The sequence below is a fragment of the Ranitomeya imitator genome, chromosome 1 (assembly GCF_032444005.1).
Source record: "Ranitomeya imitator isolate aRanImi1 chromosome 1, aRanImi1.pri, whole genome shotgun sequence".
Taxonomy (NCBI): Eukaryota; Metazoa; Chordata; class Amphibia; order Anura; family Dendrobatidae; genus Ranitomeya; species Ranitomeya imitator.
In genome coordinates, this window is record NC_091282.1 from 340,667,979 (window position 1) to 340,956,336 (window position 288,358).

General features: G+C 42.6%; 1 protein-coding gene across 1 annotated transcript; it reads right to left on the reverse strand.

Moving 5' to 3' along the window:
* Nucleotides 1-101,386: 101,386 nt before the first annotated feature.
* On the reverse strand, nt 101,387-235,898 carry TBX5 (T-box transcription factor 5). The gene is made up of 7 exons (XM_069759820.1): nt 235,804-235,898; nt 231,035-231,154; nt 214,609-214,756; nt 140,178-140,330; nt 130,502-130,593; nt 108,622-108,851; nt 101,387-104,447 (listed from the first exon to the last, which is right to left on the reverse strand). Exons 1-7 carry the CDS (start codon nt 235,893-235,895, stop codon nt 103,873-103,875), a joined length of 1,410 nt encoding a protein of 469 aa, XP_069615921.1. The 5' UTR covers nt 235,896-235,898; the 3' UTR covers nt 101,387-103,872.
* Between the last annotated feature and the right edge of the window lie 52,460 nt (nt 235,899-288,358).

Below are 288,358 nucleotides of genomic sequence, written 5' to 3' on the forward strand. Positions count from 1 at the left end.
AGCCCACCCCACATGGACGGAATAGTACGTCTAATGGCAGAAAGGGGTTAAAGAATAAAATACAATGAATACTCAGTATTCTCTTATCCCCTTAGTGACCATGCTAATTTTAACCTTAATGACCAAGCCACTTTTTATAATTGTGACTAGGGTTGAGTGACTTTTACTTTTTTAGGGTCGAGTCGGGTTTCGCGAAACCCGACTATCTCTAAAGTCGAGTCGAGTGAAATCGGCCGATTATGGCGAAAAGTCGGGAATCGACCGAAACACGAAACCCAATGCAAAGTCAATGGGAATTTTTTTTTTTTAATTTTTTTTCTCTCTCCCCCCTCCGTCCCTGAACAGAAAAGCTGGTGTTACACTTTGCAAATTGCTACAGCGTACAAGCGACAAGATGATGATAGGCGTCCACGCCCCTAAGACCTATGTCATCACTCTGCCCACGCTCCTTCATTGGCTGAAAAAATGGCGCCAAGCGCGTCATACGAAACGCGATTTTGGCGAGAAAGTCGCGTACCGCATGGCCGACCCCACACAGGGATCGGGTCGGGTTTCATGAAACCCGACTTTGCCAAAAGTCGGCGACTTTTGAAAATGAACAATCCGTTTCGCTCAACCCTAATTCTGACCACTGTCACTCTTTGAGGTTATAGCTCTGTAACGCTTCAACGAATTCCACTGATTCTGAGAATGTTTATTTTATGACATATTGTACTTCATATTAGTGGTAAAATTTCTTTGATATGACTTGTTTTTCTTTATGAAAAAAAAGGAAATTTGGCAACAATTTTGAACAGTTATCAATTTAACTTTTAACCTCTTTACCCCCCAGGGTGGTTTGCACGTTAATGACCGGGCCAATTTTTACAATTCTGACCACTGTCCCTTTATGAGGTTATAACTCTGGAACGCTTCAACGAATCTTGGTGATTCTAACATTGTTTTCTTGTGACATATTGTACTTCATGATAGTCATAAAATTTCTTTGATGTTACCTGCGTTTATTTGTGAAAAAAAAACAGAAATTTGGCAAAAATTTTGAAAATTTTGCAATTTTCCAAATTTGAATTTTTATACAATTAAATCACAGAGATATGTCACAAAAATACTTAATAAGTAACATTTCCCACATGTCTACTTTACATCAGCACAATTTTGGAACCAAAATTTTTTTGGGTTAGGGAGTTATAAGGGTTAAAAGTTGATCAGCAATTTCTCATTTTTACAACACCATTTTTTTAGGGACCACATCTCATTTGAAGTCATTTTGAGGGGTCTATATGATAGAAAATAATCAAGTGTGACACCATTCTAAAAACTGCACCCTTCAAGGTGCTCAACACCACATTCAAGAAGTTTATTAACCCTTCAGGTGTTTCACAGAAATTTTTGGAATGTTTAAATAAAAATGAACATTTAACTTTTTTCCACAAAAAATTTACTTCAGCTCCGATTTGTTTTATTTTACCAAGGGTAAGAGGAGAAAATGGACCCCAAAAGTTGTTGAACAATTTGTCCTGAGTACGCCGATACCCCATATGTGGGGGTAAGCCATTGTTTGGGTGCATGGCAGAGCTTGGAAGCAAAGGAGCGCCATTTGACTTTTCAATGCAAAATTGACTGGAATTGAGATGGGACACCATGTTGCGTTTGGAGAGCCCCTGATGTGTCTAAACAGTAGAAACCCCCCACAAGTGACTCCATTTTGGAAAGTAGACCCCCTAAGGAACTTATCTAGATATGTGGTGAGCACATTGACCCATTTAATGATTCACAGAAGTTTATAATGCAGAGTCTTAAAAATAAAAAAAAAATATTTTTTAACAAAACTTATCTTTTCACCCCCAATTTTTTATTTTCCCATGGGTAAGAGAAGAAATTGGACCCCAAAAGTTGTTGTGAGAGCTTTGAACCCCCAAGTGTTTCACTACAGTTTATAACGCAGAGCCGTGAAAATAAAAATTATTTTTTTTCCAGTTAAAAAATTTTGTATTTTCCCAAGGGTAACAGGAGAAATTGGACCTCAAAAGTTGTTGTCCAATTTGTCCTGAGTTCGCTCATACCCTATATGTGGGGGGAACCACTGTTTGGGCGCATGGGAGAGCTTGGAAGGGAAGGAGCGCCATTTGGAATGCAGACTTAGATGGAATGGTCTGCAGCCGTCACATTGCGTTTGCAGAGCCCCTAATGTACCTAAACAGGAGAAACCCCCCACAAGTGACCCCATATTGGAAACTAGACCCCCCAGTGAACTTATCTAGATGTGTTGTGAGAACTTTGAGAACCCAAGTGTTTCACTACAGTTTATAACGCAGAGCCGTGAAAATAAAAATTCTTTTTTTTTCCACAAAAATTATATTTTAGCCCCCAGTTTTGTATTTTTCCAAGGGTAACAGTTTAAATTGGACACCAAAGGTTGTTTTAAAATAGAAACTCCGGCACACAATAAAAATGCGTATATTTAATTGTTCATCAATTTTATTCCAAAGGAAAAAAGGTTGGTGGGTTCCACATGCAAAAGAAACTTTAAACAGCTTATATGTAGTCTCAACGTTTCGGCATATAATTGTAAAGCCTTTTTCAAGAGATCGCTGTCTGTAACATAGATAAGCAAATATATAGTTGAAACACAACTTGAAATGGCATACCCTTTACACATCCTCGCTCAGGGAAGAGATTTTCAATTAAAGGTCACTTCACATGTAACACTACGTTCGTTGTGTACTTAATTAAATGTCCGTGCGGTCTCGGATATGTTGGTGAAACTACCCAACATATCCGAGACCGCATCTCACAACATAAACCAACTATTAGATGTTGTAAAACTCTACTTCCAGTTCCGGCTCATTTCATACAGAATAACCATACGGTGGCCCAACTGAGATATCAAGTGATAGAACATGTGCCACTAGCCAGAAGAGGGGGAGATAGGATCAAGAAGTTGAAAGAGCGGGAATCCTTTTGGATCCACACGCTCCAAACCCTTACTCCTTTAGGACTTAATAGGGAGTATGAGGTGTCATATTAGGTTTTTCTTTCCCTTATGATGTCTCTTATATAATATCTCAGATATACTATAATATCTCATATATGATATAACCCGTGTATGATATAGGATAAAACTGGTTGTATTGTAATAATAAATGGTTTAATGTTGTAACATAAAAAAATGTAATAATGTTATTATACTGTTACAGTACTTGATCTAGTGGTTCCCTGTTTCTATGTACTCAGGAACCCATCAGTAGTATGGACTAAGGGTTCCTTTTTCAAGCTTTAGCGAATATTTCCAGTCTTTATAGGATTTTTTCCTTAAATATGAGAATTTTTCATATGTCATCATCACCATAACAGTGATAACGATCTATTGTCTTTCCATTTTTTCTTTCTTTGTTTCCCTTTTTTATAGTATTTTTTATAGTATTCTTTCTTTTTCTCTTGGCATATGGTTCGTGTGTTTTCATGTCATGTTGTGTCATTAATCTATGCAGCGAGATTACCTGCATTTCACACATTTTTTTCTTTTTCTTTCAGCACACGGGCGGCAACTAAGATCAGGATGCTATCACACGGCGCATGCGTGATTCTTCGGGCATTCGGCTCCCTTCGGTATCTTTCGGCTCTTTCAGAGCCTCGCCGCACTCAGCGTCATGCATTGAGCTCACACACCTGTTTTAATTTACCGGGTCTATAAAAACCAGCAGTATACCTCACACTCTCACCTCCACATTGAGCGGTCACAGACTCCTCCCGGACCTCCACACCGGACTCATAAGCGGCGTCTTTCTGCTAAGGTAATATCCCTTTACAGGCTCCCCTACTGTCTCAGTGGGAGTTGATGTATCGTGTTACTTTTTCTAAGTTCCCTTTTTTTGTTTTTACAGTGGGAGTTCCACCCTTGCTTTATATACTTATAAGTAAGAACTTTTTTTATTTACCTAAAACACAATAGTGGTGTCCATATAGATTTATTAGGAGGTGCTGGTAATACATATAGTTTCTTTTTACTACCTCCCCTTGAGTATACAGTGGGGCAAAAAAGTATTTAGTCAGTCAGCAATAGTGCAAGTTCCACCACTTAAAAAGATGAGAGGCGTCTGTAATTTACATCATAGGTAGACCTCAACTATGGGAGGCAAACTGAGAAAAAAAAATCCAGAAAATCACATTGTCTGTTTTTTTTATCATTTTTTTTGCATATTATGGTGGAAAATAAGTATTTGGTCAGAAACAAACAATGAAGATTTCTGGCTCTCACAGACCTGTAACTTTTTCTTTAAGAGTCTCCTCTTTCCTCCACTCATTACCTGTGATAATGGCACCTGTTTAAACTTGTTATCAGTATAAAAAGACACCTGTGCACACCCTCAAACAGTCTGACTCCAAACTCCACTATGGTGAAGACCAAAGAGCTGGCAAAGGACACCAGAAACAAAATTGTAGCCCTGCACAAGCTGGGAAGACTGAATCTGCAATAGCCAACCAGCTTGGAGTGAAGAAATCAACAGTGGGAGCAATAATTAGAAAATGGAAGACATACAAGACCACTGATAATCTCCCTCGATCTGGGGCTCCACGCAAAATCCCACTGGATCCCGTGGGGTCAGAATGATCACAAGAACGGTGAGCAAAAATCCCAGAACCACGCGGGGGGACCTAGTGAATGAACTGCAGAGAGCTGGGACCAATGTAACAAGGCCTACCATAAGTAACACACTACACCACCATGGACTCAGATCCTGCAGTGCCAGACGTGTCCCACTGCTTAAGCCAGTACATGTCCGGGCCCATCTGAAGTTTGCTAGAGAGCATTTGGATGATCCAGAGGAGTTTTGGGAGAATGTCCTATGGTCTGATGAAACCAAACTGGAACTGTTTGGTAGAAACACAACTTGTCGTGTTTGGAGGAAAAAGAATACTGAGTTGCATCCATCAAACACCATACCTACTGTAAAGCATGGTGGTGGAAACATCATGCTTTGGGGCTGTTTCTCTGCAAAGGGGCCAGGACGACTGATCCGGGTACATGAAAGAATGAATGGGGCCATGTATCGTGAGATTTTGAGTGCAAACCTCCTTCCATCAGCAAGGGCATTGAAGATGAAACGTGGCTGGGTCTTTCAACATGACAATGATCCAAAGCACACACCGCCAGGGCAATGAAGGAGTGGCTTCGTAAGAAGCATTTCAAGGTCTTGGAGTGGCCTAGCCAGTCTCCAGATCTCGACCCTATAGAAAACCTTTGGAAGGAGTTAAAAGTCCGTGTTGCCAAGCGAAAAGCCAAAAACATCACCGCTCTAGAGGAGATCTGCATGGAGGAATGGGCCAACATACCAACAACAGTGTGTGGCAACCTTGTGAAGACTTACAGAAAACGTTTGACCTCTGTCATTGCCAACAAAGGATATATTACAAAGTATTGAGATGAAATTTTGTTTCTGACCAAATACTTATTTTCCACCATAATATGCAAATAAAATGTTAAAAAAACAGACAATGTGATTTTCTGGATTTTTTTTTCTCAGTTTGTCTCCCATAGTTGAGGTCTACCTATGATGTAAATTACAGACGCCTCTCATCTTTTTAAGTGGTGGAACTTGCACTATTGCTGACTGACTAAAAACTTTTTTGCCCCACTGTATATGTGTCAGTGCATCAGTTTACCATGGGGTGCCGTTGCTCTATATTATTCCACATCATATGACGCTAAATTATTTTTTCCATTTTTTATTTTTTTCACAGAGATAAAGGGATTTTTTCCTTTTATACTGCTCTTTAAAGGCTATTTTCTCTTCAATATTTTCATCAGGTCCAATTTTTTCTTCGCTACTTTTCCTTTGCAATTGTTTCTTTGCAATTTTTTCTTTGAATTATTATTTTTTTTTTTTTTCTCTTTGCAATTTTTGATGTTTTTCACTTGTTTTATGGGAGAAATTCATGCTACCTATTGTTTTTTCATTATTATTATTTTTTCTTTTCCCTTTAGTTTTACCATTTCTAATCTATGTCATAGACAACAATATATTATTTAGTTAAAATGAATTTGTATATGTTGGTGGCTACAGATTGCGCTCATAATTATACGGAGCTATGCATATTTTATGTATAATTCTTTTCATTGTTATGTTGTTGATGTTATGCCATTTCAAGTTGTGTTTCAACTATATATTTGCTTATGTATGTTACAGACAGCGATCTCTTGAAAAAGGCTTTACAATTATATGCCGAAACGTTGAGACTACATATAAGCTGTTTAAAGTTTCTTTTGCATGTGGAACCCACCAACCTTTTTTCCTTTGGAATAAAATTGATGAACAATTAAATATACGCATTTTTATTGTGTGCCGGAGTTTCTATTTTAAGATAATAGTTGATTTTTTTCTCCTGGCACCTCTACAGTACAGTCGAGCACCCTCTTATTCATATATCGTCCAAAGGTTGTTGTCCTATTTGTCCTGAGTACGCTGATACCCAATATGTGAGGGGGAACCACTGTTTGGGCGCATGTCAGAGCTTGGAAGGGAAGGAGCGCCATTTGGAATGCAGACTTAGATGGATTGGTCTGCAGGCGTCACGTTGCATTTGCAGAGCCCCTTATGTAACTAAACAGTAGAAACCCCCCACAAGTGACCCCATATTGGAAACTAGACCTCCCAAGGATCTTATCTAGATGTGTTGTGAGACCTTTGAACCCCCAAGAGTTTCACTACAGTTTATAACGCATAGCCGTGAAAATAAAAAATCTTTTTTTTTCCACAAAAATTATTTTTTAGCCCCAGTTTTGTATTTTCCCATGGGTAACAGGAGAAATTGGACCCCAAAAGTTGTTGTCCAATGTGTCCTGAGTACGCTGATACCCCATATGTTGGGGTAAACCCCTGTTTGGGAAGGAGAGCTGTTTTACTTTTTCAACGCAGAATTGGCTGGAATTGAGATCGGATGTCATGTCGTGTTTGGAAAGCCCCTGATGTGCCTAAACAGTGGAAACCCCCCAATTATAACTGAAACCCTAATCCAAAACACACCCCTAACCCTAATTTCAATGGTAACCCTAACCACAAACCTAACCCTAATCCCAACCCTATTCCAACCGTAAATGTAATCTAAACCCTAACCCTAACTTTAGCCCCAACCCTAACCCTAACTTTAGCCCCAACCCTAACCCTAACTTTAGCCCCAACCCTAACTGTAGCCCTAACCCTAGCCCCAACCCAAGCCCTAGCCCTAACCCTAGCCCTAGCCCTAACCCTAGCCCTAAGCCTAACCCTAGCCCTAACCCTAACCCTAGCCCTAACCCTAATGGGAAAATGGAAATAAATTCATTTTTTAAATTTTTCCCTAACTAAGGGGGTGATGAAGGGGGGTTTGATTTACTATTTATAGCGTGTTTTTTAGCGGATTTTTATAATTGGCAGCCGTCACACACTAAATGACGCTTTTTATTGCAAAAAATATTTTTTGCGTTACCACATTTTGAGAGCTATAATTTTTCCATATTATGGTCCACAGAGTCATGTGAGGTCTTGTTTTTTGCAAGACGAGTTGAGTATGGATGCTCCATACTGTATAATGGCCACACAGTGCTCCATACTGTATAATAGCCCCACATGATGCTCCATACTGTATAATGGTCACACATGATGCTCCATACTGTATAATGGCCACACTCACATGATGCTACATACTGTATAATGGCAACACATGATGGTCCATACTGTATAATGGCCACACATGATGCTGCATACTGTATGTTGGCCCCACATGATACCACATACTGTATAATGGCCACACATGATACTGCGTACAGTATAATGGCCACACATAGTTACTCCTACACACGTGGCTCTGCTTCGTACACCTTGCATACACGGCTCCGCTCCATACACCTCATATACACACAGCTCTGCTCCGTACACCTCATACACACATGGCTCTGCTCCGTACACCTCATACACACACACGGCTCCACTCCGTACACCTCATACACACAGACGGCTCTGCTTCGTACACTTCATACACAAACGGCTCCACTCTGTACACCTCATACACACACGGCTCCACTCTGTACACCTCGTACACACACACACACTTCTCTGCTACATCCACACTGTAAACAACTCCTGACGCCACACATAAGCTTACCGTCTGGCACCATGACAGCACAGCAGAGTCCTGCAATACACAGGGCGGCACGGTGGCGCAGTGGATACCACTGCAGCCTTGCAGCGCTTGAGTCCTGGGTTCAAACCCCACCAAGGACAACATCTGCAAAGAGTTTGTATGCTCTCTCTGTGTTTGCGTGGGTTTCCTCCGGGTTCTCCTGTTTCCTCCCACATTCCAAGGACATACTGATAGGGAATTTAGATTGCGAGACCCAATGGGAACAGCGATGATAAGGTGTGCAAACTGTAAAGCACTGCGGAATATGTTAACGCTATATAAAAATAAAGATTATTTTATTTTATTTGTTTTTATAAACGGAGACCCCCTGATCATGTGACTCCTGACTCCTCCCCTCATGTGACCTCATCACAGGTCCTGAGCAAGCTTCAGTGACTCACTGTGACTGAGAGTCCCTCCCCCTCCCTCCTCTCTTCCTGGTCCAGCGTCTGTTACCCATCACCTCTCCGCAGACCGCAGCAGTGACAACCTGCTGGACAGCAGCATAATATATGCTAGCATGTGATGCTTCACCTGTTAGGGTATGAGTCCATGGGCCGTTTTACATCCGGACTAGCTGCGGAAAGAACGCTGCATGGAGCCGCAGGGTTCAATCTGCAGCGTCCAGATGTTACAGCATAGTGGAGGGGATTTTATGAAATCCCGTCTCCACTATGTGTGGTAACACGCATCCGGCGGCCCTGCGATTCCGGATATATGGCGCTTCTTTTTAGATGCTGAACTGCCGCAAGGTAAATCACAGGGTCCTATGTGTGGGGTGCGATGATTCCGGATGTGTGCAATGAACACCATCTCCAGAAGGGGGCAGGGCTTTGGGCAGAGCGAGTTTTCCGCTCCGTCCAAAGCGCCGGCCATCCTGAAGGTGGACACATACCTTTAGCAGTAATACTACCGCCGGCTGTTATTCACATTCATTGCTTTGTATGCCTGTTGGGGGCCCCCTCCCGCTCTGGGCCCCTGTGCAGTTGCACAAGTTGAACAGGCGGTATGTCCACCAATGATAAGGCAGCCCCCATAGGCAGATCCTGAAGTATAAGGCAGCCCCTCTATAGGCAGATCCTGAAGTATAAGGCAGCCCCCTATAGGTAGATCCTGAAGTATAAGGCAGCCCCTCTATAGTCAGATCCTGTAATATAAGGCAGCCCCCCATAGGCAGATCCTGAAGTATAAGGCAGCCCCCTATAGGCAGATCCTGAAGAATAAGGCAGCCCCCCTAGAGGCAGATCCTGAAGTATAAGGCTGCACCCCTATAGGCAGATCCTGAAGTATAAGCCAGCCCCCCTATAGGCAGATCCTGAAGTATAAGGCAGCACCCTATAGGCAGATCCTGAAGTATAAGGCAGCCCCCCATAGGCAGATCCTGAAGTATAAAGCAGCACCCCTATAGGCAGATCCTAAAGTATAAGGCAGCCCCTCTATAGGCAGATCCTGAAGTATAAGGCAGCCCCCCTATAGGCAGATCCTGAAGTATAAGGCAGCCCCCTATAGGCAGATCCTGAAGTATAAGGCAGCCCCCATAGGCAGATCCTGAAGTATAAGGCAGCCCCCCTATAGGCAGATCCTGAAGTATAAGGCAGCCCCCCTATAGGCAGATCCTGAAGTATAAGGCAGCCCCCATAGGCAGATCCTGAAGTATAAGGCAGCCCCCATAGGCAGATCCTGAAGTATAAGGCAGCCCCCCTATAGGCAGATCCTGAAGTATAAGGCAGCCCCCATAGGCAGATCCTGAAGTATAAGGCAGCCCCCATAGGCAGATCCTGAAGTATAAGGCAGCCCCCATAGGCAGATCCTGAAGTATAAGGCAGCCCCCCTATAGGCAGATCCTGAAGTATAAGGCAGCCCCTCTATAGGTAGATCCTGAAGTATAAGGCAGCACCCCTATAGGCAGATCCTGAAGTATAAGGCAGCCCCCTATAGACAGATCCTGAAATATAAGGCAGCCCCTCTATAGTCAGATCCTGAAGTATAAGCCAGCCCCCTTATAGGCAGATCCTGAAGTATAAGGCAGCACCCTATAGGCAGATCCTGAAGTATAAAGCAACACCCCTATAGGTATATCCTGAAGTATAAGGCAGCACCCTATAGGCAGATCCTGAAGTATAAGGCAGCCCCCTATAGGCAGATCCTGAAGTATAAGGCAGCCCCCTATAGGCAGATCCTGAAGTATAAGGAAGCCCCCCTATAGGCAGATCCTGAAGTATAAGGCAGCTCCCTATAGGCAGATCCTGACGTATAAGGCAGCCCCCCTATAGGCAGATCCTGAAGTATAAGGCAGCCCCCCTATAGGCAGATCCTGAAGTATAAGGTAGCACCCCTATAGGCAGATCCTGAAGTATAACGCAACCCTCTGATAGGCAGATCCTGAAGTATAAGGCAGCCACCCATAGGCAGATCCTGAAGTTTAAGGCAGCCCCCTATTGGCAGATCCTGAAGTATAAGGCAGCCCCTCTATAGGCAGATCCTGAAGTATAAGGCAGCCACCCATAGGCAGATCCTGAAGTTTAAGGCAGCCCCCTATTGGCAGATCCTGAAGAATAAGGCAGCATCCCTATAGGCAGATTCTGAAGTATAAGACAGCCCCCCTATAGGCAGATCCTGAAGTATAAGGCAGCCTCCTATAGGCAGATCCTGAATTATAAGGCAGCCTCCATATAGGCAGATCCTGAAGTATAAGGCAGCCCCCTATAGGCAGATCCTGAAGTATAAGGCAGCACCCCTATAGGTAGATCCTGAAGTATAATTTAGCCCCCTATAGACAGATCCTGAAGTATAAGGCAGCCCCCCTATAGGCAGATCCTGAAGTATAAGGCAGCCCCCCATAGGCATATCCTGAAGTATAAGGCAGCTCCCTATAGGCAGATCCTATCTGCTTATAGGCATATGCTGTGTGCATCAATACAGTTACAGTAGCGTAGCTTCGGGTGGGCCCCCTCTGAGCACCGGGCCTAGGGCGATAGCCCCCTCTGCCACCCCGGTAGCTATGCTACTGCCCTAATCCCAACCTTAACCCTAACCACAACCCTAACCCCAACACCACCCTAATCCCAACACCACAACCGTAACCCCAGCACAACCCTAACCCCACACAACCCTAGCCCCAACACTAACCCTAGCCCAACTTTAACCCTAGCTCTAACCTCAACCCTAATCATAACTCTAACCCCAACCCTAACCCTAGCTCAAACCCCAACCATAACCCTAGCCTCAGCCCTAGCTCTAACCCCAGCCCTAACCCTAGCCCCAACCTTAACCCTGGCTCTAACTCCAACCCTAACCCTAGCCCCAACCCTAACCCTAGCTCTAACTCCCAACCCTAACCCTATTTTATTATTTTCACCTAAGGGGGTGACAAAGGGGGTTTTATTTGCTATTTTTTATTTGGATTACTGTGATAGGGTCTATCACAGTGGTGAAAATGAACTAATAGGAAAAATCTCCTATTGTTGCCGGGTACCGGCCGGCAGATCTCAGCAGGCGCACTGCGCATGCGCCCACCATTTTCTCCCAGGAAGAAGACGCAGAGGGCTGGGGAATGGAGCAGGAGGGTCTGGTGATTTTGGAGGTACTGGGGGGCTCGGGGGACCCCATTTCTCTCTCCTCTGATATGCTAGATCATATCAGAGGAGAGAGATTTTAACCCCTTAACGACAGATGTATTTTTGGCTTTGCATTTTCATTTTTTGCTCCCCTTCTTCCCAGAACCATAACTTTTTTATTCTTTGGTCAAAATGGCCATGCAAGGGCTTGTTTTTTTATGGGATGAGTTGTACTTTTGCACAATACTATCGATTTTATCATGTCATGTACTCAAAAAAGGGAAAAATTTCCAAGTGCGGTGAAATTGCAAAAACGTACAATCCTACAGCTGGTTTTTGTTTTTTTATTTACCATGTTCACTAAATGCTAAAATTGACCTTCAATAATGATTCTCCAGGTCATTATACCAAACATATATAGGTTGTGAAAAAAATGTCAAAGTTTGTTAAAAAACATTGTGCTATTTCCATCACCCGTAACGTCTTCATTTTTCGTGATCTCAGGTTGGGTGAGGGCTTATTTTTTGCATGCTGAGCCGCCATGTTTATTGATACCATTTTGGTGCGGATATGATCTTTTGATCGCCTGTTATTGCATTTTAGTGCAATGTTGTGGCGACCAAAAAAAGTAATTCTGGCGTTTTGTCTTTTTTCTCGTTACGCCGTTTAGCGATTGGTTTAATTCTTTTTTATATTGATACATTGGGCAATTCTGAATGCAACAATACCAAATATGTGTATGTTTGATTTTATTTATTATTGTTTTATTTTGAATCGGGTAAAAGGGGGGTGATTTGAACTTTTATATTTTTTATTTTTTTAATATTTTTTAAAACTTTTTTACTTTAGGCATGCTTCAAGGGACTCTTGTGCAGGCATGTACTACGGAGGACAGAGAATGAACTTCAATCCAATATTGCAGCCAGCATGCAGCCAGCGGGTAAGGAAAGGGTGAATCAAACACCCGAAAACCCCGCCTCTATGGCTGAAAATTGTTCTCTCCAAATTCAGGTGACAGAGTCCCTTTCAATAGTCTCCATGGGAGACTAATCAGATTGGCTCTGCTACATAGAGGCAATGATCAGATGACCTGTATGTAGCAGAATTGCTGACTTGCTATGAGCGCTGACCCACATCAAAGGGAGAGAGTCCGACATCGGCATACTATTGAGCCTGATGATGGAAAGGGGTTAATGGGAAATCAGAGGGTTTTTTTTGTGATCGCCGTTATTCATGTCTGTTGAGTAGGATCTGGAGAAAGTGTAGGAGGACACAGGTAAATTCCACCTGGTGAGAGCATAACAGGATCCAAAATGGAATGAAAGAAACATATTTAAGGAACACTCTCCATACAACAATGATGAACAATAAAGAACCTATGGGAGCATAAATCCCTAATTGATAAGTCAGATGAGCGTATATATTTTAAAAAGCAAAAAATAATAAATAAGATCTCAACCCAGTTCGTACAAAAGTGCAAAAAGAACTTTATTTATCACAAATATTTCAGGGCAAGAAAATCATTTAAAGATTAGTGTACAAATAAATTACATCACACATATAATGAAAATAACACACCGTTTTAAAATCAGAGAATAACGATGCAATGCAACCATGGTGCAACCACACAGGCAAAAAGTAAATAGAGCAGGGATCAATAACATCTGATGACATGACAACAGTACTCAATGCCCTGAACTATAGACATATGGGAGTTAGGAGGAGCCAAGCGGGATATACTAATAAGTGTGAACTGCGATCAATGTAAGATTTCTTTTATAAATATAACATGTGGATCAACCCCAGTACTATGTTTCATCATAAACAGAGACTCATACATCGTATATCCCCAAAAGGCTGCGTGTCAAAAGGTCAGATAAAACTGACATAAATATAAATCAAAAACCTCTTACCCATGTCTCAAGATATGGATGCCTGTGTGTCGCGTCGAGGCCCCGACGCACGTTTCGCTACCGCTTCCTTGGGGGGTGGGGGGGATCTTACATTGATCGCAGTTCACACTTATTAGTATATCCCGCTTGGCTCCTCCTAACTCCCATATGTCTATAGTTCAGGGCATTGAGTACGGTTGTCAGGTCATCAGATGTTATTGATCCCTGTTCTATTTACTTTTTGCCTGTGTGGTCGCACCATGGTTGCATCGTCATTCTCCGGTTTTAAAACGGTGTGTTATTTTCATTATATGTGTAATGTAATTTATTTGTACACTAATCTTTAAATGATTTTCTTGCCCTGATATATTTGTGATAAAGTTCTTTTTGCACTTTTGTACAAACTGGGTTGAGATCTTATTTATTATTTTTTGCTATTTAAAATATATACGCTCATCTGACTTATCAATTAGGGATTTAAGCTCCCATAGGTTCTTTATTGCTCAAAATTCCACCTGGTGGTAGAATATAATGTACACTGACAAGCAAAAGAGTAACAATATTTTGAACTTTTGACTTTCAGCCTCCAAATCTCACCATCTACTACTGCTTCGAACGTGAGACTAGCTACATTTTATAGACAATAATTTTGGCTATCTCATACATGAATTGGACTTGAAACTAATTAGCATATAATTAGTTATGCAGATTCTTGTCATGTTGCTGAATTGTTAATGTTTTACTGCTGGTGGTGTAAAAATCTATTTCTTTGTGTATACTACAAATTGCAACCTGTTCTCATATTCTCTAATAGCTCAGTATATTATTACCGTATTTTTGGACTATAAGACGCACTGGACCATAAGATGCACCTAGGATTTAGAGGAGGAAATTAGGAAAAAAAATTTGAAGCCAAAAAATTTCAATTCTGTACTGTAATATCCTCTATCCTGGTATATATGGTCCCCTCATTCCCATTCTGATACACATGGCCTGTCATCCCTATCCTGGTATGCATGGCCCCCTCATCCCTTGTTAGGACTGGCAGAATGTACCAAATATAACTAAGAGGCGATATAAGATGCGTTCGTAGTCCGGGGTCCACTGTGCAAAGAAGACACCTGCTGCTCGGTAATGGCGGACTATATGGTGGTATTAAGAGAAGACACACACGGGTTAGCTTCATTGGTATGAAGGAAACGAACCCTGTTGCATCACAGGGCCGCGATACCGCACAGAGAGTGCAAGAAAGGAGTCACAGAACTCTGCCCCAAGACTCATTGTCAGAGTTCCTCGAGACCTCTTGCACTCAACACCGCTACAGTGGTGTCAGGAGTAAACTAAACCTAAAATAGATTTAGCGCACTAGGTGCGAGCAGCGCCGCTCTGGCAAACACCACTAACCGCCCTAACTAGGGACAGGTAAGCACACTGGTTGCGCACAGTGCCACACTGGTTAACGCTGCTGTTAGATGCTATAGATTGTGCCTGGTGCTGGATGGCACTAACTGGTGCTAGACAGCTCCAACATTCACGAGCATTCATCAACACTAGGGATGGGAATGATTCAGAGCTTTCACCAAAACAGGCATACATACATCCACACACACACACACAATAACTGATTTATACTAGAGCATGGCCATGTGGTCATGCAAACCTTTTATAGCTGTAGCTCTTCAGGACCTTCCTAGTGATCCAATAGGAGCCGCTACAGAACCTTAGCATGTGACCCCTGACCTCTAATGAGAGGTCGACCCGTGGACATGCTCAGTAGGGGAAAAGCAGGACATAGTCCCTGGAACATCTGCTCGACACTGATCAGTGCTGGCTACAAGGGCTGAGCCTGGAAAGGCAGCAGTAGCCAAGTGCACAGTATCAGCTTGAGCCAGATGCTGGGATCGACGTCTCTGCTGAGCAGGTTCTGCTGCAGCTGGAGAATGGGAGACCGCAGCGGACATGGTTCGAGATTCCCCCTGTGCAATGGTGGGAACTTGACACCTAACATCCCTATCCTGGTGTGCATGGCCACATCCTGTTCCTGGTATGATTGGTCTCATCCTTTTTCTTTTATAATTGGCACCATCCCAGTTCTGGTATGCACAACCCCATCCCAGTCTTGGTATGATTGGCCCCATCATGGTTCTGGTTCGATTGGTCCCATCCTTATTCTGGTAAAATTGTACCAACTCATTACTGGTATGATTGGTCTCATCCTTTTTCTTTTATAATTGGCCCCATCCTGTTCCTGGTATGCATGGCCCTGTGAAGAGCAGAACAAAAATGATTACCTCAATGAACAAAAAAAAAAAAAAAAAAAGAATTTGTGATAAATATAGACCTGTCCATTCAAGGACATTTTAGCTATAGTATGAAATCCTGTTTTTCTTGTCTGTGGAATTGCCTTTGTACTGTTTGTTGTGAAACTGCCGCCCACGAAACTGTTTTCTTTTCTTTTCTTTCTTTCCTGTTTTGTCTCTTTGTTTAAACATGCAAAACTTGTATAACCACTAAACCTACTGAAACAGCTATATAAAGAAGGGATAGCACCATGAAGGCAGGCGTGCTTCAGAGACTTCCCAGTGATACACTATACAAGACGTGTCTTGTGTATTATTTCTGGTGATCCCCCACTTCCAAAGGCTGCTCCGACTGAGTGTGATCCCGACATTTCCTGGCACCTGAACAGGGACCCGAGGTCTGTGTATTCCTTCAAGAACACCGGCAGAATACGAACGAAAAGAGAATCTGGGATAATGGACGGCAGATGAACAAAAACCTGGCCAGGTAAGAGACACTGTTAGATCTCTTATATCTGCCCTGCACTGTCCGTAAGATTTTCTGTGTCCTGTTCTTTAGCGGGTAGTTCTAGTAGAGGAGGATACCTATAGCTCGGGTTCTTGAACTATTTAGGAATTGATCACCTCACGGAGTACGGCATTGAATGAGAGTGAATGTGAATAGAAGGTGTGTGGAAGTTGGGAATAGCCCTATAAGCCGCCCAGGGGGTTGAAACAGAAGAAGTGACTGTCCCACTGGGCAACGTGGTTGCGTCCTTTCGGGGAGACCTCCGCGCCTATGTTCAATCTCTGATCCTGTCTTTGACAAAAACCTGGTGACGGATAAGTGTATGATAGTATGAGCCCAGGACAGATAAATTAGCCTGGGACAAGAATACGTTGTATGTGATAGTATAAGCCCAGGACAGATAAATTAGCCTGGGACAAGATACGTTGTATGTTCTTTTTCTTTTTCTGTCTGGTTGCATTTGTGTTGTTTGCTATAGGTGTAGGAATCAGGATTTTCTTACATCAACACAGTTTAAACATCCTAGCTCCTTAGGAAGAAGGTAACGAGGTATTCTCATACCCAAACGCCACCTAGGGCAAGAAAAAGACATCCTAGCTCCTTAGGAAGAAGGTAATGAGGTATTCTCATACCCAAACGCCACCTAGGGCAAGAAAGCTCAGGATAAGAAAATGGGGAATAAGCAAACAAAGTCGGAACCAGAAGAATTAGATATCTATACTATCATAAAGGAGAGAAGTGGTGAAGATGCCACTAAGGGGCTGAAAAAGATTTTTAGTAAGTTTGGAGTTACTAGGGCAGAAGCTTTTAGTAGAAAACTATGGGAAGGAATTCAGGAAAGGAAAAAAGGCATAATCAGAGACAAGAAATGGATAGATCAGATCCAAGCATTGATTGATGTCTCTAGGGTAGCAGAAAATGAGGGATGGACATATAATCAACAGAGTAAAAAGTGGTGTATTAGACCCACAGGCTGTGGAGAAAAACAAAATGTGGAATCTAAAAATACCCCACCCCCATACCTTAACCCACATGCCCCATCTTTTCTCCAAACACCACCTCAAAGTTTAGCCGGACCAGGAGGATGGGTATGTCCGCACTGTGGACAACAAAATCCAGACTGGAGAAATGATTGCCTAGCCTGTGGTACACCTAGACATGGCGCTGTACTTGCCCCTGTTAGGGTAGTACCAAGACCCTTTAGGGAACCTGGTGCTGACGGAGTAATGGGAACTAGATATCACCAAACTCGACAATATTTCCCTTGGTCCCCCGCTGAAGGCATGTCTCTCTTGCATAACGCACCAGATCCCACCCAGTGTCCAGTTAGATTTGCACAATATATACAGCAAATTATGCAGACTCACGCTGGAGTTTGGGCAGATGGAGAAGAATTATATAGAATGAAAATGACTCCTGGACTCTTCCAGGAGCTATTAGCAAATCTACAGGTACATAGGCCCCAAGCAGGAGATGGTGCCTTACAAACGATAGAATCAGGTACACAATTTGTAGATCACTTAATGGTTTTCATGAGGGAGAGACAGAGGCAGAGAGGAACAACGGGAGTGGTGGCTCAGAAATCTGGACAATCAGTAGACGAATATTATCTAAGTGTAGAAAATAATTTCAGAGATGAAGGCATGGATCTAACCACTCCAGGAATGATGAGGTTAGTTACAAAAACCTTTATAGATGGATTGTCTCCAAAAGTGAAGGAAAAGCTTAAGGCCGCAACCCCTGATTGGAGAACCTTGGAAGACCCACACCTGGCTAGACAGAAAGCTGTAGGGATAGAAATGGACTTAAGAGAAAATTCTAAGCCAGTAAGAATTGCACAGGCTAATACTGGCTCTGCTAATCAAAAGTTTACTTGTCATTACTGTAAGAAGCCAGGACATTTCCAAAGGGAATGTAGGAAGAGAAAAGCAGATATAGATTCAGGAACCTTTGTACCCAAAAATAGGATAAATAACCCAGTGCCTGATCAAACAGACAGCTCAGAATGACTGAAAGTTATGCAGGTCTCTCTTCCTTCTAGAAGACCAATAATACAAGTTGAAGTTGAGGGTAAAAATGTACCTTTTCTGATAGATACGGGAGCAACATCCTCCATTTTAAATCAGGACTTTTTACCATATCCTGACAATATATCCTCAAAGGTTACATATGCAGAAGGGTATGATGGCAAAATTCAGGCGTTGCCCTTTACAAAACCTTTAAATGTGAGCTTTGGCCCTAAAACTTTTGTATCCAAATTTTTATTTGCTAAAGGTGCACCTACCTGCTTGTTGGGTACTGATGTCTTAAGTAAAATGCATGCAAACATCCATTTTAGAGAAGATGGCACAGTTATGCTGACCATCCCTGAAGATGCAGAAACTCTGGAACCATATGTTAGAATACAGGCAATGGAGGATTTTCCCGAAATTTACACTCAACAAGCAAAAATTGACTTGTCTCGGGTTCCTGACAGCCTATGGGCAAAAGGAGACACTGATGTAGGATTTTTATCAGTAGCTCCTATACTGTTAGAAACTGCCCCGGGAACCATATTACCTCAGCTTAGGCAATACCCCATCAGCGCCCAGCAAGAACAGGCGATTTCTCAACAAATTCAGGATTATGTGTTACAAGGTGTTTTGGTAGAAATCAGGTCACCCGCCAATACACCCTTATATCCTGTTAAAAAGAAAGAGTCCTCCAAAGAAACTATGGTGAAATATCGCATGGTGCACGACTTACGGGAAATCAATAAGGTTTTGGCACCGGTCACCCCTGTGGTACCGAATCCTCATACCTTACTGTCTCAAATTCCCAGCACTGCTGCATATTTTACGGTAATTGACTTATCAAACGCATTTTTTTCTGTGCCACTACATAAGAACTGTTGGCATTTGTTTGCCTTTACATTCAAGGGTAAACAATTAGCATGGACAAGATTGCCACAAGGTATGGTACACTCACCAACTTTGTACTCTGAAGCAATGCAGACCGTGCTAAAAAATTTCATCCCAGAACCAGGAGTAGTCATTCTACAGTATGTAGATGACTTACTTATTTGTTGCCCTGATGAGCAGACGGCAGTTACCTCAACTGTTAATTTCTTAATTTTCCTAGCGCAAGAAGGCTGTAAAGTAAATAGACAGAAACTCCAGGCTTGTCAACAAACAGTCGTGTTTTTAGGTCACTGCATATCACAGGGCATCGAACACCTCACACCTCAACGTACGGAAGCCATACGTAACATGCTTGAACCCAGGAATCACAAACAGCTGCGTGCTTTCCTAGGTATTGTTTCACACTGTAGACAGTGGATCATACATGCAAGTCAACTCATGCAGCCTTTATATGACTGTATTGCCAACACACCATATTCACTCAGTGAAGAGGCTAAACAGTCATTTTCCTCTTTGAAAACAGCACTGGTATCAGCTCCGGCTTTGGGACTCCCAGACTACACTAAACCTTTTCAATTGATGGCAGCTGAGATATCCTCACATGCTACAGGGGTGCTCACACAAAAACATGGAAACAAACAGAGACCTGTGGCATACATATCAGCTCATCTGGACCCTGTAGCTAGAGCCGCACCTTCTTGTGTAAGTGTAGTAGCCGCAATTTCACTGTTATTAGATAAAGCTTCTGAGATTGTTCTTGATCACCCACTTCTAGTTCAGACCACTCATGATGTACATGGCATTCTTAACCAGGTCCAACCTAAACATATTTCAATGGCCAGACACCTCCGTCTCCAATGTTCCCTACTACTGCCGCCCAACATTTCCTTTGCCAGGATTCAGACTCTTAATCTCGCGTCTTTGCTCCCTTTAGAGTCTGAGGGGGGTACCATACCTGAGGAAACTGCACTCTCCAACTCCTTTGACCCATCAAAGTCAATGCATGATTGTGTACAATTAATGGAACAAGAGACTCAGGGCTTATGTAATGTACGTGACAAGCCACTCTGTAATGCTACATTTGAACTTTTCATAGATGGCAGTAGATATGCAGATATGAATGGACAATTTCATACAGGTTATGCGGTAGTAACTCAGCATGAAGTGCTGAAAGCAGAACCTCTCCCTGCTAATCAGTCTGCACAAGAAGCAGAACTTACGGCATTAGTTGAAGCTCTAAAAATAGCCAAAGATCAGACAGCAAACATATACACTGATTCTAGATATGCACATGGCATTATTTTCGATTTTGGCGTAATATGGAGAGCCAGAGGTTATATGACTGCTTCAGGCCAACCTGTTAAACATGCCTCCCTCATTAGACAGATTCTGGAGGCAGCACAAGAAACTAAAGAAATAGCGGTGATAAAGGTAGCTGCACATGTGAGACTCGACACCGAGGAAGCCAGGGGTAACGATAAAGCCGATAAGGCAGCAAAACAGGCAGCACGTAAACCCTTACATCATGCCCACACACTAGATAGCTCTGAAGATGATGAGGAAAGATTGAAGGAAGCTCAGAAACAGGTAGACGACGAAGAACGAGGGCAGTGGCAGAAAAAAGGGGCAGAAGATCAGCAAGGATTATGGAAAAAAGGAACTTTGTTGTGTTTACCCAGAGCCTGGTACCCCGCAGTGGCAAGTGACCTCCACCTACCCACGCATGTGTCGGCAAATGGTATGACGCTCAAGGTAAAAGAAAGGTGGTTGGCTCCAGGCTTTGGTAATTTTGCTCGGAACATGTGTGCTGCATGCGCTATATGCCTGGCACACAATCCAGGTCAGGCCATTAAAACCCCAACCAAGCATCATGTAAGACCACTGTATCCCTTTCAAAGACTCCAGATCGACTACATCCAACTTCCTAGGTACAATGGATACGAATATGTGCTTGTGTGTGTGGACATGTTCTCAGGGTGGCCAGAGGCTTATCCAGTTCGTAAAGCCTCAGCAAAAACTACTGCCATTAAAATAGCACATGAACTGATACCCCGTTACGGCATGCCTGAGGTGATCGAGTCAGATAGGGGTACCCATTTTACTGGGGAAATATTCCAGAATGTTATGAAAATGTTGGGAGTAGAAAACCAGTTTCACACTCCATATCATCCACAGAGTTCAGGTAAAGTGGAAAGATTAAATGGGACAATAAAATTAAAAATCCAGAAGGCCATGGCAGAAACAGGAAAGCCTTGGACCGAGTGTCTACCACTTGCCCTGTATTCCATCCGAAACACCCCAAGGGGGAAGGCTAAGCTGTCACCACATGAGATTCTTTTTGGTAGAGCAGCAAATTTGGGTTGTTATTTTCCACAACAACTGATGTTGAATACTGAGACTTTAACTGCTTATGTACAAGAATTACAAAAACGTTTAACTAAAGTGCATTCGCAAGTTTTTGCTTCCCTTCCAGATCCAGAAAATCTCGAAGGAGGCCACAAGTTGGAACCTGGTGATCAAGTCTACGTGAAAAGACACACCAGAAAGACTCTGGAACCGAGATTTGACGGACCTTTCCAAGTCCTGTTAACAACTCCAACAGCAGTCAAGCTTGAAGGAAAGGCATCATGGATACATGCAAGCCATTGCAAAAAAACAGTATAAGACTCATGATATTGATGTTAATAATGTTAACCTCAACGGAGGCATGGGAAAGACTGAATTCTCTAGCCCCTTTGAACAATAGATTCGTACAACATCATAGAAAATTAGTGCATGACTTGTTAAATAATACGCAACCCCTGGCAGATTGTTGGATCTGTACCCATTCACCAGTATCAGCCACAAGTATACCTTTTCTAGCAGTTCCCGTGTCAGCTGAAGAAATATTCGCTTGGCCTAATTGTTCAGACAACCTGGCCAACAACCAACCTGGCAATACTAGACTATGGAATACTACAATCGCCATACCAATTGTGGGATGGGTAGAATTTCCTTGGTGGCAGGGCAATCTTACAGGAAAAATAGACAACGTACAATATTTAGCATTCAAGGGAGGAAAATGGGTACCTAGGAATAAGACTGGATTAACTGATTTAGGACAGGTCCCCACTGAAAATCTACAGCTCAGTTTCAGTACAACCACCCCTTCCTCTGATGCTTTCAAACCTACAGTATTGGAAAGATACATACATAATAGAAAATGGGAACATTCTGAGTTGTTCCCCCAAGGTGATGCAAACAGTTGTACAAGTAAGCCGGGGAACCTGGTTTGTAATGAATCCAATGAGTATGTCAACGGAATGCATGTATGTGGGAATCCCGCAGCCGGGTACCGTAGCCCCTTGGGACAAAAACCCTCTTGGTGTATGCTTCAGAATGTATCTAGTTTTGTGGATTTGGCTCACAGATTGGTATTGCAGCACTCAGCTTTGTGGGATCTGCCTGAGGGTACATTTTGGATATGCGGAGAAGGAGCATATAAATGGCTTCCCGTAGGTATAAAGGGTACTTGTACATTAGGACGCCTAACCCCGGCTACTTTCATAATTTCAAATAAACAAGTGAATATGCAAGCCGTGCCCAAGCACACACTGTATAAAAGAGCTGCAGATAACTCACCACGTCCCTCGGGGAGGCCGCATATAGTACAAATGGGAATTCCCAACAAAATTGCTAGTACCATTTTTATTTATCCTATGTTAACACAGATGTGGGATAAATTAGTTAGAGCCACGGATTATCTAGATGATCAGATTTGGGATATATTGGACATATTAAATACTAGTATAGCTGTACAGAATCAGCTTATAATAGTCACTAACCAACATACCCTGGTATTGGATTACCTAACTGCCTCACAAGGGGGTATGTGTCAAATCATCGGACCCACCTGCTGTCATTATATAGACCCGAATAGTACTATGAGTATGAGATTTAAATTAAAAGACGTACAACGACTCAGGGATCAGTATGACAAAGACAATGACCAAAATAAGGATAGCTGGTGGTCAGATACCTTTTCTTTTCTTAACCCGGCCAATTGGTTCAGAGGGATCGGTGGGTGGGTTACCGGGATTATGCAAAGCCTAATACATACAGTTATGGTTATTGTAATTATATATGTATTATTCAAGGTTGTACTCAAGGGTATCTCGGTATGCACAAATAAATTTTGTGTAATGGATGCGAGAATATAAAGTTTTTTTTTGTAATATCACAAAAAGAATGACTAAAATGATCGACAAGGTTTTGAATGGAATATGTCAAAGGGGGGATTGTGAAGAGCAGAACAAAAATGATTACCTCAATGAACAAAAATAAAAAAAAAAAAGAATTTGTGATAAATATTGACCTGTCCATTCAAGGACATTTTAGCTATAGTATGAAATCCTGTTTTTCTTGTCTGTGGAATTGCCTTTGTACTGTTTGTTGTGAAACTGCCGCCCACGAAACTGTTTTCTTTTCTTTTCTTTCTTTCCTGTTTTGTCTCTTTGTTTAAACATGCAAAACTTGTATAACCACTAAACCTACTGAAACAGCTATATAAAGAAGGGATAGCACCATGAAGGCAGGCGTGCTTCAGAGACTTCCCAGTGATACACTATACAAGACGTGTCTTGTGTATTATTTCTGGTGATCCCCCACTTCCAAAGGCTGCTCCGACTGAGTGTGATCCCGACAGCCCCATCAGGAAAGATTTAAAAAAAAACAAAAACATTACTCTCACCTACACGGCGCTCCCTCGCAGCATCCGGCTCTGGTGTCAGCAGCTGCTTAATGCCTGTAAGCAGCGCATGGCAGGGACGTCATGCGCTGCTAACAAGCAGAGTACAGCTGCCAGAATACTCACCCGGACCGTTCATCGCAGAGAGAGATGAGTATCCATTCCTCTTTAGTAGGGCGCATTGTCAGCTGGAGATTTCCTGCTGCCTCCGGCGGTCACGTGTGCCGATAGTTAAGAGAAATGAATATTCTGAATTTTCATTTCTTTCAAGTATCAGCACACGTGACCACCGGTCGCAGCAGGAAGACGCTGGCTGATACTGTGCACTACAGAAGAGGAATGGATACTCACCGCTCTCTGCGATGAACAGTCCCGGTGAGTATTCTGGCAGCTCTGCTCTGCTTGTGAGCAGCACATGAAGTCCCTGCCATGCGCTGCTTACAAGCATTAAGCAGCTGCTGGCACCGGAGCAGGACGCTGCAAGGGAGCGCCATGTAGGTGCGTGTAATGGTTTTTTTTTTTAATCTTTCCTGATGGGGCCATGTATACCAGGAACGGGATTGGGCTAATTATAAAAGAAAAAGGATGGGACCAATCATACCAGGAACAGCATGGGGCCATTTATACCAAGATGCCAGAAAAGTTAATATGCATTGCCCTCCATGCCCATGGGCGTGGAATGCAGTGCATATTTATTTCTCTTTAGCAGCAGGCATAGGAGTTAGCTGGAGCCGCCGGCTCCAGCATCCTGTGACCCGATGCTCCACCAAAACCGCTCCCCCTCCTCCCCACCACAGCCAGAGCCCATACAGCTGGACAATAAAATGCACCTCCCATTTTCCTTCACATTTTGGGTCTTATAGTCTGAAAAATACAGTAAGTTGATTCCTAAGCAAAAGGTTGCTGGTTCAAATGGAGCAGCCATAAAGAAAATTTCCCAAGAAAAGCAAAACAGCATCATGCAGCTCATCGATAGCCATCTCCCAGTCAAGAAAATAACTGCATCATGAGAGTGAAATGACAGTTGGAATAATATGACATGAAATCTGTCCATCCATTCAAAAGCCAAGAGGTGGATGTCCAGGCAAAATAACGGAGTCAAGAAGTCGGCTCATCAAAAGGTCTATCACTTCTGGCACGACAAACACGGCACTGAAGATGTCTGAGGTGAAGGTCAGAAAAAAGGTGAAGCAGCCTCCACCACAATATCCTCATAAGAAGTCTTGGCTCGAGTTTGCAAAAAAGTACGAAAAGATTAGGCTCTGATGGGTGCATATGAGCCTGGAAGAATCAAGAGAAAAAAAGTCTTCCGGATCAAGAAATTGAAGGAACTATCAAGTTTGGTGGAGGAAGCTTGATGATATGGGGTTGTTTCACATTTAAAGGCATTGGATACTTGACCAGGATCGATGGTGGTCTCAATGCTGAACTTTATGTGAGTATCCTACAAGATGAGTTACTTACCTTTGTTTACTCGAGTACTATGGGTATGAAAAGGACAACATAGTGTATGAACCAAAGCATACATCAAGATTGGTGAAGAAATAGTTCAATGACAATGAAGTAGAAGTACTGGATTGGCCTCCACATTCCTGAAACCTCAACTCAGTCAAACACTTGTGAGTAGAGTTGAAAAAAAAACCTGTATACATATCCAAGTGAGTCGACCAGTATGTGTAAGGCTACGTTCACATTAGCGTCATGCGACGCAGCGTCGTCGACGCACAATGACGCATGCGTCATGCGCCCCTATCTTTATCATTGGGGACGCATGCGTTGCGTTGTCGTGCGTTTTTGTAAAAACGCACGACGCATGCGCCGTTTCACCGCACCTGGGTGGCGTCGGAGACGCTACATGTTGCATTTTTGTAGCGTCTAAAAAACGCATGCGTCGCACTTGCGTCGCTCGTGCGTCGTCATTGCGTTACAATCTCCCATTGAAACCAATTGACAACGCACGAGACGCAAGTGCGTGCGTCGTGCGTGCGTTGTGCGACGCATGCGTCGTTAAATAAAATTAAACAAACAAGTGTCTAGACAGTGTCTAGACAGTGAAGACAGTGATAAAAACATCCCCCATATATAAAGAAAATGTTTGGATTGTTTGTCACTTCTGCTGCAGCATTTATAGGCAACACATCAGACCAGACTTCTTCATCTGCTGTCCAGAGATGTAAGTATAGAATGATTCTGTGCATTTTCTACATGTTTTATTTTTAAATTGTTTTTGCAAGTTGTGTATTATGTTCTGCACTGTGGTTGTTTAAAGATATTGTTGTATTTTTAGTCTGGTTGTGATGTATGGCGTTGTAAAGGATGGCGTTTCATTGTCTCCGGTCTTGATTATTGTTCTTTCCAGGATAGATTTTTCTTTTCCATTTATTGGTTTGGTGGTGTTTTTTGTATTCAGTTGTGATGTTTAATTCTTGCGTTATATGATGGCGTTTAATTGTCTCCGGCCATGTTGGTTTTATTGTAAAGTATGGTAGTATAGAATGATTCTGCGCCCTTTTATTAAATGTAATAATTTATATTGCAAGTTGTGTATTATGTTCTGCACTGTGGTTGTGTAAAGACATTGCTGTATGTTTCTGGTTGTGATGTACAGGTCCTTCTCAAAAAATTAGCATATAGTGTTAAATTTCATTATTTACCATAATGTAATGATTACAATTAAACTTTCATATATTATAGATTCATTATCCACCAACTGAAATTTGTCAGGTCTTTTATTGTTTTAATACTGATGATTTTGGCATACAACTCCTGATAACCCAAAAAACCTGTCTCAATAAATTAGCATATTTCACCCATCCAATCAAATAAAAGTGTTTTTTAATAACAAACAAAAAAACCATCAAATAATAATGTTCAGTTATGCACTCAATACTTGGTCGGGAATCCTTTGGCAGAAATGACTGCTTCAATGCGGCGTGGCATGGAGGCAATCAGCCTGTGACACTGCTGAGATGTTATGGAGGCCCAGGATGCTTCAATAGCGGCCTTAAGCTCATCCAGAGTGTTGGGTCTTGCGTCTCTCAACTTTCTCTTCACAATATCCCACAGATTCTCTATGGGGTTCAGGTCAGGAGAGTTGGCAGGCCAATTGAGCACAGTAATACCATGGTCAGTAAACCATTTACCAGTGGTTTTGGCACTGTGAGCGGGTGCCAGGTCGTGCTGAAAAATGAAATCTTCATCTCCATAAAGCATTTCAGCCGATGGAAGCATGAAGTGCTCCAAAATCTCCTGATAGCTAGCTGCATTGACCCTGCCCTTGATGAAACACAGTGGACCAACACCAGCAGCTGACATGGCACCCCACACCATCACTGACTGTCGGTACTTGACACTGGACTTCAGGCATTTTGGCATTTCCTTCTCCCCAGTCTTCCTCCAGACTCTGGCACCTTGATTTCCGAATGACATGCAAAATTTGCTTTCATCAGAAAAAAGTACTTGGGACCACTTAGCAACAGTCCAGTGCTGCTTCTCTGTAGCTCAAAAGTGGCTTTACCTGGGGAATGCGGCACCTGTAGCCCATTTCCTGCACACGCCTGTGCACGGTGGCTCTGGATGTTTCCACACCAGACTCAGTCCACTGCTTCCTCAGGTTCCCCAAGGTCTGGAATCGGTCCTTCTCCACAATCTTCCTCAGGGTCCGGTCTCCTCTTCTCGTTGTACAGCGTTTTCTGCCACATTGTTTCCTTCCAACAGACTTACCATTGAGGTGCCTTGATACAGCACTCTGGGAACAGCCTATTTGTTGAGAAATTTCTTTCTGGGTCTTACCCTCTTGCTTGAGGGTGTCAATGATGGCCTTCTTGACATCTGTCAGGTCGCTAGTCTTACCCATGATGGGGGTTTTGAGTAATGAACCAGGCAGGGAGTTTATAAAAGCCTCAGGTATCTTTTGCATGTGTTTAGAGTTAATTAGTTGATTCAGAAGATTAGGGTAATAGGTCGTTTAGAGAACCTTTTCTTGATATGCTAATTTATTGAGACAGGTTTTTTGGGTTATCGGGAGTTGTATGCCAAAATCATCAGTATTAAAACAATAAAAGACCTGACAAATTTCAGTTGGTGGATAATGAATCTATAATATATGAAAGTTTAATTGTAATCATTACATTATGGTAAATAATGAAATTTAACACTATATGCTAATTTTTTGAGAAGGACCTGTATGGCGTTGTATGGCCTTTTATTGTCTCCGGCCCTGTCGGTTTTATTGTAAAGTATGGTGGTGTATCCAGGATTGCCGTTTCTGTCCTTAATTTTTGGGGGTTGCTAATTTTTTTCTTTCAAAAATCTATTGTGTTTTTTGGGTTGCTCCGTGCATACTGTTGTTCCAAATTTTTTTTTATTTTTTAAATATAAATGTTTGCTTTTTTAATCAGTTTGGTATTTAAGGTCTTTATATTTTTTTTGTTTTTTAAATTTTTTTTTTAATTGTCACGTATGGCGGTATGGTTTTGCTTTTATTTTGACTTTTTGCAATCAATGTAGTAAACATTTTTTTAAACAAAACTCTCTTTTTGGATTACGACATAGGGTCTGTTGTGTATTTGTTTTGTTATCTTTAGGCTTTTGTTTGCTCTGGCATTGTGTTGTCTCTGCCATTGTTTTTTTTATTCAATGTGGCAGTGTTGTTTGCTCAGCGTTAGTTCAGTTGGCATTAGTGCAATGTTCTTTGTGGTTGAAATGTAAATGTTTTTTTTATTTTTTATATTTTACTATGTTCCGCTGTATTGTGCATAGGATAAATTTTATTTTGTTCTTTATTTCAGAATTGCATTAGTAATGGCCAGCGAGTCAAGCCCCACCCCACCGCTGAGGAGTCCGGTGAGTACATGATCTACTGTTGCTTACTATTCGCTGTCATTTGTAGATGGGTCACTCAACTTTTTTTAAACTATTTTTACAGACTTCTTCAAGTGAGGAGGAGAGCCAGGAGGAACAGAGCCAGCAGGAGCAGAGACCACGGGACCAAGCTGTGGTGGCAGGACGGCGAGTAAGTTTTTATGTCAAACCTATTCCTTTTTTTTCTTTAAATTTTTTGTTTTTGGGGGTATGGGGGGTGGTGGGAGGGGGGGGTGGAGGTGGTAGGTGGTGGTGGAGGAGGTAGGGAGAACAATTTTTATCTTGCAAACATTAATATTTTCCATTTATTCTAGGTTTCACAACGGGCCCATGATGACCCACTGGACGTAGACCTCATGGTGGCATCCATACAGGAACGAGGCCCGTTGTGGGACAGCCGTGACCCCCGGCACGCGGACCAGGGCGTGTTGCGCCGTTTGTGGATTGAGGTGGCAAAATCGCTGTGGGATGGCTTCGACAGCGCTTCCCCCGCGGGCAAAGATAAATTTCGTAAGTATTTCCGAAATGCTGCTCTGACCCATCATGCCAGGATACCCTACCGTCTGTGATGTCTTCTATTGGGATTGAGAAACAAAATTCACCGCACTCTCTATGGATCAAATGCAAAAGGTGCCGAAATTTATTAACATAAACTAGGAGCGTAACAGAATATTGCAGTATATGCGATTAACAACGTTTCGGCTCAACCAGAGCCTTTATCACGTATCGCTTGTTCCAGTAATGGAATAGATTGTAGAGTGGGAAAAAATCCCAGCAATAAAGTATAAGTTCTTAAATAATGAGTACGCCTAGAGTACGTATAAAGAGGCTTCCTACAGGAATTGTGGACCTTGCAGCAATGTTATAGCTACGCTTTTAGCAGCTCAATAATGGATGGTATGGACCTGTGTTAGAGCGGCGCTCCCGCGCTGTGCTCTGGTGCCGCGTGTGCCTGGCACAGGTCCATACCTGGACCGCTCTAACACAGGTCCATACCATCCATTATTGAGCTGCTACAAGCGTAGCTATAACATTGCTGCAAGGTCCACAATTCCTGTAGGAAGCCTCTTTATACGTACTCTAGGCGTACTCATTATTTAAGAACTTATACTTTATTGCTGGGATTTTTTCCCACTCTACACTCTATTCCATTACTGGAACAAGCGATACGTGATAAAGGCTCTGGTTGAGCCGAAACGTTGTTAATCGCATATACTGCAATATTCTGTTACGCTCCTAGTTTATGTTAATAAATTTCGGCACCTTTTGCATTTGATCCATAGAGAGTGTGGTGAATTTTGTTTCTCTATTGTATTCGGGCCTTTGGTCCATTACACCAGCACCTCGCCATATACAGGCTGAATGCACGCCAAATAACCTCTTTATTCTATTGGGATTGCACACGGTTGCCTATCAATTTCAATATTTTCTCTCAAACTAATTTTTTTTTTTAAATTTATACACAGTTAAACAATTGAAGACCAGATGGCGCTCCATGAAGGACCGTTTCAAGAGGGGCCTGAAAAAGGAGGGACAGATCCGTAGTGGTGCTGCAGCTTCAAGGACCTCTATCTACAAATATAATCGTATTTTGCAGTTCCTGCGACCGGTCCTTGAAAGCAGAGAGTAAGTATAGTACCTATGCACACACCTAGTTTTGAAAACATGCATATTCACGTACTATATTCCAGCCACGTAGTTTATTGCCCAGCCATTTATTTTGGCAAGTACGAAGTATAGAAATGAAGAAAAAAATTCAAGCTCACCGAGGCGTGAAAAGTAAAAACTAAATACTTTTATTCACTTCAATCAGAAGCAGAGGATGAAACATCAGCACAATACAATAAAAACACTATCTACGCGTTTCAGGTGACAGGGAACACTTTTAATCAGACATCATGATTAAGGGTGCCCTATCACCTGAAACGCGTAGATAGTGTTTTTATTGTATTGTGCTGATGTTTCATCCTCTGCTTCTGATTGAAGTGAATAAAAGTATTTAGTTTTTACTTTTCACGCCTCGTAGAGCTGGATTTTTTTTTCTTCATTTCTGGTCTTCTCACGCTTGACACAGCGTCTCCGTGCTCCGACCCTTCTGGGATTACTACTATGGTGAGCTGGAATTCCTCTTTTTTTTCTTGAAGTACAAAGTATACAGAACACAGAAAGATAGTAGATTGGCCATGCCCGGGCAATATTTCATAGTGGAGTAGTATATTGCCCATCCAGGTGTATCCCAGATTTTTGTCAAAAAAGGAAAAATATAATAGACACGGCATACCTTCTACTCCAAGGCAGGTTATGTTCCCATGGTTGCTCAGCTCGCAGGACCTGTGATGACGTCTCGGTCACATGACCGTGACGTCATGGCAGTTCCGACGATAAGCGTAATTGTCGGGCGTTACAAACGGCAAACATGGGTGACTATTTTGAAATAAATAAATGTATTCTATTTTTAATATTGATGCGGCTTATGCAGTGTCAATATTAAAAATTGGTTAACATTAACGGCGGCAATGGATACCGCCGGTAAAGTTAATTAATGACAGGGGAGTATGCGGGCGACGGGCCTTCACTGCGGGGAGTAAGGAGCGGGCATTTTAATCAGGCCTGTCACCCGCGCTGATTGGTCGCATCATGGCAGCTGGCCGTTTCAATCAGCAAACCGTTACGACTGACTGAACAAACCCTTAACAGTAATAGTATGTGATGCAATGTTTAGTTTTACACAGGTGGTGACGAATGTGAAATGTTATATAGTGTATAATAATGGTTTCCTTATGTTTTTACAGAACACACAGCAGCACCCGCGAGTCTGTCCGACCCTCTGGAGCGGTCCTTCGTGAATCGCCATCTGAACCGTCGCAGCCATCCCACAGCGAGAGCAGGTCTGCACCACCACCATCTGGCGAACCGGCAGCCGGTCCATCAGATGTTCCCCTGGCCGAGACCTCTGTCGCTCCTTCCTTCGGGTCTTCCCGACAGCGTCAGCGGGCCTCGGACAGGGTGGACCTGCCCGAATTTTTACATTTGAGCACCGTATTCCAGAATTGCTTCAAGTCGCTGGGTGATAGAATGGACACATCTCTGGCCAATATCGACCGGCGTCTTGAATCAATGGAATCGGAGCTCTCGAGGCCGGCCAAACATTTTTTTAGTGCCATTGAGAAGGGCATGGCGGAACATCTTACGCCGGAACTCCAGATTTCGGTGATGCAGGCCTGCAACAACGCATACGTCACTGCTCTGCAGCAGGCTCGGGTCATGCAGTCAGCGACTACAATGCCCGCAGTACCATCGCTGGCTACCATGGCTCCGACTCCTGCTGCAGAGCACCAACACAGAGCTCCGCGTGCCGAGGGCCACCGCCACCGCAGAACAGAGCCCCAAACTTCTGCTCCTGCCAGGCCTTCAAGGGCACACAGACGGGAAGCCGACCCACACCCAGAGGGAGAGAGGAGGAAAAAAAAGAAGACCAGCACTACAACCTCGGCTATGGCTGCTCCCAAAACAAGCACACAAAGTACCCAGCCTGGGTCTACCCGGAGCACACCCAGTACCCAGCCTGGGTCTACACGGAGCACACCCAGTACCCAGCCTGGGTTTACACGGAGCACATCCAGTACTCAGCCTGGGTCTACCCGGAGCAGGAGTAGCCAGCCTAGGACACTGGTCGTCCCTCCTCCTCCCTCACCTCCTGCGTTGGCAGTATCGCCACCTTCTACTGCCTGGATTGATGTCGGCATCCCGTCTAGTGTAATAGAGTATGCTGGTTCCTCCCCCTCGGTCTCCTCAACACACACCCAAAGTGGAGGATATAAATCCCCCTTAATTGCAGACATTGATACCCCATAACATTACCCATTTTTTATTTTTGTGTCCCAAATAAAATTGTTACTTTGTTAAAAAAAATGAGTTTTTCTTTGTCTATAATAAAGTTTGCACCAAATCACACCGTGCGCCGTATAAACAAATCTTGTGTTTGTAACACCTGATGTGCAATGTCTGACACTATTTTATCAATATTTTTTAACATTTTTTTATAGGGCTGTCGCTCATTGTACTATGAGATGTTACAAACACAAAGAGCATTGCTCAATATATCAATTTTAAAAGGTACCATCACACAACGATTTCATTAACGATATAGTTGGTTTTTTGTCAGTTACCAACGTTATCTTTTCTGAAATCGTCCAACGATCAGGCCCCTGCTGGGAGATTGTAGGTCTCAGCGAATGATTAGGAACTTTTTTGGGTAACTGATCACACGCTGTCATTGTTGGATCGGCGTGTTTGACACCGATCCAGCGATGTCTTTGCTGTAAACAAGGGAATATTGGGTTACTAGCGCAGTGTTTTAAACAATCAAAAAAGTGAACAATACACAAAAAAAAAACATTACGGTGTCAACCACGTCCCTCGCCGTCATCTTCCCGCAGTGACTGGCACTGTCATTCCCGGCCGTAAAGCAGAGCACACCGTTGACTTAAACGCTGTGCTGTGCTTTAGGGCTGGCACAGTACGGAAAGCTGACGGCGATGGACGTGTCACACACCGGAATGTAAGGGTATTTTTTTTTTTTTTTTACATTTACAATGGTAAACAGGGAAAACATCGTGAGTGCGGCCATGCGCTTCATAACACAATGTTTACCCAGATTACACGGGGACTTGCTATTTTTTGGTCGCTGGAGAGCTGTCTGTGTGACAGCTCTCCAGCAACCACGCGACGACTAACAACGATCACGGTCCGGTTGTATCACTGGATCATTGGCTAATCGTTTTATTACGGTACCTTAAGAATATTGGTCAGGTGAGGTGGTAGCAATGATCACAGTGTCGCCACTATTTGACTCTGGACGTATTCTAGCATCCTGAGTCCAATAGTGTTAACTCTGTAGAGTTTTGCAAACATGATCGTCTCCCTCCTTGTCAAGCCAGGTTCCATATGCAAATAGTCTGCAAGATTAAAAATGGTTGACAAGGTGGGAGCCGATCATGTTATATCTCAAAACTATGGAACACACGGCTGAAAAATTTTTTTGTTTTGTCACAGTCAATTTGGGTACTGGTGCTCACATAAATTTTGTGGGACACACATTAGTTTCTAGAACATTGGATTTTTTATTTTTTGTTTACTATGGAAAAACATATGGGAGATTTGTTTTGTTAAAACGGAAAGGCACAAGAACTTTATTTCAAAACACAACGCATTAGAAATTCAGGGGACATTAACAACATTTAAATAACATTACATAGGCTGGTAAAATGTCATGGACTCCACAGTGTTTACATGACAGTGTTTTTATTGTATCATAATACCAAGATGAATTAAACCATTTGATCTTGCCATGAAACACGCCCAACATCTGAAACAAAGTATGCAGCAAATCGGTCCCTCATATGAGCAATGTCCACAGTTGTCCGCAGAGGATGATCTTGATAATCAGGCAATGGATTTGGTATGGGTTCATCGAGTTCCACGTTGACTCTCTCTTTATCAATAATATAATTGTGGAGAACCACACAAGCCTTCACCACCTCATCCACTGTCTCAATTTTCAAATTTATAGCGGATCCTAAGATACGCCATTTGGAGACAAGGATGCCAAAGGCGCACTCCACAGTTCTTCTGGCCCTGGACAGTCTATAATTAAAAATACTTTTTGTGCGGTCCAACCCCCGACTGGAGTACGGTTTAAGTAGGTTGCCACTCATTTGAAAAGCCTCATCCCCAACCACAACAAATGGCATGGCCGGGCCTTCGGTGTTGGGAAGAGGTCGTGGCTGGGGGAAATTAAAATTGTTCTCGTATAATCTTCGGCCCATGTCAGACTCCTTAAATGTCCGTGAATCATTTGCACGGCCAAACGCTCCAATGTCCACGGCGAGAAACCTGCAGTCCGCACCTGCAATTGCCATGAGCACGGTGGAAAAGTATTTTCTATAATTAAAAAACAGAGATCCACTTCTTGCAGGCTTTGTAATCCTAATGTGCTTCCCATCCACTGCTCCAATACAGTTAGGGAAAGAACACAGTTGTTCAAATTTTTGGGCGTTGGCCTGCCATATTTCAGTTGTAGGGATGGGTAAAAATTCCTCCCGGAGGTTGTCCCACAATGCGCGGCATGTGTTGGCAATAATACCAGAAAGTGTGGAGACTCCAATCCTAAACTGGAAATGCAGTGATCTCAAGGTCTCTCCGGTAGCCTGGAAACTGACAAGAAGAAAAATAAATAAATTTAATTAATTACATTGTTATGAAATAAATTTTCATTTTTAATTCCAATCCCCCACCCCACAAAATCAAAACACGTTACTTTAAAAAATGGCAAGAACATATAAATCCTTCACATTGCATTACGTACCGTAGAGTCACCAGCAGACGTTCCTCGGGGGAAATTGATTTACGGAGCTGCGTGTCCTGCCTGGAAATGGCTCCTTCCACCAGACGCAGCAGATATCAGAAGCTGTTTTGAGACATCCTGGTGTGCTCAAAGTATTTCTCCTGGTTGTCATTTAACTCGCCAAACAGACAATGGTAGGCTCCACGACTCTCTCGGACTTCCACTATAGGTTGTAGCCAAAAACGCAGATGACTCCTTCTCCATAGTTTTTCTCTTTTCCTATGTTCATGACAGGCAATAGCGTAAGCAATAGCAATGGCAAAATCCAGCTCCATATTGAGGTAGATACTCTCCATGGGACGCTCCATCTTGATGCTGTATGGTTGGAATTTATCTATGCCGGGGTATATATACCACAATTCCATTATACCCACCCTCATCTACCCATTGGTGGCATTATCTAGTGTCTAGACACTAGACCCACCCTCTTCTATTCATTGGTGGTATTATCTAGTGTCTAGACACTAAATAGTGTTGAAAAATGACATCATTGTTTGACAACGCATTCGTTGTAAAACGCTGCGTTTTTTGGAAAAACGCAACAAAAACGCACAAAAAACGCTGCGTTTTACGATGCATCCGTTCAACGCATGCGTCAAAAAAGGTGCGTTTTTGCGTGCGTTTCCGATGCGTCGTGCGTTGCATCGGCGACACTGCGTCACATGACGCTAATGTGAACATAGCCTAAGTGTGTGACAGGGCCTGTCATGTGCCTCTCCCTCTCTAAACAGTGTTTGTACAAAGTGTGTACTGATTTGTGACTGTTATAATATGTGGTGCTGCATAGAATTCTGTGAGCCCTAATATATTGGGTTAATGTGATATGTAGCGCTTAATGTATGTTGTTATTTATGTATGGTGTTTAGGGAAAGTTTAGAGATAAGGATCTGATTGGGTATAGTACAGTGGTGGGTACAATAATTTCAGGATGTGGACAGGTTTAATATAGAAATGGCTAAGCTTATAGAGATTTTTCCAGTTGGGAGGGGTAATAGTAAGTATAATAAGCTACTTCCTGGTTTTGAAAGCCAAAGATGGATTTTAAAAATACTAACAAAATAATGAAAATAACATTTTAGATTTTTATGCGCAAAACAGTAACAATGAAAAAGGATAGAGGTGACCAAGGGCAAATAAATGTAATTCAACATCTGGGAAAATATACATAGATCAAAGCATATAATAGCAATCGTTAATACCCAGAATAGATATATGCCATGGATTCAGAAGCAAGACCGGTTATCAGAAAACATACAAACAAGGAGGAGGAAAAATCCAAATAATAACCTATGGTCTTTGATAAAAATGCTTTATTGTGGAGGCAAGGAAATGACAACAAAGTCATCCAACAAGATATAAAAGGGCACTGAGAACCATACATGCCATACTATATAGTATACATTTTATGCAAATAATGCAAAAAGAAAAGAAAGGGGGCATTAAATGTACCCACAGAGGTACAGGTCCTTCTCAAAAAATTAGCATATAGTGTTAAATTTCATTATTTACCATAATGTAATCATTACAATTAAACTTTCATATATTATAGATTCATTATCCACCAACTGAAATTTGTCAGGTCTTTTATTGTTTTAATACTGATGATTTTGGCATACAACTCCTGATAACCCAAAAAACCTGTCTCAATAAATTAGCATATTTCACCCATCCAATCAAATAAAAGTGTTTTTTAATAACAAACAATAAAACCAACAAATAATAATGTTCAGTTATGCACTCAATACTTGGTCGGGAATCCTTTGGCAGAAATGACTGCTTCAATGCGGCGTGGCATGGAGGCAATCAGCCTGTGACACTGCTGAGATGTTATGGAGGCCCAGGATGCTTCAATAGCGGCCTTAAGCTCATCCAGAGTGTTGGGTCTTGCGTCTCTCAACTTTCTCTTCACAATATCCCACAGATTCTCTATGGGGTTCAGGTCAGGAGAGTTGGCAGGCCAATTGAGCACAGTAATACCATGGTCAGTAAACCATTTACCAGTGGTTTTGGCACTGTGAGCAGGTGCCAGGTCGTGCTTAAAAATGAAATATTCATCTCCATAAAGCATTTCAGCCAATGGAAGCATGAAGTGCTCCAAAATCTCCTGATAGCTAGCTGCATTGACCCTGCCCTTGATGAAACACAGTGGACCAACACCAGCAGCTGACATGGCACCCCACACCATCACTGACTGTGGGTACTTGACACTGGACTTCAGGCATTTTGGCATTTCCTTCTCCCCAGTCTTCCTCCAGACTCTGGCACCTTGATTTCCGAATGACATGCAAAATTTGCTTTCATCAGAAAAAAGTACTTGGGACCACTTAGCAACAGTCCAGTGCTGCTTCTCTGTAGCCCAGGTCAGGCGCCTCTGCCGCTGTTTATGGTTCAAAAGTGGCTTTACCTGGGGAATGCGGCACCTGTAGCCCATTTCCTGCACACGCCTGTGCACGGTGGCTCTGGATGTTTCCACACCAGACTCAGTCCACTGCTTCCTCAGGTTCCCCAAGGTCTGGAATCGGTCCTTCTCCACAATCTTCCTCAGGGTCCGGTCTCCTCTTCTCGTTGTACAGCGTTTTCTGCCACATTGTTTCCTTCCAACAGACTTACCATTGAGGTGCCTTGATACAGCACTCTGGGAACAGCCTATTTGTTGAGAAATTTCTTTCTGGGTCTTACCCTCTTGCTTGAGGGTGTCAATGATGGCCTTCTTGACATCTGTCAGGTCGCTAGTCTTACCCATGATGGGGGTTTTGAGTAATGAACCAGGCAGGGAGTTTATAAAAGCCTCAGGTATCTTTTGCATGTGTTTAGAGTTAATTAGTTGATTCAGAAGATTAGGGTAATAGGTCGTTTAGAGAACCTTTTCTTGATATGCTAATTTATTGAGACAGGTTTTTTGGGTTATCAGGAGTTGTATGCCAAAATCATCAGTATTAAAACAATAAAAGACCTGACAAATTTCAGTTGGTGGATAATGAATCTATAATATATGAAAGTTTAATTGTAATCATTACATTATGGTAAATAATGAAATTTAACACTATATGCTAATTTTTTGAGAAGGACCTGTATGTGTAAATACATCATCTAGATTATATCTCATACAGGACAGTGCCAGACCGGCTTCTAATAGAGCCTGAGATCGTGTCAGATGTAAACGACAGGAATCAATATATATCTCAAGAATACATCACCCCAAAATGCAGGCAAGTGCTGGCAGGTAAACGGTCCCAGTGCCCACCCCAACGCGCGTTTTGGAACACCTTCGTCAGGGGGAGCAAAACAGTAACAATGCAGTGACATAAAAAAGAATCAGCATAACTAAGCACATGCTAAATAGTTGCAAGTCAAATTTGTATATGTTGCATAGTTTGGTTGCAGAAGAAACTTGTGAGAGTAGATTATATGGGGTAATACAACTTTTATCTTCACAGAACATGAGGTACATGCAACAGCTTCCTAATACAGAATAACAGGAACATTCTGAAGGACCTTTTACCAGAGAGAAAATAAAAACCAAAGTACAACAGTGTCTTCTGTTAATCTCCATTCAGAAATGCTGCCTTTACATCCAGATATTTCAACTGCATTTTTGTTGTTGCTGCAACTGCAAACAAAGTTCTGATTGTGGTGTGTTTGACAAGTGGAGCAAATGTCTCATCATAGTCTTCTCCATATTTCTTAAAATAGCCTTTAGCTATGAGTCTTGCTCGGTATCGATAAGCTGTGCTGTCTGCTTAGTATTTTACTTTAAAAACCCATTTACATCCTATAGCCTTTTTTCTTTTGGTAGTTCTGTCAGTGTCCATATCTGGGTCATTTTTAAGGAAGCTCTTCACTACCAAAGTTAGCACATACTCCAAGCAAGGGATGTGCGTCACACTGGCTAGGTTTAGAGCTGCTAGGAGGTTTCACCCATTATTACACACCACCAGGCTGGGCTTCAGGTTTGTCAGCACCAAGCACACATCTCTCTGTTTTTTGGTCCTCATTCACAGCTCCTGTGCAGTGTCTGATATTTCACACAAACATATCATTTTAACCCCTTCCCGACCCATGACGCCACGTAGGCGTCATGAAAGTAGGTGCCAATCCGACCCATGACGCCTATGTGGCGTCATGGAAAGATCACGTCCCTGCAGATCGGGTGAAAGGGTTAACTCCAATTTCACCCGATCTGCAGGAACAGGGGGAGTGGTAGTTTACCCCCCCCATGGCTCCGATTGCTCTGATTGGCTGTTGAAAGTGAAACTGCCAATCAGAGCGATTTGTAATATTTCACCTATTAAAACTGGTGAAATATTACAATCCAGCCATGGCTGATGCTGCAATATCATCGGCCATGGCTGGAAACACTAATGTGACCCCACCCCACCGATCGCCCCCCAGCCCTCCGATCTGTCCGGTACACTGCTCCGGCTCCCCTCCGTCCTGTGCTCTGCTCCCCCCGTGCTCTTGTCCGCTCCCCCTGTGCTCCAATCACCCCCCCCTGTGCTCCAATCACCCCCCCTGCACTCCGATCCACCCCCGTGCTCCGTTCCACCCCCCGTGCTCCGTTCAACCCCCCCATGCTCCGTTCCACCCCCCGCGCTCCGATCCACCCCCCCATGCTCCTATAACCCCCCCGTGCTCCCCCACCACCCCATCATACTTACCGATCCTGCCGGGGTTCGTCCGTCTTCTCCCTGGGCGCCGCCATCTTCCAAAATGGCGGGCGCATGCGCAGTGCGCCCGCCGAATCTGCCGGCGGGCAGATTCGTTCCAAAGTGCATTTTGATCACTGAGATATAATCTATCACAGTGATCAAAATAAAAAAAATAATAAATGACCCCCCCTTCCCTTGTCACCCCCATAGGTAGGGACAATAAAAAAATAAAGAATTTTTTTTTCCACTAATGTTAGAATAGGGTTAGGGGTAGGGTTAGGGTTAGGGGTAGGGCTAGGGTTAGGGGTAGGGTAGGGTTAGGGGTAGGGTTAGGGGTAGGGTTAGGGCTAGGGTTAGGGTTTCGGTATGTGCACTCGTATTCTGGTCCTCTGCGGATTTTTCCGCTGCGGATTTGATAAATCCGCAGTGCTAAACCGCTGCGGATTTATGGCGGATTTACCGCGTTTTTTCTGCGCATTTCACTGCGGTTTTACAACTGCGATTTTCTATTGGAGCAGTTGTAAAACCGCTGCGGAATCCGCAGAAAGAAGTGACATGCTGCGGAATGTAAACCGCTGCGTTTCCGTGCAGTTTTTCTGCAGCATGTGTACAGCGATTTTTGTTTCCCATAGGTTTACATTGAACTATAAACTCATGGGAAACTGCTGCGGATCCGCAGCGTTTTCCGCAGCATGTGCACATACCTTTAGAATTAGGCTATGTGCACATGGTGCGGATTTGGCTGCGGATCCGCAGCGGATTGGCCGCTGCGGATTCGCAGCAGTGTTCCATCAGGTTTACAGTTCCATCTAAACCTATGGAAATCCAAATCCGCTGTGCCCATGGTGCGGAAAATACCGCGCGGAAACGCTGCATTGTATTTTCCGCAGCATGTCAATTCTTTGTGCGGATTCCGCAGCGTTTTACACCTGTTCCTCAATAGGAATCCGCAGGTGAAATCCGCACAAAAAACACTGGAAATCCACGGTAAATCTGCAGGTAAAACGCAGTGCCTTTTACCCGCGGATTTTTCAAAAATGATGCTGAAAAATCTCACACGAATCCGCAACGTGGGCACATAGCCTTAGGGTTAGGGTTGGAATTAGGGTTGTGGTTAGGGTTAGGGGTGTGTTGGGTTTAGGGTTGTGGTTAGGGGTGTGTTGGGGTTAGGGTTGTGATTAGGGTTATGGCTACAGTTGGGATTAGGGTTAGGGGTGTGTTGGGGTTAGTGTTGGAGGTAGAATTGAGGTGTTACCACTGTTTAGGCACATTAGGGGTCTCCAAACGCAACATGGCGCCACCATTGATTCCAGCCAATCTTGTATTCAAAAAGTCAAATGGTGCTCCCTCAATTCCGAGCCCCGACGTGTGCCCAAACAGTGGTTTATCCCCACATATGGGGTACCAGCGTACTCAGGAGAAACTGGACAACAACTTTTCGGGTCAAATTTCTCCTGTTACCCTTGGGAAAATAAAAAATTGCAGGCTAAAAGATCATTTTTGAGAAAATAATTTTTTTATTTTATTTTCATGGCTCTGCGTTATAAACTTCTGTGAAGCACTTGGGGGTTCAAAGTCCTCCCCACACATCTAGATTAGTTCCTTTGGGGGTCTAGTTTCCAAAATGGGGTCATTTGTGGGGGATCTCCAATGTTTAGGCACACAGGGGCTGTCCAAACATGACATGGTGTCCGCTAATGATTGGAGCTAATTTTCCATTTAAAAAGCCAAATGGCGTGCCTTCCCTTCCGAGCCCTGCCGTGCGCCCAAACAGTGGTTTACCCCACATATGGGATATCAGCGTACTCAGAACAAACTGGACAACAACATTTGGGGTCCAATTTCTCCTATTACCCTTGGCAAAATAGGAAATTCCAGGCTAAATATCATTTTTGAGGAAAGAAAAATTATTTTTTATTTTCATGGCTCTGCGTTATATACTTCTGTGAAGCACCTGGGGGTTTAAAGTGCTCAATATACATCTAGATACGTTCCTTGGGGGGTCTAGTTTCCAAAATGGGGTCACTTGTGGGGGAGCTCCAATGTTTAGGCACACAGGGGCTCTCCAAACGCGACATGGTGTCCGCTAACAATTGGAGCTAATTTTCCATTCAAAAAGTCAAATGGCGCGCCTTCCCTTCCGAGCCCTGCCATGTGCCCAAACAGTGGTTTACCCCCACATATGAGGTATCGGTGTACTCGGGAGAAATTGCCCAACAAATTTTATGATCCATTTTATCCTATTGCCCATGTGAAAATGAAAAAATTGAGGCGAAAATAATTTTTTTGTGAAAAAAAAGTACTTTTTCATTTTTACAGATCAATTTGTGAAGCACCTGAGGGTTTAAAGTGCTCACTAGGCATCTAGATAAGTTCCTTTGGGGGTCTAGTTTCCAAAATGGGGTCACTTGTGGGGGAGCACCAAAGTTTAGGCACACAGGGGCTCTCCAAACGCGACATGGTGTCCGCTAACGATGGAGATAATTTTTCATTCAAAAAGTCAAATGGCGCTCCTTCCCTTCCGAGCTTTACCATGTGCCCAAACAGTGGTTTACCCCCACATGTGAGGTATTGGTGTACTTAGGAGAAATTGCCCAACAAATTTTAGGATCCATTTTATCCTGTTGCCCATGTGAAAATGAAAAAATTGAGGCTAAAAGAATTTTTTTGTGAAAAAAAAGTACTTTTTCATTTTTACGGATCAATTTGTGAAGCACCTGGGGGTTCAAAGTGCTCACTATGCATCTAGATAAGTTCCTTGGGGCGTCTAGTTTCCAAAATGGGGTCACTTGTGGGGGAGCTCCAATTTTTAGGCACGCGGGGGCTCTCCAAACGTGACATGGTGTCCGCTAAAGAGTGGAGCCAATTTTTCATTCAAAAAGTCAAATGGCGCTCCTTCCCTTCCAAGCCCTGCCGTGTGCCCAAACAGTGGTTTACCCCCACATATGAGGTATCAACGTACTCAGGACAAATTGGACAACAACTTTCATTGTTCAGTTTCTCCTTTTACCATTTGGAAAATAAAAAAATTGTTGCTAAAAGATAATTTTTGTGACTAAAAAGTTAAATGTTCATTTTTTCCTTCCATGTTGCTTCTGCTGCTGTGAAGTACCTGAAGGGTTAATAAACTTCTTGAATGTGGTTTTGAGTACCTTGAGGGGTGCATTTTTTAGAATGGTGTCACTTTTGGGTATTTTCAGCCATATAGACCCCTCAAACTGACTTCAAATGTGAGGTGGGCCCTAAAAAAAATGGTTTTGTAAATTTCGTTGTAAAAATGAGAAATCGCTGGTCAAATTTTAACCCTTATAACTTCCTAGCAAAAAAAAATTTTGTTTCCAAAATTGTGCTGATGTAAAGTATACATGTGGGAAATGTTATTTATTAACTATTTTGTGTCACATAACTCTCTGGTTTAACAGAATAAAAATTCAAAATGTGAAAATTGCGAAATTTTCAAAATTTTCGCCAAATTTCCGTTTTTATCACAAATAAACGCAGAATTTATTGACCTAAATTTACCACTAACATAAAGCCCAATATGTCAGGAAAAAACAATCTCAGAACCGCTAGGATCCGTTGAAGCGTTCCTGAGTTATTACCTCATAAAGGGACACTGGTCAGAATTGCAAAAAACGGCAAGGTCTTTAAGGTCAAAATAGGCTGGGTCATGAAGGGGTTAAAGACAGCCTGCTGTAGTTTCCCCCTGTCTGTGCTGAAGTTGGGCATGCAGATGTTATGTTGACTGGATAAGGAGGCATATGAGAAGATGGAGGAAGAGGAGGCAACATGGACAGAGAAGCATTCAGCAATCCTCGATGGTGGTTAAGACATGGGCCAAAACACTTTACGCCTCAGGCCCAGCCGCCACTACATTTGCCGAGTAAGAGCTTAGGGAGATATTACCTCCTTTATCAAATAGTTTGATGACTTAACTCATGTTTCCGCTGCAAGACTAACTTACGGCACAAGTCTTACAGGGATTGGACACTACTCATTACAATTCATTAAATGTATGTGTTATAGGAATAGCAATCACCCAATGGCACTCATGAAACATATTAATAATTTCTACTTGTTTTAAATACAAGTAAAAATATTTCTCTGAACCAGGATGATAATACTCGACAAATATGTAGGTGCAATATTGCTCCCCATGGCAATGCTAGATAACTGTTTATATAAAGCTCCACAATCACCTGCTGTGGCTTGCTCAGTTTCTCAAGCATATGCAAGGTGGAGTTCCGCCCTGTGGTTACATTACATGTGAGGCAGAGAGCCCCTGCTCTCACACACACCACAGTATAATTCAGCCCCCACAAACACACACAGTATAGTGCAGCCCCCCCACACACAGTATAATGCAGCACCCTCCCCTCACAGTATAATGCAGTAAACACACACACAGTATAGTGTAGCCCCCCATATACACAGTATAATACAGCCCCCACATGCACAGTATAGTGCAGTCCCCCCACACAAAGTGTAGTGCAGAGACACAGACACACACATACACTGTAATGCATATATACACACACAATGCTTATATACACATACACACAATGCTTACCTCTCCTCCTCATTCCCCCTGCTCTGGCTTCTGCAGAGCATCTCAGCTGCTGGCACAAGCTGAGTCAGAGGCAGAGGGGAAGTGATGGGAGAGGGAGCATCATCTGACGCTTTCTCCTCCATCACTGCTTTAAACTATATTGGCATGTATGATGCCGATAAGTTGAATGAGGGGGAGGGGGCGGTGACGGGCCCCTCATACTCACAGGCCCCATAGCAGCTGTGTGGTGTGCAGCTGTTAGCGGCACGCCACTGGCTGGGGACCCTGGAGAAGCGGGGGCTCTAGGCAGCTGCCTGGTCTGCCTGCCCCTAATGCCGACCCTGGGTGTTTCATTTGGACGTGTAGCAGACACAGATCGACCATGCCCTCTCTCTACCTGCAGCAGCTACATCACCACCAGCAGCAACACAGACAGAAATAGGACATTTGATACTCTCCTCATTAATTTCAAGCCAAAAAATTGCAGAGTATTACACGGCCTGTATAGAGAGAGAGAGAGAGTGGCCATGTTTTCAAAGTACCCTCAAAAAATAAATAAAAGAAAAAAACAGTGTTGGCTATCTCCTCCTACTCTGCCTCTTCCACCTACATCACATACTCCTTCTCAACCTGCTTTACTTGGACCGCCGCCTCCTGGTTCAAGATTATAATTTTTTTTTTATTCTGTTATTTTAAGTAACTTTCCTATCCATATTTGTTTTCAGGGCAATTGTCCTGCTCTTACCCCCATTTGGCCTCCTTTTTCAGCCCCCTAGCCTTTACTATGACCATTTTACAGCCATTTTTAAGTAGCAAAGTTTGGGTCACAATTGTTTCAATTGGGTTTGGGTTTGGGGTCAAGTTCAGTCCTTACCAGACTTTTCACTGCTGCTTCGTTGAACCCCATGAACTCAAACATTCACGAGTCCGCTCATCACTACTCACAAGTCAGTTTTTTATAACCTGGAGCGATTGAAAATGACAGCCATCTGAAAAGAGTTATAGTACTAATACTATATTAGAAAGAAAGAGAATCTTTCACCAGATAGAACCACATTAATGTTTTTCCATAACACTATATTAACCCCTTCACCATCTTGGGATCTTCAGTTTTTGCATGTGAGGGCTTATTTTTTGCGGGACGAGTTGTAATTTTGAAACACACCTTTGATTTTGCTATACGTATAGTGTACTGGAAAATGGGAAAAAAAATCCAAGTGTGGTAAAATTACAAAGAAAAGGGCAATTCCACAATTGTCTTTTGTTTTGTCTTTTACCATGTTTACTAAATGCTAAAATTGACCTGCCATTAGGATTTTCCAGGTCATTATGAGTTCACAGAAAACATGAATAGGTTCTTTTTTATTTAAGTGATGAAAAAAAATCCAACATTTGTAAAAAAAAAAATGAATAAAAATGGCACCATTTTCTGCAACCCACAGCATCTCTACTTTGTAGAATCTGTATGTTAGGGCTAGCGGAACGCACCAAATATTAAGACAGATAGAGTATGGTGCGTTCGCAGCCCGGGGTCCACCGTGCAGAGATGGAACCTGCTGCCAAGTAACGACGGACTATATGGCGGTACTCATAAGTATACACACGTGGGTTAAACTTCACCCAACGTGAAGGAAGCGATCCTGTTGCGTCACAGGACCGCGGTACCGCACATAGAGCGCGAGCAAGTAGTCAGCGAACTCAACCCCAACTAGGATTGAAGTCCGATTAGACCCTTGCTGGCATAACACCGCAACTGGGTGTGTAAGGAAATTAAATAACGATTTTAAGGCACAAGAGTGCATGTGGTGCCGCACTGACGAACGCCACTAACCACCCAGGCTTGGGTAAGGAAAGCACAGAGGAAGTGCACGGCGCCGTACTGGCGGTCACAGCAACTGGACGCTGTAATGTGTGATTCGTGCTGTAGGCTAAGTCGGGCGCTAGATAGCAACCATACACCTTCCGCAAACAGACATTCAATAGGGTAGGGGTATCCAAGGACGACTTGCACTCACAACATACACACATTAACAATTGTACACCAGCGCATGGCCGTGCGGTCATGCGCAGTTTATATAGTTGCAGCACAGGAAGTGGCCACAGAAACTTTGCCCTGCCAAGAGGACCAATGGAATGTGCTGCAGAGCCTGAGCACATGACCCTCGATCTCCAACGGGAGATCTTGCCCTGGGCATGCTCAGTGTGTGCAGACAAGGACTTAGTCCCAGAAAAGTCCGCTTGCTGCTGACCAGCACTGACTTTAATGGCAGAAGCTGAAGAAGCAGCAGTAACTCTCTGTACAGCGTGAGACTGAGCAAGATGCTGGGACCAATGTCCCTGCTGAGCAGACTCCACTGCGGCTGGGTAAGAATGGGAGACCGCAGCAGAGATGGCTCGAGATTCCCCCTGTGCAGAAGCGGGAGCTCGAGACCTAACACTGTAGGACTTATTTTTTGCACGCAGAGCTGATGTTTTTATTGGTTCCATTTTGAATTAGATACAATGTTTTTATTGCATTTTATTGCAATGTTGTGGCGACCAAAAAATGTTGGCGTTTTGATTTTTTTTTCTCTCCATCTACCGATCGGATTAATACTTTTTATATTTTGATAAATAGGGCATTTCTGAAACCAAATGCAAATATGAATACCAAATATGTGTATTTTTTTTAATTGTTCTATTTTCAATGGGGCAAAAGTGGGGAGATTTGAATTGTTGTATTTTTTTCGCTGACATCACTGTGACATCATTGCAGCCAATCAGTTAGCTCAGCTTTAAGCAGCTCACGTCACAAGGGTAGAGCTGATGAGCTCGCTTATTGGCTGCATTGCTGTAGATGTGGTGCCAGTGGGAGCAACGGTGGAGACTCGGTGGTGGACCCAGAAAGAATGAGTGAGGCGCAATTTATTTTTTAAGCAAACTGCGTCTGGAACAGGGGATATCTAAAACTGAAAAGCCCCTTTGACATAAAAACCTGCTTTAAACAATGGGTCATTTTCTGATTATATATTCCCTTTAAGAAAGAGCATCCGTGTTTTATTACACCTGCTGTATGCTACCGTACTGCAAAAATGGTCAATGGCATAGCACATTGATTTTATCTATCCTACTTGTGAATTGACACTGTTGCAATTTTTAGTGTCCATATCTGATTGATAAAAGTACATTTTACCTTAGCGGCTCGTGCTTTATATGAAGAACATTTGTATCCTCTTCACATTTGGTTGGATAGGAAAACCCACGCACTCCCCTGTCTATTCGTTTAGGTAATGCAGATGTTTATAAAAATTCTTCCTGCCACAAAGAAAAATTGACATCCCCCACTCTTTATCCTCTAACATTCACCCTCCTTTCTCCTTCGTCTACTGCTTTGGTTAAGATATGACTGCTGTTGGCTCCCTCCTTCTGAAGTTGGTGCTGCCCGCAATGTGCACAGCAATTTATCAGGATTCCACACTGCAGCCACAGGTCCATATGGAACTAGTTCTGCTAGGATAAGGGGAGGGGACCAATAGGTAACTAAAGGGTCTAAGGAGGGAACGGCTGGCCTTTCCACAGGAGAGATCTGCTCAACATCAAATAGAGCACAGCTTTGCACATGGTTGTTCTACTGTACTTTATACCCTTATTCATTCTTGTGTACGTGTTCAGTTCTTAGCCTTATCTGAACCAAGAAAGGTGGAGCATAAGATATCGAAAAGTCTTCCCAGAACTGTGTGCTACAAGTTTAATCATACTTGTTTGAATGTTGTAAAATAATCATTGATATGTTGTTGTTCTTTTCCTTTTTTATATTATGTGTTCATAAAATTTAACTGTTTCAGAAAGTCTTTTATCTATTCACAGCTGTGTATTCCTTTGCACCAATGGCAAAGGCAAATTAGTAATCACTGCATATATAAAATGGATAACTGCTCCTTTTCTAAATGACTATGAAAGAGCATAAAATAACCCAAATAACTGCTAAAGGTCACTCGGTTAGAACCTAAGCATGTTCGGACAACACCTTATCCAAGCACGTTCGCTCATCACTTCTGACAATATTATTGTGCATTTATCTCTTAGATCTCTCCTACATGTTCTCATTCCTCCTTCTACCAGCTGTATATAGGAGTTGTCTGGCATTTGGGTAACAACTGAAAATGAGTCAAATATAAAATAATTATTACTCACTTATTTAATCCCCCCAACACTTACCGAGATGCTTTGGAAGTCGCCACAGGTCTTTGCTTCTCTTCTGCAATGATGCGTTGTACATACAGTTAGGTCCATATATATTTGGACAGAGAGAACATTTTTCTAATTTTGATTATAGACTTTACCACCATGAATTTTAAACAAAACAATTGAGATGCAGTTGAAGTTCAGTAAAAAGGGCAGCACACTGCAGCGCCAAAACATGCAAACTTGAAAACACGAAATTTGAACTGCATTACTGCACTAGAAATATGAAAAATGAGAGCTTTTAGCGCATAAAAATGGCCATATTTATGTGTACCTCGTAGCCACTTTACGGCATCTCTCTTATACGAGGTCCTACGCTTGACCTACCTCACTGAGAATAAACGTCTCCATCTGAATGGGTACATGTGAAACCTCTTCTTGGACTCAAATTCTCTCTTTCTGTGGAGGGGTATTGGACCTACTATAATTAAAACACCTGTGGCTAGGAGGCGGGGAGTGCACGATCAGAAGGCTAAAGAATACATTTCAAAAACCTGACCTGCACATCCAAACATAGACTGAGTGTGAACAGGTGCTGAACCCAGAGTCGCCAACTCGTATATAGTTAAGTAAAAAGGGCAGCACGCTGCAGCGCCAAAACATGCAAACTTGAAAACACGAAATTTGAACTGCATTACTGCACTAGAAATATGAAAAATGAGAGCTTTTTGCGCATAAAAATGGCCATATTTATGTGTACCTCGTAGCCACTTTACGGCATCTCTCTTATACGAGGTCCTACGCTTGACCTACCTCACTGAGAATAAACGTCTCCATCTGAATGGGTACATGTGAAACCTCTTCTTGGACTCAAATTCTCTCTTTCTGTGGAGGGGTATTGGACCTACTATAATTAAAACACCTGTGGCTAGGAGGCGGGGAGTGCACGATCAGAAGGCTAAAGAATACATTTCAAAAACCTGACCTGCACATCCAAACATAGACTGAGTGTGAACAGGTGCTGAACCCAGAGTCGCCAACTCGTATATAGTTAAGTAAAAAGGGCAGCACACTGCAGCGCCAAAACATGCAAACTTGAAAACACGAAATTTGAACTGCATTACTGCACTAGAAATATGAAAAATGAGAGCTTTTAGCGCATAAAAATGGTCATATTTAAGTGTACCTCGTAGCCACTTTACGGCATCTCTCTTATACGAGGTCCTACGCTTGACCTACCTCACTGAGAATAAACGTCTCCATCTGAATGGGTACATGTGAAACCTCTTCTTGGACTCAAATTCTCTCTTTCTGTGGAGGGGTATTGGACCTACTATAATTAAAACACCTGTGGCTAGGAGGCGAGTGCACGATCAGAAGGCTAGAGAATACATTTCAAAAACCTGATCGGCACATCCAAACATAGACTCAGTGTGAACAGGTGCTGAACCTAGAGTCGCCAACTCGTATATAGTTAAGTAAATAAGGCAGCACACTGCAGCGCTAGAACATACAAACTTGAAAAACGAAATTTGAACTGCATTATTGCAGCCACAGGTGTTTTATTTATAGTAGGTCCAATACCCCTCCACAGAAAGAGAAAATTTGAGTCCAAGAAGAGGTTTCACATGTACCCATTCAGATGGAGACGTTTATTCTCAGTGAGGTAGGTCAAGCGTAGGACCTCGTATAAGAGAGATGCCGTAAAGTGGCTACGAGGTACACATAAATATGGCCATTTTTATGCGCTAAAAGCTCTCATTTTTCATATTTCTAGTGCAGTAATGCAGTTCAAATTTCGTGTTTTCAAGTTTGCATGTTTTGGCGCTGCAGTGTGCTGCCCTTTTTACTTAACTATATACGAGTTGGCGACTCTGGGTTCAGCACCTGTTCACACTCAGTCTATGTTTGGATGTGCAGGTCAGGTTTTTGAAATGTATTCTTTAGCCTTCTGATCGTGCACTCCCCGCCTCCTAGCCACAGGTGTTTTAATTATAGTAGGTCCAATACCCCTCCACAGAAAGAGAGAATTTGAGTCCAAGAAGAGGTTTCACATGTACCCATTCAGATGGAGACGTTTATTCTCAGTGAGGTAGGTCAAGCGTAGGACCTCGTATAAGAGAGATGCCGTAAAGTGGCTACGAGGTACACATAAATATGGCCATTTTTATGCGCTAAAAGCTCTCATTTTTCATATTTCTAGTGCAGTAATGCAGTTCAAATTTCGTGTTTTCAAGTTTGCATGTTTTGGCGCTGCAGTGTGCTGCCCTTTTTACTTAACTATATACGAGTTGGCGACTCTGGGTTCAGCACCTGTTCACACTCAGTCTATGTTTGGATGTGCAGGTCAGGTTTTTGAAATGTATTCTTTAGCCTTCTGATCGTGCACTCCCCGCCTCCTAGCCACAGGTGTTTTAATTATAGTAGGTCCAATACCCCTCCACAGAAAGAGAGAATTTGAGTCCAAGAAGAGGTTTCACATGTATCCATTCAGATGGAGACGTTTATTCTCAGTGAGGTAGGTCAAGCGTAGGACCTCGTATAAGAGAGATGCCGTAAAGTGGCTACGAGGTACACATAAATATGGCCATTTTTATGCGCAAAAAGCTCTCATTTTTCATATTTCTAGTGCAGTAATGCAGTTCAAATTTCGTGTTTTCAAGTTTGCATGTTTTGGCGCTGCAGTGTGCTGCCCTTTTTACTTAACTATATACGAGTTGGCGACTCTGGGTTCAGCACCTGTTCACACTCAGTCTATGTTTGGATGTGCAGGTCAGGTTTTTGAAATGTATTCTTTAGCCTTCTGATCGTGCACTCCCCGCCTCCTAGCCACAGGTGTTTTAATTATAGTAGGTCCAATACCCCTCCACAGAAAGAGAGAATTTGAGTTCAAGAAGAGGTTTCACATGTACCCATTCAGATGGAGACATTTATTCTCAGTGAGGTAGGTCAAGCGTAGGACCTCGTATAAGAGAGATGCCGTAAAGTGGCTACGAGGTACACATAAATATGGCCATTTTTATGCGCTAAAAGCTCTCATTTTTCATATTTCTAGTGCAGTAATGCAGTTCAAATTTCGTGTTTTCAAGTTTGCATGTTTTGGCGCTGCAGTGTGCTGCCCTTTTTACTTAACTATATACGAGTTGGCGACTCTGGGTTCAGCACCTGTTCACACTCAGTCTATGTTTGGATGTGCAGGTCAGGTTTTTGAAATGTATTCTTTAGCCTTCTGATCGTGCACTCCCCGCCTCCTAGCCACAGGTGTTTTAATTATAGTAGGTCCAATACCCCTCCACAGAAAGAGAGAATTTGAGTCCAAGAAGAGGTTTCACATGTACCCATTCAGATGGAGACGTTTATTCTCAGTGAGGTAGGTCAAGCGTAGGACCTCGTATAAGAGAGATGCCGTAAAGTGGCTACGAGGTACACATAAATATGGCCATTTTTATGCGCTAAAAGCTCTCATTTTTCATATTTCTAGTGCAGTAATGCAGTTCAAATTTCGTGTTTTCAAGTTTGCATGTTTTGGCGCTGCAGTGTGCTGCCCTTTTTACTTAACTATATACGAGTTGGCGACTCTGGGTTCAGCACCTGTTCACACTCAGTCTATGTTTGGATGTGCAGGTCAGGTTTTTGAAATGTATTCTTTAGCCTTCTGATCGTGCACTCCCCGCCTCCTAGCCACAGGTGTTTTAATTATAGTAGGTCCAATACCCCTCCACAGAAAGAGAGAATTTGAGTCCAAGAAGAGGTTTCACATGTACCCATTCAGATGGAGACGTTTATTCTCAGTGAGGTAGGTCAAGCGTAGGACCTCGTATAAGAGAGATGCCGTAAAGTGGCTACGAGGTACACATAAATATGGCCATTTTTATGCGCTAAAAGCTCTCATTTTTCATATTTCTAGTGCAGTAATGCAGTTCAAATTTCGTGTTTTCAAGTTTGCATGTTTTGGCGCTGCAGTGTGCTGCCCTTTTTACTTAACTATATACGAGTTGGCGACTCTGGGTTCAGCACCTGTTCACACTCAGTCTATGTTTGGATGTGCAGGTCAGGTTTTTGAAATGTATTCTTTAGCCTTCTGATCGTGCACTCCCCGCCTCCTAGCCACAGGTGTTTTAATTATAGTAGGTCCAATACCCCTCCACAGAAAGAGAGAATTTGAGTCCAAGAAGAGGTTTCACATGTACCCATTCAGATGGAGACGTTTATTCTCAGTGAGGTAGGTCAAGCGTAGGACCTCGTATAAGAGAGATGCCGTAAAGTGGCTACGAGGTACACATAAATATGGCCATTTTTATGCGCTAAAAGCTCTCATTTTTCATATTTCTAGTGCAGTAATGCAGTTCAAATTTCGTGTTTTCAAGTTTGCATGTTTTGGCGCTGCAGTGTGCTGCCCTTTTTACTTAACTATATACGAGTTGGCGACTCTGGGTTCAGCACCTGTTCACACTCAGTCTATGTTTGGATGTGCAGGTCAGGTTTTTGAAATGTATTCTTTAGCCTTCTGATCGTGCACTCCCCGCCTCCTAGCCACAGGTGTTTTAATTATAGTAGGTCCAATACCCCTCCACAGAAAGAAAGAATTTGAGTCCAAGAAGAGGTTTCACATGTACCCATTCAGATGGAGACGTTTATTCTCAGTGAGGTAGGTCAAGCGTAGGACCTCGTATAAGAGAGATGCCGTAAAGTGGCTACGAGGTACACATAAATATGGCCATTTTTATGCGCTAAAAGCTCTCATTTTTCATATTTCTAGTGCAGTAATGCAGTTCAAATTTCGTGTTTTCAAGTTTGCATGTTTTGGCGCTGCAGTGTGCTGCCCTTTTTACTTAACTATATACGAGTTGGCGACTCTGGGTTCAGCACCTGTTCACACTCAGTCTATGTTTGGATGTGCAGGTCAGGTTTTTGAAATGTATTCTTTAGCCTTCTGATCGTGCACTCCCCGCCTCCTAGCCACAGGTGTTTTAATTATAGTAGGTCCAATACCCCTCCACAGAAAGAGAGAATTTGAGTCCAAGAAGAGGTTTCACATGTACCCATTCAGATGGAGACGTTTATTCTCAGTGAGGTAGGTCAAGCGTAGGACCTCGTATAAGAGAGATGCCGTAAAGTGGCTACGAGGTACACATAAATATGGCCATTTTTATGCGCTAAAAGCTCTCATTTTTCATATTTCTAGTGCAGTAATGCAGTTCAAATTTCGTGTTTTCAAGTTTGGATGTTTTGGCGCTGCAGTGTGCTGCCCTTTTTACTTAACTATATACGAGTTGGCGACTCTGGGTTCAGCACCTGTTCACACTCAGTCTATGTTTGGATGTGCAGGTCAGGTTTTTGAAATGTATTCTTTAGCCTTCTGATCGTGCACTCCCCGCCTCCTAGCCACAGGTGTTTTAATTATAGTAGGTCCAATACCCCTCCACAGAAAGAGAGAATTTGAGTCCAAGAAGAGGTTTCACATGTACCCATTCAGATGGAGACGTTTATTCTCAGTGAGGTAGGTCAAGCGTAGGACCTCGTATAAGAGAGATGCCGTAAAGTGGCTACGAGGTACACATAAATATGGCCATTTTTATGCGCTAAAAGCTCTCATTTTTCATATTTCTTGTGCAGTAATGCAGTTCAAATTTCGTGTTTTCAAGTTTGCATGTTTTGGCGCTGCAGTGTGCTGCCCTTTTTACTTAACTATATATGAGTTGGCGACTCTGGGTTCAGCACCTGTTCACACTCAGTCTATGTTTGGATGTGCAGGTCAGGTTTTTGAAATGTATTCTTTAGCCTTCTGATCGTGCACTCCCCGCCTCCTAGCCACAGGTGTTTTAATTATAGTAGGTCCAATACCCCTCCACAGAAAGAGAGAATTTGAGTCCAAGAAGAGGTTTCACATGTACCCATTCAGATGGAGACGTTTATTCTCAGTGAGGTAGGTCAAGCGTAGGACCTCGTATAAGAGAGATGCCGTAAAGTGGCTACGAGGTACACATAAATATGGCCATTTTTATGCGCTAAAAGCTCTCATTTTTCATATTTCTAGTGCAGTAATGCAGTTCAAATTTCGTGTTTTCAAGTTTGCATGTTTTGGCGCTGCAGTGTGCTGCCCTTTTTACTTAACTATATACGAGTTGGCGACTCTGGGTTCAGCACCTGTTCACACTCAGTCTATGTTTGGATGTGCAGGTCAGGTTTTTGAAATGTATTCTTTAGCCTTCTGATCGTGCACTCCCCGCCTCCTAGCCACAGGTGTTTTAATTATAGTAGGTCCAATACCCCTCCACAGAAAGAGAGAATTTGAGTCCAAGAAGAGGTTTCACATGTATCCATTCAGATGGAGACGTTTATTCTCAGTGAGGTAGGTCAAGCGTAGGACCTCGTATAAGAGAGATGCCGTAAAGTGGCTACGAGGTACACATAAATATGGCCATTTTTATGCGCAAAAAGCTCTAATTTTTCATATTTCTAGTGCAGTAATGCAGTTCAAATTTCGTGTTTTCAAGTTTGCATGTTTTGGCGCTGCAGTGTGCTGCCCTTTTTACTTAACTATATACGAGTTGGCGACTCTGGGTTCAGCACCTGTTCACACTCAGTCTATGTTTGGATGTGCAGGTCAGGTTTTTGAAATGTATTCTTTAGCCTTCTGATCGTGCACTCCCCGCCTCCTAGCCACAGGTGTTTTAATTATAGTAGGTCCAATACCCCTCCACAGAAAGAGAGAATTTGAGTCCAAGAAGAGGTTTCACATGTACCCATTCAGATGGAGACGTTTATTCTCAGTGAGGTAGGTCAAGCGTAGGACCTCGTATAAGAGAGATGCCGTAAAGTGGCTACGAGGTACACATAAATATGGCCATTTTTATGCGCTAAAAGCTCTCATTTTTCATATTTCTAGTGCAGTAATGCAGTTCAAATTTCGTGTTTTCAAGTTTGCATGTTTTGGCGCTGCAGTGTGCTGCCCTTTTTACTTAACTATATACGAGTTGGCGACTCTGGGTTCAGCACCTGTTCACACTCAGTCTATGTTTGGATGTGCAGGTCAGGTTTTTGAAATGTATTCTTTAGCCTTCTGATCGTGCACTCCCCGCCTCCTAGCCACAGGTGTTTTAATTATAGTAGGTCCAATACCCCTCCACAGAAAGAGAGAATTTGAGTCCAAGAAGAGGTTTCACATGTACCCATTCAGATGGAGACGTTTATTCTCAGTGAGGTAGGTCAAGCGTAGGACCTCGTATAAGAGAGATGCCGTAAAGTGGCTACGAGGTACACATAAATATGGCCATTTTTATGCGCTAAAAGCTCTCATTTTTCATATTTCTAGTGCAGTAATGCAGTTCAAATTTCGTGTTTTCAAGTTTGCATGTTTTGGCGCTGCAGTGTGCTGCCCTTTTTACTTAACTATATACGAGTTGGCGACTCTGGGTTCAGCACCTGTTCACACTCAGTCTATGTTTGGATGTGCAGGTCAGGTTTTTGAAATGCAGTTGAAGTTCAGACTTTCAGCTTTCATTTGAGGGTATCCACATTAAAATTGGATGAAGGGTTTAGGAGTTTCAGCTCCTTAACATGTGCCTCCCTCTTTTTAAAGGGACCAAAAGTAATTGAACAGATTCAATAATTTTAAATAAAATGTTCATTTTTAGTACTTGGTTGAAAACCCTTTGTTGGCAATGACTGCCTGAAGTCTTGAACTCAAGGGCATCATCAGTCGCTGTGTTTCCTCCTTTTTGATGCTCTGCCAGGCCTTCACTGCAGTGGTTTTCAGTTGCTGTTTGTTTCTGAAGACACAAAAGAGAATAGTGAAACCAAAAACACTCAGTTTGAAAAAATGTTGCAGTAATCCGCAAGTGCTAGTAAAAGATGTAAAAAACAGGGTATTTGGTTGATACGTTTTTTGCAAAAAATGTATACTAAGCTGCTCTACCAATCTTCACGGTATACCCTTATCAGAGCAGTCCTAACTAATGTATGCAATCCCTATCTGATGTATTTAAAAACCTGATCATCTGTATATAACCTGTGTGAACAGGGTTCAGAGAGGAAAAATCCATGTGTGCATACAGGGTAGAACAGCTTTTGTGCAGATAGCCCAAGAGGAGTGGTGGAACTCCCCAGTCTTGTAGACACAAGAGAACAATTAAGGAAACAGGAACACATGGGCTACTTGCACAGTGAACAAGTCTGTATGATCATGTTCACACACCACCAAGAAACCTGAAGACACAAAAGAGAATAGTGAAACCAAAAACACTCAGTTTGAAAAAATGTTGCAGTAATCCGCAAGTGCTAGTAAAAGATGTAAAAAACAGGGTATTTGGTTGATACGTTTTTTGCAAAAAATGTATACTAAGCTGCTCTACCAATCTTCACGGTATACCCTTATCAGAGCAGTCCTAACTATTGTATGCAATCCCTATCTGATGTATTTAAAAACCTGATCATCTGTATATAACCTGTGTGAACAGGGTTCAGAGAGGAAAAATCCATGTGTGCATACAGGGTAGAACAGCTTTTGTGCAGATAGCCCAAGAGGAGTGGTGGAACTCCCCAGTCTTGTAGACACAAGAGAACAATTAAGGAAACAGGAACACATTGGCTACTTGCACAGTGAACAAGTCTGTATGATCATGTTCACACACCACCAAGAAACCTGAAGACACAAAAGAGAATAGTGAAACCAAAAACACTCAGTTTGAAAAAATGTTGCAGTAATCCGCAAGTGCTAGTAAAAGATGTAAAAAACAGGGTATTTGGTTGATACGTTTTTTGCAAAAAATGTATACTAAGCTGCTCTACCAATCTTCACGGTATACCCTTATCAGAGCAGTCCTAACTAATGTATGCAATCCCTATCTGATGTATTTAAAAACCTGATCATCTGTATATAACCTGTGTGAACAGGGTTCAGAGAGGAAAAATCCATGTGTGCATACAGGGTAGAACAGCTTTTGTGCAGATAGCCCAAGAGGAGTGGTGGAACTCCCCAGTCTTGTAGACACAAGAGAACAATTAAGGAAACAGGAACACATGGGCTACTTGTGTCAAGCGTAGGACCTCGTATAAGAGAGATGCCGTAAAGTGGCTACGAGGTACACATAAATATGGCCATTTTTATGCGCTAAAAGCTCTCATTTTTCATATTTCTAGTGCAGTAATGCAGTTCAAATTTCGTGTTTTCAAGTTTGCATGTTTTGGCGCTGCAGTGTGCTGCCCTTTTTACTTAACTATATACGAGTTGGCGACTCTGGGTTCAGCACCTGTTCACACTCAGTCTATGTTTGGATGTGCAGGTCAGGTTTTTGAAATGCAGTTGAAGTTCAGACTTTCAGCTTTCATTTGAGGGTATCCACATTAAAATTGGATGAAGGGTTTAGGAGTTTCAGCTCCTTAACATGTGCCTCCCTCTTTTTAAAGGGACCAAAAGTAATTGGACAGATTCAATAATTTTAAATAAAATGTTCATTTTTAGTACTTGGTTGAAAACCCTTTGTTGGCAATGACTGCCTGAAGTCTTGAACTCAAGGGCATCACCAGTCGCTGTGTTTCCTCCTTTTTGATGCTCTGCCAGGCCTTCACTGCAGTGGTTTTCAGTTGCTGTTTGTTTCTGTCTGAAGTTTAGTCTTTACCAAGTGAAATGCATGCTCAATTGGATTGAGATCAGGTGACTGACTTGGCCATTCAAGAATATTCCACTGCTTTGCTTTAATAAACTCCTGGGTTGCTTTGGCTTTATGTTTTGGGTCATTGTCCATCTGTAGTATGAAACGACGACCAATCAGTTTTGCGACATTTGGCTGGATCTGAGCACACAGTATGGCTCTGAATACCTCAGAATTCATTCGGCTGCTTCTGTCCTATGTCACATCATTAAAAAACACTAGTGACCCAGTGCCACTGGCAGCCATGCATGCCCAAGCCATCACACTGCCTCCGCCGTGTTTTACAGATGATGTGGCATGCTTTGGATCATGAGCTGTACCAGAGGTGTAGCTACGGTTTCAACTTAGGGGGGGCGAAACATCTGAGTGGGCCCCTAACCAGCTAACCCTGATTACAGTTCCGGTTGCGCACTCTAATTGTGACTATAATGGAACCTCAGAATATGACCGCGCTGTTATTGAAAATAAATCTATATACAAAAACGAACATTGATTTTACCACCATATTGTGACGATATGCAACTTTGATGGTCGCAATACTCTGAGTGCCCCTATAACAATACAGTAATGCTTAAGTGCCCACTTTTCATTTAATAATATCCCCTAAGTTCCCCCATGAACTGCTCCATTATACACAGTATGGTGAGCTCAAAGCTTCCATATACACAGTATAAGGCCCCCACAGCTCCCCTATACACAGTATGATGATTCTATAACTCCCTGATACACCGTATGATGTTATCACTGCTCCCCTTTACACAGTATAATGCTGACAGAGCTCCACTATACAAAGTATAACGCCCCCCCAGAGCTCCCCTATATACAGTGTAATGGACCAACAGCTCCCATATGCACAATATGCCTTCACAGTTCCCTATACACAGTATGGTGGGTCCACAGCTCCCTTATAAACAGTATGATGGGCCTGCAGCTTCCGTCAAATAGTATGATGTCCCTCACAGTTCTCCTGTACACAATATGATGTGGCCACAGCTTCCTTATACATAGTATGATGGGGCCACAGCTTCCTTATACACAGTATGATTGGCCCGCAGCTCCCTTATACACAGTATGATGGGCCCGCAGCTCCCTTCTACACAGTATGATGGGCCCGCAGCTCCCTTATACACAGTATGATGGGCCCGCAGCTCCCTTATACACAGTATGATGGGGCCACAGCTTTCTTATACACAGTATGATGGGCCCGTGGCTCCCTTATACACAGTATGATGGGCCCACGGCTCCCTTATACACAGTATGATGGGCCCGCAGCTCCCTTATACACAGTATGATGGGCCCGCAGCTCCCTTATACACAGTATGATGGGCCCGCAGCTCCCTTATACACAGTATGATGGGCCCACAGCTCCCTTATACACAGTATGATGGGCCCGCAGCTCCCTTATACACAGTATGATGGGCCTGCAGCTCGTTTATACTCAGTGTGATGGGCCCGCAGCTCCCTTATACACAGTATGATGGGCCCGCAGCTCCCTTATACACAGTATGATGGGCCCACAGCTCCCTGTCATGATTTGGCAGTCCGCAGTCACATAAAGTGACTGCAGACATTTATTCCAAGCCTTTATCAACTTTATAGTAATAAATTGTTCATTATTAAATTATTAAAGCACCACTCTAGCAGGGTTTTTTTTTCCATCGTTGGAGTGATGTTTTAAGTGCAAGTCCCCGTCCCCGGTCATTTACTCATTCTCCGGCATATTCACTATTTTGTGGCACTGCTACAGTCCCACGGCTCAAACTTGTGAGTGCAGCTTCTGACTGGCCAGAAGTTAGAAGCTATGTCACAAGCGCTCAATGCAAGACTATGAGGCTATGTGCACACGTTGCGGATTTTTCTGCATCGTTTTTGCAACATGCTGTGTTTTACCTGTGGATTTACCGCAGATTTCCTGCGTTTTTTGTGAGGATTTCGCCTGCGTTTTTACACCTGCGGATTCCTATTATGGAGCAGGTGTAAAACGCTGCAGAATGCGCACAAAGAATTGACATGCTGCGGAAAATACAACTCAGCATTTCCGCACGTTATTTTCCACAGCATGTGCACTGCGGATTTGGTTTTCCATAGGTTTACATGGTACTGTACACCACATGGAAAACTGCTGCGGATCCGCAGCAGCCAATCCACTGCGGATCCGCAGCCAAATCCGCAACATGTACACATAGCCTGAGAGTGAGAAAGAGGCCATAACGAGGGTCCCATAGACTCACACTGATTAGTGACCTATGTGCTGCTCCATGAAACACTGGAGCAGCGGACAGGTCACAAACTGCAGGCGACGGAGCCGAGCAGAGACAAAACAGATGAAAATGCCAGAAGATGAGTATCAGACTGGGGGCAGCGGACTTGGATTTTCAGCTCCGCTCCAGCAGTGAAATAAAAAAAAAATGCCGGAGTGGTAATGTAAATGTGATGCATCTCTTGGTAACTATATGGGGGCTTCGTATACTAATACTCATAAAAGACCCAGGTGGTACGTATCAAAAGCCCCCCCCCCCCTTCATCTACAGCCTCCCCAGACAGCAAATATTACGTGATGGATCACATATAATATCATAACAAAACATTAGAATATTCAGCCTCCAGTGCCCTGTCCCCCCTTTCCCACTTCAGCCCCAATGCCTCATCAACTCACATCCACCCCCTCAGTGCCCTGTCCCACCTCACTCACCTTCAGCCCCCACAACACCCAATGGTCTCACATTTACCCCCCAGTGCCCTGTCTCCCCTCCTCCACAATACCCCCATGGTCTCACATTCACCCCCTCAGTACCCTGTCCCCCCTCACCCACTTTCAGCGCCCACAATACCCCAATGGTCTCACATTCACATCACAGTGACATACCTGAATTTAATAAACCTAAAATGTTCCATCCCCACTTACTGATAAAGTTTGCAAGCAGGACCAGGAAGTGTCTAGGTGAAATGCAAGCTGTGGACACTAGGACCCAGCGTGCCTGAGCCAATCCCAGCGTGCACAGAGTGAAGAAAACTGCAGCCTGGGTAAAGCTTCATGATCAGGTCAGACAGGAAAAACCATTCACTGCAAGCGGAGACTGCAGCCGGCCACTGTGCTAACAGCCAGCGTGCAGAGTGTCCGTCAGATAGGAGCAGACATTATACTGCTCTCCTCCGATGCTGTGTTCTGCCTCGTCACAGAAGTGGCCCTGGCTCCCGGAGGGCCCCTTCATGTGACAGGACCCGGGGCGATGGCCCCCTCTGCCCCCCCAGTAGCTACGCTACTGAGCTGTACCACGCCTTTGCCATACTTTTCTCTTTCCATCATTCTGGTAGAGGTTGATCTTGGTTTCATCTGTCCAAAGAATGTTCTTCCAGAACTGTGTTGGCTTTTTTAGATGTTCTTTAGCATAGTCCAGTCTAGCCTTCTTATTCTTGATGCTTATGAGTGGCTTGCACCGTTCAGTGAACCCTCTGTATTTACTTTCATGCAGTCTTCTCTTTATGGTAGATTTGGATATTGATACGCCGACCTCCTGGAGAGTGTTGGTCACTTGGTTGGCTGTTGTGAAGGGGTTTCTCTTCACCATGGAGATTATTCTGCCATCATCCACCACTGTTGTCTTCTGTGGGCGCCCAGGTCTTTTTGCATTGATGAGTTCACCAGTGCTTTCTTTCTTTCTCAGGATGTACCAAATTGTAGATGTTGAAACTCCTAATATTGTAGCAATTTCTCGGATGGTTTTTTTATCTGTTTTCGCAGCTTAAAGATGGCTTGTTTCACCTGCATGGAGAGCTCCTATGACTGCATGTTTACTTCACAGCAAAACCTTCCAAATGCAAGCACCACACCTCAAATCAACTCCAGGCCTTTTATCTGCTTAATTGAGAATGACATGACGAAGGGATTGCCCACACCTGTCCATGAAATAGCCTTGGAGTCAATTGTCCAATTTATTTTGGTCCCTTTAAAAACAGGGTGGCATATGTTAAGGAGCTGAAACTCCTAAACCCTTCATCCAATTTTAATGTGGATACCCTCAAATGAAAGCTGAAAGTCTGAACTTCAACTGCATCTGAATTGTTTTGTTTAAAATTCATTGTGGTAATGTCTATAACCAAAATTAGAAAAATGTTGTCTCTGTCCAAATATATATGGAACTAACTGTACATGTAACCACTGCAGCCAATCATTCTACAGTATTGTTATATGTTATGTCTGCAAGAAAAGTAACACTAATCGAATGCCTACAGCCTTAAAGGGGTTGTCGACTACCTGGACAACTAAGTAAGTATTCTCCTATATAAACTTTAACCCCTTAAGCCGCAAGGGTGGTTTGCACGTTAATGACCGGGCCAATTTTTACAATTCTGACCACTGTCCCTTTATGAGGTTATAACTCTGGAGCGCTTCAATGCATCCTGATGATTCTGATACTGTTTGCTCGTGACATATTGTACTTCATGATAATGGTAAAATTTCTTTGATAAGACTTGCGTTTTTTTGTGAAAAAAATGGAAATTTGGCAAAAATTTTGAAAATTTCACAATTTTTCCACTTTGAATTATTATGCCCATAAATCATAGAGATATGTCACACAAAATACTTAATAAGTAACATTTCCCACATGTCCCACATGTCTACTTTACATGAGCATAATTTTGGAACCCAAATTTTTTTTTGTTAGGGAGTTATAAGGTTTAAAAGTTGAGCAGCAATTTCTCATTTTTACAACACCATTTTTTTTTAGGGACCACATCTCATTTGAAGTCATTTTGAGGGGTCTATATGATAGAAAAAACCAAGTGTGACACTATTCTAAAAACTGCACCCCTCAAGGTGCTCAAAACCACATTCAAGAAGTTTATTAACCCTTCAGGTGTTTCACAGGAATTTTTGGAATGTTTAAATAAAAATGAACATTTAACTTTTTTTCACACAAAATTTACTTCAGCTCCAATTTGATTTATTTTACCAAGGGTAACAGGAAAAAAAATGGACCCCAAAAGTTGTTGTACAATTTGTCCTGAGTACGCCCATACCCCATATGTGGGGGTAAACCACTGTTTGGGCGCATTTTGACTTTTCAATGCAAAATTGACTGGAATTGAGATGGGACGCCATGTTGCGTTTGGAGAACCCCTGATGTGCCTAAACATTGAAACCCCCCACAAGTGACACCATTTTGGAATGTAGACCCCCTAAGGAACTTATCTAGATGTGTGGTGAGCACTTTGACATACCAAGTGCTTCACAGAAGTTTATAATGCAGAGCCGTAAAAATAAAAAATCATATTTTTTTCACAAAAATGATCTTTTTGCCCCCAATTTTTATTTTCCCAAGGGTAAGAGAAGAAATTGGACCGCAATAGTTGCTGTGCAATTTGTCCTGAGTACGCTGACACCCCATATGAGGGGGTAAACCACTGTTTGGGCGCATGGCAGAGCTCGGAAGGGAAGGAGCGCCATTTGGAATGCAGACTTAGATGGATTGGTCTGCAGCATCACATTGCGTTTGCAGAGCCCCTAATGTACCTAAACAGTAGAAACCCTCCACAAGTGACCCATTATTAGAAACTAGACCCCGAAAGGAACTTATCTAGATGTGTTGTGAGAACTTTGAACCCCAAGTGTTTCACTACAGTTTATAACTCAGAAAATAAAAAATCATTTTTTTCCACAAAAATCATATTTTAGCCCCCAGTTTTGTATTTTCCCAAGGGTAACAGGAGAAATTGGACCCCAAAAGTTGTTGTCCAATGTCTCCTGAGTACGCTGATACCTCATATGTGGGGGAAACCACCATTTGGGTGCATGGCAGAGCTCGGAAGGGAAGGAACGCCATTTGGAATGCAGACTTAGATGGATTGGTCTGCAGGCATCACATTGCATTTGCAGAGCCCTTGATGTTACTAAACAGTAGAAACCCCCCACAAGTGACCCCATATTGGAAACTAGACCCCACAAGGAACTTATCTAGATGTGTCGTGAGAACTTTGAATTCCAAAGTGTTTCACTACAGTTTATAACGCAGAACCGTGAAAATAGAAAATCATTTTTTCCCTCAAAAATGATTTTTTAGCCCCCCCAAATTTTTATTTTCCTAAGAGTAGCAAGAGAAAAGTTGTCCAATTTGTTCTGAGTATGCTGATACCCCATATGTTGGGGTAAACCCCTGTTTAGGCGCACTTCATAGAAGTTTATAACGTTCAGCCGTAAATATTAAAAAAATCTAATTTTTCCCACAAAAATCTTTTTTAGCTACAAATTTTGTATTTTTACAAAGACAAAAGGAGGAAATGGACAGCAAAGTTTTTTGTGCAATTTCCCTGAGTTCACTGATAACCTATATGTGGTCAAAAACTACTATTGAGGCACAGTGCAAAGCTCAAAGGGACCCCATTTTGGATCTTATAACCCTTTGGGGATTTATCTACAGATGTAGTGACGATTTTGACTCCATGGGTGTGTTCCAGAAACAGGCAGCAGTGGATGTTGCTGAGTGAAAATTGCAAACTGCCGTTGTAGTGACCAGTACGCTGTAGTGACCAGTACATTATATCCAGCTCATGCTTCTGGAGACACGCACCTGTAAGTTAGGCGTGCTATCATCACTACAGAAATGCCAAACATGTGGGCGCTAAATGTTGTTTAGGCACACTGGGGCTCAGAAGGGAGGGGGGGCATTTGGATTTAGGAGCTGAGAATTTGCTGAATTTCTTTTGGCGGGTGAAGAGCCATTTAGCTTTTCCAGAGCCTTTGTACTACCAGTAACGTGGAAGCACCCTATATTTCCGTTAACAGATGACAGATCTGAGTGAGGGCTTGATTTTTAGTGGATTGAGTGGAAGCTTTTATTGGAAACATTTTGCATAATGTTAGGGATCACATTTATCCAGCGCTCTACACCGAGCACTTACTTTGTGGTTTCCATCTAAATCTCTGAGTGACTAGATCCACAATGGATCCATTCACTATAATGAGGCAGCAGAGTTACTCTGGACTCCATGTGGCCTCTGTTCCGCAGTTTCCTTTTTTTTCAGAAGTGCACAAAACTGTGGCCGACAGCACTTTTATGCAATCCTAAAAAGATGGGCACCGCCGGATCACAGGTCCTATGGCGCCCACAGTGCCTCCATCTGCCTCATGATAATGAATCTTTCGCCAGAGGTTCTGTCTGAATCACGTATTTCAGAAATGTATACTGACACCCCGGTTTAAGCGCTCAGAACAGAGCACAGGATAAATATGCATCGAGCCTCACTGCGATCCTTGGGAGGCAGAATGAAAAAATCAACAGCATGTGAAGAATTGGTTTTATTTATTTTTTATGCCGTCCCTCGTGCAGTATAAGTGATTAGGCGACTGTCATGGCATGACTCTACCTAACGGATGGTCGGTCAGCTAACAGCACAATACACATACAACGGGGATGATATAGGTGTGAGGAAGGCCCTACCCATAGGGAATGGGGAATGGTCACCACCTGAGCTCAAATTTGAGCCTGTCCTTGCACTCCCCTAATGCCCTATGCGGGTCCTTCCCCCTGCTGCCGTCAGGATACCTCGTCCCTAGTAGTCACCTATTACTGCCCTGGCTAGTGCACTGGCCAGCAAGGAGCACTAGCCGCACCTCTGCAGATAATACACAGAGGGGGAAGTGACAAACACCAAAGGGACTAGGTAATAAAAACACCACACTTAGCTTATGAACACTGCTGCTAAGCTCCACACCACAGATAACAACAGCAACTGGACTCCAAACACCAGACATGGCTGACACCAGAGAGGCTGCTCCTGCAGGGCTGGTCTCCAGAAAGGAACTGTGTTGCCAACAGACAGCTGATGCATCAGGTGACCTTTTAAAGGATGTGGGAGTGGTCAGCAGCAATATCAGCTGACCCAGCAGCACTGCAGTAACACCAGCTTGCCACGGGAAAAAAACTGCATTTAACCCCCGCTGGCCTGAAAGGAAAAAAGTTTTAATGTGAGTGGAACCAGGGCTGACACAAATCCAAAAATGCATCGTGACAGCAACTTTATTCTTTGGGTCGGTGCGATTACAGCAATGCGAGATTTATATCGGGGTTTTATATTTGATTGCTGTCACACACTAAAAGATGCTTTTTATTACGAAAACTAGTTTTTGCATCACCAAGCTGCATTGAGAGCCATAATTTTTTCATATTTCGGTCGACAGAGTGAGAGCTTGTTTTTTGCAAGGTGAGCTGACGTTTTTATTGGTACCATTTTCAGGCACATGACATTTTTCAATCGCTTTCTATTCACGATTTTTGGGAGACAGAATGAACAAAAAACAGCAATTCAGGAATTGCTTCTTTTTTTTACTGTTCCGCATGTGGTAAAATTGATAAGGCAGCTTTATTCTTTGGGTCAGTACGATTACAGCAATACCTCATTTATTTTTTTATGTTTTGACGCTTTTACACAATAAAAACTATTTTATAGAAAAGATAATTATTTTTGCATCTCTTTATTCTAAGACCTATAACTTTTTTATTTTTCTGCTGATGGAACTGTATATTGGCTTGTTTTTTACAGGATAAGATATCGTTTTCAGCTGTACCATTTTTATTTCCATCTTTTTGATCGCGTTTTATTGTACTTTTTGTTCGGTGGTATGATGATAAAGCATTGTTTTTTTGCCCCCTTTTTTATTTTTTACGATGTTCATTGAAGGAGTTAACTAGTGGGACAGTATTATAGAGTGTGTCGTTACGGACGTGGCGATACCAAATATGTGTACTTTTATCGATTTTTACATTTACATAAATAAATGTGTTTTTGGAAAAATATCTTTTTAATTTATTTGGGGATTTTTAAAAAAAAATATTTTTACACATTCTAATACTTTTTTTTTACTTTATTACATTGTCCCAGTATGGGACATTACTCTATTACAGCAGATCGCTGATCTGACACTTTGCACAGAAGAATGTCAGATCAGCGGTCTGACAGGCAGGGAAGGAGGCATTCCAGTGCCAGTTCTCAGCAGGTACTCGCAAGGACCCGGAAGGACCCCGCGGCCATCTTGGTGCCGGGGGTCTCCATGGAGACCATCAGAATAATGTGATCACATCGCTTTATTCTGATGGAAGAGCGCAGGGAGCCCACCCCCTGCACGATTCTTCTCTATTCACCACTGACAGCGGCATCAGAATCAGAGGAGTTATATACCCATGATCGGTACTAGCACCAATCGTCGGCGTTGCTGCGGGGTGTCAGCTGTCACATACAGCTGACACCCACTCGTGATCGCTGCAGCGCTCTGTTTGAGGCCCCGGTGATCGCAGCACCGTACTATTACTGTTCGTAGCACAAATGCACCTCCCCCAGAGCAGTACTAGTGTGGCACATTTCACGAAGAGGTTAAGCAAAATAAATAACAAGCAAAGAAAAGTTATTGTGACAATAAATACATACACTGCTCAAAAAAATAAAGGGAACACTTAAACAACAGAATAAAACTCCAAGTAAATCAAACTCCTGTGAAATCAAATTGTCCACTTAGGAATCAATACTGTTTGCCAATCAATTTCACATGCTGTTGTGCAAATGGAATAGACAACAGATGGAAACTATTGGCAATTATCAAGACACAATCAATAAAGGAGTATTTCTGCAGGTGGGGACCACAGACCACATCTCAGTACCAATGCTTTCTGTCCGATGTTTTGGTCACTTTTGAATGTTGGTTGTGCTTTCACACTCATGGTAGCATGAGATTGACTCTACAACCCACACAAGTGGCTCAGGTAGTGCAGCTCATCCAGGATGGCACATCAATGTGGGCTGTGGCAAGAAGGTTTGCTGTGTCTGTCAGCGTAGTGTCCAGAGCCTGGAGGCGCTACCAGGAGACAGGCCAGTACAGCAGGAGACATGGAGGGGGCCATAGGAGGGAGCAGGACTGCTACCTCAGCCTTTGTGCAAGGAGGAACAGGAGGAGCACTGCCAGAGCCCTGCAGAATTACCTCCAGCAGGCCACAAATGTGCATGTGTCTGCACAAATGGTTAGAAACCGACTCCATGAGGATGGTCTGAGTAGCTGATGTCCACAGATGGGGGTGGTGCTCACAGCCCAACAGCATGCAGGACGCTTAGCATTTGCCACAGAACACCAGGATTGACAAATTCACCACTGGTGCCCTGTGCTCCTCACAGATGAAAGCAGGTGCACACTGAGCACATGTGACAGACGTGACAGAATCTGCAGATGCCGTGGAGAGCGATCTGCTGCCTGCAACATCATTTAGCATGACTGGTTTGGCAGTGGGTCAGTAATGGTGTGGGGTGGCATTTTTTTGGAGGGCTGCACAGCCCTCCATGTGCTCGCCAGAGGTAGCCTGACTGCCATAAGGTACCGAGATGAGATCCTCAGACCCCTTGTGAGACCATATGCTGGTGCAGATGGCCCTGGGTTCCTCCTAATGCAGGACAACGCCAGACCTCATGCGGCTGGAGTGTGTCAGCAGTTCCTGCAAGATTTCTGATTGAACACCTCTGGGACATCATGTCTCGCACCATCCACCATCGTCACGTTGCCCCACAGACTGTCCAGGAGTTGGCGAATGCCTTAGTCCAGGTCTGGGAGGAGATCCCTCAGGAGACCCTCTGCTGCCTCATCAGGAGCATGCCCAGGCATTATAGGGAGGTTATACAGGCACGTGGAGGCCACAAACACTACTGAGCATCATTTCCTTGTCTTGAGGCATTTCCACTGAAGTTGGATTAGCCTGTAACATCATTTTCCACTTTGATTTTGAGCATCATTCCAACTTCAGACTTCCATGGGATATTAGTTGTGATTTACGTTGATAATTTTTAGGTTTTATTGTTCTCAACACATTCCACTATGTAATGAATAAAGATTTACAACTGGAATATTTCATTCAGTGTTATCTAGGATGTGGGATTTTAGTGTTCCCTTTATTTTTTTGAGCAGTGTATATTTATGCAATAAGTAAAATATATTTAAAAAGTACACATTTTATATCGTCGTGTCCAGAATAACAAGCTCTATTAAACTTTCACACTAGTTAACCCCTTCAGTGAACACCCAAAAATAAACTGTGTCAAAAAACTATGGTTTTTTCATAATACTGCCAAAAAAAGTAGAGTAAAACATGATCAAAAAGTAGAATGTAAATAAAAGTGATATCACTGAAAAGTCAGCTAGTCATGGAAAAAACAAGACCCCGTTGAGGTCTGTCAGCGGAAAAAAAAGCTATAGTTCCCAGAAAACGGTGATGAAAGAGCAATTCATTTTTTCTATAAAATTGCCTTTATTCTGTAAAAGCAGGAAAATATTGAAAAATATATAAATATGGTATTGCTGTATCGCTGTAATCGTACTGACCCAAAGAATAAAGATGTCTTATTAATATTACCAAACAGAATTTCTGAATTGCTGTTTTTGTTCATTCTGTCCCCCAAAAATCAGAATAGAAAGCAATCAAAAAATGTTATGTGGCCAAGAATAAAAACATCAACTCATCCCGCAAGAAATAAGCCCTCACATGACTCAGTATTCAGAAATATACAATTATAGCTCTTGAAATATGGGGATGCAAAAACATGTTTCTTTTTATTAAAAAAAATGTTTTTAGATTGTGATAGTAGCCTGTACTTAAAAATACTATATACATCTGGTATCGCTATAATCATAGTGAAATTGAGAATAAAGCAGTTATACGGCACAAGAAACGGCATAAAAAATAAAAATCAATTCTTGAACTGCTGTTTATTTGTTCATTCTACTGCCCAAAAATCACAATAAGACTCGGTTCACATTTTTCATGCATTCTACGCTGAGCGCTTATGTAACAAGGTGGCACGGGGTTACTAAGACACAGTTTACGAGTTTGCTAAGACACAGTCAGTGATCACCCCGGCTCCTTGCACACAAACAGACAAGTAAAGTCCCAGTCCTGCGATACAGTCATTTACCTTCATCACACGCTCACTTCAGCCACTGGGGATGAGTATTTAGGAAAACACCAAAGGCCACAGTTCTGTTCCAATAGGAACACTTTACTGTTAACAACACAATGCTTCCTGTCCTGTCCCTGCAACTTCTGGAGTCTGCTCAGCATCCAGGGCTCCCATCCAGATTTGAGAACCACAACAGTCCTTCTGTAGATATTCCCACAGTACCAGGCAGGGGCGGACTGGGCCGGGTGGCAGGAATGCATCTGCCCCCCGGGCCAGTGCCTGAGCAGGTACACAGGGCCGCTGGAGGAGCAGCAGTGATTTTAATACATAGCGCGCCGCATCCCTCCAGCCGGCCCTGTGTGCACGCGTTGCCTGCTCTGACAAGTGCTGCAGCGGCCCGCACTGTGCGAGCACAGCCGCGGTCCTCGTTCCTGCGCGTGCTCGTCTGCTGCCCTTGTCAGATCGTGCAAGCAGGAGACCATGCGCGTGCGGCGGCCCGCACTAGTGTGCGAGCACGGCCGCGGTCCTCGTTCCTGCGCGTGCTCGTCTGCTGCCCATGTCAGAGCGGGCAAGCAGGAGACCATGCGCGCGCGCGCACATGGTGATATTTGAAAAAGCCAGCGCGCATAGCCTCACTGTGTCTGACGCTGGCCGGCCTGCACCAGTGTCAGAGAAGACTGCTCACCAATGCCTGGGATGATCCTCTCCTCTTCACTGCCAACGCTGGCCAGGACGCGACACCCGACCCACCTCAGCTCTTTATCCTCCCGACCTCCCCCCCATCTCAGTCACCTGGGTGAGTCCCAAGATGATTTTTTTTTAATGTATATACAGCAGTATTGTCTACATAATGTGTATAGACTGCTATATATACATTATATAGGTGATACTGCTGTATATAATCACTTTACCACCTATATAATGTATGTATAGCAGTCTATATCTTATATAGGTGACACTGCTACTGATGCGTATATACCTTATATAGGTGACACTGCAGTGTGTGTGTTTGTATATGTATGTATATATATATACACACATATATGTACATGTATACACAGCAGTATCACCTATATAAGGTATATACGCATCAGTAGCAGTTTAACCTATATAGGATATAGACTGCTATACATACATTATATAGGTGGTATAGTGATTATATACAGCAGTATCACCTATTTAATGTATATATTAGTCTATACACATTATATAGGCAATACTGCTTCTGATGTGTATATAGGTGATACTTCTGTATATATAGACTGCTATATACATTATATAGGTGATACTGCTGTATATAATCACTATACCACCTATATAATGTATGTATAGCAGTCTATATCCTATATAGGTTAAACTGCTACTGATGCGTATATACCTTATATAGGTGATACTGCTGTGTATACATGTACATATATGTGTGTATATATATATACATACATATACAAACACACACACTGCAGTGTCACCTATATAAGGTATATACGCATCAGTAGCAGTGTCACCTATATAAGATATAGACTGCTATACATACATTATATAGGTGGTAAAGTGATTATATACAGCAGTATCACCTATATAATGTATATAGCAGTCTATACACATTATATAGGCAATACGGCTACTGATGTGTATATAGGTGATACTTCTGTGTATATATGTTGTTATGTAGGTGATACTGGTATGTGTGTGTGTGTGTGTACGTATATACACACACACACGTACATATATACACAGCAGTAACACCTATATATAACGTATATACACATCAGTAGCAGTATTGCCTATATAATGAATATAGACTGCTGTATATATGATATATAGGTGATACTATCATTATATACAGCAGTAGCAGTATCGCCTATATAACGTGTATCCAACATTTGCAGTATCACCTGTATAATGTACAGACTAATGTATATATGTTATATAGGTGACACTGCTGTGTATAGTCGCACTATCTATCTGTGTCTAATCTATATATATAATTGCCTAAGGGGTACTTCCGTCTTTCTGTCCTCAACTTCCGTAACGGAAATCCCGCGTCGCTGATTGGTCTCGCCAGCTGCCTGTCATGGCTGCCGCGACCAATCAGCGACGGGCACAGTCCGATTAGTCCCTCCCCTACTCCCCTGCAGTCACAGTGCCCGGCGCCCGCTCCATACTCCCCGCAGTCAGTGTGCCTGGAGCCCGCTCCATACTCCCCGCAGTCAGTGTGCCCGGCGCCCGCTCCATACTCCTCGCAGTCAGTGTCCCCGGCGTCCGCTCCATACTCCCCGCAGTCAGTGTCCCCGGCGTCCGCTCCATACTCCCCGCAGTCAGTGTCCCCGGCGTCCGCTCCATACTTCCCGCAGTCAGTGTATCCGGCGCCCGCTCCATACTCCCTGCAGTCAGTGTCCCTGGCGCCCGCTCTATACTCCCCGCAGTCAGTGTCCCCGGTGCCCGCTCCATACTCCCTGCAGTCAGTGTCCCTGGCGCCCGCTCTATACTCCCCGCAGTCAGTGTCCCCGGCGCCCGCTCCATACTCCCTGCAGTCAGTGTCCCTGGCGCCCGCTCTATACTCCCCGCAGTCAGTGTCCCCGGCGCCCGCTCTATACTCCCTGCAGTCAGTGTCCCTGGCGCCCGCTCCATACTCCCTGCAGTCAGTGTCCATGGCGCCAGCTCCATACTCCCTGCAGTCAGTGTCCCCGGCACCCGCTCCATACTCTCCGCTCCATACTCCCCACAGTCAGTGCCTGCTCCATAATCCCCTCCAGTCACCGCTCACACAGGGTTAATGCCAGCGGTAACGGACCGCGTTATGGCGCAGGTAACGCACTCCGTTACTGCCGCTATTAGCCCTGTGTGACCAAGTTTTTACTATTGATTCTGCCTATGCAGCATCAATAGTAAAAAGATGTAATGTTAAAAATAATTAAAAAAACCCTGCTATACTCACCTTCCGTCATTGGACAATGCGCTCCAGCCGGCTGCCATCTTCCGTTCCCAGAGATGCATTGCGAACTTACCCAGAAGACTTGGCGGTCTCACGAGTCATCTGGGTAATTTCACAATGCATCCTGGGAACGGAAGATGGCGGCCGCATCACACAACTTCGCTGGATCCCAGGGGTGAGTATATAACTATTTTTTATTTTAATTATTTTTTTAACAGGGATATGGTGCACACACTGCTAAATACTGCGTGGGCAGTGTTATATACCTACGTGACTGGCCAATATACTACGTGACTGGCCAATATACTACGTGACTGGCCAATATACTACGTGGCTGGGCAATATACTACGTGACTGGGCAATATACTACGTGGCTCTGTGCTGAATATTACGTGGCTGGGCAATATACTACGTGGCTGGGCAATATACTACGTAACTGGGCAATATACTACGTGACTGGGCAATATACTATCTGACTGGGCAATATACTACGTGGCTGGGCAATGTACTACGTGGCTGGGCAATATACTACGTGACTGGGCAATATACTACGTGGCTCTGTGCTGAATATTACGTGGCTGGGCAATATACTACATGGCTGGGCAATATACTACGTAACTGGGCAATATACTACGTGACTGGGCAATATACTACGTGACTGGGCAATATACTATCTGACTGGGCAATATACTACGTGGCTGGGCAATATACTACGTGGCTGGGCAATATACTACGTAACTGGGCAATATACTACGTGACTGGGCAATATACTACGTGACTGGCCAATATACTACGTGACTGGCCAATATACTACGTGACTGGCCAATATACTACGTGGCTGGGCAATATACTACGTGACTGGGCAATATACTACATGGCTCTGTGCTGAATATTATGTGGCTGGGCAATACACTACGTGGCTGGGCAATATACTACGTAACTGGGCAATATACTACGTGAGTGAGCAATATACTACGTGACTTGGCAATATACTATCTGACTGGCAATATACTACATGGCTGGGCAATATACAACGTGACTGGGCAATATACTACATTGCTGGGCAATATACTACGTGACTGGGCAATATACTACGTGACTGGGCAATATACTACGTGACTGGGCAATATACTACGTGACTGGGCAATATACTACTTGACTGGGCAATATACTACGTTGCTGAGCAATATACTACGTGACTGGGCAATATACTACGTGACTGGGCAATATACTACGTGACTGGGCAATATACTACGTTGCTGGGCAATATACTACGTTGCTGGGCAATATACTACGTGACTGGGCAATATACTACGTGACTGGGCAATATACTACGTGACTGGGCAATATTCTACGTCGCTGGGCAATAAACTACGTCACTGGGCAATATATTACTATATCTCAGTTTCATCTATATAATGTGTGTACAGCAGTCAGTTTCATCTATATACTGTAATGTGTGTACAGCAGTCACAGTATCACATACACTATATAGGTGATACTACAACTATACACATCAGTCGCAGTATCGACTATGTATTGTATATACAGTAGTTTCAATGTGATATATGTTCAGCAGTCGCAGTGTCTCCTATGTGATGTATGCATCATAATATAGTATAAATCTGTCTTAATTACCGTATATTGTAGAGATGTTTATATAGTGTAGAGATGTTTATATAGTATGGCGCTATGCATATAGTGTGGAATTCACACTATATATACACTGCTGCCACATCTCTACACTATATAATATATGCACCGCTCTATATTCCTTAACACGGTATATAATATGCAGCTGTGTATATAATATATTGTAGTATACCATATATACTTGTGTATAAGCCGAGTTTTTCAGCATATTTTTTTTGTGCTGAAAACACCCCCCTCGGCTTATAGCTTATATACAAATCATTGTCCCAGAAAGACGGAGAAGGAGCAGCAGGTGACAGAGGCAGGAGCCGGCGGCTGTGGCTAAAGCCGGTGCCGCTGCTAAAGAGAAATGAATATTCACTGCACTGGCAGTTAATATTCATTTCTCTTGTAGCATTGACAGCCACAGCTGCCGGCTTCCAGCACACATCCTACTTACCTTCCCTGCGCACCCTTGCTGCATCTCGTTCCGGCGCTAGCAGCTCTTCAGGACGACCGATCACGTGTCCTCCGCTCATTAAGGTAATGAGTATTCACCCCTCTCCACTCCCATAGGTGTGGGTAAATATTCATTACCTTAATGAGCGGGGGACATGTGATCGCCCGGCCACAGGAGCTGCTGGCACCAGAACGAGATGCTGCGAGGCCATGCAAGGAAGGTAAGTTGGATGTGTTTTTTTTTTTGTTTTTTTTTAGCAACCATGCATACATGAACAGGGATAAGGAGCCATGCATACAAGGATGGGGATAAGGAGCCATGCACACAAAGACGGGGATAAGGAGCCATGCAGACAAAAATGGGGATGAGGAGCCATGCATACAAGGACGGGATGTGAGGACAATGCATACCCGGCTTATACTCGACTCAATACGTTTTCACAGTTTTTTGTGGCAAAATTAGGTGTCTTGTCATATACTTTGGTCGACTTATACTCAAGTATATACGGTATATTGTGGAGCTGTGTATGCTTCTAATGTCCTGCATAAATGGTGTAATTCTTAGTATCTATTCTTATGTATGTGTGTATCTGTCTATCTATCACTCCGATTAATTGTGAGAAAAGTAGCGAACTCTTTATTGGCCCATGTGGCAACATTTCGGATCCATAACTGAACATTTCTCTGATATGGAAGTGAAATGTTGCCACATTGACTAATAAAGAGTATAAAAAAAAATTGGTTCCATTTTCTTCCACAAAAGTGGTACAATCATCTTCTCACTTGCTGTCCGTGTGCAGTCGTGTTTTTTTTTTTCTCAGCAGATGTTGCAGTCTGATACACGGCGAGTCAGACCATTGAGGAGATGGAGAAATTAATTTCTCAGTCTCCTCCACACCTGTGCTACGAGAGCATTGGAGCACGGACACTCTGCAGAGCAAGAGCCGAGTATCATTGGCATATCACATCCGATGCCATATGCTAGTGTGATTCCACCCTAATGAGCACCTGTATTAAGCCCACGTTCACATGGTCAGTATTTGTTCAGTATTTTCATCAGTATTTGTAAGCCAAAACCGGGAGTGGAACAATCCAGAGGAAAAGTATAATAGAAACACTTATGTATTTACTAGATGGCAGCCCGATTCTAAAGAATCGGGAGTCTAGAATCCATATATACTTTATTTATTCAAATGTAAGAATAATACAATTAATAAATAATAGTAAGAAAGAACAAAAAATGGCTGCACTCACCAGCTCTTGACAATTCTTGTTATTTAAGGTACAGTTACACAGGATCAATGAACATGCTTATGAGGGGAGGGATGAAAGACATCAGACGACAACTTTGCGTGTTGTGGCAAATGCCACAACAACGGTTCTTTGCTTAAGAACAATAATGTAAATAATAAATAATATGTATCAATAACTATGTATATTGGTATGTTCTATGACATTTTAAAATATTTCATTATTATGTGGAAAGGCTCTTAGCATCGGCGTCTTTTTGCTCTGCATTATTAGTATACTTTCTATCAGACCTAATCTTACGTGCGCCATCAGCAGCTTTGGGCTCTGTCTCATTAGTATCCTTACTATTAGAGCTCATGTTGGCTAAGCTAAACAGCTTTAAGCCTGGTGGTGGCAAACAACAGGTTAATAAGAGGCAGTGTCAGGTAGTAGGAAAATAGCCAGTTAATAATAGGCAATAGTTCTTTGCAGGAATGCAGATATTAATAAATAGGCAGTTTATATTGCAGAGAAATTGCTGGGCAATAATGGACAATGTCCTTATCTGGCAAATAATAGAGCAATATACCCAATGTGGCAAAGAAGAGGTTAATAAACGGCAGTCTTTCAGTATAACAGTCAGTGAATAATAGGCAGTATATGGAGAAAACACCAAACAAAAGTTCACAATTGGTGTGAAAATGTCACTGAACCACTTCACAACTAAATATATATAGTTTTGGTAAATGGTATTAGCATTTTTTTGACGAAATTCGGCAGGAGCTTGAAGAGCAACGTCACTGGGCCCGCCTCCACGCAGTAGAAACTTGCTGTGAGGTAAAAATTCAAAAATCACACCAAAATGGCGGGCGGAGTGTGTCACAGTACGGCACGTTTCTGATTGGTCGCTCGCAGCAGGCGGCAACCAATCAGACACTGGACACTGTTGACGTCACTTATCTCCAGACATTAGCTCCGGACATTAGCTCCGGACATTAGCTCCGCACATTAGCTCCGGACATTAGCTCCGGACAAAGCCACGGAAGTTGGCACAAATTGCAGGAAGTAGTATTCTAGGCAATTAATCTCCGGACATTAGCTCCGGACATTAGCTCCGGACATTAGCTCCGGACATTAGCTCCGGACAAAGCCACGGAAGTTGGCACAAATTGCAGGAAGTAGTATTCTAGGCAATTATATATTAGATCACCCATTCCTGGTTTTGGCTTACAAATACTGAGGTCAAATACTGACCAAATACTGACCGTGTGAATGTGGCCTAATTATTCTGTATCTATACACTGCACAGTACCACTCCTCATTATAGAGTGGTGCTGTGTGTGTCACTATACAGTGGGGCTGTGTGTGTCATGAATTATACAGTGTGTGTGTGTGTGTGTGTGGTCATGATACAGTGGGGCTGTGCCTGTCATTATACAGTGAGACTGTGTGTGTCAAAATATATATATATATTTTATATATATATATATATACAGTGGGGCAAAAAAGTATTTAGTCAGTCAGCAATAGTGCAAGTTCCACCACTTAAAAAGATGAGAGGCGTCTGTAATTTACATCATAGGTAGACCTCAACTATGGGAGACAAACTGAGAAAAAAAAATCCAGAAAATCACATTGTCTGTTTTTTTAACATTTTATTTGCATATTATGGTGGAAAATAAGTATTTGGTCAGAAACAAACATTCAAGATTTCTGGCTCTCACAGACTTGTAACTTCTTCTTTAAGAGTCTCCTCTTTCCTCCACTCATTACCTGTAGTAATGGCACCTGTTTAAACTTGTTATCAGTATAAAAAGACACCTGTGCACACCCTCAAACAGTCTGACTCCAAACTCCACTATGGTGAAGACCAAAGAGCTGTCAAAGGACACCAGAAACAAAATTGTAGCCCTGCACCAGGCTGGGAAGACTGAATCTGCAATAGCCAACCAGCTTGGAGTGAAGAAATCAACAGTGGGAGCAATAATTAGAAAATGGAAGACATACAAGACCACTGATAATCTCCCTCGATCTGGGGCTCCACGCAAAATCCCACCCCGTGGGGTCAGAATGATCACAAGAACGGTGAGCAAAAATCCCAGAACCACGCGGGGGGACCTAGTGAATGAACTGCAGAGAGCTGGGACCAATGTAACAAGGCCTACCATAAGTAACACACTACGCCACCATGGACTCAGATCCTGCAGTGCCAGACGTGTCCCACTGCTTAAGCCAGTACATGTCCAGGCCTGTCTGAAGTTTGCTAGAGAGCATTTGGATGATCCAGAGGAGTTTTGGGAGAATGTCCTATGGTCTGATGAAACCAAACTGGAACTGTTTGGTAGAAACACAACTTGTCGTGTTTGGAGGAAAAAGAATACTGAGTTGCATCCATCAAACACCATACCTACTGTAAAGCATGGTGGTGGAAACATCATGCTTTGGGGCTGTTTCTCTGCAAAGGGGCCAGGACGACTGATCCGGGTACATGAAAGAATGAATGGGGCCATGTATCGTGAGATTTTGAGTGCAAACCTCCTTCCATCAGCAAGGGCATTGAAGATGAAACGTGGCTGGGTCTTTCAACATGACAATGATCCAAAGCACACCGCCAGGGCAACGAAGGAGTGGCTTCGTAAGAAGCATTTCAAGGTCCTGGAGTGGCCTAGCCAGTCTCCAGATCTCAACCCTATAGAAAACCTTTGGAGGGAGTTGAAAGTCCGTGTTGCCAAGCGAAAAGCCAAAAACATCACTGCTCTAGAGGAGATCTGCATGGAGGAATGGGCCAACATACCAACAACAGTGTGTGGCAACCTTGTGAAGACTTACAGAAAACATTTGACCTCTGTCATTGCCAACAAAGGATATATTACAAAGTATTGAGATGAAATTTTGTTTCTGACCAAATACTTATTTTCCACCATAATATGCAAATAAAATGTTAAAAAAACAGACAATTGAATTTCCTGGATTTTTTTTTCTCAGTTTGTCTTCCATAGTTGAGGTCTACCTATGATGTAAATTACAGACGCCTCTCATCTTTTTAAGTGGTGGAACTTGCACTATTGCTGACTGACTAAATACTTTTTTGCCCCATTGTATATAAATAATATCTCTATCGCATGCTTGCGGTCACCAGACCACCTGCTCCCGGCGCCGTCACCAGAGAATCCTCATAGCGCACAGTGCGCACGATATGAGGATTCACATATAGCGACTGTAGACATGTAGCTTAAGATCCGACAACCCCTTTAAGGATGGGCCGCTACTCATGGGCCACTCCTTGTGCTTGCCCCCCAGGCTAAGATTTGCCAGCCAGCCCCTGGTACCAGGGCCCTTCCACACTGCCCGACAGTCTGTGGCAGCTTGTATCTCCCTGACCAGGGTACCCTCTGTTACTCTGTGTGGATAGCATCTTGCCCTGGGCAAGCCTGCCCGGGCACTGCTCCCGAAGCAGGAAATCCTTTCTCTAAGGCCGGCGTCACACTCGGCGTAAGACATTACGGAACGTATTATACGTCCGTAATACGCCAAAATGTCTCCGTAATCTCTTTCCGTAGTTCTTGCGTAGCCTAGGTGTGGTCTCGTATTTTGCGCATGTACTGGTCCGTGTGTAATCCGTATGTGATCCGTATTGCGTTTTTGACACGCACCATCATAACATGGACATTTAACGGTTTTCAGGCCTGCAAATCATTTAAACCATCATTAACAACCCTATTTAAGCCCTCGACAACAGGTGTACCCCTCCCATCTGCCCTATATGTTCTCTAGCAAATTTTGGCTGTGTTACTTTGACCTTACAAACATGTCTGACCATGTGTATTTAAGCACAACTCAGCGGGTGTTGCTTCACTGGGTGTTGTCTCATCGCTTTGGCCAGCCATATCCGGTCAATGTAGATCCGCGAAGGAGGAGACGAAGATTGTGGGTGCATCCTCTATTGACCCAACGCCAGAGTAAAGGACATTTCCAGAGACTATATTCAGCTTTGAGGGCCCATCCAGACAAATTTTACCTGTATACTCGCATGTCCATCAGGACTTTTGACATGTTGATGGAGATGTTACGTCCTGGGCTCACCTATCAGGACACCTGGATGAGAAAATCCATCTCTGCTGAGGAGCGTTTGCTCCTAACCTTACGGTATGTCTTTTGACCTTTTATATTTTTTGTTGTTTGCAAATGTGTTTTGTCCTAATATGTTTCAGGTACTTTACTTAGGCATGAAGCCACAAGCACCGTTCTAAAAATGTGGGTCATATTAGAGTATCGTAATAATGTGAAATGACCCTTTTTGCTTAGTCAATAATGACTGAGAAAATTAAATAGACACTTGTGCTTATTCCTGTTTTCATATTCCTCATGTTTTGTTTGTGCTTTTTGTTCTTGTTTTGCAGCTTCCTGTCCACAGGCTTGTCCTATGCGGGTCTACACCTGGAGTTTCTCATTGGGCGTTCGACAATTTCAGTCATTGTTAGGACAACCTGTTCCCAAATATGGCTGCAACTTAATGAAGTTGTGATGCCTGAGCCAAAAATGGAGGATTGGCTCAAAATCGCCACTGGTTTCAAAAATAATTGTGAATTCCCTAACTGCATTGGAGCTGTGGATGGGAAACATATCAGGGTGCGTAAGCCGCCGAACTCTGGTTCCCAATTCTACAATTATAAGCAGTTTTTCTCTGTAGTACTGTTAGCAGTTGCTGACAGCAACTACAGGTTTATAATTGTAGACATTGGGGCCTATGGGCGAACTGGAGACTCTAGGGTCTTCAATTCGTCCATAATGGGTCGGCGACTACGTGACAACCAGTTGAACCTCCCACCACCACAACAACTCCCAGGCTCCAATGCGGAAGCAGTGCCTTTTGTTTTGGTTGGAGATGAGGCCTTCCAACTGACGAGGCACGTCATGAGGCCTTACCCCAGGCGCAACCTTGACCACCGGCGGAGGGTCTTTAATTTGAGACTTTCCAGGGCACGGAGACTGGTTGAGTGCGCCTTTGGTATTCTTGTAGCCAAATGGCGGGTTCTTCAGTCTGCCATTCAGCTGAGTGAGGCTTCAATCAATGAAGTGATCAAAGCCTGTGTAATTCTACATAATTTTACCAGAATACATGATTGTTCGTCTACAAATTTGGAAGATCACGTCATGACCAATCATAGTAGGCCTACCCCATATGTCCCTCCTCCGCGACGTCCCCTTTCTGGCCTAAAAGTTCGTGATGTGTTCACCAATTATTTTTTGAGTCCTCAGGGTGCCACTCCCTGGCAAGACTATGCAATTTTGCATGTGTAATGTTTTTTTTTTTTTGCGACATTTTTGCATTACCAAATTTGACAATATGTCTGCTGATTTTAATTTGTTCACATATGTTTATGATCATATCATGTGTGTGTGAGTTAATAAGAATGAACAGAGTGCATCCATAGTTTGTTTCTTACTAACGGCAAATTTACTTTTGAAACTTGTTTGTAGATTTAGTTATTTTTTAGCATAACAAATCTGGACAAATTAAGTGCCCCTTTTTTTTAGGAAATAAAACAAACACAAAAATAAACATTACAGCTTGCTTTTTCAGCACAATCAAAACCTAATTTTGGGAAACCAAAAAAAAACCAAATGTAGCCAAACAAATTACAAGTCCTGGTAGGTAGGAAGTGGAGAAGTGGATTGGTCTGGGTCTGCATCAGGTGGCCTTTGTAGGCCCAATTGTCCAGCAGCCTGTGTGGATGTTATAGTGGCCTGAGGGAAATTCTGCCTGCTCTGATGCTGGCCACTTTGATGAGTGGGGCCAGGATTTGGGAGATAACCCAGATGTTGCTGCCCATATGTGCGGGAATCATACCCCAAACCAAAATGACCATATTGTCCAAACCCAGGTTGGGTCCAGCCTCCAGCACTGGGTGTGGACAAGTGGCCATATTGGGATGGGTGCTGATATCCTGCAATATGGTGCTGAGGTTGCCATTGTTGGTTATTTGTGGGTTGGGGTGGAGGTGTTGGCTGACTTGGAGGGGGTGCTTCAGATCCTTGTTGCGCATGCAGGCCTTGTAATCTCTGAGGCCGCAGAATATTTTCAGGTGACATCTGCCACTGTTCAATCATCTGCATCAGATTGTATGGGTTATTTGGGGGGGTGCATGCGTCAATAAGGATCTGAAAACACCCTCTCAAACGCAGCCTCAACTCCCGCTCTATGGAGCGTAAATACTGTGCAAGGCTCCGTGTGAATCCCTCCTCCCCATCATCCTCTCGAACCCGGGCCAAATAGTTCATGACCCCAGCATCCACGTTTCTCCTGCTTTGGAGAAGCTCTCTCCTGCGTCGTGCACGCTGTGGTCTGACTGCAGCCTGTGGGGATCGGTCAAGGGCAACAGTTGGGCTGCTGCTATTTCCAGGGTCATCCTGGCTAGGTGCTGGTGCTGCTGCTGAAGATGAGAACTGTGGGGCCTCTGTGTTTTCTTCTGCTGCAGCTGGAGCTGGGTGGCCCGATGAGGAACATCCTGGAGGTATTGAGGGAGCAGCAGATGGACCAGCCACCTCTTCACCGTCTCCAACTGGGTCAATGACCTGTTCTGTGTCAGACCCTGTCTCCCTGTCAGTGAGGTTAGACTGAGTTCTGCAAAAGATAAATTTTGACATTTAATATGTTTTTTGGAATCATCTCTCCCCATTAAAAAATTAACCCAGTTTGAGATTTTGTAACTTACGGCCTGAGGTCCATGCTGGGGTTGAGAAACGTTAGGCGGTCAAAATAAATATATTTCTTCTTTTTTGGAGGTGCCCCTGCTCCACTTTTCTCCCGCTGCTGCCTCTCCCTCCTGTATTGGTCACGTATACTCCGCCACCTTGTTGTAACATCATCCACTGAAACAACAAAAATACACACATTGCTTAGACCATTATATGCAGAGTGCTCACACAAGGTGTAATGGAGGACACAGATTTACGGGTAGCATAGAAAGAGGCATTTGTGGCTCACATTAAGCAAGAAAATTAACTAAAAAAAAAAAATTATGAAGCAAGGCCACAAGGACAGCTACCCTCTATCCCAGAAAACACAATTACTGGAAAACAATGTTAGTAAGGGCACACCTGGTCAAAACCTTCATGAAATACATTTATCATGTCCAGCACCATGTCTATACTGCTGGGATTTCTAATACTTTCAGGATGAATTAATAAATTAAGGTTTAGCAATTCAAAGTAGTAAGGGCCTGCTGTTTACCAAGAACATTACATTGCAAACATGGGTGTACTTACTTATTTGTCGCTGGGCCGCACGTGGCTGCTGGTCATACTGTGGGAAGAGGGACCCACACACGCTCCTCCATGCTGCTTGTTTGACTGCCCTGTTGGCGTAGTTGGGGTCTCTTTGGTCCCATATTTCTGGCCTCTCCTGTATCAAAATGATCAGCATGTCTACATTAATTATGCGGGCCATGCTGAATCTCTCACTCCGTGGAGGCGTGCAGCAGACTTCCGGGTTCACTGTCTGGCTTTTTCAGCTAATTTGCATGTCTCACCGGCCTGACTGAGGGCTTTGGCCAGTTCAGGACATCTGCCAGTGAGTAGCGTATTTCTCGCAAGACACACGCATGGTCCGTATGCATTCCGTATTATACGCTCTCCCATAGACTTGCATTGGTGCATTTTTTGCGCAATACGCTGACAAACGCTGCATGCTGCGATTTTGTACGGCCGTAGAACGACGTATATTACGGATCCGTAATATACGGCTGATAGGACGAGACCCATTGAGAATCATTGTGCCGTATGTTTGGCGAGTTTTACGGACGTAGGTTCTGCGCTCTTACGTCCGTAAATCTCGCAAGTGTGACGCCGGCCTAAGAGTCTGCCATATAGCCTCCCTGCTAAACTCCTCCCAGCAAATTAACTCATTATATCCCTAAGCCTGTGCATAACAAAAACAGCACATTACATTGGTAAAACATTGCACATTAATACATGACATCACCATATAAAACATGAGGGAACCATTGGGGTGCCGCATGGGCTCGGTGTGTAGGAGAGAGGAGGCAGTTGAGGGTCACCGTCACCTCCTTACACTTACACCGCAGTTTCCTTGTAAATCAGATGGAACCTGTGATGGAACAGTTCATATAATGAGGCAGATGGAGTCATTTTGGAATTTCCATCTTTTTAAGCATGTTTTTAGGCATGCACAAAAGCATTGTCAACCACAGTTTTGTATAATGTGGGACTGAAGCAACATTTTTGTGGAAAAAATGACATTTTTAGCATTTAACTAGCCCAATACGTTTTATGAAGAAGAAAGTGGTAACCTGGAATGAAGATTAGCTATGGATTCATTAAGGCTGGTGATACACATGCCTGTCTTAATGAAAAGGTTTGCTGGAATGTGATGTGACTAATTCATTTAGATATCTAATAATGCATAATTTATGTTGCAATTGCTATTTCACAGTAGAGGTGAAAAATCCTCAGCATATCAAAAGGCATCAACAATAAAACATGTCACAGTATCACACCATAATACAAATAAATCCCCATCGTAAGCAGCAAAGTTGCACGAAACAAGGTGGGGTATGCATCAATGTTTAGTAAGAAATAGGGCTACAAGAAAACCTGTTATGTGAATCTCTTTAGAAATAGCAGAGTTAAGTATGCATTAGTGTCCATTACAATAGCATTATAAAGGTGCATGTATAGTAAACCAAGGTATAATTACCTGAGGATAGAACCCAGTGACTCACCACACCTGATGCACATTTCACTTGGAAATGCTTAGTCCAGGGATGGTTGGGTACTAGCCAGAGAGGGTATTTGCAGCGCCCCAGAGACTTGGTCGTTGCAGTATGACGCTCTGCCACTAAGGGGAGTGATGGTACTAAAGGAGTTCTCCTGACCAGGTATCACCAGAACACATTACACTTCACACTCCGGCCACTAGGGGGAGCAAAAGGCTTTATTTATTGGGCCACTCCTCACACTGGTAAAAGTAGGGGTCGGGGAGGAAGTTAGTTAGAAGCTGACTGGGTTGGATTCAGGCAACATCCCGTGGCAGGGGGTGTTGCAGGGAGAAGACACAGGGGGGTCCCTGTCAGGCGTGGGAACCTGACAGGTGCCTAGCGAACAGAACAGAATGTAACGGAACCGCGCCTGCACACCCCGCGGCGATATCCAAGAGAGAGACACGAAGGGAAGGATATTGTGGAACAGTGTAAACGAGATCAAGCACAAAGGAGTACCAGTAGGAGTCGTGCCGTGAGACCGAGGCAACATCCTACTGAGGCGTGTAGCCGGTGGCCGGAACACCGCGGGAGTAACTGACTCTAGGCCTTACTTCGAACTCCGCAGGACAGTTAATTATAGGTTGGCTGTCTCACCTAAACACCTATGAAGACATAGGGGGCAACTGTGGGAGAGGGGCGTCTCTAAGGTCCCGAGAACTCCAGGCCTTCCCGTCATACGGGTGCGTCCTAGCCATAACATACCTGGGGGAAGTTGAACTAGAAAGATCTGGAACCAAAGAAAGAGAGAGCTGTAGAGAAAGAACGAACGAGAACAGCAGTTGTGAGGACTATTCTGAATGCTCAGCAGGGTAGGACTACAACACACAGGCGCTAGTGGTAGGCAACGATTTCCATCTGCGAAGGAAACTCTGGATGTGCCCATCGGGCCGGCCGGTCTCAGATAGCCCTGTTAAGCGTGCTCTGGATTGAGGATCCTGAAATCTTCAGTAAAGAGGTAAAGAGACTGCAACCCTGTGTCCTCGTTATTGACTGCACCCTACACCATTACCATCTACCTTACTGGGAAGCCCTGGGGACATACTTCACCTGTGGGAAGGTATGCCATCCAGCTGCCATTCCATCACCCCAGTGGACCCCACAGCAGCGTCGGTCATCCTGACCGAACACCACAGGTGGCGTCACGAACCCCTGACAGACTGTACCACCTTTATTGGACGCCTCTTAGCAGACCGGGTCTAGCCACCATGACAGTCCCAGAACCGAACCAGAGAGGCCCGGTACCGAGAACGTGTGGCCCTGTGTCTTGGGGCGCTCCAACTTGGCGTCACGAACAGGATCCTACTTAAGCCTGAGAAACAGGTCATGTGTGCCTTGGAACTGTGATTGAAACGTGTTTGGACTGTGATTTATTGCAAGGACTGTGTATTGCTATCTGCCGCAAGATTCCCGCCAAAACTGCCACCATTATAGCGCCACGAGGAGCGCAAGAGAAGAAGAGAAGAAGAAGGGCGTGGAAGTGGGCGTAAGTAAGCTGGAGAGCGCGAAAGATAATGGCCGCCCAGTATAAATATTCCTGTACTTTGAGGACGTGTCCATCAGCAGCTGAGATCCGCCTCCTGATCCTCAATGGGGGGCGGAGAAACAAGAAACGAAACCGCCCACGAAGGAGAGAGCGGGAAAGAGACCAGGAAGCGATCCATGTGGAGGACACCATGGCCGGCCGCTCAGACCCAGACAGCGGGGTTGAAGCAGAGGGCTCCCCCAGCTACCCGGACGAGTACAACAGCCAGAGCCTCACATCCGGGACCGGACTCCTGCAGGTTGAGATGGAGGACCTCACGGAGCAGCTTCTCCAGTGGAATCTTGAGACCAAGGCCTAGTGCCAGGAGGTCACCAGCGGAGTAACTCCCGACCCCGGATCCTGTACCATCCTTGGAGTCGGCTGCAACGGAGGAAGCCGCGCCAACCGGTGAGTCCGCCGACCCCACCCTGCCAGCGGAAGACTTGCTGATAGGCCCGGTCGCAGCGCCCCCTTCCCCGGGGACCCATAAACTCCAACGCCTTCCACAATGGGATCAGGCCACAGGCATGGAGCACTTCTTGAAGGCCCCGATCTTGCCGCTCACCATGCCAGGCGAGGTATATGCGGAGCGCACGGTGTGCCGCTGGGTGAACCTGGGATCTGACTTCATGGGGTTCCCCGGGGTGGAGACACGAGAAGGGGAGATGATGGAGGCCCTTAGCTGGGAAGAGTACCAGTCCCAGCTGGATTGGCATTGGGAGGAGCAGGAGAAACAGCACCAGGCCCAGCGAGAAGCTCACTACCGGCGGGATCTCGAGATAAAGGATCGGGCCCCGCAAGGACAGCACCGCTCACCAGGCCCCGCGCAGGCAGGGCACTGTTGTGGACTTCAAGCTCCGTGGGGGATGGGGCTTCATTAAGGAGCCGGACCTGTATTCTGAGGTTTTCGTAAACCAGAGGGATGTGGAGTCCCATATTAAGGAAGGCCACCCTGACCGGGATCTATACAAGGGGGACAAAGTCACCTACACCCGGCAATTCGGGGAGAGGGGGTGGTTCGCCCTGAATGTGTGCAAGCGGCCAGTCCCCATGACACCACTAATCAAAGCGGCGGAGAAGCCGTCCCCCATAGCGAGGGTGCCCCCTTGTGACCGGACCACGACTGTCACCAAGACCACGGTGGTGACCCCTACATGCACCATTGTGAAAACCACCACTTGCACCGTGGACACTGCTACTACGGTGGTGGCGGAGAGCTCGACCTCAGGAGTGGTTGGCACCTCGGTTGCTGAGAGGTCCAGGACAATTGCCACACAGACCCCTGACTGGAGCCCGGGATCTCCTGTGACCACACCGAGTCCCCGCGAGTACCCAGCGGGGTAGCCTCGCCCACTGCTGCCGGTGGAGTTGTCACGACCACTAACGCCAAGGAAGTAAACCTCGGAGACCCGAATATGTAAATAGTTAACTGTTCCTGTTTCTTGCTGCTCCTTAAAACCCGTCCAGGGTTATTCCTAAAAGGGGTTCCTTTGTTTACCCGGGATCCCTGTTGTTTATAGTTATTTTTCTATTTTTGCACAAGTTCATCATTGTTTAAAAGACTGCCGGATCATGAACAGTGAATGATTCAACACTGTTTTGTATATAGTTTGCACCTTCTTAAAGGTGCTCCCTACTGGTTTTACAAGCGAAAGAAGACTTTGCGAAGATAATGCTTCTGGACATGACGCAGAATGTCTTGCTTTCAGTGGACTTGCAGACAGAGAGAATCTGCACTATTTTCTAAAGACTTGGTTCCCTCTTAAAGGGAATGTCGACATGTTACCTTAGAAACGATCGAAACGTTAATAATGTTGAAAGTTAATAAAGTTTGATAATGTTAATAAAAATTGAGGACAGGAAAGCTTGAAGTGAACCCGTAGGGGTTAGAGAGAGAGAGTCCTCCTGAGAACCGTAGAATGATGGTCGGTACAATGACAGTAGGCCCAGCCAAGGAGCTAGGCGGTCCTGCATTGGTGAAGCTAGAACGGAAAGAAAAGTTGAGATTTATATAGTATATTATAGTAGGCCTTTAGTGGGTTCAGCTTATACGCCCTTAAAGGAAAAGTTAAATTATTGTTCAGAGTTTGCACTTGGTAGAATACCCGGCTGGGTACTGAGAGTTATTTATAGTCAACATGTTATTTAAAAATATTTAATTTTGTTTGTAACATTCAAGTGTCCTCACCTCCCATGAAGGGAAGCATTGTTCTATTTACTTGTTTTAGCATTTCAAAATTTTGTATGTCTTTTGCTGCAATGTATTGTTGTTCTTCTTCCCAGTCCAGGAGTACTGGATTTAACCGGGGGGAAAGGGGGGTGCAGCGCCCCAGAGACATGGTCGTTGCAGTATGACGCTCTGCCACTAAGGGGAGTGATGGTATGTCTGATGGCACTAAAGGAGTTCTCCTGACCAGGTATCACCAGAACACATTACACTTCACACTCCGGCCACTAGGGGGAGCAAAAGGCTTTATTTATTGGGCCACTCCTCACACTGGTAAAACTAGGGGTCAGGGAGGAAGTTAGTCAGAAGCTGACTGGGTTGGATTCAGGCAACATCCCGTGGCAGGGGGTGTTGCAGGGAGAAGACATAGGGGGGTCCCTGTCAGGCGTGGGAACCTGGCAGGTGCCTAGCGAACAGAACAGAACGTAACGGAACCGCGCCTGCACACCCCGCGGCGGTATCCAAGAGAGAGACACGAAGGGAAGGATATTGTGGAACAGTGTAAAAGAGATCAAGCACAAAGGAGTACCAGTAGGAGTCGTGCCGTGAGACCGAGGTAACATCCTACTGAGGCGCGTAGCCGGTGGCCGGAACACCGCCGGAGTAACTGACTCTAGGCCTTACTTCGAACTCCGCAGGACAGTTAATTATAGGTTGGCTGTCTCACCTAAACACCTACGAAGACATAGGGGGCAACTGTGGGAGAGGGGCGTCTCTAGGGTCCCGGAAGAACTCCAGGCCTTCCCGTCATACGGGTGCGTCCTAGCCATAACATACCTGGGGGACGTTGAACTAGAAAGATCTGGAACCAAAGAAAGAGAGAGCTGTAGAGAACGAACGAACGAGAACAGCAGTTGTGAGGACTATTCCGAATGCTCAGCAGGGTAGGACTACAACACACAGGCGCTAGTGGTAGGCAACGATTTCCATCTGCGAAGGAAACTCTGGATGTGCCCATCGGGCCGGCCGGTCTCAGATAGCCCTGTTAAGCGTGCTCTGGATTGAGGATCCTGAAGTCTTCAGTAAAGAGGTAAAGAGACTGCAACCCTGTGTCCTCGTTATTGACTGCATCCTACACCATTACCATCTACCTTACTGGGAAGCCCTGGGGACATACTTCACCTTTGGGAAGGTATACCATCCAGCTGCCATTCCATCACCCCAGTGGACCCCACAGCAGCGTCGGTCACCCTGACCGAAAACCACAGGTGGCGTCACGAACCCCTGACAGACTGTACCACCTATATTGGACGCCCCTTAGCAGGGTCGCGGACCGGGTCTAGCCACCGTGACAGTCCCAGAACCGAACTAGAGAGGCCCGGTACCGAGAATGCGTGGCCCTGTGTCTGGGGGCACTCCATATTTATATTGTCAAAAGCTGGTAGGCTTTAAAATTTGGTCAGGTGTTTATTGTTAGCCTGATTGATGGCATGCGCTGATATATGGAAGGTAGTTGACACCATTACCCTGGTACCAGGTTACTACCGGTTGCCGTGTTATTGCATTGTCATCGCTATGGAATACAACATCAGGTAACCATCTGGAGGAGGTGCATCACTGTGAGATGACAATGGGATGCCAGTGCGCTATCATGTGACTGAGAGGGAAGGCGCTGTGAACGTCACTTCCTGGATACAGAACAGCGTTGTCTCTACTACATCTAGGGGAAAACTGCATCTGTGGAAAATCAGCTGGTAGAACAGACTCCCAGTGGTAAAACTGACTTATATGGTAAGTCCTAAGTAGAAAAAGCAAACTGACCTGCTCTAGAGACAATATATAAAGAAATTATATGAAGCAGATTATGTACAACATAACAATAAGAGCCATTGCATACTATTACATAGTCATAGAATATTATGGATGTATTTAATCTATGTGAAGATATGAAAATAGTAAAATGGTAAGTAAAGAGGGACACTACCAATGAAAACATAAATATAAAGAACTCTATTGTGTACCAATTGTAGAGGTCAACAGTGTTTGTCAGATGACCACACATAAATATGTGTAATCTGCCAAGAACATAGACCACCCGTCGTGCTTAAGTGCATAGATATATAAGTAGTATAAGAAGTATGTCAATAGAAAATAGGAACTATAAGTTAAACAGGCAATGATTGTCATGAGATAAAATGCATGTAACATGCAACAGTGAGAGTGTCATCACAATTTTATAGGTGTTAGATCATCAAAGTAGCATCATTATTTCCTTCTACTCTTGACTCTAGAATCGTAGGCAGGTCAGTAGTATTGCTCCGCTCCAAATGGGATGAGATGAACAGGAGAACAAAAGACACCCTACACAAATAGTAACAAAGCATAAATATTAAAATCAAGAATAAAAACATATAAAACCATTAAAAAGACAGCCAGGATAAAACAGGTCGGTCCAGAAAAATTAACAGCATCAAAAAGAGCAGACCTTTTCAAAGAAAACTATGGGATAAAATTAGAGTGCAGTGGATCCTGCATTTATAGAGGTAGGAAGGGTACATAACTAGATTAATTTTAGAATTAAAACCAGAATTGAACCAGAAGGGAACTGAAGGTAACTGGCCAGTCACTATAAACAATGTTTCAGTTTGTTTTCACTTTCACCCCTATAATCCTTCACTTTCTGCAAACTCCCCTAATCCCTACTCCTAGTAAAGAACTGTTCTTCTCTTCTTCAATCCTCCCCATCCACCTCACCTCCTCCTCAAAACTGTTCCTTAACATACAATCCTCTGTGTCCAAACACAGACAGCCCCCTCATGCCCTCTCCTGCTCCCACCTGCTAACACTTTCTCTGCTCCTTCTCACTGCTGGTGATATCTCTCCAAATCCTGGTCCTCCTCACCACATTCCCACAGTCATTTCTACCTCCCATTCACGCTCTATCACAACCTTCCATAACCTCTCTAACCTTATACCCATTCACCCAGCCCCTGCTTCCCCAGTCCCACTAACAGGAGCTCTGTGGAACGCTCGCACTGTCTGCAACAAGCTTTCCTACATCCATGATCTTTTTGTTACTACCAAACTTTCCTTCCTCGCCATCACCGAAACCTGGCTCACCCCTTCTGACACAGCCTCTCCTGCTGCACTTTCATATGATGGCTTCCACCTTTCTCACACACCCCGTCCCAGCAGCAAACATGGCGGAGGAGTTGGTTTTCTCCTGTCAGATACCTGCTCCTTCACCCCAATCCCACTGCCAACCTCTGTTGCCCTCCCTTCCTTTGAGGTGCACTCTGTGCGCATCTACTCCCCCTCCAACCTCCAACTGGCTGTCATCTACCGCCCCCCAGGGCCAGCCACCACCTTCTTTGACCACTTCACCACCTGGCTACTTCATTTCCTTTCCGCAGACATCCATACTATCATCATGGGCAACTTCAACATCCCTATTGACACTTCCCTCTCAGCTGCCACTAAACTTCTATCTCTCACTTCCTCCTTCGACCTCACTCAATGGTCTTCTACAGCCACCCACAAAGATGGCCACACACTGGACCTCATCTTCACCCGCCTCTGCTCCCTATCTAACCTCTCTAACTCACCTTTTCCTCTCTCTGACCACAACCTTCTCACATTCTCTTCCCTCTCCACTCCATGTCTACAATCCCCACCCCACAAACTTTCACACCCTCGCAGAAATCTTAAACATCTTGACCTACACTCATTCTCTGAATCCCTCGTCCCTCTCACAGATATAAGTTCCTTACACAATGCGGATGACGCTGCCGCTCTATATAACACCACAATAGCTGCAGCTTTGGAATCTGCTGCCCCACTTACACACACCAAAGCTCGCAAAATCAACAGACAGCCCTGGCACACCAGCTTGACCAAATAATTGAGGCGAGCTTCCAGGGCTGCTGAGCGCAGATGGAAAAGATCCCACTCCAACGAGCACTTCATCGCATTCAAACAGTCCCTCACTACTTTCAAGACCACACTCGCCACAGCTAAACAAACCTACTTCTCATCTCTCATATCCTCCCTGTCTCACAACCCTAAACAGTTATTCAACACCTTCAATACTCTCCTCCGTCCCCCAGCACGTACTCCCTCCCCACTCATCTCAGCTGAAGTCTTTGCCTCATTTTTCAAGCAGAAGATTGATAACATCAGAGACAGTTTTGGTCAACAACCCCCAGAGCCCTTCCTCCCGACTTCCCAGCCCTCCACCTCCAAAACCAACTTCTCCACCAATACAGAAGATCGACTCTCCACTCTACTCTCAAGATCACATCTCACCACCTGTGCACTTGACCCGATCCCATCACACTTCATCCCAACACTAACCCATCTCTTCAACCTATCACTAACAACTGGTGTTTTCCCCTCAAGCTTTAAACATGCCTCCATTACACCTATCCTCAAAAAGCCCTCTCTTGACCCATCCTCTGTATCTAGCTACCGCCCTATATCACTTCTCCCCTATACCTCCAAGCTACTGGAACAACACGTCTACCTTGAACTATCCTCCCATCTCTCTCCTTGCTCCCTCTTTGACCGCTTACAATCTGGCTTCCGGTCACACCACTCCACTAAAACTTCCCTTATTAAGGTCACCAATGACCTCTTAACCGCCAAGAGCAAGCGACACTACTCTGTCCTCCTCCTGGACCTGTCGGCTGCCATTGACACAGTGGACCATTCCCTATTATTACAGACCCTCTCATCCCTTGGCATCATAGACTTGGCCCTATCCTGGATCTCATCATACCTAACAGACTGGACATTCAGCGTCTCCCACCCACACACCACATCCTCACCTCGCCCCCTATCTGTCGGAGTCCCACAAGGTTCAGTCCTAGGGCCCCTGCTCTTCTCCATTTACACCTTTGGCCTGGGACAGCTCATAGAATCTCATGGCTTTCAGTATCATCTCTATGCTGATGACACACAGATCTACATCTCTGGACCAGATATCACCTCCCTACTAACCAGAATCCCTCAATGTCTGTCCACTATTTCATCCTTCTTCTCCGCTAGATTTCTGAAACTTAACATGGACAAAACAGAATTCATCATCTTTCCCCATCTCACGTGACCCCCCCTACGAACCTATCCATTACAGTAAATGGCTGCCCACTCTCCCCAGTCCCACAAGCTCGGTGCCTCGGGGTAATCCTTGACGCTGATCTCTCCTTCAAACCACATATCCAAGCCCTTTCCACTTCCTGCTGACTTCAACTCAAAATTATTTCACAAATCCGTTCATTCCTCAACCAAGAATCTGCAAAAACCCTAGTCCATGCCCTCATCATCTCTCGCCTTGACTACTGCAACCTCCTGCTCTGTGGCCTCCCCTCGAACACTCTTGCACCCCTCCAATCTATTCTAAACTCTGCTGCCCGACTAATCCACCTGTCCCCCCGCTATTCCACAGCTTCTCCCCTCTGTCAATCCCTTCACTGGCTCCCCATTGCCCAGAGACTCCAGTACAAAACCTTAACCATGACATACAAAGCCATCCACAACCTGTCTCCTCCATACATCTGTGACCTCGTCTCCCGGTACTTTCCTGGACGCAACCTCCGATCCTCACAAGATCTCCTTCTCTATTCCCCTCTTATATCCTCTTCCCACAATCGCATACAAGATTTCTCTCGCGCATCACCCCTACTCTGGAACTCTCTACCACAACATATCAAACTCTCACCTACCATCGAAACCTTCAAAAAGAGCCTGAAGACCCACCTCTTCCGACAAGCCTATAACCTGCAGTAACCACCTATTGACCAAACCGCTGCATGACCAGCTCTACCCTCGCCTACTGTATTCTCACCCATCCCTTGTAGATTGTGAGCCTTCGAGGGCAGGGTCCTCTCTCCTCCTGTACCAGTTATGACTTGTATTGTTTAAGATTATTGTACTTGTTTTTATTATGTATACCCCTCCTTACATGTAAAGCGCCATGGAATAAATGGTGCTATAACAATAAATAATAATAATAATAATAACTATTATGGTCATACAAGCCAAAAGGTACTATGGTGTCCAACCTGTATATCCATTTGGCTTCTTTCTGTGCCAATAACCACTTCCAATTCCCCCGCGAGATCCAACAAAGACTCTGTCTATGCCTTTGACCATCAAACCTGTGAGGTGACAGTTATGTGCAGCTCTAAGGTGGCACGGTATGGGTTTCAACTTTTGAGGATCCGTTTCCAGGTATGCTCCCCCTTGATGCAGAATCAAGGTGTACAACGACTCGACATCGCATGTAATGAGGAGCATGTTTTCCCCTTACAGTATCCCATCAAGTTTTTTAAAGCTATCCATTGTGTCCCTCACAAAAGAAGAAGTGTCTCAACCAATAGTTTAAGGTAGTAATTTATCAATCTCGAGAGGGATCAATCACAATGAAGCAGCAGAAAAGGATGCACTCCAGATTCCAGAGGAGCTAGCCAAGGAATCAGAAGATCATTGAAGCAAGTACCCTAAACATCTCCTTCCCAGATCAACGACATTTCCCCAAATTAATAAAGAAAAACTGAAATATCACATGGTCATAAGTATTCAGACCCTTTGCTCAGTATTGTGCAGAAGCAGCCTTTTGAGCTAGTACAGACATGAGTCTTCATGGGAATGATGCAATAAGGATTTGGGGATTTTCTGCCATTCTTCCTTGTAGATCCTCTCCAGTTCCGTCAGGTTGGATGGTGAACATTGGGGGACAGCCATTTTCAGGTCTCTCCAGAGATGCTCAAATGGGTTTAGGTCAGGGCTCAGGCTAGGCCAGTTATGAATGGTCACAGAGTTGTTCTGAGGGGCTTAGGATCATTGTCATGTTGGAAGGTGAACCTTCAGCCAAGTCTGAGGTCTAGAGCACTCTGGAAGAGGTTTTCATCCAGGATATCTCTGTACTTGGCCGCATTCATGTTTCCTTGAATGGCAACCAGTCGTCCTGTCCCTGCAGCTGAAAAACACCCCCATAGCATGATGCTGCCACCACGTTTCACTGTTGGCACTGTATTGGGCAGGTGATAAGTGTAACACTTCAGGTTCCTGGTTGTTACAGTGGCATTGCTTACCTCACGGGGAGAGTGATGTCATGCTTGGAAGCGAGGAAGGATCCCTTTAACAGGTATTCAGCATATACAACACCATTCTGAATCCAGGCCAGAGGGTGAGCTCTACACCTGACTTAAGGGGAGCTGCTCTCTCTGGTGGGGGAGGAGGAGTCAGTTGCTAGGCAGTTGCTAGGCAGTTGGGAAGAGTTAGACAGTTGGTGAGAGGAGAGCGAGGAGTGAGGAAGGAAAGCTGGGGCCATGCAGACGAGTGATTCTGCAGCTCCTAGGAAGGAAAGAGAGAGCAGAGCAACTTGTAAAGAGACTGAAAGGAGGAAGGAGCAAAGGTGAAGTGAAGGGCTGGAGAGAGAAGTTGCGACTGAACTTCTTCCACGCTGAGCGCATATACTGGTAGCCAGAAGACCGAGGTTGTGGGGGGTAACTCTATGCCCCATGGCAGAAACTGGCAGACAGCTAGATTTCAAGTTACCTGTCCACCATTAACACCCGAGGACACAGTAACAGATAGAGCCCGGGTCATGATAGAGATCCTGTAAAAAGGCTCGAGTTACCTGTCGTACGGAATAGTGTCTCACTTAAAGGGGGACAGAGAGAAAACGTGAGGACCTTGTGTGAGGCCTAAGGTAGCAAGGGACTACACCACAGCACTAGAGGGAAGGCTTCCAACCCCACCTGGTAAGGGGGACTCCAGATTCGCTTCCAAGTCAGCCAGACCATACCAGCACCTGTGATCAGGTACCCTGGACTGTGGCTGCCTGAACCCTTCAGTAAAGAGATAAAGAGAATGCAACCCTGTGTCCTTCGTTTCTTACTACACGACCTATCACCATCTTCATCTATTACACCGAGAGCCATAAGGACCCAGCTTCACCTGTGGGAAGCCATACCATCCCTGGTGCCATAACATCACCCCAGTGGATGCCTGGAAGCAGCATCGTTCACCCCTGACCGAATACCACAGGTGGCATCACAAACTTTTATTATTCAATAACCCCTTTAAAGACCGTCCCTTTAACATGGGCGCCCAGGGCCACGGACCGGGTCACCGCCGCCGTGACACATCCCTTTACGTACTGGACCCGGTACCAAGTATTCCCAGGCCCTGGCGGGCGACTCAATGAGCAGTGCCTGGTTTTCTTCACACATACCGCTTAGAATTATCACCAAAAAGGTCTTTCTTTGTTTCATCAGACCAGAGAATCTTATTTCTCATAGTCTGGGAGTCCTTTATGTGTTTTTTAGCAAACTCTATGCGGGCTTTCATATGTCTTGCAATAAGGAAAGGCTTCTGTCAGGCCATTCTGCTCTAAAGGTCTAACTGGTGGAGGGCTGCAGTGAAGACTTTATGGAACTTTCTCCCATCTCCCTACTGAATCTCTGAAGCTTAGCCACAGTAATCTTGGCGTTCTTCTTCCCTCTCACAAAGGCTTTTCTCCCGCAATTGCTCAGTTTTGCTGGATGGCCAGGTCTCGGAAGACTTCTGGTGGTCCCAAATTTCTTCCATTTAAGGATTATGGAGGCCACTGTGCTCTGTGCCACAATTCTGTCTCTGAGCTCCTTGGCCAGTTCCTTTGACCTCATGATTCTCATTTGGTCTGACATGCACTGTGAGCTGTGAGGTCTTATATAAAAAGGTGTGTGCCTTTCCAAATCAAGTCCTATCAGTTTAATTAAACACAGCTGGACTCCAATGAAGGAGTAGAACCATCTCAAGGAGGATCACAAGGAAATAGATAGCATGTGATTTAAATATGAGTGTCTGAGCAAAGGGTCTGAATACTTATGACCATTTGATATTTCAGATTTTCTTTTTTAATAAATTTCCAAAAATATCTACATTTCTGTTTTTTAAAGTCAAGATGGGATGCAGAGTGTATATTAATGAGAAAAAAATGAACTTTTTTGAATTTACCAAATGGCTGCAATGAAATATAGAGTGAAAAATTTAAAGGGGTCTGAATACTTTCCGTACCCACTGTATGTTACAGATAATTTATGTACTTATCTGCTTGTGTAATATTATCCTGTGAAAATTACTAATATCCCCCGTGTACCCACCAAAATTCTTCTGTATCTGTGGTATTCTGCCTTGCTTTTTAACCTTTTTTTGAAGTTGTTTAATAAAATTTACTATTTTAACTGATATGTGGCTGGATGTAAAGCTTCTTTTTTTGGTGTTATACTGTACTCCTTGCTTTAAGGCTGACTCTATTTAGTATAAAATTTGGTGTTTTTAATTCATTTAGAGGCACATGCCCCTTATTGAATTAGGTGTATCTCTTATCTGCCATGCTCCACAAACATAAATTTACTCCAGTCAACTTACATTCTGGAGTAAGTAACAATACTATGCATAACTTTTAGTGAATTTGACAGGCAGGCCATGCTACATATTGGCGCAGCTGGCCGAGACTGGTGTGCAAATGTAAAATTGCAATATTTTAGCGCAACTTTTGAGTTCAATCCTGCTCAATACTGCACCCACAGTGTTGTGATAAATGACTGATACTCTGAATGGTCGGTTATAGAATTGGTGTATTTCCCGGTTCAGTGCAGAGTCTACTCTTATTTAACTTATTTATTAATTCTAAAGAAGATGAGATAAAGTTAGTGCAATCCATTGAAAATGTTTATAAGTTCCAAGCTGGCTTGGACTAACTGAGTGTGAGTAAAAGTCAGCAAAGTTATGTGATGACCGACGTGATTTTTACTGCAACCCAATGAACGGCTATGACTTTTCGGTCCAACATTGTCCACCTTTCTCATGAAGGTCCCTTCATGAGAAAGGTGGACAGTGTTTTTATGAAGCATTAAAACTACATAGTGCTGAAGTATGGTGTCAATGTCACTGTCTGGAATGGGTGCCATATCTTACATGAGTGCCGAGTTTTACTCATAACATACCCTGCAGATTGGAACCCTACTCAGGCATGTCTCCTACAGTTCTGGAGTGCCATATATGATTAGTTGTTGGATTGAGTGTTTGGGCATCCGCTTGCTGATGAGGTTCAATGTGGACAAGTGTAATTTTATGCACCTCGGCACTAATAATCTTAAGTCACCATATATTCTATGGGGAGTAAATCTAGGAGAGTCACTTGTACAGAAGAATCTTGGTGTACTCGCAGATCATAGACTAAAAAACAGTATGCAATGTCAATCAGCAGTTTCTATGGCCAGCAGGGTATTGTCATGCATTAAAAGAGGCATGTACTTGTGGGAAAGGGATGTAATACTACCGAAAGTGTTAAGGTACCTTCACACATAATGATTTCGTTAACGATATCATTGCTTTTTGTGACGTAGCAACGATATCGTTAACAAAATCGTTATGCGTGACAGCGACCAACGATCAGGCCCCTGCTGGGAGATCGTTGGTCGCTGGGAGTGATCAGGACCTTTTTTTGGTCGCTGATCACCCGCTGTCATCGCTGAATCGGCGTGTGTGACGCCGATCCAGCGATGTGTTCACTGGTAACCAGGGTAAATATCGGGTTACTGAGCGCAGGGCCGCGCTTAGTAACCCGATATTTACCCTGGTTACCATTGTAAAAGTAAAAAAAAAAACACATACTCACATTCCGATGTCTGTCACGTCCCCCGGCGTCACCTTCCCTGCACTGTGTCAGCGCCGGCCGGCCGTAAAGCAGAGCACAGCAGTGACATCACCGCTCTGCTTTACGGCTGGCACTTACACAGTGCAGGGAAGCTGACGCCGGGGACGTGACAGACATCGGAATGTGAGTATGTGGCTTTTTTTTTTACTTTTACAATGGTAACCAGGGTAAATATCGGGTTACTAAGCGCGGCCCTGCACTTAGTAACCCGATGTTTACCCTGGTTACCCGGGGACTTCGGCATCGTTGAACACAGTTTCAACGATGCCGAAGTTGTTCCCTTGATCATTGGTCGCTGGAGAGAGCTGTCTGTGTGACAGCTCCCCAGCGACCACACAACGACTTACCAACGATCACGGCCAGGTCTTATCGCTGGTCGTGATCGTTGGTAAATCGTTTAGTGTAACGGTACCTTTAGTGTGACCTCATCTGGAATATGCAGTTAATTTCTGGGCACCAGGTCATAGTAGGGATGCTCTGGTTTTAGAAAAAGTACAAAGAAAAGCCACAAAATCGATAAAGGGCATGGAGAATTTAAGTTCTGAGGAATAGTTAAAAGTATTACATTTGTTTAGTCTTGAGAAGAGAAGGCTAATGTGGGACGTTGGAGACTAATGAAGGAAGGTGGTCATTTGACCAGGTGGAATGTAAGGTAAATGAGCCCCCCCCAGTAAGATTGGAGATTGGTGACTGAAAGCAGCCTTAACTGTTTGCCATAAATAAACACTTGGTAGTATCATAATATATGAGGTGGGGTGCCCTGTGCCTGCCAACCTGAATATGGCTTCCATTTCTTCCTATTTTCTATTTGTGCTGCATCCTCATTTATTTTTCATTTTCTTCCAGATTCATTAGCTACAATCTGTTTGAGTCTCTATTTGTAAAAAATCCATCCAATGCCAGTGTGAGCCCATTTAAGCACACTCCCAACACATCTAATGATCTCTCAAAACTGAAACTTTTTGATAAATCTTTGGATTGCATGAAGGTGGTGGATTAGAGAACCTCCAAATAACTGGGGTTTTAACTTGTGATCACTACATAAATAAGGTCTGGAGCACATTCCAGGTTTCCTGATTCTTGGCTCATGTTGGCAGATCCATTGCTGTCTTTCATATTAAGTACCCCCATGAGAGATAGCTGTGGTTTTTTGTTTCTTTCTATGCCTCTCCATGTATCCTTGGTCACAAAAATCTTGAGGCAAACAGGAGTGATGATTACTAAACTTCTTTGTCTATAAATTGTCACTGTCAGCTGTATTAGTGGAAAGTTTTCCTCTAAAATATTAATTCCGAAAATCAAAAACATTTCCTTTATTATGTCTTCTCATAAAAAGGTTTTGATGGAACCTGTAAGATAAAGATCATACAGTCATTTGTACATTTAAGTGCAGAATACATTTGAGCACAAAAGATTTGCACTCCATTGGTCCGGTTTCAGGCCTGTCTCTTTGGCAGCAGGACCAGGGCACAAATCTTTTTGCTCAACTCTACTGCAAAGTCGGTAACTTCCTCAGCAAATTAAGATGAGAAGCTCACTAATTTTACTATTGGTCACTTTTATGTGTGTTTGGAGAGGTGTACTCAAGATAACGAATTAAATAACATTGCACGGTTACTGAATTATGGCATAATTGCAATTTGTGTAAGAAACTTTCCCAAAAAAAGATCAAGCAGAGAAAAATATATTATCTTTTATTATATAACAATGTCAACACAACAGTTAACAAACATAGCACAGCGTGTTTTTGGAGAGGGCAGGGATCCAATGCCCAGGCATGTTAGGATGGGAGACTGTCATCAAGGTTAATGGGAAGTATCTCAACGTTATCCCTGCAAACGTAGCAATGGATTAACGGTAAATATCTTTTAATAGACCTGTTTTTTTTGTAACAGTGTTTTAATTGATACCATGTCATACTTAGAATGTCTAAGGGGTAAAGTTTATCATGGTGAAGGGTGCCAAATCGGTGTAGAGAGACTTATAGGCTATGCAATGTTTCCCTGGGAATTTAATTGCTATTTCCAGGAGGTGGCCATAGAGTTCTTGTCCTCTTTTTCTTTGATTTGCATATACAAAGTTTGGCCACAAGTAGTTTAGAAAACCTGAAAATCGGGGTCCACAAACAGAAAAAGGAAAAAGCCGGCTCTCTGATTTCTCTGTATAAATACTCTTTTACTTCTTCATGTAATATAAAAAATATCACAGCCACATGTAAAGTGATTTTACAGAGAAGACAGTGAGCCGCCTTTTTCATTTTTGTGATTGTGGATCTGAATCTCTAATTGAGTAGCTGAGCACCTGTGGATGATCATCGGCAAGTGTGGTGAGCTCTTTGGAGACTTTTCCCCCCAATTCATTAAAGGGATTGTCCAGTCTGAGGGTACAAGTCTGCAGTCACTCTATATGATTGCAGACTTGTGAATCTTCACACCACGTGCACTGCGTGCTATGACGATTCCTGTGCTATTTGCATAACTGCGGCCACATTCTGACTAGACTGTATCCAATCTTGGTCAATACACTTGCATTGACCAAGGCCATGCCCATAGAGATGCTATGTGACCACAAGTATGCAAATAAAATACTTAGGATCACATGCCTGCTGCTCCTTGCACCAGAGAATCCTCACAGTGTGAAATAGGCATGATGTAAGGATTCACAAGTCTGCAGTCACTTAAAGTGACTGCAGGCTTGTAGCTTAAGACTGGACAACTCCTTTAAGACTTGGGTTTTGCTTGCAATTCTTAATAAAGGCAACATTTGAGTAGGATGTCCCTAATTCCTAAAAAGGTCCTGTCAGCAGGTTAAAAGTGATCATTTTTTCCTCTTATTTTTTTCCCGCTGCTCCTCTGAATGTGCTTTTTTTTGTTTGCCTGTTTTTAATCCGCCTCATGGCTCCAGAGATATGGACCTATTCATTTAGTGCTAATTTTTATGGTCTTTACCATGGGGGAGTGACTATCTGGATTCTCTGGGAAGGGGGGGGGGGTGTCTTTAGGCTTCTCTGCATTATTACCCTGTGAGCACACCTCACTTAGTAAAGACCATAACAACTAGCACTAAATAAAAAGAGTCATATCTATCCATCTGTCTGATTTTTAAAAAAATGCGTAGTACTCAGGGAAGCAGCAAAAATAGAATACAAGCAAAAACTGGCCATTTTTTACATAGTGACAGGTCATCTTTAAGAGGAGTGTGCCTTAAAGTAAATTACGAGCATCTTACAATTGTGTGCACCTCCACCAGGAATGTAAATGTATAACATTTCTTATGGAATTTACACCGGTTTAGTATGGTAAGTTATGATGGATCTTCTAGGTAGGCTCCGCCACATGCTGTCCTACCTCAGCACCAGCCACTTTGTGTAGCTGGTCGGGAAAGATGTGAAAATGGCAAAAGACCCAAAATTCTGCGACATTTCAAGATGTTTTACATCAGATTTCTGGCAAAAACAACATGGTGATTTGGGCCCCTTGTTTCTATATCAGAAGCTGGGCAGACTTAGACCATTTAGATTTGTTATAGCCATCAAAAATGTAAAACTGTTCTGTGGGTTTAACCACCACAATTTGTTCACCTGAATTCCTGACAAACATACACTGTAAACTGTGTGTACATTTATGGTAGAATATGTAACTGTATTAGTCCTCCACCCATTAAAAGAAAAAATCGCTATAAAATCCCAGAAGGCATAGTTGTATGATAACATCATTTCCACTCTCCAATACAACCTTACTGTGTCCAATATTTTGCTGAAGTGTGTATAAATCCATAGGCTCCAGCCTCCACTATCACACAGTGTAACACACTGCAAACACCAATTATTTATGGCCGAGGCATGCAGGTGAATTCATGAAGTGCATGAGTTTTTCATTTTCTTATATGTGTATACACCATTATGGTGCAGTCTGTTGTATGAAGTGCAAAGCCTATATATAGGCTCTTTCCAACAGGCTTATCTTTTTCATCAATTCATCGCCCGTCCAACATTTCTTTCTGTCCTATTAGTGATCCTGGTGTCGGGAGAAAGTGAAAGACCAAAGTGAATGCTTGTTTAGAGAAGTTCAAGAAATAACAGTTCTCCATACAAATCTTGTCCTTTCACTATATGTCTACTTTCTGTGGTCCTAGAGACAGTTTGCTTAGACTTTACTCAAAACTTTTGTCTCATGTCTTTGTTAACTGTTGTCATTCCAGTCTTGTACCATGCCCACTCCATGGACAGTGTGATACTGATGTGGGGATAGGGTCCGTGGAACACCATGTGGGTAGAGGAAGTCAGAGGACTGAAGTGATGATGCCTGTTGTAATCCAGACTGAGGAGCACATTGCCTCACGATAGCCTGGTGAGAAGGTTGATGTTGGAACATTGTATGAGTATCGGCAGACTGTGAACTTCCATGGTTACCCAATCTGGGCATAAGTGAGCTGGAAGTAAAATGAGCAGAGAAGTGCTGGTAGGGCAATCGCTCCATAGATTGCATCCCTCCTCCTACGGTACAGCTGCTATAAGTGGGTACATTAGACCAACTATTACAAGAAATGTCTTCTATGCTTGAAACTTGTTCTGTAGCAGAAGTTGAATTAGCATACATGCAGGCCTGGCGTTGGGCAGACTCCGAGCGAAAGGGTGTTGAAGATGAAGAAGAGGAGGATGGCTGGGAGTACCCAGACCTGTAGTATGGGTCTTCTTCACTTGGAGATGTATCCATGTAGGGCTTCTTATAAGGATGCTCAGCTGATTCTTCACTCACTGCAGAGAAAGTAAAGGTTTCTTATAAAAAGCATACTGTATATATAATTTTGAAAAACTGGTACTATACAACCATTATTTCTGATATTGTCATCATTACATAAGCAAATATATTAACATGTAAAACATATTTCTTTCAATGATCTTTTTACCTGAGTTAATAATTGGAAATTCCCTAGTGGCAATTGTTAGAAGAGGTCTGTCACAAGGTAATTAGGTCTGAACTTTGGTGATCCAATAAGGTTTTACACCCTTGAATTTGGTCCTTCTCTATTAAAGAGGTTTTACCAAGATTGAAAGTTATTTCCCACCCAAAGGGTAAAGGATCATCTACAGTTCCCTGGGGGTCTGATCACAAAGACCCCCATCAATCTAGACAACAATGCTGTTTAGAGTTCTTTCTGAATTGATTGGAGGTCAAGCAGGCTCATCTGCGCACCATTCATTATCTATGGGACTGCCAGAGAAAACCGAGTACAGCTCTCATCTATGCTGAATTAAAGAGGATCTTTCACCAGATCTAAAAATATAATCTGGATCATAAAATAGACTACTTAGCCATGATGAAAATGGTGTGACAGACTGTCGTGCATCTGCCCCTGAAGACAACAATTTGTGTAGTGTGAATATTGACATGCGGTTTTATTGTGTAATGTTAAATGTCAAATGTGACTAATGTACAGTGATATGTACTGATGCTGCTGTGTGGGTACTGTAAGGTAACGCCCAAGGTAACTCTGGTACACTCAGCTAAGATGTAAAGTAGGCATAAGATTAGATCTAGGTTAGGATTTAGGGCCCAGAGAAGTAACAGATAAAGCAAGACACAGTAGGTAGCGGTGAGCCTTAGTGATGTACAGTGACAAGAATAGTGTAGGACAGTAGGATACAGTTAAATGTTTTGGACCAGCCCAGCTTGGGAGAGGAAGGTAAAGTAAAAAGTGGAATCACTTCCTGGTTTAGTTATTTTAAATGTAGTGTGATATTCGTGTGAATATGAAGTTCAAGGTGCAATGAGCTGGAGGCACGTGGAGTACATATGCGGTGCCCCAGGGTCCTGGTCGTCACAGTGGTATTGCTTTCCTCTCGGGGAGAGTAATGCTACGTTTGGAGGCAATGAAGGATAACTGCATCCAGATACCACAAACATGCAACACAGTTTACACTCCAGGTCACCAGGGGGTGCTTCTGCTCCTATTTATTAGGTCACTCCCCATATATATATATAACTGGTCGTCTGCAGGGAAAGTTAGAACGTTCCAGACCAGAGTCTGGGGAGGATGGAGGGTTAAAGGAGCTGTGCATGCCCTCAGAGCTGCAGCTCCCAGAAAGAGATATTGAAGGCAGAATTGTATTGCAGCGAGTGTGTAAGGTGTTATGAACTGGTGGTTTAGGAGCGACATGGGACGAGTTCTGAAGGAGGTGGTACCTGTACTGACCGCAGTCCCTAAGCTCAACACAACACTAGAAGTAGCCGTGGGATGTTCCTGTCACTCCCTAGACACCTCATCACAGCCTGAGAATTAACTAGCCCTAAAGATAGAAACAGGAAAACTATCTTGCCTCAGAGAAAATCCCCAAAGGATAGATAGCCCCCCACAAGTAATGACTGTGAGTGGAGAGGGAAAAGACACACAGAATGAAACCAGGATGTAGCACAGGAGGCCAGTCTAGCTAGATAGATAGGACAGGATAGAATACTGTGCGGTCAGTATTAAAAACTACAAAAATCCACACAGAGTTTACAAAAATCTCCACACCTGACTAAAGGTGTGGAGGGTAAATCTGCTTCCCAGAGCTTCCAGCTAAACTGAATTAATCCATACTGACAAGCTGGACAAAACATAGAATGCACAGAACGAATAACTCCACAACATGTGGACAGAAAAGAGCAAAGCAAGGACTTATCTTTGCTGAACTGGTCAGGATATCAGGGAAATCCAAGCAGAGATGTGAGTCCAACCAGGAACCATTGACAAGTGGCACTGGCTGAAGGGAAGAGCCAGGCATAAATAGCCGAGCAGAAAGATAATCAGTGGAAGCAGCTGCAGACTGCTAAATCCAAGGAGCAGCCATTCCACTTAAAACCACCGGAGGGAGCCCAAGAGCAGAACTCACAAACGTGCCACTTACAACCACCGGAGGGAGCCCAAGAGCGGAATTCACAACAGTAAGGAGAAGAAGCAAAAGGAAAGGATACCAGAAGGGGACCAGCCCTGCACAGGCTGCCTTCTTCTAAGGCGCAGGATCCCGGTAGCCGGAATACAGAGGGAGTAAAGACCTTTATGCTTTGCTCCAGAGACCGACAGGACAGCTAATTTCATGTTACCTGTCCGCCCTACACCCAGGAGGCATGGTGGCACCCCTTAGAGGCTGGGGCATGATAGAGTCCCTATAAACCGCCTCAAGCCACCAGTCATACGGGTTTGTCCTATCCTATCCGGGGGACAGAGAAAGACAGAACATCTACAATAGTTGTGAGGACCTTATGAGAAGCTTAGCGGTAAGGGACTACAACACCACGGCGCTAGAGGAAGGCTTTTATTTCCAGCAGGACAAGGGGACTCTGGACTTGCCTCCAAACTGGCCGGACTCTGGCTGCCCTGTGCTCTGGTGTCCTGGACTGTGGATGCTGAAGTCTTCAGTAAAGGTAAAGAGACTGCAACCTTGTGTCCTCGTTCTTCTGTGCACCTCTCCCCATACCACCATCTACACACCGGGAAGCCCTGGGGATATACTTCACCTGTGGGAAGGTATACCATCTAGCTGCCATAACATCACCCCAGCGGACCCCTTAAAGCAGCGTCGGTCACCCTGACCGAATAACACAGGTGGCGTCATGAACACAAACTTTATCCCTTTTATAGATCTTTCCCTTTTAAATGGACGTCCCCGGCTTCACGGACCGGGTCAGCCACAGTGACATCCCCCTGTGAACCGCAGGACCCAGTACCGAGTACCCCACGGCCCCATGGGGGCGCTCCACATACTGTTCTGGCAGCATGAGGTTGTACCAAATTTCCTGCAAACCTTCCTTTAATGTCCGTAGCCTACAGACCCAACTAGGCACTAAGGAATATGGCTTAATCCCTTCAATGCAGGGGAAGTCGGACAGAGAACCACTAGAGGAAGTTGTAAAGGATTTTGAGAGTGCTGTGGAGCAAGATGGGAAATACCTGGGGTTGACAAGAGGATCAAAAGTAGGGATAGTCGGAGCTGAACATAAGCAAAGGCTTGAAATGTAGTGTGTTGATGGAACTGGAACAGTAGGGATCTGTGCCTGATAATGCATGTTAAAGACTGATTGACTTGAACTGTCCAGTAAATGTGATCTGGTTAAACTGAACCAGGTATCCTATGATATGTGTGCAGTTGATCCTGGAGCCAAGGATGTGGATGCAGCAGAGGCCTCTGTGTGTGCAAAGCAAACTTCACAGCACAACATATATGGACTGGGACACTGTTGGTTTGTGGGGTGCCAGGTTATGGAGAAGCATCGGATTGGCCACAGCTACCTCCCTGGACACCTTACACATTCTCAGTAGAATCTGCAGTCTCTATAGCACTAGAGAATGAGAAATCATGTCTCCCAGGACCATTTACAATGTGTAATAAGTTTCTAACACCATTTACGGTAGAACATGGTAGATGTGACCAGGCTTCAAAAAGGGTTAGGTTGTCAATCACCCTGCTGTCGGCAGGACGATATGAAACTGATTAGATATGAAGTGCAAACCTATTGAACCACCCCCTAACATGAGCTAAATGTTACAGAAGTTAAACCTATTTTAAAGACTAGAGGAAGCCTAAAACCAATCCAACAAGCTCTGTGAGTAGAGTTTAATGAACCTAACACTGTGGTCACATTAGAAGGGTTGTTCTAGTGACAGATCCAGTTAAAAAGTGAATTTGGAGCATTTTTTTTTATTGATAACGCATTTTTACTGAACATATATTTTTCTTCTGCTATAATTCATTTCAATCATAGTTTTCACATTTTTCTAGGTATTCTTTCATATTACGAATCATAAACTGATCCTTGGATTGTGGAAAAGCCCCCAAAACATAAGTTGAGCTTTAATTCCATCCTTTATGCATGTTTAAAAAAATGTATTAAGAAATATCACGCATATCTAATGCTACATTCTAAACATTACTTCTCATGTCCACATACCTTTCCTTTTTGTACAGTGGTATACAGTACCAGGTTCGTGTGGCAAGGAAGAATAGGAGTTGGAGGGAGGTATTAGGTCCTGAGAGGTGCTGCTTACACCATTCTCACACTGATACTGAGAACTGAGGTTAGAGGAACTTGTTATATTTCGAGATTCAGAGGAGAATGGACTATGGTTAGATGTCACCTTTTGTCGCACAGTACTTCTTGGAACAACAGGATATTCTTTGCTGCAGAGAAAACATACGTTGGTATAGAATGAACAACATACCATACAATTCAATAAGGACTGCACAATAAGCTCTAAATTGCAGCCCTAAAAGCTTATTCATGCAAATTTTAATTGGTTTTAGAACATCTGGTTAGTCTGGTAAATAAAATGTTCTGTACTCTAATGTATCTGTTAGTGTCTAGCACCCAAGAGGTGTTTATAGAGAGGAAAGCCTTGTTTTTTTACATGCACTCTATGCAGGATTGCTTGGCTCATCTGCTCCCTACATACAGTTGTGTTCAAAAGTTTACATACCCCGGTAGATTTTTTTGCTTTCTTGGTCTTTTTTTCAAAGAATATGAATGATAACACCAACATATTTTCTCCACTCATGGTTAGTGGTTGGGTGAAGCATTTCTTGTCAAGCTACTGTGTTTTCTCTTTTTAAATCATAATGATAACCCAAAACATCCAATTGACCCTGATTAAAAGTTCACATACCCCATTTGTTAATACCGTGTATTGCCCCCTCTAACATCAATGACAGCTTGAAGTCTTTTGCTGTAGTTGTGGATGAGGTTCTTTATTTTCTCAGATGGTAAAGCTGCCCACTCTTCTTGGCAAAAAGCCTCCAGTTCCTGTAAATTCCTGGGCTGTCTAGCATGAACTGCACGCTTGAGATCTCCCCAAAGTGGCTCAATGATATTGAGGACAGGAGACTGAGATGGCCACTCCAGTACCTTCACTTTGTTCTGCTGTAGCCAATGACAGGTTGACTTGACCTTGGGTTTTGGATCGTTGTGATGTTGGAATAACCAAGTACGACCTATGCGCGGCTTCCAGGCTGATGATTGCAAATTTGCTTCCAGTATTTGCTGATAACATGCTGTATTCATCTTTCCTTCAACTTTGACCAAGATTCCTGTGCCTGTGTAGTTCACACATCCCCAAAACATCAGCGATCCACCTCCATGCTTTACAATAGGAATGGTGTTCCTTTCATCATAGGCCTTGTTGACTTCTTTCCAAATGTAACATTTATGGCTGTGGCCAAAAAGGTTAATTTTGGTCTCATCACTCCAAATTACCTTGTTCCAGAAGTTTTGAGGGTTGTCTCTGTGCTGTTTTGCGTATTGTAGGCGAGATACTGTGTGGCATTTGTGCAGTAATGGCTTTCTTCTGGCGACTTGACCATGCAGCCCATTTTTCTTCAAGTGCCTCCTTATTGTGTATCTTGAAACAACCACACTGCTAGTTTTCATAGAGTCCTGTATTTCAGCTGATGTTATTTGTGAGTTTTTCTTTGCATGCCAAACAATTTTCCTGGCAGTTGTGGATGCAGTTTTTGTTGGTCTACCTGACCATGGTTTTGCTTTTACAGAGCCCCTGATTTTCCATTTGTTAATCACAGTTTAAACTCTATTGACTGGTATTATCAATTCCTTGGATATCTTTTTGTATCCCTTTCCTGTTTTATACAGTTCAACTACCTTTTCCCGTTGATCCATTGACAATTCTGTTGCTTTCCCCATGACTCACAATCCAGAAATGTCAGTGGCTGGATGAAAGATGCAAGAGTCTGTCTGGATTCCAGAAACTCACTCAGCTTTTATGCATGCACACTGATTACAAGCAGACAGGTCACGGGTAAGTATGTTAACTTTAGCAGCCATTCAAACTCATTTGTGTCAACTTCTGTGCATGTTATCAGGCCAAAATCACCAGGGTATGTGAACTTTTGATTGGGGTTATTTGGATATTTTGCATTGTCATTATGATTTAAAAAAAGAAAACACAGTAGTTTGACAATAAATGGCTTCACCCAACCACTAACCATGAGTGGAGAAAATATGTTGGTGTTATCATTCATATTCTCTGTAAAAAGGCCAAGAAAGCAAAAATTCTGCTGGGGTATGTAAACTTTTGAGCACAACTTTATATGATACATAAAAGGCTTAGTACACAGCAGACCATTCAACCAATCCTTTAAGGGCTGAATGCAAATAGCTGCCTTCTGAACAACTGCAGTCCCCAAGACTTTTTAGCATTCAAATGGTATTTTAGTGAACCAAGGTACTACGTGCTATGCTACTCAGCTAGTTTATTCCTATGTTAATAATTCTGTTGAACCAGTCTAAAATATGAGCCAAAGTTGATCATACCAATTAATTAATAGTGCTGTTATCCACTGTCAGTATTAGATTTTGTGATTTCAGACTCAACAGATTTCAGCACATAACTGTCCAAGTGAAAACTTTATTTCTTCATATATGCTAAACTAATACTTAAAAAATTGATGCGTGCTTTTATACTTTGGTGTAAGGGAAACACTGACCAAATGAATAATATATGAATGAATGTTAGGGCTCAAATTCCAACCTCTGCACAGGGGGAATCTCAAGTCATCTCCACTGTCGTCTCCCATTCTCCTCCAGCCACAGTGGAGATTGCTCAGCGGAGACGTCAGTCCCAGCGTCTGGCTCAGGCAGATACTCTGCATTTGGCTACTGCTGTTCTTCCAGGCTCTGCCATTATAGCTAGTACTGGTCAGCGGCGAGGACTTGCTTCTGGAACTGTCTTGCTTTCTCCCTTCTGAGCATGCCCAAAGGAAGACCTCTCATTGGAAGTCAGGGGTCACATGCACAGGTCCTGAAGCAACTTCCATTGGTCCTCTAGGAAGGTCCTGAAGTTGCTGCAACTATAAAAGGTTCGAATGGCCGTACGGCCATACGCTAGTATCAATCTTTGTCATGAGCTTTGTGCCAGTGTGGTCATGTATGCTTGTGGTCAGGGCCCGGCTGAAATAAGCCACTAGAATACCAGCACCTCCGGTGAGGAGTTTGTTTACATGTATTCAGGGCCTGGCTGAAATAAGCCACTAGAATACCGGCACCTCCGGTGAGGAATTGTTTGCGTGCTTCTCTGACTGCATGACCACTGACTGCTATCAGCTCAGCAGTTAGCTGTGTACTCCTGTGAGCTTAACAGGACACAGTGCTTTTCTATCACGGCGACTCTGTGAAGTAACAGAGCTCGCTTATACCACCATATAGTGCCATTTGCTAGCAGCAGGTTCTCCTCCTGCACGGTGGATCCCGGGCTGCGAGCGCACCAATAATAACATCTATATTTACTCGGTGTGTTCCACCAGCCCTAACATAATACTAGCGCCAGCGTCTGGCTAGTAAATGGCTGATCAACAGCAATCTTTGCGGTGCATCCAGCAGCTGGAGGGTAGATCGGCGGCTCTCGAGTGCTCAATCTCAGCAGTGGATGTTACCGCAGTTGCTGTCCAGGCTGCTAGCGTGGCTGCAGCAACCTTGTCCACTGCCTCCCCTGTTCCGACTCTTTCTTGCCTCCCGCTGCCAGAGAAATTTTCTGGAGATAGTAAATCTTGTAGGGGTTTCATGAGCCAGTGCTCTATACATCTCGAGCTTCTGGCCACACGTTTCCCCACAGAGCAGGCAAAGGCGGGATTTATAGTGTCTCTCCTGTCGGCACAGGGCGTTAGAGTGGGCTATGCCGCTGTGGGAGCGTGGCGATCATGTGGTGCACAGTGCTCCGCTGTTCCTGAGCACACTGAAACAGGTCTTTTTAGGACCTCGAGTCGCCCATGATAAGGTGCTCCAGCTGTTGGCATTGACTCAGGGCTCGTCCTTGGTCAGCCATTTTGCCGTTCACTTCCGCACCCTAGCATCTGAGCTGGAGTGGTCGGATAAAGCCCTTATCCCAATATTTCGGAGGGGGCTGGCTGACCTCGTGAAGGATGCTCTGGCCACTAGGGAGATTCCCGCCACACTGAAGGAGTTAATAACTGTGTCCACTCGTATTGACCTCCGTTTTCACGAGTGGAGGTTAGAGCGAGCCCAGTGTAGGCAGAGGTTTCATCTGGCTCCCACCTTCGCCAAACCTTTAGAATCTCCGGTCCTGGTCACTGAGTCACATGAGGCCATGGAAGTGTCACGAGCGGGATCTAAGTCCCGGACCACTCTTGCACTCACGGTCTGTCATGTTTGCCAGCAGTCAGGACATCTTGCCACCAGATGTTCCCAGCGGTCGAGGAAACGTCAGCATCTAGTGGTAGAAGGTGTAGGTACGCTAGACACGGCGATGTTTGCCTCCAAATTGTCCTTTAAGGGGACAATTACTATAGGCTCATTCTCCCACTCAGTAGAGCTCTGGGTGGATTCTGGGGCAGAGGGCAATTTTATGTCTTCTGCCTTCGCCCAATGTCACTCAATTCCCCTGGTAATGCTAGCTCAGCCAGTTACCGTACGAGTGGTGAATGGATCGACACTGCCCTCTCAGATAACACACCAGACCATCCCTTTCTCTCAGTCCTTGTCACCATCTCATCAGGAGATGATATCTCTGCTCGTCATTCCTGAGGGAATTGATGAGGTCCAGGGATACCTTGGCTATGGTACCACTCTCCTCATATCGAGTGGTCCACAGGCAGAATTTTGGTATGGAGGGAATCTTGTGGGGGTAGATTTCAGAAGGAAAGTGTTCAAGTTGCTATTACTGAGGTACCCGCAGATCTTTCCTCTCTCCTCAAGCAATATTGGCCCTATGCGGATGTGTTCTCCAAAAGAGCTGCGGAGACCCTTCCAACTCACCATCCCTATGACTGTCCTATTGACCCCTTACCTGGTGCTGAGCCTCCCCGGAGTCGAGTCTATCCGTTATCTCTCCCGGAGATGGAGGCAATGTCTCAGTACATCCAGGAAAATCTGGCAAGAGGATTCATTAGGAAGTCAGTGTCACCTGCAGGGGCTGGGTTCTTCTTCGTGGAGAAGAAAAACGGGGAACTACGTCCATACATAGACTACAGGGGTGTTAACACCATCTGTTGTGAATTCTGTGATCAAGCTCCCTCCTGTGGTCACGAGTGGTACTGCGGCTCCTGAGTTTCCTTCCTCAGGTGATGAGGTTAAGTCGTTAGGTGCTGCTCTATTTGACTCCACCTGGTGCTTTGATCCTGGCCTCCAGTCAATGTTCTAGTATTGGTCTTGCTTCCTCCTGGATCGTTCCTGTGGCCTGTCTGCTCAGCATAAGCTAAGTTCTGCTTGTGTTACTTTTGTTGCTATATTTTCTGTCCAGCTTGCTTTTTTAGTTTTGCTTGCTTGCTGGAAGCTCTGAGACGCAGAGGGAGCACCTCCGTACCGTTAGTCGGTGCGGAGGGTCTTTTTGCCCCTCTGCGTGGTTGTTTGTAGGTTTTTGTGTTGACCGCAAAGCTATCTTTCCTATCCTCGGTCTATTCAGTAAGTCGGGCCTCACTTTGCTAAATCTATTTCATCTCTGTGTTTGTATTTTCATCTTAACTCACAGTCATTATATGTGGGGGGCTGCCTTTTCCTTTGGGGAATTTCTCTGAGGCAAGGTAGGCTTATTTTTCTATCTTCAGGACTAGCTAGTTTCTCAGGCTGTGCCGAGTTGCATAGGGAGCGTTAGGCGCAATCCACGGCTACCTCTAGTGTGGTTTGATAGGTTTAGGGATTGCGGTCAGCAGAGTTTCCACGTCTCAGAGCTCGTCCTATGTTTTGTGGTTTTTGTCAGGTCACTTGTGTGCTCTGAACTTCAAGGTCCATTGTGGTTCTGAATTACCTATTCATAACAGTACTGGAGGCCCAAAGTACTATGCTTCTCAATAGAGAGAAAAAAGAAGTTCTGAGACCATTTTTTTTTCTTTGCACTGTGTTTTGCCTTTTTTTTCCCCTAGACATTTGGGTGGTTCAGGACACAGGTGTGGTGATGGACATTAAAGGTCTGTCTTCATGTGTGGATCTTCTCACTGCAAGAGTACAAAATATTCAAGACTTTGTGGCTCAGAATTCTATGTTAGAACCAAGAATTCCTATTCCTGATTTGTTTTCTGGAGATAGAGCTAAATTTCTGAGTTTCAAAAATAATTGCAAACTGTTTCTGGCATTGAAACCTCGCTCCTCTGGTGACCCAGTTCAACAAGTTAAGATCATTATTTCTTTATTACGTGGCGACCCTCAAGACTGGGCATTTTCCCTTGCGCCAGGAGATCCTGCATTATGTAATATTGATGCGTTTTTTCTGGCGCTCGGATTACTGTACGATGAACCTAATTCAGTGGATCAGGCAGAGAAAAATTTGCTGGCTCTGTGTCAGGGTCAGGATGAGATAGAGATTTATTGTCAGAAGTTCAGAAAGAGGTCTGTGCTCACTCAATGGAATGAATGTGCTTTGGCAGCAATCTTCAGAAAGGGTCTCTCTGAAGCCCTTAAGGATGTCATGGTGGGATTTCCTATGCCTGCTGGTCTGAATGAGTCTATGTCTTTGGCCATTCAGATCGGTCGACGCTTGCGTGAGCGTAAATCTGTGCACCATTTGGCGGTATTATCTGAGCATAAACCTGAGCCTATGCAGTGTGATAGGACTTTGACGAGAGCTGAAAGGCAAGAACACAGACGTCAGAATGGGCTGTGTTTCTACTGTGGTGATTACACTCATGCTATCTCCGATTGTCCTAAGCGCACTAAGCGGTTCGCTAAGTCTGCCACCATTGGTACGGTACAGTCGAAATTTCTTTTGTCCGTTACTTTGATCTGCTCTTTGTCTTCCTATTCTGTCATGGCATTTGTGGATTCAGGCGCTGCCCTGAATTTGATGGACTTGGAGTTTGCTAGGCGCTGTGGGTTTGTCTTGGAGCCCTTGCAGTGTCTTATTCCATTGAGAGGAATTGATGCTACGCCTTTGGCCAAGAATAAGCCTCAGTATTGGACCCAGCTGACCATGTGCATGGCTCCTGCGCACCAGGAGGATATTCGCTTTCTGGTGTTGCAAAATCTGCATGATGTGGTCGTGTTGGGGTTGCCATGGCTACAAGTCCATAACCCAGTATTAGATTGGAAATCAATGTCTGTGTCCAGCTGGGGTTGTCAGGGGGTACAGGGTGATGTTCCATTTCTGTCTATCTCATCATCCACCCCTTCTGAGGTCCCAGAGTTCTTGTCTGATTACCGGGATGTATTCGATGAGCCCAAGTCCAATGCCCTACCTCCGCATAGGGATTGTGATTGTGCTATCGAGTTGATTCCTGGTAGTAAGTTTCCTAAGGGTCGACTGTTTAATTTATCTGTACCTGAGCACGCCGCTATGCGGAGTTACGTACAAGAATCCTTGGAGAAGGGTCATATTCGGCCGTCGTCATCGCCATTGGGAGCAGGGTTCTTTTTTGTGGCCAAGAAGGATGGTTCGCTGAGACCTTGTATTGATTACCGCCTTCTAAATAAAATCACGGTCAAATTTCAGTACCCCTTGCCGCTGCTATCTGATTTGTTTGCTCGGATTAAGGGGGCTAGTTGGTTCACCAAGATAGATCTTCGTGGTGCATATAATCTTGTGCGTATTAAACGGGGCGATGAATGGAAAACTGCATTTAATACGCCCGAGGGCCATTTTGAGTACCTAGTTATGCCATTCGGACTTGCCAATGCTCCATCAGTATTTCAATGCTTTATGCATGACATCTTCCGAAAGTACCTGGATAAATTCCTGATTGTATACTTGGATGATATTTTGGTCTTCTCGGATGATTGGGAGTCTCATGTGAAGCAGGTCAGAATGGTGTTCCAGGTCCTGCGTGCTAATTTTTTGTTTGTGAAGGGATCAAAGTGTCTCTTTGGTGTTCAGAAGGTTTCATTTTTGGGGTACATTTTTTCCCCTTCTACCATCGAGATGGACCCTGTTAAGGTCCAGGCCATTTATGATTGGACTCAGCCGACATCTCTGAAGAGTCTGCAAAAGTTCCTTGGCTTTGCTAATTTTTATCGTCGCTTCATCTGTAATTTTTCTAGTATTGCTAAACCATTGACCGATTTGACCAAAAAGGGTGCTGATGTGGTCAATTGGTCTTCTGCTGCTGTGGAAGCTTTTCAAGAGTTAAAGCGTCGTTTTTCTTCTGCCCCTGTGTTGTGTCAACCAGATGTTTCGCTTCCGTTCCAGGTTGAGGTTGATGCTTCTGAAATTGGAGCGGGGGCTGTTATGTCGCAAAGAGGTGCTGATTGCTTGGTGATGAAGCCATGCGCCTTCTTTTCCAGGAAGTTTTCGCCTGCTGAGCGAAATTATGATGTTGGCAATCGAGAGTTGCTGGCCATGAAGTGGGCATTCGAGGAGTGGCGTCATTGGCTTGAAGGAGCTAAGCATCGCGTGGTGGTCTTGACTGATCACAAGAACTTGACTTATCTCGAGTCTGTCAAACGGTTGAATCCTAGACAGGCTCGTTGGTCGCTGTTTTTCTCCCGTTTTGACTTTGTGGTTTCGTACCTTCCGGGCTCTAAAAATGTGAAGGCGGATGCCCTGTCTAGGAGTTTTGTGCCCGACTCTCCGGGTTTGCCTGAGCCGGTGGGTATTCTCAAAGAGGGAGTAATTGTGTCTGCCATCTCCCCTGATTTGCGGCGGGTGCTGCAAAAATTTCAGGCTAATAAACCTGATCGTTGCCCAGCAGAGAAACTGTTTGTCCCTGATAGGTGGACGAATAAAGTTATCTCTGAGGTTCATTGTTCAGTGTTGGCTGGTCATCCTGGAATCTTTGGTACCAGAGATTTGGTGGCTAGATCCTTTTGGTGGCCGTCTCTGTCGCGGGATGTGCGTTCTTTTGTGCAGTCCTGTGGGATTTGTGCTCGGGCTAAGCCCTGCTGTTCTCGTGCCAGTGGGTTGCTTTTGCCCTTGCCGATCCCGAAGAGGCCTTGGACACATATCTCTATGGATTTTATTTCGGATCTCCCCGTCTCTCAAAAAATGTCGGTCATTTGGGTAGTTTGTGATCGCTTCTCTAAGATGATCCATTTGGTACCCTTGTCTAAATTACCTTCCTCCTCTGATTTGGTGCCATTGTTCTTCCAGCATGTGGTTCGTTTACATGGCATTCCAGAGAACATCGTTTCTGACAGAGGTTCCCAGTTTGTTTCGAGGTTTTGGCGATCCTTTTGTGCTAGGATGGGCATTGATTTGTCTTTTTCCTCGGCTTTCCATCCTCAGACAAATGGCCAGACTGAACGAACCAATCAGACCTTGGAAACATATCTGAGATGTTTTGTTTCTGCTGATCAGGATGATTGGGTGTCCTTTTTGCCATTGGCTGAGTTCGCTCTTAATAATCGGGCCAGCTCGGCTACCTTGGTTTCACCGTTTTTCTGCAATTCTGGGTTCCATCCTCGTTTCTCTTCAGGGCAGGTTGAGTCTTCGGACTGTCCTGGTGTGGATACTGTGGTGGACAGGTTGCAGCGGATTTGGACTCATGTAGTGGACAATTTGACCTTGTCCCAGGAGAAGGCTCAACGTTTCGCTAATCGCAGACGCTGTGTGGGTCCCCGACTTCGTGTTGGGGATTTGGTTTGGTTGTCAACTCGTTATATTCCTATGAAGGTTTCCTCTCCTAAGTTTAAGCCTCGTTTTATTGGTCCGTATAGGATTTCTGAGGTTCTTAATCCTGTGTCTTTTCGTTTGACCCTTCCAGATTCTTTTTCCATCCATAACGTATTCCATAGGTCACTGTTGCGGAGATACGTGGCGCCTGTGGTTCCATCTGTTGATCCTCCTGCCCCGGTTTTGGTGGAGGGGGAGTTGGAGTATATAGTGGAGAAGATTTTGGATTCTCGTGTTTCGAGACGGAAACTCCAGTATCTGGTTAAGTGGAAGGGTTATGGTCAGGAAGATAATTCCTGGGTCTTTGCCTCTGATGTCCATGCTGCCGATCTTGTTCATGCCTTTCATATGGCTCATCCTGGTCGGCCTGGGGGCTCTGGTGAGGGTTCGGTGACCCCTCCTCAAGGGGGGGGGGTACTGTTGTGAATTCTGTGATCAAGCTCCCTCCTGTGGTCACGAGTGGTACTGCGGCTTCTGAGTTTCCTTCCTCAGGTGATGAGGTTAAGTCGTTAGGTGCTGCTCTATTTGACTCCACCTGGTGCTTTGATCCTGGCCTCCAGTCAATGTTCTAGTATTGGTCTTGCTTCCTCCTGGATCGTTCCTGTGGCCTGTCTGCTCAGCATAAGCTAAGTTCTGCTTGTGTTACTTTTGTTGCTATATTTTCTGCCCAGCTTGCTTTTTTATTTTTGCTTGCTTGCTGGAAGCTCTGAGACGGAAAGGGAGCACCTCCGTACCGTTAGTCGGTGCGGAGGGTCTTTTTGCCCCTCTGCGTGGTTGTTTGTAGGTTTTTGTGTTGACCGCAAAGCTATCTTTCCTATCCTCGGTCTATTCAGTAAGTCGGGCCTCACTTTGCTAAATCTATTTCATCTCTGTGTTTGTATTTTTATCTTAACTCACAGTCATTATATGTGGGGGGCTGCCTTTTCCTTTGGGGAATTTCTCTGAGGCAAGGTAGGCTTATTTTTCTATCTTCAGGACTAGCTAGTTTCTCAGGCTGTGCCGAGTTGCATAGGGAGCGTTAGGCGCAATCCACGGCTACCTCTAGTGTGGTTTGATAGGTTTAGGGATTGCGGTCAGCAGAGTTTCCACGTCTCAGAGCTCGTCCTATGTTTTGTGGTTTTTGTCAGGTCACTTGTGTGCTCTGAACTTCAAGGTCCATTGTGGTTCTGAATTACCTATTCATAACAGCCATCACCGTTAAGAATAAGTATCCCCTGCCCCTGATATCTGAGCTTTTTGATAGGCTTCGGGGAGCAAGGGTATTTACTAAGCTAGATCTGCGGGGTGCTTACAACCTGATTCGCATCCGTGAGGGGGACGAATGGAAGAAGGCTTTTAACACTAGGGATGGGCACTATGAATTTCTAGTGATGCCCTTTGGGTTCTGTAATGCCCCAGCCATTTTCCAAGACTTTGTAAACGATATCTTCCAGGATATGCTGTCCATCTCTGTCATAGTCTATCTGGATGATATTCCCATCTACTCTCCAGATATGGACTCCCACCGGAGAGATGTTTGCAAAGTCTTCGACCTCTCACGAGCTAATTCCCTCTATGCCAATTTGGAGAAATGTGTGTTTGAGCAGGAGTCTTTACCTTTCCTGGGCTATATCATCTCCACCCAGGGTTTGGCTATGGATCCTGCCAAACTACAGGCTGTGATGGACTGGCATGAACCCCATTCTCTTAAAGCAGTGCAGCGCTTTATGGGGTTCATTAACTATTATCGCCAGTTCATTCCTCATTTCTCAACTCTGGTAGCTCCCTTGGTAGCCCTCACCAAGAAGGGAGCAAATCCCAAATTGTTGTCTGAGGAGATCTCCAAGGCCTTCATTTCTATTAAGTCCCATTTTGCTAGCGCTCCCATCCTACATTGCCCTGATGTAGATATGCCGTTTATAATGGAGCTGGATGCCTCTTCCATTGGTGCTGGAGCAGTCCTCTTTCAAAAGGATGCTCAAGGTTTGGGTAATCACCGACCATTTTTCCAAAATGGTGCACTTGGTGCCTCTTCTACGGCTACCTTCTGCACGGGCGCTTGCAGTGTTGTTCATCAAACATATCTTTCGCCTACACGGTATGTCGGATAAAATTGTCAGTGACTGGGGTCCCCAGTTTGCGTCTCGATTCTGGAGAGAGCTTTGTCGTCTGCTCAGCATTGCGTTGAATCTCTCCTCGGCATATCATCCCGAGACGAATGGGTTGGTAGAGAGGGCCAACCAGAGTCTGGTCACATATCTACGTCTAGACATATCTACATTTTGCTTCTGCCAGGCAGGATGACTGGGCATCCTTGTTACCATTGGCAGAGTTTGCGCTAAACAACGCCGTAGCCAACTCCACCAGTCAGACTCCATTCCTCCTTAATTACGGCCAGCATCTGCGTGTCCCTGTGCCTATGCCCGTGTCTTCCACTGACTGCAGGGTGGCAGACAAGGCTGTAGAGGCATGGGACATTTGGGACCTCTGTCAGGATGCCATTCGGGCCTCCAAGGAGAGAATGAAGTCCTCTGTCCATGCTCATCGGCGCCCCGCTCCGACCTTTGCTCCTGGCGACTTAGTGTGGCTCTCCGCCCATGACAACAGGCTGCGTGTTGAGCCCACTAAGTTTGCACCTCGCTACTTGGGTCCCTTCAAGTTCCTCAAACAGGTTAACCCTGTGGTCTACCGTCTGGCCCTTCCTTCATGCCTAAGTATCACCGACACCTTTCATGTGTCCCTCTTGAAGCCCGTATACATGTCCCGGTTTTCCGAGTCATCCGCCGGGACATCCGGTTCGTCTACGGATGATTACGAGGTGAATGCTATTTTGGGGTTCAAGGTGGTACGTGGCAAGAAAGTTTATTTGGTGGACTGGAAGGGTTATGGTCCAGAGGACAGGTCTTGGGAACCTGCTGAACACATTCGAGCTCCGCAACTCATTGAGGCCTTCGAGCGTAGCGAGGTCCAAGGAGGGGGGCCCTAGGAGGGGGGGTAATGCTAGGGCTTGAGTTCCCACCTCTGCATAGGGGGATCTCAAGTCATCTTCGCTGAGGTCTCCCATTCTTCTCCAGCCGCAGTGGAGCCTGCTCAGCGGAGACATCGGTACCAGCATCTGGCTCAGCCAGATACTCTGCGTATGGCTACTGCTGTTCTTCCAGGCTCTGCTAGTACTGGTCAGCCGCGAGGACTCGCTTCTGGGACTAAGTCCTGCTTTCTTGCTTCTGAGCATGCCCAAAGGAAGACCTCTCATAGGAGGTCAGGGGTCACACGCTCAGGTCCTGAAGCAAATCCCATTGGTCCTCTAGGAAGGTCCTGAATTTGCTACAACTATAAAAGGTTCGCATGGCCGCACGGCCATGCGGTAGTATCAATCTTTGTCATGAGCTTTGCGCCAGTGTGGTCATGTATGCTTGTGGTCAGGGCCAGCTGAAATAAGCCACTAGAATACCAGCACCTCCGGTGAGGAGTTTGTTTGCATGTATTCAGGTCCCGGCTGAAATAAGCCACTAAAATACCGGCACCTCCGGTGAGGAATTGTTTGCGTGCATCTGTGACTGCATGACCACTGGCTGCTATCAACTCAGCAGTTAGCTGTGTACTCCTGTGAGCTTAACAGGACACAGTGCTTTTCTATCACGGCGACTCTGTGAAGTAACAGAGCTCGCTTATACCGCCATATAGTGCCATTTGCTAGCAGCAAGTTCTCCTCCTGCACGGTGGACCCCGGGCTGCGAACGCACCAATAATAACATCTATATTTACTCGGTGCACTCCGCCAGCCCTAACAATGGTACTCATTATATATATTTTTTTCACTAAAATTTGTGTTACAAAGCATAAATAGTGCACAAACAACTAATAAGGCCTATGAGTTCATAATCCAAAAGTTACAGATGAAGTGGAGAATGAAGACCTGGAATATCAACATTTACTTCTTCCCCTACATGACTTTGACCAATCCTGAGCAGGCAGCAGTCTGCAGGGGGGAAGAAAAACATGCTATCCCATAGTAGCTTTAAACAGGCTTTGTCCTATGTGAGACATGTAATGAAAGACACCTCTGTTATCCTCACAGGTCTCACGCACTGCAGAGCTGTAGATATGAAAATTAACCCCTTAACCCCTAAGGGTGGTTTGCACGTTAATAACCAGGCCAATTTTTTAAATTCTGACTACTGTCCCTTTATGATGTTATAACTCTGGAACGTTTAAATTGATCCTGATGATTCTGACACTGTTTTCTCATGACATATTGTACTTCGTGATAGTGGTAAAATTTATTTGATATTACCTGCGTTTATTTGTGAAAAAAATGGAAATTTGGCAAAAATTTTGAAAATTTCGCAATTTTCCAAATTTGAAATGTTATGCCCTCAAATCACAGAGATATGTCACACAAAATACTTAATAAGTAACATTTCCCACATGTCTACTTTACAACAGCACAATTTTAGAACCTAATTCTTTTTTGTTAGGGACTTATAAGGGTAAAAAGTTGACCAGCAATTTCTCATTTTTACAACACCATTTTTTAGGGACTACATCACATTTGAAGTCACTTTGAGGGGTCTATATGATAGAAAATACCCAAGTGTGACACCATTCTAAAAACTGCACATCTCAAGGTGCTAAAAACCACATTCAAGAAGTTTTTTTAACCCTTCAGGTGTTTCACAGGAATTTTTGGAATGTTTATTAAAAAATGAACATTTAACTTTTTTTCACAAAAAATTTACTTCAACTCCAATTTGTTTTATTTTACCAAGGGTAACAGGAGAAATTGGACACCAAAAGTTGTTGTAAAATTTGTCCTGAATACGCTGATACCCCATATGTGTGGGTAAACCACTGTTTGGGCGCATGGCAGAGCTCAGAAGGGAAGGAGCGCCATTTAACTTTTCAATGCAAAATTGACTAGAATTGAGATGGGACGCCATGTCGAATTTGGAGAGCCCCTGATGTGCCTAAACATTGAAACCCCCCACAAGTGACACTATTTTGGAAAGTAGACCCCCTAAGGAACTTATCTAGATGTGTGGTGAGCACTTTTACCCACCGAGTGCTTTACAGATGTTTATAATGCAGAGCCGTAAAAATAAAAAATCACATTTTTTCACAAAAATGATATTTCGCCCCCAATTTTTTATTTTCCCAAGGGTAACAAAAGAAACTGGATCTCAAAAGTTGTTGTACAATTTGTCCTGAGTACGCTGATACCCCATATGTGGGGATAAACCACTGTTTGGGTGCATGGCAAAGCTCGGAAGGGAAGGAGCGCCATTTAACTTTTCAATGCAAAATTGACTAGAATTGAGATGGGACGCCATGTCGAATTTGGAGAGCCCCTGATGTGCCTAAACATTGAAACCCCCCACAAGTGACACTATTTTGGAAAGTAGACCCCCTAAGGAACTTATCTAGATATGTGGTGAGCACTTTGACCCACTAAGTGCTTCACAGAAGTTTATAATGTAAAGCCATAAAAATAAAAAATCATATTTTTTCACAAAAATTATCTTTTCGCCCACAATGTTTTATTTTCCCAAGGGTAACAGAAGAAATTGGACCCCAACAGTTGGTGTAAAATTTGTCCTGAGCACGCTGATACTCCATATATGGGGATAAACCACTGTTTGGGCGCATGGCAGAGCTCGGAAGGGAAGGAGCGCCGTTTGACTTTTCAATACAAAATTGACTGGAATTGAGATAGGACACCATGTCGCGTTTGGAGAGCCCCTGATGTGCCTAAAGATTGAAACCCCGCACAAATGACACCATTTTGGAATGAATACCCCCTAAGGAACTTATCTAGATGTGTTGTGAGAACTGTGAACCTCCAAGTGTTTCACTACAGTTTATAACGCAGAGCCGTGAAAATAATAAAAAAAAGTTTCCACAAAAATTATTTTTAGCCCCCATTTTTGTATTTTTCCAAGGGTAAAAGGAGAAATTGGACCTCAAAAGTTGTTGTGCAATTTGTCCTTAGTACACTGATACCCCATATGTTGGGGGGAACCACCATTTGGGTGCATGGCAGAGCTTGGAAGGGAAGGAGCGCTGTTTGGAATGCAGACTTAGATGGATTGGTCTGCAGGTGTCATGTTGCATCTGCAGAGCCCCTGATGTACCTAAACAGTAGAAACCCCCACAAGTGACCCCATATTGGAAACTAGACCCCCCAAGAAACTTATCTAGATGTGTTGTGAGAACTTTGCACCCCCAAGTGTTTCACTACAGTTTATAACGCAGAGCCGTAAAAATAAAAAATCTTTTTTTCCCCAAAAATTAGTTTTTAGCCCCCAGTTTTGTATTTTTCCAAGAGTAACAGGAAAAATTGGACTCAAAAGTTGTCCAATTTGTCCTGAGTATGCTGATACCCCATATGTGGGGGGAACCACCGTTTGGGTGCATGGCAAAGCTCGGAAAGTTAGGAGCTCCGTTTGGAATGTAGACTTAGATGGAATGGTCTGCAGGCGTCACATTGCGTTTGCAGAGCCCCTGATGTACCTAAACAGTAGAAAGCCCCACAAGTGACTCCATATTGGAAACTAGACCCCCCATGAAACTTATCTAGATGTGTTGTGAGAACTTTGAAACCCCAAGTGTTTCACTACAGTTTATAACACAGCTGTGAAAATAAAAAATCATTTTTTTCCACACAAATTATTTTTTAGCCCCCAGCTTTGTATTTTCCCAATGGTAACAGGAGAAATTTGACCCCAAAAGTTGTTACCCAATTTGTCCCATGCACGCTGATACCCCATATGTGGGGGAACCCCTGTTTGGATGCACGGGAGAGCTCGTAAGGGAAGAAGCACTGTTTTACTTTTTCAACGCAGAATTGGCAGGAGTTGAGATCGGACACCATGTCGCGTTTGGAGAGCCCCTGATGTGCCTAAACAGTGGAACAAACAACCCAGCATAGCCAGCCACTAGACTCTAAAACTTAACATTTAATATGTATACCTCTAAAATTATGTGTACTTTAAAAACAATTTGGTGCTCATGTTTAACCGTGCACTAGACAAGAAAAATGGCATGATCTCACCCAATTGCTGTCTCTCTTCTTGTTATAGATTCTTGTGCTTATTGAGAGCACGGCGTGGGACGGAGACCAATAAACCTTTTCCAATAGGGGGGAGAAAAAAGATATAGGTAGGGGGGGGAAGGGTTTGAAGCTATCTTCCCTGTCGTGCCCTGTGTATAAGACTCCCGCCCCAACAAGGGCAGTCCCCAAGTTTGAGCCTACTTAGTGAAGCCCTTTAGTTAGTATAACCACCCTGGATGATATGTCCTCTTTCTCTTCCCAACGCGTTTCCCTGCCTTATTCTCACATGGAGGACGCCGCTGAATGAGGTTATGTCTGCCACTGCAGAATACCTCCACTAACCTGGACATTTAACCTGGACATTTTATTCCCCTGATGAACCCCCATAACGGGGAGGGAAACGCGTTGGCGTTAGGGCTGAGAATGACCAGGGGTAGACAGTAAAAATGCAGAGTTGATGACAGGCCAGCAGCTCCAGCTTGCAGAAACCATATTCACACCAAATCTTAATACCCAGGCAACTCCTCAAATGGAGGGAGAAAAATATTCTTAACATCCAGTTCATGTATTGTACAAACCAGGACTACGAAGAGGAGGAGGAGAGTTTGTGAAAACCTCGGTTACCGGAAGCAGAAAGGGAACTCAGCAATACCACACTGTCATCCCATGTAGTGAAACAGAAACAAAAACAAGGGTTTTTCCATTCAGCAAAGAGAGTGAGGTCCATGACGTGGTAGAAGGCGGCACAAGATCGGCAATGGATGACCTAACTGGTGATGTGACCTGTGAATATGATTGGTGCTGGTGGCGGCTACTGTACTCTCCAAAGATTGTGAAAATGAAGAAGTAGAAAGGACTTTTCTGCAGTGTCTTGTCCAGCGCAGTCCTTTGTGTATCCAAGAAAACACGACATTGTAAAAGTTAACAAAAATCAGATATTGACTCAGGTGGAGCCGAGCACCATGACCACCATTGCATATAAATGTTGAATTCAATAAGTTGTAATTTGAAAAGAAAAAGGGAAGAAACTCACACAAACATAAAATCAGATGATTCAAGGCTTTAAAAAAAAAAAAAAAATTTGACAGGTCCCAAGTTGAATCCCTGTACAAATATAAACAAGAACACATGCATGTTTTCACAATTTTAAAACATACGTTTTTTTCACAATTGCACATCAAAATTTTGAATTTGATTTCTCCAAAACAAAATATCAAGAAACAGTCTTGTGACATATCCAATGAAAGCTGGCATCGTTCTGAGAACAATGATGCCTCTCCTACCTCTTTATCTTAATTCTAGCCCGAGATATGATAAAAAAAATGTAAAGCCATACCAGGCCACACTTATTCAAAACTTTAAAAATCTGTAAAAAAAATTAACTGATGAAGAAAAAAATTATAAACTTTTAATTTGTAATTAACTAAAGTTGTACTTCATAAAAACAAAAAATAAATTCTAAAGACGTCAGGTAAAAAAATATTCATATTTGGGTCACTTGATATGGAATGACCCTTTCCCAGAAAATGATTGCAATTACACGTTTTGTTATGCACATGTTTATTTCCTTTGTGTGTATTGGAACAGCACAAAGAAAACAGAGGAAAAAAAGACAAGATGGTTGTAATTTCACTGAAAACTCTCAAAATGGGCTGGACAGAATTGATGACACCTTTCCAAAACTGTGGATAAACAACTTTGCTTCAAGCATGCGATGCTGGTTCAAACTCACCGGTAAAAAGTAACAGGTATGGGCAATATGAAAATCACACGTGAAACCAGATAAAAAGGGGAGAAGTTGACTCAATCATTGCATTGTGTGTCTATATATGCTACTTCCAACAGGTGGCACTATAGAGTTTAAGTCCTCTTTTTCTCTGAAGAGGCAATTTGCATATTATATTTCCCAGAGGAGCATTGCACGGCGAATAAGCCTCCTTACCTTGACAAGCCAGAGCTGGTATGTCACTCTCCATAAGGAGAAACGTTGCCCCTTAGACCCCAGTCCAGAGCCTCTCATCTAGCCAAATTAGTTCTCATGCTTCGCACTGATGAGGGCCAACAGCCCAAAACACCTGTGTCTGCGAATTGAGGTACTGATTTGGCTTTTATCCTAAGTCATGTTGCACGACTCGTTAAAGGGTTGATTGTGACTTGTAGGATCGCTACTTCCAACAGGTGGCACTATAGAATTTAAGTCCTCTTTTTCTCTGAAGAGGCAATTTGCATATTATATATGCCACACTAAGCATGGAGAACTGAAAGAAGAGAACTGTATGAGGACTCAAGAACTAAAATTGCTGAAAAATGTCAACAATCTCAAGGTTACAAGGTCATCTCCAGAGATCTTGATGTTCCTTTCTCCACGGTGCACAACATAATCAAGATTTTTACAACCCATGGCACTGTAACTAAACTGCTGGATGTGGACGGCAGAGAACAATTAATGAAAGGTTGCAACACAAGATAGTCTGGATGGTGGATAAGCAGCCCCAATCAAGTCCCAAAGAAATTCTAGCTGTCTTGCAGGCTCAGGGTGTATCAGTGTCAGTGCAAATTATCCATCAAGATTTGAATGAAATGAAACGGTATGTCAGGACACCAAGGAGGACCCCACTGCTGACACAGAGACATAAAAATGTTAGACTGCAGTTTACCAAAATGTACATGAGCAAGCCAAAATCCTTCTGGGAAAGTGTCTTGTGGACTGATGAGACCAAGATAGAGCTTTTTGTTAAAGCCCATTATTCTACTGTTTACCGAAAAATGAATGAGGCTTACAAAGAAAAGAACAAAATGCCTAAAGTCAAAAATGATGGAGGTCCAAATAAGTTTTGGGGTTGTTTTGCTGCCTCTGGTACCCGGTGCCTTGACTGTGTGCAAAGCATCATGAAATCTCGAGATTACTAAAGGACAATAACTCCAAATATACTTCAAGAAGCACCCAGAAATGGATGGAAGCAAAGTGCTGCAAAGTTCTGAAGTGACCAGCAAAGAGTCCTTATCTAAATCCCATTAAACATCTGTGGGGAGATCTTAAAATTGTTCTTGGGAAAACACACCCTTCAAATATGAGAAATTTTAGTCTTATTATTCTCACAGGATAGGCTAAGGAGTTTGGTTTAGTTTGTTTCTGTTTCTTTAAGGATTTTACCATATTTAATTAGTGAACTCTTGTAGGTTGCTATTTTTAACTAAATACTAATGTTGCTCAGACACCTCCCTACAAGGGAGGGTGCCTTAAGTATCTGATGCCTCCCAGCCATTCACTGGGGACACTTCTGTAGTGCACTTGATCCCCCTTTAAGAATTGGGGAGAGCGTGCACGCTCTAAGCATGCTTCCGGAAGACCTGCGTGCTGTGCGCAGGTCCTGGAAAGTGGAAGCCGCCGCAAGGACCGTAACAGAGCGGACGTGGCTTTGAGCATGTCAGCGTCTCTGCTGGGAGGATGAAGGGGGATCGTGCAGGGATGCCGACAATGGTATTATAAAAGGATATTCAATCCAAAGAGAATAACTTCTCTGCTAATTGAATGTCCAAGGAAAATCCGAGCATACAGGAGAATTCAAATTTTACCTCATGGAGATGTCTGGTCAGATCTTTGAGAATTTTTTTTTCTTTTTTAAATCTGGTCTGGGGTCTGAATTTATTTAGAGGTTTAATTTGGGATTTGAATTTAAGGATGTGGTGTGAGATCTGAATTAATGTAATTTATTCAGAATCAGAATAATTTTGGAGGCCTGGTCTAAGATCTGAATTAGTCTAGAGGTCTGATTTTAATTGAGGGCTTTGGTCTGGGGTCTGTAATTACTTAGAATTAATTTAGAGAACTGGTCTGGGATCTGGATTTATTTTAGGTTCTGGAGCAAGGTGTGAATTTATTTAGGGGTCCAGTCTAGGCACTCAATTAAAACTGTTGTCCAGTCTTCTGATGAAAGTTTGCAACCACTCTATCTAACTGCAGCTTTCTGAATCCTAAAAGCATGCAAGCTGCATGCTTTCAGGATTCTCCGATGTTGGTGGTGAGAGCAGGCAGTCACATGACCACAAGTCAAGTCTGTGATTTGAATATTTAAGGCCACATTCTGACTAGACATGCTCGGCCTCACTCAATTCACTTTTATTGAGCGAGGCAAAGCATGTCTAGTCTGCATGGGACTTCATGTATGCAAATTACATACTTGTAGTCATGTGACCGCCCACTCTCACCCGCAATAGCGGAGAATCCTTCTGTAAGCACAGTGTATGGATTCAGAAGTCTGCAGTCACATATGTGACTGAAGAACTTCATTGGAAGACCAGATCACCCATTTAATTTAAGGGTCTGAATTTATGTAAAGGTTTAGACTAGGGTCTGAATTTATTTTGCGCTCGAGTCCTAATTTATTTAGAAATCTGGTCTGTGTGCTGATTTTATATGGGTTACAACAGAATATGGAAAAGCAAGGGTACAAAGATTTCTAGACATCTTACTTTGTAGTCATATGGAGAAGTCTGTACAGTGTTCTGGATTGAATTAATGAAAAGAGAAAAGAGAATGGCTCAAATCAAACAAGACACTTGTGAGCCATTGAGTTACATATGTATCCTATATGTGACTGAATCTGATCTGTGGTGTATTCTTTGATCCACTGCTATTTGTATAGTTTCTTATTTTATTTGTCTTACAGGCTTATATAGCATTATCATATTCCACAACATTTTACAAACATCATCATCACTGTCCCCAATGGGGCTCACAATCTGAATTCCCTATCAGTATGTCTTTGGAGTGTGGGAGGAAACTGGGGAACCCAGGGGAAACCCAAGCAAACATGGGGAGAACATACAAACTCCTTGCAGATCTTGTCCTTGGTGGATTTCATCCCAGGACCCCTTACCTGCAAAACTACTATGCTAACCACTGAGCCACCATTGCAGCATGCACTTGTGCACTTACTATTTTACTTACTGTCCTTGAGGTCTCATTCAGACATCTGCTTTTGTTACGTACACAAAACAATGGTATCCGTGTCTTCAGTGTTTTAAATCAGCATGTCATCAGAGTTTTTCACGAATGGATAAATAAAAAATTATCAAAGCTTCTCCTATACTTTTGCAATGCTAAACACGGACAGCACACTGATGCCATTTGTGTGAGGTATGTGCTTTTCACAGACCCATAGACTTGTATTGGCCCTTGTCATCCGTGCTGCCACAAAAAAAGTCTTTAATAAACAGAAGATATAATACACGCTTACCTTTGCATTCTGGACATGCGGTGCAGCTCCATATCATCACTTCCTCTGAATCCCTTGGCAAATGGATTATTTTCAATCTTTAACTGGGTTATCTATGTAAAAGATGTGCATTATATCAATAGACATCAAGTTTGAAAATAAACCCAGAACTTGATTCCTATGTATATTACTTTGTAACATAAAAAATTTGCTACACCACTTTGTATTCTGTAAAAGAGTACTGCTGTCATTTTTAACCATCATTTTAATTTTTATTTCATAATTCAGTAGTACACATGAAAATATGCAGCTTTGTAATATGTCTTATCAGAAAAATGTTCTTTCTCTGCCAACATTGATCAGTCATTATCAAAATTCTCAATTCATAGGTAAAATCTGTATCCAGTGAAGACAGACTTTCCCATTACTGAGATAGGAGATGGCCGCTGCTATGGATTTTTCAGGATAACCATGTAGGTAATTCTATTTTTCAGGATTCCTGATCAGGTATTGACTAATTAGTCAATACCTGGTGCTGTTACAAATAGTTAACCGTATAAAAAAAAAAATTCAGAAACCATAAACAACTGATGGGTTATGGAGTTCCGGAGTCCAGAAACTTGGTTTATAGTATCATAATAAATGCATGAGAGCAGATTTTAAATTTTTATTTTGACAAGCCATAAGCTCCAAATAAATAAGTCTATTATAAAATTACCAGTGAGATTCTTTAAGTTGGACCTTATTCTCCAGCACTATTCTGAAATACAGGTCCTTCTCAAAAAATTTGCATATAGTGTTAAATTTCATTATTTACCATAATGTAATGATTACAATTAAACTTTCATATATTATAGATTCATTATCCACCAACTGAAATTTGTCAGGTCTTTTATTGTTTTAATACTGATGATTTTGGCATACAACTCCTGATAACCCAAAAAACCTGTCTCAATAAATTAGCATATTTCACCCATCCAATCAAATAAAAGTGTTTTTTAATAACAAACAAAAAACCATCAAATAATAATGTTCAGTTATGCACTCAATACTTGGTCGGGAATCCTTTGGCAGAAATGACTGCTTCAATGCGGCGTGGCATGGAGGCAATCAGCCTGTGACACTGCTGAGATGTTATGGAGGCCCAGGATGCTTCAATAGCGGCCTTAAGCTCATCCAGAGTGCTGGGTCTTGCGTCTCTCAACTTTCTCTTCACAATATCCCACAGATTCTCTATGGGGTTCAGGTCAGGAGAGTTGGCAGGCCAATTGAGCACAGTAATACCATGGTCAGTAAACCATTTACCAGTGGTTTTGGCACTGTGAGCAGGTGCCAGGTCGTGCTGAAAAATGAAATCTTCATCTCCATAAAGCATTTCAGCCGATGGAAGCATGAAGTGCTCCAAAATCTCCTGATAGCTAGCTGCATTGACCCTGCCCTTGATGAAACACAGTGGACCAACACCAGCAGCTGACATGGCACCCCACACCATCACTGACTGTGGGTACTTGACACTGGACTTCAGGCATTTTGGCATTTCCTTCTCCCCAGTCTTCCTCCAGACTCTGGCACCTTGATTTCCGAATGACATGCAAAATTTGCTTTCATCAGAAAAAAGTACTTGGGACCACTTAGCAACAGTCCAGTGCTGCTTCTCTGTAGCCCATTTCGGCACCTGTAGCCCATTTCCTGCACACGCCTGTGCACGGTGGCTCTGGATGTTTCCACACCAGACTCAGTCCACTGCTTCCTCAGGTTCCCCAAGGTCTGGAATCGGTCCTTCTCCACAATCTTCCTCAGGGTCCGGTCTCCTCTTCTCGTTGTACAGCGTTTTCTGCCACATTGTTTCCTTCCAACAGACTTACCATTGAGGTGCCTTGATACAGCACTCTGGGAACAGCCTATTTGTTGAGAAATTTCTTTCTGGGTCTTACCCTCTTGCTTGAGGGTGTCAGTGATGGCCTTCTTGACATCTGTCAGGTCGCTAGTCTTACCCATGATGGGGGTTTTGAGTAATGAACCAGGCAGGGAGTTTATAAAAGCCTCAGGTATCTTTTGCATGTGTTTAGAGTTAATTAGTTGATTCAGAAGATTAGGGTAATAGGTCGTTTAGAGAACCTTTTCTTGATATGCTAATTTATTGAGACAGGTTTTTTGGGTTATCAGGAGTTGTATGCCAAAATCATCAGTATTAAAACAATAAAAGACGTGACAAATTTCAGTTGGTGGATAATGAATCTATAATATATGAAAGTTTAATTGTAATCATTACATTATGGTAAATAATGAAATTTAACACTATATGCTAATTTTTTGAGAAGGACCTGTATATACTTCACTATATTTAGCTTCTTTCTGAAAAATTACTAAGATTAATTTTCATCAATAAGTGTGTTTGCTTCATGCAACAAACTTTAAGTAGTTAATGTCACTGTGTAATATGATATGACTTACGAAATAGGTAGACCTATTGTACATTCAATATATGTTTTTGATTTAATCAAATGGGAATGATCCTAGTAGATAATGGCTTCTTCTAATATCTTTCTTTATATACAGTTAGGGCCAGAAATATTTGGACAGTGACACAATTTTCGCGATTTGGGCTCTGCATGCCACCACATTGAATTTGAAATGAAACCCCTACAACAGAATTCAAGTGCAGATTGTAACGTTTAATTTGAAGGGTTGAACAAAAATATCTGATAGAAAATGTAGGAATTGTACACATTTCTTTACAAACACTCCACATTTTAGGAGGTCAAAAGTAATTGGACAAATAAACATAACCCAAACAAAATATTTTTATTTTCAATATTTTGTTGCAAATCCTTTGGAGGCAATCACTGCCTTAAGTCTGGAACCCATGGACATCACCAAACGCTGGGTTTCCTCCTTCTTAATGCTTTGCCAGGCCTTTACAGCTGCAGCCTTCAGGTCTTGCTTGTTTGTGGGTCTTTCTGTCTTAAGTCTGGATTTCAGCAAGTGAAATGCATGCTCAATTGGGTTTAGATCTGGAGATTGACTTGGCCATTGCAGAATGTTCCACTTTTTGGCACTCATGAACTCCTGGGTAGCTTTGGCTGTATGCTTGGGGTCATTGTCCATCTGTACTATGAAGCGCCGTCCAATCAACTTTGCAGCATTTGGCTGAATCTGGGCTGAAAGTATATCCCGGTACACTTCAGAATTCATCCGGCTACTCTTGTCTGCTCTTATGTCATCAATAAACACAAGTGACCCAGTGCCATTGAAAGCCATGCATGCCCATGCCATCACGTTGCCTCCACCATGTTTTACAGAGGATGTGGTGTGCCTTGGATCATGTGCCGTTCCCTTTCTTCTCCAAACTTTTTTCTTCCCATCATTCTGGTACAGGTTGATCTTTGTCTCATCTGTCCATAGAATACTTTTCCAGAACTGAGCTGGCTTCTTGAGGTGTTTTTCTGCAAATTTAACTCTGGCCTGTCTATTTTTGGTATTGATGAATGGTTTGCATCTAGATGTGAACCCTTTGTATTTACTGTCATGGAGTCTTCTCTTTACTGTTGACTTAGAGACAGATACACCTACTTCACTGAGAGTGTTCTGGACTTCAGTTGATGTTGTGAACGGGTTCTTCTTCACCAAATTAAGTATGCGGCGATCATCCACCACTGTTGTCATCCGTGGACGCCCAGGCCTTTTTGAGTTCACAAGCTCACCAGTCAATTCCTTTTTTCTCAGAATGTACCCAACTGTTGATTTTGCTACTCCAAGCATGTCTGCTATCTCTCTGATGGATTTTTTCTTTTTTTTCAGCCTCAGGATGTTCTGCTTCACTTCAATTGAGAGTTCCTTTGACCGCATGTTGTCTGCTCACAGCAACAGCTTCCAAATGCAAAACCACACACCTGGAACCCACCCCTGACCTTTTAACTACTTCATTGATTACAGGTTAACGAGGGAGATGCCTTCAGAGTTAATTGCAGCCCTTAGAGTCCATTGTCCAATTACTTTTGGTCCCTTGAAAAAGAGGACGCTATGCATTACAGAGCTATGATTCCTAAACCCTTTCTCCGATTTGGATGTGGAAACTATCATATTGCAGCTGGGAGTGTGCACTTTCAGCCCATATCTAATATATAATTGCCTAGAATACTACTTCCTGCAATTTGTGCCAACTTCCTGTCCGGAGCTAATGTCCGGAGCTAATGTCCGGAGATAATGTCCGGAGCTAATGTCCAGAGATAAGTGACATCAACAGTGTCCAGTGTCTGATTGGTTGCCGCCTGCTGCGAGCGACCAATCAGAAACGTGCCGTACTGTGACACACTCCGCCCGCCATTTTGGTGTGATTTTTGAATTTTTACCTCACAGCAAGTTTCTACTGCGTGGAGGCGGGCCCAGTGACGTTGCTCTTCAAGCTCCTGCCGAATTTCGTCAAAAAAATGATAATACCATTTACCAAAACTATATATATTTAGTTGTGAAGTGGTTCAGTGACATTTTCACACCAATTTTGAACTTTTGTTTGGTGTTTTCTCCATATACTGCCTATTATTCACTGACTGTTATACTGAGAGACTGCCGTTTATTAACCTCTTCTTTGCCACATTGGGTATATTGCTCTATTATTTGCCACATAAGGACATTGTCCATTATTGCCCAGCAATTTCTCTGCAATATAAACTGCCTATTTATTAATATCTGCATTCCTGCAAAGAACTATTGCCTATTATTAACTGGGTATTTTCCTACTACCTGACATTGTTCTTAAGCAAAGAACCGTTGTTGTGGCATTTGCCACAACACGCAAAGTTGTCGTCTGATGTCTTTCATCCCTCCCCTCATAAGCATGTTCATGGATCCTGTGTAACTGTACCTTAAATAACAAGAATTGTCAAGAGCTGGTGAGTGCAGCCATTTTTTGTTCTTTCTTACTATTATTTATTAATTGTAATATTCTTACATTTGAATAAATAAAGTATATATGGATTCTAGACTCCCGATTCTTTAGAATCGGGCTGCCATCTAGTTATATATATAATTGTATTTCTGAACATGTTTTTGTAAACAGCTAAAATAACAAAACTTGTGTCACTGTCCAAATATTTCTGGCCCTAACTGTATACACCCCTCAACATTGAACAATGGCTCCTGGAGCACCTCTGCCAAACACGGTTGTTAACCTTTTAAATGCACTGTCAATCACTGACAGCATCATTGAAGCACCGCAATCTCCCCGTTTCCAGAGAATGTGATTGTGGAGAACAGCCAGTGGCCGGGTAATGGCCCCTGTGCACATCATATGATTTCTTCTTTAACTTCCATCCTGTGTCTGGACGTCATAAAAGGCCGGTATTTTTCCTAGAGAACATAGCTTATGGTTTGCTAAGGGGACTAACAAATAAAGTAAAAAGTAGAAAAAAAAAGTTTTTCAAATATATAAAAATTCTAATTACTGCCCTTTTTTCCTAATTAACAATAAAGACGTCTAAAAGATAAACAAAATTACATATTTGGCATCTCTGCTTCCAGAAAAGTTCAATCATTCAAAATCTAATTACCGTATATACTCGACTTTAAGCCAATCTGTGTATAAGCCGAGGCACCTAACTTTGCCACAAAAAATTGGGTAAACTTATTTACTCGAGTATAAGCTGGGTATGCATTGTCCCCTCATCCCTATCATGGTATGCATGGCTCCCTGTCCCGTCCTTGCATGCATGGCTCCCTGTTTCTGTCCTTGTATGCATGGCTCCCTGGTCCCTGTCCTCGTATGCATGGCTCCCCAGTCCCTGTCCTTGTATCCATGGCTCCCCCCTCCCTGTCCTTGTATGTGTGGCACCCCAGGAGTTCAGGTACCACAGTGGTATTGCCTTTCTCTCGGGGAGGGTGATCCCATGCCTGGAAATGAGGAGAATCCCTTTGGCAGGTAAGCTGTACATTCAACATATTCTGACTCCAGGCCAGAAGGGGGAGCTCTGAACCTGGTTTTCAGAGAAGCTTCCCTAGATAATGTACATTCTGGTCTGGAGGAGGAGTTAGTTAGTCTGCTGCAGACAAGGAGCAGAGAAGGAGCACAGGAGAAGTCAGAAGCTAGATGAGAGCTGCCAGTGGGCTCCCTCTAAGCTAGAGCACAAAAACCGGGCATCGGGAGCCCAAGGCTGTGAGGAACTACAAGTCCCACGGCAGAACCCGGAGGGCAGGAAACTGAAAGGGACTTGCCTACATTACACCTAAGGTACAGCAACAACCAGAGCCCAGAGTCACTGTGAATAGAGACCTCAAGGAAACGGCTCGAGTTGCCTACCGTGCAGGTACTGTCCCAGGACAGGAGAGAAAGAGGACCTTGCCAGAAAGCCGCAGGCAGCAAGGGACAAATATTCAGTGCATAGTGGATGGCTCCCGATATGACCTGACCAAGGGGGTTCAATATGTTTACAGGCTGCCTGGACTCCACCGTTACCTGTTGACAGTACCCTGGACTGAAACTAATTGCCAACAGTATACCAAGTAAAGATATTGCAACCTCATGTACTTCGTTTATTCTGGCAGGACACCACTCTGGCCAAACACACCGGGAGCCCTGGCGACCCCTCTTCACCTGTGAGAAGCTACACCATTTTTGCTGCAGCACGATCGCCCCAGAGGACCCCTTTAAGCAGTGTTGGTTACCTCTGAACGAAAACCAGAGGTGGCATCATGAACTTTTATTATTTTCGCATTCCCTTTAAAGACTGTTCCCCTTTTACTTGGGCGACCAGGGCCACGGACCAGGTCACCACCACAGTGACCTCCACTTTAACAATGACTGGACACGGTACCGTGTACCCCTAGGCCCTGGCGGGCGACTCATATACATGGCTCACTGTCCCTGTCCTTGCATGCATGGCTCCGCACTCCCAGTCCATGTATGCATGGCTCACCAGTCCTTGTCTTTGTATGCATGGCTCCCCCATCGCTGTCCTTATATGCATGGTTCCCATAAAAAAACACATCCTACTTACCTTGCCTGCGTGCCCTCGCTGCATTGCGTTCCAACGCCAGCAGCTCTTTGGGCCGAGAGATCACGTGGCCCCGCTAATTAAGGTAATGAATATTCATTCCACGCCTATGGAGAGGCATGAATATTCATCACCTTAATGAGTGGGGCCACGAGATTACTCTGCGGGAAGTGCTGCTGGCATCGGAATGAACGAGATGCAGCGAGGCCACGCAGGAAGGTAAGTAGAAGTTGTTTTTTTACAGCTGCTGGAAGCCAGCAGCTGTGACTGTAACTGTGCCTGCTATAAGAGCAATGAATATTCATTTCTCTTTAGTAGCGGCACAGGCTTTAGCCACAGCTGCCAGCTCCTGCCTCTGTGACCCGCTGCTCTGCCGTATCCCCTCCCCTGCCATATTTCTGGAATAATTGACTCATGTATAAGCCAAGGGGGGCATTTTCAGCACAAAAAAATGTGCTATAAAACTCGGCTTATACACGAGTATATACGGTAAGCCGATCAGCACACATCACAATAATAAAGAAATAGAAACACCAAAATCATGGGGGATTGTTTGTTCACCAAAATAATGCTAAAGAAATGCAATAAGAAGTGATCAAAGCATAGTATATACAACCCTCCCCCCCCCCAAAAAAAAAAAAAAAAGTAGGCATGCAAAAACTAAACCCCCATGCAGCTCCATTCATGAAAATATAAAAAAGGTATGGGTCTCGGAAAATGGTGACACAAAAGAAAAATGTTTTACAAACTTCAGAATTGTTTAAGCCAGCAAAATAGAAAAAACTATATGTTTGGTATCTTTGTAATTGTACTAACCTTGAAAATCAAGTTTACAGGTATTTTTTACTGCACAATTAATGCTGTAAAGTGAAAACTCAAAAACCAATGGCTGAACTGTATTTTTTTCACAGTTTCAAGTTATGGCTATTAAAAAAGGTCAGTAAAAAATTATAATGCAAAAACGAAAATTGTTTGCAGAGGATAGGGGTTAATAACCTCATTGATAACGTGCCAAGGTAGATAAGTGCATGTATTTCTGTGAATGTCAATCATATTCTATACTGAATAAATCACAAGGCTTTGAAAATGTTGTTTTCATCTTTTTTTCATCAGTTGTATATCATCAAAGAGAACCTTTCATCAAAATGTTCACGTTGAACTGGAAACACAATGTAATAGAGGCTACAAAGTGGAATAACAGGTATTTGTTTTTTTTGTTGTTTTTTTTTTATTTCACTTCTTTGTTGCTGAGATATTAGCAATGAAAATATTTGGCACCTAATGAATTAACTTTTTAAGTGCAAGTGGGTGTTATTACAAAGATTTAACTGGGGGTGTGCACATTTTTTCCCTCTATGATGCTAACCAGTAATAATCAGGCTGAAAATAGCAGAAAATGACAGTAGCTTAGGTTTCTCACTGTGTGAGATGTAATGATACAGCCGGTGAAGGGGGAGGGGCAGCAAAGCTGAGTTTAGCTGTGTCACATTACAAACACTTATATCACCTCTCCTCCTCTTCTAGCAAGGTTACCTCTGCTGTATCCCCTCCCACCCAAGCTGTCTATCCAGAGATGTGTCAATTATTACACTTTTGTCTGTTGTGCTCAGTTTGTTCTCCTTCTGCAGTGAGATCAGAGCAGGATCTCACTACATCTCACACAGAAGGAGCCCAGAACAAACTTCTCCTGTGTGAGATGTAATGACAACATGCCCTGATATCACTGCAATCACACAAGTTGCTGGAGCACAACAGACATTAGTGTAATTACATCCTGCTGTAAGCTATTGAGGTGCGTTTTGTGTTCTTCTTGCCTTTGAATGTTTGCTGCCTGCTAATGATTGGTCAACATCATAATGGGGAAGACTCCCACTTGGATTAAAATAAAGCTATCACTTTAGGTGTTGCAATTTCAATGTTGATGATTCTATTTTATGAGTTGCCTGGCATATCTATAAGAGACTGAAGATAATCATAACATTTTTAAAAGCTAAAGGTGAATTTCCACTTGCCAGTTGCTGGGTATTTTTGCTGCAAATGGCTACAAGAAAAAATAGCAAAAAGAAAAAATCTCAGGATGCACAAAAACATATTTGTGAACATGCGTAAAGCACATTGCTAGAGAACATTGATGCATTAAAATATTGATAAGATACAAATATGCTGCATTATTTGGCCCAGTTGTCAGTCTGTTCAGATTACACTAGAGGCACTTTATAATTTTCCCCTCCAATGTTAACATAATACGTGAATGTAACATTTTTTCCAATGGTCTGTATATATTTTTATTTTATTTCTTTCTACATTTTATCATTTCTCCACATGGGCAAAATAGTTCACTTTATATACAGATGTTAGAGAAGAAAGAAGGATTGGCTGGCTGTGCTTCTTTCCAGAAACCCGTAAAATGTGTGCATAAGCCTAAGACACTTGGCAGCTCAGAAAAGGACCTTTGGATGAGAGATTTTTTTCATTAACTCTTTCACTGCCTACCCACAGTAACACAAATAGTTGTTTCATCTTTACATTTATTTGTGAGATCCTTTGGAGATGGGGGTCTATGGCTGCAGCATATTCTGCCTTCTGACAGATGGAAGCAGTAGCAGCCGCTGTGCTATTTCATTTATTTCCTTATTTGTGTGCCACAAAAGTGTCAGTTTAATATTACTTGTAGCAAGAGAACCGAGTTATTAGCAAAAAGTTTTTACCTTGTGGTTTTGGTAAGATGTTACAGCTATAAATGCCGTCTCAGAGAATACGTGGGTACAGAAAGCAGTGTTTTTGGACCCAAATCCATTGTTTTCATCTGCTTTAACTATATGAAGCCGAGGTTGGTATTTGTGCATGGAATTCAGGATGATCTAAAATAGAGAACACAATATCATTACATATTATCATCGTATAATAAAGCAGAATGTTTTCTATTGCGAGACCACAAGTTAAATTAGCAACTGACTTTTCATCCTTTTATTCTAAATTTGATGGAAAGGAATGAAAGGAACAAATCCAACACTGATCCTGAAGCGTACAGAAGAAAGCTCTTATGTGACTACGTTCTTCCATAAAGCATGTGAATGGAATGTTTCGGTGATAGCATTCAATGGATAAACTGCAAGACTCCACTTGTTTGTAAGGTTATATATATATATATATATATATATATATATATATATATATATACACATACATATATATATTAATTATTTTCTGATTTTCTAACATATCAATGTAAGGCTACATTCACACATCCATTTTTTTAAATGGACAGTGACTAGACCCATACAGCTTCACTGATCCATACACACATTCATTTTAAAAAGTCTGTGAGACTCATAACATGTCCTATTCTCATCTGTTTTGTGGATCAGACTCAGACTTCAGTGTTCTATCTGGGTATCATCCGTTTTTCCCTAATTCATTATAAAAGTTCAGATCATCTATCGCCTTAAATTTAAAAAAAAAGGATCAGACAAATGGTTGCAAAATAGAAAAGAGAGAACGCCCAATTTTATCCAAATACAAATGTATGTAAATGTATTGTCTACAATCTCACTTGAGATTTATTAATTTTGTTATCCTGTTTCACTCCTCCATTTGAAATCATTTGAATTTATGCTTTAATTGATGTCAATAAAATGATATTTTTTTAAATAATTGACTGTATGTGTGGCTTACGGTTATTCTCTGGTAATCATTTTTGTATTATATTGGAGTACTTCACTTTATAGGAATTACGCCATGATGTTTCTAACTGGTAAATCTTTTATGTCCTACATAGAATATTGTGGTAAGGAAAAGTAAGTGTAGCCTACAGGAGAAGAGGCTAAGTGCAGACTTGCATCAGAGCTCCCATTGTGGAAGAAAAAGAACTGTAAGCTACGCTATTTTTACGGTTTGATGACCATAGGGTCCATTTGGTGACATTTGTGTCCATCATGGGGCAAATTTGTTTTTGTTTTTCTGGTCTGTTATATAAACTCCGACCCTGGTGGGTGAACCTAGCCTTATACTTGTCCACTTTGGTGAAAGTAGCTGCTTCCTAGAAGTACTACAATAAAAAGCATGTGCCAGTTTGTAACCATTTTTTAATGCTCTGCTGTTTCCAAAGTAACAGATCAAACTATTGAGTCCACAGTTCCCATGCAGATCTATGTGTCTCCAGGGTTACAGGCTACAAACAAACCTTAGGAAATCTGATTTAGGGCACAGACAGACATCCATATACCACGGACAATGATAGCATTGCAATCCTCGGACTGGACGATGGCGTGAGAGCTGTACAGAAATACAGGCAGCCACGCTTGGGTAAGGATAGCCGGCACAGCGCTGCGATCGTCGTCCGTGTTACACGGCCATCTGTCTGCGCCTATAATGCCACAATTCCCTTCTATCTGTTTTCTACCTGGGCCAACCTATCAAATGCATTTTAACAAAAAATAGTTCAGAGTTTGAGGCCAAGGTCAGACAAGCATCCAATTATCATCCAGAAAACTCAGATGGTTTTCATCTATATTATAACCCGTGTGTCCGTATTGTACATTCATATGACATCCATTTGACATATGTGGCAAGCATATTATTTTATTGCACCCATAGACTTGTATAGGCAAGTCTCAACTGAGAAACGGAAGAGAATAGCGCATAATATGCTTTTTTCATAAAGACACTCGGTCCGTGACAAAAAACTGTTATCTGAACAGCCCTATTGAATTACATGGGTCAGTGTGTTGTCAGATGTTTTGCTTGGATTGCACACGTCCATATAGCATGCTCATCTGAAGAAACCCTGATGGGAATATCACTTCAGGCTCAGACTATGCTGGGTTCGCTTGTAGTAAGTAACTATTGAGACAGAGAGATCAATGTCATGTATTCACATGTGACTTTTTTTGCAGCAGAGTTGCTAAACGATATACAGAAACTACAGCATGTGAGTACATCACTACTAGTCATACCTAATATTTAATACCTACATGCAGGCTCGGACTGGCCCATAGGGGAACAGGGGAATCCCCCGGTGGGCCTCTGTTCAGATATGGGCCCCCAACCCTATTGTATGGTCAGTACTTGGCTTAATTCACTTGATTTACTCTGTATAGAAAAAAGCAGCATCTCATCATTCATTAACCAAACTACCCAGTTTATTATTATATAGAGAAGTAGGTAAATTTGTGAAAGAGGGCAGTGTAATATTTGTATGCAGGTGAAAAGTGGGCCCCCAAATACAATGTTTCTGGTGGGCCCTCGGCACCCCAGTCCGACACTGCGCTACAAGACAAATTGGAGGCACATTAGACCGCACATTGAGGCAAATACTTTTTTTCTACCATTAATAAATTGGATGAACATCTCAATTATTTTGGGTTAGTTCAGATGTAATTGACCACAGGATATAGATATTTCCTATAAGAAACGTATAAGAAATTCTATGGCATCATTCAATCTTCCTTTTGTTAAGAGTTAACTGATGTCAACGAATGCCCCTTTTTAGACCTGTAAAGATTTCCACCTCTGAATAGGAAAATCCATATAGTTTACAGAATCTGGAAGAGTAACCATTCTAAAGGTACCTTCACACATAACGATATTGTTAACGATATCGTTGCTATTTGTGACGTAGCAATGATATCGTTAATGAAATCGTTATGTGTGACAGCGACCAACGATCAGGCCCCTGCTGGGAGATCGTTGGTCGCTGAATAAAGTCCAGAACTTTATTTCGTCGCTGGATCTCCCTGGAGACATCGCTGGATCGGCGTGTGTGACACCGATCCAGCGATGTCTTCACTTGTAACCAGGGTAAACATCGGGTAACTAAGCGCAGGGCCGCGCTTAGTAACCCGATGTTTACCCTGGTTACCATGCTAAAAGTAAAAAAAAACAAACAGTACATACTTACCTACAGCTGTCTGTCCTCCAGCGCTGCGCTCTGCACTCCTCCTGTACTGGCTGTGAGCCGGAAAGCAGAGCGGTGACGTCACCGCTCTGCTTTCCGGCTCCCAGACAGTACAGGAGGAGAGCAGAGAAGCAGAGCGCAGCGCTGGAGGACAGACGGCTGTAGGTAAGTATGTACTGTTTGTTTTTTTTTACTTTTAGCATGGTAACCAGGGTAAACATCGGGTTACTAAGCGCGGCCCTGCGCTTAGTTACCCGATGTTTACCCTGGTTACCGGCATCGTTGGTCGCTGGAGAGCGGTCTGTGTGACAGCTCTCCAGCGACCAAACAGCGACGCTGCAGCGATTCGGATCGTTGTCGGTATCGCTGCAGCGTCGCTAAATGTGAAGGGGCCTTTAGGGTTAGGTGCCAGGTGCAGAAATAGGCTTTTGCCCTCTCTTTCAAGGCAATTATGTTAACTTTAAAAAAAAAAAAAAAAATCTGGGATTTGAAAATAAATGTTAACTCATTGATTGCACATCCCCTGTAACTGTGTACTGTAACTGTTTTGCATACTAGATAGGGAATGTAAACTTTCAGTATTCAACAGTGACATATTGGTAATAAAAAAAAGTATAAAAGTGGTTGTCCAGTCTTGAGCACTCTGTGTGACTGTAGACTTGTGAATCATCACATCGCGCACACCATGAGCTGTGAGGTTTCTCCATTGTCAGGAGGGGTGGGCAACTGACCACAAATGTGTGATTTGCATGCATGCAGTCACATACCAAAAGATGGGTGCTGCCTTGCTCAATGCAAGTGGAGGCCGGATACAGTCTAACTGCAATGTCGGCGGAAGTATGGAAATTCCCGGAATCGGAGAATCCACAGGGCATACAGTGCACACAATGTGAAGATTCACAAGTCTGCAGTCACGTAAAGTGACTGCAGACTTGTAGTTTACAGTCATGGCTGAAAGTGTTGGCACCCTTGAAATTGTTCCAGAAAATGAAGTATTTCTACCAGAAAATTATTGTAATTACACATATGTTTATTTCATTTGTGTGTATGGGAACAACACAAAAAATAGATAAAAAAGGCAAATTGGACATAATTTTCAATCAAAACCCCCAAAAATGGGCTGGACAAAATTGTTGACCACTTCAGAACTCTCTAGCACTTTGCTTCCATCCATTTCTGGGTGCTTCCTGTAGTATGTTTGGAGTCATTGTCCTACTGGAAGACCCATGACCTAGGACGCAAATCCAGCTTGCTGACACTGCGCACTACATTGAGGCCAAAAATCGTTAGGGCACCTTTTGCTCGCCCCCCTGCTCCTTGTTGTCTCTTCCCAGCTAATTGACTTGTTTTCAAGTGCCTACAGGGCTCACATTGCACACGTTAGGCGTATCCATGGGTACAGGTAGTATGATTTATTTCCATGGGTCATTGCCCAGTTGTTATTTATAAATTTTCTGGAACCTGTACCCTTTTGAGATAGATTGTGCAGTGGTTATCTAGGAGCTACTATTTTCTAAGTGATTTCTGCATATCTACACATTTATTTGACTGGCTTGGTTAGCTGGATGTGTTCAGTGGCAACGTTTTATAATCTGTGCATCTATTTATCATTCTAAACCTGGAATTTGCATCCAGGTGTTAAGGTACCTTCACACATAACGATTTCGTTAACGATATCGTTGCAACGTCATGCTTTTTGTGACGTAGCAATGATCCCGCTAACGATATCTTTATGTGTGACAGCGACCAACGATCAGGCCCCTGCTGGGAGATCGTTGGTCGTGGGGAATAATCAGGACCTTTTTTTGGTCGCTGATCACCCCGCTGTCATCGCTAGATCGGCGTGTGTGACACCGATCTAGCGATGTGTTCACCTGTAACCAGGGTAAACATCGGGTTACTAAGTGCAGGGCCGCACTCACATTCCGATGTCTGTCACGTCCCCTGCCGTCAGCTTCTCTGCACTGACTGTCAGTGCTGGCCGTAAAGCAGAGCACAGCGGTGACGTCACCGCTGTGCTCTGCTCTACGGCCGGCGCTGACAGTCAGTGCGGGAAGCTGACGCCGGGGGACGTGACAGGCATCGGAATGTGAATATGTACTGTTTTTTTTTTTTTTTACTTTTACAATGGTAATCAGGGTAAATATCGGGTTACTAAGCGTGGCCCTGCACTTAGTAACCCGATGTTTACCCTGGTTACTCGGGGACTTCGGCATCGTTGAAGACAGTTTCAATGATGCCGAAGTCATTTCCCAGATCGTTGGTCGCCGGAGAGAGCTGTCTGTGTGACAGCTCCCCAGCGACCACACAACGACTTACCAACGATCACAGCCAGGTCGTATCGCTGGTCGTGATCGTTGGTAAGTCGTTTAGTGTAATGGTACCTTTAGAATCCTCTATTCCTGTGTTTGTACATTTATCTGACTGGTGCTATATTCTGATTGTGTATAGGTGGCAACTGCCTTTCTTGTTTATTTATATGCAACAGCAACAGCTATAATGAGACAGTGCGTGGCAAAAGTCATGTCAGAAATGTTACTCCAGTTTCTGACAGTTGTAAGATGTGCCTCATACATTAATTGGCATGTGCCTCTTAATGAATTAAGTGCGTCTTATTCCAGCGCAATGCCAGTCTTAAAGGGAATCTGTCATGCCCCCAAACAATATTAACCTCCAGATATAGGGTTAATCTGCAGGTTAAAAGCATTACCAACTGTCCATGAAAGCACCGTTACTGGAAGAAAAACAACTTATTTCCTCCCAGAAGCCGACAGCTTTCAGTCATAGAGCTGTGCCCAAAGTGGATCCAGTCACCACACAATACATAGTGAGAGGCAGCTGTAAGCACACCCCAACACTTTGGTTGACAGCTCGCTCTGCAGCACATCTGTGCAGAGCGAGCTGTCAATCATAGTGCCATGACATGCTCACAACTGTCGCTCACAATGATGCAAGCAATGACTGTAGCTCAGTGGTCCCCAACTCCAGGCCTCGAGGGCCGCCAACAGTGCAGGTTTTCAGGATTTCCTTAGTATTGCACAGGGGTTGGAATCATCACCTGTGCAGATGATCACATTACCACCGATGCAATACTAAAGAAATCCTGAAAACCTGCACTGTTGGCGGCCCTCGAGGCCTGGAGTTGGGGACCCCTGCTGTAGCTGATCTGACATGCCTCCGTGACTGAAAGATGGCAGCTCCAAGAAGGAATAAAGTTCATTTTCTCCTTGCAGTCACATTTTCAGTAAGGTAACCAGAAAGCATTGTAACGCTAGTAACATGCAGACTACTCCTATATCTGTGCTTGAGGACATAACAGGAACTCTTTAATGAATCAGGTGCATGGTTTCCCTATCTTGCCCTAATGGTGACTAACAGACCTGAAACATACGTTGCCTACTATTTCAGGTTGAATCTGTGTTCATTGTTCTGCATGCAGAGTTGGTCAAATTCATGCATGTCATCCTCACTTTTCTAGAATTATGGATTAACCCCTTATAACTATGTATGAACTTTGTTATATAATCACAATGTAATTAATTCATTGAATATGTCATAGAAGCATCATTGTAAAGGTACATGATTATTTGCTCCAATTGAAAAGACATTGCACACATACATATTGGTGTAATAGTAGGTAAATACATTTCTTGATATTGACAAACTGGGCAAAGCTGGGAAGTTTCTAGAAAATAAAAACAGATTTTATTCTATGATTTTACTGCTGTTCTGAGCGTCTCATAAAAATAAGACATCTAAGACCTTCAATTACATAGGTGTAAAGAAAATATCTGTTTTCATTAAAAATGGATGGCTACATGTACATCACCATTATAACATTTGGCGTCAGCAGAAGCCAAGTCTCGCCAGCAAGGGAGACATCCTAGCTCATGAGGCCCCTCTCATCCTGTTGGCTTAGCCAAATTCCTTTGACATGTAGGTAACTTGCAGGCCTCAGCGGTGAATGATCTAATGGCTTTTAATTTCATTAGAGTGACTCTAATTGAGAGGCTACCTCTGCACTTTTGCTCTCGGGGGGCATGCTACCCTATTCCCTCAGTCTCTTCTCACAGTAGGGGCACGGCTGTTACCCCCTTGTGTCTTCCCCACCCCCAGTCTCCCTCTTCACCTCCCACCATTTTGCTGCAGTAACTACATGCTTCGTTACACTCTGACTCTTTGTAGCCTGTAGAGATGATGCATCTCTCTGTGTAGCTGCCATCTGGATAATTCACTGTCAGTTACCAACATTGTCGAAGTTTGCATTGTCAGGTAGAAATTCATGCAATCTGTTCATAAGAAATCAGTATGTAGATACATCAGGAATAGTAGATCATAGAATTACTGTATGTAGGAATACTTTAATTATAACAGCAGAATATATTGCTAAACAATTATTGTGCAAAAAATTGCATAAGGCACAGTATACTGTACTATTTGAAAAAAACAAACATTTCTTTTTACAGTATACTTTTCCCTTAAGCTTAGTCTACTATGTATACCAATGACGCAAACCAAAAACCTTGGCATAGGAGAGGCCAATTGTAGCGCTTAAGAAGATGTGAAGGCTAGAGAGCCTTACAAGTAGTGTTAAAATAAAATACACTTTACTGTGTGGATGCCTACTGAATACTTTCTAGTTGTGATATTTACTAAGCAGCAGTCTCAATATGTAACAACGCTCTATCTTCATGCTTTCTGGAAATTTACCATTATCACTTACACTGAGTACAGTGCTTGAATGTATTCACTGCATGTTACAGTACAGTCACACATAACGATATCGTTAACGATATCGTTGCTTTTTGTGACGTAGCAACGATATCGTTAACTAAATCGTTATGTGTGACAGCGACCAACGATCAGGCCCCTGCTGGGAGATCGTTGGTCGCTGGGGAAAGTCCAGCACTTTATTTTGTCGCTGGATCTCCCGCTGACATCACTGAATTGGCGTGTGTGATGCCGATTCAGCGATGTCGTCACTGGTAACCAGGGTAGACATCGGGTTACTAAGCGCAGGGCCGCGCTTAGTAACCCGATGTTTACCCTGGTTACTGTTGTGAATGTAAAAAAACAAACACTACATACTTACATTCCCGGTCTCTGATCATGTCCCTTGCCTTCAGCTTCCCGCACTGACTGGTGATCGCCGGCCAGCCGTAATGCAGAGCACAGCGGTGACGTCACCGCTGTACTTTACGGCTGGCGCTCAGTCAGTGCTGGAAGCTGAAGGCGAGGGACATGACCAGAGACCGGGAATGTAAGTATGTAGTGTTTGTTTTTTTACATTCACAACGGTAACCAGGGTAAACATCGGGTTACTAAGCGCGGCCCTGTGCTTAGTAACCCGATGTTTACCCTGGTTACCCGGGGACTTTGCATAGTTGGTCGCTGGAGAGCTATCTGTGTGACAGCTCTCCAGCGACCAAACAGCGACGCTGCAGCGATCAACATCGTTGTCGGTATCGCTGCAGCGTCGCTTAGTGTGACGGTACGTTTAGATAGAGGACAAGGTCAGTTGTGACCCAAGTATCGATTTATGTACACAGTAATCTCCAGCGATCTCAGGCAGGAAGGTAAGTATAAAAATTATTCCTGTATTTATTTTATTAAAAAAGCATATTACAGGCAGTGGATACCCCAGTGGATGGTAAAATATCCGACCCGTTTCAACTCAGAAAAGTCTTAATCATTAAGATTCTTCTGAGTTGAAACGTGTCAGATTTTTTACCATCCACTGGGGTATCCACTGTCTGTAATATGCTCATTTAATGAAAGAAATAAAGGAATAATTTTTATACTTACCTTCCTGCCTGAAATCACTGGAGATTACTGTGTATTTGGATTTGTATCTGCCAGGCCAGGGCGGCTCCGTGCAACGGTGTGGATCCTGCTGTCCAAGGATGCCAAAGGGTGAGCTGAACATTTTTTTCTTCATAAGTATTGATTTATGGTTTGTTTTTGTTATTTGGTATCAAAAGAGGTAAGGCTGACAGAGAACATTAGCAGGGCACCACTTGACTAGTTACCAAGCCATGTAATGTGTAACAACTAGAAATGATTGAGTCGATCTGCTGTGAATCAACTTCAAAGCACCACTCCCGCAGGGTTTTTATTGCAGTGCTGGAGTGGTGCTACTAATCTAAGTTACCAGCACTTAATCTCATACTTACCAGCCTCTGTCTTCATCTGTTCCCAGCATTAGTCTCCAATAGTGATGAGCGAGTATACTCGTTGCTTGGGTTTTCCCGAGCACGCTCGGGTGGTCTCCGAGTATTTGTAACTGCTCGGAGATTTAGTTTTCCTTGCCTCAGCTGCATGATTTACAGCTGTTAGACAGCTTGAATACATGTGGGGATTCCCTAGCAACCAGGCAACGCCCACATGTACTCCTGCTGGCTAGCAGCCGTAAATTATGCAGCTGCGTCAACAAAAAACTAAATCTACGAGCAGGTACAAATACTCAGAGACCACCCGAGTGTGCTCGGGAAAACCCGAGCAATGAGTACACTCGCTCATCACTAGTCTCCAACAGTTTGTGACCTGCCAGATCGCTCCACTGTGTCAGGACTCTGAACATTTTTTGATTACCTTTTGTGCATTACTGCCCTTTTCCAAGATGGCGTCTTTGGTCTCATGTGCACTCTGTCTTCCTGCTATATAACTCCACCCCAGCCTTTAGTCTGTGCTAGAGTATTCGGCCTTGCATCCAGCTTCTGACCCTGGTGGCTTCCTGGCCTTGTACCTGCTCCTGTGAACCTGTGTGGTTATCCTGCTACACTGCTCTGAGTTCCTGCTGCATACACCGGTTTCCAGGAATCCTCCTTCATCTGGCTACTTGTGTTTACTTCTATCTGCATTTGCTGGACATGTAAGCTGTTGCTGCTCTGCAAAAACCTGAGACTATTACCCAGGCCTCCCTGGTTGAGCTAAGATATTATTTGAACTGCCTTATAAGCATATCTATCTGTGTTTGGACTAAACAAGGACTTATTCGTGTCAAGTATTCTCAAGAATAACTGTGCTTCATAGACTTTCTGCTTGATTGCATTTTCCTCTGAAGTTCCCTATAGACTGTTTAGCTGCGTTTAATATTTACACCAAGTGTTGTGGACTTGAGTTTCTCTCTGCACCTGTTTGAATTACCGTGTGATAATATAGACTTTACCAATTATAGAACTGTGTCCTGTAGTTGTCTTGTTCCACGCAAAGAGTCTCCTGAGTTATCCCCTATAATTATTACACACTGTTTGCTGGGCGATCCAAAAGTCACATCTCTATATAAGTCTATGAGAGCCAGAACGAGTCCCTCATAGACTTACACTTTACCTCAGAATTCACCTCTGACCTCAATCAGAAGTTGTGGTCACAAAATGGCAGATTGGGACCAGAGCAGCGTCGGGAAGAGCTGAAGACGGGGGCTGGTAAGTACAAGACTAGGGGCAGGAAACTTAGATTAGTAGCACAACTCCAGCGCTGAAATAAATAAAAAATGTTGGAGTGTTGCTTTATATTGAATTTCATTAAATTTGCAGTTCTCAACTAATTCAAACAATTCTCAATTGGATTTGTGCCATTTCACACATTCCCAAACACAGAGGCATCAAAGCACGCGCAAGCATCCCATGATGTTTTGCAGATATGACATCATAGTCTAGTACATTAAATCGGGAGGGACTATCATAGCCACTATAAAAGATTAAGTAAGGAAAACAGCCTAGATGGAGGCAGTCAGAGCGCACAGCTCATCATGAGAGGCTGTGAAAGAAAAGACTAAGGCTATGTGCACACGATGCGGATTTGCTGCGGATCCGCAGCGGATTTTTCCGCGCAGAAACGCTGCAGATCCGCACTGTGATGTACAGTGCAATGTTATTCAATGGGATAAAAAAATGCTGTGCAGATGGTGTGGAAAAATCAGTGCGGAATTGCAGCGGATTTCAAAGAAGTGCATGTCACTTCTTTTGTGCGGATCTGCAGCGTTTCTGCACCCCTCCATGTTAAAAATCTGCAGTGGCAAAAACCGCAGAAAATCCGAACAAAATCCGCATCAATTCTGCATAAAAAACGCACAAAATCCGCATAAAAACCGCGGCAAATCCGCGACTGAGGATTCTGCCAGGAGATGCGGATTTTGTGCAGAAAATTCTGCACCTCTTTTTCTACGTGTGCACATAGCCTAAAAGAGTGGAGAACTGTAAACAGAGTGTGGTGGATTACTGCAGTGCTGAAGAACATAGAAAATGGGAGTGATTGTCTTTGAATAATACACATACAGCTCTGGCAAAAATTAAGAGACCACTGCAAAATGTTCAGTTTGTCTGATTTTTCTCTTTATAGGTATATTTTTGAGTAAAATGTAAATTGTTATTTTATTCTATAAACTTCTGACAACATATCTCCAAATTTCCAAGCAATAAATTTTGTATTTTTTTCTGACAAAGAAAAATCATCAAAATTTAAAAAAAAACCAGTGCTTTCAGATAATGCAAAGAAAACAAGTTCATAATCATTCTGAAACAACAATATTAATGTTTTAACTGAGGAAGAGTTCAGAAGTCAATATTTTGTGGAATAACCATGATTTTTAATCACAGCTTTCATGCGTCTTGGCATGCTTTCCACCAGTCTTTCACACTGATTTTGAGTGACCGTATGCCACTCCTGGTACAAAAATGTAAGCAGTTCTTCTTTGTTTGATGGTTTGTGACTATCCATCATCCTCTTGATTGCATTCAAGAGGTTTTCAATGGGGTTCAAATCTGGAGATTCGGCTGCCCATGACAAGGTTTTGATGGGGTGGGCTCTTAATTTTTTCCAGAGCTGTAAATTAAAGTGATAAGGGGACATAGTGATAGGAGAGGTACAGGAGCTGCAGAATCTGTGTGACTGAATTGATCCTCTGAATTTATTAATTACAACACATGTTTTTCATTCCTGAAGCGCTACAAATGATTATGACATTTTACGTTTGAGTAATATTTTTCCTGCTGGAGAAAAATATTGAAAGTAGGCTAGACTGAGAAAATATGCTTTTTGTCGCTGTGACATCGACAAAGATATAAGTGACATCTTTTTACATTTCTTTTTTGTAAAGAGCTGTCTTTCTTATTTTTTACAAGCAAGCTGTATGCTGGAATGCATGTGTAGGTTCTCCCACTTAAAAAGATGAGAGACGCCTGTAATTGATATCATAGGTAGACCACAACTGTGAGATTAAGGGCCCCTTTCCACTTGTGTGAGAAAAAAACGGTCCGATTTACGGACCGAAAAAACTGATGTAACGTCTGCGAGTGCCATGCGAGTGCCATGCGAGTGTCATGCGAGTGTGATGCGATTTTTTTTATCGCAACATCCGTATGACATCCGTATTGCTGTCCGATTTTTACGCACGGGTCTCCTTAGAAAAGCCGGCAATTCAGCGCAGAGTACAGTAAAATCACACTGACAGGTTAGATTAGAGTAGATATATACACATAGAATAGGTATACACAGTTAGGGCCAGAAATATTTGGACAGTGACACAATTTTCGCGAGTTGGGCTCTGCATGCCACCACATTGGATTTGAAATGAAACCTCTACAACAGAATTCAAGTGCAGATTGTAACGTTTAATTTGAAGGGTTGAACAAAAATATCTGATAGAAAATGTAGGAATTGTACACATTTCTTTACAAACACTCCACATTTTAGGAGGTCAAAAGTAATTGGACAAATAAACATAACCCAAACAAAATATTTTTATTTTCAATATTTTGTTGCAAATCCTTTGGAGGCAATCACTGCCTTAAGTCTGGAACCCATGGACATCACCAAACGCTGGGTTTCCTCCTTCTTAATGCTTTGCCAGGCCTTTACAGCCGCAGCCTTCAGGTCTTGCTTGTTTGTGGGTCTTTCCGTCTTAAGTCTGGATTTGAGCAAGTGAAATGCATGCTCAATTGGGTTTAGATCTGGAGATTGACTTGGCCATTGCAGAATGTTCCACTTTTTGGCACTCATGAACTCCTGGGTAGCTTTGGCTGTATGCTTGGGGTCATTGTCCATCTGTACTATGAAGCGCCGTCCAATCAACTTTGCAGCATTTGGCTGAATCTGGGCTGAAAGTATATCCCGGTACACTTCAGAATTCATCCGGCTACTCTTGTCTGCTCTTATGTCATCAATAAACACAAGTGACCCAGTGCCATTGAAAGCCATGCATGCCCATGCCATCACGTTGCCTCCACCATGTTTTACAGAGGATGTGGTGTGCCTTGGATCATGTGCCGTTCCCTTTCTTCTCCAAACTTTTTTCTTCCCATCATTCTGGTACAGGTTGATCTTTGTCTCATCTGTCCATAGAATACTTTTCCAGAACTGAGCTGGCTTCTTGAGGTGTTTTTCTGCAAATTTAACTCTGGCCTGTCTATTTTTGTTATTGATGAATGGTTTGCATCTAGATGTGAACCCTTTGTATTTACTGTCATGGAGTTTTCTCTTTACTGTTGACTTAGAGACAGATACACCTACTTCACTGAGAGTGTTCTGGACTTCAGTTGATGTTGTGAACGGGTTCTTCTTCACCAAATTAAGTATGCGGCGATCATCCACCACTGTTGTCATCCGTGGACGCCCAGGCCTTTTTGAGTTCCCAAGCTCACCAGTCAATTCCTTTTTTCTCAGAATGTACCCAACTGTTGATTTTGCTACTCCAAGCATGTCTGCTATCTCTCTGATGGATTTTTTCTTTTTTTTCAGCCTCAGGATGTTCTGCTTCACCTCAATTGAGAGTTCCTTTGATCGCATGTTGTCTGCTCACAGCAACAGCTTCCAAATGCAAAACCACACACCTGGAATCCACCCCTGACCTTTTAACTACTTCATTGATTACAGGTTAACGAGGGAGACGCCTTCAGAGTTAATTGCAGCCCTTAGAGTCCATTGTCCAATTACTTTTGGTCCCTTGAAAAAGAGGACGCTATGCATTACAGAGCTATGATTCCTAAACCCTTTCTCCGATTTGGATGTGGAAACTATCATATTGCAGCTGGGAGTGTGCACTTTCAGCCCATATTATATATATAATTGTATTTCTGAACATGTTTTTGTAAACAGCTAAAATAACAAAACTTGTGTCACTGTCCAAATATTTCTGGCCCTAACTGTATACATATATATATGTCAGGGAGACACCTATATATATATATTTATATTTCTTCCAGCGCGAGATAGCTTTAAAGCTGGTAATTCAATTACCGGCTTTTGCTTTCTCCTTCCTAAACCCGACATGATATGAGACCTGGTTTACATACAGTAAACCATCTCATATCACCATTTTTTTTGCATATTCCACACTACTAATGTTAGTAGTGTATATATGCAAAATTTGGCCGTTCTAGCTAGTAAAATAAGGGGTTAAATGACGGAAAAAATTGGCGTGGGCTCCCGCACAATTTTCTCTGCCACAGTAGTAAAGCCAGTGACTGAGGGCAGATATTAATAGCCTGGAGAGGGTCCATGGTTATTGGCCCCCCCTGGCTAAAAACATCTGCCCCCAGCCACCCCAGAACAGGCACATCTGGAAGATGCGCCTATTCTGGCACTTGGCCACTCTCTTCCCATTCCCGTGTAGCGGTGGGATATGGGGTAATGAAGGGTTAATGCCACCTTGCTATTGTAAGGTGACATTAAGCCTAATTAATAATGGAGAGGCGTCAATTATGACACCTATCCATTATTAATCCTATATTTAGCTTCATTCGCCGGGGTTTTGCAGAAATGAGCATCCTGCATTAGCGGAGCTCGTGTCTGCAAAATATTTTAACCCCTTCAGATGGATTTACATCGTTGGACGTGCCAGATCCTCGGAAGGTATGTATATTGTTGGTTTATTTTTATTTTTTTGTTACAGATCGAGGGTCTTCAGTGAGTGGATTGAGAGTAGAATAAATTAATACAACAACCTTTGTGATTTTTTCAATAAATTAATTTTTAATAATGTGTGTGTGGTTTTTTTTTTAACCCTTTACTAGTATTGGATTAATAATGGATAGGTGTCATAATTGATGCCTCTCCATTATTAATTAGGCTTAATGTCACCTTACAATAGCAAGGTGGCATTAATCCTTCATTACCCCATATCCCACCGCTACACGGGAATGGGAAGAGAGTGGCCAAGTGCCAGAATAGGCGCATCTTCCAGATGTGCCTTTTCTGGGGTGGCTGGGGGCAGATGTTTTTAGCCAGGGGGGGCCAATAACCATGGACCCTCTCCAGGCTATTAATATCTGCCCTCAGTCACTGGCTTTACTACTCTGGCGGAGAAAATTGTGCGGGAGCCCACGCCAATTTTTTCCGCCATTTAACCCCTTAATTTACTAGCTAGAACGGCCAAATTTTGCATATACACACTACTAACATTAGTAGTGTGGAATATGCAAAAAAATGGTGATATAAGATGGTTTACTGTATGTAAACCAGGTCTCATATCATGTCGGGTTTGTGAAGGAGAAAGCAAAAGCCGGTAATTGAATTACCAGCTTTAAAGCTATCTCACGCTGCATTAAATATAAATATATATATATATAGATGTCTCCCTGACATATATATATGTATATATACCTATTCTATGTGTATATATCTACTGTAATCTAACCTGTCAGTGTGATTTTACTGTACTCTACGCTGAATTGCCGGCTTTTCTAAGGACACGGGTGCGTAAAAATCGGACAGCACTCGCATGGTGCGAGTGCTGTGCGTTTTTTTTCTCGCACCCATTGACTTGCATTGGCGAGTCTCGTCCGAGAATCGCAGCAATACGCAGCATGCTGCGATTTTTTTCTCAGCCGACACAGATTTTTCTCAGTCCGATTTCGGCTGAGAAAAAAAATCGCAAATGGAATGTCACCTATTGATTATGCAAAAAATATAAGCAAAAATATATACATCTGCACTGCTAGATAAGTTGGACCCTAGTGCTTTCCTTGTGCTGTAAACATATACCGCATAGAGCCTAAAGAAGCCAGATTCTACCACCCGGGGTGCCGCTGTTGCCACAGTTCAATGAAAGTCCAAATAATAGAAAAAAGAAAAAAAGACAGCGCACTCACCGGTGATGCTTTGGTAGCTTTATTCAGACATCATAACAAACGTTGCAGGGAGGGTAGTGAAACACACACAGACGACGGCCGTTTCGTGCTGATAGCACTTCAACAGCTACCAAAGCATCACCGGTGAGTGCGCTGTCTTTTTTTCTTTTTTCTTTTTTCTATTATTTGGACTTTCACCTATTGATTAACATTGGTCCGAGTGCAATCCGATTTTTTATCGGATTGCACTCGTCCGTTTTCCTCAGAAGTGGAAAGGGGCCCTAAAAATGAGAAAACAAATCCAGAAAATCACCTTGTCTGATTTTGCAAGATTTGTTTTGCAAAATATGGTGGAAAATAAATATTTGGTCATTAACAAAAGCAAATTTTGAAGGAAATATGTCCAGAAATCTGTCCATTACCTGAATCACAAGAAACCGAGCATCATGCAGCAAAACAGCAACCCAAAGCACACAAGTTGTTCTAGTAAAAAATGGTTAAAGGGAATGTTACCGGTTATTGCCACTTAATATGAGAGCAGCATAATGTAGAGACAGAGGCCCCTTCTCCACATCGTGCTGCTCAGTGTAGTTTTGATAAAATCACTGTTTAATCAGCAAGGGATTATCATTAGAGGACTAGTATATCTGCTGCCAGGTAGTCAAGCATATTTATGAGACTTGTATAACCCTGCCCACACTAGCAATTCACAACTTTCTGTGTACACTGTACATGGGAAGAAAGTTGTCACTCAGTAATGGAGGCAGAGTTATGCAGAGTTCAACATTCTGATATCTGCAGCAGATAAAATAGTGATTTTATCAAAATTATAGCAAGGAACCCAATGAATCAAACATCACTAGAATTAGGCTGGAGTCACACTAAACGTATAAAAAAATCAGTCTGATTCTCACTGCTGAGAGTCGCATGAGTGTCATGTGAGCACAATCTGATTTTTCACACCTATCATCCAATTTACATCCGAATGCAGTGTGATTGCTATCCGATTTTAACATTCGATTTTAACATGAGCTTTTACATAGAGCAATTATCTGTCATTTACACACTGTTTTAAAAGGAAATATTCATCAAAACACACACACATATACAGTACAGACCAAAAGTTTGGACACACCTTCTCATTTAAAGATTTTTCTGTATTTTCATGACTATGAAAATTGTAAATTCACACTGAAGGCATCAAAACCTTAATTTTTGCCGCAGCTTCTTTCCTGCCAAGCACTCAGGTATTGCTGCAGAAAAACGCCCAGAGTGAACTTAGCCTTATATTTGCATATATTAACCCCTTCACTACCTTTGACGTATACGTACAGTACAGACCAAAAGTTTGGACACACCTTCTCATTTAAAGATTTTTCTGTATTTTCATGACTACGAAAATTGTACATTCACACTGGAGACATCAAAACTATGAATTAACACATGTGGAATTGTATACTTAACAAAAAAAGTGTGAAACAACTGAAAATATGTCTTATAGTCTAGGTTCTTCAAAGTAGCCACCTTTTGCTTTGATGACTGCTTTGCACACTCTTGACATTCTCTTGATGAGCTTCAAGAGGTAGTCACCAGGAATGGTTTTCACTTCACAGGTGTGCCCTGTTAGGTTTAATAAGTGGGATTTCTTGCCTTATAAATGGGGTTGGGACCATCAGTTGTGTTGTGCTGAAGTCTGGTGGATACACAGCTGATAGTCCTACTGAATAGACTGTTAGGATTTGTATTATGGCAAGAAAAAAGCAGGTAAGTAAAGAAAAACGAGTGGCCATCATTACTTTAATAAATGAAGGTCAGTCAGTCCAAAAAAATGGGAAAACTTTGAAAGTGTCCCCAACTGCAGTTGCAAAAACCATCAAGCGCTACAAAGAAACTGGCTCACATGAGGACATCCCCAGGAAAGGAAGACCAAGAGTCACCTCTGCTTCTGAGGATAAGTTTATCTGAGTCACCAGCCTCAGAAATCACAGGTTAACAGCAGCTCAGGTTAGAGACCAGGTCAATGCCACACAGAGTTCTAGCAGCAGACACATCTCTACAACAACTGTTAAGAGGAGACTTTGTCCAGCAGGTCTTCATGGTAAAATAGCTGCTAGGAAACCACTGCTAAGGACAGGCAACAAGCAGAAGAGACTTGTTTGGGCTAAAGAACACAAGGAATGGACATTAGACCAGTGGACATCTGTGCTTTGTTCTGATGAGTCCAAATTTGAGATCTTTGGTTCCAACCACCGTGTCTTTGTGCGGCGCAGAAAAGGTGAACATATGGACTCTACATGCCTGGTTCCCACCATGAAGCATGGAGGAGGAGGTGTGATGGTGTGGGGGTGCTTTGCTGGTGACACTGTTGGGGATTTATTCAAAATTGAAGGCATACTGAACAAGCATGGCTACCACAGCATCTTGCAGCGGCATGCTATTCCATCCGGTTTGCGTTTAGTTGGACCATCATTTATTTTTCTACAGGACAATGACCCCAAACACACCTCCAGGCTGTGTAAGGGCTATTTGACCAAGAAGGAGAGTGATGAGGTGATACGCCAGATGACCTGGCCTCCACAGTTTCTTTGTAGCGCTTGATGTTTTTTGCCACTGCACTTGGGGACACTTTCAAAGTTTGCCCAGTTTTTCAGACTGACTGACCTTCATTTATTAAAGTAATGATGGCCACTCATTTTTCTTTACTTAACTGCTTTTTTTCTTGCCATAATACAAATTATAACAGTCTATCCTGTAGGACTATCAGCTGTGTATCCACCAGACTTCTGCACAACACAACTGATAGTCCCAACCCCATTTATAAGGCAAGAAATCCCATGTATTAAACCTGACATGGCACACCTGTGAAGTGAAAACCATTCCTGGTGACTACCTCTTGAAGCTCATCAAGAGAATGCCAAGAGTATGCAAAGCAGTCATCAAAGCAAAAGGTGGCTACTTTGAAGAACCTAGAATATAAGACATATTTTCAGTTGTTTCACACTTTTTTGTTAAGTATATAATTCCACATGTGTTAATTCATAGTTTTGATGCCTTCAGTGTGAATTTACAATTTTCACAGTCTATGAAAATCTTTAAATGAGAAGGTGTGTCCAAACTTTTGGACTGTACTGTATATATATATATATATATATATATATATATATATATATATATATATATATATATATATATATATATTACAATATTACATAGATAGAAGAAAAGCCGGCAATTCAGCAGCCACGTACTGTAAAATCACAGCATGAGCCGACAGCATAGAATAGATGGATTACATACAGTATATACACATAGAAAAGATAGATTTACAGATGTCAGTGACATATACAAATAGTACAGTGTGTGAAGCTTACTGTACATGTATTTAATTAATAAAAGATAAATAATAAAATATATTTTTCTGAAAAAAATGGTGTAAATGGTGTGGGCTCCCGCATCATTTTCTTAACCAGCAGAGGGAAAGCCAACAGCTGTGGGGGCGATGTTTATAGCTGGGGAAAGGGGTAATACCCATGGAGCTTCCCAGGCTATTAATATCAGCTCACAACTGTATACTTAGCCTTTACTGGCTATTAAAATGGTGGACCCTGAAAAAAATGATGTAGGGTTCCCCTATAATTAATAACCAGCAAAGACTATGCAGACAGCTGTGGGCTGATATTAATAGCCTAGGAAGGAGCCATGAATACTGTACAGGCAAATCAACAATTACTAGAAAAAAAACATTTAGATGCAATTATTGCTGCATAAGAGGGTCACATAAAATATAAATATAGAAAGCAATGATGCACAATAATTTGACACTCACAGACATGTGTTATTGGATAATTTTCCACAATGAAAAATGATACATTATATTTTGACTCATTTGTTTGATTTGTTTTTTTTCATCCACAATGAGGAATGTTTATAAACATAAAACAAAATGTGAGAGAGACATCCCACCAGTATGAAATTGTCTTTTCTTTCCAACAGTTGAGAAAAAACTGGTAGCATGAATGAGCATGAATGACTTGATAGACTTGCTGGTTATTAAAATGGGGACCCCCCAAAAAAAAATTAGAAGGGGTCCCCCCTATCTATATATATAATTGCCTAAGGGTTTTTCCGTCTGTCTGTCTTTCTGTCTGTCTTTCTGTCTGTCTGTCTGTCTGTCCTGGAAATCCCACGTCTCTGATTGGTCGAGGCCACCAGGCCTCGACCAATCAGCGACGGGCACAGTGACGATGATGTCATAAAGGACGTAGACATCCCGTGTCTCTGATTGGTCAAGGCTGCCAGACCTCGACCAATCAGCAACGGGCACAGCGACAATGATGTCATAAAGGATGTAGAAATCCCACGTTTCTGATTCAGCGACGGGCACAGTATCAACGTAGATGTCATAATGGTTGCCATGGCGACGATGATGTCATAAAGGTTGCCTCGACCAATCAGCGACGGGCACAGTCTGCCGTGAATTCTGGAATCATCATTGTCCATATACTACGGGGACATGCATATTCTAGAATACCCGATGCGTTAGAATCGGGCCACAATCTAGTATTTAATAACCAGCAAAGACTAAACAGGCATTTGTGGGCTGATATTAATAAGCTAGGAAAGGGGCATGGATATTGGCACCCTCCCAGATTAATAACATCAGTCCTCTGCTGCCCCAGAAATGGCACATCCATTAGATGTGCATATTCTGGAGCTTAGTCTGGTGCGTTGACAAGAGGTGAAATGGTTTTGGGGCTGATGTCAGCTGTTTTATATCAGCTGACATCAAGCCCCTTGGGGTTAGTAATGGAGAGGCGTCTATCAGACACCCATATTACTAACCCACTAGTGAAAAGTAATAAAGACACACAAAGATAAACGTCCTTTAATTGAACAAAACACTCCTCGAATCCCCTTTTTATACTATTGACTAACATCAAAATAAAAAATAAAAGTAATCCTCACCTTTGCGCCAATAATCCATAATGCTGATGTTCCACGACGAGCGCCAACTACATTACTGAGAGGTGACATCAGTAATGTTACTGCTCAGAAAGACAGCCTGTTGACACTGAGCTGAATATGCGAACTGATGTCACATCTCAGCAATGCAACCAGATGTTGGTGTTCATCGTAGGAAAACAGCATTATGGATTATCGGCAAACAGGTGAGGATTACTTTGATTTTTGATTTTTATGTTAATAAATGGGAAAAATTGAGATTTGTGGAGGAGTGTTTTGTTCAATAAAATGATTATTTTCTGTGTGTCTTTATTACTTTTTACTTACTGGGTTAGTAATTGGGGTGTATGATAAATATCTCTCCATTAATAACCCCTGCGCTTGATGTCAGCTGATAATTCAAAGCTGACATCAACCTAAAATATTGCCCAGCTTGCTAATGCACCATGGTAATCGGGAAGAGCAAAGCATTTAATGGATGATACTTTTGGTGGGGCTGCTGTTTTTAGGCTGGGGAGGGCCAAATATAAATGGGCCTTCCAAGCCTGAGAATACCAGCCCTCAGCTGTCTGCTTTAGCTTGGCTGGTTATCAAAAATGGTGGATGACCCCATGCCCTTTTTCTACTGTTATTTATTTAAATCATCTTTTTGGTTAAAGGCACAGGGATACCTCTATTTTTGATAACCAGCCAAGATAAAGCAGGCAGCGTTACTTGCAATTGTTATCAAGAATAAAAAAGACCCTGTGTCTTTTTTTTCTTTTTTTACATGGTGGCCGTGATGAAGCCAGGAGTGCCCATGCAGGAAAAACTTGTTGATTGTCTGCGCTGCAGCCTGTCAACAAGCTTTGTTTGGGCTGCCGATCCCAAATCGTAACAGGAACTGCCAGGAGAAGTTTGTGTTCAAGTTTGCCCATTTCTAGTATAAACCCCTTCATGACCTTAGAGGTACAGGTCCTTCCCAAAAAATTAGCATATAGTGTTAAATTTCATTATTTACCATAATGTAATGATTACAATTAAACTTTTATATATTATAGATTCATTATCCACCAACTGAAATTTGTCAGGTCTTTTATTGTTTTAATACTGATGATTTTGGCATACAACTCCTGATAACCCAAAAAACCTGTCTCAATAAATTAGCATATTTCACCCATCCAATCAAATAAAAGTGTTTTTTAATAACAAACAAAAAAAACATCAAATAATAATGTTCAGTTATGCACTCAATACTTGGTCGGGAATCCTTTGGCAGAAATGACTGCTTCAATGCGGCGTGGCATGGAGGCAATCAGCCTGTGACACTGCTGAGATGTTATGGAGGCCCAGGATGCTTCAATAGCGGCCTTAAGCTCATCCAGAGTGTTGGGTCTTGCGTCTCTCAACTTTCTCTTCACAATATCCCACAGATTCTCTATGGGATTCAGGTCAGGAGAGTTGGCAGGCCAATTGAGCACAGTAATACCATGGTCAGTAAACCATTTACCAGTGGTTTTGGCACTGTGAGCAGGTGCCAGGTCGTGCTGAAAAATGAAATCTTCATCTCCATAAAGCATTTCAGCCGATGGAAGCATGAAGTGCTCCAAAATCTCCTGATAGCTAGCTGCATTGACCCTGCCCTTGATGAAACACAGTGGACCAACACCAGCAGCTGACATGGCACCCCACACCATCACTGACTGTGGGTACTTGACACTGGACTTCAGGCATTTTGGCATTTCCTTCTCCCCAGTCTTCCTCCAGACTCTGGCACCTTGATTTCCGAATGACATGCAAAATTTGCTTTCATCAGAAAAAAGTACTTGGGACCACTTAGCAACAGTCCAGTGCTGCTTCTCTGTAGCCCAGGTCAGGCGCCTCTGCCGCTGTTTATGGTTCAAAAGTGGCTTTACCTGGGGAATGCGGCACCTGTAGCCCATTTCCTGCACACGCCTGTGCACGGTGGCTCTGGATGTTTCCACTTCTCCACAATCTTCCTCAGGGTCCGGTCTCCTCTTCTCGTTGTACAGCGTTTTCTGCCACATTGTTTCCTTCCAACAGACTTACCATTGAGGTGCCTTGATACAGCACTCTGGGAACAGCCTATTTGTTGAGAAATTTCTTTCTGGGTCTAAAGGCCCCTTCACATTAAGCGACGCTGCAGCGATACCGACAACGATTCGGATCGCTGCAGCGTCGCTGTTTGGTCGCTGGAGAGCTGTCACACAGACCGCTTTCCAGCGACCAACGATGCCGGTAACCAGGGTAAATATCGGGTAACTAAGCGCAGGGCCGCGCTTAGTAACCCGATGTTTACCCTGGATACCATGCTAAAAGTAAAAAAAAACAAACACTAGATACTTACCTACCGCTGTCTGTCCTCCAGCGCTGCGCTCTGCTTCTCTGCTCTCCTCCTGTACTGGCTGGGAGCCGGAAAGCAGAGCGGTGACGTCACCGCTCTGCTTTCCGGCTCACAGCCAGTACAGGAGGAGTGCAGAGCACAGCGCTGGAGGACAGACGGCGTTAGGTAAGTATCTAGTGTTTGTTTTTTTTTACTTTTAGCATGGTATCCAGGGTAAACATCGGGTTACTAAGCGCGGCCCTGCGCTTAGTTACCCGATGTTTACCCTGGTTACCAGTGAAGACATCGCTGGATCGGTGTCACACACGCCGATCCAGCGATGTCAGCAGGAGTCCAGCGACGAAATAAAGTTCTGGACTTTATTCAGCGACCAACGATCTCCCAGCAGGGGCCTGATCATTGGTCGCTGTCACACAGAACGATTTCATTAACGATATCGTTGCTACGTCACAAATAGCAACGATATCGTTAACAATATCGTTATGTGTGAAGGTACCTTTACCCTCTTGCTTGAGGGTGTCAATGATGGCCTTCTTGACATCTGTCAGGTCGCTAGTCTTAAGGCCCCTTCACATTAAGCGACGCTGCAGCGATACCGACAACAATCCGGATTGCTGCAGCGTCGCTGTTTGGTCGCTGGAGAGCTGTCACACAGACCGCTCTCCAGCGACCAACGATCCCGAGGTCCCCGGTAACCAGGGTAAACATCGGATAACTAAGCGCAGGGCCGCGCTTAGTAACCCGATGTTTACCCTGGGACAATATCCTCAGAAATGAGAATACAGATAATAAATGGGAAATGTTTAAGAACATCCTAAATAGGCAGTGTAAGCGGTTTATACCTTGTGGGAATAAAAGGACTAGAAATAGGAAAAACCCAATGTGGCTAAACAAAGAAGTAAGACAGGCAATTAACAGTAAAAAGAAAGCATTTGCACTACTAAAGCAGGATGGCACCATTGAAGCTCTAAAAAACTATAGGGAGAAAAATACTTTATCTAAAAAACTAATTAAAGCTGCCAAAAAGGAAACAGAGAAGCACATTGCTAAGGAGAGTAAAACTAATCCCAAACTGTTCTTCAACTATATCAATAGTAAAAGAATAAAAACTGAAAATGTAGGCCCCTTAAAAAATAGTGAGGAAAGAATGGTTGTAGATGACGAGGAAAAAGCTAACATATTAAACACCTTCTTCTCCACGGTATTCACGGTGGAAAATGAAATGCTAGGTGAAATCCCAAGAAACAATGAAAACCCTATATTAAGGGTCACCAATCTAACCCAAGAAGAGGTGCAAAACCGGCTAAATAAGATTAAAATAGATAAATCTCCGGGTCCGGATGGCATACACCCACGAGTACTAAGAGAACTAAGTAATGTAATAGATAAACCATTATTTCTTATTTTTAGTGACTCTATAGCGACAGGGTCTGTTCCGCAGGACTGGCGCATAGCAAATGTGGTGCCAATATTCAAAAAGGGGTCTAAAAGTGAACCTGGAAATTATAGGCCAGTAAGTCTAACCTCTATTGTTGGTAAAATATTTGAAGGGTTTCTGAGGGATGTTATTCTGGATTATCTCAATGAGAATAACTGTTTAACTCCATATCAGCATGGGTTTATGAGAAATCGCTCCTGTCAAACCAATCTAATCAGTTTTTATGAAGAGGTAAGCTATAGGCTGGACCACGGTGAGTCATTGGACGTGGTATATCTCGATTTTTCCAAAGCGTTTGATACCGTGCCGCACAAGAGGTTGGTACACAAAATGAGAATGCTTGGTCTGGGGGAAAATTTGTGTAAATGGGTTAGTAACTGGCTTAGTGATAGAAAGCAGAGGGTGGTTATAAATGGTATAGTCTCTAACTGGGTCGCTGTGACCAGTGGGGTACCGCAGGGGTCAGTATTGGGACCTGTTCTCTTCAACATATTCATTAATGATCTGGTAGAAGGTTTACACAGTAAAATATCGATATTTGCAGATGATACAAAACTATGTAAAGCAGTTAATACAAGAGAAGATAGTATTCTGCTACAGATGGATCTGGATAAGTTGGAAACTTGGGCTGAAAGGTGGCAGATGAGGTTTAACAATGATAAATGTAAGGTTATACACATGGGAAGAAGGAATCAATATCACCATTACACACTGAACGGGAAACCACTGGGTAAATCTGACAGGGAGAAGGACTTGGGGATCCTAGTTAATGATAAACTTACCTGGAGCAGCCAGTGCCAGGCAGCAGCTGCCAAGGCAAACAGGATCATGGGGTGCATTAAAAGAGGTCTGGATACACATGATGAGAGCATTATACTGCCTCTGTACAAATCCCTAGTTAGACCGCACATGGAGTACTGTGTCCAGTTTTGGGCACCGGTGCTCAGGAAGGATATAATGGAACTAGAGAGAGTACAAAGGAGGGCAACAAAATTAATAAAGGGGATGGGAGAACTACAATACCCAGATAGATTAGCGAAATTAGGATTATTTAGTCTAGAAAAAAGACGACTGAGGGGCGATCTAATAACCATGTATAAGTATATAAGGGGACAATACAAATATCTCGCTGAGGATCTGTTTATACCAAGGAAGGTGACGGGCACAAGGGGGCATTCTTTGCGTCTGGAGGAGAGAAGGTTTTTCCACCAACATAGAAGAGGATTCTTTACTGTTAGGGCAGTGAGAATCTGGAATTGCTTGCCTGAGGAGGTGGTGATGGCGAACTCAGTCGAGGGGTTCAAGAGAGGCCTGGATGTCTTCCTGGAGCAGAACAATATTGTATCATACAATTATTAGGTTCTGTAGAAGGACGTAGATCTGGGTATTTATTTATTATGATGGAATATAGGCTGAACTGGATGGACAAATGTCTTTTTTCGGCCTTACTAACTATGTTACTATGTTACTATGTTACCATGCTAAAAGTAAAAAAAAACCAAACACTACATACTTACCTACAGCCGTCTGTCCTCCAGCGCTGTGCTCTGCTTCTCTGCTCTCCTCCTGTACTGTCTGGGAGCCGGAAAGCAGAGCGGTGACGTCACCGCTCTGCTTTCCGGCTCACAGACAGTACAGGAGGAGAGCAGAGCACAGCGCTGGAGGACAGACGGCTGTAGGTAAGTATGTAGTGTTTGGTTTTTTTTACTTTTAGCATGGTAACCAGGGTAAACATCGGGTTACTAAGCGCGGCCCTGCGCTTAGTTACCCGATGTTTACCCTGGTTACCAGTGAAGACATCGCTGGATCGGTGTCACACACGCCGATCCAGCGATGTCAGCAGGAGATCCAGCGACGAAATAAAGTTCTGGACTTTCCTCAGCGACCAACGATCTCCCAGCAGGGGCCTGATCATTGGTCGCTGTCACACATAATGATTTCATTAACGATATCGTTGCTACGTCACAAATAGCAACGATATCGTTAACGATATCGTTATGTGTGAAGGTACCTTTACCCATGATGGGGGTTTTGAGTAATGAACCAGGCAGGGAGTTTATAAAAGCCTCAGGTATCTTTTGCATGTGTTTAGAGTTAATTAGTTGATTCAGAAGATTAGGGTAATAGGTCGTTTAGAGAACCTTTTCTTGATATGCTAATTTATTGAGACAGGTTTTTTGGGTTATCAGGAGTTGTATGCCAAAATCATCAGTATTAAAACAATAAAAGACCTGACAAATTTCAGTTGGTGGATAATGAATCTATAATATATGAAAGTTTAATTGTAATCATTACATTATGGTAAATAATGAAATTTAACACTATATGCTAATTTTTTGAGAAGGACCTGTATTGATATGTCCAGGTTGGGAAAGACTTGAGCGCATGAATATATCCTGGCGATTTTTCTAGCACAAGAGCTCTTCACCATTGGGTGCTCAGCTAATGTCATAGCTGACACTCGGCTCTTACTGCCAAGAGTGGCGCTCGCACTGATCCTGGCAGTTTAACTCCCCAAATGCTGCAATCGATATCCTGAATTGCTGGTTTTTGTTCATTCTACCTCCCAAAAATCGAAATATAAAGTGATCAAAAATGTCATGTGCTATAAAATGGTATCTATAAAAATGTCAACTTCTCCCGAAAAAACAAGCCTATGTTGGCAGACATATGGAAATAATATATAATATATATGCTATAAAATGGTACTTATAAAAATGTCAACTTCTCCCGAAAAAACAAGACTATGTAGGCAGATATATAAAAAAAATTATAGCTCTCAAAATATGGCGATGCAAAAACTAGTTTTGCAAAAAAAGTGTCTTTTAGTGTATGACAGCAGCCAAACATAAAAACCTGACATAATTCTGGTATTGCTGTAATCGCACTGTCCCAAAGAATGGGGTTTCCACTGTTTAAGCACATAAGGGGTTCTCCAAACGTGACACGGCGTTTGCTCTTGTGAAAATAAAAAAATGGGACTGAAGTAAAATTTTGGTGAAAGAAAAGTAAAATGTTATTTTTTTCCTTCCACATTGCATTAATTCCTAAGAAGCACCTGAAGGGTTAATAAACTTCTTCAATGTGATTTGAGGACTTTGAGGGGTTCAGTTTTAGAATAGTGTCACCTTTGGGTATTTTCTGTCATATAGACCTCCCAAAGTCACTTCAAATGTGATGTGGTCCGTAAAAAAATGGTTTTGTATATTTTGTTGAAAAATGAGAAATCGCTGGTGAAATTTTAACCCTTGCAAATTCCTAACAAAAACAAATTATGTTTAAAAAATTTTGTTGATGTTAAGTAAACATGTGGGAAATGTTATTTATAAATTATTTTGTATGACATAACTCTGGTTTAAGGGTTAAAAATTTTAATTTTGAAAACTGCAATAAAATTTGCCAAATTTTCATTTTTTCACAAATAAACACAAGTCATAGCCAACAAATTTTACCACTATCAAGAAGTACAATATGTCACGAAAAAACTATCTCGGAATCAGTGCGATCTTTTAAGGTGCTCCAGAATTATTACCACATAAACTAACACTGGTCTGGGGGGGTTATGGGATTGAATAAAATTTTGGGATTTTAACCTCACTCCTGGTGCTGAATGAACAATACAACTCCAATTTTAAAAAAATTTGGATCACTATGTAAAATGTAAAGAAAAGAAGAATGCAATGATTTGGAAGTGTCTTACAGCCATATTTCATTCAAAACAAATCATAGAACAAAGATCAGTAATAAAAGTTAAACATTTTTGTAACAGGGTCTACCAAGCTGGGGTACCTCTTTCAGTACCACCCCGTGTTTCAGGAGGTCCACTCTGCTTTGGCTGGAGTCTGAATGAAGGACGCTGGCTGGAATTGCTTGGTTACATGGGCGCATATAAAAGATCACTGCTTCTCCACGTATTTCCAGTCTGACAACACTTTACTCACAGGACACAGAATATATCACACAGATACAGAGGGCAGGCCAATAGAAAAGCGGCAGGCCAGACATACATTACAATAGCCGCAGGTGGCCGGAGCCTGCCGATATTTACTGTGGGAATTAAAAAAGTGGGGGGCGGATAAAAGGGGAATATCGTGTCCCCTCTGCCCAGAGGCGCAGCCTGTGGGCTGATGCATTAGGGACATGCATCTCACATTGAACCAATTATACATACATATAACTGCACAACATATTCTGGGTGCTGAGTGGTTCCGTAACACGTAAGAATTTTCAATTTCATTTTGAAGAAAATAACTGATGGCAGCAACACATCTAAAGAAAAGTTAGGACAATGCCAGGGCCGTATTTGCCACTAGGCACCTGAGGGCACGTGCCTAGGGCAGGACAAAGCAGGGGGGCGGCACCTGAGCAAGTTTTTTGTTCTGTTTTTTTTTTTTTATTTAAGTCCAGGGTCTCCTTCCCACTTGTGCCCGCCCGTCTCCCACCTCACAACCCCACCGCTTGAAGACGTCATACTAACCTACTCCAGCGATGCCTAGTCTCAGCGCCTTCAGCTCGTCCTGTGTGAGCGGTCACGTGGTACCGCTCATTAAGGTGATGAATATGGACGCATATTCATCACCTTAATGAGCGGTACCACGTGACCGCTCACGCAGGAAGAAGCTGCCGCACCGGGACAGAGCTGGGTTCGGTGCGTTGTGGAAAGGTGAGTATGACAGACAGGGAGGACAGAGGGAGAATAAAGAAGGGCGGAGGGAGGATGGGGGAGCAAGCCATGTTTGCAACATGGGAGCAGGAGCCGGGGAAAGCTGAGCCATTCATACAAGGGGAGGAAACTGAGCCATTCATACAAGGGGGGACAAAAGCTGGGCCATTCATACAAGGGGAGGAAACTGAGCCATTCATACAAGGGGGGGGGAAATGAGCCATTCATAGAAGGGGGGGAAAGCTGGGCCATTCATACAAGGGGGGGAACTGAGCCATTCATACAAGGGGGAGGAAACTGAGCCATTCATACAAGGGGGAGGAAACTGAGCCATTCATACAAGGGGGAGGAAACTGAGCCGTTCATACAAGGGGGGAGAGCTAAGCCATTCATACAAGGGAGTGGAAACTGAGCCATTCATACAAGGGGGAGGAAAGCTGAGCCATTCATACAAGGGGGGGGAAGCTGGGCCATTCATACAAGGGGGAAAGATGAACCATTCATACAAGGGGGAGGAAAGCTGAGCCATTCATACAAGGGGGGAAGCTGAGCCATTCATACAAGGGGGGGAAAGCTGAGCCATTCATACAAGGGGGAGGGAAGCTGAGCCATTCATACAAGGGGAGGAAAGCTGAGCCATTCATACACGGGGGGGGGGGGGAAGCTGAGACATTCATACAAGGGGAAGGAAAGCTGAGCCATTCATACAAGGCAGAAAGCTCGGCCATTTATATAAGGGGGGGGAAGCTGAGCCATTCATACAAGGAGGAAGAAAGCTGAGCCATTCATACAAGGGGGAGGAAAGCTGAGTCATTCATACAAGGGGAGAGCTGAGCCATTCATACAAGGGGGGAGAAAGCTGGCCCATTCATAGAAGGGGGAAGCTGAGCCATTCATACTAGGGGGAGGAAAGCTGAGCCATTCATGCAAGGGGGTAAGTTGAGCCATTCATACAAGATGGGAGGGGGGGAACAATTTGAGTGGGGATTTATTGTGTGTGGTGAGTTTGAGTGGGGATGAGGGGATTTATTAGGTGTGGGGACAATTGGAGTGGGGATGGAGGGATTTATTATGTGTGGGGACAATTTGAGTGAGGATGGAGGATTTATTATGTGTGGGGAGAATTGGAGTGGGGATGGGGGATTTAATGTGTGGGGGATATTTGAGGACACAAAATGAAGAGCAAAGGGGAGATGGGGAAACAGTATGGGGGAATGGGGGGCATGTATAAGGATACAGTACTGGAAAATGGGGGGCATGTATGAGGAAACAGTACTAGGCAATGGGGGCATGTATGAGGAAACAGTACGGGGGAATGGGGGGCATGTATGAGGAAACAGTACTAGTCAATGGGGGTATCTATGAGGAAACAGTACAGGGGATGGGTGCAGACAGTATGGGGAGCGAACGGGGGAATGTATTCGGGCACAGTATGAGTAGCGATGTGAAAAATGTATGTGGACAGAGTACGGGGAGTGAGGGTGATGGGATGTGTGCAGACACACTATGGGAAGTCAGGTGCACAGGCAGTATAGAAAGCGAGGGGGTAAATATATGAGGAGACAGTATGGTGAACAGGAGGGATGTGAGAGGAGACAGTATGAGGAGGGAGAGGAATAGTGTGATGAGACAGTATGGGGGAGAAAAGTGACTGGGCACAGAATAGAAACTGAGTAGTGGGTTCGTAGCATGGGGGACAGTGTAAGGGCACAGCCAGGAGCGGACAGTATACCAAGAAGGGGGAGTGTGATGAGAGAGAGTACAGTATAAATACTGGGCCCCATAGGGGGGACACAGTGTGAGTGGACAGTGTGAAGAGGGGGCCGGTAAGGAAAGGAGAGGTCAGTGTAAAGAGCATGTACCACAAGAGGGACAGTGTGGGGGTCATGTTTTGTGCAGACAATATAGTGAGGGGCAATTTTTCATTCAGGAGCATTATAATGACACTTGTATCTTTAAGGGCATCATGTGGAGATTTTCTGCAAAAGAGCAGAGAAGATGAGGTCTGCAGAGATGGCTGTGGATGAGTATACTCATCATGGGGTCTGGACAAGATGAAGAAAAGAAGGAGAAAGGCTCCAGAAGCGACGTCATCTATCAGGTACCTGGATGTAAATGTTATTTGTGATACTAACTAACTCTCATGTTTTATTTATGTTAGGAGCATTAAAGGGGATGTCTGTTGTGAATTCTGTTGTCGAACTCCCTCCTGTGGTCATGAATGGTACTTTGGTGAGTTCTGTCTATGGGCTCCCTCTGGTGGCTGTGAGTGAAGCTGCTGCTTCTGAGGTTCCTTACACAGGTGACGTGGTTTATCCTTTGGTTGGCTGTTCTATTTAACTCCTCTCAGATCGTTACTCCATGCCAGCTGTCAATGTTTTTGCATTGGTTCAGTTCGCTCCTGGATCTCTCTGGTGACCTGCCTTCTCCTGCAGAAGCTAAGTTCCTGATAGTCATTATTTGTTCACTGTTTTCTTGTCCAGCTGGTTTTCATGATTTTGTCTTGCTAGCTGGAAGCTCTGGGATGCAGAGTGGCCCCTCCGCACCATGAGTCGGTGCGGAGGTCTTTTTTGCACACTCTGCGTGGTCTTTTGTAGGTTTTTGTGCTGATCGCAAAGTTACCTTTCCTATCCTCTGTCTATTTAGTAAGTCTGGCCTCCCTTTGCTGAAACCTGTTTCATTTCTGCGTTTGTGACTTTCATCTTTACTCACAGTCAATATATGTGGGGGGCTTCCTTTACCTTTGGGGAATTTCTCTGAGGCAAGGTAGGCTTTATTTTCTATCTCTAGGGCTAGATAGTCCTTAGGCTGTGACGAGACGCCTAGGTCTGGTCAGGAGCGCTCCACGGCTATTTCTAGTGTGTGTGATAGGATTAGGGCTTGCGGTCAGCAGAGCTCCCACATCCCAGAGCTCGTCCTGTATGAGGTTTAACTATCAGGTCATTCCGGGTGCTCCTAACCACCAGGTCATAACAGATGTCCAGGTTTGTAATGAGTCTGCAGTCATTCTTTGTGACTGCAGACTTCTGACTTCTCACAGTGCGCATTGCACCAGGGCCGGACTGGCCATCTGGCAATTCTGGCAAATGCCAGAAGGGCCTGTCTTGTTGTGGGCTGCCTTGTCTGCTATGTTGTTAACAGAATCAGTGTTCTCAAGACATCCATACTGTTAAGAGATGTGACGGAGCACAAAGTCGCTGACTCCGTCACTTATTCCTGCAGGCCTTTGGTATCATTAGAAATATTGGCCTTGTAGAAAATCTTCCTTTCCGCCATCCAGGGTAATACTAGTAATAAATCCCATCTGGTTCATGGGGACAGGGACAACATGGGCCTGTGTGATTTCAAACACCAGGACTGAATTTCAGCCCCAGTCCGTACCTGCACTGCACGCTGTCAGGATTCTCTCGTGCCGGCGATTTACATACATGTGGTCACATGCTGACTAGACATGTGTGGCCTCACTCTAAGAAAATGAACTGAACGAGGCCGGGAACGTCTAGTCGGAATGTGGTCAGAAGTATACAAATTAAATGCTTGTGCTGACATGACTGTCCACCGGCAAGGGAGAATCATAAAAGTGTGCAGTGCATGCGTTGTGAGAATTCAGAAGCCTGCGATGTCAGGATTCAGCTCTGCAGCTTCCAGTAGTTGTCACATGGACACTTCACTCACATGCGACTTTCACACTTATGGTCCTGTGACAACGAGCTTCTCTTCTGCTTCTCTCTGTTTTTCACTGAACATTGAGAGTATTAGGAAGAGAAGCTCGTCGGTACATGACTAAGTGTGCAAATCGTGCAAATGAATTCTTTCCCCGGGTGCGCAAGCGGTGATTACCAGGTCCGGTGGAGGGATGTCTGTGCACAGGCAGTGAGGCAGGGACTGAGGGTGTGCACAGCGAGAGAATGGAGACCCGGAGACTGCCCGTCCCAGTCTACGCTGCAGCCTGGAGCCCTCATTATCATAGGAATATGTCACTTAATAAATTGTTTTTGTAAAGCTTTATAGTGTAGTTTTAGGTCAGAGAGGGATGGTTAGGGATGAGCTAGCAAGGTGCAGGGACAGCTAGTGATGTCCATTTGCGGACATGTGCGGCAGTTGCAGTTTTGCACTTGTGGTGAGACAAAAAAACACTGCTAGCAGCGTTTTTTTCCATTGTTGTAGGTACCGCATTTGCCGGATCGTGGCAAAACCGCAAGTGCCGCACATGTCCGCTAGTCCCATAGGGAATGAATGAGGCCGAACGCTGTTGCCGTAAGTGATCCATTACGCGGCAGATGCAGAAAAACTGCCAGAACAGCTGCAAAAGGCTACTTTCACATCAGCGATTTTTGCCAAAGTCACTGCCGATAATGTCATACTCACCAAAGGGGGAGGCAGCACTAAAAGTGCCTAGGGCAGCAGAAACTCTAAATACGGCCCTGGACAATGCTCTGTCCACCATTATATAGCTTCCCCTCATCTTTTTACAACGGTGTAAATGTCTGGGAAATGAGACCAATTGTTGAAGTTTTGGTAAAGGACTTTTGTCCCATTCTTGGCTGATGTATGATTCTAGCTTCTCAGCAGTCCTGGGTTTTCTTTGCCAAATTTTTTGTTTCATAATGCTCCAAATGTTTTCTATTGGTGAAAGGTTTGGACTGCAAGCGCCCAGTTCATCACCTGAGCTCTTCTTCTGTGAAGTCATGCTATTTTGATGGATGCAGTATGTAGTTTAGCATTGTCTTGCTGAAATATACAAGACCTTCTCTGAAATAGACATACAGATGGGAGAATATGTAAATCTAAAACCTTTATTAAATTCTTAGCATTGATTGTGCCTTTCCAGATGTGTAAGCTGCTCATGCTATAGGCACTAATGTAAACTGACAACATCAGACATGCAGGTTTTTGAAATGTGCACTAATAGCAAGCTTCCTCTTCAGTCCACAAGACACAGCTTCTGGGGTTTCCAAAAAGAATTAGAAAATTTGATTCCTCGGATCACAGAACAGTTTTCCATTTTGTCTCATTCCATTTTCATTGAGCTGTGACCCAGAGAAGATGACAGCATTTCTGGATTGTGTTGGTATATGGCTTCTTCTTTGCATGATAGAGCTTTAAATTAAATTTTTGGATTGCATGGGGAACTGTAATCACAGACAAAGATTTCTGGAAGTATTCTTAAGCCCATGCAATGACGTACATGACCAAATCACACCTGAGAGCCCATAAATCATGACCATTCAGTGCTGAGTGTCAGCCTTGTCCCTTGTGCAAACAGATTTCTCCAGAATTTCTGAATCTTTTGATGATATTGCGTGCTGTATATGTTGAGATATTTAACCCCTTAAACCCCAAGGGTGGTTTGCATGTTAATGACCGGGCCAATTTTTACAATTTTGACCACTGTCCCTTTATGAGGTAATAACTCTGAAACACTTGCATGGATCCCGATGATTCTGACACTGTTCTCTCGAGACATGTTGTACTTCATGATAGTGGTAAAATTTCTTTGATATGACTTGCGTTTATTTGTGAAAAAAATGGAAATTTGGCAAAAATTCGGAAAATTTTGCAATTTTTCAAATTTTAATTTTCATGCCCTTAAATCACAGACATATGTCACACAAAATACTTAATACGTAACATTTCCCACATGTCTACTTTACATCAGTACAATTTTGGCACCAAAATTTTTTTTTTTTAGAAAGTTATAAGGGTTAAAAGTTGACCAGCGATTTCTCATTTTTTTTAGGGGCCACATCACATTTGAAGTCACTTTGAGGGGGTCTATATGATAGAAAATACTTAAAAGTGACACCATTCTAAAAACTGCACCCCTCAAGGTGCTCAAAACCATATTCAAGAAGTTTATTAACCCTTCAGGTGCTTCACAGGAATTTTTGGAATCTTGAAAAAAATGAACATTTAACTTTTTTCAGAAAAAATTTAATTCAGATCCAATTTGTTTTATTTTACCAAGGGTAACAGGAGAAACTGGACTCCAAAAATTGTTGTACAATTTTCCCTGAGTACGTCGATACCCCATATTTGGGGGTAAACCACTGTTTGGGAGCATGGCAGAACTCGGAAGGGAAAGAGCGCCATTTGACTTTTCAATGCAAAATTGGCTGGAATTGAGATAGGATGCCATTGCGCATTTGGAGAGCCCCGGATGTGCCTAAATAGTGGATCCCCTCCACAAGTAACATCATTTTGGAAAGTAGACCCCCTAAGGAACTTATCTAGATGTGTGGTGAGCACTTTGAACCCCCAAGTGCTTCACAGAAGTTTATAATGTAGAGCCGTAAAAATAATCATATTTTTTTCACAAAATGATCTTCTCACCCCAATTTTTAATTTTCTCAAGGGTAACAGGAGAAACTGGACCCCAAAAGTTGTTGTTAAATTTGTCCTGAGTATGCTGATACCACAAATGTGGGGGTAAACCACTGTTTGGGCGCATGGCAGAGATCGGAAGGGAAGGAGCACTGTTTGACTTTTCATTGCAAAATTGGCTGGAATTGAGATAGGATGCCATGTCGCGTTTGGAGAGCCCCTGATGTGCCTAAACAGTAGAAACCCCCCATAAATGACACTATTTTGGAAAGAAGACCCCTATGAAACTTATTTAGATGTGTGGAGAGCACTTTGAACCCCCAAGTGCTTCACAGAAATTTATAATGTAGAGCCGTAAAAATAAAAAATCCTTTTTTGTCCACAAAAATGATTTTTTTAGCCCCCAGTTTTATATTTTCCCAATGGTAACAGGAGAAATTGGACCCCAAAAAGTTGTTGTCCAATTTGTCCTGAGTATGCTGATACCTCATATATGGGCAAAAACTACTGTTTGGGCACACGTCGGGCGGGGCTCGGAAGGTAAGTAGTGGTGTTTTGGAATGCAAACTTTGATGCATAGTCTGCGGACGTCAGGTTGCGTTTGCAGAGCCACTGATGTGCCTAAACAGTAGAAACCCCCCACAAGTGACCCCATATTGGAAACTAGACCCCACAGGGAGCTTAACAAGATGTGTTGTGAGAATTTTTAACCCCCAAGTGTTTCACTAAAGTTTATAATGCAGAGCTGTGAAAATAAAAAAAAAATTTCCACAAAAATGATATTTAGCCTCCAAATTTTTATTTTCCCATAGGTAACAGGAGGAATTGGATTGCAAAAGTTGTTGGATAATTTGTCCTGAGTACGCTGATACCCCATATGTGGGGGTAAACCACTGTTTGGGCCACGGCAGAGCTCGGAAAGGAAGGAGCACCATTTTACTTATTCAACACAGAATTGGCTGGTATTGAGATAGGATGCCATGTTGCGTTTGGAGAGCCCCTTATGTGTCTAAACAGTGGAAAGCCCCCAACTACAACTACAACCCTAACCCGAACACACCCCTAACCCTAGTCCCAACCATAACCATAACCCTAACCACACCCCTAACCTGAAAACGCCCCTAATCCCAACCCTAACTACACCCCTAACACCAACACACCCTTAACCCTAATCCCAACCCTAACGATAACCATAACCACACCCCTAACTCTGACACACCCCTAACCCTAATCCCAACCGTAAATGTAATCCAAACCCTAACCCTAACTTTAGCCCCAACCCTAACCCTAAATTTATCCCCAACCCTAATCCTAACTTTAGCCCAAACCCTAACCCTAGCCCTAACTCTATCCCTAATGGGAAAATGGAAATAAATACATTTTTTCATTTTATTATTTATCCCTAACAAAGGGGGTGATAAAGGGGGGGGTTGATTTACTATTTATAGTGGGTTTTTCCAGTGGGTTTTTGTTTGGCAGCTGTCACACACTAAAATACACTTTTTATTGCAAACAATAGTTTTTGCATCACCACATTTTGAGAGCTATAATTTTTCCATATTTTGGCCCACAGAGTCATGTGAAGTCTTGTTTTTTTGAGGGACAAGTTGAAGTTTTTATTGGTACCATTTTCGGGCACATGACATTTTTTGATCGCTTTTTATTACGATTTTTGGGAGGCAGAATAAACAAAAACCAGCAATTCATGAATTTCTTTTGGGTGGGGCGTTTATACCGTTCCGCATGTGGTAAAATTGATAAAGCAGTTTTATTCTTCAGGTTAGTACGATTACAGCGATACTTCATTTATATCATTTTTATGTTTTGGCGCTTTTATACAATATAAACTATTTTATTTAAAAATAATTATTTTTGCATCGCTTTATTCTGAGGGCTATAACTTTTTTATTTTTTACTGATGATGCTGCATGGCAGCTCGTTTTTTGCAGGGCACGTTTTCAGTGGTACCATGTTTGTTTATATCTGTCTTTTTGATCGCGTGTTATTCCACTTTTTCTTCGGCAATATGTTGATAAAGGATTGTTTTTTGCCTCATTTTTTATTTATTTTTTTACGGTGTTCACTGAAGGACAGTTTTATAGGTCGGGTCGTTACTAACGTGGCAATACTAAATATGTGTACTTTTATTGTTTTTTTATTTACATAAAGAAATGTATTTTTTGGAAAAATATATATATATTTTTTTCTTTATTTAGGAATTTAAAAAAAAATATTTTTACACATGTTAATTTTTTTTTTACTTTTTTACATTGTCCAGGGTGGGACATCACTGTATAAAGTCAGATCACTGATCTGACAGTTTGCAGAGCACTGTGTCAGATAAGCAATCAGACAAGCAGTGTAGGAGGCTTCTCAGTGCCTGCCCTCAGCAGGCACTGACAAGTCACCTCCCTGCAGGACCCCACGGCCATCTTGGATCTGGGGGCCTGCAAGGAGGAGACCCTCAGAACAACGCGATCACATCTCGCCCTCCCCCTCCCTGCGCGATGCTTCCCTATACCACCGCAAAACTGCGATCTTGTTTGATCGCAATGTTCTGGGGGTTAAAGTGCTGGGAGCGGTCTGTGACCGCTCCTGGCACATAGTGCCTGGTATCAGATGTGATAATCAGCTGACACCCGGCCACAATCGGCCCCGTGAGCACGGCTCATCGCGTATGATGTACTATCTCGTCAATGGTCAGACAGGCCCAGGTCACCTCGACGGGATAGTACGTTGGATGTCAGAAAGGGGCTATAGTCTTTTCAGTTTTTTTGTTGAAGAACATTTTTCTGAAATTGTTCCACAATGTTTATACGCAGTTCACAAATTGGCTGATCTTTGCTTCTGATAGTCTCTGTCTCTCTAACATGCCCTTTTTATACACAGACTTGAAAATAAATTTAAAATCGACCCCAGCTGTTTTTCAATGACACTTACTCATCCAGCCATTTTTAACACAGTCTCAACTTTTTGGAGATCTGTTGTTGCCAACAGTTTCTAAATTATTAATTTTTTTCAAACAAAATGGAAAATGGTTAACTTTCTGATGTGTTCTATGTTCTATTTTGAATGTCTTGAAAATTTAGCTGTAAGAGATCTCTAAATAATTGCATTATTGTTTTCTATGCATTTTACAGAGTGTCCCAACTTTTTTGAAATTGGGGTTGTACAACTCTTGGATGCGCACCTGCCTTGAATGTTTATGGTGTGATTGAAGTACATAACTCTTTGATAAATGACCATTTACAGTATTGTTATGGATTATAAGACGCACCAGACCATGAGAAACAACCCAAATTTTGGGGTGCAAGATAAAAAAAATAAAATAAAATGGTGGTGCGTCTTATATTCCCTTTTAACAGTAGCTTACTTTTGGGTGACTGAGGCGCAGCGGGGTCACATGAGGTAGGGTCGCTGCTTCAGGAGGCCGGTGGAAGGAGCAGGACGATGCTGTGATTCCTGGAATCCCACCACAGGGATATCATAGGGAAAATGGACTCCATTCGCCGTCATCAACACTCTCTGAGATCCTGGGCACCACAGCATCACCCCGATCTTGTTACCGCCACCAGCCTCTTGAAGCAGCGACCCTGCTTCCTGTGACCCCACTACATAGCTGTCAGCCCCCGGAAAGCTCACTTCTGTTTATAAGACGCATCATCATTTTCCTCCCAAATTTGGAGGAAATAAAAGTGCATCTTATAATCCGAAAAATACATAATGTCTTTAGCATTTATAAAAGTTTATAGCTTGCTTAAGGTTTTTATGAAATATTTGTTGGTGGATGAATCCAACTTCAGTGTAATCTCATGCAATCTCATATGCCAAAAAGCAAAGGCTGTATGTGAATACCTTTACTGTTTCCATAACAATTGTGAGGTTTAGTAGACGCAAGGTACTGCTATTCAAATGTGCTTGATTAATTGTTCATCAGCAAGTGGGACTTCTTCTATAAAAGCAGAAATTTTGACAATTTGGTGTTGCAGACTATTCATGCATATGTTAATACTATGCCAAGAAGTAAAGACATCAACAATTATCTTAGAGAAGCAGTTATTGTTGCTCAAACATTATAAGACCATTTCCAAACAATTTGGAGTTTATCATTTTCCAATGAGAAAATGGAAAACATTCCAGACAGTTGAAAATGATTGCAGCAAATTCCCAGCAAATTCACCCCAAGGTCAGACCATCCAATGCTCAGAGAAACTGCAAAAAACACAAGAGCTACAGCTCACACTCTAAAGGTTTCAATGAGCATGTTAAATATTCAATTTCATGAGAGTACAATTAGAAAAAGACTAAACAATTATGGCTTCTTTGGAAGGGTTCCCTAAATAAAGACAATTCTTTCAAAAAATAACATAGCAGCATGGCTAAAATTTACAAAGTTGCATCTGAACAAGTCAAAAGACTTTTGAAATAATGTTCTTTGAATGGGCAAAATCAAAGTGTGAAGTGTAATTGGTCATAATGATTGCTCCTTGTTGTAAACAAAACAACACACAGCATATCAGCACAAACACCTCTTGCCAACTGTCAAGCACAGTGGTTACAGGGGTGATGATATGGGTTTGTTTTTCAGCCACAGGACCTAGGCACCTTGCAGTTGACCACAAATTCCTTTGTACGCCAATCTATCTAAAAATGTAAGCTTGGCCAAAATTAGGTAATCCAACAGAACAATTATCCCAAGCACACCAGCAAATCTGCTTTTGACAAAAATCTAAGTTTTGCAGTGACCTATACCAGCCCTCAACCCAACTGAAACACTATGGAGACAACTTAACAAAGTAGGGCATATATCAATGCCTACAAACTTCAAGGAACATAAACAAAATTGTAAAGAAGAGTGAGCCAAAATTCCTGTAGAATGATGTGAGGAATGGATACAGAAAATGATTACTCCAAGTTATTCTTCATGCTATTGATTCAAGGGGTGTATGCATTTTCTTACCTACTGCTTCTGCAATTTTGCACAATTTTTTGTTATATATAATGGGAGTGTTATTTGTCAAGTTTTGTTATTGATCTAAGGTTGTATTTATCTAATTTTAAGACCTTATAAGGGCCAAAAGGTTTTTCTAATACATCTAATTTGCCTAATTATGTTTAATATGTAACACCAATGCAAAACCAGAGTTCAAACACAATGTCCTTAATTTTTCTCATGACTGTATTTCTGAAAGAAAAACATTATCAGCTGTTTATACAATCAGAATTTTAAGTATTGCATTAGTTTAGCATTTTTTTTCCCTGCATAAAAATTAACATTTTGGTTATTAAAATGTTATTTAAAACATTGAAAAATATCACCTATCCACGATATAGGTGAGAACTTTCACATGAACCATCACCATTGGAATGAAACTTTCCATGAATCTGCAGGATATAGCTGAGTTTAGTGCTGTTCCTTTTCCTGTAGATCTATCAAGAATTAATAAAATGAATGCTAAAATGCATGCCATCACTCCATTCTGACAGGGGATTTCAGAGTCCCAATCTTGGCATAAGTGGAGGTCTCAGTGATTGAACCCTTAGTCATTAGAAAGGTCTAACACATTCTGTGTTGGGTATAACCAATTAAGGCAATAATGGTTCTTCATGGGGTTACATAGATTGGCCTAAGTCTCACTTAAATTTAACAATGTACTAAATCTTAAATCAATTATCATATTTCCCAGACATTTCTGATACCACTCAAATATTACTCTTCCCCTTATTTCTTTCTTTCCTACATTTATATGTATGAGAGTTCTGCTCAACTGTCATGTCGCGCCAGCACGATAGCTCAGTGGTTAGCACTGTACTCTTCTAGCACTGGAGTCCTGGGTTCAAATTCCACCAAATTCTGCTAGGAGTTTGTATGTTCTCCCTGTGTTGGCATTACCTCCGGGTAATCTGGTTTCCTCCCACACTCCAAAGACATACTGATAAGGAACCTAGATCATGAACCCCAATAGGAAGAGTGATGACAATATCTGTAAAGTGTAGTTGAATATAATAGTGCTATAGAAATAAGTAAATTAAATAAATGTTGATATGTAATGCATAAGCCTAAAAGAGCACATTAGGGTGCCTAGAATGGTACTGTCCGGCTCAGTGAAATTTTGTTGGAAACAGAGCTCAAGATTTACCCTTTAACTGTAACATAAAGCTTTATGTGGACATATTCACAAGCAATACAACTACATAAAAACATGCCAGTATTTAGATTTGTCTGTCCCCTCCATAGACCAATGAGAATACATATTTTGTTCAGCAATTGTTCACTTTTTCTATTCTGCAACTAACTGTATTATGATCTCCAGAGTAAAAACAAAAGAAAAATCTAAAAAGATGAGTCAGCATTTATTACTATCTGCAATCGAGAAATTGGCAAGTCTTTCCTAATTGATATTCATATCAGTGTATTCTAATACGAGTGTATTCTAGGATGTGAGGATATCCATGATGCCTGTAACCACACTACTGCCATCTCTCCAGCAGTATATTGAGCTGATTTCTTATAGAAAATATTTGCAGGAATTTAGTTATACCATCTTTATGGATAATCTAGGCTCATATAGAGGTGAAAGGGTTAAAGTAGGCAAGTTATGTTGAAATGGAATTTCCAGCCATTCTAGCGGATGCCGATAGAATTTGCCTGTTGTCTTATGATAAATATACAGGCTCAAAGCAGGAGTTATCTGTAGAAGCCTTTGAAGAGTGACTTAACCCCTGCAAGAGTGACTGAGGCTTGGAAGGAGCTGCTTGCACTTCCATCCGGTCTCATGTTGCCCTCTGCTCTCCCCAATGCTTAGATCTCTTTGTCTCTGGAACTCCTTATCCAATAGTGGATGTGAGCTGGATTTGATCCTTTGTTTATTGCAAGAGATGTCTCCTTTGTCTCTTTATCCATACAAATTGAGAACCCAAGTCAGTTTAGCTAATGAGGGTCATGCATCAATTCGTTGATAGCAGTAGACCAGACGGTCTACAGGTTTTATATGCACATTGTACCCGATTAGTTTCATCTTTCTTTCTTTAATAAATAGGAAGGTTTATTATTCTTGCATGCAATATTTTATTTTTGCACTTGTCTTATTAAGAGCCAATACACATTGTGAGTATTTCTTAGAGATTTTGTTGCAGAAAGTTTTTCAACTTTTCTATTCATTTAATAAAATAATAATCTTTATATAGCGCTAACATATTCCGCAGCGCTTTACAGGTTGCACACATTATCATCACTGTCCCCGTTGGGGCTCACAATCTAGGTTTCCTATCAGTATGTCTTTGGAATGTGGGAGGAAACTGGAGAAAACCCACGCAAACACGGAGAGAACATACAAACTCTTTGCAGATGTTGTCCTTGGTGGGGTTTGAACCCAGGACTTTAGCGCTGCAAGGCTGCTGTGCTAACCACTGAGCCACTTTGCTGCCCAATTTCAATTCATTTGAGACGTGAATTAGAAATTTCTGCAAGAAAACCTGCTACAAGGGAACTCACCCTAAGGGTATGTGCACACATGGAATATTTTCAGCAGATTTTTCTGAAGCATAAACTAGAGCGATGGCAATAGAAATGCGTTTTTTAATATGGTTTTGCATACATTTTTAATACAATTTACTAGTGCTTTTCCTCATTCCTTTGAATGGGTGAAAAACACGGCAAAAAATGCTGCAAATTTGAAACTTGGATGGCTAAAACCGTAAGAGATAAAATATGCAGCATGTCACGTTCATGAGATTTCAGAAATCTCATTCACTTTGCAAGTACTGTAAAATGCGTTGTTTTTGTTCAATCAAAAGTAAGTGGAAAAAAAGTGGCAAAATGTGAACAAGCAGTATGGGTATAAAAGTAAGTTTCCTAAACATAAGGATGTGTTGACAACAGCATCAAGGGCTATGCCCATATGCAATCGTTTGGCATCTTGCCTGAGCATATGGAGTAACCATGTACAATCAGGGAACCTTTACACAACATGAGATCTGAACAATATCTGTGCAATCCAACCAATATCAATCTAAAGTGGTGTGTGTAAAATGGCCAATTGATCTTAATTAAATCTGATCGGTAGTACTTATAAACAATAACAGTGATTGTAACATAATATAATGGCATTTCCCATATCGGCTCTAACTATTTGATTTAACTGACTTTATAACCTGATATCTAATATATAATTGCCTAGAATACTACTTCCTGCAATTTGTGCCAACTTCCGTGGCTTTGTCCGGAGCTAATGTCCGGAGCTAATGTCCAGAGCTAATGTCCGGAGCTAATGTCCGGAGATAAGTGACGTCAACAGTGTCCAGTGTCTGATTGGTTGCCGCCTGCTGCGAGCGACCAATCAGAAACGTGCCGTACTGTGACACACTCCGCCCGCCATTTTGGTGTGATTTTTGAATTTTTACCTCACAGCAAGTTTCTACTGCGTGGAGGCGGGCCCAGTGATGTTGCTCTTCAAGCTCCTGCCGAATTTCGTCAAAAAAATGATAATACCATTTACCAAAACTATATATATTTAGTTGTGAAGTGGTTCAGTGACATTTTCACACCAATTTTGAACTTTTGTTTGGTGTTTTCTCCATATACTGCCTATTATTCACTGACTGTTATACTGAGAGACTGACGTTTATTAACCTCTTCTTTGCCACATCTAATATATAATTGCCTAGAATACTACTTCCTGCAATTTGTGCCAACTTCCGTGGCTTTGTCCGGAGCTAATGTCCGGAGCTAATGTCCGGAGCTAATGTCCGGAGCTAATGTCCGGAGATTAATTGCCTAGAATACTACTTCCTGCAATTTGTGCCAACTTCCGTGGCTTTGTCCGGAGCTAATGTCCGGAGCTAATGTCCGGAGCTAATGTGCGGAGATAATGTCCGGAGCTAATGTCCGGAGCTAATGTCCGGAGCTAATGTCCGGAGCTAATGTCCGGAGATAAGTGACGTCAACAGTGTCCAGTGTCTGATTGGTTGCCGCCTGCTGCGAGCGACCAATCAGAAACGTGCCGTACTGTGACACACTCCGCCCGCCATTTTGGTGTGATTTTTGAATTTTTACTTAAATAACAAGAATTGTCAAGAGCTGGTGAGTGCAGCCATTTTTTGTTCTTTCTTACTATTATTTATTAATTGTATTATTCTTACATTTGAATAAATAAAGTATATATGGATTCTAGACTCCCGATTTTTTAGAATCAGGCTGCCATCTAGTACAGTATAATAATGTTAACTTATCAAACAGTTGACATTACACGTCAGGTAATTGAAATGTCATTAATACAATATGCATTATTGTAATAAAATCTGTGTGTATATATGCATATTTAAATTTATATATGTTAATATATATCCATACATGAAACTATTACATATATATATTTATATACATACAGTACATATATACGTGTATGTATATATTTATTTATATATGTATATAATGTGTATATATATATATACATATAGATATACTGTGTGTATATATATATATATATATATATATATATATATATATATATATATATATATATATATATATTGAATGTTCTACACAGGCACATGTAGGTTATCAATGAGGTAACTGAAGATTAGTACATGTGGAATGATATCTCCGTGTGAAAAGCCCAGGAACTCCAAGGTTAAATCCAAAGTCACTCTCTCTTATCGGCATACTCACAAGCAGTATTCATAGATAAGCGCACAGCACCACTCTCATCCCTGCCTTTGTGCTTCACATAGTACAAATAAACATTCTGGTGATGCAATCATCTCTGTGCTCTCCATTGATGTCTTGAGCTTTGTCCACACTTTAGGTCTTTTTACACTAGGAGATGATTACCTGAACGTGAGTTATTGCTTCATTTACATTGGCCATTAAAAGGTCGCTGATTGGCTTGCATTTAGAGAGGCTGACTGCACTTGCATGCACACAGAACAATCATTAATAGGCTTGTCATGTAAGCATGGAACATCATGTTCTCAATAGCACATGTCCTGTTTACTCATCTGGTGACTGTCAGACTGTAAACAGGCCAATAATCAAGAGAATGCTCATTAAACTTGACGATTATCGGGAAATGCTTATTAATCCTAGGAACACTCGTTCGTGATTACTGGCCCATCTAACTGGGCCAAAAGTATGCCTATTGGACGAATGACACCAGCAAAATGCTCATTTATTGCTGGACAAATTTTTAAGGTGGGCATAAAAATTATCAACAACTGGAATCATATCCTGTCATGCTGAAAGGGGTGTGCTGCAAACATTGATAAAAAGTAAGGGGGAACAAGTATTAATGAATGATCACTCAAATAAACCTCATTGTCACACGAAAATGAAATTTAACAACCATGGTTTGACTTCTATAACGCCAATCAGTAGTCGTCATGAGTTTATTGGGATATGTCCAAGGACCCTTAGAAATTAGACTGTTACGCACCTATCCCAGGTGTCCCAGGGTCTGAATCCTTCTACTGGGGATGCTACTCTCTGTCTCTATGTTGGGTTTTATATGTTGCCCGGCGTGGTTCTATGACATCATCTCTCTAGGCGTCTTAAGGCTCACTAAGACATGCATCTGTGTGTTAGGATTAACACTACTACTCCTGAGTTTGGTGTGCTTCATCCTTTATTCATTCCTGCACACCTTCAGCCTTGCTGGCTACCGGTCGAGTGCTATCTCCTGTATTATCTTCCAGCTGCATTAGCTCACAGACTATATTCAGCTTTGTTCATACTATTCACTCAGCCACGCTATACATCTGTGGTTCTTCTGTCTACCTCGGATTGTTGCTCTGTACTGGCTATGTTCTCTCTACATCTGTCCTCCTGTGGTCTCCAGTGTACTAAGTGTCCTTTGTCCCCACATGCCTTTCTGCCTACTGCACCAACGCCTGGGGTCTGTTTGCCCACTTGTACGCTTCATATAGATCCACATCACCAGGTGAGTTTAATATAGGCAAAATGTATATCAGCTGGTGTCCTGAGGAAGAATTCTGGAATGACTTGAAATGCGTTGACTTTTAAACCTGTTTTGAATAAAACTTTTAAAGAAGCCATCGGTATCCTGGATTCTTCAGCAGCGCAGATTTAGACACTTCACTTTTTCAAGTATAGGCGTGTCATGACTCTCTCTCTCTCTCTCTCCCTCTCTCTCAATAGCGAAAAGAAGGATCTGTCATGGTGGATTTTAACACGTCCAATCCTTTATTCTTAGCGCAATTAATCACTGTCTATATCCATGTCTTATTCCCCACTATTTATTGAGAACACACGTTTAGCTGAGCCAAAAGAGCATGTGTATAGGGCGTTGGGTGGAATACCTGTTGGTCAAACATTTGTTTGGTCAACACTACAGCTATCTGGGGTGTATGATGTCTAATGTCTGTAAAGAATGGCCGATAATAATCGGTGGCGCAGTGGTTAGCACTGCAGCCTTGCAGCGCTGGAGTCATGGGTTCTAATCCCACCCAGGACAACATCTGCAAAGAGTTTGTATGTGTTTGCGTGGGTTTCCTCCCACATTCCAAAGACATACTCATAGGGAATTTAGATTGTGAGCCCCATTGGGGACAGCGATGATAATGTGTGCAAACTCTAAAGCGCTGCGGAATATGTTAGCGCTATATAAAGATTTATTTATTTTTATTTTAATCAGAGATGTTTTAGAAAGTCCAAATCCTTCACCTTACAGCTAGAAACATTTATTGTATATACATAAGATAGGCATTTAGTTATGTGGTAGTTTTCAACATTTGATGGGCCAAATGTTTTGCATATTTTGTCATGGATAATAGAATTTTTGGGTAGTCATGGGCAGTCGAAATGTTTTTTTTTTAGTTTGTGTGTGTTTAGTTTAAAAAATGGCAAAGACAAAGTCAAATTTATCACCAGATGTCAGGAAGCTTATTATTCTGAGAGTGAAGTCAGGCAACAGCCAAAAAGAGGTAGCTATCCAATTCAACTGCTCTCAGAGTCAAGTGTCACATATAACAAAGAAAGGAAAAGAAGGTTATGGAACAGCTAACAAACCTAGAAGTATAGGACTATGGAAAACTTCAAAGTTGATCACATTATTAAGAAAAAGTCAGTATCTGTTGACCTTAAAAGTGCTGTTCAAATTTCACACAAAATGAAGGAAGAATATGAGGTCAAAGTGAGTCGCCAAACTGTGGTGTGACGGCTAAGAGCAGTAGGGTTAAATGCACGAGTATCAGTCAAGAAGCCTTTCATCTCTGCAAAGAATCGGAAGGTCTGACTTGAGTTTGATGAAGAACATAGCCAATGGAAAGAGACAGATTGGTCTAAGGTGTTGTGGTCAGATTAATACAAGTTCAATCTGTAGGGTAGTGATGGCAAGCAATATATATACCGCCCAATTGGAAAACGTAATGATGTAAGGTACCAAACACCTACAGTGAAACATGATGGTGGCAATGTCATGGTTTGGGGCTGCTTTTCTGCATCTACCTTTGGCCCTCTGCATTGATGGAAATATGAATGCTACCATGTACAAGGATATACTGGAGAATGTAATACTGCCACATAGTAAAACCAAAGTAGGCAGGAGCTGGAAATTCCAGCAAGACAATGATCATAAGCACACATCCAATTTAGTAAAAAACTAGTTAGCAAAGAAAAATGTCGGCTTATTGCAATAGCCAAGTCAATCACCTGATTTAAACCCTATAGAGCACCTTTGAGATGAGTTAGGGAGATAAGTTGGGGCCCTTACCCATAGCCATAAACCCTATAGAGCACCTCAGTTGTGATTTAGGGCAACGAGTTGGGGCCCGTACCCATAGCAATAAAGATGAATTGTTTGCAGATTTGCAAATGGAATAGAGCAAGATCCCTCAAGATGTCTTGAATACCCATGTTGCTTTAATGCCACGTTGGTGTGATGCAAAATTAAAGCAAGAGGTTGTACTAAGTTATGGCATTGTAAAGTATGAATTACTATCTATGTTATGATCAATAAATAGTATAAGCAAAACTTTTGGAAATCGGTTTTCTGTAATTAAATTACCATACCTATATTACAAAGAATTTTGGTAAAAATTAAGGTTTTGCATGATGACAACTTCATGTACTTTCAATTTATTACCAGGAAAATGGCATCACAAGAACCAGACAGAAGTAATCACACTTTGAAAAAAGTAATTACTAGGGTTGAGCGACTTTTACTTTTTTAGGGTCGAGTCAGGTTTCGCGAAACCCGACTATCTGTAAAGTCGAGTCGAGTGAAATCGGCCGATTATGGCGAAAAGTCGGGGATCGACCGAAACACGAAACCCAATGCAAAGTTAATGGGTTGGTTTTTTTTTTGTTTTTTTGTTTTTTTTTTCTCTCTCTCTCTCTCTCTCTCTTTCTCTCTCTCTCTATCCCCTCCGTCCCTGAACTGAAAAACCGGTGTTACACATTTCAAATCGCTACAGCGCACAAGCGACAAGATGACGATAAGCGTCCACACCCCTAAGACCTATGTCATCACTCTGCCCACGCTCCTTCGTTGGCTGAAAAAATGGCACCAAGCGCGTCATACGAAACGCGACTTTGGCGCGAAAGTCGCGTACCGCATGGCCGACCCCACACAGGGATCGGGTCGGGTTTCATGAAACCCGACTTTGCCAAAAGTCGGCGACTTTTGAAAATGAACGATCCGTTTCGCTCAACCCTAGTAATCACACTTTGGCATATACTAAAAATAAGACATAGATGTCTTGGTTTGGAATGCCTCAGTAAGTAAACAATTTTCAACTCTTTCGCAGATTCAGGGTCCATGTACCTAACACTGAAGCCATGGGATATTGCTTTGACATGTGGTTCATCCATGATCAAAAAATCACTATGTCATTCCAAAACAACACCACTTTCTCATGCCAATCTATTTTTGGGCTCGTTCAAACCAACATATTAAACATCCATGTGCTGTGTGTATGCAAAACGGGTCACATACTGACAGCACAAGACCAATGCACGTCAATGTGGTAGTTCACATGAATGTGTTTACAAAATTTACAAAAATTTTTTTACAAAAATTGCAGCATGCAATCAATATACCAGAACAGACTTGCCCATTATAATTCATTGGGTGTGTAAAAAATGATCAGAAACATGTTGTCATCTGTATGTCATGCATTTTTCATGGATCCATTACAATTATAAAGATAGGAAACTGTATTTGTCCTTTAATATTTATGAAATTGTTCATGTAAAACCTATATATCATACGGGTGCACAAGAAAGACATATGGATGGCACACGAATATTAAAAACAAACATAATGAACAGTACGGATGTCAAATGTCAGTCATTTGTTGACGAAACACGGAGGATTTTGCATACACTTGTGTGAATCAGGCCTAACACTGATATCATGTGATGTGTTTTTTCCACTCTAAATGTTTGTAATAGGACTGTGTGAACGAGTCCTAATGTTATCTACTTCATTCGTTTTATGTGTATGTAAGGAAGTGGAGAAGAGAGAAGAATACAGTTGAAGTTAATGCCTAGCTGAGTAACTGCATGCAAACACCACCATCTGCTGGTCAAAGGCAAAAGTGAAAGTAAAGAAAGAATTACAGTAGTAGGAAATTGGTAGTGGAAACCCATGTTCCCACAGGAAGAGTTTAAACACAACACCAGGTCAGGTGACACCTGTGTTGCAATTACTAGTTATAAAATCCCTGGTACTGCTGTGTCATAATATACTATATTAACCCTGTTACTGTAACCTGCCATACAATGCTTACTTGTATATAAACTTATAAGTAGATTTTCCTTTTTGTGTTAAATAGTGTTGGTTAGGTACAACTGCCTCCTCATTGCTGTTGCATCCAAGTAACCTGCTTACATGTACATTATACGGGGATGCTTGACCTGTGGACATACAACTTTTGCTGTAGCTCTCTACATGCCTCCACATGGCACCTTAATGCTCCTTTAGAAGAATAAACCTGTGATATGCTATGTGGTGGAATTTAAACATGACACTGAATCTGACAGAAAAAAAAACTTATGATGCTATAGATTTCTGTGGTTGACATACCATTCTTTTATATCTTAACCATATAAGTTAATTCATAAAATATAAACTTTAATGAAGACTATTTTTATATGAGTTTTCACAACATGATGTATCACCAATGGTGGCAGGTCAAGTGTCCACTAGGGTTGAGCGAAACGGATCGGACAAATTAAAAAATCGCTGACTTTCTGCAAAGTCGGGTTTCATGAAACCGACTCGATCCTAGTGTGGGATCGGCCATGAGGTCAACAATTTACGTGCAAAAGTCGCGTTTCGTATGACGCTTTCAGCGCCATTTTTCAGCCAATGAAGGAGGACGCAGAGTGTGGGCAGCGTGATGACATAGGGCTCGGTCCCCACCATCTTAGAGAAGGGCATTACAGTGATTGGCTTGCTTTCAGCGGCATCACAGGGGTTATAAAGGGGTGTGCATGCCGGCTGCCATCTTACTTCTGCTGATCTTAGCATAGGGAGAGGTTGCTGCAGCTTCATCAGAAGAAGGGATATAGTTAGGGAGGGAAGATTAACCCCAAACTGCTTGTGCTGTAGCGATTTCCACTGTCCAACACCACCATTTGTTTGCAGGGACAGTGGAGGCTATATTTTTGTGCATCAGCTCTGTAGCTTATTAGGCTGCCTTATTAGGCTCCCTGATAGCTGCTTTGCTGTTTGCACGCTGCTGTGCAAACCAACTGCATTTTTAAAAGCAAAATTCCTGTTGCTCTTTTCTGCACAGTTATCTTGTTTATTTGTCCACACCTTTTTATTGCTGCCATACTTTTCCTGAGATCATTGTAGGGAGATTGAAATTGTACTACAGTCCTTGTATTTTTTCATATATCTTCCAGCCACTTTTTGCCATTTAGATTGCGTTGTTATATACACTGGGCCTGAGTTTTGGTTCAGTCTCCCCCCAAAAAAGTGAGATTCAAATTCTCACAAAGTGGATATACTGCAGTCCTGTTAGTTTGTCGTATATCAGACAGCTACTTTCTGCCACTTAGATTGCGTTGTTATATACACTGGGCCTGAGTTTTAGTTCAGTCTTCCCAAAAAAAAGTGAGATTCAAATTCTCACAAAGTGGATATACTGAGGTCCTGTTAGTTTGTCATATGTCGGCCAGCCACTTTCTGCCACTTACATTGTGTTGTTTTATACACTGGGCCTGAGTTTTGGTTCAGTCTTCCCCACAAAAAAGGGAGATTCCAAATGTCACAAAGTGAATATACTTCAGTCCTGTTAGTTTGTCGTATGTCAGCCAGCCACTTTCTGCCACTTACATTGTGTTGTTTTATACACTGGGCCTGAGTTTTGGTTCTGTCTCCGCCCCAAAAAAGGGAGTTTTAAATTCTCAACAAGTTTATATACACCTTCTACCTTGTTTTACAGTACCATATAACGGTTGTTATTTTGGTTAGATTTTCCAAAAAATGAGGAAGTCTATTGGAAGAGCCCGTGGGCGGTGGTTGCCAGCTGGTACTGATGGTGGTGGTGGTGATGGTGTATCTGGTGGTAGTGGCAAAAGCACAATAGCACCTAAGGCTGGAGGTGTTGAGCCAGCGTCATCGTCTGGCTACACAAGGCCTCGAAGGCTCCCTTATCTGGGAGTAGAAAAACAGCTTTTAAAGCCGGAGCAGCAGGAAATAGTTTTGGCTTTCCTTGCTGACTCAGCCTCTAGCTCTTTCGCCTCCTCTTCAGAAAGTTCAAAATATAAAAGCAGCGAGTCGTCAGTGGATGCTCTGGGCCAGGAACAAGACGTTTTCTTGTGTCCTTCCCCCAAACCAAAAGTGAAGGATGCGTCAGTCGACACTACAGGTTACTCCATGGAGCTCTTTACACATACCGTGCCTGGGTTAGAAAGGGAAATTGTTAACTGCCCATTACAAGATGAATCGGACATGGAGTGCACTGATGCACAGCCACAGCTAGATTATTATGCTGTTCCATTGACTCAGATCACTACATTGCCCTCGCAGTGTACTGAGCCAGAATCTGACCCTGATGAGACTATGGTGCCCTGTCCCGAACGCTGTAGCACCTTACACGGTGACAAAGAGGAAGGTGCACATGACATTGAAGAGGAGGTGATAGATGACCCAGTTGTTGACCCAGATTGGCAGCCATTGGGGAAGAGATTGCCGCTGCCAGTAGCTCAGAAGCAGAGGAGGATGATCCGCAGCTGTCATCTACATCGCAACAGCTGTCATCTGGTAGGCCCGTATCAGGCCAAAAACTTTTGTCAAAAACAAAACAGTTTTAGGACAGCGTGGCCATCCGGTGAAAGTAGCACAGCGTGCAATGCCTGAAAAGGTATTCTATAGTAGGAAGAGTGTAGTGTTATTTTTAACCAAGATCCGAATGATCAGTCAAAAGTTAGCTGTAAGAAATGCTCAAAGACCTTTAGCAGAGGGAAGAATCTTCAAAATTTAAATACAACGTGCATGCTTAGACATTTAACCAGCATGCACTTGCAAGCCTGGGCTAACTACCAAACGTCCCGTACCGTTGTGCACCTGCTCAGAATGAAGGTAGTCAGCAACGTTACATTGCTTCCCTCACTGTAAGGCCACCGGTAAGGACACCACCAGTAGCAAATGTGGAGGTATCGTCGCAAGGCCAAAGCAGTCAGGGAATCACAAGGTTATTGGTAGGAAACACTGTATGTAGGCCAACATCAAGAATACCATCACCAACCCTCTCTCAATCCGCCATGTTCACCACCACCACCGCTAGTTCCACCATATGCAGCTCCCAGTCCAGCTCACCCTACAAGAGACTCTTGTTAGGAAAAGAAAGTACTCATCCTCTCATCTGCGTACACAGGGTTTGAATGCCCACATTGCTATACTAATCTCGTTAGAGATGATGCCCTACCGGTTGGTTGAAAGCAAAGCTTTCAAAGACCTGATGGCCTATGCAGTACCACGCTATGACCAACCCAGTTGGCACTTCTTTGCAAGAAAAGCCATCCCAGCCCTCCACCAGCATGTCAAAGACCGCATTGTCCATGCACTTAGGCAATCAGTCAGTGGAAAGGTGCACCTCACAACAGATGCATGGACCAGTAGGCATGGCCAGGGACGTTACGTGTCCATCACGGCGCACTGGGTTAATGTGGTGAATGCAGGGTCCACAGGGGACAGCCATAGTGGGACAGTTCTGCCTAGCCCATGGTCTAGGAAACAGTTGGCTGTAGGCATTCGCCACCCCTCCTCCTCCTCCAGAAATGAAAGCTCGTCCACAGAGCGCAGTCGCACGACCACTCCATCCGCAGCTGCCAGTGTTGCACACGAGGTGTTCCATTATCGAACAGCTAGTGGTAAGCGTCAGCAGGCTGTGTTACAAATGAAGTGTTTTGGTGACAACAGACACACCGCGGAGGTACTGGCCGAGTACTTGCAGCAACAAACTCAGTCATGGCTGGGCAGTGTACATCTTGAGGCAGGCAAGGCAGTCAGTGATAACGGAAGGAATTTTATGGCTGCCATAGCCCTTTCAGAACTTAAACACATACCTTGCCTGACTCACACCTTGAACCTGGTGATGCAGTGCTTCCTCAAAAATTATCCGGAGTTACCAGCCCTGGTCCTGAAGGTGCGAAGACTTTGCTCGCACATCTGCCGGTCGCCCGTACACTCCAGCCGTTTACTGAACCATCAGCGATCGCTGAATCTTCCCCAGCACCGCCTAATAATCGACGTTGCAACAAAGTGGAACTCCACACTGCACATGGTTCAGAGCCTGTGCGAACAGAGGCGTGCTGTAATTAATTTGTGGGAGGATACACATACACATGCAGGCACTTGGATGGCAGACATGGAGTTGTCTGGTGTGCAGTGGTTGAAGCTATAAGACCTCTGTCAAGTCCTTCAGTGTTTTGAGGAATGCACATGGCTGGTAAGTGCAGACAACGCCATCATAAGCATGAGCATCCCACTAATGCGTCTGCTGATGCAAAGTTTGACACACATTAAGGAGCTGGCGCCTGCAGCCGAGGAGGAGGGAAGCCTTGATGACAGTCAGCCATTGTCTGCTCAGGGAACTCTCCTGGAAGAGGTGGCGGACGAAGAGGAGGAGGATGATGGGGATGAATATTTATGGGAGGAGGATGCTTCTCAGGGGGCAATACAGACTGGTGGCGTTGCAAGGTCAGGTACAGGGTTTTTGCGGGACACAACTGATGTTGATTTGCAAGAAAGTGCTCCTCAACCCAGCACAAGCAGTGAATTGACACCTGGAACATTGGCCCACATGGCTGAGTATGCCTTGCGTATCCTAAAAGGGGACCCCTGCATTATCAAAATGATGACCGATGACGATTACTGGTTGGCCTGCCTCCTGGATCCACGATATAAAGGAAAATTGCAAAATATCATGCCACATGAGAACCTTGAGCAAATATTGGCTACCAAACAAGCAACTCTTGTAGACCGTTTGGTTCAGGCATTCCCAGCACACAGCGGCGGTGATGGTTCTCACACGAGCCGTAGGAGGCTACATGGCAGAGGTGTTAGAGGTGCACAAATTCGAAGTGGCGTTGGACAGAGGGGTTTTATGACCAGTTTGTGGAGAGATTTTGCAATGACCGCTGACACGACAGGTACTGCTGCATCGATTCAAAGTGACAGGAGACAGCATTTGTGCAGTATGGTTACGAACTACTTTTCCTCCCTTATCGATGTTCTCCCTCACAGGTCATTCCCCTTTGATTACTGGGCATCTAAAATAGACACCTGGCCAGAATTGGCAGAATATACATTACAGGAGCTCGCTTGCCCTGCTGCTAGTGTGCTATCAGAAAGAGTCTTCAGTGCTGCTGGTTCAATACTGACCGAAAAAAGGACACGTCTGGCTACCCAGAATGTTGATGATCTAACCTTCATTAAAATGAACCAATCATGGATTTCAAATTATTTTGCCCCACCTTCCTCTGCTGACACGTAGATTGCATGTCTTGCTTTTGGCCTCCTCTTACTGACTTCTCCAATTCCTCCATTTGCAGCTGCTGAATGTCCACCATAGACCATTTTATACCTCCCTAAATGGGCTGACTCCCCCCACAGGGCTGTGGTCACCACCTGGCCCAAGCACCCGTGCAAGTGCCGTTTGGTTGGACAGGTGGGTGTGCCCACTCTTGGGCGACAGCACTGGCAAAGGGTCCCTCATAGTACAATGAAGTGTCTCTGACGGTGGTGGTGCACAACGAACGTCAGATACACCGTCGTAATATGAGGGGCCCTGTGCCAGTACTGCCGCCCACAAGAGAGTGTTCCCCCCAGCTCGAACAGTGCTCTACCACTTGCAATACTTACCTCTCCCTGCTCCACCACTGTGTAGTCTGTGCTGTTAAATCCTTCAATGGCACTGCCAATACAAATTTGTTGAAATGATAGATGATAGTTAAAATATACAGGGGCTCTGGCCTCCATTTAGACCAGTTAATACTTTGCGCCTACTACCACTGTCAGCTAGTCAGCAGAGGAGCCCACCCCTGTACCTAGCTATGCCACCTGTTTAGTCCTGTTACCAATTTTGAACTGCATTTAGCCTTCTTCATTATTTGGGCCTACTAACTGTGTCTGCCACTCATTACAGTTGTCCTCCACTGAACAAAGCAATGCGCCCGTTTAGTCCTGTTACCAATTTTGAACTGCATTTAGCCTACTTTATTATTTGGGCCAACTAACTGTGTCTGCCACTCATTACAGTTGTCCTCCACTGAACAAAGCAATGCCGCCCGTTTAGTCCTGTTACCAATTTTGAACTGCATTTAGCCTTCTTTAGTATTTGGGCCTACTAACTGTGTCTGCCACTCATTACAGTTGTCCTCCACTGAACAAAGCAATGCTGCCTGTTGAGTCCTGTTACCAATTTTGAACGGCATTTAGCCTACTTTAGTATTTGGGCCTACTGTGTCTGCCACTCATTACAGTTGTCCTCCACTGAACAAAGCAATGCCGCCTGTTTAGTCCTGTTACCAATTTTGAACTGCATTTAGCCTACTTTATTATTTGGGCCAACTAAGTGTGTCTGCCACTCATTACAGTTGTCCTCCACTGAACAAAGCAATGCCGCCCGTTTAGTCCTGTTACCAATTTTGAACTGCATTTAGCCTTCTTTAGTATTTGGGCCTACTAACTGTGTCTGCGACTCATTACAGTTGTCCTCCACTGAACAAAGCAATGCTGCCTGTTGAGTCCTGTTACCAATTTTGAACGGCATTTAGCCTTCTTCATTATTTGGGCCTACTAACTGTGTCTGCCACTCATTACAGTTGTCCTCCACTGAACAAAGCAATGCCGCCTGTTTAGTCCTGTTACCAATTTTGAACTGCATTTAGCCTACTTTATTATTTGGGCCAACTAAGTGTGTCTGCCACTCATTACAGTTGTCCTCCACTGAACAAAGCAATGCCGCCCGTTTAGTCCTGTTACCAATTTTGAACTGCATTTAGCCTATTTTATTATTTGGGCCTACTAACTGTGTCTGCCACTCATTACAGTTGTCCTCCACTGAACAAAGCAATGCCACCTGTTTAGTCCTGTTACTAATTTTGAACTGCATTTAGCCTTCTTCATTATTTGGGCCTACTAACTGTGTCTGCCACTCATTACAGTTGTCCTCCACTGAACAAAGCAATGCGCCCGTTTAGTCCTGTTACCAATTTTGAACTGCATTTAGCCTACTTTATTATTTGGGCTAACTAACTGTGTCTGCCACTCATTACAGTTGTCCTCCACTGAACAAAGCAATGCCGCCCGTTTAGTCCTGTTACCAATTTTGAACTGCATTTAGCCTTCTTTAGTATTTTGGCCTACTAACTGTGTCTGCCACTCATTACAGTTGTCCTCCACTGAACAAAGCAATGCTGCCTGTTGAGTCCTGTTACCAATTTTGAACGGCATTTAGCCTACTTTAGTATTTGGGCCTACTGTGTCTGCCACTCATTACAGTTGTCCTCCACTGAACAAAGCAATGCCGCCTGTTTAGTCCTGTTACCAATTTTGAACTGCATTTAGCCTACTTTATTATTTTTGTCAACTAAGTTTGTCTGCCACTCATTACAGTTGTTCTCCACTGAACAAAGCAATGCCGCCCGTTTATTCCTGTTACCAATTTTGAACTGCATTTAGCCTTCTTTAGTATTTGGGCCTACTAACTGTGTCTGCCACTCATTACAGTTGTCCTCCACTGAACAAAGCAATGCCACCTGTTTAGTCCTGTTACCAATTTTGAACTGCATTTAGCCTACTTTATTATTTGGACCAACTAACTGTGTCTGCCACTCATTACAGTTGTCCTCCACTGAACAAAGCAATGCCGCCCGTTTAGTCCTGTTACCAATTTTGAACTGTATTTAGCCTATTTTATTATTTGGGCCTACTAACTGTGTCTGCCACTCATTAGACTTGTCCTCCACTGAACAAAGCAATGCCGCCCGTTTAGTCCTGTTACCAATTTTGAACTGCATTTAGCCTACTTTAGTATTTGGGCCTACTAACTGTGTCTGCCTCGCATTACAGTTGTCCTCCACTGAACAAAGCAATGCCGCCTGTTTAGTCCTGTTAAGAATTTTGAACTACATTTAGCCTACTTCATTATTTTTGTCAACTAAGTTTGTCTGCCACTCATTACAGTTGTTCTCCACTGAACAAAGCAATGCCGCCCGTTTATTCCTGTTACCAATTTTGAACTGCATTTAGCCTTCTTTAGTATTTGGGCCTACTAACTGTGTCTGCCACTCATTACAGTTGTCCTCCACTGAACAAAGCAATGCCACCTGTTTAGTCCTGTTACCAATTTTGAACTGCATTTAGCCTTCTTCATTATTTGGGCCTACTAACTGTGTCTGCCACTCATTACAGTTGTCCTCCACTGAACAAAGCAATGCCACCTGTTTAGTCCTGTTACCAATTTTGAACTGCATTTAGCCTACTTTATTATTTGGACCAACTAACTGTGTCTGCCACTCATTACAGTTGTCCTCCACTGAACAAAGCAATGCCGCCCGTTTAGTCCTGTTACCAATTTTGAACTGCATTTAGCCTATTTTATTATTTGGGCCTACTAACTGTGTCTGCCACTCATTAGACTTGTCCTCCACTGAACAAAGCAATGCCGCCCGTTTAGTCCTGTTACCAATTTTGAACTGCATTTAGCCTACTTTAGTATTTGGGCCTACTAACTGTGTCTGCCTCGCATTACAGTTGTCCTCCACTGAACAAAGCAATGCCGCCTGTTTAGTCCTGTTAAGAATTTTGAACTACATTTAGCCTACTTTATTATTTGGGCCTACTAACTGTGTCTGCCACTCATTACAGTTGTCCTCCACTGAACAAAGCAATGCCATCTGTTTAGTCCTGTTACCAATTTTGAACTGCATTTAGCCTACTATATTATTTGGGCCTATATCTGTGTTTCCTCCTCATCCTGCCCATTGCCCAGCCAATGCTAGATGAGTCTGCTGGTACATTGACCCAGACCACTACATTCCCCTTGCACTCTACACAGCCAGAATCTGACCCTGCTGAATGTCAGGTTCCCCTTCCCACACACTATACCACCTTACACAGGGGCAAAGAGGAAGGTGCAGATGAAAGTGCAGGTTCCTTCATCAGGTCGGGGGCATACTCGTTGGCGGCGTCACTGGCACAGGGCCCCTCATAGTACGCAAAAGTGTCTCTGCCATTCGGAAGCGCCACCCGCCGTCAAACACACCGCCGTACTATGAGGAGCCCTGTGCCAGTGCCAATGAGTGGGCCCCCCTGCTTGCTCTGGATCACAGCACTTGCAAAGTTGAAATACTTACCTCTCCCTGCTCCACCGCCGTGACGTATTCTGCGTTTCCTGGGCCCACGAAAATCTTGAGCCAGCCCTACCCCCCCACAACTTTAGCCAAATGACCCCCAGTTTTCAATGCCTAACTATTATTATAAAGTAAATTAAGATTGACAAGCTTAAGTAATAAGAATTGATGTTTTTGGCATTAAAATGGGCACTGTAGGTGTTTTCCTGTCCTCCACTCACTGCCGACTTTGATTCCCCATTGACTTGCATTGGGTTTCGTGTTTCAGTTGGCCCCCGACTTTTTGCAATAATCGGCCAATTTCACCCGACCTGACTTTTGACAAAGTCGGGTTTCGCGAAACCCGACTCGATCCGAAAAAAGTAAAAGTCGCTCAACTCTAGTGACTACTATGGAGTCCAACCATTTCTTCCGAAATCTGCTATTTATTTATGTCAGAAGTCAGGAGGATTTATCTGGGAAGCGCTTACATGCTGGTCTTACTCAACAAATGCCAGGAATTGCTATTATTGCTCTGATCGCAGCCGCTTAACATGTTTGAAACCATGGTGTACAGCGACCATGGCTTCTAAGTAATTAACGAAGGGGGACCCTCTGTCACTCCAATTGTGATCCTGGGACAGAACTGAGGAATGCTGATGGGTTGTTTAATAGCAGCTTTGGACCCAAATTCAGACCCTTTGAGCCCCTAAATTTCTGTATCTGTTCATGACAATATGACAAATGTTTTCATTCATTTCAGTGAATAAAAGCATTTATTGTTTCTTTTCAAAGGATGAAAATCTGTCTTCATCTTGTCTAATGCCCCCCATACACATTAGACTAGTGTTTGTCGAACCCGCTAATATTGGCGGATTTGACCAACTGTCTAATGTATATAGGCGTACCAGCCGACTAATTGCTGGGAGAGGTGTCAATAATCATGTCCGATTTCAAACAGCTATAGTTCTCCCTGTGATAAGCCACTTGTCGACAAGTTAGTCGACAAGTTGGCTTTCTCATAGAGAACACAGGAGCGCTCCTATGTATGGGAGGGTCGGCTGTGATGGCTGTCGGTTGAATCATTGGCTGAAGCCTTGTTTGGTCAATAGCTACAGTGGGGCAAAAAAGTATTTAGTCAGTCAGCAATAGTGCAAGTTCCACCACTTAAAAAGATGAGAGGCATCTGTAATTTACATCATAGGTAGACCTCAACTATGGGAGACAAACTGAGAAAAAAAAAATCCAGAAAATCACATTGTCTGTTTTTTTAACAATTTAGTTGCATATTATGGTGGAAAATAAGTACCGTATATACTCGAGTATAAGCCGAGATTTTCAGCCCAAATTTTTGGGCTGAAAGTGCCCCCCTCGGCTTATACTCGAGTCACGGTAGTGGTGGGGTCGGGGGGTGAGGGGGAGAGGGCGCTGAGGTCCCAGCGATCCTCGCGCTGTCCCTGCCTTCCTCCCCGTCTTCTGTGCTGCAGCGTCTTCCCCTCTTCAGCGGTCATGTGGGACCGCTCATTACAGAAATGAATAAGTGGCTCCACCTCCCATAGGGGCGGAGCCGCCTATTCATTTCTCTAATCAGCAGTGCCGGTGACCGCTGACAGGAAGAGCTGCGGCACAGAAGACGGGGAGGAAGGCAGGGACAGCGCGAGGATCGCTGGGACTAGGTAAGTATGTTATATTCACCTGTCCGCGTTCCAGCCGCCGGGCGCCGCTCCATCTTCCCGGCGCCTCCATCTTCCCGGCGTCTGCGCTCTGACTGTTCAGGCAGAGGGCGCGATGACGCATATAGTGTGCGCGGCGCCCTCTGCCTGATCAGTCAGAGCAGAGACGCCGGGAAGATGGAGGCGCCGGGACCGGACGCTGGGAGCTGCAATCAAGGGAGGTGAGTATGTGGTTGTTTTTTTTTATTGCAGCAGCGGCAGCACAGATTTATGTGCAGCATCTATGGGGGCAGTATGAACGGCACACAGCACTATATGGGGGCAGTATGAACGGCACACAGCACTATATGGGGGCAGTATGAACGGCACACAGCACTATATGGGGGCAGTATGAACGGCACACAGCACTATATGGGGGCAGTATGAACGGCACACAGCACTATATGGGGGCAGTATGAACGGCACACAGCACTATATGGGGGCAGTATGAACGGCACACAGCACTATATGGGGCATCTGTGCAGCATCTATGGGGGTAGTATGAACGGCACACAGCACTATATGGGGGCAGTATGAACGGCACACAGCACTATATGGGGCATCTGTGCAGCATCTATGGGGGCAGTATGAACGGCACACAGCACTATATGGGGGCAGTATGAACGGCACACAGCACTATATGGGGCATCTGTGCAGCATCTATGGGGGCAGTATGAACGGCACACAGCACTATATGGGGCATCTGTGCAGCATCTATGGGGCAGTATGAACGGTGCAGAGCACTATATGGCACAGCTATGGGGAAATAATGATCTATTTTTATTTTTGAAATTCACCGGTAAATGCTACATTTCCACCCTAGGCTTATACTCGAGTCAATAAGTTTTCCCAGTTTTTTGTGGCAAAATTAGGGGGGTCGGCTTATACTCGGGTCGGCTTATACTCGAGTATATACGGTATTTGGTCAGAAACAAAATTTCATCTCAATACTTTGTAATATATCCTTTGTTGGCAATGACAGAGGTCAAACGTTTTCTGTAAGTCTTCACAAGGTTGCCACACACTGTTGTTGGTATGTTGGCCCATTCCTCCATGCAGATCTCCTCTAGAGCAGTGATGTTTTTGGCTTTTCGCTTGGCAACACGGACTTTCAACTCCCTCCAAAGGTTTTCTATAGGGTTGAGATCTGGAGACTGGCTAGGCCACTCCAGGACCTTGAAATGCTTCTTACGAAGCCACTCCTTCGTTGCCCTGGCGGTGTGCTTTGGATCATTGTCATGTTGAAAGACCCAGCCATGTTTCATCTTCAATGCCCTTGCTGATGAAAGGAGGTTTGCACTCAAAATCTCACGATACATGGCCCTATTCATTCTTTCATGTACCCGGATCAGTCGTCCTGGCCCCTTTGCAGAGAAACAGCCCCAAAGCATGATGTTTCCACCACCATGCTTTACAGTAGGTATGGTGTTTGATGGATGCAACTCAGTATTCTTTTTCCTCCAAACACGACAAGTTGTGTTTCTACCAAACAGTTCCAGTTTGGTTTCATCAGACCATAGGACATTCTCCCAAAACTCCTCTGGATCATCCAAATGCTCTCTAGCAAACTTCAGACGGGCCCGGACATGTACTGGCTTAAGCAGTGGGACACGTCTGGCACTGCAGGATCTGAGTCCATGGTGGCGTAGTGTGTTACTTATGGTAGGCCTTGTTACATTGGTCCCAGCTCTCTGCAGTTCATTCACTAGGTCCCCCCGCGTGGTTCTGGGATTTTTGCTCACCGTTCTTGTGATCATTCTGACCCCACGGGGTGGGATTTTGCGTGGAGCCCCAGATCAAGGGAGATTATCAGTGGTCTTGTATGTCTTCCATTTTCTAATTATTGCTCCCACTGTTGATTTCTTTACTCCAAGCTGGTTGGCTATTGCAGATTCAGTCTTCCCAGCCTGGTGCAGGGCTACAATTTTGTTTCTGGTGTCCTTTGACAGCTCTTTGGTCTTCACCATAGTGGAGTTTGGAGTCAGACTGTTTGAGGGTGTGCACAGGTGTCTTTTTATACTGATAACAAGTTTAAACAGGTGCCATTACTACAGGTAATGAGTGGAGGAAAGAGGAGACTCTTAAAGAAGAAGTTACAGGTCTGGGAGAGCCAGAAATCTTGATTGTTTGTTTCTGACCAAATACTTATTTTTCACCATAATATGAAAATAAATTGTTAAAAAAACAGACAATGTGATTTTCTGGATTTTTTTTCTCAGTTTGTCTCCCATAGTTGAGGTCTACCTATGATGTAAATTACAGACGCCTCTCATCTTTTTAAGTGGTGGAACTTGCACTATTGCTGACTGACTAAATACTTTTTTGCCCCACTGTATCTAATGTGTATGGCCTACCTAAGGGATCTTCCCTTAATTAGCCCGCTGGTTGAAGAAGCAGACTTAGGTCAAATGTGTTTTCAGTCACTGAGTGTAAACAGGAATGTTTTAATTCACTGCCAACAAACATAATGTGGTTAGGAAAAGAAACACAAAGGGCCCGATACATGAAGTTGTCTTTGCTAGTTTTCTGGTGTAAAACACCTTCAAATATTGCAAAATTTTTACCTATTTCAAAATTGCAATAAAAGTTTATGACTTTTCTTGTTTTTATGCCAGTCCCAGTCATACTCACCAAAATGGACAGGTCTTAGGCAGGATGAAGCATGACACACCCTGCCCAACAAATTTATCAAAAGTTATACCACTAAAGTTGCCATAAATGTGCTCCAGTCCCTAACAAATTTGGGGCACCTTACTCCAGTACTTCCGTCACAAAGCCTGGCATGCAAAACGCCAGTCTTAACAAATCATCTCCAAAGCATATTAGGCTTCGTTTTCATACATCACTTGTGTCTGGTCAGGTTTTGTTAAATCTGAGATGGATACAACTGATGGACCATAGCGAGATCAGAAAAACCCAGGAGTTAGTTTTCTGATCCTATTCCAACTAGATACAGCAACTGTTGCAGCGAATGAAAGGGTATGATCCCATGGATTAGTTCCATTATGAATTTCCCTCTGCCACTTCTGTACCACCCAGAAAGAAATAAAACTCTGATGGCAGGATACATAGAAAGGAGCCCTTAGAAAGTTGCATACCTTCTCCTTATAAAAAGAATAAGAGTTCTCTGCATAAAATCAGAAATCCTTATTATGACTTGGTCTAACTTACTCTGATTTAGCCGTCATGTTCACTCCTTTAGTTGTGTGGTAATTCATTCATATGTGAACTCATACATTTCCTCCTATTTTTCCCTTTTTTAGACTTACTGTACATCTGCACTGGTTTTTGAGACTAACTGTACTGCAGCATCAATTTTCCAAGCATGTGTAATCCGTGTTTTGATGTTACTTTTTACATAGGGCCTTTTCTCTTTCTTTGTTAGACTCAGTTATTTGAGCTGTTGAAAACATTAAACCTTTGATTGTCATTTCCGTTGCGAATTGCATGCTATTTAGGCAGCACATGAAAATATGTATCATTGTGGGTAGAACAGCATATACAGTTAATTCCCAGAAGCCCTCCTCTTTTGTGTGGTTCCTGTCTCCCTGTAGGATTCTCTCCCTCTCTGCCTTTTTTCCAAGACAACCATTCCATTAATCCTGAAAAGCCACAGAGTAGTAGAGTACGGCCTGCCAAACAGCAGTGTGAATATAAAAAAAACTCTGTTCATTCATACACTGATGTATGAGTGAGATTTAATCTGTTCCTCCATTGGCATCAGCTGCAATAACCACCGTCTGATCACGCAGCTTACCGCACGACTGCTTAAATCTCTCTGCACCGAACCCTGGAAGGACGTACCTAGCACACTGCTCGCAAAGTAATTCTCCGCAATTACCATCTCAACATTACAATTTGGTTAAACCAACAATGTGTGCCAAGTAACCCTTTCATGAACAGACACTCTGAAAAGTTAACGCTTATTTATAAAAATGCTAACAGTCTAAATGATGTGGTGCTTTGTAGCTAACGCCAATACAAATGTCTAAAGACAGGCCCAACAGGTGTCATTTTCTATTTTTTCAATGCTATTGCCAAAATATCTCATATTCCCATCTGTTTATCACAATCATTTTAGGGAAGTTTACAAGGGCATGACTAGTGGAGGATAAACTGGGCAACTGCCCTGGGTCCAAGGCCAGATTGTCCCATCGGGAAGCCATGAATGATTCCCTGCAGCTTTACTGCTTGGTAAATTTAATTGTTTATATATCTTAAAGGGGTTGTCTGAAATGGAAAAAAATATTTATATCATATGTCTAATTATACAATTCAATAATCTAAACACTTTTCTAATATATTTTAATAAAAAATGTCTTTATGTTCCCTTTCTACTCTAACTTCTTGTTGGTGTTTTTTTTTTACTTGCAGCAATGATTAATTTGAGTCTCCCAGCATGCACTGCGTGTTTTTAAATAAAGCATCATCAGGGGGCCACGCTGCAGTCACTTACCACAGCTTCTTACACCACAATCCTCTGATGTCTTGTTTCAGTAATAGTGAGGCAGAAGTGACAGTAGCTTCTCTCATGCCATTCCATATCTTCAGTCTACACTGCTTCTTTCCATTCTTTCCCCTAACAAAATGTCATCAGGTGCGGTGATAGAAGGAGGGTGAGTGACGGCAGTGCTGCCCCACAGTTTCTGTCACTGCCTTGAAATTAATCACCATCAATGGTGGTTATAGAAGCATTGTGAGTGACAACAGCATTGCTTCTTGATGACAATTCATTTCAGGGTAGTGGCAGAAGCTGTAGAAAAGCACTGCTGCTGTCATTTACCCCGTGTTTATTACCTCACTTTCCTTGATGACTTCTCATTTCAGTGAATGTGGAGTTCGGAATAAAAGCAGTGTGGACTGAAGATGAAAGCAGCATCAACTCTCCTGAAACAGGACGTCATCAGGGGCCATCGGTGTAAGAATCTGTGGTAAGTGACTTCAGCACTGGTCCCTGATGAAGTTTTGTTTCAGGGTGGAAAAAAGTGGAAATGACAGCAGCACATTTCGCCTGATGATGATTCATTTGAAAATATCCAATGCATGCTGGGAGACTCAAACCAATCATCATCGGAAATAAGAGAAATAAACACAGACAGGAAGTTAGAGTACAGAGGGAATAGTGAGACTTTTTTAAACACATTATAAAAGTCATTAGATTATTTAATTAAATAGTTAGACATACAGACACTCTCCCTGCCTCTGGATGTATCACATACAGGTGCTTCTTACAAAATTAGAATATCAAGAAAAAGTTAATTTATTTCAGTTCTTCAATACAAAAAGTGAAACTCATATATTATAAATAGTCATTACAAACAGAGTGATCTAGTTCAAGTGTTTATTTCTGTTAATATTGTTGATTATGACTTACAGTTAATGAAAACCCAAAGTCATTATCACAGTAAATTAGAATAATTAACAAAGAAAACCTGCAAAGGCTTCCTAAGCATTTCTAAAGGTCCCTTAGTCTGTTTCAGTAGTCTCCATAATCATGGGGAAGACTGCTGACTTGACAGATGTCCAGAAGGCAGTCATTGACACACTCCGCAAGGAGGGTAAGCCACAAAAGGTCATTGCTAAAGAAGCTGGCTGTTCACAGAGTGCTGTATCCAAGCATGCTAATGGAAACTTGAGTGGAAGGAAAAAGTGTAGTATAAAAAGGTGCACAAGCAACAGGGATAACCGCAGTCTTGAAAGGATTGTTAAGAAAAGGCCATTCAAAAATAACAGCAACAAATATAAGAGCAAGGCCAGGGTCCCACTAGCATTTTTAAAATCCGTCCGATTTTGTTTATGAAAAGTGGGACGCGTGTCATGCAAGTGTCATGGGTTTTTCATGCGAGTACAATCTGCCTTTTAACACCTAGCATCCAATTTACATCCGAATTACATGTGAATGCGATCCAATTGCATTACGATTTTAACATGAGCTTTTACATAGAGCAATTATCTTGAAATCAGTATAAACCTTCCACAAGTTTCTCACAATAGTTGGTTGGAATTTGGACCCATTCCTCCTGACAAAACTGGTGTAACTGATCCAGGTTTGGAGGTCTCCTTACTCGCACCTGCCTTTTCAGCTTTGCCCATAAATTTTCAATAGAATTGAGATCAGGGCTTTGTGATGGCCACTCCAAAATATTGACTTTGTTATCCTTAAGCCACTTTGTTACCATTTTGGCAGTATGCTTCTGATCATTGTCCATTTGGAAGACCCATTTCTGCCCAAGCTTTAACTTCCTGGCTGATGTTTTTGAGATATTGCTTCGGTATTGCCACATAATCTTCTTTTCTCATGATGCCATCTATTTTGTGAAGTGCACCAGTCCCTCCTGCAGCAAAACAACCCCACAACATGTTGCTGCCACCCCTGTGTTTTACAGTTGGGATGGTGTTCTTAGGCTTCCAAGCTTCTCCCTTTTTCTCCAAAGGTAACAATAGTCATAATGCCCAAGAAGTTCACTTTTAGTTTCATCAAACCACAGGACATGTCTCCAAAAATTAAGGTCTTTGCTCCTGTGTGCATTTGCAAACATTAATCTGGCTTTTTATGTTTATTGTGGAGTAATGCGTTCTCACTGGCAGAGTGGCCTTTCAACCCATGTTTATACAGTACTCATTTCACTGTGGATATTGGCACAATCTTACCATCTTCCGCCTTCATCTTCACAAGGGCTGTTGCTTTTGTCCTTGGTTTGATATGCACACGTCGGACCAAAGCACGTTCATCTCTGAGACACAGAGCCCGTCTCCTTCCTGAGCGTTATGATGGTTGGACATTCCCATCTTGTTTGTACTTGCATATAATTGTTTGTACAGATGAACGAGGCACCTTCAGGTATCTTGAAATTGTACCCAAGGATGAGCCAGACTTGTGCAAGGCCACAATTCTCTTCCTAATACCTTGGCTGATTTCTTTAGACTTTCCCATGATGCTTCATGAAAAAGTAGTGTGTTTCAGGTGTGCATTAAATACAACCACAGGTGTGTCTCTAATTAATTCAGATGCTGCCTAAAAAACAATCAGAATCTTCCAACCACATGATATCATCATATGAGCATTCTAGAATTGTTTAAAGGCATAGTAATCTTAGTGTATGTAAACTTTTGATTTTGCAGTAAGTAATAAAAATGCCTTAAAACATTCTCTCTCTCTCTCTCTCTCTCATTATTCTGGCATTTGGCAAAGATTAATAATTATGGTAATCCTTACTGACCTAAGGCAAGAAAGGTTTATTCTGATGTTATGTCAGATATTCAGTAGGACATGCATATATGTCTTTTTATATAGTGTATATAAATTTCTAGCTTCAACTGTAGATACAAAAATATATATATATATAAATATGTGAGTGAGGAATAAAATCAGTGCTGTGTGTGTAGCTTACTGTACATGTTTTTTTCCTAAATACATTTCTTTTGGAAAAAAAGGCGGATCCCCTGACATTTTATTAACCACCAGAGGGAAAGCGGACAGCTGGGGGCAGATATTTATAGTCTGGGAAGGGGATAATAGCCATGGAGCTTTCCAGGCTATTAATATCAGCTCCTACCTGTATGCTTAGCCTTTCCTGGTTATTAAAATAAGGAAACCCCACAGAAAATGACATAGGGTCCCCCTATAATTAATAACCAGTAAAGGCTAGGCAGACAGCTGCAGGCTGATATTAATAGCCTAGGAAGTGACCATGGATATTGTCCCCCTCCCAGATTAAAAACATCAACTTTCAGATGTAATTCTGGCACTTAACCTCGCTCTTCTCACTTGCCCTTGTGCAGTGGCAAGTGGGATGATAGTATTGGGGTTGATGTCACCTTTGTATTGTCAGGTGACATCAAGCCCAGGGGTTAGTAAGTAGCGATAGTTGTTAGTAGCAATTTTTTTTTATCACACCTTTTTATCACACCCATTGACTCCTATTTGTGAATGCGGTCTGATTTTTTTCCAGTCCAATCATGATCCATTTCGAGCTGGGAAAAAAATCGCAGCTGAACACACAATCATAGAATAATATTGGTCCAAATGCAATCCAATATTTAAATGGACTGCATTCTTCCGATTCAATCACAAGTGGGAGAATGCCTCAACAGATACTATTTCTATTAGAACACAAGAGTTTTTTTTATTTACCACAGTTCAGATATTGTTTTATACATATTTATTATTCATTTCTAAATAATATGTTTTGTTTAGGAATTTGAGTCATTTCAAAATGTATCTTGTTTTCAAGATCTCACTTACTAGCTTGCAATTGGTATTCTGGATGCTTAGCACAAAAGTACCGTACATTTAAAAGAATTATCAGCTTGACAGACATTGGGAATTTGATTCTACAGGTTGAAAATGTTTTATGGTGTGACTTTCAATGGGATTCAGCAAATATACAGTATGGGCCATTTAAACAGGGCCTGTAACCAGGTCACAAGTGGCCAATTTTCTTTATTATTTATTTATAATCCCACAGCTCCCCTGAGTATTCCATTTGTATTTATTTTTTTAAGGCTGTCAGAAATTTAGGCTTTTCCTAAGTGACAATTTTTATGGTCTTTACAAAGGGACGTGCTTCATAGCGTAAGAATGCAGAGCAGCCTAAAGATACTACCCCCATTTCATTCTGTGTGCCACACACTCTTGGTTAAGACCAGAAAAATTTGCACTAAATAAAAAGACCTATATCTCCAGAATTGTATGGCGGCCTATAAAAAAATAAAAATCAGATTACTAAAAGGAGCAGATGAAATAAAATAAGAGGAAAAACTCTCCATTTCTGACTTGGTGACAGGTTCTGTTTAACTATTTGTTTGGAGAGTGGGACGATTTTTGTCATCCGTGTGCAATCCGTTTTTTTACTCGGCAGGTATTAATCTTTTCCAGGACCATTTACAGTTTCCTATGCTACAGAAATGTAATGTATCCAAGTCGGCATGAGAAAAAACTTGTTCCATGTTGCGATGAGCAGCGTATATCAGACGACGCACACCCATACAAGTCAATGGGTATGTGCAAAACATTGGACTACACTCGGATGTCATTCCAGTGCAGTCCAACATACATCAACTCACACAATGGAGAAGATAGAGAAATTAAGTTCTTTATCTACTCCGCACCTTTGATCCTATTTTCGCATGTGAGAGAATCGGATCACTGTAGAATGACACTTGGCTCATGCTTGCAGAAGAGTTTGAGACAAGGGTCATTTGCATATAGCATCTTATTCTCTCGCATGAGAGAATCATTCAATTTTCTCACGCCAAATACATCTGATCTGCACTGCCTCATTGAATAACATTGGTCCGAGTGCAATCACTTTTTTAATCCGATTGCGCTTGTCCGAGTTATACGCTCATGTGAGCGAGCCCTGAGTGTGAGGTGAGCTTGTGTAGCAGTGGAGACCTAGTAGAGAAGGCCTCCCACTTGATGTTGAGATGGAAGCCTATAGATGCAGTGGAGGTCCAGCAAGATGGTGAGTCAGTGCCTGAATGATGTGTATGCCTTTTTTTGAAGATGACTGGGAATGAAGGCCACAGAGAAAAGTCATCACTGATGTGTGCTGTGGGTGTATTTCTACAACAGTAAAATGGGTGATAGATGCACACTTGCTCCCATAAGCCCCCTGTGACATGTTCGCAAGGCACCAATGTTTTACTATGACAGCCATGGGCCCGCTGATGGTCCCCATTGCCCCCATTTTGGTACTCTTTTGAACTTCAAAGGAGATGGTGATTTATACTACATGCTACAATATTGTGGATATAGTATAAGCGATCAGATGATTGCAGGTTCAAGTCCCCCAAGGGGATTAACAAATTATAAAGTAAAAAACGGTTTTAAAAGTATAAAAAAATATAAAAAACTGAATCACCCCATTTTCCCTCATTAAACATAAATAAATAAAAAAAAACATCTGGCATCACCGCATCCAGAAAAGCCAGATCTATCAAAATATAAAAAGAAGTAACCCAGTTGATACATTTTTCAGTCACTCATCATCCACAAAACATGCAATGTAAAGCGTTCAAAACTTCACATAACATCAATGAAAACGCAATCTCAACATGCAAAAAACAATCCCTGTCACAATTCACGGAAAAGTAAAAATGTTACAAATCTTGGAAAAAGCAGTACAACCCAAAAATTTTTTTTTACAAACTTTTAACATTTTTTTCACCACTTAAATAAAAAAATGCAAGTTTGGTACAGTAACGCTGTAATTCTACTGACCTGCATAATCATGGTACCAGATCATTTTTACCATTTAATCAGCGCTGTAAAAACAAAGCTCTGAAAACAATGGCAGAATTGCATATTTTTCGCCACTTCATTTCGCTTTTCCATTTTCCCGTACATTCATTGGTAAAATGAATGATGTCATTCAAAACTACAACTTGTCTCACAAAAACGAGCCCTCATACTTTTATGTGGAAGGAAAAATAAAAATGTTGTGGCTTTTAGAAGTGCGGGGGAAAAAAAGGAAAGCACAAAAACAGAAAAATGGTCCTGTCCTGAACAGGTTAACCAACAAAAATATTCTAGGAGATTAACTGGTTTCCTAAGAAACTGACCCATGTGAATGACTCGAAATAAGAAAATATAGTTTGGGGGTTGTATTGGGAACAGTGACTGATGTCAATGGCGAAAATTTTTGCACTGAGCTGCTGAATATGTTGGTGCTGTATAATGAATGGGTAATAAATATCAGTTCGTTAAATAAGTTAGTATACCTATAATACATTATAAAATAGACCCATTAAATAGACACCTTTAACATATCTCCTGTCCATATTATGCTATTATACATTCATTCTGTATAGTGAAAAATGTGGAGTGGCCGTGAATTTTGTTGCAATATCTGAGCTGCTTTTTGGCAGTGTTCCCAGTCTGTCACTATGGCAACCTGTATGATTTCACTAACAGAATATAATCACGCACCGAATACATAGCCATCATGCCTCATACATGTCACCATTGTGCTGTAAGGAATGTTTATCTAGCAGCGTTTTATAGTATACGCTTATTGCATTATTACTTACTGATTGCTGGTTTTAGTCCTGTTACTTATTAGGAATTTACTATTATTTCACCACCAATGTGACTATTAACACAAAATGGTCGAAATGTTGCCCTTTTTGCAATAGCCACGATAGTAACGTGTAACTCCTAATTGCAGATCACAATTTTTGCACAATTTGCAATTATTAATTATAGTCATTTTTGCCACCATGTTGTCCCAGCTTGATCATCTGTATTCTGCGCACATTGTGGTGCATGTAATGAAGTGTTGAACTTAGTTGTAATGCCACGATAAATATAAAATGAGCAATGGACATCATCCTAACAACAACAACAAAAAACTAAAGGCAACACTGACGTACCAACGGCAAATAGTTTTCCTTTTTTATACAGGGATGCGGATGATTGTTCGCTAATATAACATTCTGTAAAATAAATAAAATGGATGTAAATTTGGTATAATGTTAGTGATGAACCAGGTGTATTAAAGGGCTGTCCAGGAAAAAAATAATAATTTGTAAAAGGCGTTAGACTGGTATGAAATAAAAGAATCCCCCACTCCTCCCATTCAAGCCCGAACCGGGTGCCCACTGGTTTCTATTTCCTGGTCCTTTCTTGGTACTCCAAGAAGGGCAGGAAATGCGGGCTCAGCCAATCAGTCATGACCCGCCTCCATGAGTGATTGGCTGAGAAGACAGTTCCCACAATTTATAAGTACCAGGAAGTTGACACCAGCTGGGACCAGTTAAGCTTCAGAAAGGGTGTGTGATCAGTAAGGTGAGTATCAATTCTTTTACTTTTGTTAAACCAAGATAAGCCCTTTTCAAAATATTTTTGTCTGGAAAAACAACCACTTTAAGATCTGGCAGCTATAACATGAAAAGTTCTGAAATTACCGGCTTATCTATGACAAGATATACGACTGGTTTGAATGCATCATCCCACCAAAAGTGTCTTGTTTTTTATACATGAACTTCTTTGTGCATATGTTTGTAATATTCAAAATAGAGCCAAACTAGGTATCAAAATTTACACATAGTAGTAAACAAAGTGTAACTTTAGAAAATTTAAACTTAAATATCAATACCAGAACACAGTGCTAAAGTGCATTGTCCTCCTGAATTGATATAGATCACTGTGTATTTTTGTATGTATGATCTATACATATGTATATTTAATCTGACTTAACATAAGGTTCTGCATACCATTGCACTCAATAAAAATAACGCTTTATATGCTGTAAGGACATATAGACATACTTCACTGGGATTTATAAAACCAGAGAAAAACTAATAAATAATCAAATACATAATAAATGTATTAACTGTCAGTCTGTATGATAATCACCGTGAATAATCATATCGCCTAATTAAGTAAATAAACAAATGGTAGTCAATACTGAAATCTTTCACCATGTTGTAAATAATTATTCCCTTTGATTCTTTAAATTGTGTAGACTGTATAGGGAATGTATCACCTGTTATTTATTTTTTTTTGTTAACAGATGATGATTCACGGACTTCCATAGGAGAGTTTTCTGAGAATGCTTTTTGATCTGTGCAGAGGGGAATAGGTGAGCTGTGAAATCATGATTTGTCAGAGGAGAATCATGTGTTTTATATAAATAAATATAGATAGATAGATAGATAGATAGATAGATAGATAGATAGATAGGTGTTACGTTTCAATGTAATCCTGTCTACGATGATAACGAGATAGCTCCAGAAAGGTAGTCTGGGCTTACTTGTAAAACTGCAAGATTTCAGGACTCTTTAAAATTAGAAAATACCATGGAACATTAGAGAAAAGACACTACCTTTCTTTAAATATATTAATATAAATAATTACTTTAAATATTAGATCATTTTCTGACTATACAATCCTTTTAAACAGTAGAAAACGATACTTACGTGTCCAAAAGGATCTAGATGGTTATTTGTGAGCTTCAGCTTCTGGAATGACACCAGCTGCCTCATCCAATGTGCTCCAGTAGCCGGAGAATCTGGGTGAACATACAAACGGCCAGGCATTGCCGGCTCAGCTTTCCCAGTAACTGACCTACATCAAGAACACAAATCAAAAAATCCATTGAATTGTACTGAATTGATATAGGATCAGGTAAGTTGCCTAGTTGCTTACAAACTCTGAAATTTAACTTTGTTGCCCAGACACCTGGAGCGACCTTTATCTCAGCTTTTCTATAGCATTAAAGATGATTTGCGATGATGTAAGTGTTCACATCTCTCATGGCGTGCACTTTATGCCTTAGTAGCATTATCCAGTTACGATATTTCACTGGCGCATGCGCAATTAATTTTGTTTATTCTGGACACAGGAAGCCTTTGCAATACCCTTCTTTTGTGCATCATCCTATTTTAAATGTGGATATTGTGTCCTATGATTTTTTTAATAATAATAATAATAATAATTTTTATTTATATAGCGCCAACATATTCCGCAGCGCTTTACAAATTATAGAGGGGACTTGTACAGACAATAGACATTACAGCATAACAGAAATACAGTTCAAAACAGATACCAGGAGGAGTGAGGGCCCTGCTCGCAAGCTTACAAACTATGAGGAAAAGGGGAGACACGAGAGGTGGATGGTAACAATTGCTTTAGTTATTCGGACCAGCTATAGTGTAAGGCTCAGGTGTTCATGTAAAGCTGCATGAACCAGTTAACTGCCTAAGTATGTAGCAGTACAGACACAGAGGGCTAATACTGCATAAAGTGTATGAGAACATGATGCGAGGAACCTTTTTTTTTTTTTTTTAATTATAAATAGGCCACACAGGGATCGTTAGGTTAATGCATTGAGGCGGTAGGCCAGTCTGAACAAATGAGTTTTTAGGGCACGCTTAAAACTGTGGGGATTGGGGATTAATCGTATTAACCTAGGTAGTGCATTCCAAAGAATCGGCGCAGCACGTGTAAAGTCTTGGAGACGGGAGTGGGAGGTTCTGATTATTGAGGATGCTAACCTGAGGTCATTAGCGGAGCGGAGGGCACGGGTAGGGTGGTAGACTGATACCACGGAGGAGATGTAGGGTGGTGCTGAGCCATGGAGTGCTTTGTGGATGAGGGTAGTAGTTTTGTACTGGATTCTGGAGTGGATGGGTAGCCAGTGTAATGACTGGCACAGGGTAGAGGCATCGGTGTAACGGTTGGTGAGGAATATGATCCTGGCTGCAGCATTCAGGACAGATTGGAGCGGGGAGAGTTTTGCAAGAGGGAGGCCGATTAATAGAGAGTTACAATAGTCCAGACGAGAATGAATAAGTGAAACAGTCAGAGTTTTTGCAGAGTCGAAAGTAAGAAAAGGGCGAATTCTAGAAATGTTTTTGAGATGCAGGTAAGAAGAGCGAGCCAGTGATCGGATGTAGGGGGTGAATGAAAGGTCAGAATCAAGGATGACCCCAAGGCAGCGGGCATGTTGCTTTGGAGTAATGGTGGAACCGCACACGGAGATGGCAATGTCAGGCAAAGGTAGGTTAGTAGAGGGAGAGAACACGAGGAGTTCAGTTTTTGACAGGATTAGTTTCAGATAGAGGGAGGACATGATGTTAGAGACAGCGGTAAGACAATCACTGGTGTTTTCTAAAAAGGTCGGTGTGATATCAGGAGCAGAAGTGTATAATTGGGTGTCGTCAGCATAGAGATGGTACTGGAAACCAAATCTACTGATTGTTTGTCCAATAGGGGCAGTATACAACGAGAAGAGTAGGGGGCCTAGGACTGATCCTTGAGGAACCCCAACAGTAAGGGGAAGGTGAGAGGAGGAGGAACCAGCAAAACATACAGTGAAGGATCGGTCAGAGAGATAGGAGGAGAACCAGGAGAGAACGGTGTCCTTGAGGCCGATGGAGCGGAGCATAGTGAGGAGGAGCTGATGATCCACAGTGTCGAATGCTGCAGAGAGATCCAAGAGAATTAGCATGGAGTAGTGACCATTAGATTTAGCTGTTAGTAGGTCATTAGAGACTTTAGTGAGGGCAGTTTCAGTAGAGTGTAAAGAGCGGAAGCCAGATTGAAGAGGGTCGAGAAGAGAGTTATCTGAGAGATAGCGGGTAAGACGGGAGTGGACCAGGCGTTCGAGGAGTTTAGAGATAAAGGGAAGATTAGAGACAGGTCTATAATTAGCGGCACAGTTTTGATCGAGGGATGGTTTTTTAAGTAATGGATGTATGATGGCATGCTTAAATGAGGAGGGAAAAATACCGGAAGTGAGGGAAAGGTTGAATATTTTTGTTAGGTGAGAGGTGACAGCCGGGGAAAGGGACTGGAGGAGATGTGACGGAATGGGGTCACTGGTGCAAGTGGTCGGGCGAGAAGATGCAAGGAGCCTGCTTACTTCTTCTTCTGTAACTGCTTCAAAGTCAGAGAGTGAACTAGATGCAGTGGGGGAGGGAGGACAGTGCATGGTATGAAGAGATTGGGAGATGATTTCCTGTCGAATGTGGTCAATTTTTTCTTTGAAGTAATTGGCCAGATCATCAGCACGGAGATCCGTGGTTGGGGCCTGCTCTCTTGGGTTGAGTAGGGACTGGAACGTGTCAAAGAGACGTTTAGGGTTATTGGACAGGGAGGTGATGAGGGTGTTGAAGTAGGTTTGTTTGGAGAGGTGAAGGGCAGAATTGTATGTCTTTAGCATGAACTTATAATGGATGAAATCTTCGGGTAGATTAGATTTTCTCCACAGACGTTCTGCGCACCTGGAGCACCGCTGCAGGAAACGTGTTTGCAGCGTGTGCCACGGTTGTTGCCGTCTGTGCCGAGTTGTTTTATGTATAGGAGGAGCAGCTTCATCCAGAGCACTTTGCAGGGTTTCATTGTAATGCTTCAATGCAGAATCAGGACATGAGATGGAGGAGATAGGGGCCAATGAGGACTGCAAGTTCTTCATAAGTTTCTGGGTGTTAATGGCCTGTATGTTTCTATAAGTGTGGAAAGTGGGGGTGACCTGAGCAGGATGGCAGTTCTTGATAGAGAATGAAAGAAGGTTGTGGTCAGAGAGCGGGAGAGGGGAGTTTGTGAAATCATCCACTGAGCAAAGTCGGGAGAAGACCAAGTCAAGGGAGTTTCCATCTTCATGTGTTGGAGAGTTAGTATGCTGCGAGAGGCCAAAAGAGGAGGATAGAGATAAAAGGTGAGAAGCAGATGGGGAGAGGGGAGAGGCAATGGGGATGTTGAAATCACCCATGATAATGGTGGGGGTGTCACAGGAGAGAAAGTGTGGAAGCCAAGTGGCAAAGTGATCCAGGAACTGATGAGAGGGGCCGGGAGGACGATACACCACCGCCACTCGCATGGAGAAGGGGACGTAGAGTCTGACCACATGGACCTCAAAGGAAGGGAAGACAAGGCAGCAGCTGCCAAGGCAAACAGGATCATGGGGTGCATTAAAAGAGGTCTGGATACACATGATGAGAGCATTATACTGCCTCTGTACAAATCCCTAGTTAGACCGCACATGGAGTACTGTGTCCAGTTTTGGGCACCGGTGCTCAGGAAGGATATAATGGAACTAGAGAGAGTACAAAGGAGGGCAACAAAATTAATAAAGGGGATGGGAGAACTACAATACCCAGATAGATTAGCGAAATTAGGATTATTTAGTCTAGAAAAAAGACGACTGAGGGGCGATCTAATAACCATGTATAAGTATATAAGGGGACAATACAAATATCTCGCTGAGGATCTGTTTATACCAAGGAAGGTGACGGGCACAAGGGGGCATTCTTTGCCTCTGGAGGAGAGAAGGTTTTTCCACCAACATAGAAGAGGATTCTTTACTGTTAGGGCAGTGAGAATCTGGAATTGCTTGCCTGAGGAGGTGGTGATTGCGAACTCAGTCGAGGGGTTCAAGAGAGGCCTGGATGTCTTCCTGGAGCAGAACAATATTGTATCATACAATTATTAGGTTCTGTAGAAGGACGTAGATCTGGGTATTTATTATGATGGAATATAGGCTGAACTGGATGGACAAATGTCTTTTTTCGGCCTTACTAACTATGTTACTATGTTACAAGTGAGGGTACTTGGGGGATAACTTGGAAAGTACATTTGGGTGAAAGGAGCAGGCCAACGCCTCCACCTGCTCTGTTGTCTGATCTTGGGGTATGAGAAAAGTGTAGTCCACCATATGAAAGAGCAGCAGCAGCAGTGGTGTCTGACTGCTGGATCCAGGTTTCAGTAAGAGCCAGGAGATTAAGAGAATTAGAAAGGAAGAAGTCATGGATGAAGGAGAGTTTATTACACACAGAGCGAGAATTCCAAAGGGCACAATTGAAAGAGACAGCAGGCATGCAGGGAATATTAATAAGGTTAGAGGGGTTTCTGGGTGTAGCAATTGGGAGGTTTGACTGGCTATAACATGGGGGGCCGGGGTTTGGAGATATGTCTCCAGCGACTAGGAGAAGGAGGATTGAAAGAGTGAGCAGATGGTTAAGTGATTTGTGAGAGCGTCTCTTGTGTTGGATGGTGGGACTGAATGGATCTGTGCTGTTAAGCAATGTGAATAGAGCATGAGTGCTATACATAGGAGAGGCAAGGACAGAGGGGCCGATATGGATGGAGTGTAGAGAGTTAATGCGAGGGCGGTGAATGTGAGTGAATGCAGCAGCCAGAATATAGATTATACAAATAAATATGGTGAGTATTTGTGCTGTTTCAAGTGAATATGGATTAGATTTAGATTGTCTTACCTGTCTCCTGCCCTGTCTAACTGCCATGTTATAACTGCCGAGTACTTAGAAAAAAAGTACTTTGAATAAAAAATACACGAATAACAGTGCACGAATGCACCCCTGCACGAATGCATCCCCAAGCTAAATCTACATTTATAGAAGGCTAGCCCTTAGATCTCTCTTTTTTTTTTTTTTTTTGGGTTAAAGCTCGTTAGCAATCAATCTAACTTTAATAGCTTTCAATTAACATTTTAGATATATGTGTATATATATATATATATATATATATATATATATATAGTAAAGACCAAAAGTTTGGACACACTTTCTGATTTAATGATTTTTCTGTATTTTCATGACTATGAAAATTGTAACTTCACACTGAAGGCATCAAAACTATGAATTAAGACATGTGGAATTATATACTTAGCAAAAAAGTGTGAAACAGCTGAAAATATGTCTTATATTCTAGGTTCTTCAAAGTAGCCACCTTTTGCTTTGATGACTGCTTTACACACTCTTGGCATTCTTTTGATGAGCTTCAAGAGGTAGTCACCGGAAATGGTTTTCACTTCACAGGTGTACCCTTTCAGGTTTAATAAGTGGGATTTCTTGCCTTATAACTGGGGTTAGTACCATCAGTTGTGTTGTGCAGAAGTCTGGTGGATACACAGCTGATAGTCCTACTGAAAGGACTGTTAGCTGCTTTTTTCTTGTCATAATACACATTCTAAGTAAACTAGTGGCCATCATTACTTTAAGAAATGAAGGTCAGTCAGTCCAAAAAATTGGGAAAACTTTGAAAGTGTCCCCAAGTACAGTGGCAAAAACCATCAAGCGCTACAAAGAAACTGGCTCACATGAGGACCGCCCCAGGAAAGGAAGACCAAGAGTCACCTCTGCTTCTGAGGATAAGTTTATCCGAGTCACCAGCCTCAGAAATCGCAGGTTAACAGCAGCTCAGATTAGAGACCAGGTCAATGCCACACAGAGTTCTTGCAGCAGACACATCTCTACAAAAACTGTTAAGAGGAGACTTTGTGCAGCAGGCCTTCATGGTAAAATAGCTGCTTCTTGGAAACCACTGCTAAGGACAGGCAACAAGCAGAAGAGACTTGTTTGGGCTAAAGAACACAAGGAATGGACATTTGACCAGTGGAAATCTGTGCTTTGGCCTGATGAGTCCAAATTTGAGATCTTTGGTTCCAACCATCATGTCTTTGTGCGACGCAGAAAAGGTGAACGGATGGACTCTACATGCCTGGTTCCCACCGTGAAGCATGGAGGAGGAGGTGTGATGTTGTGGGGGTGCTTTGCTGGTGACACTGTTGGGGATTTATTCAAAATTGAAGGCATACTGAACCAGCATGGCTACCACAGCATCTTGCAGCGGCATGCTATTCCATCCGGTTTGCGTTTAGTTGTACCATCATTTATTTTTCAACAGGAAAATGACCCCAAACACACCTCCAGGCTGTGTAAGGGCTATTTGACCAAGAAGGAGAGTGATGGGGTGCTACCCTAGATGACCTGGCCTCGACAGTCACCAGACCAGAACCCAATCGAGATGGTTTGGGGGTGAGCTGGACCGCAGAGTGAAGACAAAAGAGCCAACAAGTGCTAAGCATCTCTGGGAACTCAAGATTGTTGGACGACCATTCCCGGTGACTACCTCTTGAAGCTCATCAAGAGAATGCCAAGAGTGTGCAAAGCAGTAATCAAAGCAAAAGGTGGCTACTTTGAAGAACCTAGAATATAAGACGTAATTTCAGTTGTTTCTCACTTTTTTGTTAAGTATATAATTCCACATGTGTTAATTTATAGTTTTGATGCCTTCAGTGTGAATTTACAATTTTCATAGTCATGAAAATACAGAAAAATCTTTAAATGAGAAGGTGTGTCCAAACTTTTGGTCTGTACTATATATATATATATATATATATATATATATATATATATATATACACACAGCTCTGGCAAAAATTAAAAGACCACTGCAAAATGTTCAGTTTGTTAGATTTTTCTCTTTATAGGTATACTAGTAGAATACCCGCGGCATCGCTCGCGGAAAATATGTTAAACTGCTGGTTATGGTAGCTAAAGTGAAATTTTCAGTGTCACCTGAAGGAGCTCACATCTCAGTAATGAAAACCAACCTCACAGGCAGCCTTGTCTAGTTGCCCATAGCAACCAATCAGAGCTCAGCTTTCACTTTACCTCAGCAGCTTCAGTGATGAAAGCTTCCTGTATAGTAATAATAGTAATAATGACAATCTTACTATGAGGCATTTTTTCGCCTGCCCAATATTGCTGCTCAGTAATCTTCATCCGTGTGCGTAGGGTGCATCCATCTGAGTGTGTTTGCATGCGTGTGTGGTGTTGTGCTTGTGTGGTGTTGTGTGTGTGGTGTGCATGTGATATTTATGGGGTGTTGTGGTATTTGTGGTTTGGTGTTTGTGTTGTGTGTGCCTAGAGTGGTCTTGTGTTTGTGTGGTGTGGTATTTGTGTGGTGTTGTGCTTGTGGGTTGTTGTACGTGTGCTGTCTGTGTGATGTTTGTATGGTGTTTGTGAAATGTTTGTGTGGTGGTGCGGCCCCTTTAGCAGCGACTCTTTGGGCCATCGCTATAATCCATCCCTGTCAGTCACAACTGTTGTTTTCCCCTCAGCACTTTTACTTTCAACTTCACATTTCTGCATTATATGTATAGGGCCTAACTTCGGGGACCCCAATCTCATGATGGGGGGACACTAGCGAGATTTAACGTGTGCAGTATTCTGCTCCTGTGGGTGGAGGGGGGTGTCAAATTTCACCCAAATCAGGCGAGAACTGTGGATTTGTATAGAGCAGGCTACTGCAGATTTCACATTTCCCCATTATATGTATAGGGCCTAACTTCGGGGGCCCCAATCTCATGACGGGGTGATGCTAGCAAGACGTAACGTGCGCAGTATTCTGCTCCTGTGAGTGGAGCGGGGTCGTGCCAAATTTCGCCCAAATTGGACGAGAACTGTGGATTTGTATAGAGCAGGCTACTACAGATTTTGAGTTTTATATACTGTATATAGATTTTTGAGTAAAATGTAAATTGTTCTTTTATTCTATAAACTTCTGACAACATGTCTCCGAAGTTCCAAGCAATAAATTTTTAATTTTTTTCTGACAAAGAAAAATGGTGAAAATTAAAAAAACAGTGCTTTCAGACCTCAAATAATGCAAAGAAAACAAGCTCATAATCATTTAGAAACAACAATACAAATGTTTTAACTCAGGAAGAGCTCAGAAATCAATATTTTGTGGAATAACCATGATTTTTAATCACAGCTTTCATGCGTCTTGGCATGCTTTCCACCAGTCTTTCACACTGCTTCTGGGGCAAAAATGTAAGCAGTTCTTCTTTGTTTGATGGCTTGTGACTATCCATCATCCTCTTGATTACATTCCAGAGGTTTTAAATGGGGTTCAGGTCTGGAGATTGGGCTGCCCATGATAGGGTTTTGATGTCGTGGTCTCTTAAGTTTTGCCAGTGGTGATTGAGGTGATCAATGTATAAGGTTTGGCACTAATATTTTTATGCCTTAACAAAGATTTATAGGTTTGTAGTGGTTGAAATTTGGCTGTCATCCTATGATGAAAGTATAAAAAAAGTACTTTGGCTGCTGTCGCCATCTTTATTTACTTCTTGGCTTATATTACGAATTGGGGATCATCCTACAATGGGCGCACCTGCAAGCTTGGACTACCTGTGACAAATAATGGGTTGATATCCTATCTGTGTTTTTTGCCCATAGCACCTGAGATCTTTGAGAACAATTGTTTTTATTATAAAACAGTATCAGTTTATTGGTCAGCTTCTTTCCTTGGCCACTCATACAAATAAATTGTAATTTTAAAGAGTTATTCAGGATTTTGCTTATTTTCCCTATGGAGCTCAGAACTAACAAGCCGAGAATTGGTGAAACGGCTTCAATCTCTGCTTGCTCAAAGCAGTCATGGACTGCTCCCACTGGCAATTCTGCAGCTTCATTTTACCTCATTTGAACAGAGCAACTCTTCCTCTTCTTGTCTGCTCTGTCAATGGGGTGTCACGGACATCAAGCCAAGCTAATTGACAATTGGCTCACTGCAGTTGGGAAGTTGGGAAGCAGGGAGCCGGCGGTCAATCAGCATGACATCGGCAGACATACTCCATCGACAGAGCAGAGTGGAAGAGAAGAATCTGCTCTATCAACATGACATCACCAGAAGCTGGAGAATCCCCAGCAGAGATCAGCACTGGGTAGAACAGGCATCTTGCTAGCATCTTCTTGGCTTTAAGTTGTTAGCTCTGTGTGGAAAACTATGCAAAGCCCCAGGTAATCCCTTTATTTCTCAATGCTGCTATTACTGCTAAAAAATAACACAGCAATCCTTATTCTTGACTTTTGCAAAAAAATAAAAATAAACAAAAGTCTGGGCCTCTACAAACTGATAACAAAAAAAGAGGTGAATACAGCCAATTAAATATGGATCCAACATTTGGAAATGCAGACATATTAAAATTGTTAGATTAAACTCAACAGTATTTTTTTTAATTATACAGCGGAGTTCATCAAAGGAATAGTGCAAACATACACTGTAAAAAGTAATAATCAGAATATATACCACAATTACATTAAATTTCTACATTATTTAAAATATATATGAAAAAAATATGTGTCGTGACTCGTGCATTAAATGTATGTGTTTTTCAGGAGTGTTGAAAAGAAGCAACATGGTATGCGCCATATTTGATGCTAAATACTGGTGTGTATGCACAATTGGAGTAAGATGTTATGAGGAAGGGAAATGTGTTTAATATATACAGTCAGTTTTGAAAAAATATCTTACCACTGGATGAAGCATTTCCCTGCGAAACGCACATCGGGTGTGGTGGGCACCTGGATACCTACCTTTAAGGTAATTATGTGCAATTTTAATCAAATACACCTTATTTCTTGCTTTATTTTGTATATATGTGTTTTATATTCTGTGTTTGATATGTGCCTAGCATGATGCTCGGCTTAACTTATTTACTTACATTTTTGCTACGCAGTTGAATCACATGCACACCTTGTATGTACACATTTAAACATATGTGAATTTCCATATATGATATACAATGTATATTTTTAATGCTTGATCTTCAGTGATTACCTCACAGTGGATACTCATTTGGCTATTTATACATTTTGGATGCATAATTGGTCTATATACATAATGTTTGTGTAGACACTGACTTATGCGATTTTCCTTGTGTGAGCTTACTAGTGATGAACAAACGTGCTTGGATAAGGCGTTATTCGAGCATGCTCAGGTGCTAACCGAGTGTCTTCTGCGTGCTCAAATAATATGTTTGAGTCCTTGTGGCCGCATGTCATGCGGATGTTTGACAGCCACAACACATGCAGGGATTGCCTAACAAACAATCCCTGCATGTGTTGCAGCTATCAAACAGCCGCGAAACATGCAGCCGCGGGGACTCTGATACATTTTTCGAGCACGCTGATGACATTCAGGCTCGAATAATGCATGTTTGCTTATCACTAGTGCTTACCGATGTATATTGATCTCTTGATTGACAGTATATATACCAATATCCAGGTATACCCACCAATTGTCTCTTCTGTGGTTTCTCATTTTTTTAACATACCTTACTTTGATTTTTAGATTTTGTCAGCTTAACAAAATTATTGTTTTTATATGTGGCCCTTATTTAAGGCTTTTTTTCTGTCAGTATATACAAAAATATATTATGCCAAGTGCACTATTTTGATAAATTTGGGTCAATTCTCTACATTATCAATGTAACTCATTGTGTTCAATAGGATATACTACAGCAAAGGGCATATCTAACGCTGCACCAGAACCTATGGTGATTTATTCAGTAGATGTTATTTCACATAATGTGCACCTATTTCTTTTCTCACTTTTGTCAGCGTATTTTGCATAGTTGAATGAGGGGCGTGACATTGATTATAGAACACATTGGTTACGATAAACAATTACCAACAGAAGCATTTCCCCATCAACAATTCTTACTGAGAGGGTTCCTCTGCTTCTTCGCCAACAACACATATTTAAACTGTGGCTTATGTTTGGAATGCCCATTCCTAAATAGAACAAGATGTGATATACAGTAAAAGTGTCTGAAGTATCAGAAAGCCGTCCAAGCAGCACAACTGTATCCAACTCCTAGAAGACATTGTTACAGTCAACCAAATGTGACTGTTAATCTATGACCAGATCATTCATTTTTTTGCCCAAACCATGAAAACGCTCTAATACAATGCCAATGACAGAAAGTAGCATCCTGCTGTAAACCCTGGTAGCAATCATTTCTCAATTTACGATGCCACTTGTGTTTTTTAGAATCGAAATTTAATTAATACAATAAAACATATGTGATCAAGATGAATTGCTATAAAAGTGAACTCAGAGCAATATTAATACTTTAAGTTACTAGTAAAACTTCTAAATATATTTTTTATTACATGAGGATGGCAAAGAACCACTCCAGACCCGAAATGCTGCCTTAAAAATGCCTGATGCATCTTGATGTGATGCCTCTTAACTCTATGGAAAATATTTCTTCCAATCACAATGGAAAATTATATTGTAGACATGAATTAGTGGTGTGTCCATAGCAACAAACCATATTCTAGCTTTAATATATTAGGGGAAATTAAAAAATAAAAGGATCTTTCTATGGTACTGTAAGAAATGTGCCCACTACGTAAAACTGAAGATGACGTTTGAATAAAACTTTTTGCCTTATTTACAATAGTATGATAAAGGAGATTCCTGTTTTTTGGGGTTTTTTTTACTTTTTTTACTATGGGCCTAAGAAATAACAGGCAAGTAGTTGCTTACTACCTGCCTGTTCCACCCGGCGCCAGCACAGAGAGGTGATAGACCACTCATGCCGGCGATTTTGCTGCTTAACGTCAGCAAAGTAGCTCTTCCTCTTCTGGGCTGTTCTGTCTAATTGACAGCCGGCTTCCTGCAGTTAGTCTGTAACCACTCTGATCTGGCCGAGATTGGCGTCAGGCAGAACAGGTAGGTTGTTAGCAACTACCTGCATGTTAGTTTTTATAGTAAAAAAAAACACCATTTAGCGCTAATATGAGGATCAATTAAATTCCATAGTTCTCCTTTTATTTCTGTTTACACCAGTGTCATGGCTTCTGATCTTAATAGGGCCATTTTCTACAGATCATGAGTCTTAATGGGTTTCTTCAGGATTTTTGTAGGGTTTTAGTTTTTTAGGCTGTTAGACTACCTTATTTGTGGCATCAAATTTACCAGAATCAAATGCAGAAAGGAAAAAATTGTGCCATCATCTCATTAATTTCATGTGAAAATTGGAGTCATAGGCCTCTGTTCATCAAGACTGACATTGTTCTTGCGGGTTTTAATGAGGCAGCATGTTGGAGTCAGAGACTCCTGGTTCATAAAAAGAGTTTTCCAATACTATTTTATTGTTTTTACTATGGGTCTAAGAAATAGTAAGCAGGTAATTGTCAACTACCTGACTGTTTTATCCAACGTCGGCTCAGATTAGTCACGGACTGCTCTTGCTGGCGATTCTGCTGCTCCACATCAACAGCAGATCTTCCTCTTTTGGGTTGCTCTTTCGACAGGGCATGACTTCCAGTATCTTGATGATTGACCATAAGCTTTATGCAGTTAGGCAGAAAAGAGCTGGCTGTCAATCTGCATGACATTGGCTGCCAAGCGCCATCAACATTGCAAAGAGGAAGAGAAGCAGCTACTCCATTGATGGGACTTCAGCTAAAGCGGTCTGCGACTGCTCTGAGCTGGCGGAGATCGGCGGCAGGCAGAACAGGCAGGTAGTTAGTTCTTAGGCCCTTAGTAAAAAAAAAAAAAAAAGTCCCAGATAACCCCTTTAGGAGGCGAGCCTCTTTAGGGATCATGTGCATCTGACAAAAGGCATGCGCTTCCGTGCACCTTGCCACACATATAAGATTTCTGGTGTTGGGAAATCATGAGCTAGATGAATTGTGGTGTCATACTCCTGTTGCACACTTGTCTCTCCCCAGCTCCACCCATTATGGCAAAGCTGACATAAAAATGTCTAAAAGTCGCACCATTTTTGGGGCAACTCTGCGTTTTTCAAACATTTTGTGACTTTTCCAAGTGTATTACGCCAGAATTGAGACATAATGACTTTGACGAATTGGAGCTATAGTTTCTAAGTTTTAGTGAACATTCCTCTACCCAGTTACATGAGGATACAATCATTGCTCACTATTATTGGTACTGTGCTGAGTTGTTTGAATGTGAGTTGCGCTGAGTGCCTGGATACTCAATTTTGGTTCCGTCAAATGCAAGCAATTTACCATAAAGTATCATAACGCCCTCCAAGCTGATAAGGACAACTGATAAATTATTAATAGGGGAGCCTAACAGCAAAGCAAATTTGTGGAAGTGAGAACAAACATTTCCAAGAGATAGACTCAAGCTATTCTGCTCATACAGTATGCTAGGTAGGGCCTAATAAAATGCACCATTATTAATTGATCCTAACTGATTTGAGTCATATGGGCGCCAATATGATTAGAAAAGAAGTGATTATTGTTAACATTTGAACAATCAAGTATACCAATACCAATTTAGAGACGTTAACTTAAATCAGGGTTATGGATATGTAAAAAATACAAGTAATATACTTCAGTCTAATTTTCCAGATTTAATAGAAGGGTTATTATGGAGACATGAAATTATTGTTCAATGTGGTATGAATAGGTGAGTACTATTTTGATAAATACCCTGTATAAAATCATTGTCTGTATTTATAATAAGGGTAAAAAACTGGTATAATTTTGAGGAAGAAAATGTAAAGTCCTTGTAAGGCCGCTGCCTAATGGAAGCTAATATATCATTCCAATCTAAATGAATGGAGACCATATAAAAATCATGAATCCTGTAAAAAGTAGATGTCAGGACAATGAGCAGGATGACTTGCAGAGATGAATACAGTCAGGAAATGTTGAGTTGGGCAAAAACACTGTCTGCATCAAAGTTACCCTCAAACTGAAATGTTCATACAGCATATCTACGGCATTCTATATGTAATGGGTGTCTCTTTAGGTCTGCCTTGTATCATAGTTAGTAAATGTCCAAATACCCAATTTTCCTATGTCCCCAGTTGTACAGTGGAAGAAACATGCCTACTCATGACATGACACCACATATAATACATATAACATATGTTGCAAACCCGAATATACCTTATAGTAAAAAAAAAACATTGTTTTTAAGAAGAGAAATACTGTATCTAGCAGTGATGGCAACTAAGTGACAGAAGAAAGTTTTAAGAGTCGTAGAACTTCAGTTTATAATAGAAGTTGATTGCAGGGCATCTCCTAGCTTCTTTCACACTTCACTGGCATTTAAACTGGGAAAGAATTAGAACATTTGCTAATCATTGTCACCTGCATTATACACCTACAGTCCTAACTTCATCGGGTCATTTTTTTGCACTCTTTGGTATTCTTTTAAAGACTCTCCCATTTGACAATCCAACAGCTTACTGATGGCAACTGACCATTTTGAGGTGGCGTAACACCCATCCAATTGAGAAACATTAATTCATGTAGTTTGTTATATTTCAGCATTCCGTCAGCCCTATACAGAGCGCTCAATATACTGTCCATCCCTAGTACCCAGAACAGATACAGCGCATGATTGGACACATTTCTTAAAAAGTTGGCAAGAAAGAGTGAGGGAAAGATAGAAAGAGAGGAAGATAAAAAGAGAGGAAGAGTGTGACAGAAAGGGAAAAAGGGGAGAAAGAGTGAGAAAGATAAAAAGAGAGGAAGAGAGAGTGTGACAGAAAGGGAGAGATGGGAAAGAGTGAGAGGAAGATAAAAGAGAGGAAGCGAGAGAAAGAGAAGGAAGGAGAGAGTGAGAGGAAAATGGGAAGAGAGGGAAAGGGAGAGAGAGTGAGAGGAAGATAAAAAGAGAGGAAGAGAAAGAGAAAAAGAAAGAAAGGGAAAGAGGGGAGAAAGAGTGAGGAAGATAAAAAGAGAGGAAGAGAGTGTGACAGAAAGGGAGAGAGGTGAGAAAGAGTGAGAGGAAGATAAAAAGAGAGGAAGAGAGAGCGAAAGAGAAAGAAGGGGAAAGAGGGAGCGAGAGTAAGAGGTAGATAGGAAGAGAGAGAGTGAGAGAGAAACGAAGAGAGAAGGTGAGAGTGAGAGGAAGATAAGAGAGGAAGAGAAAGAGAAAAAGGAAGAAAGGGAAAAAGGGGGATAAAGTGAGAGGAAGATAGAAATAGAGGAAGAGAGAAAGCGAGAGAGAGAAAGAGAGAGAGCTGGTGAGAGAGAGAGGAAGATAGAAAGAAAGGATCTTAGGAAGAGAGAGTGAGATGAAGCTAGAAAGAGAGCACAATAAAAAGAGAGCATGGGAGAGAGAGAGTAACGGAAAGAAGGGGTAGAGAGAGAAAGCAAGATAGAAATAGAGGAAGATAAAAAGAGAGGAAGAGAGAGAAAGAATAGGAAAGAGGGGAGAGTAAGGCTACGGTAACACTAGCAGTATGTGATAAGTATTTTACATCAGTATTTGTAAGCCAAAACCAGGAGTGGAACAAACAGAGGGAAAACTATAATAGAAACACCTCACTAAGTCTGTATTTTTCCACTCCTGGTTTTGGCTAACAAATACTGATGTGAAATACTGACCAAATACTGATGGTGTGACCGTAGCCTAAGAGGAACATAAAAAGTGAGGAAGAGAGAGAAAGAGAGAAAGGGGGAGAGAGTGAGAGGATTATAGAAAGAGAGGAAGATAAAAAGAGAGGACATGAGAAAGAAAGGGAAAGAGATGAGAGAGTGAGTGAGAAGAGGAAGAAAGAAAGGAAGAAAGAAAGAAAGAAAGAAAGAAAGAAAGAAAGAAAGAAAGAAAGAAAGAAAGAAAGAAAGAAAGGGAGAGAGAGAGAGAGAGAGAGATAGACAGGAATAGAGAGATGAAAATACTTTTATGTCCAAAAAAGACAAAAGTAATCTAAGAAAAATAATATTTGCAGGTTTCAGAACATAGAGGCCCCTTCACAATACCGTGGTACCACAATATCATTTTTTATTGTTTTTAGGTATAGAGAGAAAGGAACAGACAGATGGAGGGGAAGGGGAAGAGAGAGAGATTGTGGAATCCATTTTGCCAATACAGTTATTTCCATAGTCTTAATGCAGTTAGAATACATTTTGGACCTTTCCTAAACTATAATTCGTAAACAGGATTCTGCTGATCATGCTGTATATTTCTAATTCAAGTAATTAAAGAAAACAAGACTGATATCATAAAATGGCAGAAGACGCATTCCAAGCTTGTACCATATCTGTGGAGACATATCTACATTCTCCTGTATCCTGATAACCAGCTCTGTGTGGCAGATGGACATATGTGGAGCAAGCTGGATCTTCCATTCCAAAACACATTTAATGACATCACAACAAAAATGTAGTCCTAGACACCACTACTGATACATAACGTTTCATGTCTTATAAAAACTATATTATAAAGCAAACTAAATTAAACAGCAAAAAAACACAAATCAACGTGAACTAGCTAAGCACACTTCACATAAGGAGAGGAAAAACAGCTTACCATTTGTTATCAGCAAACTTGTATCTGTGGTCATCCGCTGGCACAATATCCATGAGAAGGATATACTTGGTTTTCGGATTGAGGCCAGTAACTTTCACCTTGTAGCTTGGAAACATACGCCTGGAACAAAATAATTAAGGAACACGAAGAGGAAATATTTTAGAAATCAAAACTTAAGTCTCTTAGGCACACGCACAATCTCCCTTAACTTTAGTGGAAAACAGAAATGGAAAATATTTATGATTTTACAAATTCTTTCCACTTGAGCCCTACAGGCCATATTAATTTTATTATTTAGGGTGTGCCCTCTGCGCATAAATGCAGATTAATTGGTGGCTCTGTCCTCCCTGTTTAATAATTATTACCCCTATTTATCAAGACATACCATTCTCTATTGCACAGGAAAGAAATAGTCTTTCTTTTGGCGCAAAAGTTCAAAAATATGTGATAGCCTTCCTGTGCTGCCATTTCAGTGGAACAGAAAACATCTCTGTTTCTGATTTGTCATACCTAGTATGGAATTTGGAGCCAGCCCAGTACTATTAGAGGTTTAATAATTACAGAGGCTGACTCCAGTTTATACATCATATTCTCCCCCATCTTTTCCCATAACCACTCTTTGTGGTAAGCCTTCGCTCAGTGATTCTATAAGAGAGATAACATTGGGCTGGTAATAAATCATGACATAAAGTTTCTTTTATACAAAGTGATCATCAGGTAGTGTTATCATCCTGTTCATTAACTTCTGTCTACACCTAACAAGCAGAATGATAAACTTTATGAAAGAGAAACCATCATTTTCTCATTTATCATTTGGTTTTTCTCCCCATTTACAGAGAGACATTATTGTTACATTTGGTCATTTTTGTTCCAACCTTACCCATAATTGATGGATATTGCTTCCCTCAGAAGCTTTTTGACACATCCCTGTTATCGTTACCATTAGTTTTTAAGATCAACAATGTTAAAACTTCTGTTTAGAATTAATTAAAATTGATCAATAGTAGGTAAAAAATATTCATCAGTGAATGAGGATCATGTAATAACATATAAATGGCTTCATAAACTCACTATATATCATGTAAATCGTATAACTTATTGTCAGGGATTAGCTATGCGCCTGCTTCGTACAGTACAGAGTGTCAATGCACCTATATATCTACAGCCTAACAATAAAAATACATTATCAATAATAATTAATGTTGTTATCTATTGCTCATTGATCTAACAGTATTTGTTTAAGAAAATTAGGCAGAGATATATATATAATCGCACACTATACGTATATATATATATATATATATATATATATATAGTAATAAATGGTGCTATAAAAATGTATAATAATAATAAGTATATATAGTAATAAGTGTAAACATATATATATAGTGGTAAATGGCGCTATAAAAATGTATAATAATAATAGTAAGTATATATATATATATAGTAATAAGTATATATAGAAATAAGTTTATGTATATATACGATATAAAGTAATAAGTTTTAGAACCCTTTTTTCCCATTACACAAGAATTAAAATAAATGTAAAGAATCAAACAATTCCCTATTCCTCAACAAACTGTTTTCTCTTAAGAAATTCCCTTTTCTGTGATAAAATTGGTGCTGAATTTATTGCTGGAATTGTTCCATCTGTGTAGTTATGAGAGTTTAATAAACAATAGGAGGATATCATGTACATAGACAGAGGATTGCTAATGGTAGCACAAAAGTGAAAAATGGATCCTGTGGCTGGGCTGTTCTTAGATCATACAGGAAATTAATTTTCTTATAACAGTGCTGTAATTATTTTGGAATCATTTCAAATAGTCGTATCATTATTTTCAGAATTATTACATTTTTGTTTCAATTTTGTTTACAAAAGTTTTATATGTATTACTTCACATCCCATAGTACATGTAAACCCAGTACAGTCAAGACAAAGTCTTCTAGAAGAAGAACACACTAAAGTTAGTGAGCTTTATTCTCTTTTTACCTGGAATCTTTAGGTGTGGCACTAATAAAGGGAATCATGCTCAAAATGAAACTTTATGAAACTCATAGAATTAGGAGAGAGAATACATTCAACGGTACAAAATCTCATACACATAATAGCTTCACAGTACTTTAAAATTAGCGTTTAGGAGATATGTTTGTTGATAGATAGATAGATAGATAGATAGATAGATAGATAGATAGATAGATAGATAGATAGATAGATAGATATGGGATAGATAGATAGATAGATAGATAGATAGATAGATAGATAGATAGATATTAAATTCATAGATATTAGATGATAATAGATAAATAGATAGATAGATAGATACATTGATATGAGATAGATAGATGATAGATAGATAGATAGATAGATAGATAGATAGATAGATAGATAGATAGATAGATAGATAGATATGAGATATATAGATAAATAATAGGTAGATAGATAATAGATAGATAGATGATAGATAGATAGATAGATAGATAGATAGATAGATAGATAGATAGATAGATAGATAGATATGAGATATATAGATAAATAATAGGTAGATAGATAATAGATAGATAGATAGATAGATAGATAGATAGATAGATAGATAGATATGGGATAGATAGATAGATAGATAGATAGATAGATAGATAGATAGATAGATAGATAGATAGATAGATAGATAATAGATAGATAGATAGATATTAGGGCAGCACGGTGGCGCAGTGGTTAGCACTACAGCCTTGCAGCGCTTGGGTCCTGGGTTCTAATCCCACCCAGGACAACATCTGCAAAGAGTTTGTATGTTCTCTCCGTGTTTGCGTGGGTTTCCTCCGGGCACTCCGGTTTCCTCCCACATGCCAAAGACATACTGATAGGAATTCTAGATTGTGAGCCCAATCGGGGACAGTGATGATAATGTGTGCAAAATGTAAAGCGCTGCGGAATATGTTAGCGCTATATAAAAAATAAAGATTATTATAAAAAAAAAAAAAGATTATAAATTGATAGATAGATATATAGATATTAAATTGATAGATATTAGATGATAATAGATAAATAGATAGATAGATAGATAGATAGATAGATAGATAGATAGATAGATGCATTGATATGGGATAGGTACATAGATAGATAGATAGATAGATAGATAGATAGATAGATAGATAGATATGGGATAGATAGATAAATAGATAGATAGATAGATAGATAGATATCTGAAATATCTCATAACCCACCTACTTGATATAGTGTGCAAGGGATAATAAATTGAAGCTAGCACTTTCATAGCTGATGCTTATGCTTATTTTTCTGCATCCATGGTGCTCTGAGCACGATGTATATTGCTAGCTGGTGGTTATTGCACATTTCTAGTATCTTCTCCATAGCCTTACATCTCAGATATAAGTTGCATTGCACTGAGACTACATTGTATTGGAATTAACTTTACAGTGTCACATACAAATCCCATTAGTAGAAGGATATCCCCTTGTAATGTGTATATTCCGATTGATCCCACTCCTGTTCCGCAGCCATGAATCCCCCTATAGATAATTATGGATATGTATATTCCATAGAGTTTATATTTTGAGCAATGATCTCTGCTCTCTCTATTGGACATTTGATCTAATATTCCTAAGTGGTCACAGTCATTACAGAAGTGCCCGACCCACCATCTATGGAGAGGTTGTTACGTTTTACTCTTCTAAAACATGCAAAAGTGAATAAAAATGTAGTAAAGTTAAATGTATTTAAAACGTAATTAGTATTAAAAATAATAATAACTATTTATTACTAGAATTAATTATATCGATAATGTTCATGTCTTCTAAACTAGTCATTGTAATAATCTGAAAATAATGGGAACCTTAATAAAGACAGGGTACAATTGAATACTATCTATTTGTAGCCTGTAATAATATAGTGGAATATGTTTGGTAGGAGATATACTCTTCCGACCCCCTCCTGCAGGGAGAGGCCCCCAATGTTGTGTGCCCCTATTCCTGGCACAGCTTTGTAAAAGCGATTTTGCTATTTTAGCTCCAAACAAAAGTGCAGGAAAAGCCATTTCTTTCCATGCTCAGGAAACCGGATCCCCTGGACTATCCATCACCGCAGCGTTTCTGCGTGTTGTGCACAGGCCCCACTGCTCTCCGCACACACAGGGGTCCAGCAAAGCAAGGGGCTGCACAATGGCCGCAGGGTACCGTTCAGCACCCACCTCCACAGAATCCAGTGCTAATGAAATGTCTCTATGATTGTACTGGGAGATCCTGAAGATCTGCCAGGCCGCAGCCCGATCTCCTGGATCCAGTCCAGTGCAATGGGGAGAAAGCTCCAGGGACAGTGAGCTCCCCGCTGGGGATGGCTGGGGATGCCTCCTATTAATTCCATACTCATTATTTATTTCCTTTGTTTTTTCTCTGTATTATTAGTATTAGTATTATTTATGCCCACATCGGTTTATGCTCCCAATACATGAGCTCTAATAGCAGGAGCTTTTTGGGAGTCTCTTGCGCCTTTTTTCTGGGAGTACCTTCTATGTAACCTTCCATTTGCACCCAGTTTTGTGCCCTCACACTAAACCCACTTTTTGTTTCTCCCTCTCGTACACCAAGACTTTCCTCTAGTCTAGTGGGACACATTTAATCTCAATAATCTAACATCCTTTTTAATTAATAAGCATATTGTTCTAGAACATGGATCTGATAAAGGATTGATGGGAAAAGAAGCGGTCCACACAACCCAGGATAATAACAATGAAACAATGTGAAGCCCTTACCTTCCTGCCTTGGTGATGATCATCTCTGTGCCCACTTCATGGAACTTCATCCATAGCTCCCGCTCGTGCAGGAACACCTTGATGCCTTCCATTCCCTGTGCACAGAGCAACAGTGATCAGTGCGATCTCTACAGGTCTGCGGGCTACCACTACATCCTGAGCATTGCTACAGGTAAGAGGCAAATCCAGCACTAAATATCGCTGTCATAAGCAAACCTAGCGTGCATAACTGCCTGCATTATTTCACTCATGGATTACTGCCAATGTTAGGTTTTATTTTATGCTTATATTTTGTGTGTGTACATTTATATTACATGTGCATACTGTTTATGTATTTATATATATATATATATATATATATATATATATATATATATATATATATATATATATATATGTGTGTGTACATGTATATTACATGTACATACTGTATATGCATGCATATCTATATATATAGATATGTATGTGTGTTATAAATATATATTACATGTACATACTGTATATGCATGGATCTATGTATATGTGTGTGTATAAATATATATCACATGTACATGCTGTATATGCATGCATCTATGTATATGTGTGTATAAATATATATATATTACATGTTGTGTATAAATATATATATATTACATGTACATACTGTATATGCATGCATCTATGTATATGTGTGTATATAAATATATATTACATGTACATACTGTATATGCGTGCATCTCTATATATGTGTGTATAAATATATATTACATGTACATACTATATATGCATGTATCTATGTATATGTGTGTATATAAATATATATTTCATGTACAAGCTGTATATGCATGCATCTATATATATATATATATGTGTGTGTGTGTGTGTGTGTGTGTGTGTGAATTAATATATATTACATATACATACTGTATATGCTTGAATCAATATATATGTGTGTATAAATATATATTACGTGTGCATACTATGTATGCATGCATCTATGTATATGTGTGTGTATAAATATATATTACAGGTACATACTGTATATGTTTACATCTATGTATAGGTGTGTAATATATATTACTGTACGTGTACTTACAGTATATGCATGCATCTATATTAAAATATATCTGTGTGTGTCATACATTTATGCATGCACACTCACACCCAAATATAAGTACAAAGTAAAACACATATATATCTATATAAATTATATTAATTATAGATATGTGTGCATATGCTTACATGTGCATGATTTATACATCATACATGTACAACATACAACATACAAATACCAGCACAAAGTATAGTGTATAGTATATATATAGTATATATATACTGTACATGTTCAAATAAAGCACAAAATTGGCTTTTTGTGTGTTTGTGTGTGTAAGTATATATATATATATATACACACAAAAGCAATTTTGTGCTTTATTTGATGATTATCTTTGCGTGTCTATATATATGTACGTATAGAGAGAGATACATCATTTTAAGCACAACACTGGCAGACAATTTATTTCTGTGTCATTGAAGTAACGTTTTTACATTTCGTCCACAGTAAACTAGGTGTAGCAGCCTGTATACAAGTATAGAGTGGCACAAAGTCATGAACCATGAGAGCAGCAGAATACTTGTTTTTTGTTTGTTTTTTTGCGGGGTTATAACTTCCGAGTTTCAGACAAATCTCTGCTGCCTTCTACATCTGACCTGACTTTGTGTTACTGTGTAGCTACTTTCACACATGGCTGCATGTATATGTCTGTATACGTGTATATGTCTACTGGTATATTCCACACCTCTCACCATATCAGAGACCCTGCTGCTTACCTGCTGAGTAAAGGCCGCTTGTGGAGAAGTGGGGGTCTTGCTGCTGGCCCCTAGCTGGCTGTCCTGCTTAGGATCACACTGCAGCTCCTTGGGGTCTGGTTCCACTGGAGTGTCAGGCATCCCATATCCCTCATCAGTGTCCGCCATATTGTGCAGGGGCCCTGCTCTTCAAGAAAATGTAGGTGGTATTATGTGTTTGGATGTCAGGGTCTGGGTGCACACGGCACAACGTTGGTTCCTAAAGGGAGTAGGAGGCCCTGTCTGTGCTAGTAAGTTGTAACCATCCCATGACTCCATTTATTAGCTAAAACATTTCTGAGAGTTCAATGCAAGACTATCCATCTATCTATCTATCTATCTATCCCATATCTATCTATCTATCTATCTATCTATCTATCCTCTATCTATCTATTCTATCTATCTATCTATCTATCTATCTATCTATCCCATATCTATCTATCTATTTATCTATCTATCTATCTATCCCATATCTATCTATCTATCTATCTATCTATCTATCTATCCCATATCTATCTATCTATCTATCTATCTATCTATCTATCCCATATCTATCTATCTATCTATCTATCTATCTATCTATCTATCTATCTATCCCATATCTATCTATCTATCTATCTATCTATCTATCTATCTATCCCATATCTATCTATCTATCTATCTATCTATCTATCTATCTATCTATCTATCTATCCCATATCTATCTATCTATCTATCTATCTATCTATCTATCTATCTATCTATCCCATATCTATCTATCTATCTATCTATCTATCTATCTATCTATCTATCCCATATCTATCTATCTATCTATCTAACTGCTATTTCTATGTGTACTCCTTATATTAACAGTAAAGTATTTTACAACATAGTTGTTGCACTGGTGACTGTAGTGCTCGATATACAAACACACTTAACTCTAATCGATCCTCAAACAGGACACTATTCCAGAGCTCATCGAAACCCTCATATTGCTATACAGCAAATACGTTCATGCCATGCTCACTTTTGGATTATATATATGTACATATTATATATAATAGTAGATATATTATATTTAATATGTATAATATATATTATATATAATTTACATATATATACATAGTGTAAATATAATTAAATGTATGAATGTTTTTGCCGTACAAAAGCACCACTTACAATAGTATCACTAGATCACAAAATAGTCTTTAAACATGTTGCTTTTTTATGTTAAAAGAAAATATCCCTCTATGTAATTAACTCCAAACTATATCCAGCTGACATTTCCAGCAAGGAGCCAGTCAGCAGATAACTGACATTCTTTCTGTGGGCTAAAGAAGACACTTTTTCTGTCTTTGGCAGTGGGTTCAAATAGAAGTGCTCCTTATACTGAGTGCTAATACTTTCCTATACTAAACTACAATATCTAATTATTATCCTTATGCTGAATACTAATACTATAAGATACTATACTGTCTAATTACTATATATATATATATATATATAAAACATTGGGAACTATATATATATCTATATCTATATATTTTATATATTTATAAATATATACATATATATTTGTGTTTATATATAGTGTATATATATATATATATATATATATATATATATATATATATATATCCCAATGTAATCATTATCCATATCACAGGTAGAGGACGATGATAATTTTACAATACTTTATATTGTAATATCTTTGTGGCACATTCCCCTATGCACTAGGATAATTGTTCTGTATTATTAGGACCAACCATCTCGTTATTTATTTACTCCCTCACCCTACAAGTGATAGGGATGAGCATTGTCATGCATCTTAGTAACAGATCATCATTTTTCTTCCTTACACCTGTAAATATGAATCATGTGTATGGAGTCATGTACTTGCAGTACATTTCACATGCATTATTTGAGCAGTGTGTTCCCTGGCACAGTATTTTTACAGTAACCCTGCGAATCCTGGGACAATATAGCTAGGCACTCAGGCCTGTAGTAAAACTAGGACTGCACTTTCCAGCGAACTATACAAATATTGATCAAACTATTCTAGTAGCAGCAGAAGTGTGAAGAGTTGTAATACAGAATGCAGCAGATGAGTGATGGAGTAACAATACCAGTGACAATACTCATGCTACTGACCCACAGGGGAGGATGTGTGGCTGGCTCGGGGGGCTCCGGGCTGGCTGTCGGTACCTGGAGTCCTCGGTCGGCTGGAAGGCCCTTGTTTACTCCTGCGGATTGCAGTTTGCTGGCTCCTGCACTGAAGATGGGCACGGCTGGCTCCTCGCACAGGAATGCATGCAGCTCTTATCTGGCAGTGGGGGCAATGATGTGATCGCAGGGGCACCGGCGTCTTCCTCGGCTCATCCCGTGCTGGATTTGCTATGTGGCTGGAGCAGCAGTCGGGCTCTCATTCCCTGGGAACACTCAGACTGTCAGGGCAGGGAGATAAATCCTGGAGCTTGTCTTATCGCCTGCATGGAGGAGGCAGCGGGGTCTTCTTCCCCCTGGAGCTGGGCACACGGCTGCAGTGAGAGGCCAGCAGGGTGATGATGAGGATGATGAGGGTGGCTGAGCTACAGCTGCGCCGTGTGTCTGTGGATCCTTCTGTGGAGGGCAGTGTGCGCTGGATACACAGGGAAAGACGAGCGCTCTACAGCACACAGCCTAGTGTATTGGTGGGAGGAGGGGAGCGAGGCAAGTGTAGACACTGCCCCACCAGCCACACTCACTGGCTCACTCACACTCACCTTCCAGACCTTTGTGTCTCTTGTGTGTCTCTCTCTAACCTTACTTCCCAAGCTGCAGTTACCTTCTACTGCATATGGCTGTTTTAGCTCGTCTTTCCTAACCCCTGCCTGGTTAACCCCTTCACTGCTGCTTGGAAGTACTGTGCATCATCTCCACAGCATATGCACGTCACTTGTCTCCCAGTACTAAACAACAAAAGTACTGATGTGCATCATTTCTAATAATCATAATAATAATAATTAATAATGTAACTGTACAAAGTACCTCTGCCTCCCTCACCAAGAAGGGAGCTGCAGAATGAGACATCAAAAGATGTAAAAATAGAGTCCTCAGTCCTTGGAATGCTCTAACTATTTAACTTGATGGTACAATGTATACAAAGCAGCAGGTCCGGCTATAATAAAATAATCAAACCGTCATACTGCAAAGGAGATTGGTTTTATCTGGATATTTCACTCTGCTCCTTCCCCCTCTTTCTTCCTGCTCTCCACTTCTCAATATGGACCATCAATCTATTCTTTCTTCCTCTCTTTCTTCCTTTCTTTCTCTTTCTTTCTCTTTCTCTCTCTCTCTCTCTTTTTCTTTCTCTTTCTTTCTCTTTTTTTCTTTATTTTCTCCCTTCTCTTTCTATCTCGCACTTTCTTTTTCTTTCTTTCTTTCTTTCTTTCTTTCTTTCTTTCTTTCTTTCTTTCTTTCTTTCTTTCCTTCCTTCTTTCTTTCTCTTTCTTTCTCTCTCTTTTTCTTTCTCTTTCTTTCTTTATTTTCTTCCTTCTCTTTCTATCTCGCACTTTCTTTTTCTTTCTTTCTTTCTTTCTTTCTTTCTTTCTTTCTTTCTTTCTTTCTTTCTTTCTTTTTCTTTCTCTATCTTTTTTTCTCTCTCTTTCTCTTTTTTCTTCTTTATTTTCTTCCTTCTCTTTCTATCTCGCACCTTATTTTTCTTTCTTTCTTTCTTCCTCATAATTATGTTCACAATTCACTTTCATTTAACATCATCCTACTGTCCATGTGGACCAGGTTCGCCATTCTGATTCAAGAACTATCCTAAACCCATAGGTTCCATCCATCCCAGTATTGTCGCCATTGTATAACTTTTTCTCTACGCCATCAGTGATAAGTAGAAAGGCTAAAGCAGTCATTCTGATGAGAGTGTTGTGCAGTAAATAAATGACATGATGGATTCACACTGCGGCGTGTGCTGTTTATTTATTGTGAGAAGGTTTCAGGTGAACGTTTCCCTCCCATCCCTCACACTGACAGCAGTGAGCACATCTCCGCTCAGGAACACACAGCAAAGTCCTCTCTGCTGTTATTGGCATCCATAGAGTCTCCCTAAGCCTATCCTCCAGCACTATGAGGGCTATTAGCTGCAAGTGCTGTACAAACACCTCTCCGCACCGGATTGATTTTTATGCATGTGTCACACACACACTGCAATATATATATATATATATATATATATATATATATATATATATATATATATACATACACATACATACATACATATATATACATATATATTTACACACACACTCAAATGTATGTGCCCATGCAACGTGTAGCACACACAGAACAAATTTGCAAAGTGTAATATCTAAATGTATACATATATATACAGAAATGTGTGCATACATATAACTCACTATACGAATGTGATGCGAGATGACAGATATGTTGCAATGAGTATCCCATGTACTCCATATTGGGCAGCCCTCCTCGGCGAATTCTTGGCTCTTACCGTTGATAAAGTGGCACAAGCAATCCAGGTGAGTGGCACGGTAGTGGCAGCACTAATACCCCGGGGTCTTGACTTTTGGACACAGCTAGTACCAATGCAATCCTCCTCCTCCTGACTGAAGCAAAGTTAGGATAGTAGAAGTCTAATCTACTTTCAGATGCCTGTAGAAAAAAAGAAATTGAAATATTGTTGTTTGTGGCTGGTGAAACCAGAGCATGCAGAGGGTTTGTCTGAGGGGGCAGACAGTGCACCTCCGGGGCCGGTGACGTCACCACATGTACCCCTGTCTGCTGCTGGGCATGCCTGGTGCAGAGATGGCAGTGGTCAGCCAGCCTTCTCCTTATGCCAATGCCAAAATGTGTTTATTATTATTATTATTATTATTGCTATGCTTTATGAGTAGATCATATTAGTGCATTTCAATACAGAAGAGAGAATACAAAGTCTGATGGATCCTTTTTTTAATTTCACTGCTTGGAAATAACCGTCCTGACACCTATCATGCCTCAGCTATATATAGCCATCGATAACCTGCCTGAACCTTTCCTTTTCCCCTGACTAATTATTTACTGTGATAAAGACTCGTCCAGTGCTTCTGCCTAGATAAACTCTGCATTAACCCATCATGAGCCGCAGCCCATCGCCAGCCTGCAACAGTCACCCTCCTTTAGCCCTTAGCTCTGTTTATTTTCTCTAGTGTGACTGATGTGTTTCCCTTTTATTTTCTTACGGTGTTCTAGAAACCGGATAGAGAAATAAAACGCACGTTCAGATGCCGCATGCCATGCAGTCTCATACTCTGCCATGTATCCACAGAGCTGGCACTACACACACGAGCTGACACCAGTGGTATCAGTCATCCACGTCCAATTTTAGGTCACAAAAACCTAACTCTTTTTTTGTATTTGTCTGCAGCCCCTGAATAGAGTTTATCCCCCATATGGAGAAAACAAAACCCAAACAATAATGAATGTTGCTGTAACTTGTATGTCAATCCGAGTCATTAATATTCAGGGATCCCTATGGAATTGGGTCTGATGAACTCTCCAATGTTCTGTCTAGTACCTATCTCTGGCTTAGACACTGTATCCTAATATCCAGCTATTCTTGTCCCTATTTGATTGCCCCTTAACCCCTGCGCTCTCCTCCTTCTTTGATATTCCAGTTGGCAACATTGGGAATGTCAAGACATTAGTTGTTCTAATTCTGACATTAACTTGACTTGGGCTGCCAGATTGTCTGCAGTATGAAAGAGGAGTCACTAGGCTTAGCCACGAAGATTTACTGAGAAATGATGGAGCACATGTAACAATGAAATCATGTGAGGGGAGAATGGAAGGGTGAGAAGGCATTTCCCTCATTTACTGCACCACACAATTATTACCCAGCAACTGGTATTTAAAATGCTTCATTCAACACATGGGATGTAGCTCTCTATCCACAATTACTGAATACATACATTCAGTATATATATATATATATATATATATATATATATATATATATATATATATATATATACAGAAACATATCTATTCACCTGTATTATCATCTATCTATGTATCTATCTATCCATATATATCTGTAGGTATATACATATATATGCATTACTATATACAATTACTATGTATAGAAATATATGATGCTAGTTATAAATTTAATAATTGATAATATTCTTTCTTACATTGTGACTTTTGGCACAAGGAATGACTGCATATCCTATAGTGTTAAATTGCCAGATAGGCTTTTGTAATCGATGTTATATATCTGTTAGTACGAGTTTCTAGCTGTTCCTAATGAAAAGTTTGCACACCAGCTGCAGTTTTGGTGATGTTGAACTTATAAAGTGGAATGCTTACTTTTACCTGGGGCACAGCATATACCGAACAGTCTTTACTGTGCAAAGAGAAAAACTGCAGCTAATGAACACTCCAATAAGTAAAGGAGTATGATATTTTATTAACGAAATTAGGTAGGGAAACGGAAAATCCATCACGGGAAAATCTAGGCTAGATGGGCTACTTTAGGGGGTGGTCTTCAGTAAGGTTACACAGCGAGTGTATATATATATATATATATATATATATATATATATATATATATATACATATACACACGCAGTCACATACACATATATACTAATGCATATATGTGTGTATATATATATATATATATATATATATATATATATATATATATATATAAATAAATATATATATGCTACTCGATGGGTCCCAATTATTCTAGAATGCTGGACTACTCGCTGGGCTGATCGCAGCCTGTAAATACACCCTGGTCTGGAGGACTCCATGCACTAGAATTCCTGGCTTCCAGTCCATGCTCCCACGAGGGTGAGTGGATAAACACTTAGTCAACACCTGGATTAAGATTTTAGACCGTTAATGTAAAACAAAAACGAGCTCTTCACATTGTAAGCAGGAGAAGTGAGAGCCCAGGTGGGTGATTTAACCACATCTACACACCTCTCTCCCTCCTCGTATCTGTCACACTCTCTCCATATACACACAATATATATACATGTAGGACATGTCTCTCTCTGAGGCACAGGCTTTAATCTATTCTACATTCCTACAATTATTCCCCCTCCTGGCTCTCGCACACATAATACCGAGTTAGCTGTGTCTGGACCCCAAATGGAACTTCCCCGAACGAGTTAATTTACCCAGCTCCCCTTTCTCTTTAGTCTAGGGCTGAAAAGCCCTCTGCTACACTTAATTAAAATGGTTTACCAGAGAAAAAAAAATTGTTTTTCTGGTTAAACTGAAATCCAAGTTGATAGCCAGCAGTCGAAATAGGAAATAAATGGATGCTTGTCAAAGGTTATGGAATATATTAGGTATGTTTGGGGGAGATGCAGTGGGGATGTAGTTAATAAAGTCGAGGTTTTTCCTTAATCCTTTATAATAGGTGCATTCTGCTTTACATGTGATTGAGGTTATTACACCGATTCAGCTCATTATGGGGCTCTGCATTCAATGGCCGGTATTCTGCATCCACACACTCCCACACTGAGAAGGGCTGTGTAGGCCTGTAAATCACTACTTGTGTCCCAGCGAGGGTTGGATATGTAGGGATGGAAAAGCTAGGCTCAACTAGCTCTACATCTAGCTTTACATCTATCTATCTATCTATCTATCTATCTATCTATCTATCTATCTATGTCATATCTATCTATCTATCTATCTATCTATCTATCTATCTATCTATCTATCTATCTATCTATGTCATATCTATCTATCTATCTATCTATCTATCTATCTATGTCATATCTATCTATCTATCCCATATCTATCTATCTATCCCATATCTATCTATCTATCTATCTATCTATCTATCTATCTATGTCATATCTATCTATCTATCTATGTCATATCTATCTATCTATCTATCTATCTATCTATCTATCTATCTATCTATGTCATATCTATCTATCTATCTATCCCATATCTATCTATCTATCTATCTATCTATCTATCTATCTATCTATCTATCTATCTATCTATCCCATATCTATCTATCTATCTATCTATCTATCTATCTATCTATCTATCCCATATCTATCTATCTATCTATCTATCTATCTATCTATCTATCCCATATCTATCTATCTATCTATCTATCTATCTATCTATCTATCTATCCCATATCTATCTATCTATCTATCTATCCCATATCTATCTATCTATCTATCTATCTATCTATCTATCTATCTATCTATCTATCATCTATCTATCCATCCATCTGAAAGTGTGACCTTGGGGGCATGCCATACAGAGAGAGCCTTCATCGCAGCCCTGAGCTCCAGAACCAGGACTTGGGCAGAGTTCCTGCCTCTGCTTTTATGACCCATCACCCAGGTTTCCTGTGCAGAGTCCCACAGCCTCGCTGGCTGCTTTGATCCTCCTCACAATAAGGGTGCAGTGCCCAGTCCAGTCCAGCTTCTCCCATTAAGGACCAATAAAAAGAGGGTAGGTTTGGTGGGTTTCAATCTGCAGCAATTTGCTTTTTATGGTTCACTTCTACAAGACCGAACACATGTTCCTGTGAGCAGGTTCATAGATGCATTGTAAATCAAATGAAAAAGAGGCTTTTTATGAGTTTAGCAGGAAATGGAGGCACACAATCAGATATATCACTGCGTCTTATGTTTTTTATTTTCATTTCCCTGGGTTAACTCATTCCGAACTGTGCAAGAAACGACGCAAAAATGCCAGGGACTATGTAACTGTGGGTGCAACGTCCAGACTCAACCGTTGTTGGTCAATAAGAAACATGCAACCCAAATTACCTGGAGATAGTATCAAATAATCCTGCTTCTTCTGTCTATAAATAAATGATAGCGACAGTATCACGGTGGAGTATTGGGTGCAGACCCCTGGACACCGACCTGAGGACCACTCAGTATGAGAGAATGGAACAGACAACACTTCAAATAAAGTGCACAAAAAGGGACGTTTCGGTAAAAAAAAATCCACAGTGGTGGTGACGAGCCTTTCTCAAGACTCATAAGTGATAACTTTTTTGGAAACTTTTTGTACACTTCACTTGAAGTGAATCTATTATATCTATCTATCTATATGTCTATCTATATGTCTATCTATATGTCTATCTATATGTCTATCTATCTATCTATCTATGATCTATCTATCTATCTATCTATCTATCTATGTATCTATCTATCTATGATCTATCTATCTATCTATCTATCTATCTATCTATCTATCTATGTATCTATCTATCTATATGTCTATCTATATGTCTATCTATCTATGATCTATCTATCTATCTATCTATCTATCTATCTATCTATCTATCTATGATCTATCTATCTATCTATCTATCTATCTATCTATGATCTATCTATCTATCTATCTATCTATCTATCTATCTATCTATCTGCCTGTCTATCTATCTATCTATCTATCTATCTATCTATCTATCTATCTATCTATCTATCTATCTATCTATGATCTATCTATCTATCTATCTATCTATCTATCTATCTATCTGTCTGTCTGTCTGTCTGTCTATCTATCTATCTATCTATCTATCTATCTATCTATCTATCTATCTATCTATCTATGATCTATCTATCTATTCTAACGATTTATGTTTTATCCATCCACGTTTATCCATGCTTCAGGCAGTGATACATAAATGACAGCTGTCAGGTATTATGGCTCTTTTTGCAGGAATACCTCGACAGATTTACTACTATTTGAAAGGTGAATTTATATATTTCTATTCCCTAAATCTTAAGGATCATCACTTTCATCTTCCCATTCACCTCAAATACTAAGATGTGTGACCTGCCGTATTAATTTTTAAGTACTGTAAATATATATATTACACATACACACGAATATATGTATATGTTCACACATAAATGCTCGGATACATATGCAATAAATATGAATATATATACATATATATATACATATATATATATACATACAGTATATATATATTCATGTATACATAAATACACTCATATATTCACTCCTATATATATCACTGTATATATATATATATATATATATATATATATATATATATATATATATCCTAGCATTCATGTGTGCATTCATACACACACACACACACACACACACACACACACACACACACACACACACACACACACACACACATTATATATATATATTGGCTTTCTCTCTCTCTCCACATACTTATATGTGTACATATACTTATATCTACTCTTTTATATATATACACTAGCTATATTCAAAATATCGCCAGTGGGGTCGCGGAGATGTTCAGCTAAGATCCTGACTGCTGACCCCTCCATGAGACAGGACTCCAGGTTATGTCCAGGCTGCGGGTCTCACCTTATACTTTGCATTTGGCGTATACAGGTTCCCGTGCACTATGTAGCATGGAGGAATACAGCACAGCCAGCTGACAACACTTTCCTGTATCCTTCCTTCTGCGTACTGGGACATATGCAATAATATTACACCTTTTTTTGACTTAAGAGCAGATATTGTACTGTCAGCCCCCAAATATTCTTCTGCACAACCAATGGTGCCCGCCCGTACACTGCAGAATCACACCGCACGTCTCCATTAAAACAACGTTTACAACACGAGCAGCACAGCGTTTTTTTAGCCGTGATCTTTGTCCTGAACAATCATTCCTTTGTGCACTGAGTATATTCCTACACTTCTCTTTCCTTGTGTTGTTACGGTTTTTATTTTGCCTATAATTCTAACAAATTCCATCATCTGACTATTTCTAGGACTTCAGCGTTAGACCCGACGGTTCATCCAGCCAAGGATTGGAATAAAACTACTTATATTTTCTTTTAAATCGTGATCCAAACTATTGTAACATATATATATATATATATATATATATATATATATATATATATATATATAATTGTGTTAGAATTTATTTTACTTAGATCTCCATGCTCCTTTGTCATTACACATTGCAGATGGGAAACGAATGCATTGTAAATAGATGTAAAATAAATGAACAATAAAAGTATTCATGTGTGTAATTCTATGTATGTATTTTATGTTTGCAAGGCATTTTAAAAGTTTGTCTTTATATCACCTGATTATGTTATTTTTCGCGTGTTTGTATGTATTTGTGTTTATTGTATTTCTTCGCTTCAGTTTCACACCCTAAAGCTTCTCTTTATTTCTTCTGATACATTAGTGCATGTATATACATGTGGAGCAGGAAGATCCAATCTGATTCCATGCCCACATTGTGTGCAGCGCTCAAGGGGGAGTTTGCACCTATAGTTTTGTCTCTGCATTGATCACAAATATTCTAAACCCCTGAAGTCTGTGGATTTTATTATTCACTTATTTCATTTCCTTCTTTTAATCATGAGAATAGAATAATATTAGTTGTTAGTAATCAGTCTGGAGTTCTGTAAACTTTCCCTGTTGTCCTGATACAGAATTAGCCGGAAAGCTCTGTAAAGTTTTTTTTTTTTATTATTATTCTTTCACCTTTCAATAACTTGACTCCACTATTGGCTCTTAGTACATTCTTGTAAATGTAATTTGTGTTTATCTTGGTAATATTATTTTACTTCATCCCATAGCAAGAAAATCAAGGATGCAAGGAAAAGGATGTGTAATATGTACAAGCATAGGCTTAATTGAAAGGTTAGTCACAAATGGAAGCGTTTTCTGGCTGCTCTCCCTTCCTTGTGAAATGTTTGATTTGCATAGTAAAATATATATATCCGTTCATTCTTCCTGGATTGTAGAGACAGTGAATGAATGACACAGTCCCCAGCAACTGTTAATGATGCCAACCAGCACTGGATTTGCTCTCAGTCTTTTAAAATTCATTTTACGACTACAATTTGGAAGCTGTGGAGGACATTATTATAAAATGCCCATTAACACTCCTAATATGAGACCAAGGGGAGCAGAGCAGGAAGAGAATCCATTGATTAAGCTCTGATGTCCCAGCAGTCATTCTACTATCAGTGTTGAGCGCATCCCTTCCTTATCCAATTCCCTCCCTCTCTCCCTCCCTATCCTCACCACCACCTCCACCATCTACCTTCAGGTCTCTCTTACCATCTCCTCCTTCTGTGCTGGTGTCTCCCTCCCTATCCTCACCACCACCTCCACCATCTACCTTCAGGTCTCTCTTACCATCTCCTCCTTCTGTGCTGGTGTCTCCCTCCCTATCCTCACCACCACCTCCACCATCTACCTTCAGGTCTCTCTTACCATCTCCTCCTTCTGTGCTGGTGTCTCCCTCCCTATCCTCACCACCACCTCCACCATCTACCTTCAGGTCTCTCTTACCATCTCCTCCTTCTGTGCTGGTGTCTCCCTCCCTATCCTCACCACCACCTCCACCATCTACCTTCAGGTCTCTCTTACCATCTCCTCCTTCTGTGCTGGTGTCTCCCTCCCTATCCTCACCACCACCTCCACCATCTACCTTCAGGTCTATCTTACCATCTCCTCCTTCTGTGCTGGTGTCTCCCTCCCTATCCTCACCACCACCTCCACCATCTACCTTCAGGTCTCTCTTACCATCTCCTCCTTCTGTGCTGGTGTCTCCCTCCCTATCCTCACCACCTCCACCATCTACCTTCAGGTCTCTCTTACCATCTCCTCCTTCTGTGTTGGTGTCTCCCTCCTTTCCTCCTCTCTCCTCACCTCCACTCTTCTACAGTTATTCTCTATCTACCTAGTCCACAAAAGGTCTATTTAAGATCAGAGGTGGCTTATTCCCCCCCCCCCCCACAATGATATATTCTCTGTCTGCCTAGCTCCTGACCCCAAGACCCTCATTAGTGATATCTGTAGGCCTTTTTCAGGAATAGCTTGTGCCTCAATAACAGAACTTTTCCCAGTAACAGGAGATCAACACAAGTCAACTCTGGCTTTATTTGACATGCAAAAACAATGTTGTGGTTGTAATTAAAAGCTTAAAAAGATATGGCAAATAATTTAGAGAGTGCCCTTTAGAAGAGAAAATACTAGTACAAGCTGCGGTAGAAATCAAGTAAGTGCTGCCTTTCATTATAAAAGAGCAAAAATCTATAGTGATTTAAAAAAAAAAAAATAGAATATTTGTATGTAGGATTTTTTTTACCATTTTTTTTTATCAGCATTTTTTTCCAACTGTGCAAAAAGTCCAAAGGGAATATAGGTAGATCAAAATGACTGTAAATCTTCATGTATATCTTAACGTAGCTAAGAAGTGTTTGTTGTGTGTGTGCCCTGGAAAATAATTAATATATAAAAATGTTCCTGAAAAATGAAATGTACATTTGTCTTTGGTAAATCTGGTTAATTTCTTTGGGGATAGTAAGTTATTATTGTGCTTATATTTATCAATAGTTGTGCTATTAGTTTAACCCCAATTTTAACACAAAAAAGTTGTGGAGGGAGTCCTATTCATTCGCATTGTATTCCCAACAAGATGAAAATAAAGAATGGTAAGGGCTCCTGCATGTGACCGTATTCTGAGTGCTGTCTGTTAAAAAAACAGATCACACTCAAATGTCATTCAATGGGGCAGTGAAGATGAACATTTTTTTTCAAACAATGAATCCGCATGTTAAAAAAAATCACAGGATATACGATTTCCTCCAAAACCTGGAAGAGACTCACCCATTCAAGTCTATGGGCAAGAGAAATAAAATCAGATGCCATACAGAGCCACAGCATAGCCTCCGACTTTTATAGATACATTACTATTCTGCAACATAGGAAACTGGAAATGGTCCTGTACATGAATAATAGCGGCTGAGTTAAAAAAACGGATTGACTACGGACTGATGACAAGTGAGAAAAAGATCGTCCCACTTTTCTGGGTGAAAATCAGACTGATTATTTATACTGTCATTTGACCCTATCACAGGGTTGTCAAACTCAAATACACCGAGGGCCAAAGTTAAAAACATGGACAAAATCACGGGTCAACATTGATATTTATTGACAAAATGTTTACAATTTAGGACGTTTTTCATTCTCAACTAAATATAAAGATGAAACTTTTCATATGGAGACAAACTTAAGTTTTGCTTAAATATTGAATCTGGGACAAGGAAAGATTAATACTATAAACACATTTGAAACATGGAACAGAAAAGTGTAATTTGTATTATTAACGGTGTCTACTAGGAGTCAGCTCTAGTAGATATTTGCCAAATAAAATCACACAGAGGGCAGATTTGGCCCACAGGTCTTAGTTTGACATCTATGCCTTAGAAGAAGCGATGGACAGCACCGTGGCGCAGTGGTTAGCACAGCAGCCTTGCAGCGCTGGATTCCTGGGTTCAAACCACACCAAGAGTTTGTATGTTCTCTCCGTTTTTGCGTGGGTTTCCTCCCACATTCCAAAGACATACTGATAGGGAATTTAGATTGTGAGCCCCATCGGGGACAGTGATGATAATGTGTGCAACCTGTAAAGCGCTGTGGAATATGTTAACGCTATATAAAAATAAAGATTATTATAATGGACAACCACAGCACAAAGACTAGATTTAATATGGCACGTGCTGAAGCATTCTGTGGCAACTTCCACCAAACTTAGTATACATACCGTGTGCCAGATTTGATCCATGCTTTTTGACCATCACTAGACACTTTTTAAAAGTGTCTAGAAAAGGGGTCTGGTAAAGTTAGACCTAACCTGCGCCAGAATTAATAATCGTGAGTGGCATAAGTTAGGTGCAAAGTATTGATATGAAGTAAGCAAACCAAGAGGTGGTGTAAGTGATGGAATAATGTCTAACCTCTCTATCAAGATGCACCAGATCCATTTCGCAGTGTGTTCCAGCATTATAAGCTTGGCCCATCTTCTGCATGTCCTCCCTAGGCTTTTGTTGCCTTTAGTTAAGACAATAAAAGTAGTTCTACCCCAGTGGGTTCCTTATGTGACATGTGACACTTAGACAAGTCACATGTGACACTGGAGAACAAGATGTCTTCAAAAAATTGATTGTTTTTTGATGGTACCTGTGTATAATTCATACATTATACTTCTGGATCTTCTAGCATCCATTCACCATGACTATGTCCCTCATGCAAAGCTAAGTTCACTACATTGTAAGCACTTTTTATTAATTACTGATCCAAATGTATTGAATACACAATGCATAAAAATCAACTTGTGTTAGGTTTCTAGGTTTATGGCTGCTGTGTAAAGTCAATCTGTCAGTAGGATCAACTATCATAGGCCGTATATATGATCATGTAGGTCATAGGAAGCTGAATTAAATAGCACCTTAATATCTGTGTTAAGCTCTGGGGGCAGATTCTCAAGGTGATCTATGTCCCACCAATAGATCTTAACTGATCATTTAAATATTATGAAAAACGTAGATTTCTCTGGAATAAGATATCAGATCACAGATATCAAGGTATCGTTTTTTCAACTTTCTATGACCTGCCTGCCCATACAGACTGATAGATTCCCTTTAAGGCTGGATGCACAGCGCGATGCATTGTTTTTGTCAAAATGGATTTATCCCTGGATACTATTCATTTCCATGGATTCCTGATAAGATAAATGCATCGTTATGATTATGATAAAAAATACTATTATAAAATACTATGCTTTTTGGGCTGGGTTGTTTGGATGCCGTAAAGCAAGAGATTATCACTCAGTGGATGAAACTGCTTGTTAAAAAAATGTTTGCCTGATATAAATGTTCTGTATAGTCAGATTCCAACTCCTATACGAAATGGTTGCACTAATGCTGCTGAGGATGAACAACAGGGAGAAATAATGCTTTCACAATTTTATTGTGGTTTTTAAAATTCTATTTTTTTTTTGCTAAAGAAAGATCTTTAGGAAATCCTCATGTGAATGATTATAAAATACTATTATGAGTCTAGCCTAGGGGCAAGGGTAACCGTGCAAGGGTTTCAGCCACATCTGGGCCCTGCAACCTGGGAAGTCCTAAAAAGTCAATTTTGTAAATATAAGAAGACCAATTCTCTTAAAGACCTGTCTTAGTTGAGGGCACTGTTACAGAATTTACATTGGAGCCTATAAGTTTCAAGCTACACCACTACTGGGGCAGCACGGTGACTCAGTGGTTAGCCCTACAACCTATGTGTGGATTTCCCCTGGGCTCTCCTGTTTCCTCCCACACTTCAAAAACTTCTTGGACTGAATGAGAAAGCATGCTTATTCCATCATGTAGAGGGGAATAAGCCACTACCATATACTTTTGGCAGCCTATCTCCTGGGGATAGTAGGAAAGCCCCATACACATTATATTGTCTCTCAATCCACTGAAATTGACAGGTTTGGGTAGATTAATATGTGTAACCAACTTTAGAGTGATCATTGCAATTGAACTATATGCAAAGAAATAAAAACTTTGTGAAACGTGGTCAACTAAATCTTTGGGATTGAGAAAAAATGATCTCCTGTATGTAAATTACACTGAAGGGATGTTGTGATTTCAAAATATAATGTATTCTGGAAAAGTATGTGAATGTTTTATTACTTTTGCAGCTGGACTCAAAACCAGGGAAACGCCACTCCTGGTGTAAACGTAGAATAGGAAAAAAGTAGTAATAGAGACCGCGCATAAGGGAGTAAAATAGAACAAGAAAAAATATGCAATACCACGGCACTAAATGATTTAGTGCCGTGGTATTGCATATTTTTTCTTGTTCTATTTTACTCCCTTATGCACGGTCTCTATTACTACTTTTTTCCTATTCTACGTTTACACCAGGAGTGGCGTTTCCCTGGTTTTGAGTCCAGCTGCAAAGGGTTTTTACCTTTAGGTTGAGTAAGCGCTGGTGTGTTTAGTATCATATAGACTTTATTCCTTTACGCCTCGCACTACAGCAGCTTCTCCTATGGCTATTCATGCTCTATGGATGGACCGTGATCACCGTATGGCCTTCATTAAGGACAGATTTTCCTTCCATGGTGCACCCCCATCTGACACTACTAAAACAAGGGATCTATTGAAATCCCTAGAAAAATTGCTGCATACTGAGATGCGGGACATGTGGGAGGTAGCTTCTTTGGAGAAGTACACCCAAGCCCGCATTGTGCCCAAAGGTCTTATCATACATAAGACACTAGCAGGGGACTTTGGAGATCCCTCTATATTACAAGAGTGGGACGATATGTTTCAATCTTTCTCACTTAGAGCACTACAATTCATAGAAGATAAGCGATCAGAGAACATCAACAAAATAAGCCTCCTGATCGAACAAACATTCACACAACTTCGTACTTGTAATCTCACTCAGGATTTACAAGACCTGGCCGATAATATTCTATACAGACTAAAGGAAAAAGAGAAGGAGATCATTAATAAGAAAATTAAGAAATTCCAAAGAGATCACATACCAGAGGAAGCATATATGAATTATTCAACAACTAATAGATCTAGTGATAGAACTAATATTAACATAGAGTACAAATCAGATGATTTTGTGGTGGTGGACGAATATAACGTCACACCTACACCCGACAAGATGGATTTTTCCCTAGTGCTATCGACATATGCTGAATCTAATTCTACACAATACACACCTGTAGTCACACGGAATGGTAGCCATTCGAGACTACTAGTCACTCCAAATAAAGATCTTAATCAGGACGATACTTTGGAGATTTCTATATACCCTAATACTCCTCTTTACACACATGAAGATAACAACCCTTGCCCTGGAGCCGTCACCCATACCTCAAATTGATTTTCCCCATTATCTATGGACAACACTGTATCCATGACACCACAGTTGTTCCATGAACAACCCATGAGCCAACGGGATACATCCCCTCCAAGGAGACCAGTGAATAAATCCACACAAGGTACCATTATTTCTTATTTTTAGGGACTCTATAGCGACAGGGTCTGTTCCGCAGGACTGGTGCATAGCAAATCTGGTGCCAATATTCAAAAAGGGCTCTAAAAGTGAACCTGGAAATTATAGGCCAGTAAGTCTAACCTCTATTGTTGGTAAAATATTTGAAGGGTTTCTGAGGGATGTTATTCTGGATTATCTCAATGAGAATAACTGTTTAACTCCATATCAGCATGGGTTTATGAGAAATCGCTCCTGTCAAACCAATCTAATCAGTTTTTATGAAGAGGTAAGCTATAGGCTGGACCACGGTGAGTCATTGGACGTGGTATATCTCGATTTTTCCAAAGCGTTTGATACCGTGCCGCACAAGAGGTTGGTACACAAAATGAGAATGCTTGGTCTGGGGGAAAATGTGTGTAAATGGGTTAGTAACTGGCTTAGTGATAGAAAGCAGAGGGTGGTTATAAATGGTATAGTCTCTAACTGGGTCGCTGTGACCAGTGGGGTACCGCAGGGGTCGGTATTGGGACCTGTTCTCTTCAACATATTCATTAATGATCTGGTAGAAGGTTTACACAGTAAAATATTGATATTTGCAGATGATACAAAACTATGTAAAGCAGTTAATACAAGAGAAGATAGTATTCTGCTACAGATGATCTGGATAAGTTGGAAACTTGGGCTGAAAGGTGGCAGATGAGGTTTAACAATGATAAATGTAAGGTTATACACATGGGAAGAAGGAATCAATATCACCATTACACACTGAATGGGAAACCACTGGGTAAATCTGACAGGGAGAAGGACTTGGGGATCCTAGTTAATGATAAACTTACATGGAGCAGCCAGTGCCAGGCAGCAGCTGCCAAGGCAAACAGGATCATGGGGTGCATTAAAAGAGGTCTGGATACACATGAGCATTATACTGCCTCTGTACAAATCCCTAGTTAGACCGCACATGGAGTACTGTGTCCAGTTTTGGGCACCGGTGCTCAGGAAGGATATAATGGAACTAGAGAGAGTACAAAGGAGGGCAACAAAATTAATAAAGGGGATGGGAGAACTACAATACCCAGATAGATTAGCGAAATTAGGATTATTTAGTCTAGAAAAAAGACGACTGAGGGGCGATCTAATAACCATGTATAAGTATATAAGGGGACAATACAAATATCTCGCTGAGGATCTGTTTATACCAAGGAAGGTGACGGGCACAAGGGGGCATTCTTTGCATCTGGAGGAGAGAAGGTTTTTCCACCAACATAGAAGAGGATTCTTTACTGTTAGGGCAGTGAGAATCTGGAATTGCTTGCCTGAGGAGGTGGTGATGGCGAACTCAGTCGAGGGGTTCAAGAGAGGCCTGGATGTCTTCCTGGAGCAGAACAATATTGTATCATACAATTATTAGGTTCTGTAGAAGGACGTAGATCTGGGGATTTATTATGATGGAATATAGGCTGATCTGGATGGACAAATGTCTTTTTTCGGCCTTACTAACTATGTTACTATGTTACTATGTTACCCACAGTACATCTGGGAGGAGCACCAACAAAGTCCCAGCCTCTGGAACCAGTAAGAGTAAACTACCCATGAATAGGCTCAAAGCCAATATACCCGAAAAAAACAAGAAGCCTGGCACTACGAATATTCTAGCACCCAAGCATCGTGTGCCGATCAATCGGGATTTTTTTCGGGTAAAACCTACAAAACCAAGAGAGGTGGGAGGGGGAGGAAACTCACCAAAGCGAAAGTGAATCCAACATGCAATAATTCACAAAAAATATTTAATTTAAGCTCACACGAATTAACAACTAATGAAACTTCACTCCTTCAAAAAGGGTTGAAATTTGCACCTACTGCCAGTGGGAAACCATTCGATCTATACATATGTATGAAAAAGTACCTGAGGAACCTATCTGTTAAAAAGTATTTCTATAAAAAAAGTAAAAGTACAACGGAGCCCGCCAATCAAGATTGCGGAGAGTACATCCATACCTCTCTAGCAAACCCATCCACTTTTAATCCCATCCAAGAACAATCAGAGGCATTCTTAACCTTCGATAGGTTGGTCACCAATGACATTAGGAGACTACAGAGAAAGAAAAAACCTCGGTTCATACCTCAGAACCTAAACCATCAGGAAAAGAAAGCCATCAAGGATATACAAGAAAATAATAACATCATTATTCGCCCCGCAGACAAGGGAGGAGGTATTGTTATTCTGGACTATATCACATACCATCAGGAATCTGTTAGACTCCTTAGTGACCAGGTCACTTACAGGAAACTTAAAAGTGACCCGACACCATACTATATCAAAAAATTAAGAAATTTATGCCTCAAGGGCCAGTCAATGGGGATACTTAACAAGAAAGAGTTTCAATTTGTGTTCAATAAGGACCCAAGTACAGCCATTTTCTACCATATCCCTAAGATACACAAAAGTTCTGCATGCCCTCCAGGGAGGCCTATCATTTCAGGCATCAATAGCCTTACAGCAAATTTGTCACAATATGTGGACATGCATCTACAAAAATGTATGAGGCTTATACCAGCCTATCTAAAGGATACAGGCCACATTTTACGAGTGCTGGAGGGGGTGGATTGGAAGTCTACTTATATTTTGGGGACGTTGGATATAAAATCATTATACACGGTTATCAACCAAAAGATGGGTTGTCACATAGCAGGTAACTTCCTCCAAACACTGGGCACATACCCTGAAACTCAGGTAACATTCATCAAGGAATGCATTGATTTTATCCTTCAACACAATTATTTCTGGTATGAAGGGGAGTTCTTTTTACAAGTTTGGGGCACCGCTATGGGCACGCGTTTTGCCCCCAGTTACGCCAACCTCTTTGTAGCCAAGTGGGAGGAGTCCTATATCTACACCTCCGGACACCTTCGCTCGGGACTAATACTTTGGCGCAGATTTATCGATGATGTGTTGTTTATTTGGGATGGCTCGAGGCATGATCTGGACCGGTTTACTGCCAGTCTGAACGATAACGTGTTTGGGCTGGAATTTACACCAACAATCAGCGCCACGAACGTTAATTTCTTGGACCTAAATGTGTACATTGAGAACTCCCAATTATACACCAAATGCTACCGCAAGGATGTGGACACAAACAGCTTTATTAACACCCTCAGCTGCCATTTACCCGTGTGGCTGATTATCATTCCCAAGGGTCAGTACACTAGACTTAGACGAAACTGTACAACCCTGGAGGATTACAATATGGAAGCCAAGGTGCTGACTCAACAATTTCTTGATAAAGGTTATTCATGCTCATTGTTGGCACAAACAGAACAGGAGGTGAGGGACACTCCAAGAGATTCCCTGCTGCACAGAGAAAAAGCCGCCAATCCAACAATCATGAGCATGCCTGATCAGATCCATGAATTACCCTTTATTACACAATATCATGCAGACCATCCTAAGTTCAGGTCCATCATTCGTAAGCATTGGCCCATTTTACAAGGGGATAAAGTTATAGGGGGCCATCTACCGAATGTTCCCAGATTTATATTTAGGAAGGCCCGCTCACTGGGTAGCCTGATTGCTCCCACAATTAAATTAGGTGTCAACCATGAATCACGTCCTGGCACCCAGACTAACTCAAGATCGGGGTTTACACCCTGCGGCAACTGTTTTGGTTGTAGGAACACGTCCTTCAACAAGATTTGTTACTCCACATTCACAGATTCAGGCTCTGTTAAGGAGTTTAGGATCAAGGACAGCATTACCTGTTCCACTACTAAAGTTATTTATCTTATTGAGTGCCCATGCAAGAAATTGTATGTGGGCCGCACTAAGAGGCCCCTTATGGTGCGGATCAAGGAACATTTGATGAATATTCAGAAGGGTTTTTCTGGTCACCCCCTCTCGCGACATTTCTGCGAAAATCACAACAAATCTATTAAAAATGTCCGTTTCCTTGGGATTCAAAAAATCCAACAAAATATACGAGGGGGTAACCTGATTCAGGCTATGTCCAGGGTGGAATCCAAATGGATTTTCACCTTGGACTGTCTTGCACCAAAAGGCCTGAATTACGGGCTAGAACTATATGCCTTTTAATCATATGTATACACAGGGATGTTTCCAGATTTTTATCAATGTTGTCTCTTTTATTATTAGCTATATATATATATATTTTTGTTGTTATTTTTAGCTTCAGTGCTACACGTTTCAGTGATATTTTTATCGCTCAGATGGGAAGCCCCCTCCCCCCCTCTCTCTTTTTTAAGTTTTTAAGTATTATATTATTAAAAATTGTTTTTAGGTATATTTATATATTTATGCATTTTTACTACACTGTACCCTGTAGCCGACCCTTGATTCAGTATTTATGGGGTCGGTGACTCCCCGTATATATTTGCATATTGTTTTGATGTGTAGTAAGCAGCTTGTAATAGTGTCTGTCTGGTTCACCTATCCCCAGCAATCACTATCCCATATTCCAGCAACTGTGACACTGTGGGTACATGCATGCACGACCATTCATTCATTAAATTGGATAGTTGGGCGGGGCCTCTTTAGGGAGATTGACAGGGGCTTAGCTTATATTCTTGGGAGCGACTGTGGCCGGGTAACCCTGACGAAGAAGGACGCTGCTCCTTCGAAACGCGTTGGTCATTACCTTGTCCCTAGCGCCGCTCCGTAGCTTTCTAGCTGTGACGTCACACGCTCAGTCCTCTGTCGGCCATCTTCCTCGTGCTTGTATCCAGGGACGCCACCGGCCGGGGCTCTCCCTGGCTCTACATAGCCCTTCTGCAGTCCCCGCGTGCAGCACCGTTCCGGGAACCTGTGGACTTTCCACCGTATCTCCACACCTGGCGCCGGCCATTCTTCTTGGCAGCGCCACACGCAACTCTGCACCTGGCACGTGGGCGCCCTTATTCCAGCCTATTATACAGCTGCATTGCTCGGCACAGTTCCTTTACGCGGTTACCCAGAAGTTACAGGTACGATCACCATATATGCCGAGGGACACAGCCCATCTCTTTGGGGTACTATATATGTATTTATTTTGGTTTTAGTGTTTTTTGCCCGGGCCTATGTAGTATTGCTGTTTGTTGATTGTATTGGTCCACAGTAATTAAGGGACCTTTCAGTTCCATTATATACCATTTAGTGCCGTGGTATTGCATATTTTTTCTTGTTCTATTTTACTCCCTTATGCGCGGTCTCTATTACTACTTTTTTCCTGTTTTATTACTTTTGTTTTCATTGGCCTCTTTCGCAAAGTTGAATTTACTACTTAAAGAACCTGAAGAGCAGCCATATTCAAAGCCATTAGCTATTTTTGCATATTTGTAAATCAGTCTTACCTCCTTCACGTGGAATAACTATATAAAGACAACCATTCTCGTGTGTCACATAGAATGGGAAGGAGAATGGGCTTCCAAACTAGCCACAACTGTATTTGCTAGCAAGGACTTGTACATGACAACACAGTTGGGCAGCAGCGATGATTTGTAACTAGTGATGATCGAGCGCGGAAATGCTCGAGAGCTGGTTACTAGAATCGAGCATGTCGGACGCGCTCGACTCGAGTGGCAAAAATAATGGAAGTGAATGTGAAACCCAAGCATTTTTCCGGAGGATGGACGGTCTCCCTCTCTTTGTCCCTGGAGTTCTACAGCTCACAAAAAGTCCCAGCAGAAGAATACCCCGCTTCAGTGTGACGCGCGGATCACATGATTCAAATGAGCTCGCACTGGGGACCCGAGCACTTTAGCACCACTCGATACTTGGCACTGCTCGATACTCAATCAAGCACTATTTCTAACATGTTTGCTTACTAGAAAGCAAGAAAGCAAATTTAAGTTTAGAGCATCTCTATGTATAATATCAACATCCTGTGTATGCCATTACATAGTTCTATGCAAGTTAAGGGAGCTCGATCCATCAACATAGCTGGTGGATATGAACATTTCCTAGGGCAAGAGGTATCATGTTTAGTAGAGAGTCACGTATCCATCCCTTTATTCATCAGTTCAAAATAATCAAAACAATAAAATAAAACCAATGTAAAGGTTTAAAAATATAATCAGCCATAGGTATATATTGATAATGGACTTTATTAGTGGCCTGTTTGCAATCCAATGTGAAGTTGGTCATGTGCATAACATAAGGATCTTCCAGATACACATTTCCTTATGAGCAAAAATCCACATTTGGCATAGTTGCCAACTCAAAGTGAAAAATATAGCAGACATAGCAGTATAAATGTCTGCTTATACATGTTAGAAATGAGTCCAGCAGAATATATTCATTTGGTATGCTACATGAACACGGTTACATGAACAGAGTCTTGAATCCTTATACACGGTTGAATTTCATAACATTGAATATGAATGGAAAGTGTGATACATATTCTAAAATTTGGACAGATAATTCAATAGTTTCAAATATTTTGCCTAACCTGTATATGTTTATAGGATAAGTTCCGTCTTGCATTTAGAGGAGGATTGATTTGGCTTTTGACCTAATACTGTTAACTATTCATGAATCAGAGCAATTCAAAGAGCGTGTCAGACCTCCAGTTTAAGGAGAGAAATTGAGAGCGAAAAGATAAGAGGGAGAAAAGAGGATACAAGATCACGTCTAAATCCATTGAACACATGGAGTGATTTTTCTTCTAAAAACATGTATGAAATTATTCTGCAAAAAAACAAAGGAACTAAAATCAGGTTGTGATGTTATCCAAACAGACGAAAAATTACTTTATAGTAAGTCACCTCGGCATATTTCGTAACGATGCATCACACAGGGACATTTTCGGAAGGAATGCTTTTATTAGTGTTCTCTCTATAGACATCCCTCTGCTTTATTAATCTTTAGCCATATTGAGAGTGATATATAGTGCTGGAAAGTTTGTGAACCCTTCCAAATTTTCCATATTTCTGCATAAATTTCACCAAAAACTACATCTGATTTTCACACAAGTTTTAAAAGTAGATAAAGAGAACCAAATCAAATAAATGACTAAAAATATTACACTTTGTCACTTGTTTTTCTCAAGGAAAGTGATCTAATATCACATGTCTTTGAGTGGCAAAAGTATGTGAATCTTTAGGATTGTTTTCAGTCAATGGGTTGACAATCAAAGTCTAATCTTTACAACACATGTTTACATAGTAACATAGTAACATAGTTAGTAAGGCCGAAAAAAGACATTTGTCCATCCAGTTCAGCCTATATTCCGTCATAATAAATCCCCAGATCTACGTCCTTTTACAGAACCTAATAATTGTATGATACAATATTGTTCTGCTCCAGGAAGACATCCAGGCCTCTCTTGAACCCCATAGTAACTTTGTGAACCCCATAGTAAACTAATGTTTGTGAAAGTGTATCATGGCACAAAAAAGCGAGATTTCTGAGGGCCTCTTAAGGCGAACTGTTGATGTTCAACAGGCTGGAAAAGGTTGTTAATGTCCATCAGACTGAAAAAAAAAGGTTAGAAAAACCATCTCTAAAGTGTTTGGGCTCTATCAATCCACAGTATATTGTGTACAAATGGAGGAAATTTAAGACCATTACTATCCTCCTCAGGAGTGGTCGACCAGCAAAGATCACTAGTAGTGATGAGCGAGTGTGCTCGTTACTCAGGTTTTTTGAGCATGCTCGGGTGTTCTCCGAGCATCTTGGGCGTGCTCGTAGATTATGTTTGTGTCGCCGCAGCTGCATGATTTGCGGCTGCTAGACAGCCTGAATACATGTGGTGATTCCCTAGCAAACAGGCAATCCCTGCATGTGTTCAGGCTGTCTAGCAGCCGCAAATCATGCAACACAAACATAATCTACGAGCATGCCGAAATACTCAGAGGACACCCGAGCATGCTCGGAAAACCCGAGTAACGAGCACACTCGCTCATCACTAATCACTACAAGAGCAAAGGATATAATAATCAATGAGGTCTCAAAGAACCCAAAGTAACCTCTAAGCAACCATCCGCCTCTCTCATATTAGCTTATGTTAATGTTCATGAATTGTGCAATATTTTTGCATTTGGGGCCTCACTTTGTTTAAAACCATCCTCGTCACTCAAACATGATATTAGATAATTTTCCTCGATTAAAAAAAATGACAAATCCTAATATTTCTTACTTATTTGTTTCTTGTTTCATTAGGTTTTCTTTATCTACTTTTAGAATTTGTGTGAAAATCTGATGTAGTTTTAGGTGAAATTTATGCAGAAATATGGAAAATTCTGAACGGTTCACAAACAAAACATTAAAGAACCACTTTAAACTAGAATCAAGTTTAGTTAAATAAAGAAAAATTATGCAAAACTTTAATTAAGGAACATTTTTTCTATGTGAGTGTGTGTAAGGTGGAGCTTGGATGACCTTCAGACAAAACAGCTGGTTGGGTTTTATTACAGCAAGGTTCCTCCTAGCAAGAAATACTACGACACTTTTCCTATATTTAATATTATTATATTATTATTATTGTTAAAGCAATCAAAAATTACAGGATGATGTACACGTGAGGAAAGGGTTACATACGTAAAACATGCAGGAGGGTGTTTAGCCCCCAGCTCTGCACATGCTATGACTACAGGTAATCTGCCTTTTAAAATCATGTCTAATAAATTTATAATTTATTTAATAACAGTATAGTGTATGTGTGTTTGAGTTTCAATTTATCTATGGTGTTGGCATGTGTTTTCGATTGGCTGAAGAGAGTATCATCACTACACTCTACCTTATATTAATTTTCATTTTGATTACATTGCTTTTCTGGATATATATGTAGACTATTGAGAGATATAGCTATCTATGTCCGTCAGCCATTTCCTTTATCTATGATCATTTACATACTTAGTATCACATACTCCTATTGATTAGATGGGTGATTAGATTCTTTGTTGCTTCTGTTGTCTGTTAATCATTATTCGACGTTTATTTACAAGGTTACCTGTGCAGGTACACCATTATGTATACTATTATGTATTCATAAATATTTTTGATATTGCATTTACTATATTTGGATCCCAGTACTCTTTTTTGCTCTTTATTGGTAGTATATTAAATGACCTGTTACGATCTATGGTCAGGTCACAGATTTCCCTGAGAAAATGAAAGGAGGCATTACCAGTATGAGACTTGTAACTAACACAGAATAGTAGGACTGAACTTTGCTTACAAACACATTTGCAGCAGCTCTACAACTCTGCTATATTACGACACGTTCTGCCTGTTAGATGGAAAACTGAAGCACTGAGAGGAACCTGCAGAAGTGTCAGGTATAATCACACACAGCTCTGTAGGGAGATCAGGAGGACAGAGAGCAGCCATTACACATCACGCTGGTAACAGTGGTAACCATTACACATCACAATGGTAATGTTCCCTTGTTATTTCAAATAAGCTCCGGGGGCAGATTCTCATGCAGATCAGTGTTCAGCCCATAGTCCTGAACAGCTCATTTAGGCTGGTTTCACACTTGCGTTTTAAAATGCATGCGTTTTAAAAAAAAAACGCATGGTGAAAAAACGCATGTAAACGCGTGCAAACGCTGCGTTTTTTGACGCATGCGTTTTTGCATGTGGTGAAAAAAACACGGCGTTTTGACGCATTTACATGCATTTTTTCATGCGTTTGCGTTTTTTAAACGCATGCTGAGAAATGTGTGACAGCTGTCAATCATCAAAATAAAGTAAAAAACCCACTATAAACAGAAATAGTTAGGGTTAGGGGTAGAGGTAGGGATCATAACCCTAACCCTAAGCCTAAAGGGATCCTAACCCTAACCCTAAAGGGATTAGGGTTAGGGCTAAAGGGGTAGGGTTAGGATCCCTATAGGGTTAGGGGTAGGGTTAGGGTTAGGATCCCTTTAGGGTTAGGGGTAGGGGTAGGGGTAGGGTTATGGTTAGGGTTAGGGGTAGGGTTAGGGATAGGGTTAGGGATAGGGTTAGGATCCCTTTATGGTTAGGGTTAGGGTTAGGGTTAGGATCCCTTTAGGGTTAGGGTTAGGATCCCTTTATCACCTTTATGGTGGGGGGTGGCATATCAGTGTGTTTTCTGTTTTTTTTTAATAAAAACGCATGCGTTTTTAACGCAAACAATGTGCTTAAAAATGCATGCGTTTACATAGACATCAATAGTTTTTTTTGCTGCGAAAAAACGCATGCTTTTTTTGCGGCAAAAAAAACGCCGCAAAAATTACTACATGTTGCATTTCTGCAACACAACGCATGCAGAGAAAAAATGCATGCGTTGCAAAAACGCATCAAAACGCATGCAAAAAAATGCATGCGTTTTTAATGTTAAATATAGGGGAAAAAAAGCATGCTTTTTTGCGTTTTTTACCGCAAAAACGCAAAAAAAAAAAACGCAAATGTGAAACCAGCCTTACATATAAGAAAAACATGGATTTCTGGAATAAGACTTTGGAGCACAGATATCATTCAAGATGTAATTTTATTCAGCTTTCTATGACCTACATGCACATATAGATGGCAGCAAAATGGCGGCGGTGCATGCGCAGTAGCATCTATCGCTTGCCAATAGAGGCTACTGTGCAAGCGCCGCCGCCATTTTGTTAGAGAATAAAATGTGGCTGCAGCAAAATGGCACCGGAGGTGGCACCTGACCAGTAGTATTTATCGGCAAGCAGATAGATGCTACTTCGCAGACTCCGCTGGCGCCATTATGCTCTTGCATTTGTAGCTGTCATCTGTCCTGCTGTGTTTAAATTACAGTTACAGATATTTTTCTTTATTTTTCATGCAGAAAAAAATCTGAAACAAGATAGCGCAATACTTTTCTCACACATGCACACAAACTCTGAAATCAGTGTCAGAGGGTGTGCTTGCTTGTTACAAGCAACTGTACTGAATTTTAGCATTGCTTGTGCAATTGTTTTTATGTACGAGGGAAATGTTGTTTCAAAAATACAAAAGTAAATTCCCTAAAATGTTGACATTTAACTGCGACTGTCTATCTCACAATGTGAGCTGAAAGGTAAGGTTTAGTGTGCACTCTGTCAGGTATGAGAGGTGCTCGTGGAACGGGCTGAAGAGCCCATGTTGATATAAAATCAGAGTTCACCGCACACTCTTGTTTTCATGATGAAAAAAACTGCATTTACTAAAGTCCAGATAACAAAATCAATGTTTAAGGGAGCAAAACAAGTGGTCATGCAAAATGCAACTAGAGCTACACAGACGTTTCGACCCATCCCGGGTCTTAATCATTGAGTCGCTGTGTTATGTAGGTAAGTAGCGTAAGAAAGAGTAAGGCCATGTTCACACTATGCGGTTTTTACTGCGGAACCGTGGCGATTTTGCCGCTGCGGGTCCTCAGCTGTTTTCCATGCAGGGTACAGTACAATGTTACCCTATGGAAAACAGAAACCGCTGTGCACATGATGCGGAAAAACCCGAAAAAAAACGCGCAGAATTGCTGTGGAAAAAAAGAAGGACCATGTCACTTCTTTGTGCAGAATCGCAGCGATTCTGCACCCATAGAAGTGCATTGATCCGCTTACTTCCCGCATGGGGCTGTGCCCACCATGCGGGAAGTAATGCGGATAATGTGCGGGTTATACCCGGGGTGGAGGAGAGGAGATTTCTGCGCATTGCTGCTGTTTTCAACTGTTCTGACTGCTATGATACCAAGCAGACCAATTCTTTTACCCTGTACCAAGGAGAAAACCATAGACAAACAGATAAATTATATGATTTTCCACTTGAAAAACATTGTGCATTTGGGAAAATGTAATGCATTTGAGTTGTGTAGGGAGGCTGGGGCGATGAAGACTTCGTGGCAACAATGGGGTTGTTAGGAAGTTTTATATATTAATGTTATTTGTGTGATACGTTTTAGCCCTATGGCCGGTGTTGTGTGTTCGGATTTCCTACAGACTATGCCTAAGGCCATCCCTGAGAATGCGGGAGGTCTGTCCACTAGGGAAACCATACTGTAGATAGGAATACAGTTTGCACTATACTAGGGATTAGATGGCTAGTAGAGTTGGGATTAGCCCACAATGTGAGAGGGGTTAGATCAGGTTTTATAGATAATGTTTCAGAGTTACAATTAGTCAGAGTCCAGGACTTAATCAAGTGCAAGCTCTAGTAAAGAGTAAAGAGCAAGACTAAACATAGCAACGTTATCAGTTTCTTGTGCAGTGAAGGTGCAGCAGAGAAGAACGAGTTCAGTCAGTGCAGGTTTCCTAGAAGAATGAGGGCATATCTCCAGGAATGTCTGGATGCCGGGACAGTCTTGGGCCTAAGGTTCAGAAGAGGTATAGAGAGTAATGCCTCAGTCTCTATGATGAGGAAGATGTCAGCCGTATGCAGAGTGGGGTGAAGATGGTGGGTTTCAGGACAGGATGGTGACAAGGACTGATGGAGCACAAAACTAAGGAAACATTACTAAAAAGAGACTTGGTCTTAATCTGTATGATGCAGCCATGTGTAAATGAATTGCACAGTAAAGTCTGACCTGTTAACCTGTACCCAAGGTCTTCTTTCTTGTTTGTAGCCAGAACTGGTGCCATGGAAGTAGACGTAACAAGGGCTCCCCAAGCAAAAACTGAGTAAAGAACATACTCCACCACATTACACACTCCACTCAGACATCTGTTTGGAGGAGAGGTTTCAAGGAAACTATAACTCAGTTCTTGCCCACAGCAAACGCGCCCTTGAACCCCATCAGTTACACCACAGATGTTTTGAACAGTCAGTGAACGCTACTTTTTTCCCTACTGAGACTCATACCCAGGCAGTGGCAGTAAGATTGGTAAATCCTAGATCCTGGACCACTAATTTATGGTTGTTTGGTGGTCTAGTTGCTTGGATTTAGTGCCATCATTGTGTGATTGATTGGTAGTCTAGTGGCTTGGATTTAGTGCCACCATTGTGTGAGTGATTGGTGGTCTAGTAGCTATGAGTGCTCTCCTAACTCACCCTTGTGCTTAATTTCTGATAACAAAAAAAAGAAAAGCCCTTTCCTTTAATGACCAAGAAGTTTCTGAAAAGTGAGCAGAAATTACTTCTGAGGATGGGCCAGCTTTCTAATTTCTTTGCCCTGAATGATTATGGTTATAAATTAAACTTTTTTTGATAGTTAACAGTCTTTATGTCTCATCACATCTTTCTATATTATGTAAGAAAGGTCCAAATATTCTTCAACTGTATATGCTTATGTAGCTTGAGAAAGACCTTAAAGCCAAAGTGTTGCTGCAATGAATGTTTATGAAACCACAGCAATGCATAGAAAAAAATGATGTGTTGGTGTCTTGCAGAGCATTAGTGCTGAGCTGGCTGTCAGTCAGTGCTGGTTACAGCCACTGCTCACCATGTACTGAGCAGTCACTGACGCTGTGCCTGAAAGCCTGAGGATGCCGCAAAGAATAAAGTTCATCTCCTCCTGGCAGCCGACTTTTATTGTGGCTGTCGCATGGTTTGACAACGATATTAGCTTTGTGACAAAACACTCTGGGATCGCCTTTGCTGGGGTCAAAGGACACGTGGTTTGTGCATTGAATCTGAGGCGTACAGCAGGTTTCTGAGCAGGCTGACCTCAGGTCAGATTTATTAACGTGAAAGCAACACAAAAAACAAAACATAAAAATAAACCCTAGCCTGTCCGGCACTAACTAAACAAATACGTTGCTATCTCAACAACTGGGGGGGCTTCTCCCACCCAGCTAACATCATACAGATCTTGAGCAGAGCTCTTCACTCACGTTTGTCTCACACAGGCAGGCAATCTGTGTGCCCCAGGCAGACACTGGAAACACCCAGCTGGTCATCTTTTATTCCTGCAATCATTAACCCATTAGCACCCTGAAGATACTGAGTGGCCTAATTCACATAGGACAAACACCTGGGCGAGATATACCTGCCTCCATCTACCACACCAGCATGAGTCTTACATATCCCCCCCCCTTGCTCAGACCACTCCGGTCGAGCAAGAACACTTTTGAAACAGTGCACTCGGGATAGGGCATCGGCGTTCCCCATCTGCACCCCAGGTCGGTGCTCCACCGTAAAAGAGTAAGCCTGCAGGGCAAGGAACCACCTGGTTACCCGACTATTACGGTCCTTGTGGAGGTGCATCCACTTGAGAGGGGCATGGTCTGTGACCAGCCTAAACTTCCTACCAGCCAGGTAATACTTGAGGGAGTCGAGAGCCCATTTAATGGCTAGGCACTCTTTTTCAACCACGGCATACCTCTGCTCATGTACATTCAGTTTCCGACTGAGATAGAGGACCGGGTGTTCGACTCCGTCCCTCACCTGGGAAAGTACAGCTCCGACACCAGTATCAGAGGCATCAGTTTGTACCACAAACTCGCTGCTGAAATCAGGAGTCACTAGTACGGGCTGAGAGCACAAAGCCCGTTTCAGGCTGTGGAAGGCCTCTTCAGCAGCTGAGGTCCATTTTACCATGACGGAACCCTTCCCCTTGGTAAGATCCGTCAAGGGAGTAGCCATGGCTGCAAAATTGGGTATGAACCGGCGATAATAGCCGGCAATCCCCAGGAAAGCCTGCACTTGTTTCTTGTTCACTGGTTGTGGCCAGCCCTGAATTGCCTGTATTTTGTCGATCTGGGGTTTAACCACTCCTCGGCCAATCACGTAGCCCAAGTATCGGGCTTCTTCAAGCCCGATGTGGCATTTCTTGGGGTTTGCCGTTAAACCTGCATCTCGCAGGTCATCAATCACGGCTTGTACCTTCTGGAGATGAGTTTCCCAGTCCATGCTGTAAATTACGATGTCATCCAGGTAGGCAGAAGCGTACTGTCTGTGAGGCCTCAAGACTCGATCCATCAATCTCTGGAACGTTGCGGGAGCTCCGTGAAGTCCAAACGGCATATAGACATACTGGAACAGACCTTCCGGTGTAGCAAATGCCGTCTTCTCTCTGGCCGCCTCGGCCAGAGGAATCTGCCAGTACCCCTTTGTTAAATCCAGGGTCGTAATCTATCGGGCTTTACCAAGCCGGTCGATCAACTCATCGACCCGGGGCATAGGGTACGCATCAAATTTAGAAACTGCATTCAGTTTCCTAAAGTCATTAGAAAACCGGATGGAGCCATCCGGTTTAGGTATCAACACAATTGGACTGGACCAGGCGCTGTGTGACTCCTCAATGACTCCTAAGTCCAACATTGCCATCACTTCCCGGGAGACGGCTTCACGGCGGGCTTCCGGAATCCGGTAGGGCTTCACATGAACAGTGACGCCAGGCTCTGTGACAATCTCATGTTTCACCAACTTCGTCCGGCCAGGTTTTTCGGAGAAAAACTGTCGGTTCTGTAACAAAAATTGCTTAACCTCAGATTTTTGTCGTTCTGAGAGAGTCTCAGCAACCTGCACCTCTGGTACAGTAGGTGAACAAACCGGACGGGGCAGATCCGCCGTTAGGGCAGAGCGGTCTTTCCAGGATTTTATCAGATTCACATGATAAATCTGTTCCGGTTTTCTCTTACCCGGCTGGTACACTTTATAGTTCACTTCACCAACTCTTTCTCGGACCTCAAATGGGCCCTGCCATTTCGCCAGGAATTTACTATCCACCGTAGGGATTAGGACCAACACCCTATCGCCGGGTGCAAATGTACGGACCTTAGCGCCTCTATCATAACTTTGCCTCTGGGCTCCCTGGGCCTGTAACATATGGTCCCTAACAATGGGCATGACAGCGGCAATACGATCCTGCATTTGTGTTACATGGTCGATCACCGTTTTAAAGGGAGTGACTTGACCTTCCCAGGTTTCTTTTGCGACGTCCAGCAGTCCCCGGGGACGACGGGCGTACAACAGTTCGAAAGGCGAAAATCCTGTGGAAGACTGGGGAACTTCCCTAATGGCAAACAGCAAATAGGGTAACAAGTAATCCCAGTTCTTCCCATCTTTGTCTATTGCCTTCCGGAGCATCTGTTTTAAGGTTTTGTTGAAGCGCTCAACCAGGCCATCTGTTTGAGGGTGATAGACAGACATACGCAACGGGTCTATTTGTAAGAGCCTGCAGAGCTCCTTCATTACCCTCGACATAAAGGGAGTCCCCTGGTCGGTGAGTATCTGTTTTGGAATTCCCACCCGACTAAACACTTGTACCAATTCCTTGGCGATCGTCTTGGTAGCTGTGTTACGCAAAGGGACGGCTTCCGGGTAACGAGTGGCATAGTCCACGATGACGAGGATATGTTGGTGCCCACGTGCGGATCGGGGAAGGGGCCCAACCAAATCCATCCCAATTCTCTCAAAAGGGACCCCGATGATAGGAAGGGGTACCAAAGGGCTACGGAACTGAGATTTAGGGGCCGCGATTTGGCACTCTGGACAGGACTCACAATAGTTACGCACATCACAATGTATTCCAGGCCACACAAAACAATGCAATATCCTTTCTGTGGTCTTCTGTACCCCCAGATGTCCCCCCATTATATGTCCGTGGGCCAAATCCAGTACCTTCCGCCGATAAGGTTTGGGTACCACTAACCGTTGCACTGTGTCTTCCCCTTTTTTTTCTACCTGGTAGAGCAAATCATTTTCAAGAACCATATACGGGTACGCTAGCCTAGTGTCAGGTTCTACGGGTACCCCATCTATCATTTTTACATTTTTCCTAGCCGGAGTCAGGGTAGGATCTTTCATTTGCTCGCTGTGGAAGTCATCCACCTGGACTCCCAAATCTGGCAGGCAGGGTGCCGGATGGCTGTCTGCCTCCGCCTCTCGCTGAGGTTCCTCAGTTTCCTCTGTTTCCCCCGCCATGACGGAGAAGGGGTACTGAAGGTTAGATTCACTAACCTCCCCAGCAACATCTTCCTGTGGGGTCTCCTCTAGGGACTCGGGACCTCCAGATGGCATGGGAGAAGATTCACGGGTACAGCTACCGTGAAGGAGTAACTGATTCTCCCACAACTGCCAGAAATAGGGAAAATCCCTGCCCAGGATTACATCATGTAACAATGCGGGAACGAGTCCCACTTTGTGCTGCACTGACCCATAGGGAGTAGAAATCCATATGACCGCTGTTAAGTACGAGCGGGTGTCACCATGCACACACGTCACAGAAAACTTGTCAGACGGACCAGACGGAAGTGCCACCAGACTAGCTTTCACCAGAGTCACCACACTTCCAGAGTCTAGTAATGCCACAACATTTTTCCCATCAACAGATAATTCACACAGGTGTTTCACTGTATCATTTTGACCCGCATTCACACTCACTAGCTGTGTAACCAAAGACATGCGTTTTCTAGAGTCTATAACGTCGCACTGCATGGGTTCAGCGGTAACAGGACAGTTCGCAGAAACATGACCCTTCTCATGGCAGCGGAAACACCTAACAGGTCCCCTACTGAGACCACCGTCCAATACTCTTGGTCTCGGAGTGCGAGCAGTCCCGGACTCCTCCCCCACAGTTTTAAGCGATTTTCCTTCACCCGTGGTCCCTGGAACAGTCTTACCGGTTCCACGAGGAGGAGGCACAGTCCGGGGTTTGGCGGTGTCGTCGGGAAGTCCTTCTGCCACGGAATAACGCTCGACCAACTCCACAAGTTGATCCGCTGTCGTGGGATTTCCTTGGCTTACCCACCTTTTCAGCGCTGGGGGTAGTACTCTCAGGTACTTGTCCAGGACAACCCGCTAGATTATTTCGGGTATTGTCAGTACCTCGGGTTGCAGCCATTTCTTTGTCAAGTAGATCAGGTCGAACATCTGAGACCGCGCTGGTTTATCTTGCTGGTATGTCCACTGATGTACCCTCTGTGCACGGACAGCCGTCGTCACACCCAGCCGGGCCAGGATCTCAGCTTTCAGCTTCTCAAAGTCCTGAGCGACCTCCGGGTCCAAATCATGGTAAGCTTTTTGGGCCTCGCCGGAGAGAAACGGGGCAATCAAATCGGCCCATCGTGCCTTCGGCCACTTCTCTCTCAATGCCGTCCGCTCAAAAGTTGTCAGATATGCCTCGACGTCATCTTCTGCAGTCAGCTTTTGCCAGTATCGACTCACATGGATCCTTCTGGACTCTGCTTCCGGGTCAGCGTCAGGCATGCTCACCAGGCGCTGCGCCACCTGTTGGAGAAGTTGGCGGTCTGCAACCGTCATGTCCAGTAACTCCTTCAGCTGTGCGGCCATCAAGCGATTAGCTTCGTGCTGTGCGGCAGTGGCCTGCTGCTGTACGGCAGTGGACTGTACTAAGGCTTTCACCACGTCTTCCATGCTGTCGCCTGTGCCACGGTATGCCCGCGTTCTCCACCACAATGTGACAAAACACTCTGGGATCGCCTTTGCTGGGGTCAAAGGACACGTGGTTTGTGCATTGAATCTGAGGCGTACAGCAGGTTTCTGAGCAGGCTGACCTCAGGTCAGATTTATTAACGTGAAAGCAACACAAAAAACAAAACATAAAAATAAACCCTAGCCTGTCCGGCACTAACTAAACAAATACGTTGCTATCTCAACAACTGTGGGGGCTTCTCCCACCTAGCTAACATCATACAGATCTTGAGCAGAGCTCTTCACTCACGTTTGTCTCACACAGGCAGGCAATCTGTGTGCCCCAGGCAGACACTGGAAACACCCAGCTGGTCATCTTTTATTCCTGCAATCATTAACCCATTAGCACCCTGAAGATACTGAGTGGCCTAATTCACATAGGACAAACACCTGGGCGAGATATACCTGCCTCCATCTACCACACCAGCATGAGTCTTACAGCTTGCAGATTAATCCCATCTAAAATAACTTGGTTCTGGATTATAGAAACCTGCTCTGTCAATTTTCTTACTGTTAATGCTTTAACATTATTTCTATTGGTAGTGGTAAATGCTGCAATCCTAATGTTTATTCTACAAGCAATCTAAAAAAACTGTTTCCATCTTTTCTTAATTTTAGAATACAGGACATGACTTTTACCAGAGCATGCTGTTGAAAATTAAATGTCAATTTTCTATCCTTGGCTCATATATGCCGGTTATGTCTGACCAGCTGTTTTGTGTCTGAGTGGGACAGAAATGATGTCAAAAAGACATCTTTTGTCGAAGTTGATATCATCAGACACAAAACTACCCCAAAGCAAACGCTGGCATTTTTCATTTTTGTACTACACAGTGTACAAAATTATTAAGCATTTTGTATTTTTGATGATTACCATATACATATACTCGAGTATAAGCCGAGTTTTTCATACATTTTTTGTGCGCTGAAAACGCCCCCCTCGGCTTATACTTGAGTGAAGTCCAGAAGATGGAGGGGATCGGCAGCGGCAAAGCAGTAGGTCTCAGGAGACAGTGCCCACTACTGCTAAAGAGAAATGAATATTCAGTGCATTGCCAGTGAATATTCATTTCTCTGTAATAGCGTGCAAAGTGTCAGCCACAGCTGCCGGCTTCCTTCAGCGGCCGGGCAGTCACATGTGGAGTGGAGAGTAGTGAGTATTCATTTTTCTTAAGTAGCGGGTACACGTGACCGCATGGCAGCGGCTGACACTATGCGTGCTACTTAATTGCAATGAATACTCACTGACCTCCACGTACATAGTTTCCGTGTGGGGAGCGATGAGTATTCTGGCAGCTGTGCTCTGTTTGTGAGCAGTGCATGAAGTCCCTGCTATGTGCTGCTTACAAGCATAAAGCAGCTGCTAGCACCGGCACAAGACACTGCAAGGGAACACAGGAAGGTAAGTATAATGCATACCAAGATGGGGCCAATCATACAAGGATAGGGATGATGGGGCCATGCATACAAGGATAGGGATGAAGAGCCATGCATAAAAGGATAGGGATGAGGAGCCATGCAGACCAGGATAAGGATGAAGAGCCATGCATACAAGGATAGGGATGAGGAGTCATGCAGATTATTATAGGGATGAGGAGCCATGCATACAAGGATAGGGATGAAGAGCCATGCATACAAGGATAGGGATGAAGAGCCATGCATACAAGGATAGGGATGAAGAGCCATGCAGACCAGGATAGGGATGAGGAGCTATGCATACCAGGATAGGGATGAGGAGTCATGCATTCCAGGATAGGGATGAGGGGACAATGCACACCTGGCTTATACTCAAGTCAATAAGTTTTCCCATTTTTTGTGGTTAAATTAGATGTCTAGGCTTATATTTGGGTCGGCTTATACTCGAGTATATACAGGTAATTTTATTATTGAACAACTACAGTGCTGTAATTCCAAGAGGTTAATAACCCTGAAACCTGAATATAAAAGTATCTGTGTGCAGAATTACTTGACAACTATTAGTGTTATTATGGAACTAAATGAAAAATGTAAATTTACTAATCTTGGTTGCTTACTTTCATCTGTTAAAAAAGCACTCCCATCAACTTTTTTTTTATGAAATGTGTGTATATGTGCATGTAATATAGTGTGATTATATTGACCCCTTCACGCCGCAGCCCTTTTTCGTTTTTGCGTGTTCGTTTTTCGCTCCCCTCCTTCCCAGAGCCATAACTTTTTTATTTTTCCGTCACTATGGTTATGTGAGGGCTTATTTTTTGCGGGACGAGTTATACTTTTGAACGACATCATTGGTTTTAGCATGTCTTGTACTAGAAAACGGGAAAAAAATTCCAAGTGTGGTGAAATTGGAAAAAAAGTGCAATCCCACACTTGCTTTTTGTTTGGCTTTTTCAGATCGCTGCTATGTAGCTGAATTGCAGGCTTGCTATGAGCGCCGACCACAGGGTGGCGCTCACAGCTAGCTGGTATCAGTAACCATAGAGGTCTCAAGGACCTCTATGGTTACTATCCTGACGCATCGTTGATCCCCAATCATGTGACGGCGATGCGCTCATTTCCGGCCGCGCGGCCGGAAGCGGTAGTTAAATGCCACTGTCAGTGGCATTTAACTGGTTAATAGCGGCAGGTGGATCGCGATTCCACCTGCCACTATTGCGCGCACATGTCAGCTGTACACAGCAGCTGACATGTTGCAACTTTGATGTGGGCTCAGCGCCGGAGCCCACATCAAAGGGGGAGACACGACATGTGCCATACTAGTACGGGGCATGTTGTGAAGGGGTTAATATACTCACTGTGACAGAGTCACTGGCATAATGTATGAAGGGAGATATGTGTCACTGCGTATACTACAGTCAGTGATGTAGAACCAGATTGTTTTTTCCTCCAGCACGCTAAGTGCTGAGAGGGTTAATGTTACAATGGGCTGGTTTTATGTGAGCACCTGTAGAGTGGGTAGGAGGGTGCTCACTGTATCCCCTCTTGCAGAGCCAACACCAGCATGTGTACTAGCAGGACCTGCGGTGATGTCACGATCATGTGATCATCACATGGTCCTGGTTAATTACCTGGACATGAGAGACAGTCTGGATGGTGCGTTGGGAGAAGGAACACTCCCATATGGCTCCAGGAGGAGCAGAGAAAATTGCCAGGTGTCTGCAGGTGGAACCTGCAGAGAAAGGACTCTGTTCAACTTTGCTTGTTTTTTTTTCCGTTAAGCCAGGAAGGCTATGCTTTTGTTTTAATGAGCCCTGCATTGGTCTATGCTGACTTTAATAAACCAGTAGGTGTTCCACAATCAAAGTGTTCCTGTGTCTACCTGGAGGAGCAGCTAAGCATGTTGACCCCTCACACGTGGTGTTTTGACTGCTGGCAGCATTCCAGGAACACGCATAGAGGCTAAGGACAACTGCATGTCCTGAGTGAAATCAGCCATTCAGCCATCCGGCAGCATGGAGGAGCTAGTGAAACATCTCGTCCATGTACAGCAGCAAATCAGCTTGCCAGTCCACAACATAATTTGGTGCAATAGGAGACGAATAAGCTGTTAGCACAACAGCTTCAACAACAGCAGCAGCGACGGCAGCAAGAGGCACTAACATAGCAAATGGAGCTCCTCACAGAGGTGGTTCTTGTAAGGCCTTCGGTCTCCTCTCCATCTGCAGGTGATGATGTGTACGTCCGGAAGATGGTATGATAAGCTATACAGAAAATAACCCCGGGGGATGATGTTGAAGCCTTTTTAACTGTGTTCGAGCGGGTAGCGGAGCGTGAGAGGCTATTGCCAGAGTGGGCAAAGGTGCTGGTGCCCTGTTTGACTGGTGAACCCCAAAAGGCGTATTATGACTTAGTCCTCCAGGATGCCAAAGAGTGCGGCAAATTTAAAACTGAAATTCTGGCATGCCTGGGAGTGACAATGTCTGTAAAGTCTCAGCGAGTCCACCGCTGGACAAACCCCCATGCTCCCAGATCTTTTATCTATTTCACCTGTTTCAGAAGTGGTTGTGTGGCTCCCCGGAGGGTCCAGTCGCCACAGAGGTACTGCACCTCAGTCAGAGGTGTGGTACTCTGCTCTCGGGTAAGGAGGGGCACTACCCGAGACTCACACTAGCATCCAACACCACACCACTTCAGGCCAGGGGATCTGGGCGGAACCTATTGAGGGAGGGCCCATTTCAGGCTGGAGGGGGGAACTAGGTAGAGAGTGTGGGTGGAGTGTGACAGTTGGTAGTGAGGAGTTGTCTTGGAGACAGGAGGGACCAGTTAGGAGTCAGTGAGGGGTTGGAGAGGAGGAGCTGACGACAGCAGATTTGAAAGAAGGAGCTCCTGAGAGAAGGGGTCCTAGGGGCCAGGGAAGTGAGGAATCCACCTGTAATGCCGAATCCATGCCGACCGTAGTTGGGTGGAGGAACCAGGTCGCAGTGGGGGACCAGCCCCCAGACTAGTGGAGAACTGCAAGACTCAGCTAGCAAACCGGAGGCTGTGGTATCTGTAAGTGCCACAGCCACATCCATAGATATTCCCTGAAAAGGCAGCCACATAGGGTCAAGGGGACCAAAAGGATGTCACCTGACAGGACCTGAGGCTACTGGCTTGGGACACTGTGTGTGAGGCGCAGGGCAGGAGGGTGAACCCAGCGCAGAGAGACAGCCAGGGAAGGTACACAAGAAAAGGAGTCTCGGTAAATTGCATCCAAGTTACCTGAGAGCTGGCTGGACCACAGATCCGGAGGACACAGCACTCGGCTGGAGACTGTATCTGCCTGTGAGTAAAGAGAAAAAACTGCACCCTGCTGTGTCCCCAGAATTATTACTGCGCCACATGCCCTGCCCTACAACATTCACCATCATTGACTTTAACACTATAACTGCGCTGGGGCCTAGCTCTACCCATGGAGAGCTGTAACACTTCTGCTGCGTCACCAACTGCCCCAGTGAACCTGAATCGCAGCATCGGCCATTTTTCTTATTGCCGAACACCACGTGTGGCGTTACGGACTAATCCCATATAAACTTTTTTCCCTTTTATTTTTAATTTTATTGGATGCCCAGGGCCACGGACCGGGTCACTACTGTCGTAACAACCCCCTGAAGAACTGCTGGACCCGGCCCAAGTACCCCATGGCGCTAGCAGGTGCTCCATTTTGGCATCACGAACAGGAAGCACTGACTTGGTAAACCATGTCCCGTGCGCCTATCGTGGGCCAGGTTGCCAAACGACGCGAAAAGCCGTACTCGCCCACTGTAAAGACTTCAATGAAAAAGGAACTTGTCGGTCAGTGGGATGGATCCACCTCCTAATATGGCCGGTGGGAAAAGAAGAAGGATCGCCTATGAAGACTGGAGAATGAAAGCAGCACAGGTGGATGCGCAGGAATGTGTGCTGCAGGAGAGGCGAGGAGGAACCTGGTGTGCGTCATGGCAAGTGGTGGTCGGAGAGCTCCGGGGCATGAGGTGGCAGTGGTGGACTCCTCCAGCCAACAAGAAGAATTGGACCAGCTGCCCATGGTGGACCCGGACATCCTGAGAGCCAAAGTGAAGGAGCTGGGCTGTCAGCTCCAAAAGATGCAGATTACCGCGATGACAAAATGTCGGGAAATCCTGCTGGAGAAGGTGACTGAGCAGTGGACGGTCTCGTAACCAGCTTCCGTGACCTCAGAGGAGGAGAAGGAGTCCGGCACAGGAGAAGAAACAGGTACTAATGTTGCCCTGATGGTCGAGGAGACTCTGGTTTGGGCCCTTAAGACCCCCACCAGCCCTAAAACCCAGCCAGGAGTTTAAAAACTTAGCCTGGGACCGGACTGCAAACACCAGAGATAAACTGGCGGCTCCTCTACAGCCAAAACTCATGTCCCAGGTGGTGCATGGTGAGAGAGTGGTTATCCGTTGGGAGCACCAGGGGACAAATTTGATGGGGTTCCCAAGGGAGGCCCACACGGGAGAAAACCAGGTAGAGACCCTTAGTTGGGAGGACCACTGCTGGCAGCAAGTGCCCAGGTGGGAGGCAGAGGAGCAGGAGCGCAGGGCACAGTGGAAAGTAATGGAGGAGCGGAACATGAAGGCCAAGGCCCAGGCACGCAAGGCTAGACACGCTGATCGGGGTCCGCTGAGGCAGGGGACAGTAGTCTCCTTTGACTTAAAAAAGGCTGGAGGTTCATCAAGGAACCTGGGATGACGTTTGAACTCTTTGTAACCCGCCAGGACGTGGAGTCCCACCTGATAGAGGGCCACCCTTATCGTGACTTACATCCGGGAGACCTAGTGACCTACACCCAGCATGTTGGTGATAGGGGGTGGTGTGCCCTCAATGTAAAGAAGTACCCGTGGGGACATGTTGTTCCCGTACCAACAGGTGCAGTGCCAAAAAGACAACTGGCAGCTCAACCCGGATGCTGCATCAGTTCTTGCATCTCCAGCAAATATGACCATGTGGACACAGGCCACACAGACCCCGGCTGCAGGACTTGCTCCATTTAAATCACCTGTTGTGATGCCTGACAAGAAACTTTCCCTGTCAGGATGTTGCAGGCACCAAGTACTCCCTTTGAAGAGCAAGTAGAAAGTGACTAATACTGAGTGGTTGAAGTTAAACTGAGTGTTTGTGCCATTTAAAGACAATGTGGTCATGGACGGTGAATGGTCAGAACTTTTATTGTACAAAGTTAGCACTTAATGTGCTCCTTGTTCGGTTTACAGTAAACCTTTATTGTGCGAGTGGGACACTCTACATTTTACAGTTGACCAAAGAACAGAAACCATCTGGCGTGGCCAAAAAGTGGTCCAATTAGTTGACCAGCTATGCCCTGTAGCCACGCCCAGGACCTACGTTGGGGGTTTGAGACGGGATCCCCCATATTGCACTAAGGACAGTCAGGTTCAGGATCTCACTGCAATTTATTGAACTTGATTGAGAAAGTTTTCTTGAAAATGATACACTTTTTTATGTTCCTGTTATTTATATGCAATGTTTAAGTAGGAAAACACCTCCCATAAAGGGAAGAAAGAGTTACATGTTTGACTGTTTTACCTGTTGAAATGTACTTCAGAAAATTATTTACATGTTTTTTAACATCTGTTTTGCTCTTTTCCAGCCCGTGGACGTGCTGTATGTAACAGGGGGGTTATGTGGCACCCCTGAGGGTCTAGTCGCTACAGAGATACTGCACTACAGCCAGAGATGTGATACTCCGCTCTCGGGTAAGGAGCGGCACTACCCGAGACTCGCGCTAGCATCCAACACCACACCACTCCAGACCAGGGGATCAGGGTGTACCCTATTGAGGGAGGGCCCCATCTCAGGCTGGAGGGGGGAACTAGGTAAAGGGTGTGGGTGGAGTGTGACAGTTGGTAGTGAAGAGTTGTCTTGGAGACAGTTGGAGGAGTTGGAGAGGAGGAGCTGAGGAGAGCAGATGTGAAGGAAGGAGCTCCTGAGATAAGGGGTTCTAGGAGCCAGGGAAGTGAGGAATCCACCCTTGGTGCCCGAATCCACGCTGACCGTAGTTGGGTGGAGGGATCAGGTCACAGTGGGGGACCGGCCCCCAGACTAGTAGAGAACTGCAAGACTCAGATAGCAAACCGGAGTATCTGTAAGTGCCACAGCCACATTCACACATATTAGCTGACAAGGCAGCCACATTGGGTCAAGGGAACCAAGAGAAGGTCGCCTGACAGGACCTGAGGCTACTGGCTTGGGACACTGTATGAGGCACAGGGCAGGAGGGCAAAGCCAGTGCAGAGATATGGCCAGGGAAGGTACACAAGAAAAGGAGCCTCAGTAAAGTGCACCCAAGTTACCTGAGAGCTGGCAGGACCACAGACCTGGAGGACAAAACTGCCTTTAACTGTCCTGGGGCCTAGCTCTACCTGTGGAGAGCTGTAACACCTCTGATGCGTCACCAACTGCCCCAGTGGACCTGAATCGCAGCGTCGACCATTTTCCTTATTGCCGAACACCACGGGTGGCGTCATGAACTAATCCCATATAAACTTTTTTCCCCTTTATTTTATTGGACGCCCAGGGCCACGGAAAGGGTCACTGCTGCCATGACAACCCCCTGAAGAACTGCCGGACCCGGCCCGAGTACCCCACGGCCCTAGTGTGTGCTCCAGTTGCAGCCAGAAACTTCCACTCCAGCACAAATGGGTGAATGTGTGGTGATGGAAAGTTTCATCCACTCTCTCTCCAGGCCAATACAGACCTGGATTGCACAGGGTGACCCCCAGAATGCAGACAAATTGGTCGGTCTGGTTGAGAGATACCAGGATGTGGAGAAATCCCTTGGGAAACCAGACCTCGCTACTTCTCCGTACTGGGATACCCAAAAGGGGTCGGGCTCACCATCGAGGGCGGCTAGACCCACAAATGGGGGCATCCCAATCCTGCTGAAGGATCCCCTAATACTGTTATGAAGGATGTGGTCTGTTGGCAGTGTCACCATCCTGGACACATAGCCGCCTGGTGTCATATGTCCCTTAAACCCACGGACTGCAGCCTAGGCAGGCACTGCTCTTATTATACCTATCCAGCCTGCATTGTGGACTGTATACCCGGTGAGGGTCCCCAGTTGTGTGCCATGTCTTTCAATGGGGTAATGGTTCTGGGACTGTTTGAATCTGGAAGTCTGGTGACCCTAATCAGTGCTGCACTGCCCTACCAGATAATCTCTAACAAGTTTGTGGGCATCCGCTGCATACACAGAGACACCAAGGACTACCCTGTAGCCCGAGTAACCATGGGAGCAGATTGTGGTGATAAATCCCATGAGGTTGGGGTTGTAAGAGACTTAATCCATCCTGTCATACTGGGGTGGGATTTTGCCCTGTTTTGGAACTTGTGGCAAAAGGGGGCTGTATAGAGTGTCCCGGTCAAAAGCCAGATCCCTCTGAAGGTGACTCCATCAAAATCAGAGGTGAAGCAGTTTCCCCTATGCGTTCTCTCTGGAGAAGAGGATGGGACAGTAATAGAGGCCAGCTTCCCGAGCTTAGAGGTGCCAGAAGAGAACTTTGGATTGCTGAATTTTGGGACCTTAAAATGAAGGGGCATTCGAGAATGTGAATGTATATAATGGCATTGCTCAAGAGTCCGGGACTGACATGATTCCCTCATTTTGCAGTACAAGGTGAGTTATTGTATCGGGTGACCAAACTGAGGGGAGCAGAGGTAGTGGAACAGTTGTTAGTTCCAGGACTCTACTGGCAGAAGGTTTTAGACATGGCCCATTCGCATGTTTTGGGTGGACATCTGGGGTTGGAGAAAACTCAGGAGAGAGTGTTACAGAGGTTCTATTGGCAAGGGTATTACCAAGAGATCCTGAATTATTTTAAGTCCTGCCCCACCAGTCAGATGACTGTTTCTACTTCTCACTTTCGAACCCTTAGTTCCCTTTCCCGTGATAGAAATCCCTTTTAAAAGGATTGCTATGGACCTACTAGGTCCCCTCGTTAAAACTGCACGTAGCCATCAGTACATCTTAGTGGTCATGGAATATGCAACCCGGTACCCGAATGCAGTACCTTTGATGAACTCTTCAGCTAAGAGTATCACCCGGGAGCTTGCCCATATCATTGCTAGGACCGATTTGCCCAAGGAGATTTTGATAGACCAGGGGACTCTGTTTATGGGCAAAGTAATGCAGGCGCTGTGTAGAGTCCTACAGATTGCCCAGCTACGAACCTCCGTTTACCATCTGCAGACTGATGGACTGGTGGAGCGCTTCAACAAAACCGAAGGACGGTTGGGACTATCTGCTCCCGTTCCTGCTCTTCTTTATCAGAAAAGTCCCACAGGCTTCCACTGGCTTCTCGCCTCTCGAGCCGACATCCATGAGGGCTACTGGACATCGCCAAGGAAATCTGCGAAGTCGAGGTCACGCCGCACCGGAGTGTCATTGATCATGTCACCCAGCTGCAAGAAAGAACGGCACACATAATGCCTATCGTTAGGGAACATTTTCTCCAGGCGCAGGAGGCCCTAGCAAGGGTATACAACCGATCAGTGAGGCTAAGGCAATTCTAACCCATGGACCGTGTGCTAGTACTTATTCCTATGGTGGAGAGCAAATTCTTGGCAAAGTGGCAAGGCCTGTATGAGATTATGGAAAAACTTGGGGACGTGAATTATAAGGTACACCAGCCTGGTTGCAGGAAGCTGCACCAGATATACCATATGAACCTACTCAAACCTTGACGGGACCGTGAACCGCTGGAAGCTCCTTGCCTGGGGGCCTTTCCCGAAGCCAAGGTCGAAGATGTTGTGATTGCTGAGATGTTAGCGCCGACCCAGAGGCAACAATGTCGAGAACTGCTGCAGCAGAACCGTGACCTATTCTCGGAGTTGCCAGGGCACACACAGGTCGTGGAACACAACGTGCTTACAGAGCCACATGTAAGGGTAAAACTCAAACCCTACAGAATCCCCAAAGCATGCCAGGAGATAATCTCCCAGAGTGCCAAGCAGAAAATGGCCTTCTCGACGCTGGATGGGTGTTTCCAGCACACCAGAATGCCCTTTGGACTGCAGGGAGCCCCAGCTACTCTCAATAGGATGATGGATCAGATCCTGGCTCCACATAAGAAATATGCCACAGCCTACTTGGATTACATTGTCCTTTTCAACCTGACTGGAGTTCGCATCTGCCAAAGGTACAGGTGATCCTCGATGCATTGAGGAAAGTGGGATTCACCATAAATCTCAAGAAGTGTTCCATAAGGAAGGAAGAGGCCAGGTACTTAGGCTATATATTCAGGAGAGGCAAGATGAAACCCCAGTTAAATAGGACAGAGGTAATCCAGGAGTGGCCGCAACCGCTATCCAAGAAACAAGTGAGGGCATTTCTTGGGATTGTGGGGTATTACCAGCATTTTATCCCGAACTGTGCCATAATTGAAACACCATTAACAGATCTCCTTCTGGGCACCAAGTCCACAATTGTGAAATGGACTCCTGACACAGAGATGAACTCAAGCAGGCTCTATGCAAGCACCCAGTTCTGATTGCACCAGAGTTTAGCAAAGAATTTGTGGTCCAGACTGATGCATCATAGGTTGGGTTGAGAGCCTTGCTGTCACAGGAATTAAATGGTGAACAGCATCCCATCCTATACGTGAGCCGGAAACTCTCTTCTTGCAAGAAGAACTATGCCATAGTTGAAAAAGAGTGCTTGGCTATAAAATGAGCCTTGGACACCCTGAGGTACTGCCTGCTAGGCTGTAAGTTTAAGTTAGTGTCAGACCATGCCCCTCTGCGATGGTTGAGAGAGAAGAAGGGTAAGAACGCCAGGGTGACTAGGTGGTATTTAGCCCTTCAGAACTTCACTTTCCACGTAGAGCATAGGCCAGGGAAGTTACATGGTAATGCATATGCTCTCTCCCAAATTCCTTGCTTGATACCAGGCTTTTGGCACAGGGGGAGGAATATGTGAGTCACTGGCATAGTGTATGAAGGGAGATGCGTGTCACTGCGCATACTACAGTCAGTGATGTAAAACTAGAATGTTTTTGCCTCCAGCATGCTAAGTGCTGAGGGGGTTAATGTTAAAGTTACAATGGGCTGGTTTTATGTGAGCATCCATATAGAGGGTGAGAGTGCTCACTGTATCCCCAGCATGTGAACTAGCAGGACCTGCGGTGATGTCACGATCATGTGATCATCACATGGTCCTGCATAAATACTTGGGCATTAGAGACAGTCTGGATGGTGTATTTGGAGAAGAAGAAATCCCACTTGGCTCCAGAAGGAGCAGAGAACATTGCCAGGTGTCTGCAGATGGAACCTGCAGAGAAAGAACTCTGTTGAACTTTGTTTGTTTTGTTTTCTGTTAAGGCAGGAAGTCTCTGCTTTTGTTTTCCTGAACCCTGCATTGATCTATGATGACTTTAATAAACCAGCAGGGGTTTCACAATCAAAGTGTTCCTGTGTCTACCTGAAGAAGCAGCTAAGAGTGTCGACTCCTCACATCATCTACTGCTACTCTCTCTGGTGTCCAGTGCCGTTCTGCTTTACTTCTCATTTCAAAAAACCTGATCTGCACATCCAAACATAGACTAAGTGTGAACAGGTGCTGAACCCAGAGTCGCCAACTCGTATATAGTTAAATAAATAGGGCAGCACACTGCAGCGCCAAAACATGCAAACTTGAAAAAACGAAATTTGAACTGCATTACTGCACTAGAAATATGAAAAATGAGAGCTTTTAGCGCACAAAAATGGCCAATTTTATGTGTACCTCGTAGCCACATTAAGGCATCTCTCTTATACGAGGTCCTACGTTTGACCTACCTCACTGAGAATAAACGTCTCCATCTGAATGGGTACATGTAAAAACCTCTTCTTGGACTCAAATTCTCTCTCTATGTGGAGGGGTATTGGACCTACTATAATTAAAACACCTGAAGCTAGGAGGCGGGGAGTGCACGATCAGAAGGCTAGAGAATACATTTCAAAAAACCTGATCTGCACATCCAAACATAGACTAAGTGTGAACAGGTGCTGAACCCAGAGTCGCCAACTCGTATATAGTTAAATAAATAGGGCAGCACACTGCAGCGCCAAAACATGCAAACTTGAAAAAACGAAATTTGAACTGCATTACTGCACTAGAAATATGAAAAATGAGAGCTTTTAGCGCACAAAAATGGCCAATTTTATGTGTACCTCGTAGCCACGTTAAGGCATCTCTCTTATACGAGGTCCTACGTTTGACCTACCTCACTGAGAATAAACGTCTCCATCTGAATGGGTACATGTAAAAACCTCTTCTTGGACTCAAATTCTCTCTCTATGTGGAGAGGTATTGGACCTACTATAATTAAAACACCTGAAGCTAGGAGGCGGGGAGTGCACGATCAGAAGGCTAGAGAATACATTTCAAAAAACCTGATCTGCACATCCAAACATAGACTAAGTGTGAACAGGTGCTGAACCCAGAGTCGCCAACTCGTATATAGTTAAATAAATAGGGCAGCACACTGCAGCGCCAAAACATGCAAACTTGAAAAAACGAAATTTGAACTGCATTACTGCACTAGAAATATGAAAAATGAGAGCTTTTAGCGCACAAAAATGGCCAATTTTATGTGTACCTCGTAGCCACGTTAAGGCATCTCTCTTATACGAGGTCCTACGTTTGACCTACCTCACTGAGAATAAACGTCTCCATCTGAATGGGTACATGTAAAAACCTCTTCTTGGACTCAAATTCTCTCTCTATGTGGAGGGGTATTGGACCTACTATAATTAAAACACCTGAAGCTAGGAGGCGGGGAGTGCACGATCAGAAGGCTAGAGAATACATTTCAAAAAACCTGATCTGCACATCCAAACATAGACTAAGTGTGAACAGGTGCTGAACCCAGAGTCGCCAACTCGTATATAGTTAAATAAATAGGGCAGCACACTGCAGCGCCAAAACATGCAAACTTGAAAAAACGAAAGTTGAACTGCATTACTGCACTAGAAATATGAAAAATGAGAGCTTTTAGCGCACAAAAATGGCCAATTTTATGTGTACCTCGTAGCCACGTTAAGGCATCTCTCTTATACGAGGTCCTACGTTTGACCTACCTCACTGAGAATAAACGTCTCCATCTGAATGGGTACATGTAAAAACCTCTTCTTGGACTCAAATTCTCTCTCTATGTGGAGGGGTATTGGACCTACTATAATTAAAACACCTGAAGCTAGGAGGCGGGGATCTAGCCTTCTGATCGTGCACTCCCCGCCTCCTAGCTTCAGGTGTTTTAATTATAGTAGGTCCAATACCCCTCCACATAGAGAGAGAATTTGAGTCCAAGAAGAGGTTTTTACATGTACCCATTCAGATGGAGACGTTTATTCTCAGTGAGGTAGGTCAAACGTAGGACCTCGTATAAGAGAGATGCCTTAACGTGGCTACGAGGTACACATAAAATTGGCCATTTTTGTGCGCTAAAAGCTCTCATTTTTCATATTTCTAGTGCAGTAATGCAGTTCAAATTTCGTTTTTTCAAGTTTGCATGTTTTGGCGCTGCAGTGTGCTGCCCTATTTATTTAACTGCTTTACTTCTCAGTGATGTTATCCCTATGCAGACTCTCCGTGTCACACTGAGCTCTGCATGACCTGGAAGTGTCTTCTACAATGTAAACCTATGTGAGACTTTCAAGTCACATGCAAAGCATAGAGTGAGCCGGGTAGTTGCAATTGTGATGGGAGCAGAACGGTACTGGATCCCGGAGAGAGCAGCCATAGATGAGTACATCAATATACACACACTACATTACATACACATATACACAAAATTAATAACCACCCTTCTTTTCTCTAACAGTCATAAGCCTTACCGCCATGGAGTATATCCATTTTTTAAGTTAATTGACAATCAACTTTTTGGGCAGGACCAACTGCAGCCTTTAACACACACTGCTCAGAGAAGAGTTCTGTTTTCCATCACCATAAATATCCTATTTAAAAAGTGTCCATAAGTTTTCTATAGGGTTTAGGTCAGGTAGGGGAGGGGCCTTGTAATTATTCTTTCTTATTTAAGGCGTTTACTGGCTTGCCAACCAGTGGACTACTGTGATGCATGTGGTGGAGCATTATCCTGCATAAAAATCATGGTTTTCTTGAGAAATGAAGACTTTTTCCTGTCCTACTGCTTGAAAAAAGTTTCTCCTAAAATCTGTCAGTAGATTTGACAGTTGATTT

What these genes read in the sequence shown, in the direction of transcription:
- TBX5 (XM_069759820.1), bottom strand. Translation starts at nt 235,895, where the DNA reads ATGGAAGGCATCAAGGTGTTCCTGCACGAGCGGGAGCTATGGATGAAG. An exon ending in ATCATCACCAAGGCAGGAAG is followed by an intron (nt 231,155 to 235,803) that starts GTAAGGGCTTCA and finishes ATTTTGTTCCAG; the next exon opens with GCGTATGTTTCCAAGCTACA. An exon ending in ATCTAGATCCTTTTGGACAC is followed by an intron (nt 140,331 to 214,608) that starts GTAAGTATCGTT and finishes TCTCTATTTTAG; the next exon opens with ATCATCCTGAATTCCATGCA.